Source organism: Peromyscus maniculatus, chromosome 12, assembly GCF_049852395.1.
Source record: "Peromyscus maniculatus bairdii isolate BWxNUB_F1_BW_parent chromosome 12, HU_Pman_BW_mat_3.1, whole genome shotgun sequence".
Taxonomy (NCBI): Eukaryota; Metazoa; Chordata; class Mammalia; order Rodentia; family Cricetidae; genus Peromyscus; species Peromyscus maniculatus.
In genome coordinates this window covers 9,880,368-10,124,160 of record NC_134863.1, presented here as the reverse complement: position 1 = coordinate 10,124,160, position 243,793 = coordinate 9,880,368, and the positions used below count along the sequence as shown (strand labels likewise).

Here is a 243,793-nt window from a genome sequence, read left to right as displayed (position 1 = left end):
GTAGCTGCTATAATTTGAATCCAGGTTGTCTGCAAGAGCATTAAGTGCTCTTAAACTGCTGAACCATCTCTCTAGACCCAGCAACTCCCATTTGGCTGCTCAATTGATTTCAAGTTTTTGATTATTTTTTTCCTCATTCTGTTCAAGATCTATGACTTCCAATCTAGAGACTGATGTTTTTGATTTATGTATTATATCTTGTGGCTTAGTTACTGTTCTGTTGCTGTGAAGAGACACCATAACCAAGGCGACTTATAAAAAGAAGCATTTAATTTGGGGCTTGCTTATAGTTTCAGAGGACTAGCCTGTATCATGGTGGGAAGCATGGAGGCAGGCAGGCATGGTGCTGGAGAAGTAGCTGAGCCCTTACATCTTATCCACAAAATGGAGTAGGTGAAGGAGGGAGGGAGGAAAGGAAAGAGGGAGGGAGGGAGGGAGGAAGGAGGAGAGAGAGAGAGAGAGAGAGAGAGAGAGAGAGAGAGAGAGAGACAGACAGACAGACAGACAGACAGACAGACAGACTGACTGGATGTCATGGGCTGTGGGATTTTGAAACCTCAAAACTCACTCCAGTGATCTCTGAGATCACAGAGGCCAGAAGGGTATCATCAGTGTGAAGCTAGAAGTAAGCCTTCCTCAACACAACTCAGTGGCTGTTGTTGGTTCAAACTTCTAGAGGCTAACAAAGGACAGTTTATGTTAGGCATATTTAAGCACAGCACATTTTGAGAAAAAGTTTTCTGGTGATAATTAATTCAATCCTGTGTGTACAACAAAGCTTAAGACATGGTTACATTGAAACTCTTTCCAAGGTACATGTGTCCTCTCTCATTAAGATGGATTGTATAGATTGACTACATGTGGCATGTTAAAGGTCTGGGGGAAGAGCTGGTGTGGTGTTGGTCATACAGATAGTGCAAAGGTTATTAACCACCTCTGCTCTCATTTGTAAAGTACGTGTGACATCTCCCATAAAGATGGGCTCTACTGGCTGAGAAACAACGCTCAAGATAAGGGTCTGGGGAGGATGACTGAGACAAACATAAGAATAAGGGAGAACCATGTGTGGTCTGGCCATAGAGATAGTTCAGAAGTCACCAGGCTATTGACCAAATTCATTCCCAGCCTTATGGACAGAAAAGAGATGATACATCTCTTCCTTTGAAGAGACAAGCCTTAATGTTTAACGTTCCTGGTTTCCCTAGTGCTTATCTGTGAGCACAAGGACTTCGTGCCCTCTACGCCCACCCTGAGTGACACACCTTCCACAAGAGGTCCTAATCCTTCTAAATAGTTCATCAACTGAGAACACATTCAAATGGATGAGCTTATGGTGTCCATTCTCATTCAAACCACCACATCTTGATAACTAGTTTTCCTCTGGACCTTTTAGGAATTCTTGTTAATTAGATAGTAAAAAGTTTAGATTGATCTTCTGTGTCTCTTAACATTTTTTTCTTATTTTTTTCCTAATTTGTCTCCCCACACAGGATTTCTTCCTAGATTGTTTTCATTTTGTTAATCATGGTTTTAATTTCCAATAATTATTTCTTATTGCTTCCTTTCCATAGCAACCTATTGATGTTTTATAGATCCAGTTATTGTTTTCAGCTTGTCTGAGAAAACTAGAAATTAAAAATAATCTTCATTTTTTTGAATTATCTGTCTAACACTGAATCATTTTTTTTCCTTCCATTTTTCATTTTAGAAATCTTTCTATTTTGTACTTTGGCTTTTCAAAATGGTTGAAAATCATTTATTGGCTATGTATATTTATGTCCTTTGGGGGTACTGGGCATCAACTGAGAACCTTGAACATCATAGTGAAGCCTTCTACCACTGAATGAAACTCCTTCTACCACTGAATGAAACTCCTGGCCCTTCTTGTCTGTGTATACTTATGAATGAAAGTGTGTTAGCTACAAGATGCCTCCTGTTTTTGTAGACACTGGTCGGAATTGTCAGGGAAGAATGGATTCTGCCTACCTCCTGTGTCCATGTTTTAGCGCTGCGCTGTCTGTAAATACTGTCTCGTTCTCCCCCTGTCTTACAGGAATCAGTCAAATTTCTGCTTTGTTGTCTTCATTGTTATGACGGGTTTCCTTTTTTCCTCCCTTCTTAACAAATAGCATGTAAGTGGGCTTGAGGCAGGAAGGCAAATGCATGTGCATAGTCTCACACAGAATTGTAGCTGTGTGCCTTACTGCCTATTCAGCTCTTGGGTTTCTATCCTCTGCTTTAAAGAGATTGAGAAAAGTACTTTCTCATATAGTAAGTGGTGTCAAAGCCTTGGGCCTCCTCCAAATCTGGGTTCCCCCTTTCCATTTTCTTCACTTATGCCAAGCCTTTCAGCAGCTTTACAGCTTTTCAGAAATCAGGGGTTGACTTTCTTCCTCAGCCCTGGTTTGGTATGCTTTGCTTCACTTCTCTCTTCCCTTTGTATTATTGTGACCAGAGACCACCAAAGATGAGCATGCCGGAATGCAAAAGCAAGGTTTAATCCGGGATATCTGAAAGCAATACAAGCCTAGGCAGGGACTTTGTCCAATACATCCAATGCAGTGGAGGCTGGAAGAAGTGCCCACCTGTCTGCAAGCTCAGTTTTTTTTTTTTTTTTTTTGGTTTTTTTTTTTGCTTTTTCAAGACAGGGTTTCTCTGTGTAGCTTTGCGCCTTTTCCTGGAACTCACTTGGTAGTGCAGGCTGGCCTTGAACTCACAGAGATCCGCCTGGCTCTGCCTCCCGAGTGCTGGGATTAAAGGCGTGCCCACCACCACCCGGCAAGCTCAGTTTTTAAAGGCAAAAACCACAAGGTTACATCATTTAGGGGTGCTAGTACGGGTACAATTCTGATTGGCTCGCTTCTAGGGACTTTCTAGATTAAAATCATGGTTTAATCTTACTTCTAAGGAGGTGTTTGCCCATCACCATTTCTCATTGGCTGCCCTCAGGTGGGGGCATTTCTGTGGTCAGTTACCCTGGAAACCAGGGTTGGAACATTCCTTGGTTCAACAGTCATCACCGAATGAATACCTTGTGACTCTGTACTTTTGCACTTTCTAATTTCTAGAATCTGGGTTCACTGGTTCCAGTAACTCAAGGCCTATACCTAAAATGGAGAAAGCTTAGGCCTTATTTCTAAGATGGAGGCATTTTGTTCTCATTTTGGTCTTACAGTATTACATGTAACTTGGCTTTCTTTACTGATCTTTCTGCCAGTCATATTTGTAAGCTGTGTTTGCATTATCCTTCTCTTCTTAGCTTGGAGGACAGGAGAGAACAGAAAAGGAATAGAGAAAAAAAAGGGAGCTAAGGGCCAACTTCTGAGTCTGGTAAGTTCCTAGGGTTTTGAGCAAAACTTAGCTCTCTTTGCCTGATGAGTGATTCTACTAAAAACGGATTCTTATATGAGGAGCCCCTTGCTCCCATTTTAATGAACTTTCTGAACACCCAGTTGAACGGAATAGCATTGGTAGAGACTGTTTTAGGGCGTGTTCTCTGTGGGAGCTTGTGGACTGGTTTAGGACACGTAAGCAGTGATTGACTCATGACTTACCTCCTACAGACTGAAGTGCTGAGTTGTGTATCATTCTAAATGTAGTAAAGCTTCTGCAGAGGTCAGGAAGGTTAGGTCTTGGCTGGGCCAAAAGGGCTAAAATTGGTGGGAGAAATGCCAAACAACCCAAGGACTGGAAAATTGGTGAGATCCAAATTTCAAAGAGAAAATAAACCAAAATCCTCTAGTAAGTCTCTGACATGTACTGGAAACTGGGATCACATCTGGAACTCTGAAGATAGACAGCTTTTCCACTTCATGTCTTCTTAATGAGTTTCCATACAGACTACAGGCCTACCAGAGAGATAAAGGGACCATTGAATATGCAAATCTTGAGTATGGAAATAAAAGCCAGGTATCAAGACATAGCATTAACTCACTGTACCACTTTTACTTAGAAAAGGCTGCGACAAAAGAGAGAAATTAGTAAGAGAAGTTACTAGTTTATAAAAACTATAGTCTTAAAAATTATAATTGCCATCATTTTCCACTTAAGTGATTGCCCACAGTCAGTATCAGAATTCCAAAAGAATTTCCATCTTTTTGAGCATGCAAGATGAAATTGACATGGAAGAGATCATCAAGGACATTTTCAGACAAGTTGAAATCTGCTTCATCCCTCGGTACCAATTCCAGAGCAATCACATGGACATGGACATGAGATTAGCATCACCTGAAGAGATCTCTTTACTTCCCCAAACATCCTGGAATATTCATCAGCCTCGTGAGGGAGATGTTTGGGAGGAGGCCTTATCCACAGGTAAGTGTAGGTGTAACCGTCTTACTAAATAAGAAACACAGAGCCAATGCAAAGATGAAAGCCCAAGAGGTCAGAGCAATAGCTAAGAGCTAAAAACCTTATCCTTCACTGCCGCTTCTGTCCTCAGCAAGAGAGCTACTTCCTGTCTGTTTATCTTTTTTATAGACTTTCTATCCTGTCTTCTCATTGGTTATAAACCCAACCACATGACCGCCTCGTCACTGCCTGTCTGTACAGACCTCCAGGTCTTCTATGGTTGGTATTGAGATTAAAGGCATGTATCTCCAATGAACACACAGAGATCTGCCTAGCTCTGCCTCCCAAGAGCTGGGATTAAAGGCGTGCACCACCACTGCCCAGTTTCTGCTATGGCTTGTTATTAGCTCTGACCCCCAGGCAACTTTATTTATTAACATACAAATAAAATCACATTTCAGTACAAATAAAATAAAATATCACCATAGGTAAGGCATCATTTCTCACATTAAAATACTGACCTAGATGTGTCCTATATCATCTGATCTTGGATGCTAAGCGTTGTTAGGCTTGGCTAGTTTACAAGAATTGATGTCATTTGAATATTTAGGTAATGTCATCAGAATTTTCCTTCTAAAAATCTTCTCTCTCTCTCTCTCTCTCTCTCTCTCTCTCTCTCTCTCTCTCTCCTCTCTCTCTCCCTCCCTGCCTCCCTCCCTTTCCCTCTCCCTCTCCTTCCCTTCCTCCCTCTTTGTCTGTCTCTGTCTCTGTCTCTTGTAACATGAATCTTAAAGAGTTTTATTAATATAATCAAACCTGAGCCAGGTATTGGGGTGAACACTGAATGATCTGAGAAACAGAACAAGCCACAGCTTCCTCACCTCGCCAGTTCCTCAGGTGATCCTGTGTCCTCATCCAAATGGCTCTCAGCTGAACTGTTGCTCAAAAGCCTAAAAGGTTAACCATGCCAAAAGCTTCTAGTTTCTAGTCCTCACGCCTTATATACCTTTCTGCTTCCTGACATCACTCCCTGGGATTAAAGGCTCACTTTCTGAGATTAAAGGCATGAGTCACCATGCTTGGCTGTATCCAATGTGGCCTTGAACTCACAGAGATCCAGAGGGATTTCTGCCTCTGGAATGCTAGGATTAAAGGCGTGTGCTACCACTGCCTATCCTCTCTGCTCTATGTTTAATATTGTGGCTGTTCTCTGACCCCAGATAAGTTTATTAGCATGCACAATATTTTGGGGAACACCATACCACCACAGTCTCTGTCTCTGTCTCTGTCTCTGTCTCTGTCTCTCTCTCTCTCTCTCTCTCTCTCTCTCTCTCTCTCGCTTCTACCAGATATTTTCATCTATTTTATGTCAGATCTATTGTATGTATAGGAAGATAAGGTCCTGTGCCTGAAGGAATTCACACTGTAGCTGGGGAGACAGAAATTTTATAATAATAAAGTATCCCAACTTGTACTATACATCAAATATAAGTATCAAATAAAAAGATACTGAATATTGAAAACATTGAAGCTCAGGGGTGGGTCTTGAAAATGTGCGTTCCCAACACTGGCTTATTCATTTTCATCCTCTGCTCTTTATCAATGCTGTGTTTGTGGCATTGGTGGCATCATTGCTCCCATGATACTTGCAACCCAAGTTGCAGTGGAATGGAGAATGATACTTAAGAGTCGGTTGCAGTCTGAGGCAGAGATCCCTGCTATTTGTAGAAATGTCTAAGCAGGCAGGCTCTCTGTTACCTTCCAACATCACGTTCTCAGTGTGCAGTTTTGCTTGCATCAGCAGTTTAGACTCTGGCAAGTTCAGTGCTAAAGCGTAAATCCAGCTTCACAGTGTTTGAGAGGAGCTGATTGGAGCTCAGATCGTCTCTGCGGTAGCCTTTGTGGTCTGCTCATCTTCCTGGTTTGCCTCTGTTGTCTCAGTTTAGAAGATGGTAAGCTTGTGTGCCCTCAGTTGCAATGATAACTTTTCAAGCAAAAATTTCACATAAGGCATTCTAGTTTTAGGTTTACAACATAATAACCCAGCTGGTAAATGAGATAGAGGGACTGTATCTTTATTGAATTTAAAGTGAGAGCTGCCTAGACAATTTGATCAGCCTGGAGTCCCTCCACTGAGAATTTATAGTCTGATTCAACCTTAATCAACTTGGCTTAAGTACAACTGGGATAATATTGGTACATAAATGGAAGACTATACAGAACAGCCTTAAAGGTCTCTGGATTAGTGTCCTTAGGAGTCAATCTGTCTTTGTTGTGACTCTGTATCTGTGATGGCTTCATGTGCGCTGTGGCCCATGGCACCTTGGACTTGGGCATCACCTTTACAGCTAGAATTCCCAGCAGAAAAAAATAGCAAGTCTAGTTTTCTAACAGTCTCAATAAAACCCTGGTCCTAACTTTCATTGCCCCAAGTGGTCATCCCCAGATTAATCACTGTGACTAGACATGGAATTGCTTTGGTGACTCAGACCTGGGTTGTCATTGACCATTTCTGTTTTTCTGTGATCAGGGAAAAGGACCTATAGTCACCTCTCCAGCCCTCCTCAACTACTGAGCTGAATTGTGGGGCTGAGGTGAGAGTGACATGTGGTGTTATAGAACAAATAGTGATTAAGAAAAAAGACATCTTGATATCAACCTCTACCCTCCATATATACCCACATGGATGAGTGCATCTGTATACATTATACACACACACACACACACACACACACACACACACACACACACACACACACAAATAGAAATTCAAAACACCCTTAGTTTACATAATTAAAAGTGTTCTCTGTAGCCTTTATTTTTATACTAACAAAATTTTGCTGAATACAAGCAGAACACACATATCAAGTGTACAGTTATTAAATCTGAACAAACATATAAACTGACATGATCATGATATGATACACATCAAGACTGAAACACTTCCACCCTCCCACAGAGGTTCCTTGTGATACTCTGTCTTAAGCTCTGTACTTTCGAGCCCTTCACAGATTTCCTTCTCATATACATGAAATCCCCAGGAGCCCCAGCGCCTGGGTCCAGAGCACAGCCCTGGCAGAGCAGCACGTGGTAGCCCTTCACATTTACTCTTTATGTTCATCAGGCCCAGGAGAAGACTCCCCGTGGATCTTTTAAGATGGCATAGAAGGACGAGGCAGTTGTCAGGATTCTATGATGGTTTACAGTCTGTACCACGATTGACATCAGGAGCTCGTCCAGCTTCAGAGAGCAGGAAGGAATTGATCACTGGAAGCACTTAGGCAAGAGAAAAGACAAATTAATCAGTTTGTCAAATGCTTCTTACACAGTATAAACCCTATATGTTCCTACATAATTAAGTATTATGTCCAGTAATACCAGGTATCAATCATCTTCCTTTTATTTTTCTTCAGATTCATAATGCAAATATACTCAGATTTTTACCTCATTTAAACACACTCCATTCCACTTAAATCATAGCTACTTTAGATCACTGCTATCACCAGAGATCACATTATGTTGAAATTTCAATTATAACTATATAGTGATTTTCTGCTAACATGAAGGGAAGAAAAAGTATTTCTTGGGGTATGTCTATACCTATTACCCACTCAAGTATAACTGACCTAGCAACAGAACTACAATGTGGATGTTCAATTTAGTTATTGTCAATAGTTTATGATTCTCGGTTCTATAAAAATGATCTTTTTTTTTTTTACTAATATTACATTCATTTATTTGGGGTGTGGCACACATGCCACGCACAAGTGTGGAGGTCAGAGGACAGCTTGCAGGAGTCAGTTCTCTCACTCCACCACATTGTCACCCTTGGCAGCAAGAGCCCTGCTCACTGAACCATCTTTCTGTCCCCAAACCATGACTTTATACGTGTTCAATTCTGTGACAGGTTGTAGTCAAAGTAGGAAAACTGGAAGATGCTCGAATATGCAAATAAGTATGAAAGTATAAAACGAAATACACTGAGGGTGTTATTTAACAGGGAATGGGGACCTTCGTCGGTACTTTTGCACCAGGCTTCTCAACTCTTAAAGGAGACCCTGTTAAAAAGCGGTTTGAAAAAAAAAAAAAAACGTGGTTTGAGGGGCCACAGAGATAACTCAGTGGGTAGAGTGCTTCCTGCCCAAGCATGAAGCCCTGACTTTGGGTCCTAGCAGCCACGAAACAGCCCACAATGAAGGCATACCTGTCTACAACCCTAGAACTTGAGTGTAGACAGACAGATTCCTCAGAACTCTGGCTTTTCTATCTTGTTGCATCTGGCCACAAGGTGAAAAACTTACTCCACTGTGTGCTCCCTATAAAACCATGTGCTCCCTTTAAATGGCCTGTCTCCGGCTCACTGTTTGTCACGGAGCCGACTAACACACTCTGCAGAGATCACTCAGCAACAGAAACCGGACTGGCATTCTGACCCTTGCTGTAGCCTTCTATAACTCTAATATTGGGGGCAGGGAGCCATCACCAGGGTAATTCCAAATGAAAAACATCAAAGACTTAGAGAATATTAAGAAAATCCATGAAACACCCTATCTTTCCAGAAAGGTTTTTCTCTTTTAGTAGTAACTTTTGGGGTGCTCCACCTGCATGTTTACAAATTCTCCCCAACAGCTTCTGAAATCACTAGAATTTTTTTTTTTTTTTTTTTTGGTTTTTCAAGACAGGGTTTCTCTGTGTAGCTTTGCGCCTTTCCTGGAACTCACTTGGTAGCCCAGGCTGGCCTCGAGCTTACAGAGATCCGCCTGCCTCTGCCTCCCGAGTGCTGGGATTAAAGGCGTGCGCCACCGCCGCCCGGCCTTTTAATTTTTTTTAAAGACTTACTTTATTTGAGAGAGAGTGTGGATGTCCACAGAAGCCAGGGGTGTTGGGGTTCCCTGGCACATGAGTTACAGGCAGTTTGTTGTAAGCCACTGCCTGTAGCTCCAGCTCGTATCCCAGATCAGTGTGCACTCTACCCTGAACCATTTCTTCATCTGAACTTGAAAATGAAGACTCTAAGGCGACTCCATTTAAATGTCTGTCATGTCTGTATATGCCTTAAGAAGGTTATACAGTAGTAGGTTTCCATGTGGTTTTTCAAAAGGACTTTAGTTAGTTGTCCCTCCCCATGTTTCCTCCTGTACCCTGCTCTCCCGTTACCTTGCATATTTAATCCTCCTATTCCAGTTTCCCCCTAACACTGCACTCTATTTCCCCTTCCTCGGGAGGTCCTCTTCTTTCCCCCTGTCCTTTACTAGTGCCTGTCCCAGCAAGTTTTATGTCAACTTGACTCAAGCTAACGTCATCTAAGAGGAGGGAAGCTCAACTGGAAAACAAATGCTTGAGATTGGGCCGTAGGCAGGCAGGCTTGTAGGGCATTTTCTTAATTACTGACTGATGAGAGAGGCCCTAGACTGGTGGTCCTGGGTTCTATCAGAAAGCAGGCCGAGCAAGCCATGAGGAGCAAGCCAGTAAGCAGTACCCCTCCATGGCTTCTGCATCAGCTTCTAGGCTCCTGCCTGGTTTGAGGTTCTGCCTTGGCTTTCCTCAGTGTATGTGATTCAGGACATGCAAACCAAACAAACCCTTTTCTCCCCAGGTTGGTTCTGGTCATGGTGTTTCACCACAGCAATGGTGACCTAACTACGGTAATACCTATCCTCTGTAGGTCTTCAGATTGTAGCATACACATTGAAAGCTTAAAAGCTAACAACCACATATAAGAGTTGTTTCTGGGAGTCTGGGTTTACTAACCCAGAACGTTTTCCCCCCTAGCTTCATCCATTTGCCTGCAATTTTCATATTTCTTAACATCTGAAAAATATTCCATGGTGCAAATGTACCACACTTTCATTATCTATTCATCAGTTGATCAACATCTAGGATGGTTCCATTTTCTGGATTATGTGAATAGAGCAGCAATGAATATGAATAAGAAAGTATCTCTGCAGTAAGATCTAGAGTCCTTTGCATATATGCCTAACTAAATATCTTGTGCCACTAAGTAAAATCTCCAGTACTAGGAATGGGTTACATCTTGTTAAATCACTGGCCAAAGGGGTCCCATGGAGTACCCCTTTCAAACTACAGGCAATTGCCAAGTTTATTGGTTATTCTCCAAAATCTCTGCTAACACTTCTCTCTAAAAAGTTCCTGTTATTCTTTCAAATATAATACTTTCCTCACAGTTAACAAACTGTAGAGTTCTTAGTACAGGTTAGTTTGGCAAACTTAGGGCAATGATTGATATTTTAATTCAAGGCCTATGAAAATTTTGTGGGGTGCATAGTTGAGCACATGTGTACTAAAGTATGAAAGCAGAGTCTGATTAAGTAACAAATATATTATAACACTTGCCTTTGAAAATGTCCTCATACAAGTATATGTATAAAATACAGCATCTGTGGGAATGACTTCAGTTCAGAAAGCAACACTGCTGTTTACTTTCAAAGTACACCTCTTTTAATAACTTACTCCATTCAAAGGAACAGACTTCAAGTATCCATTAAGAAATTGGAGCAACAGAGACATTGGATCCAATTCCCTTTTTCATGACCCTATATGAATAAATGTAACATAACTATATTCAACTCAAAAAACAAAAACAAAGACAGGAGGCCCATCAGTGAGGCCTTCCATGGGAGTAGCAGAGACTGAACAGCAAGACCCTACGTGGGAACAGTAGAAACCCAGAGGTCAGATCCTTGATGGGAACAGCAGAGGCCCATCAGTGAGGCCTTCCTTGGGGACAGCAGAGGCCCATAAATGAGGCAGTCCATGAGAAAACGAGGGGGCCATAAGTATAGACCTCCATGTGAACCACAGAAACCAATAGGTGAGGCCCTCCATGGGAAAAAAAAAGAAACCTACAAGTGAGACACCGCATGGGAGCAGCCAAAGTCCATAAGTGAGGCCCTCCTTGGGAAGAGCACAGGCCCATATGTGAGGCTTTCATAAGAACAGCAAGTCCCTGCATGAGACTGCTATGGGAAAAACAGAGTCCCATACATGGTCTCTCGACCATTGCCAGCAGTCTTTTGCAGGGGTATCTTTGTGGATCTCCATGGGCCTCCCTAGCTCTCTGCTTCCTCCCCTTCTCATATGGTCTTCATTTACCATGGTCTCCTATTCCTTGTTCTCCCTCTCTTTTCTTGATCCAGCTAGGATCTCCTGCTCTCTTTCCCTCGACCGTCGCCCTTCATTGGTCCCACTCATGACCAGGCTGTTCATGTAGATCTCATCCATTTCTCCGTGTCTTTCTTGGGGTCCCATTTTTCAGGTAGCCTCACTGGTGATGTGAGTAGCAGTCCAGTCATCCTTGTTCCGCATCTAGCATCTTCCTATGAGTGAGTACCATATTTGTCTTTCTGAGTCTGGGTTACCTCACTCAGGATGATTTTTTCTAGATCCATCCATTTGCCTGCAAACCTCATGATGTCATTGTTTTTCTCTGCTGAGTAGTATTCCATTGTGTATATGTGCCACAATTTATTTATCCATTCTTCAGTGGAAGGGCATCTAGGTTGTTTCCAGGTTTTGGCTATTACAAACAATGCTGATATGAACATAGCTGAGCAAGTGTTCTTGTGGTATGATTGAGCATTTCTTGGGTATATGCCCAGGAGTGGTATAGCTGGATCTTGGGGGAGATTGTTTCCCAATTTTCTAAGAAAGCGCCATATTGATTTCCAAAGTGGTTGTACAAGCTTGCATTCCCACCAGCAGTGGAGGAGAGTTCCCCTAGTTCCACATCCTCTCCAGCATAAAGTGTCTTCAGTGTTTTTGATCTTAGCCATTCTGACAGGTGTAAGGTGGTATCTCAGAGTTGTTTTGATTTGCATTTCCCTGATGATTAGGGATGTTGAGCAATTCCTTAAATGTCTTTCAGCCATTTGGGTTTCCTCTGTTGAGAATTCTCTGTTTAGTTCTAAAGCCCATTTCTCAATTGGACTGTTGGTCATTTTGATGTCTAATTTCTTGAGTTCCTTATATATTCTGGATATCAGTCCTCTGTCACATGTGGGGTTGGTGAAGATCTTTTCCCATTCTGTAGGCTGTTGCTTTGCCTTGTTGACTGTATCCTTTGCTCTACAAAAGCTTCTCAGTTTCAAGAGGTCCCATTGATTGATTGTTTGTCTCAGTGTCTGTGCTACTGGTGTTATATTTAGGAAGTGATCTCCTATGCCAATGCGTTCAAGACTACTTCCTACTTTCTCTTCTAGCAGGTTCAGAGTAGCTGGATTTATGTTGAGGTCTTTGATCCACTTGGACTTAAGTTTTGTGCACGGTGACAGATATGGATCTATTTGCAGCCTTCTACACGTTGATATCCAGTTATGCCAGCACCATTTGTTGAAGATGCTTTCTTTTTTCCATTGTACACTTTTGGCTTCTTTGTCAAAAATTGTATGTTCATAGGTGTGTGGGTTAATGTCAGGGTCTTCGATTCGATTCCATTGGTCCACATGTCAGTTTTAATGCCAATACCAAGCTGTTTTTATTACCGTAGCTCTATAGTAGAGCTTGAAGTCAGGGATTGTGATGCCTCCAGAGGTTGTTTTATTGTACAGGATTCTTTTGGCTATCCTGGGTTTTTTGTTTTTCCATATGAAGTTGAATATTATTCTTTCCAGGTCTGTGAAGAATTGTGTTGGTATTTTGATGGGGATTGCATTGAATCTGTAGATTGCTTTTGGTAAGATTGCCATTTTTACTATGTTAACCCTGCCTACTCATGAGCATGGGAGATCTTTCCATTTTCTGACATCTTCTTCAATTTCTTTTTTCAGGGACTTTAACTTCTTGTCATATAGGTCCTTCACTTGCTTGGTTAGTGTTACCCCAAGGTATTTTATGTCATTTGTGGCTTTTGTAAAGGATGATGTATCTTTAATTGCCTTCTCAGGTTCTTTGTCCATTGTATATAGGAGGGCTACTGATTTTTTTTTTTGAGTTGATCTTGTATCCTGCTATGTTGCTGAAGGTGTTTATAAGCTTTATCAATTCCTGGGTGGAATCTTTGGGGTCACTCAAGTATACTATTATGTCATCTGCAAATAGGGAAAGTTGACTTCTTCCTTTCCAATTTGTATCCCCTTAATCTCCTTATGTTGTCTTATTGCTCTGGCTAGAACTTCAAGTACTATTTTGAATAAGTATGGGGAGAGTGGACAGCCTTGCCTCATTCCTGATTTTAGTGGAATTGCTTTGAGTTTCTCTCCATTTAATTTGATGTTGTCTGTTGGCTTGCTGCAAATTGCCTTTATTATGTTTAGGTATGTTCCCTGTATTCCTGATGGCTCCAAGACTTTTATCATGAAGGGGTGTTGGATTTTGTCAAATGCCTTTTCTGCATCTAGTGAGATGATCATGTGGTTTTTTTCTTTGAGTTTGTTTATATGGTGTATTACATTGATGGACTTTCGTATGTTGAACCACCCTTGTATCCCTGGGATGAAGCCTACTTGATCATGGTGGATAATTGTTCTGATGTGTTCTTGGAGTCTGTTTGCCAGTATTTTATTGAGTATTTTTGCATCAATGTTCATGAGGGAGATTGGTCTGTAGTTCTCTTTCTTTGTTGCATCCTTGTTTGGTTTAGGAATCAGGGTAATTGTAGCCTCATAGAAGGAGTTTGGTAATGTTCCTTCTGTTTCTATTATGTGGAACAATTTAGAGAATATTGGTATTAACTATTCTTTGAAGATCTGGTAGAATTCTGCACTGAAACCATCTGGTCCTGGGCTTTTTTTGGTTGGGAGACTTAATGACTGTTTTTATTCCCTTAGGGGTTATTGGACTATTTAAATAGTTTATCTGGTCTTGATTTAACTTAGGTATGTGGTACCTATCCAGAAAAATGTTCATTTCTTTTAGGTTTTCCAGTTTTTTGGAGTAGATGTTTTTGAAATATGACCTGATAATTCTCTGGATTTCCTCAATGTCTGTTGTTATGTCCCCCTTTTCATTTCTGATTTTGTTAATTTGGGTTCTCTCTCTCTGTCTTTTGGTTAGTTTGGATAAGGGCTTATCTATCTTGTTGATTTTCTCAAAGAACCAACTCTTTGTTTCATTAATTTTTTGTATTATTCTCTTAGTTTCTAATTTATTAATTTCACCTCTCACTTTGATAATTTCCTGGCATCTATTCTTCCTGGGAGACTTTGCTTCTTCTTGTTCTAGAGCTTTCAGGTGTGCTGTTAAGTCACTAGTGTGGGATTTCTCCAACTTCTTTATGTGGGCATTTAGTGCTATGAATTTCCCTCTTAGCACTGCTTTCACAGTGTCCCATAAGTTTGGGTATGTGGTGTCTTCATTTTCATTGATCTCTAGGACGTCTTCCATTTCTTTCTTTATTTCTTCCTTAACCCATTGGTGATTCAGTTGAGCATTATTCAGTTTCCATGAGATTGTAGGTTTTCTGTAGTTTTTGTTGTTGTTGAAATCTAACTTTAAACCATAGTGGTCTGATAGAACACAGGAGGTTATTCTAATTGTTTTGTATCTGTTGAGATTTGCTTTGTGGCCAAGTATGTGGTTGATTTTAGAGAAAGTTCCATGGGGTGCTGAGAAGAAGGTATATTCTTTCTTGTTAGGATGGAATGTTCTGTAGATATCTATTAGGTCCAATTGGGTCATGACATCAGTTAAGTCCTTTATTTCTCTGTTAAGTTTCGATTTGGGAGATCTGTCCAGTGGTGAAAGTGGGGTGTTGAGATCTCCCACTATTAATGTGTGGGGGTTTATATGTGGTTTAAGCTTTAGTAATGTTTCTTTTACATATGTGGGTGCCCTTGTGTTTGGGGCATAAATGTTCAGAATTGAAACTTCATCTTGGTGGATCATTCCTGTGATGAGGATGTAATGCCCTTCTTGATCTCGTTTGATTGATTTTAGTTTGAAGTCTATTTTGTTGGATATCAGGATGGCTACACCCGCTTGTTTCTTAAGATCATTTGATTGGAAAGTCTTTTCTCAGCCTTTTATTCTTAGGTAGTGTCTGTCTTTGAATTTTAGATGTGTTTCTTGTATGCAGCAGAAAGATGGGTCCTGCTTTCATATCCATTCTGTCCTACAGTCCCACAATCCACTTATAAAATAATCACTCAGACGCTTATATCACTTATAAACTGTATGGCCGTGGCAGGCTTCTTGCTAACTGTTCTTTTATCTTAAATTAACCCATTTTTATAAATCTATACCTTGCCACGTGGCTGGTGGCTTACCGGCATCTTTACATGCTGCTTGTCCTGGCGGTGGCTGCAGTGTCTCTCCCTCCTTCTTCCTGTTTCCCCAATTCTCCTCTCTCCTTGCCCGCCTACACTTCCTGTCTGGTCACTGGCCATCAGTGTTTTATTTATATAGAATGATACCCACAGCAAAGTCTATGTCTTTTTATAGGTGAATTAAGTCTGTTGATATTAAGGGATATTAACGACCAGTGATTGTTCATCCCTGTTATTTTTGGTGTTAGTGTGTGTGTACTTCTCTTCTTTTGGGTTTACTGTTGTGGCTTTATCTATTGCCTGTGTTTTCGAGTGTGTATCTGACTTCCTTCGGTTGGAATTTTCCTTCTAGTGCTTTCTGTAGGGCTGGGTTTGTGGATAGGTATTGTTTAAATCTGTCTTTGTCTTGAAATGTCTTGTTCCTTCCGTCTATGATGATTGAAAGTTTTGCTGGGTATTAGTCTGGGCTGACATCCATGGTCTCTTAGTGTCTGCATTACATCTGTCCAGGTCCTTCTGGCTTTCAAAGTCTCCATTGAGAAATCGGGTGTTATTCTGATGAGTTTACCTTTATAGGTCACTTGGCCTTTTTCCTTGGCTGCTCTTAATATTCTTTCTTTATTCTGTACATTTAGTTGTTTAATTATTATGTGTCAAGGGGACTTTTTTGGGGGGTCTAGTCTGTTTGGTGTTGTATAGGCTTCTTGTATCTTCATAGGCATTTCCTTCTTTAAGTTGGGAAAGTTTTCTTCTATAATTTTGTTGAATATATTTTCTGTGCCTTTGAGTTGGTATTCTTTACCTTCTTCTATCCCTATAATTCATAGGTTTGGTCTTTTCATGGTGTCCCAAATTTCTTGGACATTTTGGTTCATGACTTTGTTGGCTTTAGTGTTTCCTTCGACTGATGAAACTATTTCTTCTACTGTATCTTCAATGCCAGAGATCCCCTCTTCCATCTCTTGCATTCTGTTGGTTATACTTGCATCTGAAGTTCCCGATCTTTTACTCAGGTTTTCTATTTTCAGCATTCCCTCTGTTTGTGTCTTCTTTATTTTTTCATTTTCCCTTTTCAGGTCTTGGACTGTTTCCTTTGTTTGTTTCATTGTTTTTTCATGATTTTCTTTCAGTACTTTATTGTTTTCTTCCAGTACTTTATTGTTTTCTTTCAGTACTTTATTGTTTTCTTATAGGACTTTATTGTTTTCTTCCAGGACTTTATTGCTTTCTTGCAGGACTTTATTGTTTTCTTCTAATTTGTTTGCCCTTTCCTCTAGTTGTTTACAGTGTTCTTCCAATTTTCTTGTCTTTTCCTCTACACAAGCCTCTACCTTCTTCATGATGTTACTCATAAGGCTACTTTCTTCTGTTTCTTCCAATTTTTGATGTTCAGGTCTAGATGTTAGAGGCGGGCTAGGTTCTGGTGATGCTGTATTGCTCTTCATTTTGTTGTATGTACTTTTGCCTTGACGTCTGCCCATCTCCTTGTGGTTCCTTCTAAGTCGTATCAGTGTACTTGGTTCAGAAAGAGCTGACAGATTCAGGAAGTCTCTCTCTCTTGTCCAGATGAGAGTTCTCTTGTCCAAATGGGAACTCTGGGGCAGGATGGAAGCTCTTATCTGGACCGGAAGTCTCTGGTTCAGAAGGGAAGTCAGGAGCAGGATGGGAGCTGGGGGCCGGTCTCTAAGTCTCAGGAGGTGGCTGGGGTCTCGGGCAGATGGGCATGGGGGCAGGACGTGGAGATTACAGGGACTGCTGGGGGGCTTGGAGAAGGGGATCCCTCCTGGTGGGGCTAGAAGGGGACCTGCCCAGTGGCCAGAACCTGGGGCCCAGTTGGGCAGGTCTTCCCAGAGTGGCTGGTGCCCAGGGATGGGGTCCGGGTTGGGCCCAGATACTCACCTCTGGTCCAGAAGGGAAGTCGGGGGCAGCCATTTTCAAATCTTGAACTGTTTCCTTCACTTGTTTTTTTTCTTAGCTTTCATGAAGGGGTTTATTGATTTCTTCCAACTGTTTTGTTTGTCTTTTCCTCCATTCCTTAAGGAAAATTTTCAATTCCTCTTTAAGGGTCTTTATCATCTTTATAAAGTTATTTTTTAGGTTGTTTTTTTCTGCTTCTTCTACATTGGGGTGTTCAGGTCTTGCTGTTGTAGAACCACCAGTTTCCGGTGGTGCCATATTGTTCTTTATGTTGTTGAATGTATTCTTACACTGTTGTCTACCCATCTCTTCCTCCAATTGGTGCAGGTGGGACCTGTGGCTTACATAGTTGCTCTTCTTCTGGTGCAGTTGGGGCCTGTGGCTCTGATGATCTCTGATGCCTCAGGTGATGTTTGTGGGTATTTGGAGGCAGCTGCCAGGTCACTGGGGCTTTGATGTCTGAGGGTGAGGGAGAGGCAAGAGAAGTACCCCTGGGGGCTAGAGTCTAGGGAACAGGGCTATCCACCAGGGTGCCCAGACACTCACATCCTCCTCCAGGTGCAGGTGGGGCCCTAGTGGTCACTGATGAGGTTGGGATGGCTGGAGGTGGGTAGATGCCACTGTAGTGTCTCTGGGGCTTAGGTGTCAGTATATAGGGTAGAGACAGGAGATGTGCCCCTGGAGGCTAGGTCCTAGGGAGCAGGGCTATCCAGCTAATGTTATTTTTAAAATGTTATTTTTTTAACAGCTGAGTAATAACCCATTATGTAAATGTAGCACATTTACTTTCTATTCTATTTCTATTCTTCTGTTGAGGGACATCTAGGTTGTTTCCGATTTCTGGCTACCATGAAGAGCAGCAATGAACATAACTGAACATGTTTCCTTGTGGTAGGATGAAGTGTCATTTGAGTTATTTGCCCAAGAGTGGTAAAGCCTTTTGTGTTTTCTCTATGGAGAATTCTGTTTAGATCTGTAACCCATTTTTAATTGGGTTGTTTGGTTAGTCTTGAGATTTTTATATAATTTGGGTATTAATCTTCTACTAGATATGGAGTTGTTATAAACTTTTCCCATTCTGTAGGCTGTCACTACTATTTGTAGGAATGATGGTGTCCTTTGTCTTACAGAAGCTTCTCAGTTTCATGAGGCCCCATTTATCAATTGTTTAATTTTATGTCCACACTAACAGTGTTCTGTTCAGAAAGTCATCTCCTGTGTCTACAAGTCAAGACTATTTCCTACTTCCTCTTCAGTAAGGTGCAGTGTATCTGGTCTTATGTTGAGGTCTTTGATCTATTGGGAGTTGTTCTGTGAGGGGTTGTAAGTATAGATCTATTTTCATTCTTCTACATGCGGTCATCCTATTTTACCAGAACCATTTGTTGAAGTTGTTCTTTTTTTCCAAAGTGTATTTCTGGCTTCTTTATAAAAATCAGGTGCCAAAAGAGTGTGGATTTATGTCTGGTTCTTCAATTCTATTCCATGCATCAACATGTCTTTGTTTTTTATGCCAATAAAAACAAATATGGTTTTTGTTAATATAACTTTGTAGTACAACTTAAAATCAGGAATAATGAGATCTCCAGCAGTTCTTTTATTGTTCAAATTGTTTTAGCTATCCTAGATTTTTGTTTTTCGATATGAAGTTGAAAATTGTCCTTTGAAGTTCTGTGAAGAATTGTGTTGGGAATTTTGATGGGCATTACACTGAATCAGTAGATTGCTTTTGGTAGGATGGCCATTTTTAGTATGTTAATCCTACTGATCCATGAGCATGGGAGATCTTTCCATCTTCTAATACTTTCTTCAGTTTCTTTTTTCAAAGACTTTAAGTTTTCATCATATAAATCTTTTACTTTCTTGAGTAGAGTTACCCCAAGATATTTTATATTATTAGTGGCTATGGGGATAGGTGTTGTTTCTCTGAGTGTTTTCTCAGTCCATTTTTCATTTGCATATGGGAGGGCTACTGATTTTTTGTGAGTTTATTTTGTATCCAATTACTTTGCTGAAAGGTTTATCAGGTTTATGAGATCCCTGGTAGAATTTTTAGGTTCACTTATGTATAATATCATATCATCTGCAAATAAAGATTCATTGACTTCTCTCTTTACAGTTTGTATCCTTTTGATTTCCTTCAGTTGTCTTATTGCTGTAGTTAAGAGTTCAAGTAGTATGTTGAATAGATATGGAGAGAGTGGACAGCCTTGTCTTGCTTGTGATTTTAGTGGAGTTGTCTTGAGTTTTTCTCCATTTGTTAATGTTGGCTACAGGTGTACTGTAAGCTGCCTTTATTATTTTGAGTATGTCCCCTGTATCCTTAAACTCTCCAGGATTTTAATAATGAAAAGGTGTTGGATTTTTTTCAAAGGTCCTTTCTCCATCTACTGAGATGACCATGTGTAGTTTTTTCTTTCAGTTTGTTTATATGGTAGATTTCATCTATTGATTTTCACATGTTATCCCATCTCTGCATCTCTCAGATGAAGCCTCCTTGATCATGGTGGATGATCTTTTTGATATATTCTTGGATTTGGTTTTCAAGTATTTTATTGAGTATTTTTGTACCTAAGTTCATAAGGGAAAGTGGTCTGTAATTCTCTTTCTCTGTTGGGTATTCATATGGTTTGGGTATCAGGAAAACTGTGTCCTCATAAAATTAATTGGGCTATGTTCCTTTTGTTTCTATTTTGTAGAATAATTTACAGAGTATTAGCATTAACTCTTCTTTGAATGTCTGGTGAATTCTGCACTCAAAATACCTGGCCCTAGGCTATTTTTAGTTGGGAGACTTTTAATAACTGTTTCTATTTCACTAGGAGTTAGGGGTCAGTTTAAATTGCTTGCATGATCTTAATTTAACTTTTGTAAGTGGTACCTATTCAGAAAATTATCCATTTCTTTTAGATTTTTCAATTTAGTGGAATACAAGTTTTTAAACTACACCCTCACGATTCTATGGGTTTCCTCTGTCTGTTGTTATGTCCTCCTTTTCATTTCTGATTTTGTAACTTTGGACATTCTCTTTCTGACTTTTAGTTAATTTCGATGAGGGTTTATCTATCATACTGGATTTCTCAAAGAACCAATCTTTAATTGATTCTTTGTATTGTTCTCTTTGTTTCTCTTTTAATTGATTTCAATCTTGGCTTTGATTATTCCTTGCCATCTACTCCTTTGTGTGTGATTTCTTCTTTTTGTTCTAGCGTTTCAGGTGTTCTGTTATATCTTGATATCATGAGAACTCTTTTGTGGAGTCCTGCCCCACCAGGAACCTAGGTCCCCGAGAAGAGAGACCTGGAACTGAGGAAAGGTAAGTGCACTGCTCGCCAGCCTCCCTTTTACCCGGAATCAGACGCAGCAAGGAGCCAAGTCAGGTAGGGACTCATTTATTTAAAAACAACAAGCTCCTTTTAAAGCATAAAGAATGAGACTGAGGCAGGGGAGGGGCAAATGTCCCATTGTGCAGATCAGCTTAAAGGTTACCCAATAACACACCTGCAGAGTCTACAGAATTTACAGTGTTGTCTATGAGGGAATTATGTACTGACATCACCTTTCTTGACCTGAAGCGCCAATCATATTTTTTTTTGTAAGCAACTTGGATTCCACCCTGTACACTCTCCCTTAGGGCCAGCTTTACTAGCACCTGGTTCCATTACCCCCCCCCTTGCTTCAGTTGTTTTTTTTTTAATTAATTTTTTTTATGTAGGTACTTGGTGCTATGTACTTGCCTCTTAAAATCTCTAGGTCTGCTCTTTTCTGAAGGGAAACAGGAACAGTGGATCTAGGGGAAAGAGGAGGTGAGGGGATTATGAGGAGGGGATGGAGTGGAAGATAAAGACAGGATTATTATATGAGAGAATAATTTTCATTGTATCCCATAATTTTGGGTATGTTGTATATTTATTTTCATTTAATTCTAGAAATTCTTTGTGGTGGTTTGAATGAAAATGGCCTACGTAGGCTCGTAGTGAGTGGCATTATATATTGATCTGGCCTGGTGGGAGTAGGTTTGGCTCTTTTGGAAGAAGTGTTCCTAAGAAGGCTTTGAGGTTTCAGAAGTACAAGCCAAGCCCAGTGTCTGTCTTTCTTCCTGCTGCCTGCCAAACCACATGTAGAACTCTCAGTCACCTCTCTAATACCATGTCTGCCTGTGTGCCACCATGCTTACTGCCATGATGATAATCAACTAAACCTCTGAACTGTAAACCATCCCCAATTAAATGTTTTTATTTAAAAAGAGTTGCCATGGTCATGGTGTCTCTTTACAGCAATAGAAACTCTAATGTAGTCTTTAATTTCTTTATTTCTGTCTTGACCCATTTTTCATTTGGTAGAGAGTTGTTCAGTTTCCATGAGTTTGTAAGCTTTCTGTTGATATCAACCTCTATTCTGTGGTGGCTTAATAGGATGCAGTGAGTTATTTCAATTTTCGTGTATCTGTTGAGACTTGCGTTGTGTCCAAGCATGTGGTCAGTTTTGGAGAAAGTTCAATGAGGTGCAGAGAAAGTATATTCTTTTTAGTTTGGGTGAAGTATTCTATAAACATGTTTGGTCTATTTAGTTTATAGCATTTGTTAGCTCAAATATTTCCCTGTTTAGTTTTTGTTTGAATGACCTGCATATTGGTGAGAGTCGGGTATTGAAGTTATACACTGTCACCACATGAGGGTCAATATGTGATATAAGCTGTAGTAGTGTTGCTTTTTACAAACTCTGGTGCCCTTGTGTTTGGGGCATAGTTGTTAAGAACTGAAATGTTATCTTGGTGGATTTTTCCTTTGATGAGTATGTAGTGTCCCTTCCCATCTCTTCTGATTAGTTCTGGCTTGAAGTCTGTTTTGTTAGGTAGTAAAATGGCTGCACAACCTTGCTTCTTAGGTTCATTTGCTGGGAATACCTTTTTTCAAATCTTTACTCAGAGGGAATGCCTATTCTTGGTTTTGAGGTATGTTTCTTGAATGCAACAGAAGGATAGATCCTGTTTTCATATCCATTCTATTGATGTCTATGTCTTTCTGTTGGGCAGTTGAGATCATAGCTATTGAGATATCAATGACCAATGATTGTTGATTCCTGTTGTGTTGCTGTTGTTATTGTGTTTTTGTTGTTGTTGTTGTTGGTGGTGGTGGTGGTGGTGGTGGTGGTGTGTGTGTGTGTGTGTGTGTGTGTGTGTGTGTGTTTCACCTTCTTTTTGTCTTGCTGGTGTGAGATTATTCCCTGTGTCTTCATGGTTGTAGCTGACCTCCTTAGGTTGCTGTTTTCCTTCTAGCACCTTCTGTAGAGCTAAATTTGTAGATAAATACTGATTAAATTTGGCTTTTGTCTTATTTAGGGTTTCTATTGCTATGAGAAGATACCATGATTCAGAAACTCTTATAAAGGAAAACATTTGAGATGACTTGCTTACATTTTCAGAGGTCTAATTCATTATCATCATGGCAGAATGCAGGCAGGCATGGTACTGGAGAAGTAGCTGAGAATTTACGTCTTGCAAGCAACAGAAAGTGATCTGAAACACTGGGGTGATATCTTGAGCATATATGAGACCTCAAACCCTGCCTCTACAGTGACATGCTTCCTCCAACATGACCACACCTACTCTACCAAGGTCACATCTCCTTATAGTGCCAATCCCTTTGGGGCCATTCTCTTTCAAACCACCACGGCTTTATCATGGAATATCTTATTTTCTCCATCTATGGTGACTGAAAGTTTTGCTGGGTATAGTAGTCTGGGCTGGCATCTGTGGTCTCTCATAGCCTATAGAATATCTGTCCAGGCTCTTCTGGCTTTTAGAGTGTCCATGGAAAAGTCAGGTATAATTCTAATTGGTCTGCCTTTATGTTACTTCATCTTTTTCCCTTGTAGCTTTTAATTTTTTTTATTGTTCTATATATTTAGTATTCTATTATGTGCTGAGAGGGACTTTCTTTTCTTGGTCCCACCTATTTAGTGCTCTGTATGCTTCTTGTACCTTTTATTCACATCTCCTTTTTTAGGTTAGGAAAATTTTATTCTATGGTTTGGTTGAAAATATTTTCTGGGCATTTGAGCTAGATTTCTTCTCCTTCCTCTATTCCTATTATTCTTAGATTTAGTTTTTTCATAGTGTCCCATCTTTCCTGGATATTTTGTGTCAGCGGTTTTTTAGAATTACCATTTTCTTTGACTGATGTATCAATTTCTTCTATCATACCTTCAACACCTGATATTCTCTCATCCTCTCTTGTATTCTGTCAGTGAAGCCTGCCTCTGTGGTTCCTTTTAAAATTTCTAAGTTTTTCATTTACAGAATTCCCTGTTTGGTTTGTTGTTGTTGTTGATTCTATTTTCATTTTCAGGTCTTGAATTGCCTTATTCATCTTCTTCCTCCATTTGTCTTTTCCTGTATTTAAGGAACTTATTCATTTCCTCCCACTGTTTGCTTTCCTGGACTTCTTTAAGGGATTTATTAATTTCCTCTTTAAGGACCTCTATCATCTTCATACAGACTGTTTTAAGATCTTTTTTTCTAGTGCTTTTAGCTAAACTGGAATATCCAGGGCCTGTTTTGGTATGCCGTGGAATAATCTTTCTACACTGTGAATATGTATTGCTCTCACTGTAAATAAAAAGCTGTTTGATCCATAGCGAGGCAGGATTTTCAGTGCAGAGAAAAATGTTGGGAAGGAGAGCAGGGTCTGAGAGGTCTCCAGGAAATACAGAGGGAAGGAGACATACTGGAGGACAGGTAAAGCCATGAGCCATGTGGAAATTCATAGATTAATAAAAATGGGTATATTAAAGTTGTAAGAATTAGTTGGTAATAAGCCTGAGCTATCAACCAAGCATGTATAATTTATATTAAGTCTTCATGTCAGGTATTTGGGAACTGGTGGACAGGAAAGAAAAGTCTACCTACAGTGGTATGGTTGCAGGGCTGTTTCCTTGGACTGTTCACCTGGTGTTTTTCAAATGAATGCCTGCTGGTGGTATTGGAGCTTGAAATAATGGGATGAGTTGGGGGAAGGAAGGTTGTAGGAAAAGATCTTTGTGGTCCACTGGGGATGGGGTCAGAGAAGAAGGGGAGACTGCAGCAGGTGTTCTGCAACAGAGCTCGGGGTGAGACTGGGTGGATGAATCTGGTAGAGCAGAAGTGGTGAAGATGTGCTAATTCATACTTTTCAAACCACTTGACCAATATCCTCCCATCCACAGACCTTTCAGACAATGGATTGGGGAAGAGGGATTGAGTCTGCTCCTTATCGGGCTCTGAAGATGACAAATATGATGTCCATGCCAAACACTCTTGGCTCTCTTCTGTGTAATCCAGATTGCTGACCTAGTAAAAAGCTTTACCTCCAAGGCCACCTTCCCAGAGGTTGATGATCAGTGGCAAAAGCACCATGGTGTAGAAGATGCATGAGGAAAGTCTTACCTATGTCTCAAGTCTCTCACTTAGTGACATAGATGATGAGCTCAAAGTCATTCTGCACCTTGCCAGTCATGAGATCTATGCACAAATCATCCCAGCCTCCCTAGTGTCTGTTCATGGGCCTTTGGGCCTGCTCTCTTCTTCTGGCTCTGTGGACAAAGTACATCCTGATTTACCTTCTTACCTGAACAGGTGTGGACAATGGTGTGAACTTCCAGATCAGTCAGTATGTTGAGAGTTTTTGTGATCTCTTGGGGCCAGGCTGTAATCTTAAGTTGAGCTTCTATAAGAAAAGACTTTTGTGAAGAAGACAACTTGCCCTAGCAGCAGCATTTGACTATGCTGGAACTTGTAGTTTTCTAGGTATTATAAAACTGGGCTAAACCTCTTCCTGGGTGCATTCTGGATGTCCAAGTTCCAGGCCATGAACCTAAGCAGCCAGCTGTGTACTCAGAATCTGCTTCCTTTAGCACACTGTGTGATGATGTTTTGTGTATGCTCTAACAAAGCTTGCCTAAAGAACAGAGGGCAAAGCCAACCACTAGCTAGCCATAGAGGCCATTCAGTGGTGACATACACCTTTGAGGTCAGCTTTTGGGATCTCACGCCTTTAATCCCAGCACTAGGGAGGTGAAGACAGGAAGTGATATGGCTGGGTGGAGAGAAGAATGTAAGGTAGGAGGAGACAGGAACCCAGTCCCCTTTCAGTCTGATGATTTTGAGGAGGTAAGAACTCTAATGGCCGGCTGCTTTGCTTCTCTTATCTTTCAGCTTTCACCCTGACATCTGACTCTGGGTTATTATTATTATTATTATTATTATTATTATTATTATTATTAAGATCAACTAGAATTAATCTACAACACTGGGTTTCTTTGCTAATCCCTGGGCTACTTTCAGAGGCATCATACAGGTAGCCCATGTGATCTTTGGCCCTAGACATGAATATCTTGCGGGCAACTAGATTAGCTCTCGCCACACTTGCTTTGCTCACCCAGTGAGGATGACCTCTCAGTGGGCACCCAATCCCACAGTGTCTAGGACCTGTTGAGGGTACACGGGACCCTTCAAGGAAGGGCTTTGGTCTGGTGGGCCATATTCAAAGCCTGAAGCCACCGAAGGTCCCCTCAGTCATATGAAAGGGGGAGGGCCTTTGTCACTTTTATCTAAGGACTGGAGATCTGGAGGGCACCCCAGGGAACAAGCCTAGCCTCTGAAGGAGCACCACTGAAATTTGCTATCTTAGGCTCCCCAGCTACCCAGTGAGGTTCTGAGGTGTCTCTGGAGGAACTTTGCCTATGTTGGCCTCCAGGACCCGAGTATACTACAAGGGGATGTTCAGGGATGATATACTCCTCTTGGAGACATCCACACCTCCTGTCTTAGGTGTTAGAAGTATTCTGGGGGAGTGCTTTTAAGCCCATCTGTATCTGTGGATAGATACTATCAAAATATCAAATGTGCCTTCAAGATAAGAGATCTGGGTACTAGAAAGATGGCTCAGCAGCCAAGTGTGCTTGCTACTCTTACGGAGAACTAAGTAGCTCCACAGGATGGGTTACAACTGTCTATCACAACACCCTGGAGGGGTGACTCCAGTGGGCATGCTCAGAGACATAGAAATAAAAACAAAAAACACATTTATATACGATTATAGGCATTATATTTTTATTGGTACTAGCTTTTCATCCCCCTCCTCCCCCTCCTCCTCCTCTTCTTTCTCCTCCTCTGCCTCTTCCCCTGCTGCCTCCAACTCTACCACCTCCTCCTCCTCTTCTTCCTCTGCCTCCCCTGCTTCCGCCTTAGGCGCCGCCGCCTCCTCCTCCTCTGTTTCCGCCTCCTCATCTGTTGCCGCCTCCTCCTCCAATGCAAACTCCTCCACCGGCTCCTCCACCACCACCTCTTCCTCCTCCTCCTCATTCGTATCTTCATTTGAAGATTTAGGTGGGGCTTGGTATAGTACATTTATCTCTAGGGATAGAGTAGGAATAAGTTCAAAATAGGGAAGGAGTCATGGCACAAAGTGTAGCATGAATCTTAACTGGTCTTATTAATAAAATCAAACCTGTGAGCCAGGTATTGGGGTGAAGCTGGAAGATCAGAGATACATAACAGGCCACAGCTAACCTCACCTGGCCAACTTCTCAGCTGATCTTGTTTCCTCAGACTGGAAGCCTCTGTGTCCTCATATCCCAATGACTCTCAGCTGAACTGTGCTGTTCAAAACCTAAAAGCTTAACCTGCCAAATGCTTAACCAGCCAAACACTGCTAGTTTCTGGTCCTCACGCCTTATATACCTTTCTGCTTTCTACCATCACTCCCTGGGATTAGAGGCTTGCTTTCTGGGATTAAAGGCGTGAGTCACCATGCCTGGCTGTATTCTTGAACACATGGATTTCTGCCTCTGGAATGCTAGGATTAAAGGCGTGTGCTACCACTGCCTATCCTAAGTATCTAGTGGCTTTTCTGTTCTCTGACCCCAGATAAGTTTATTAGGGTACACAATATTTTGGGGAACACAATACCCCACAACAAAGCTCTGGGACACTGCTGGGTATTTCTTGCAGGGACCAGGTTGGCCATCCTAGGTGAGTGACTGCTCCCACATGTGCCACCATCCATGCTACCAACATTGTTGGGGACAATTTTCTATTGGCTGCTGTTCTGTTGTTTGTAACTTTTGGATGTTGGGTCTCCTTTCACATCAAAAACAAAGCTTTGCTTGCTAACTGTGTTGTGCTTAGCATCCCTGTTCCCACTCTGTTCAGCTCCCTGCTTTCCCCAGCTAGGCAAGAACAGCACTTCACCTCTTTTCCACAAGTAATGGTGTGACTAGATGACCTGGTAAGACTCAATTGTGTCTAGCTGGGCATGTCCCTAAGCAATGTCCCATTGTATACACTTCCTATTGGGATTTTGGCTCTCCCATAAACTCTGTAAAGGACTCAGGTGAGGCCACATTTCAAGGGAAGGGGAAGACAACTGGGTACACTTATGCATAAAACAGGAATGAATCCAGGGATCCATGATGGATTAGGTTAGGTCCGATCAGGTGGGCCAGTCAACTCGGTATGCAGAATCAAGAACAAGGCAGCAGGGACACACTTTCATGGATTACTGGGCATAACGTGCAGAGCCGCCATTCCACTCAGGAAATAGGGAGGAGGGTGGAGAAGGCTCTAGGTAAGGGACAGAAGAGTGGTCAAATGATGTGGCCGGTGAAGTGGGCTCCTTCATCGCTGTGGACACATTGATTAGAAAGAGTCGTCCCTGAGTTTACACAAGCAGAATCAATCCATCAGAAGTAGAAGGGTACAGGGCAGGCAGACATACTTTGCAATGAAGAAAGACCCTCACCTTACTGCAGGGGTTCCATAAAAGACCTTTGGGGAATATAATCTCCTTTGATTCATACTCTAGACCCGTGGAGACAGGTGAGAACTATACTAAGCATGAAGCCGTATCAGTTTCAGACAGCTTAGAGGACAGAACACACTGGAAGATATGGCAAGGTGATCTGATGAGATGGCAGGAAACTGAGGTTCTGACACACAGAGGATAAGTCAGAGAGGACTCAAGAGATAAAATACAAGTGGCCATGCACTTTAATTCCTGGGATTTTGTACATCCATGATGAACTAGTAATATCTGGAAAGGAGGCCTTATCTGGACCACAGAGTCCCAGATCCATGCTCAAGTACTAGGTCAGAAGCTCCAAGATAGGTGTCAATGTGTCCTTTGACTCATTTGCCCTACAGGTCAGTCTAGTGTGAGGAGCACAGGCTGGAAATGAGCTCACACACAGGCTTCCTCCTGTCCCTGTCCCCACTGACACCATGTCCACATGACAGAGTAGACCCAGAATGCAATGTTGTTACCTACTTGGAGCTATAGGACTTGACTCCTTTCCCAACTCCCTGAGTTGCAGTTCAGGAGCATCACCTGGAAGAAAGCAACAGAGTGGCTCATTCTGCCTACAGAAGATACAGCCACATCAGCTCACACCAGATCAGCCCCAGCTTCCCACTGGTTCCTTGACATCTTAGGTTATGGAAGGTGCTTCAGTGAGGCCAGTCTACTCACTCTGCCACCCACCCATAAGATTGTCTTTTATATAAAGACTGAATGGGGGCTGGAGAGGTGGCTCAGAGGTTAAGAGCACTGGCTGCTCTTCTAGAGGTCCTGAGTTCAAGTCCAAATAACCACATAGTGGCTCGCAATCATCTATAATGAGATCTGGTGCCCTCTTCTAGCACACAGGCATACATGCAGGTAAAACACTGTATATATAATAAATAAATAAACAAACAAACAAATGAATAAATAGAAGTAGGCACTTCAATATTTTAAGGAAAAAGAAGACTGAATGGAAACATGGAGGTACTGTTATAAGTCCTGCAGGACCAGCCAGAAGAGGATTCACTTCTGCATTATTGGGCCCACACTACAAGACCTTTGTACTCAGGTTCATGTCATTGACTACCGACAGTTGTGAGCCACTGACAGTTTCTTCTATCACAACTCACCAATCAAAAGTGAGCACCAGATATACACATATTTCCAGACTACACATATTTCAGAATACACACAATTTCCGAGGAACGCTACTGATTACAACTGATGGCTAGGAGCGTTGTCGGGGACAGAGGCAGGAAGGATGGGTGTTCCGGTGAAGACCATACTTTTATTTCTAAGTTTGTTTCATCTGCATTGCCTGCATATGAATGCTTGTATATCACATGCATACAATGCCAGGCAAGATCAGAAGAGGGCATGAGATACCCTGGAACTGAGTTACAGATAGTTGTGAGCAGCTCTATGGGTGCTGGAGCTCAAATCTGGTCCTCTGGTAGAACAGATAATGCTCTTAATCAAAGAGCCATCTCTCCAACTCCCATTGACAGTGGGGTTTGGTATGTTTGCTTCTACCTCTCTTTACCATTATGCCTGGATGGAGTAGTATTTAAATCTCCAGGCAAATTTACATCTCACTGATACCTTTCATACTGCCTTAGCCTGCCAAGCAGAAGGTACAACCTTACTGTTTCCTGGATCCTCTCCTATCAACTCCAACAGGGCATGCTGTTACTTACTAGGAAAGCTTTCTTTACTACTGATATTCTGATGCTCTTCAACATCTGTGTCCCCCACTTGGGCTATATCTGCAAGAACATCAGGACATAGTGTACCAGGTAAAGCCACACCAGCTCACACAAAATTGACCCAGGTTCTTCTTGGGATTTTCCACAGAGCCTCTATGGCAGAACCATTTAATCATTTAACTTTCAACTCTCCTTTCCAACAGGAATCCTGATTCAGGCTTCTTAGGAATGAAACACTAAGGTATTTCCTGAACAAGAGAGAGATTTCAGATACTTACGATTTCCAAACACAACAGATGTGATCTGCAACTATGAAAAAGAAAGCATTGTTAAGATTGGGCTATACTGTATCCTTCACAATGGTCTGGTTTTCTCTGGATGACTTAGAGACCGGTGGGAATATAGCTCTACTGGTGCTGCATATGACACCAGTAGAGACGGAAAGAGCCTTCCTTCCTGGCACTGTACTTCCCAAGTCCACTAACACTGCAAGCAAATCCTTACTAGAACAGGGAAAGGAGTTTCTGAGGGAACTGCTTCTATATTTCAATTTTAATGAATATGGTGATGTCAACGATACCAGAGAGCTGGAGACCCTGAACTCCACAAAGGAAACTGTCTTTCAAAAAGTAACACACATGGAACCCAAATAGAGCTGTATTTCTACAGAAGACACAGAAAGGTATGCTTACCATTTGTCTGGATTCTGGTACACTAATAGCACCAGATAAATCTAGGAGAAAACAGAGTAACTGTGAGGATGTTGGCAACTAATGATTATAAAACACTCAGGGAATATTTTCAATGTGCACACGTGTGTATGGAGATAGCTTGGGCTGCTGCTGGGCCATCCTCCAGTGTAGAAGGATGTTCCAGAAAAGAAAAAATAAAACAGATCAATATGAGACCTAGGTTCCTTGTTCCTCAATTAAATCCACTTTAAACAATATAAAATAAATCTAGCTGGTTCACACTTTGTGGCATATACTTATTGCTTTTTTTTTTTTTGGAGCTGAGGACCGAACCTGGGGCCTTGTACTTGCTAGGCAAGTGCTCTACCACTGAGCTAAATCCCCAACCCTTATAATCCCAGCATTCAGGAGGTAGTGGAAGGAGGACCAGGCCTCAGCTTCAACCATAGAGTAAGATAGAGGCAGCCTGTGATAAATGTGTCCCTGTCTCAAAATAAAAATAATACACTAAAGCTGCATAATTTCTAACTGTATTCTAAATATTTATCCTATACTTGCAGGTCAGTGTAGCTTTTACCATCCAACAGAACAATTTCTCTTTGCAACAGAATGAAATCATAACAGAAAACTACAACAAATAAAAATGCAGAGATCAGGTGACTGTGGGGGGCCTGGCCTGAACCTTCCATCTAGAACATTAGTGCTGCAACCAAAACTGTGGAGAGTGGGAGAAAAAAATCCTCTTCCCCTGGGAACAGCCCAGTTGGTTTTCCAACAACAACTGGTCAGCTCTGAAATCTCATAATACAGATAACATTGTATGGAAAGAGTGGATTATATCTATATATTTAGGAATATATCACACACACACACACACACACACACACACACACACACACTCACACACACTCACAAATGCTCTCTCTCTCTCTCTCTCTCTCTCTCTCTCACACACACACACACACACACACACACACACACACACACACACACACACACATATGTAACTACAATCTACAGTTGGAGGGAAGGAGGCCAGAGGTCATAAATTCGAGGAAGAAAGGGGGTGACGCATGGGGATGGTCAGAGGGAGGAAAGAGGAAAATGATATAATTTAATTTCAAAAAACAAAAAGTTTCAAAGCACAGTATGTGTGATTGTTAACACTTGCTATGTGTCACCAACAGGTGTTTCTCAGAACTGCACAGGCTGCTCAACTGATCTGCTTTGGTTACTGACAAGCTGGGTTGGAAAATCTTATTGCTCATAGTGCTATTAGAAAGTGTACTATAATATTTCAGTTGTTTTTTTTTTTGTGTGTGTGTGTGTTTGTTTTGTTTTGGGACAGCTTCTAAGACATGAGTCCAAAATCTACAGAAGTAAGTCGCCTTGTCCTACATGATTGCTTTAAACTCCAAAGGTCTGTGTGAAATGACCGGACACAGCAGGGAGTCTTTGGATTTTTCACACAAGTGACTTCAAGCATCTGTGGATGTGGTCTAGTTTAATATGCAGTTAACATGACATGGAGGCAATTTGTCATGGACAGGCAGCATCTCTGAACCACATGGTAAACCCTCAGCCCTGCTGACAATGCTCTCAAAATTTTCTTAAATGAATTTAAGGCTCAACCATGGAAGCAAGAGCAATGGATTGCCCAGATGGATTCATGTTTTAACTTTCTGCTTTTGACTTTGATCAGAGATTCTTCATTTTTGTTCTGAAGCAGGGGTTATAACAATCCCCAAGCACAAATGTCATGAAGACTAGATGAACTAATAAAGTATAAAGTTCATTTAAAGTATGAATGGGAGCATAAACTATGTCCTCCATAGACCATTACCCATACAGGGAAACAAGACATTGAAGCACCTGAAACCCTAATATTCTTTATGCACACAGCCTCATGGAAATCTATGCAGAAACCTGGCTGTCAAGGGCATCTAGAACACCCTTAAAAAGTCGTGTTGACTGTTTTGCTCTCTCCAGAAACAGCAAGTTGGGTGGCCTTTCAAAGAGAAGACAGTAAGGGACACCCTACCTATCTTAACATTTACATTCTTCCTCACCAAGGAGTTAAACAATACTTACCGCTTTGGTCTTCTTCCCAGGCTCCCTGAAATTATAGAAACAAAGACATTTTGAGGGTAACATCATGGGGCATACAGGCACATGTCTTTTTCTTTTTTTAATTAAGATTTTTTTCATTCATTTTACACACCAATCAAAGATCCTCTTCTTCCCTCCTTCCATGCCCCCAGCCTCCCCTCCCAATCCACCCCTCACTTCCTCCCACAAGAAGGCAAGTCCTCCCATGTGGAGGCACATTCAGTAGAGGCAAGTCCAAGTCCTTCCCCCTGCCTCAAGGCTGCACGAGGTATCCCATCATAGGTAGTGGGCTCCACAAAGCCTGCTCATGCACCAGAGATGGTAACTTGTTATGTACACACTCATAAGTGGATACTAGATATAAAGCAAAGAGTAATCAGGCAACAACCCACAACCCCAGAGAAGCTAACTAACAGGGAAGACCCAAAGAGGGACACATGAACTGCCCTGGGAAGGGGAAACAAATGAGATCTCCATGAGTAATCTGGGTATGAGGAGTGGGCAATGGAGGTTAGGGGATAGGGGATGAGAACATAAGGGAATGGGATGGTTGAACTGGAACAGGGAGGGGGAAAGCAATGAAAGAGATACCATGATAGAGAGAGACATCATGGGGATAGAGAAAAACCAGGTGCTAGGGAAGTTCCCAGGCATCCCCAAGGATGACACCAGCCTGGACTACTAGCAATAGTAGAGAGGGTGCCTGAACTGAACTGGCTTGCCCCAGAGATCAGACCGGTGAATACCCTGTCATCACAGAACTTTTCTCCAACTAATGGAAGCAGATGCAGAGATCCACAGCCAATCACTAGACCGAGCTCCAGGAGTCCAGTCAAAGAGAGAGAAGAGGATTCTATGAGCAAGTGCATCAGGATCATGATGTGGAAACATGCAGGGACAACCAAACAAACAAGAGGGAATTCATGAAAGTTGGATCAATGGCTGTGGTGCCTACATGGGACTGGACTAGGTCCTCTGCATGGTGAGACAGTTGTGTAGCCTTTATTTCACTGCCAACATTAATGGCTGGCAAAACAAAGATATATCTGTGACAAACCTATGATATTTTTCAGAATGATGTATCTCTAACCCTCCTTCAGTCACCAACCACAAAATAATCTAAAGAAGAAGCATTGTTTTCCAGAGGGACAGGTGATAGCATATATTCTGTACCCTGACTGTGCCATTCACAAATGCTCTTTCTCATAAGGTGTCCATCGGCAAGGAACTGTTCTACTATTCCAGAAAACACAGCATAGTATATATACATACTGTCATATTTTAATAGGCAAACTCAAATAAAATAGGAAAGTCAGACAGCAACATTTCCATTTCAGTCATAGAAAGTCCACCTTACCTCAGTAGAATGGTCGATTTCTTCCTCTTTAGAAAATAACTGTTTAATATCAGGGGCATCTTCAGTATCTAGGAAGAGAGAGTGACTGTTCATCACTGGTGCTGTGGGCCATGGCTTCCTTAGAGAACAGTGCTTAGCTTACACAACAGGCTTATATGTATGGCTATGCTCTCGAGGCTAGACCGAGGGGCTGCTGGAGCATCCTCATTGAAAGCACTGAGTCAACGAGAAGCAGGGAAAAAATGGAAAATGGAACACTTGCAGTGTGCTGATGGGAACAGAAGACAATAAAAGTCTTCCAAGGGTACAAGCTTCCCATTACTCCTATCAATCACTTGAAGACCAGACGGATGGTCTTCTAAAACTAAGAAACAATGTGAGTTTTAATTTATGCTAAGTTGCCATCTAGTACACACTTTCCAGGGTACCAAAAGGAATATGGTTTATGGAGTGGTATTGGTGAACACGAGAAAATAAAGACCATGATAACGTGTCCCCTCTGCAGCACATCTGGGTACCTCAGAATGCTGGAAACAAAACAAGGCTCACAGCAATCCAGAAGCTAATTCAATGAACCACTGAATTAGCATTTTAGCCTCTAGTGGCACCATGCTCCACTCCCTAGTTCAGTGCATGAACCATAAAGGGGCAGTCACATCCCAGGGAAAGGAAAACCTTAAATGCTGTTGTGTTGGAGCAGCACAGCTTTTCTCTGGAATAGATACTATTTTTAGAGTAGGCTAATAGAGCAATGTAATTTTTCTCTTTGGAGTAGAAAGCACTTTCCCAAGTCATCTGCTAAAAGCATTGGCAGACCATATTTTTCCAGTGGTTTCCTGTGGTAATAGGTATATTCTGGGGCAAACATTCCATAAAATGAAATCACAATAAAACGAGTATCATGGAGATAATTTACACACTTCCTACATTCTTTTGGTTAATCTAAGATTCACACAAATGGAGGACAATGTACACACACACACACACACACACACACACACACACACACACACACGGTTCTGAAGAATCAAGACATGAGGCTTTATTTCTTTTCCCATGGACACTGAAGTTCTGTTCACATAGGAAGGTTAAACTAAGAATTCTGTACCCTCCAGTGTATTGAAGCTCTCCCCCACAGACCAGTAGAATCCCATGACAAAGACAGGATACTTGCTGGTTGTATGCAGTTAAAACTCACTCCAATCACTAATTCACTATTACAGAAAACCCCCAGAAACACACGAGGAAGAGAATAATCATTGTAAACAATTCATTCACAAAGTCACTAAAGAAACTGAAGATTTAAAACACACAGGAGCAATAATCAACTTCAAGGTAGTAAAACCATTTTATAGCAATGTCTGATTAACAACAAAAACCATAAGGTATTTTTGAAAACATGAAATATGTAGAAATGTGCTACTAAAACTCAAAGTTTCTAGTTGGTAGCTTTAAAAGGACATTATCATAATATTCATCTGATTGTAGTGTGAAATTTAAGATTTAGATACTAACTTGGAGAACCTATAGAGTTCAGGAGACTAGAAAGGGAACATTAATTGGCAAGGAGGAAGGAAGATAGTAAGGGGGTCATGGGGGAGCACAGGTGACATGAAGGGAAAAGGGGGAGTAAAGGGAGGGAGGTCTGAGTGGGGAAAGGGATGGCAGAACAGAACAAAGGAGGGACAGCACGGAGGATGTTTGAAAAGGCTAAATGGAAGATAAGATTAAATAGACACACAAATAGTCAAACAAAAATGTATAATTGGAATTGCTCCAAACAGGGAATTATGCCAGATGCCATGGCTTGCCATGTAAACATTTGACAGCCTGGAAAGATGGCTGAGGTAAAGGTCATCTGTCTTTTTCAGAGGACATGGTTGTGATTCTTTGATAGGTTGTATATATTTTATGGAATTATAAAATGGATCATTTGCTTCCGAAAGAGGAAAAGCACAGGAACCTCCCATTTTCCTCGTACTTACAGATCTCTTTCCTGCTCTCTTGCACTCCCAAGCACAGGGTGTGACATGGCCACTACTGGGACCCTTTCCCATTGAACCTGGCCAAGAAGGCTGTTACATATTTCAAATTTCACTTGTACTTTGGGGACTCTTCAGATCTAATCCATCTGTGTCACCCACATGTGGATTAATGTGGGGCGTTTACCCACCACCCCCACAGCTTGCTAGAGTTTTCTTGAGTGCGAGCAGCAGGAAATATTAGACAGAAGGATTTATAGCGGAGAATCTTGCAGAGATAAACAGATAGAAAATAAAGGATAGCCTCGAGAGGGCCTGGAACCTATTTCAACGGGCCCCGACTGTCTCTTGCCCAGGGTTTTTATAGAGACGCCAAGGGGTGGAGCAAAAGACCTCCTCCCCCAGCACAGCCAAGTGCAGACCATCTCAGACACCTGCACTCAGGCCCGTGGTCCTGATCATCCTCTATTCGGACCTGCTGGGTAAAGCCACGAGGAACCCCAGAACGGGCTCCCACAGATTAAGTAGCAGATAGGGTTACTCACCTGTTTCTGCCCATATCAGGTGAAGCTACATCAACTTATACATGTGCCCCAGCTTTCCTCTAGTTCATAGTATTCAGCGAGAGCCAAAGTGACTTTTATTTTTATTTAATTTTTTAAATACCTCTTAAAATTCTATGGTTGTATTTCTAGGGATGAGATAGATACACTGATATATTTCAGATAGTGAAAGTTCTGGTAAATCTGTTCAGTTTTACCTATGGCACAGAGGATAACTGACTACTACATATAATGGAAGCAAAGCCTCAATATGTACAGTACCTTCCTCTTGGGTTTGTATTATTTTATCAGATGTGCTTCCACTGCCTGGAACAACAACTGGAGTAGCTGGAGGTTCCTCCATAACTTGAGGGATGATCGTTTTTTTCTTACAAAATCTTCTAAAGAATGAAGTAACTGAAAATGTAGTCACAACAGGGAGAGTTATGTTAGTTTACGGCAGAAAACCAGAAAACTAATCATGGCTGTGTGTTTGTAAATATGGTCTAATTTCCTGTTCCAGCTAGTCATCAGTGTCAAGAGTGTTGCTTGTGGAAGATCACATTTTGTGATTAAGCAGTATACAGACAATATAGGTACTGTCTGCATTTACGTGGCTGGTGCAATACAGAAGGAGCAGGACTGAATGTGTTGTATGGGTTTGGTGCCAGATGGGAGCTCTTCCTTCTGACAATCGCATGAATACACTGTTGTTCATACGATTCCTCTTTCTTCCATGCTTTTCTCCAAACACTGGAAGTTTCAGAAGAACTTCTCATGATACTTTCTAGTCTAAAAGAGAACTACAAATGGTAAATCATAAGGAAAGGCACATGTACAGCAGAAATACTCCAATGATGTTTGTTAAATATCAGAGGAATTCAGCTAGAAGCTAGTGACTGAATTTAGAGCGATCCATTGCATCCAGCATGGGAAGTGTGGCTGCTGTTGACTTTCATTCTTTATTCACCTGTGGTCCTTGTAGCTCACAGAGAACATACGGTATTAATAGCCTTACATGACTGAGAAGTAAACAACTGTGTGCACTCCCGACTTTTCACCGTTAGGACCACATTAGTTACACCCCTGTCACTGTGACCAAACCCCTGACAGGAGCAGCCTGAGAGAGAGAGAGATATTCTTTACCTTCCAATCCCTGACTCAAAACTGGAGTCACTGGAGGGCACTGGCTTAGTACAAATATGTGACTCTTCTCTTGCATCTTCAACCTGTCATATCCCTCCCACTGACTAATTGTGACTGCCAGGGAACCCCACTGAGAGATTATAGATTCGAGCATATTCCTTAGAAATACTCAGAGTCCAAATCATTCTACATCATGTTATTGCACGATGGTTTGACAAAAATGAAACTTCCCTTCAATTGGCCAAGCCTTCCTTGATGTCTTCAACATGACCAGGTAAGGAAAGCAGTCTGGCATTTGGGTGGTAAGTATGCACATGGCTTTCTAGATGACAAATATCCTCAGCCACTGTATGGACAACCCAGATAAATGTAGCTAGAAGGGCAGGGTCTGTATTAGCACCAAGTGTGCACCACACCTGCTCTGCTCGACTCATCAAAGTCCAGTTTCTACACACTCTTCTACCCACAGACTCTATGGGGCAATTGAGTCAAGCTCATCCCCTAACCATTATTTTAAACTTCTAGAAATACCTCTAATGCAAGATCAGGCTGAAAATCCCTATGTATAAAAGGATGAGTTTCAATTTATGGTTCTCCTCACTCTAGCTCTGAAGAATTGGGTTTACAGAAGTGTGCCACAATGGGCACATATTATACAGTCATTGGGATCAAATCCAGGGTTGTGCACATGCTAGAAGCACACTAAACCGAACTGGTCTTTACATTCCTGCCCATTGACCCTCTTTGACAAATCTGACTGTGAGGCTACTCTAACACAGCCAGCATCTTCAGAATGATGATACCCAGCCATGCTCTGCCTGTGTAACTCACTGCTGCTTATATCATTCCACTGAGTGCTCAGACACAGCAGGCAGCAGGGAGACTGACTGCCAGTGATAGAAGTAATTCTGGAACACAAACTCAAGCTCACCTTTAAAGATGTATAGATAGCCAAAAGAATGATCCAGTGCAGCTCAAGAATGAAGGGATGACTGGAGGTCTTAGTGGACATTGCCTATAAATTGTGTGGCTCTTTGGGCTCATGTTAATGTTGTCTAATCTGTTAAGCTTTTACAATAGTTCTTACTGGAATGAGCCATCTCTTCCATAAATCCAGTTATCACACACATCCGACCTATTTTTCAGTGCAGTGTCTCCTATAGTCAAATGCTCTGATCTGACCAAACATATGGACTTTCTATGGTGGTATTTTATTTGTACTGAAATGTGATTTAATTGTATGTTAATAAATAAAGTTGCCTGGGGTCTGAGCTATTAGAGCCATAAAAAGAGCGTGGCGGTGGTGGCACATGCCTTTAATCCCAGCACTTGGTAGGCAGAGCTAGGTAAGTCTCTGTATGTTCAGGGATACAGCCAGCATTGGAGACACACGCCTTTAAGACCTGGAGGGCTGTACTTACAGGCAGTGACGAGGCAGTCACGTGTTTGGGTTTACAACCAATGAGAAGGCAGAACAGAAAGACTATATCAAGACAAACACACAGGAAGTAGGTCTCTTTCAGAGAGGTAGGACCACCACAGGAGGAAGGGTAAGGTTTTAGCTCTGAGCTCTGACCTCTTGGCTTTCTCTTTTACATTGGTTCTGTGTTTCTTATTTAATAAGACGGTTGGTTACATCTACAAATTTCCATCTATCATACTTATGAGTGTCTGCAGGCAGCTAAAGAGTACTGCCTGGCTTTCTGCCCACTTGGTGCTCATCATTGTCTGCTATTTACCTAGGGCTGGGTTATTGCAGGCAGATGCTGGGAAGATGGGCCTCTCACATAGGTATCCCTGAGCCCTTGACAAAATAAAAAGTACTTCCTGAGCTCTACCACTGGAAAGACTGATGACCTATCCATACACTTTGAGCTATCATTCTCCAGAGAAATGCACAAAAAAAAACCAAAACAAAACCAAGTCTATCACACATCTGTACGGTGAGCTTTGAACACTTTTTTTTTAAAGGTAAAATGTGTATCTTGCTTTTTGAATTGACAAATTTGTCACTGGAAAGTGGACTCTGTCATAGGGATAACTGTATTGGGAAAAAATCTATTTAGACCCTGCCTGGTACACAAAATGCCAAAATAACTAGAGGCATCAGAACTGAAAGCAGTGACTGTAGACACATTGGTAAGACTCGTTACTTAGGGCATTGCCTTTTCCCTGCTTAAATTCCCAAGTTTCACTCCCAATAGGAGTCTTATATCACATTGGTGTGCCAGAGAAAAGACAGCCAGCATTTAAACAATTCTAAAATGTGTTTGAGAGATTCCGTAATACATACAACAATTAAATTTCCTCTTCTCCACCTGTAATTGAAAGGAAAGAAAACACTTTGAGGTTCAGGTCATACAGAGTCTTTTTGCATAGCTCTTTGGTTCACCCTATGACACAGCATAGTGTAAAGCAGGATAGGAAAAAGACATTAAAAAAAAGACTGTATTCATACATTATGTGATGATGTCACAGAAAACCAGGGCTACGTACTTTGTGACAAAAACTAATACATCACACACTAATGCTGACTCAAAGTGAGAGCAGAGCACCTCTTCTGTTTGGCCTTCACTGAGGGCTCCCTAAGCTACATCCCAGCATGGCAGACCAACTTAACAACCTGCCCTGGGAGATTAATTCCTTCTAAGAGGGGGCCTCCAATTATTTGCACGAGTGCACATGTTTTAAATGTATTATGCCCTAAATATTCAAATATTGGATGCATGAAGCTTCCCACCATATTGAGACTTTTGGGGAACAACACAAATTCCATCTAGATGACAGGATGGGAAAACAAATAGGAGAGGCCCCTTAAGGAAAAACACACATCTTAATAGATGATATGCCTGTTAACTTCTGAGTCAATATTACACACATTTATCTAAAGAGGAGCCTTTTTTCTCCAGAAGAAAAGCCCCCCTCATACAGACTGTGACACTTGACACGGGAAGATTTGATTCAGTCTGGACCAAGATGGTACAATTCCACTTTGTCCTCTTCCTAAATTAACTCTCTAATACCCATGATGCCCTGCTCAGTTTCATTGTTCAATGGGATATGCACTGAAACATAAGATCACTAGAATAACCTTTCTATCTTAGAGAAAAGAAAGGCCCCCTTACCTTCTCCACCTTTATTTCTGTCTCTTCAGGTAGCACTAAAGGGGACAGAAAGTGACTGTCAGCTCATGGTCTTGCTTCCTACTTATGCAGCATCCTTACTTGATGTGACTAAAAGTGCATAGACTTAGTACATGTGACTAGACCTACTGAACAGGATTGTTGGGCAGCTGCTGAACTGTCTTCCCTTGAAGGGAAATTAAAACAGAAAAAGGCCTGGAGAGATATGAGTAACAGAATTGTATTTCCAGACAGTGGGGGACCTAAAGCAACATAAAATAATCTATCAGATTGAAGATTAAATACAAATCTTCACAGGTATTCTCTTTGGAGTGACCACTGGTATGCTTCAGTTTGCATGTAGAGGTCAGAAGACAAATTGTGGGATCCCAAATTGTAGATGCATAAGATAACCCCCACACCTAAGGCTCAGGGAACATTTTGGTAGAGGATTGGAAAGACTATAAGAACCAGAGGGACAGGACATATGCTGCTAGATAGTGTCTTCTAGACATGGCAGGGATGATATAGCCCATGAAATCTCAACACAGTTCCCCAAATAGGACCTGCATCATGACAGCCCCTACTGATATGGCACCCTAGACCAGGAGCTACAGAGAGGTTGCAGAGAGATGAATTTTCTCCAGAGGTAAGTCTCCTCATAAGTTATCTAATCCTGAACTAACTGCACTAAACATACAAGAGCACACATAGGTATATATAAGAGCAACATTAAATGAACTCCTCTGTTTATGTAAGTATAGTAGTTATCAGAGAAGAACTCATATATTTGAAGGGGGGACATGGGATGAGATGGATTGAGGAGAAGGTGGGATAGAATGATGTAAACACAGTAGTCACATTAAATTCTCAAAGAATTAAAAATGTAAATTATAACAAACCTGGTCTTTCACTTTTGTCTTCCTTCCTTCAATCAAGGTTTTTCATTGAAGCTAAACTGAGACTAATAGTCATCAGGACCCAGAATCATCCTTCTCTGGCCCTGAATATGCTGGGGTTACGGGTGTGCATAGAATTGTCTGAACTTTTTTATATGTGCACTGGAGATTAAATCATGCTGAGTGAGGTAACCCAGACTCAGAAAGAAAACATGATATGTACTCACTTATAGGAGGATACTAGATGTAAAACAAAGATGACTAGACTGCTACTCACAATTCCAGGGAGGCTACCTAGAAAACAGGACCCCAAGAAAGACATAGGGATCACTCAATGACAGAGAAATGGACGAGATCTACATGAACAACCTGGACGTGAGTGGGGGTAATGAAGGGCAAGGGTGGAGGGAAAGAGAGCTTAGGGGAACAGGAGATCCCAGATAGATCAAGAACAGAGAGAGAGAACAAGAAATAAAAGACCATGATAAATGAAGACCACATGAGAATAGGAAGAAGCAAAGTGCTAGAGAGGCCCACAGAAATCCACAAAGATACCCCCACAATAGACTACTGCCAATGGTCGAGAGACAGCCGGAACTGACCTACTCTGGTGATAGAATGGCCAAACACCCTAACTATCATGCTAGAAACCTCATCCAATGACTGAGGGAACCAGATGCAGAGATCCTCAGCCAGGCCCCAGGTGGAGCTCCAGGAGTCCAGTTGGCAAGAAAGAGGAGGGTTTGTATGAGCGAGAATTGTTGAGACCAAGGTTGGAAAAAGCACAGGGACAAATAGCCAAATGAAGGGAAACACAAGAACTATGAACCAATACCTGAGGAGACCCCAACTGGATCAGGCCCTCTGGATAAGTGAGACAGTTGATTAGCTTGATCTGTTTGGGAGGCATCCAGGCAGTGGGACCGGGACCTGCCCTCAGTGCATATGCTGGCAGTTTGGAACCTGGGGCTTATACAGGGACACTTGGCTCATCCTGGGAGGAGGTGACTGGACCTGCCTGGACTGAATCTACCAAGTTGAACTCAATTCTCAGGGGAGTCTTTGCCATGGAGGAGATGGGAATGGGGGGGGCTGGGAGGAAGGCAGGGGGAGGGCAGGAGGGGGGGAGAACAAGGGAATCCATGGGTATATGTAAAATTAAATTAAATTATAAAATAAAAATTTAAAAAATTAAAAACAAAACAGGGTACCAATGTGTGCACAGTCTAATCACCTTCTGAGCATCTGTACACCATGTATTTAACTTTAAACAACTATTTAAAAGTGAATGTTCATGTCCCATTACATTATCTCTCAAAGGTAAAAATGATGCAATCTTGGTAAGTATGAATAATGAGATAAATTGCAATAATTCATCATATGTGGTGCATATTTTATGAAAGAACAATGCACAATGGCTAATCTACATGTGTTTATGAACATGGTTTTCTGGTCTTTATAACACTTCAGCTTTGTGATATATATATAAACATATACATATATATCTGCAAGCCCTTTAAACTTACCAAAACTCCTAAATAATGATTATAAGTTGTGCATTTTTGGCAAGGTGAAGACCAAAGACATGAGACTTCTCTTAGAGAAGGCACAAAGGCTAGGCATTTCTCAGAGGTGATCCTTTCCATGCAAAATGGGGGCCTGTGAACACGAGGCTGCCATCAGTATATAGATGCAGGTAAATTCAAGACAAGGTCATTGTAGGGAGCAGATATTCTAATAATTGGAGTCACAGCTTCAGGTGTTTGGTCCAAATGACCATAACATGTCAGTGACTTTACTGTTGTCACACTTCCTAAGATTTCAGACAATGTTCTTCTGTTTGTGTTTGTTTGTGTGTGTGTGTGTGTGTGTGTGTGTGTGTGTGTGTGTGTGTGTGTGTGTCTGTGTCTATATCTGTCTGTGTGTATAGTGTCTGTGTGTATATGTGTGTGTGTCCCTGGGTGTGTCTTGGTGTGTCTATGTATGCGTTTTCACTTAGTTGTTTTTTTTTTTTTTTTCCGAGTCAGGGTTTCTCTGGGTAGCTTTGCGCCTTTCCTGGAACTCACTCTGTAGACCAGACTGGCCTTGAACTCACAGAGATCCACCTGCCTCTGCCTCCTGAGTGCTGAGATTAAAGGCGTGTACCACCACTGCCCGGCTCATGTAGTTGCATGGATCACTTAGTTTTTTTTTTCTTATTGTGCCTTGTGTCACTCTGTTTATGTGACTGCTCCAAGCTGACTCTGGTTAACTTCTCTGTCTTTACATGTTCAAGAACTTCAGTTGCACACAACCAGCCTTCTACCTATGCCCATCAGGTGAAGAGATGAGCCAGATGACCTAGTAAGATTCAAATGTCATTCTGTAAATGTAGTACACTAGAAGTTTTGGGTTCCGGACTCTTTTCTTGTGACTGATAAGTTTAGAGAAGGAGGAAGAGAAAATTATAGAATATAAAAGACACGACACATAGAGACTCATTCTGGGGACACTTCTGAGAAATGTTTTATAGTATGAAACACCATGAAAAAATTCCCGGAATAAGGGAATTGTCACACATTGATGTATTACTAGGTACAGAGTCTAGAGTCCACATGGCATTCCAGAAGTAGGAGAAAGTGGCTAGAGAAGAGAGAGATGGAGGATTATGGGGGTGGAGACTGGTCCTGGATCTCTGTGGGGCAACTTGAAATTCCCAAAAGAAAGCCACGAATACACAGAACACTATGGACAATCACAGCCTGTGGCAAGATGTGTGTCAAGAAGGTTGCTCCCAATTGCTCATGTCCTTCAGCCCTAGAAACATGGATATTAACTTATGGGAACTTCCTAAGACACCATATGTATCTTGGAATCAGAATCAAGAATGCATGAAAAAGAGCCAAGGCAGGGGTCAGAGATCAGATCCCTGCTCACTCATAAGGTCAGAGGTTCAAGGATGAAGGAAAAGTCTCTGACCTCCTCTACACCTCAGTCATCCTGCATGGCAGTCCAGGATGAGGCGCATAGGCTGGGAATGAGCTACACATTAACACTAGGCCCTTCCTTGCCAGTATATTGCAGATGTGGTAGTTGTGTCAGACTAAACAGCCATTTTACCCAGCAGTCTACCCTGTTGGTGCCACGTGAAGCAGGAGTTAACAGTGAACAGAGGACTATGCATGGACTGCTACAAGTCCTTAAGGAAGAAATGGAAGGGCTCTGTTCTTCCTTTATCATTGGGCTTACTCTGCTAGACTATCACCTACAGGTTCCTTAGAGTACAAAAGAGAATACTGTTCCTCCCCAGACACAGTGGATCTATCACAGGTAAGGACACAAAGTGAACACAACACTTCATGGGCACTGTCATGGTGAATCTCAACAGTCAATTGGATGATACCCAGTACTGGGCAGCAAGTGTGAGATTAGAGCAGTTTAGTTTAGGTGAGGTGGAAAGACTACTGAACTCTGCATGACATCATGGCTTAGGAAGGGATCAAGGATATATAAAAAGGTAAGCTGAGCATGAGCATTAAATCTTCTGGTCACTGACAGGTTATAATGGGACTCTGCCACAGACTCCTGCCTGTATATATAATTACCCCGTGTTACAGTCTATAAGCTGAGACTATATTCAAAAAAGTACCAATTCCCTTTTAGGTTATCTTCACAGGAATTTTTAACAACAACTGAATAAATTATTCAGACAGGCAGAAGTAAAATGCAGAGCTAGTAACTGAATCCCAAACCCTGAAAGTTTGGTAGTATCACGGACTTAAAGAATAAATGTTCTGCCGGGCGGTGGTGGCGCACGCCTTTAATCCCAGCACTTGGGAGGCAGAGCCAGGCGGATCTCTGTGAGTTCGAGGCCAGCCTGGTCTACCAAGTGAGCTCCAGGAAAGGCGCAAAGCTACACAGAGAAACCCTGTCTCGAAAAAGCAAAAAAAAAAAAAAAAAAAAAAAAAAAAAAAAGATAAGATTGGAGCTGGAAAGATGGCTCAGTGGTTAAGAGCACCGACTGCTCTTCCAGAGGTCCTGAGTTCAATTCCCGGCAACCACATGGTGGCTCGAAACCATCTGTAATGAGATCTGGTTACCTCTTCTGGCCTGCAGGGACACATGCTGTATACATAATAAATAAATCTTAAAAAAAAAAAAAAAAAAAAAAAGAATAAATGTTCTGGGGAAATGTGTACAAAGGAGAGGAGGATATGCAAAGCACATTTAATAGCACACTCTGCTCACTTTCCATCATGTCCCTGTAATTGGAATAGAACAAGAACCTTCTATTTTCCTTGTCCTTAATGAAATCTTGACCACATTCCTAACTCAAAGACAATGCATAACATGACCACTAGTGGACCCTTGCTCATTGATTCAAACCAGGTACACTGATCCAAATTCACTGAGTTGAATTTCACCCTCAGTCATGTGACATTGGAACAATGTGCCTTGAGGAACATCAGCTCTACTCCATCTGCATTACCCACATGTGGGAGAAAGGATTAGAGGGTGGTCCACCCATTCCTGTCTACAGCAGGTGAAGCCACCCTGACTCATACTAATGAGCCTCAGTTTCCACTGGTTCATGCTATTGAATGAGAGCCGAAGGTGACATCAGATGCATTTTAAATTCTTTAGCTGTGTTTACATTGAAGACTTAGATATATTAGTATTAACCTACATAGGAAAAATTGTCTTAAACTTCTCTCTAGATTTACATATGAAAGAAAATGATTATCACCACATTACACAACTGGACAGAATTACAGAATTCACAACATGCCTTTTTTCTTATCAGTTGTTTCTATAGAATAAAATTTACAGAATTCTGGTATCATCACATCTGTATGGGGTATAGCTTGTCTCTGCTGAATTCTCTCAATAAAGGAGAAACTGGGAATGCATCGAGAATAGAGTTTCATGTCAGCCTCATGGCAGAAAAACAGAGGAAACTAACAACTGTGTGTTTGTACATTTGATCTGATTGCTTGTTTCCGGGTACAGTCATCAGAGTGAGATTGTGCTTCAGGAGGATTACTGAATAGTGTACAACCAGTTAAGCATTACATGAACATGACAAGTAAAATCTAATTTATGTGGAAATACAGAAGGAAGAGCCCCATGACTGAACACACTTTGTGAGTGTGGTGCCAGAGCAGAGTGGTATCACTCTAATCCTTCTTAGAGCCCATGACACCCTTGCAATGGCTCCATTCACCGCTGTTCACTAAGACCCTAAGAATTTCTTAAGGACTACCCACAGGACTCACTAGGCTAAAACAGATCTTTGTAATGTATACTGTAGGAAAAAGCACAGGCATTCAGAAGTGCCCTGTGATGTCTGTGAGATACCAGAAGACTTCAGCTACACAGGAGTAACTGAATTCAGACAAACTGTTTCATTTACTCTAGAACACTGGAGAACCGCTATTCTTCATTCTTTGACTGCCCCTTATATAATAGTACATCTCATGGACAATGTATGGCATTGTCCATGGGAGGTAGGAAGGTAAGAAGCTTTGAAAACTTGTGACATTTCACACAATGGAGCAGTAACAGCTGCATTTGTGTGCCAGTGACGACCTCTCCTGACAGAAACAACAGACAGGAGACATGCTCTGCCAGGCAGTCCCTGACTCCAAGTGTGAGCTTCATCCGAAGTGAGCTGTCGGATTCCTGGATCAGTAAACAGCACCTCCTCTTTCATCCTCAACCTGCCACTGGCCTCTCAGTGACTGAGTCTGACCCTCTGGAAAAAAAAAAATTGGGAGGGTACCAATGCTCCAAGTCAATCTCCAGGCTCCAAGTCAATCTAAACCAAGTTTTTACGTGGAGGATGGGAGAAAAGGAAACTCTTTTAATCTCACGAAACCTGGATAAACCCTCATCAGGAAGAGGCTGGAAAAGCAGCCTGGTGCCATTGTAGGTGATAGATGTCCCCTGAAACTGTGTGGACAATCTGAACTGAGTTCAGCTAACAGAATGGTAGTCTATACAGGCTACATGTGAGTTTGCAAGGTGCTGTTCATCTATTCTTCATGAAAGCTCTGTTTCTCCAGAATCTTTTCCCACACAGAAACACACCGGCAATGGACGAAGTCCTACTCCCCTCTGTTCTTTTCTTTTCACTTTTTTTTAGAGAAACGGTCTCTGGCCCACAGTGATCTCAATGTCACTTTGTAGAAATAGATGACTTTGAACTTAAAATTCTCCCATCAGCACCTCTGAAGGAGGTTTATAAAGCTATACAACCACAGCACATCTTTTGCATACTGGGAGCTCACACCCGAGGCCTTAGAAATGGTAGGTATGCAATGAACCACATTCTCTCTCAAGAACTAGCTCTTCTTTGCCAAAGGCCTTCATAGCACATGCCTGAGCAAATACACAGAAACCATTTTGCAAATAACGATGCTCTTCTTACTCCTACCTGCTGCCTGTGGTCCCCCTAGTGTTCCCACTCACAGGCAGTATGGATACTGACTACCAGTGAGCAGAAGTCCCCTTGGAGCCCAGAGTCTAGCTCACATTTAAAAACCTGTTGCCAGGAGCAAAGGAGACCAGAGGTTAACATCCCCTGCTGTTCCTGCAGAGGACACAGGTCTGGTTGGTTTCTAACACAGAAAAAACAGCTCAAAATAGTCTATAACTCCAGTTGCTAGAAACCATACAGCTAATTTGAGTCTGCATATGTATCATAGATACAAATGGTGCACATACATTCATACAGGTGAACACTCATATACCCAAAATAAAAATAAATATATCTTTAAAAACGTCCTCCTATTAGGAAAATGTGTCAGCTCAGATCCAGAGCCAAGAGGTAACTGGAGTTCCTAGTGGACACTGTTGTTAAGATGAGTGTCTCTTTTGTGCTCATGCTATTGGTTTTTTTTTGCTAAATCATTTATTTCTTTTTGATATATAGTACTTTCATTTTTTCTATTAAAATCTTGATCTTAAATTTGCATGAGAGAATTTTTAAATTTTTCATTTTTTCCCTTTTGTTGGAAATGGATTTTTTTCATACAATATTCCAAATTATAGTTTCTCCTCCCCTTGTTCCTGCCAGTTCCTCCCAATCTCCCATCTCATTTGGATCCATTCTGTCTGTCTCCCACTAGAAAAAAATTTCTGAAAGATAACAACCAAACATGACAAAAGAAATATAAGATATAGAAAAACCATCATATCAAACTATTTCTTTAAAAAATCTTTTTTTTGATATTATAATAAGGACATCATTTCCCACACCTGTTTCTCAATGAAAACCCTCCTCTAGACCCATAAACCTTTCCTTGCTCTCTTTCAAAACATGGCTCCTTTTCTCACTAACTGGAGTGTGTGTGTGTGTGTGTGTGTGTGTGTGTGTGTGTGTGTGTGTGTGTTCCAAATCAAATAAATAGAACCTGATCAGTATACATAATATTACTTTTATGCTTTATATGTATATGTGTTCAGGGCTGAGCATTGTATAAACAATTGTTGTGCTCTTTTTCTGAGAAGTGTTTCTTCCATTTTTCATTAGTTCTTACTGGATTAATCCATGTACTATAAAATTCTAAATGAAACACACCTGCCCCATCTCGCCATGCAGTATCTGTTTCCCATTCTCAGAATCAGTGATCTGACTAGAAGCCTGTGTGCTTTCTAACCTTTCATTCTTCGGAATGTCTGTATGTAGATGAGAAGTAATGCCCTGGGCTCTCTGTGGTAGTCACTACAGGGTCCTGATCTCTGCAGTTTTGACCTATTGAAGGCAGATACTGGGATGTTCCAAGTTAGGGATTACCAAGTGCTGGGGCTATAGAAGGTCTCTTCATCTCCATGGACAGCCTCATCACTTATCTCTGTGCCTTGGTTTATTCTTTCACAGAGTATCACACAAACAAATAAATGTACTGCATATGATGGGCTTTGAACATATATACTTTATAAAGGTCAAGTGTGTATCCTAATAGGGTAATTCAACAGCTTGTCCCTGTAGATTGGACTGAGCAATTGGGATACCTATCTTGGGAAAAAACAGATTTAGATGTGGCCTGGTGTACAGCATTCCAAACTAACTACAGGCATCATAGCTGAATCCAGTGCACATGGACAAATGCCTCCACTATTTTTTTAACTTAGAGACCCACTTTTTAAAAAATACAGTCCAAATGCTTCCCAGTGTCATAGATCACAGTGGCTGGTTAGATATAAGGATACCAAGTATTTACACAGTTCATTTCTAAAACGTGTCTTAGGAAAAAGATTCCATAATACATACTTCGTCTTCGATTTCTGCAATGCACCTGAAATGTAAAGAAAAGAAAACAGTCTGTGGCCTAGGTCATGATGAGTTCTGTTTGCATGGGTCATTGAAACACATATCAACATGGTATAATGCAAATCAAAGTGGGAAAGAGTCTTCAAATAAAAGACTCTGCTTTAGTATATCATATGATGGTGTCACAAAAGAACTGGGGTTCCTCACTTGTACCTCTTCCCACTTTTGCTGGTTCCCACACCAGATCAAGAGGCACTATCTGTTTGGTCTCTGCTGCATGTTCCCTAAGCCACACTGCAACATGCTGGAGCATCTTTATGATACTGCTATGAAATTAACCCTGCCACAATGTAGCCTCAATTATTTATACTAATGCTCATGTGTTAAAAGTCTAACCACCTGCAACCCCACACTAGACATAAGAAGCTTGCTCCATATGACTGTTGTGGAACATACTGCATGGAAATTGAGGGGATCTGAAGTGCCTGACAACTTCTAAACCAAAACTTTAAGTTTTATCTAAAGAGAACCTTTTTTCTCCAGAAGAAAAAGCTGCTCACAAGACTGATAATTAACACTGGATGCTTTGATGCTCTATTCAGTTTGGAACAGGCTGGTACAATTCTTCTTCTCCCCTTCCTAAGCTAACTCTCTAATACCCATGATGCCTGCTCAGTTTTGTTGTTCAGTGGGATATCCTCTGAAACGTAAGATCACTAAAGTAACCTTTCTATTTTAGAGAGAAAAAGGCTCTCTTACCTCCGATGAATTTTCTTCTGTCATTGTGCGGCCATCTCGTCTAAGTGTGTTTTCATCATTTTCCGGTATTACTAGGGGGACAGAAAGTCATGAGCTTGCAGACTGACAGCTCTTGGTCCTGCTTCCTACCTATGTAGCATCTTTGCTTGATGTGGGTAAAAGTGCATGGACTTAGGACATGTGACTAGACCTACTGAACAGGATGGTTGGGCAGCTGCTGAACCGTCTTCCCTTGAAGGAAATTAAAGCAGAGAAAGACCAGGAGAGATATGAGTAAGAGATTTGTTGCATTTCTAGACAGTGGACACCCAAAGCAACATAAAATAATCTGTCTTTGATTGTGTATTGTTAAATTAACATTTTCACATGTATTCTGTTTGGAGGGCCACTTGTGAGGTCTCATTTTGGGTGTGGAGGTCAGTGGATAGCTTGTGGGATCTGTTCCTCCCCTTTTGCCAGGTGTGTTCTGAGTTTCTAATCCAGGTCATTGGGCTTAGAGAAGGCATCGATATCCTTGGAAAGAAGAATTTTATCCTTCCCTGTGACCAAACTTGTGTTTAAACTTTAGTGTTTGTGTTTACAATTTTTATCATTCCAATTTCAGGTAAGAGTTGACAGATGAAGACGGCAGGAATACAATCTTTTATGTAGTAAAAGTCTCACATGAAACTCTCAACTTGGAAAGAAGAGAATCACTATGAAGGAAGCAGCTGTATAGGATGTCAGCATTTTACTCCAAGATCAAAAAACATAAAGAAATTTGCATGGACTAGGAAGAGAATCACAAGCTAAGAGCAGAACTAGAAATACAAAAGAAACTCCAGGACTTAGAAGATGTGTAACGATAGAATGTTGGCAGATAAATGCCTAGTGATATATGAGAGTGCTTTCATTAGCCACTCTCAAGAAAAAAACCCATGAACTACTAGGAGAAGCAAAGACCATTTTGAAAGATGAAATAGGCAACTTTGAATCCAGAGTGACATCCATTCAGCAGGTGTTAGCACATCTGAAAGTTCAGTTGGATGCAAAATTATCCTTCAACATAACCAGTGAGGCTGATGAAAAGGAATCATATCAGAATACATTTAAAATATTTGTCTATCTTCTATGGAGCTGTGGGTTGTAGTCTGGTTAACTTTGCTTTACTTCTGGTAATGAGTGAGTAAATACCAGAGATGCTAGATAACAAGGAGGACCCTAAAAGGGACGCGAGGAACGCCCTCAGAAGGGGAAATAGATGAGAACTCCTGAGAAACCTGGGGGTTAGGGTGGGACAATGGAAAGTAGGGATATGGGATCGGGGCATAGGGAAATGGGACGGTTGAGCAGGGGATGGGATGGGTAGCTTGGGAGAGCAATGAAAGAGATAACTTGATAGAGGAAGACATCATGGGGATAGGGAGAAACCTGGTCAGGGAAGTTCCCTGGAATCCACAGGCATGACCCAACTTAGAATACTAGCAGTGGTGGAAAGGTTCCCTGAGCTAGCCTACCCTGGTGATCAGATTGGTGACTACCCTAGCTGTCATAAAGAGCCTTCATCTAGTAACTGATGGAAACAGATGCAGAGAGCCATGGCCAAGCATGTTCAGTCGAAGAGAGGGAAGAGTAATTCTATGAGCAAGGGGCATCAAGACCATGATGGGAAGACAGATACAACTAAACTAAGCTGGTGGGCACTCATGAACTTTGGACCCACAGCTGTGGATCATGCATGGGAATGGACTGGGCCTTTGCCTGGGCAAGACCGTTGTGTAGCTTGGTGTGTTTCATGGCACCCTGACAGTGGGAATAGGATCTATCCCTGGAGCATGAACTGGCTTTTGGAGCCCATTGCCCATGGTAGGGACACCTTGCACAGCCTTGATGAAAGGGGAGAGGTGTGGACCTGCCTCAGCTGAATGTTCTGGGCTTTGCTGACTCTCCATGGGAGGCCATACATTTTTGATGGAGGGGATGAGGGTTAGGCTGGGGGGAAAGACGGGAGAGGGAGGAATGAGGGACAAATTTGTGGTTTGTATGTGAAATGAATAAAGAGATTCCTAAAAAGATGTTTGTCTAGCACACTCAAGCATTTTTTTAAATGATAATTTCCATTCTTCGAAGGACTTGGAGGGGAGTTTTAATCATTTCATTTCATTAATGGAAATCTGTGTATTTAACGTATATTGCTTCTTTTTTCATATATTCAGAGGAGACAATATTCATGTATCCATTTATATCATAAGTATATCAATTTTAGTAGGTTCATGTGATATTCATAAAATCAGCTAAACCAACAACAGCAAGAATTTTAGATTTAATAAACATTGTGTAGGTAATTGCTTTCTAATGATTGATGGTCTTATGAGTGAAGTAAACACTCGAATTGAGCAAGTGAAATGTTACATAAATCAGTTCCAATGCAATAGAGACCCAAGAAAACAATCTCTGCAATGAGCAATGACATGGAAACTCAAGCAAATCATGCAAGTGATTAAGTATCTCAATGGTGGCATGATATTTGGAAAAATTAACTTTACTACAACTTTAACCACAAATTGTTATGATTTTATTGTAATCGTGCACATGCCATTCAGATTTCTTGTTCATGGGTATGCATGAATGTGCATGTGTGAGTGTAGTTTTGATCATAGGTGTGGATTAGATGCATTTGCTTGGTTGCAGGTAAGTGTTCGTGTGCATGGATGTGAGAGGAGGGTATGCACTATCCTGCATTAGTCCACACATTCAGTTACCACCTGCCCTCCATTCTGATCCCCTAGTGTCAGAACCCTCACTGGTGGTATTGGCAGGGGTCATCCTCCATAGTCCTTCCTGCCTAGCTTTATGAAGGACCCTCAACCTAATGCCAAAACAGGTATGGACACAGGCAAGTGCCCCATACCCAGGCTCTCTGGAGTATTCTAAACCTATTCTAAACCTGTTCTATCATATAGTGCTACTAACCCATGAAGGCCCTCTATGCCCAGACCCACGCAGATTTATCAACTCTCTTATGAGTCTGAATCACTTCTCTCCTTCCATTCCACCCACCAGCAGGCCCAGACCCAGAAAGGCAGCACATGTGTAAGCCCTTTTCCTAACTGTGACCCATGATACTCACTCTTCACCCTGTGTGACTATGCCACAACAAACAGATTATGGAGGCCAATACTAGGACCATCTTTTGAAATCTCACCCAGGACCCTTAACTCATCCCACCACTTAGTCTCAGACACAAGTGGTAGCCAGATCCATGCATAGAAGTCGTACATTTTTGGCAAGGCCTAGGTGAAGGCCATATGTGTTGTCTTTAAAAAAAGCACTAAAGGTGGATACTTCTCAGAGGCGTCTGCCTTTCCATGCAAAATGAGGGTGTCTGTACATGAGGCTGCCTGCAGCACAGCTACAGACGGGTATAAAGTAGAGACAGTGTCAAGGAAGTTAGCAGACATTGCACTAATTGGTGTCAGTGCATTAGGTGTTCGAGAGTTCCAAATTGACCATCAAAAGTCAGTGGTTTGGCTTTGTCACTTTCCATAAATTTTAGAAAAATTTCCTTCAGTTTTTTTTTATAATTTAGTTATTCTTTTACATTAATCTGATTAGGAAATCTTTCCTAGCTGATTTTAGACTCAACTCTTCCCTCTCTTTTCTCATATTCAAGTGCATTAGGTGTTCAACAGCAGGCTTTCGCTTCTACCCACCAGTATCATAAGAGACTCAGATGGGCATTCTTTTGAGCAATGTTTCAATGTTCCCAGGTAGAAAGAATATCCCACACCTTGATGTATTACCAGATGCAGTGTCTATAACACTAAGTATCCCAGAGGTAGGTACCAGAGAAGGGAGGAGGAAGATAATGGGGGTAGAGACTGCTCCTAGATCTAGGAGGGACACCTTGTTCAGAAGCAATAGCTGCTGAGTTTAAGGAGAGGAGACACATTGTATTAAGGCTACTGAGATTGTCTATGAAAAGGAGCCAAGGCCAAAGTAGTTCAATGAGACAATGCAGAAGATCAGACAGACTTGTAAAGATCAAAGTCCATCAACCTACCAAAGACGGGAGAGCCTGGAGGAAACACACTTGTCAGATATGAACTCATTTCTGCCCAAAGACCACCATGTCAGATACTCGAGTACAAAGTCATAAATATACAAAACATAGAGGACAGACACAGCCTGTAGCAAGATGTGTGTCAAGAAGGTTGCTCCCCAATTGCTCATGTCCTTCAACCCTTGGAACATGGGTATTAGCTTATGGGAACTTCCTAAGGCACCCTCTGTATCTTGGAATCAGAATCAAGAATGCATGAAAAACAGCCTAGACCGGGGTCAGAGATCAGACCTCTCCTCACTCATAAGGTCAGAGGCTCAAGAATGAAGGACAAGTCTCTGACCTCCTTTACACCTCAGTCATCCTGCATGGAGTCTAAAATGAGGCACACGGGCTGGGAATGAGCTACACATTAACACTAGGCCTTTCTTTGCCAGTATATTGCAGATGTGGTAGTTCTGTCAGACATTTTACCCAGCACTCTACACTGTTGGTGCCACATGAAGCAGGAGTTAAAAGTGAACCGAGGACTATGCATGAACTGCTACAAGTCCTGAAGGAAGAAATGGAAGGGCTCTGTTCTTCCTTTATCATTGGGCTTACTCTGCAAGACTATCACCTACAAGACTATCTTGTTCCTTAGAGTAAAAGAGAGAATACTGTTCCTCACCAGCCACATTGTCTCTATCACAGGTAAGTACACAAAGTGAACACAACACTTCATGGGCACTGTCATGGTGAATCTCAACAGTCAATTGGATGATACCCAGTACTTGGCAGCAAGTGTGAGATTAGAGCAGTTTTTTAGGTGAGGTGGAAAGACTACTGAACTCTGCATGACATCATGGCTTAGGAAGGGATCAAGGATATATAAAAAGGTAAGCTGAGCATGAGCATTAAATCTTCTGGTCGCTGACATGTTATAACGGGACTCTGCCACAGACTCCTGCCTGTATATATAATTACCCTGTGTTACAGCCTATAAGCTGAGACTATATTGAAAAATCTACCATTTCCCTTTTAGGTTATCTTCACTGGAATTTTTAACAACAACTGAACAAATTATTCAGACAGGCAGAAGTAAAATGCAGAGCTAGTAACTGAATCCCAAACCCTGAAAGTTTGGTAGTATCACGGACTTAAAGAATAAATGTTCTGGGGAAATGTGTACAAAGGAGAGGAGGATAAGCAAAGCACATTTAATAGCACACTCTGCTCACTTTCCATCATGTCCCTGTAATTGGAATAGAACAAGAACCTTCTATTTTCCTTGTCCTTAATGAAATCTTTACCACATTCCTAACTCAAAGACAATGCATAACATGACCACTAGTGGACCCTTGCTCATTGATTCAAACCAGGTACACTGATCCAAATTCACTGAGTTGAATTTCACCCTCAGTCATGAGACATTGGAACAAGGTGCCTTGAGGAACATCAGCTCTACTCCATCTGCATCACCCACATGTGGGAGAAAGAATTAGAGGGTGGTGCACCCATTCCAGACTAACTACAGGCATTGTAGCTGATTCCAGGGCATATGGAAAAATGCCTCTAGAATTTTGTTTTTAACTTAGAGGCCCACTTTTTAAAATGTACAGTCCAAATGCTTCCCAATAGGTGGCATAGATCACAGTGCCTGGTTAGACATTAGGATACCCAGTATTTATACAATTCAATTCTAAAAGGTGTCTTAAGAAAGAGATTCCATAATACATACCTCGTCTTCGGTTTCTGCAATTTACCTGAAATGTAAAGAAAAGAAAACAGTCTGTGGCTTAGGTCATGATGAGTTCTGTTTACATGGGTCCTTGAAACACATATGAACATGATATAATGCCAATCAAAGTGGGAAAGAGTCTTCAAATAAAAGACTCTGCTTTAGTATATATGATGGTGTCACAAAAGAACTGGGGTTCCTCACTTGTACCTCTTCCCACTTTTGCTGGTTCCCACACCAGATCAAGAGGCACTATCTGTTTGGTCTCTGCTGCGTGTTCCCTAAGCCACACTGCAACATGCTGGAGCATCTTTATGATCCTGCTATGAAATTAACCCTGCCACAATGTAGCTTCAATTATTTACACTAATGCTCATGTATTAAAAGTCTAACCACCTACAACCCCACACTAGACATAAGAAGCTTGCTCCATATGACTGTTGTGGAACATACTGCATGGAAATTGAGGGGATCTGAAGTGCCTGACAACTTCTAAACCAAAACTTTAAGTTTTATCTAAAGAGAACCTTTTTTCTCCAGAAGAAAAGGCCTGCTCACAAGACTGATAATTAACACTGGATGCTTTGATGCTCTATTCAGTTTGGAACAGGCTGGTACAATTCTTCTTCTCCCCTTCCTAAGCTAACTCTCTAATACCCATGATGCCTGCTCAGTTTTGTTGTTCAGTGGGATATCCTCTGAAACGTAAGATCACTAAAGTAACCTTTCTATTTTAGAGAGAAAAAGGCTCTCTTACCTCCGATGAATTTTCTTCTGTCATTGTGCGGCCATCTCGTCTAAGTGTGTTTTCATCATTTTCCAGTATTACTAGGGGGACAAGAAGTCATGAGCTTGCAGACTGACAGCTCTTGGTCCTGCTTCCTACCTATGTAGCATCTTTGCTTGATGTGGGTAAAAGTGCATGGACTTAGGACATGTGACTAGACCTACTGAACAGGATGGTTGGGCAGCTGCTGAACCGTCTTCCCTTGAAGGAAATTAAAGCAGAGAAAGACCAGGAGAGATATGAGTAAGAGATTTGTTGCATTTCTAGACAGTGGACACCCAAAGCAACATAAAATAATCTGTCTTTGATTGTGTATTGTTAAATTAACATTTTCACATGTATTCTGTTTGGAGGGCCACTTGTGAGGTCTCATTTTACGTGTGGAGATCAGTGGATAGCTTGTGGAATCTGTTTCTCTCCTTTGCCAGGTGTGTCCTGAGTTTCAAATCCAGGTCATCGGGCTTGGAGAAGGCATTGATATCCTTGGAAAGAAGAATTTTTTCCTTCCTTATGGCCAAACTTGTGTTTAATTTGTGTGTGTGTTTACAATTTTTTTTTTTTGGTTTTTCGAGACAGGGTTTCTCTGTGCAGCTTTGCGCCTTTCCTGGAGCTCACTTGGTAGCCCAGGCTGGCCTCCAACTCACAGAGATCCACCCACCTCTGCCTCCCAAGTGCTGGGATTAAAGGCGTGCGCCACCACCGCCCGGCTGTGTTTACAATTTTTATCATTCCAATTTCAGGTAAGAGTTGACAGATGAGGACGGCAGGAATACAATCTTTTATGTACTAAATGTCTCACATGAAACTCTCAACTTGGAAAGAAGGGAATCACTGTGAAGGAAGCAGCTGTATAGGATGTCAGCATTTTACTCCAACATCAAAAAACATAAAGAAATTTGCACGGACTAGGAAGAGAATCACAAGCTAAGAGCAGAACTAGAAATACAAAAGACTCCAGGACTTAGAAGATGTGTAACGATGGAATGTTGGCAGATAAATGCCTAGTGATATATGAGAGTGCTTTCATTAGCCACTCTCAAGAAAAAAACCCATGAACTACTAGGAGAAGCAAAGACCATTTTGAAAGATGAAATAGGCAACTTTGAATCCAGAGTGACATCCATTCAGCAGGTGTTAGCACATCTGAAAGTTCAGTTGGATGCAAAAATTGTCCATCAACATAACCAGTGAGGCTGGTGAAAAGGATACATATCAGCATGCATTTAAAATATTTGTCTATCTTCTATGGAGCTGTGGGTTGTAGTTTGGTTAACTTTGCTTTACTTCTGGTATATACTAATGAGTGAGTAAATACAAGAGATGCTAGATAACAAGGAGGACCCTAAAAGGGACTCGAGGAACGCCCTCAGAAGGGGAAATAGATGAGAAACCTGGGGGTTAGGGTGGGACAATGGAAAGTAGGGATTTGGGATCGGGGCATGGGGAAATGGGACGGTTGAGCAGGGAATGGGATGGGTAGCATGGGAGAGCAATGAAAGAGATAACTTGATAGAAGGAGACATCATGGGGATAGGGAGAAACCTGGTCAGGGAAGTTCCCTGGAATCCACAGGCATGACCCAACTTAGATTACTAACAGTTGTGGAAAGGTTGCCTGAGCTAGCCTACCCTGGTGATCAGATTGGTGACTACCCTAACTGTCATAAAGAGCCTTCATCTAGTAACTGATGGAAACAGATGCAGAGAGCCATGGCCAAGCATGTTCAGTCGAAGAGAGGGAAGAGTAATTCTATGAGCAAGGGGCATCAAGACCATGATGGGAAGACTTACAGATACAACTAAACTAAGCTGGTGGGCACTCATGAACTTTGGACCCACAGCTGTGGATCATGCATGGGAATGGACTGGGCCTTTGCCTGGGCAAGACCGTTGTGTAGCTTGGTGTGTTTCATGGCACCCTGATAGTGGGAATAGGATCTATCCCTGGAGCATGAACTGGCTTTTGGAGCCCATTGCCCATGGTAGGGACACCTTGCACAGCCTTGATGAAAGGGGAGAGGTGTGGACCTGCCTCAGCTGAATGTTCTGGGCTTTGCTGACTCTCCATGGGAGGCCATACATTTTTGATGGAGGGGATGAGGGGTAGGCTGGGGGAAAAGACAGGAGAGGGAGGAATGAGGGACAAATTTGTGGTTGGTATGTGAAATGAATAAATAGTTTCCTAAAAAGATGTTTGTCTAGCACACTCAAGCATTGATTTAAAAGATAATTTCCATTCTTCAAAGGACTTGGAGGGGAGTTTTAATCATTTCATTTCATTAATGGAAATCTGTGTATTTAACATATATTGCTTCTTTATTTCATATGTTGAGAAGGAGACAATATTCATGTTCCATTTATATCATAAGTATATCAATTATAGTAGGTTCATGTGATATTCATAAAATCAGCTAAACCATAACAATGAGAATTTTAGATTTACTAAACATTGTGTAGGTAATTGCTTTCTAATGATTGACGGTCTTATGAGTGAAATAAACAATCGAATTGAGCAAGTGAAATGTTACATAAATCAGTTCCAATGCAATAGAGACCCAAGAAAACAATCTCTGCAACGAGCAATGACATGGAAACTCAAGCAAATCATGCAAGTGATTAAGTATCTCAATGGTGGCATGATATTTGCCAATAATTAAACTTTACTACAACTTTAACCACAAATGGTTATGATTTTATTGTAATTGTGCCACATGCCATTCAGATTTCTTGTTCATGGGTATGCATGAATGTGCATGTGTGAGTGTAGTTTTGATAATAGGTGTGGATTAGATGCATTTGCTTGGTTGCAGGTAAGTGTTCCTGTGCATGGATGTGAGAGGAGGGTGTGGACTATCCTGCATTAGTCCACACACTCAGTTACCACCTGCCCTCCATTCTGATCCCCTAGTGTCAGAACCCTCACTGGTGGTATTGGCAGGGGTCATCCTCCATAGTCCTTCTTGCCTAGCTTTATGAAGGACCCTCAACCTAATGCCAATTCAGGTATGGACACAAGCAAGTGCCCCATACCCAGGCTCTCTGGAGTATTTGAAACCTATTCTAAACCTGTTCTATCATAATGTGTTGCCCACCCATGAAGGCCCTCTATTCCCAGACCCAGGCAGATTTATCAACTCTCTTATGAGTCTGAATCACTTCTCTCCTTCCATTCCACCCACCAGCAGGCCCAGACCCAGAAAGGCAGCACATGTGTCAGCCCTTTTGCTGACTGTGACCCATGATACTCACTCTTCACCCTGTGTGACTATGCCACAACAAACAGATTATGGAGGCCAATACTAGGACCATCTTTTGAAATCTCACCCAGGACCCTTAACTCATCCCACCACTTAGTCTCAGACATAAAGTGGTAGCCAGATCCATGCATAGAAGTCGTACATTTTTGGCAAGGCCTAGGTGAAGGCCATGTGTTTTGTCTTCAAAAAAGCACTAAAGATGGATATTTCTCAGAGGCATCTGCCTTTCCATGTAAAAAGAGGGTGTCTGTACATGAGGCTGCCTGCAGCACAGCTACAGACGGGTATAAAGTAGAGACAGTGTCAAGGAAATTAGCAGACATTGCACTAATTGGGGTCAGAGCATTAGGTGTTTGAGAGTTCCAAAATGACCATCAAAAGTCAGTGGTTTGGCTTTGTCACTTTCCATAAATTTTGGGACAACTTTTTCAGGTTTTTTTAATGTAATTTAGTTGTTCTTTTACACTAATCTGATTAGGAGACCTTTCCTAGCTGATTTTAGACTCAACTCTTCCCTCTCTTTTTTCATATTCAAGTGTATCAGCTGTTCAACAGCAAGGTTTCTCCTCTACCCACAAGGCAAGGGCATGAGTCAGATAACCTATTAAGATTCAACCGTCTTTCTGGGCATGCAGTCTCCAGAGAAGGTTTCTGTTTTGTCTTCTTCTCTCCAAGTTGTCTTGTGACTATGATGAGCTTAGTGAGGGAGAGAAAATTATGGAATAAAAGAGACATGGGACATAAGAGACTCATTTGGGCATTCTTTTGAGCAATGTTTCAATGTTCCCAGGTAGAAAGGATATCACACACCTTGATGCATTACCAGGTGCAGTGTCTACAGGACCCATGATCCCAGAGGAATGCACCAGATAAGGGAGGAAGAAGATAATGGGGGTAGAGACTGCTCCTAGATCTAGGAGGGACACCTTGCTCAGAAGCAATAACTGTTGAGTTTAAGGAGAGGAGACACAATGTATTAAGGCTACTGAGATTGTCTGTGAGAAGGAGCCGAGCCCAGAGTTGTTCAATGAGACAATGCAGAAGATCAGACAGACTTGTAAAGATCAAAGTCCATCAACCTACCAAAGAGATGAGAGCCTGGAGGAAACACACTCCTCAGATATGAACTCATTGCCGCCCAAAGACCACCATGTCAGATACTCCAGGAGAAATTCATAAATATACAAACATAGAGGACAGACACAGCCTGTAGCAAGATGTGTGTCAAGAAGGTTGCTCCCCAATTGCTCATGTCCTTCAGCTCTTGGAACATGGATATTAGCTTATGGGAACTTCCTAAGACACCCTCAGTATCTTGGAATCAGAATCAAGAATGCATGAAAAAGAGCCAAGGCAGGGGTCAGAGATCAGATCCCTGCTCACTCATAAGGTCAGAGGCTCAAGGATGAAGGACAAGTCTCTGACCTCCTTTACACTTCAGTCATCCTGCATGGCAGTCCAGGATGAGGCACATAGGCTGGAAATGAGCTACACATTAACACTAGGCCCTTCCTTGCCAGTATATTGCAGATGTGGTCGTTGTGTCAGACTAAACAGCCATTTTACCCAGCAGTCTACCCTGTTGCTGCCACGTGAAGCAGGAGTTAACAGTGAACAGAGGACTATGCATGGACTGCTACAAGTCCTGAAGGAAGAAATGGAAGGGCTCTGTTCTTCCTTTATCATTGGGCTTACTCTGCTAGACTATCACCTACAGGTTCCTTAGAGTACAAGAGAGAATACTGTTCCTCCCCAGACACAGTGGATCTATCACAGGTAAGGACACAAAGTGAACACAACACTTCATGGGCACTGTCATGGTGAATCTCAACAGTCAATTGGATGATACCCAGTACTGGGCAGCAAGTGTGAGATTAGAGCAGTTTAGGTTAGGTGAGGTGGAAAGACTACTGAACTCTGCATGACATCATGGCTTAGGAAGGGATCAAGGTTATATAAAAAGGTAAGCTGAGCATGAGCATTAAATCTTCTGGTCGCTGACATGTTATAACGGGACTCTGCCACAGATTCCTGCCTGTATATATAATTACCCTGTGTTACAGTCTATAAGCTGAGACTATATTGAAAATGTACCATTTCACTTTTAGGTTATCTTCACAAGATTTTGTGACAACAACTGAATAAATTATCCAGGCAGGCACAGTTACAATGCAGAGCTAGTAAGTCCATCCCAAACCGTGAATTATTGGTAGTATCACAGACTTAAAACAGTAAATGTTCTGAGGAAATGTGTACCAATGAGAGGATAAGCAAAGCACATTAAATAGCACACTCTGCTCACTTTCCATTATGTCCTTGTAACAGGAACAGAACAGATACCTCCTATTTTTGTTGTCCTTAATGAAATCTTTACCCCATTGCTAACTGAAAAAACAATGCATAACATGACCACTAGTGGACTCTTGCTCATTGGATCATACCTGGAACATTGTTATCTAAGGTGAATCTCACCCTCTGTCATGAGATGCTAGAACTTTGCCAGGTTCCTTTTAGGAACATCAGCTCTACTCCATCTGCATTACCCACATGTGGGAGAAAGGATTAAGGGTGATTCACCTATTCCTGTCTACAGCAGGTGAAGCCACCCTGACTCATACTAATGAGCCTCAGTTTCCAACAGTTCATGCTATTGAATGAGAGCCAAAGGTGACATCAGATGCATTTTAAAATCTGTAGTTGTGTTTACATTGAAGACTTAGATATATTGGAATTATCCTACATAGGGAAATAGTCTTAAGCTTCTCTTTAGATTTACATATAAAGAAAATGATTATCACCACATTACACAACTGGACAGAATTACAGAATTCACAACATACCTTTTTCATTAGGAATTTCTATAGAATAAAATTTACAGATTTCTGGTGTCATCACATCTGTATGCGGTATTGCTTCTCTCTGCTGAATTCTCTTCAATAAAGGAGAAACTGGGAATGCATCGAGAATAGAGTTTCATGTCAGCCTCATGGCAGAAAAACAGAGGAAACTAACAACTGTGTGTTTGTACATTTGATCTGATTGCTTGTTTCCGGGTACAGTCATCAGAGTGAGATTGTGCTTCAGGAGGATCACTGAATAGTGTACAACCAGTTAAGCATTACATGAACATGACAAGTAAAAGCTAATTTATGTGGAAATGCAGAAGGAAGTGCCCCATGACTGAACACACTTTGTGAGTGTGGTGTCAGAGCAGAGTGGTATCACTCTAATCCTTCTTAGAGCCCATGACACCTTTGCAATGGCTCCATTCACCAGCTGCTCACTAAGACACTAAGAATTTCTTAAGGACTACCCACAGGACTCACTAAGCTAATACAGATCTTTGTAATATATACTATAGGAAAAAGCACAGGCATTCAGAAGTGCCCTGTGATGTCTGTGAGATACCAGAAGACTTCAGCTACACAGGAGTAACTGAATTCAGACAAACTGTTGCATTTACTCTAGAACACTGGAGAACTGTTATTCTTCATTCTTTGACTGCCCCTTATATAGTAGTACATCTCATGGACAATGTATGGCATTGTCCATGGGAGGTAGGAAGGTAAGAAGCTTTGAAAACTTGTGACATTTCACACAATGGAGCAGTAACAGCTGCATTTGTGTGCCAGTGACGACCTCTCCTGACAGAAACAACTGACAGGAGACATGCTCTGCAGGCAGTCCCTGACTCCAAGTGTGAGCTACCTCCCAAATGAGCTGTGGGATTCCTGGATCAGTAAACAGCACCTTCCTCTATCATCCTCAACCTGTCACCGGCCTCTCAGTGACTGAGTCTGAACCTCCGGAACAAAATTGGGAGGATACCAATGCTTCCAGGCTCCAAGTCAATCTAAACCAAGCTGTCACGTGGAGGATGGGAGGAAAGGAAACTCTTTTAATCTCACCAAACCTGGATAAACCCTCTACAGGAAGAGGCTGGAAAAGCAGCCTGGTGCCATTGTAGGTGACAGATGTCCCCTGAAACTGTGTGGACAGTCTGAACTGAGTTCAGCTAAAAGAATGGTAGTCTACACAGGCTACATGTGAGTTTGCAAGGTGCTGTTCATCTATTCTTCATGAAAGTTCTGTTTCTCCAGAATCTTTTCCCACACACAGACACACGGGCAATGGACGAAGTCCTACTCCCCTCTGTTGTTTTCTTTTCACTTTTTTTCAGAGAAACGGTCTCTGGCCCACAGTGATCTCAATGCCACTTTGTAGAAATAGATGACTTTGAACTTAAAATTCTCCCATCGGCACCTCTGAAGGAGGTTTATAAAGCTATACAACCACAGCACATCTTTTGCATACTGGGAGCTCAAACCCAAGGCCTTAGAAATGGTAGGTATGCAATAACCACATTCTCTCTCAAGAACTAGCTCTTCTTTGCCAAAGGCCTTCATAGCACATGCCTGAGCAAATATACAGAAACCATTTTGCAAATAACGATGCTCTTCTCACTCCTACCTGCTGCCTGTGGTCCCCCTAGTGCTTCCACTCACAGGCAGTATGGACACTGACTACCAGTGAGCAGAAGACCCTTGGAGCCCAGAGTCTAGCTCACATTTAAAAACCTGTTGCCAGGAGCTAAGGAGACCAGAGGTTAACATCCCCTGCTGTTCCTGTAGAGGACACAGGTCTGGTTGGTTTCTATCACAGAAAAAACAGCTCAAAACAGTCTATAACTCCAGTTGCTAGAAACCATACAGCTAATTTGAGTCTGCATATGTATCATAGCTACAAATGGTGCACATACATTTATGCAGGTGAACACTTGTATACCCAAAATGAAAATAAATATATCTTTAAAAAACGTCCTTCTATTAAGTAAATGCTTCAGCACAGATCCAGAGACACGTGGTAACTGGAGTTCCTAGTGGATATTATTGTTTAGATGAGTGTCTCTTTTGTGCTCATGCTAATGTTGTCTATTTACTAAATCTTGTAATTATTTTTTATATATATTACATTTATTTTTGTTCTATTAAAATCGTGATCTTAAATTTGCATGAGAGAATTTTTTAATTTTTCATTTTTTCCCTTTTGTTGGAAACAGATTTTTTCATACAATATTCCTAAATTATAGTTTCATCTCCCCCTGATCCTGCCAGTTCCTCCCAACCCCCCCCCTCATCTGGATGCACTCCCTATCTGTCTCCCACTTGAAATAAAAATTTCTGAAAGAAACAACCAAACATGACAAAAGAAATATAAGAGAAAGCAAAAACAATCATATCTAACTATTTCTTTAAAAAATCTTTCTTTCCTATTTGATACTATAATAAGGACATCATTTCCCACGCCTGTTTCTCAATGAAAACCCTCCTCTATACCCATAAACCTTTCCTTGCCCTCTTTCAAAGCATGGCTACTCTTCTAACTAACTGTTTGTGTGTGTGTGTGTGTGTGTGTGTGTGTGTGTGTGTGTGTGTGTGTGTGTGTGTGTTCCAAATCAGTACTGTACTGTACTGTAAAACTCTAAGGGAAAAACCTCTGCCGCATCACCCCATGCATTGTCTGTCTCCCATTCTCAGATCACTGATCTGACTAGAAGCCTGTGGGCATTCTAACCTTTCATTTTTCTGAATGTCTGTAGGTAGATGAGAAACAATACCCTGGGCATTTGCCTTCTGTGGTAGTAACTACAGGGTCCTGATCTCTGCAGTTTTGACCTATTGAAGGCAGATACTGGGATGTTGCAAGTTAGGGATTACCAAGACCTCGGGCTATAGAAGGTCTCTTGATCTGCATGGACAGCCTCATCATTTACCTCTGTGCCATGGTTTATTCTTCCATAGAGTAGCACACAAACAAATAAATGTACTACATGTGATGGGCTTTGACATATATACTTTAGGTCAAGCATGTATCCTAATATGGTAATTCAACAGCTTGTCCCTGTAGATTGGACTGAGCAATTGAGATACCTATCTTGGGGAAAACAGATTTAGATGTAGCCTGGTATACACCATTCCAGACTAACTACAGGCATCATAGCTGAATCCAGTGCATATGTACAAATGCCTCCACTATTTTTTTTTAACTTAGGGGTCCACTTTAAAAAAAAATACAGTCCAAATGCTCCCAATAGGTGGCATAAATCACAGTGGCTGCTTAGATATAAGGATACCCAGTATTTATAAAATTCATTTGTAAAGGGTGTCTTAAGGAAGAGATTCCATAATACATACTCCTTCTTTGGCTGCGGCAACGCACCTGAAACATAAAAGAAAGAAAACAGTCTGTGGCCTAGGTCATGATGAGTTCTGTTTGCATGGGTCATTGAAACACATATGAACATGATATAATGCCAATCAAAGTGGGAAAGAGTCTTCAAATAAAAGACTCTGCTTTAGTATATATGATGGTGTCACAAAAGAACTGGTGTTCCTCACTTGTACCCCTTCCCACTTTTGCTGGTTCCCACACCAGATCAAGAGGCACTATCTGTTTGGTCTCTGCTGCGTGTTCCCTAAGCCACACTGCAACATGCTGGAGCATCTTTATGATCCTGCTATGAAATTAACCCTGCCACAATGTAGCCTCAATTATTTACACTAATGCTCACGTGTTAAAAGTCTAACCTTCAGCATCCCTACACTGGACATAGGAAGATTGCTCCATATGACTGTTGTAGAACGTACTGCATGGAAATTGAGGGGATCTGAAGTGCCTGACAACTTCTAAACCAAAACTTTAAGTTTTATCTAAGAGGATCTTTTTTCTCCAGAAGAAAAAGCCTGCTCACAAGACTGATAATTAACACTGGATGCTTTGATGCTCTATTCAGTTTGGAACAGGCTGGTACAATTCTTCTTCTCCCCTTCCAAACTAACTCTCTAATACCCATGATGCCTGCTCAGTTTTGTTGTTCAGTGGGATATCCTCTGAAACATAAGATCACTAAAGTAACCTTTCTACTTTAGAGAGAAAAAGGCCCTCTTACCTCCAAGGGATTTTCTTCTGTGCGGCCATCTGGTCTAAGTGTGTCATCATTTTCCGTTAAACCTAGGGGGACAGAAAGTCATGAGCTTGCAGACTGTCAGTTCTTGGTCCTGCTTCCTACCTATGTAGTATCCTTACTTGATGTGGGTAAAAGTGCATGGACTTAGGACATGTGACTAGACCTACTGAACAGGATGGTTGGGCAGCTGCTGAACCGTCTTCCCTTGAAGGAAATTAAAGCAGAGAAAGACCAGGAGAGATATGAGTAAGAGATTTGTTGCATTTCTAGACAGTGGACACCCAAAGCAACATAAAATAATCTGTCTTTGATTGTGTATTGTTAAATTAACATTTTCACATGTATTCTGTTTAGGGCCACTTGTGAAGTCTCATTTTGGGTGTGGAGGTCAGTGGATAGCTTGTGGGATCTGTTCCTCCCCTTTTGCCAGGTGTGTTCTGAGTTTCAAATCCAGGTCATTGGGCTTAGAGAAGGCATCGATTTCCTTGGAAAGAAGAATTTTATCCTTCCCTGTGGCCAAACTTGTGTTTAAACTTTAGTGTTTGTGTTTACAATTTTTATCATTCCAATTTCAGGTAAGAGTTGACAGATGAGGACGGCAGGAATACAATCTTTTATGTAGTAAAAGTCTCACATGAAACTCTCAACTTGGAAAGAAGAGAATCACTATGAAGGAAGCAGCTGTATAGGATGTCAGCATTTTACTCCAAGATCAAAAAACATAAAGAAATTTGCACGGACTAGGAAGAGAATCACAAGCTAAGAGCAGAACTAGAAATACAAAAGAAACTCCAGGACTTAGAAGATGTGTAACGATAGAATGTTGGCAGATAAATGCCTAGTGATATATGAGAGTGCTTTCATTAGCCACTCTCAAGAAAAAAACCCATGAACTACTAGGAGAAGCAAAGACCATTTTGAAAGATGAAATAGGCAACTTTGAATCCAGAGTGACATCCATTCAGCAGGTGTTAGCACATCTGAAAGTTCAGTTGGATGCAAAAATTGTCCATCAACATAACCAGTGAGGCTGGTGAAAAGGAATAACATCAATATGCAAATATTAAAATATTTGTATATCTTATCTGGAGCTGTGGGTTGTAGTTTGGTTACCCTTTTCTTTACTTCTGGTATCCATTTATGAGTGAGTACATACCAGAGAAGCTAGGTAACAAGGAGGACCTAAGAGGGATGCAAGGAATTCCTGGGAGAGGGAAATAGATGAGACTTCCTGAGTGAACTGGGGGTTATGGGGGACAATGGAGGGTAGTTGTATGGGATGTGAGCATAGGGGAATGGGATGGTGGAACTGGAACAGGGGCAGAGTGGGAGAGCAATGAAAGAGATATCTTGATAGAGGGAGACATTATGGTATGGATAGGGAGAAACCTGGTCAGGGAAGTTCCCAGGAATCCACAGGCATGACCCCAGCTAAGATTACTAGCAATAGTGGAAAGGGTGCCTGAGTTGTCCTACCCTGGTGATCAGATTGGTGAAAAGCCCTAACTGTCATCATAGAGCCTTCAGTGAATAACTGATAGAAACCCATGCAGAGAGCTAAGCACCAGGCTGAGTTCCAGAAGTCCAGTCGATGAGAGGGAAGATTGATTCTATGATCAAGGGGCATCAAGACCATGATGGGAAGACTTAGAGAAACAACTGAACCAAGCTAGTGGGAACTCATTAACTCTGGACCCACAGCTGTGGAGCCTTACATGGGACTGTACTGGGCCCTCGGTGGGGGTGAGATATTTGTGTAGCTTGGTGTGTTTCACTGCACCCTGACTGTAGGAATAGGATCTATCCCTGGAGCATGAGCTAGCTTTTTGGAGCCCATTGCCTAATGTGGGACATCTTGCACAGCCTTGATGAAAGGGTGTGGGGCTTGGACCTTCCTCAGCTGAATGTTCTGGGTTTTGCTGACTCTCCATGGGAGGCCATACATTTTTGAAGGAGGAGATGAGTGGTAGGCTGTGGGGAAAGGCTAGAGGCAGAGCAGAAGGGATGAAGGAGGTATCTGTGGTCAATATGTGGAATGAATAAAAAATTTCTTAAAAAGATTTGTCTAGCAAACTCAAGCATTGTTGAAATGATAATTTCCATTCTTCAAAGGACATGGAGAGGAGTTTTAAACATTTCATTTCATTAATGGAAATCTATATATTTAATGTATTTTGCTTCTTTATTTCATATTTTCAGAAGGAGACAATATTTATGTATCCATTTCATATCATAAGTATATCAATTTTAGTGGGTTCATGTGATGTTCATAAAATCAGCTAAACCAACAACGAGAACTTTAGATTTTCTCAATATTGTGTAGGTAATTGCTTTCTAATGATTGACGGTCTTATGAGTGAAATAAACACTCAAATTGAGCAAGTGAAATGTTACATAAATCAGTTCCAATGCAATAGAGACCCAAGGAATCAACAATCTCTGCAATGTGCAATGATCTGGGAATACAAGCAAATCATGCAAGTGATTAAGTTTCCCGATGGTGGCATGATATTTGGCAATAATTGACTTGACTACATCTTTAACCAGAAATGGTTATGAATTTATTGCAATTGTGCCACATGCCATTCAGATTTCTTGTTCATGGGTATGCATGAATGTGCATGTGTGAGTGTAGGTTTGATCATAGGTGTGGATTAGATTCATTTGCTTGGCTGCAGGTAAGTGTTCATGCACATGGATGCGAGAGGAGGGTATGCACTATCCTGCATTAGTCCACACACTCAGTTACCACTTGCCCTCCATTCTGATCCCCTAGTGTCAGATCCCTCAGTGGTGGTATTGGCAGGGGTCATCCTCCATTGTCCTTCCTGCCTAGCTTTATGAGGGACCCTCAACCTAATGCCAATTCAGGTATGGACACAGGTAAGTGCCCCATACCCAGCTCTCTGGAGTATTCTAAACCTATTCTAAACCTGTTCTATCATAATGTGCTGCCCACCCATGAAGCCTCTCTATGCCCAGACCCAGGCAGATTTATCAACTCTCTTATGAGTCTGAATCACTTCTCTCCTTCCATTCTACCCACCGGCAGGCCCAGACCCAGAAAGGCAGCACATGTGTCAGCCCTTTTGCTGACTGTGACCCATGATACTCACTCTTCACCCTGTGTGACTATGCCACACCAAACAGGTTATGGAGGCCAATACTAGGACCATCTTTTGAAAGCTCACCCAGGACCCTTAACTCATCCCAACACTTAGTCTCAGACATAAAGTGGTAGCCAGATCCATGCACAGAAGTCATACATTTTTGGCAAGGCCTAGGTGAAGGCCATGTGTTTTGTCTTCAAAAAAGCACTATAAAGGTGGACACTTCTCAGAGGCTTCTGCATTTCCATGCAAAATGAGGGTGTCTGTACATGAGGCTGCCTGCAGCACAGCTACAGACGGGTATAAAGTAGACACAGTGTCAAGGAAGTTAGCAGACATTGCACTAATTGGGGTCAGAGCATTAGGTGTTCGAGAGTTCCAAATTGACCATCAAAAGTCAGTGGTTTGGCTTTGTCACTTTCCATAAATTTTGGGACAAACTTTTTCAGGTTTTTTTAATGTAATTTAGTTGTTCTTTTACACTAATCTGATTAGGAGACCTTTCCTAGCTGATTTTAGACTCAACTCTTCCCTCTCTTTTTTCATATTCAAGTGTATCAGCTGTTCAACAGCAAGGTTTCACCTCTACCCACAAGGCAAGGGCATGAGTCAGATAACCTATTAAGATTCAACCGTCTTTCTGGGCATGCAGTCTCCAGAGAAGGTTTCTGTTTTGTCTTCTTCTCTCCAAGTTGTCTTGTGACTCTGATGAGCTTAGTGAGGGAGAGAAAATTATGGAATAAAAGAGACATGGGACATAAGAGACTCAGTTGGGCATTCTTTTGAGCAATGTTTCAATGTTCCCAGGTAGAAAGGATATCACACACCTTGATGCATTACCAGGTGCAGTGTCTACAGGACCCATGATCCCAGAGGAATGCACCAGAGAAGGGAGGAAGAAGATAATGGGGGAAGAGACTGCTCCTAGGTCTAGGAGGGACACCTTGCTCAGAAGCAATAACTGTTGAGTTTAAGGAGAGGAGACACAATGTATTAAGGCTACTGAGATTGTCTGTGAGAAGGAGCCAAGCCCAGAGTTGTTCAATGAGACAATGCAGAAGATCAGACAGACTTGTAAAGATCAAAGTCCATCAACCTACCAAAGAGATGAGAGCCTGGAGGAAACACACTTGTCAGATATGAACTCATTTCCACCCAAAGACCACCATGTCAGATACTCCAGGAGAAAGTCATAAATATACAAAACATAGAGGACAGACACAGCCTGTAGCAAGATGTGTGTCAAGAAGGTGGATCCCCAATTGCTCATGTCCTTTAGCCCTTGGAACATGGGTATTAGCTTATGGGAACTTCCTAAGGCACCATCTGTATCTTGGAATCAGAATCAAGAATGCATGAAAAAGAGCCAAGGTAGGGGTCAGAGATCAGATCCCTGCTCACTCATAAGGTCAGAGGCTCAAGGATGATGGACACGTCTCTGACCTTCTTTACACCTCAGTCATCCTGCATGGCAGTCCAGGATGAGGCGCATAGGCTGGAAATGAGCTACCCATTAACACTAGTCCCTTCCTTGCCAGTATATAGGAGACGTGGTAGTTCTGTCAGAGTAAACATCCATTTTACCCAGCACTCTACCCTGTTGGTGCCACGTGAAGCAGGAGTTAACAGTGAACAGAGGACTATGCATGGACTGCTACAAGTCCTGAAGGAAGAAAGGGAAGGGCTCTGTTCTGCCTGCTTCATTGGACCCTGACTGCTAGACTGCTCTTGAATAATCCTTTTGTACACTGTGAATATATGTTGGTGTGATTGGTTTAATAAACAAGCTAAATGGCCAATAGCTGAACAGGTAAAAGTTAGGTGGGAAAGCCAAATTGAGAATGATGGGATATGGAAGGGTGGTGTCAGAGGAGTTGCCAGCCAGATGCAGAACGAGTCAGACATACCTAATTGGATAGACGTAAAAGCGCTAAGCCTCATGGGAGAATATACATTAATAGGAATGAGTTGTAAGAGCTAGTTAGTAATAAGCCTGAGCTATTGGGTAAACATTTATAATTTATGTTAAAGCTCAATGTGGTTTTTATGAAGCTGCTGCTAGCACCCAGAGAAACTCTGCCTACAATAGACTATCATCTACAGGTTTTTGTGAGTATAAGAGAGAATGTTGTCCTTCACCAGACAGAATGGCTCTATCGTGTTAGTACACAAAGTGAACTCAATACTTCATGGGCACAATCATGGTGAATCTCAACAGTCAAACAGTCAATTGGATGATACCCAATACTGGGCATGGAAGTGTGAGATTATATCTATTAGGTTAGCTGAGGTGGGATGACTAGTGAACTCTTCTTGGCATTATTGCTTAAGAAGGTGTGATGGTTATTGCTTGCCAACTTGTTTGCATCTGGAATGAACTAACCCCCCAAAATGGAGGGCATATCTGTGAGGAATTTTTTTCTTAAGTTGAAGTAGGAAGACCCACTTCTAATTTGGATCTTTGGAAGAAATAGGCTGTAATGCCAGTGAAGGAATGCACTTGTTAACAAGACCAGAACAATCAGGCAAAGAGCAAAAGCTTCCTTCTTCCATGTTCTTATATAGGCTTCCAGCAGGAGGTGTGGGCTGGATTAAAGTGTGGCTTCCTGCCTCAAGTTCTCAGTTAAAGGCATGTGTCTTCATGCCTCAATTGCTTGTCTTTTCCCAGCTCAAAAGATCTAGATTAAAGATGTGTCTTCCTACATCAAAGGGGGAAGTGAACAGGAGCTCCCATTCCTAACCAAGAAGCTATCTTCATTGGCAAACTCAAGGGAAAAATCAGTTTTCTCCAATAGAGTCTCATTAGGTATATTAACCACGCTTAAGGGTAGACCCAATGCAAGCATGCAAGCTGTAGATGGCCAACACACAACATACTTAATGGTTTTGTAGACTTTTTGGGTCTCATATTGCTTTTGGGGGAGCATTTTTAAAATCTTACTGGTCTTTTACAAGTATATTATAGTTTCTGATTTGGTGTTTTTATGTTGCTTTTTTGAGTGTGTGTGTGTGTGTGTGTGTGTGTGTGTGTGTGTATTTGTTGTGCTTTTACACTGATTATATATTGGTTTTCTTTTTTAATTTGCTTGTTTCTTTTCTACAGTGAGAGATAAAGATAGTGGATGGGTGGTAAGGTGGGGAGAATCTGGGAAGAGATGGAGAAGGGGAAACCAAGATCAGAATATATTGTATAAGTTTTCAAGAAAGAAAAGGAAAACATTAAATTTTAAAAAGCAACCCTTGAAAAAGGAGTAATGTCCTGGGAAATACTGTCTTCAAATGGCAAAGTACACTTTCCCCAGACTCTGCTTACCACTGTGCCATTGAAAGAGGAAAAGGACACCCCCCTCTCATTTTCCTTGTCCTTATTGATATCTTTCCCACTCCCTGATCCTCTAACACAATGTGTAACATGACCACCCCTGGATCCTTGCTCATTGGATCAAACCAGGAACACTGTTATCTAAGGTGAATTTCACCCTCAGTCATGAGACGCTGGAACTTTACCAGGTCACTTTGAGGAACATCAGACCTACTCCATCTGCATCACCCACATGTGAGAGAAAGTATGAGAGAGGGTGGTTCACCCATTCCTGTCTACACCCGGTGAAACCACCCTGATGCATACAAGATGAGCCTCAGTTTCCACCAGTTCATGCTACTGAATAAGGTGACATCAGATGCATTTTAAATTCTGTGGTTGTATATACATTGAAGACGTAGATATATTAGTATTATTCTACATAGGAAAAAGTCTTAAGCTTCTCTATAGATTTATATATGAAAGAAAATAATTTGCAACAGTATACACAATTGGACAGAATTATGGAATTCCCACAGCACCTTCCATTTTTATTGGTGTTGTTTGTGTGCTACTTCAGGAACGGGAGATCCTTCCACATCCTGAGGGGCAACAGCTTGCTCCTGACAAATTTCCCTTAAGAATTCAGGAACTGGGAATGCATTATAACAGGGAGTCATGTCAGCCTCATGACAGAAAAACAGAGGAACCTAACAACTGTGTGTTTGTCCATTTGATCTGACGGCTTGTTTCCGGGTACAGTCAACAGAGTGAGAATGGAGCTTCAGGAGGATCACTGAATCAGTTAAGCAATACATGGACTGTGTAGGTAAAGTCTAAATTCATGGCAACGTGACAATAGAGAATACTGGAAAAAGCCATGTATAGCAAAAGCCTAAGTGAAAAACCCCTGCCCCATCTCCCCATGCAGTGTCTGTCTCCCATTCTCAGAAGCGCTGATCTGACTAGAAGCTTGTGGGCTTTCTAACCTTTCATTCTTTGGAATGTCTGTATGTAGATGAGAAGTAATGCCCTGGGCATTTCCCCTCTGTGGTAGTCACTACAGGGTCCTGATCTCTGCAGTTTTGACCAATTGAAGGCAGATGCTGGGATGCTGGAAGTTAGGGATTACTAAGTGCTTGGGCTACGAAATGTTTCTTGATCAATTCTTGAACAGCCTCATCACTTACCTCTGTGCCATGGTTTATTCTTCCATAGAGTAGCACACAAACAAATAAATGTACCACATGTAATGGGCTTTGAACATATATACTGTAGGTAAAGTTTTCATCCTAATTTGTTAATTCATTAGTTTGTCACAGGAGATTTGACTGGGTAATCAGGATACCTATCTTGGGGAAAAACAGATTTAGACACAGCCTGGTACAGAACATCTCAAACAATCTAACGAGATCAGATCTGAATCCAGTGACAGTAGACAACCCCAGTTTTTTTTTTTTTTTAACTTCAGGTACTACTTTTTTTTTAAAAACCAAAATCCAAGTTCTTCCCTATAGGTGGCTTAGATCACAGTGGTGCATTAGACATGAGGATACCCAGTAATTATACTTTTCTAAAATGTGTCTTAACAAGGAGATTTTATAATACATACTGGTATGTTTTCTAGACTCCACCTGAAATTTAAAGGAAAGAAAACAGTTTGAGGCACAGGTCATACTAAATTCTGTTTACATGGGTCTTTAGAACACATGTTGACATAGTATGATGCCAATCAAAATGGGCAAGAGTCCTATGTGTTAGTATATTATGTGACAATGTCCCAGAAGAACTAGGACTCTATAGTTTGTGCCATTCCCACTTTTGCTGGTTCAAAGGCCAAATTAATTTGTTTGGTCTCTGCTGAATGTTCCCTAAGCCAAGCTGCATCTTTATAACCTGACTGTGAGATAATTCCTCCTCCAGCTGGGCCTCAATTATTTACACTAATCCTCATGCAGTAGAAGTCTTACCACTCAACATCTCCATGCTGAAACCCAGAAACTTTGGAACATAAGTAGAACATAAACTGCATCAAGATTTTAGAAACCAGAAGTGGCTGTCAACTTCTGAGTGAAAATTATACACGCATCTAAAGAGGAACCCTTTTCTTCAGGAGAAACTATCCTCTCACACAAACTGTGATAAATGGCACTGCATACTTTTATGTTCAGTTCAGTCAGGAGCAGGCTGGCACAATTCCAGTTCCTTTTCTCCCTGAGCTAACCCATGATGCACCTGGCTTTTGTTAACTGAATTTCATATCGACTACAATGTAAGGGACAAAGTAACTTTTTATATTACTTTGAGAGGAAAGGCAGTCTTACCTCCACCATCATCACGGGTAGCTCTCCCTGTTTTCTAGAAGAAAATGTAGTGGAGTTTTCGTGTATCTCTAAAAAGACAGAAAGTAACTTGTCAACACATGGTATTGTTTTTAATTACTCCAGGGATGTATAGAAGTCTATGTGGCTAGCATATGTGACTTGATCTAATTGTTCCCCCAAATCCACTCCTCCTCTGCTTCTCTGTTCAGAAAGGGGTAGGCCTCCCGTGGGTGTCAACAAATCATGGCACGACAAGTTGCCATGGGACTAAGCACCCCCCTTGCAATAAGGCTGGGCAAGGCGATCCAGTATAAGGAACAGAATCTTAAGAGCCAGCCAAAGTGTTAGGAATGGTTTGCTTTCTGCTTATTCCAGAACTGTGGATTATATTACTGTCACACAAATTAAGGCAAAGAGAAGAACTGAAGAGAAATGAGGAACAGAACTTTTGGCTTCCTAGACAATGGGAATCTAAATCAATGTGGAAGAATCTTTCACTGCATGAAAGTAAATAAGTCTTTCAAAATACACACTGCATTTATTCTGGTTGGAGGAAACCATGCATGTGTGTCTGTGTGCAGGTGGAGTTAGGAGGAGCTCTTCAGGGGTCTGGTTTTCTCCTTTCACCATGTGAGTTGTGGGATTCAACTGCAGTTAGGTCAGCAGGCTGGGCTGAAAAAGTCATTATGCACTGATCCAACCTATCTTTTCTAATAAAAGAAGCTTTATGATTAAGCAACAAAATACTGTCACTTCCTGTTTTAAAGCAGGGAACAATTGATACTTCCTGAGGCACATGTCTCAAATCTATTTCAACCTCCACCAATCCATATATGTTGACTCAGAATTTATCACTAGTTATGATCCATGCTAATGTATCCATTTTACTTGGGAAATTTTACTAGGATGAACATATCTGAAAATATTCTTGCCTATGTTGTGTGTACATTATTCCCTAAAGTATAGCATATCGTGTATTATATTTTGTTATACTGTGCTGAGTATTGTCAGTATTCTACAGGGTTCTAAGGAGCATGGAGAACATGTATGTGTTATAGCCCTATAAGACACAGTGTAATATAAGGGCTTGATTAGTTTCAGATATTGGTGCTAAGGAGTCTGGAAAAAATTCTAAGGAAATACTGAGACAACTGTACATAGTAACACAACTCTGCAAGTCATGACGAAAGAAGGAAAGGAAGCATGGAACCACCTTCCAAATTCACATTATCTAAGAATTCATCCAAAGTACAATGTGAAAGAATCAATCAAAAATTCCAGAAATTTAAGTTCAATGTTGAGTTAGTAGAGCAATTGGGAAACAGTCAATTTGGGTATAGCTGACAACAATGATATTATCAACTATCAAGTACCAACATTTATGGAATTACCACACAAAAAAGAGCAAAATTAACATATGTCTCAAATTTAAAGGTAACACTGGACAGAAGTCAGAATAAGAAATATATCCTTTTCAATTGGCACAGTATAGTCACAGTGTACCATCACATAGTGTACCACTCTCAGAAGAGCACTTGCATGTAAGACTGCACCCACACCACCGCCTTCTCCTCCCATCTCGTTAGTTCCCTTTACTTTGTTCACATCATATACACATATGTAATTTTATTTTTACATAAAAACCTAGTCCTTCAAATGAAAGAAATTACCTGGGACTTGCCTTTTTCAATGAACATAAGACATTTAACATGGCAAGTATATTCACTTACATCTATGTTCTGCAAATGACATAATCCCATGCTCCTTAATAGTTTACACAGTGTCTTACTTAGGGTTTCTATTGCTGTGACCAAACACTATGATCATAAACAACTTGTAGAGGAAAGAGTTTATTTCAGCATACAATTCTCTCTTCACACTCAGTTTCTGGGGGAACTCTGGACAGGAACTGAACAGGGTAAGAACAGAGTCAGGAGAGGATGCAAAGGCCATGAAGGAGTGATGCTTACTCACCAAGGCTCGCTCAGCCTACTTTCTTACAGCACTCAGTGACACCACCATAGGGGTGGCACTGCCTACAGTGAGGTGGGCCCTCACATATCAATCATCAATGAAGAAAATGCACCACAGGCTTGCCTATGGGTGAATCTGGTGGCAGCATTTTCTGAATGGAAGTTTCCTCTTCCCAAATGACTCTGGTTTGTGACAAGTTAAAAAAACAAACAAACAAACAAAACAAAAAACAAAGACAGCACACCTGGATTTCAGGGAGAAGGGGATTCTGACCCCCGTTTTAATTTTTGAAACTATAATTCAGTTACAACATTTCTCCCTTCCCTTTTGGGGAAGGGAATTTAAATTAAGCAAAGTATAAGTAACCTGAAAATTCAAGATGCTAGGAATATGACCTTTCATGAAGTAAAAATCACATATAGACTACTCTACTTCCTAAAATCTTTTCTGTTAATATTAAGCTCCTTGTGGTCTGGCAGCTTTATTGGTGAAATTAAGGGTTAAGGCCAACAACTGAAATGCTATGTATATTAGAAGCAAGGAACTATATGAGAAAGCCACAGACGATCACAACTTTTGTGATTAGAATCTCAAGGATTTTACGATATGTTTGAAATACTTGACCTTATTGCAATAGTAATAGAAGTTGGTTATGAGACTGTTGCAGTAACGTAAAATGTATTTCAGGTAATTGTATCGTGTGTGTGTGTGTGTGTGTGTGTGTGTGTGTGTGTGTGTGTGGTAAATGCCTGACAATTAAAATATGAGAGCTAAAAGAGGGCATGGCATACCATGATGTATCACCCTTTCTCCTTTCTTTCAGACAGGGTCTCTCACAGATGCCGTAGATAGGATGACAGCTAGCAAGCACTAGAAATACTACGGTCTATTCACTCAACAGCATGGGATTACAAATATGAACAGTTCTGTCCAATTTTTTTGTATGTGTGTGAGCAGATTCAAGCTCAGATCTACTGCTTTTTCAGTAAGTATTCTTCTCATTGAGCCACTAATTACCTCAATGATAAATCTTATAAAGCTATTTGAAATGATATGTTGATCTTGGTTGCAAATCTCTCAAACAGAACTCACCATATGGCCTGTAAGTGTGTAAATAATGATCAAATTTAAGATTTTATCATACTTCATACATATTTTGTGGAAATAAACCAAAACAGATAATGGCCTGTAAATTATGCATGTATGTTTTAATCTTAACTTCATAATATTTCTAGGCCATGTAGTATACATGTAAGCTTTGTACAGCTGGCACAAGTCTTTAAGGAAATTGCAAATACAACAAAAATAAGTAGGGACTTTTTTTCACAAGGTCAATGTCAAGGATACGCACCTTCATTTTACTTCATTTAGGGAAAGCTATAAGGAGAGAGATAACTCAGTGGGGTTTCTGTCCTCCCATGCAAAAGAGGCATTCTGTACAGGACAGGCTGCCTCCAGCCCAGTTACTAGTGGAGAGAGAGTGGAGTGTTGGGTCAAATTTCAGACAAGATACCTTCCTAATTTGTGTCATAGCACTGAGAGTTTCATGAGGGCCAATGTGATGACCACATGCCAGTCACTCCTTCACCTTCTTCCTTACAATCCCTAAGGTTTGGGACAACCTTTTCTGGGTTTATTGTTCTTCTAATATACAGTCTTGCCCTGTTTATGGGACTTCCTCTGGCTGACTGAGTCCAGCCTTTTCTTCTCTCTTCACATATCCATGCCATACAGCTAGGCATCAGGAGCCCTTTAGCTGTGCCTACCAGATCCAGGACTGAACCAGATAAACTACTAAGATTTGATATCTTTGCTCTCAATGGCCTTTCCTGTCCGGTGAGTTTGGTGAGGAAGAGATAATTAGAGATAATACAAAAGGCAAAGAACTATCTGGACTGAGTATGGGAGCATGCCAGAGGGTTAGGCTATATTCTGTGGACAGTGTGTTCTACTATACAGTGTCAGGCACTAAATAATTAGTGGAAAAGAACCTCCAAGACTCTAAGGATAGCCAGGCACAGAACGCAGAATGAACATGGCACCCAGGAAATAGGGAAATTTCTGGAGAAGGATAAAGGGCAAGAAACTGTAATGAGGGATATGAAGTGTGTGCGGCTAGAGGTGGGGTCATGGGGCTCTGTAGGACACGCTACTCACAAGCAGGAGACCCAGAGTATACAGTGAGTAACACAATGCATTAATTCTACAAACACTGCCTGTTATGGTGGAGCCAAACACAGCTAAAGAATTAGAGAATGCAGGAGAAGCCAACACACTTGTGGGGATCAAGTGCCTCGAGCCTAATGAAGAGGCTCCAAGGAAGACACAGGAAACTCATTTCTGAGATTATGAACTCCTTCCCCTAAAGAAGACAAGTCAGGAAAGCCTATAACAAGTGAAAGATACAAATGGTGACAGCACAGAGGACAGACACAGCCCTGTGACCAGATAGGTGCCAAGATAGCCGATACCCAAGTGCCTATAGTCCTTTAGTCCTAGGAACTGAATGTTGAATGTTCTCAATATTGAAGGCTAAACCAAGAATTTCTGAAATGGGGCCAAGTGTGTGCTAGAGTTCAGGATCTAAGATGGATGTCAGACCTCTAATCTCCCTTGTCTCGGCCATCCTGTATGTCAGTCTGAGGTGAGGAACACTGCCTACAAAAGAGTTCAAGTCACCAGGTGGTAGGTGCACACCTATAATCCCAGCTCTCAGGAGGCAGAGGCAGGCAGATCTCCATGAATTCAAGGCCATTCTGGTCTACAAAGAAGTTCCAGGATAGTCATGGCAAATACACAGAGATCTTGAGAAACTAAAAAAAGAAAAAGAAATAAAAGAGCTAAAGTCATACACTGAGCCCTTACTCCCAGGACATTGTAGCCTTGGGGTTTTGACAGAACAAAAAGCCATTCTTGGGTCTCTTTAGCCACTCCACCCTGTGGGGTCCATGAAGTGCTGCTACAAGACCTGGGAGAAAAAGAGAGAGAACCTGTTTCTCGGGCATCATTGGGATCACACTATAAGACATTTACCTATGGGTCCTGGTAAGGAGAGAAAGTTGTTCCCTATAGATAAATTGGCCCTGATACAGGTTATACTCAAAAGTGAAAAACAACACTTCATAGGCTCCATGATGCTGAAACCCAGCTGTCAAACTGATGAGGTCTGTGTCCTCTGGGCATGCCCTTGGGGTTTATCTTGATTAGATTAAGTTAGATGAGAAGAGCTGTTCCCTATGGGTACGAGCATTCCCTTCGATGGGATTCTGGGCAGTATAAAAGTAAGAAAAGTCAGGAGAGTACATTCATTCATTTTTCTTTGCTTCTGGGCTCTGGTTGCAAGGTCACTCTCCCTCAAGTTTCTGCCTCTACTGCTTCCCAATTATGGACTCCAAACTCAAACTATATGGCAAACTAAACCTTTCTTTGCCCACTGCCTCTGGGAAAGTAATCCTAACAAAATTTCCAAGGAGAGGTATAACAACATTCCAACGCTTGTGCATTGGGAGTGGCAGAGGAAGAACAGTCTATGTGTTCTTGGAAATACAGTCTTTAAATAACAGAACCAGGAGCAAAGCACCCTTAACCCTGCCAGTGTTAACTATTATGCATTGGAAAGAGGAAAAGCACACAGGTTTCTGTGTCCTTGCTGATCTTTCCCACTCCCTTGGCCTCCCAAGTACAAGGTCTAAGATGACCATGCCTAGGGCTCTCTCCCAATGGACCTGACTAGAAATGCCTTTATCTAATTCAAATTTCATCCTCATTCTTGAGATTCTGGACATTAAACAGATCACTCTTGAGACTTTCCACATCTGCATCATCCATGTCTGGGACAAAGTGACTGAGAGGGTGGCTCAGTCATTCATGCCTACCCCAGGTGAAGCCATACTCATTCATAGGAAAGTCTCAGGTTTCCTATGGTTTACCACTACTTAATGAAAGGCAAAGGTTACCTTTAACCTTTAAACCTATTTATCCTATTTAAATTCTGTGGTTGTATTTCTACAGATAAGCTAGATAAATTAACAGTATCTACACACTAAAAACTACAGCAAAACGTCTCTATAGATTTATAAATAGTGCATAGTATAAAGGGCATCTATTATACATAACTGAACATAATTCCCTCAGTACCTTCTGTTTTAATGTATGTTTCTTTGGAGGTACCGGAGATGATATGTGGTCCATCTGTATCAAGTGGGATCACGGTTGTTTTGATGGTCCTTTTCTTTAGTACTGCAGAAACAGGGAATGCAGTCACAACAGGGAAAGTTATGTCAGCTTCACAGCAGACAAACAGATATCACACACCTTGATGCATTACCAGGTGCAGTGTCTACAGGACCCATGATCCCAGAGGAATGCACCAGATAAGGGAGGAAGAAGATAATGGGGGTAGAGACTGCTCCTAGATGTAGGAGGGACACCTTGCTCAGAAGCAATAACTGTTGAGTTTAAGGAGAGGAGACACAATGTATTAAGGCTACTGAGATTGTCTGTGAGAAGGAGCCGAGCCCAGAGTTGTTCAATGAGACAATGCAGAAGATCAGACAGACTTGTAAAGATCAAAGTCCATCAACCTACCAAAGAGATGAGAGCCTGGAGGAAACACACTCCTCAGATATGAACTCATTGCCGCCCAAAGAGCACCATGTCAGATACTCCAGGAGAAATTCATAAATATACCATCATAGAGGACAGACACAGCCTGTAGCAAGATGTGTGTCAAGAAGGTTGCTCCCCAATTGCTCATGTCCTTCAGCTCTTGGAACATGGATATTAGCTTATGGGAACTTCCTAAGACACCCTCAGTATCTTGGAATCAGAATCAAGAATGCATGAAAAAGAGCCAAGGCAGGGGTCAGAGATCAGATCCCTGCTCACTCATAAGATCAGAGGCTCAAGGATGAAGGACAAGTCTCTGACCTCCTTTACACTTCAGTCATCCTGCATGCAGTCCAGGATGAGGCACATAGGCTGGAAATGAGCTACACATTAACACTAGACCCTTCCTTGCCAGTATATTGCAGATGTGGTAGTTGTGTCAGACTAAACAGCCATTTTACCCAGCAGTCTACCCTGTTGCTGCCACGTGAAGCAGGAGTTAACAGTGAACAGAGGACTATGCATGGACTGCTACAAGTCCTGAAGGAAGAAATGGAAGGGCTCTGTTCTTCCTTTATCATTGGGCTTACTCTGCTAGACTATCACCTACAGGTTCCTTAGAGTACAAGAGAGAATACTGTTCCTCCCCAGACACAGTGGATCTATCACAGGTAAGGACACAAAGTGAACACAACACTTCATGGGCACTGTCATGGTGAATCTCAACAGTCAATTGGATGATACCCAGTACTGGGCAGCAAGTGTGAGATTAGAGCAGTTTAGGTTAGGTGAGGTGGAAAGACTACTGAACTCTGCATGACATCATGGCTTAGGAAGGGATCAAGGTTATATAAAAAGGTAAGCTGAGCATGAGCATTAAATCTTCTGGTCGCTGACATGTTATAACGGGACTCTGCCACAGATTCCTGCCTGTATATATAATTACCCTGTGTTACAGTCTATAAGCTGAGACTATATTGAAAATGTACCATTTCCCTTTTAGGTTATCTTCACAAGATTTTGTGACAACAACTGAATAAATTATCCAGGCAGGCATAGTTACAATGCAGAGCTAGTAAGTCCATCCCAAACCGTGAATTATTGGTAGTATCACAGACTTAAAACAGTAAATGTTCTGAGGAAATGTGTACCAATGAGAGGATAAGCAAAGCACATTAAATAGCACACTCTGCTCACTTTCCATTATGTCCTTGTAACAGGAACAGAACAGATACCTCCTATTTTTGTTGTCCTTAATGAAATCTTTACCCCATTGCTAACTGAAAAAACAATGCATAACATGACCACTAGTGGACTCTTGCTCATTGGATCATACCTGGAACATTGTTATCTAAGGTGAATCTCACCCTCTGTCATGAGATGCTAGAACTTTGCCAGGTTCCTTTTAGGAACATCAGCTCTACTCCATCTGCATTACCCACATGTGGGAGAAAGGATTAAGGGTGATTCACCTATTCCTGTCTACAGCAGGTGAAGCCACCCTGACTCATACTAATGAGCCTCAGTTTCCAACAGTTCATGCTATTGAATGAGAGCCAAAGGTGACATCAGATGCATTTTAAAATCTGTAGTTGTGTTTACATTGAAGACTTAGATATATTGGAATTATCCTACATAGGGAAATAGTCTTAAGCTTCTCTTTAGATTTACATATAAAGAAAATGATTATCACCACATTACACAACTGGACAGAATTACAGAATTCACAACATACCTTTTTCATTAGGAATTTCTATAGAATAAAATTTACAGATTTCTGGTGTCATCACATCTGTATGCGGTATTGCTTCTCTCTGCTGAATTCTCTTCAATAAAGGAGAAACTGGGAATGCATCGAGAATAGAGTTTCATGTCAGCCTCATGGCAGAAAAACAGAGGAAACTAACAACTGTGTGTTTGTACATTTGATCTGATTGCTTGTTTCCGGGTACAGTCATCAGAGTGAGATTGTGCTTCAGGAGGATCACTGAATAGTGTACAACCAGTTAAGCATTACATGAACATGACAAGTAAAAGCTAATTTATGTGGAAATGCAGAAGGAAGTGCCCCATGACTGAACACACTTTGTGAGTGTGGTGTCAGAGCAGAGTGGTATCACTCTAATCCTTCTTAGAGCCCATGACACCTTTGCAATGGCTCCATTCACCAGCTGCTCACTAAGACACTAAGAATTTCTTAAGGACTACCCACAGGACTCACTAAGCTAATACAGATCTTTGTAATATATACTATAGGAAAAAGCACAGGCATTCAGAAGTGCCCTGTGATGTCTGTGAGATACCAGAAGACTTCAGCTACACAGGAGTAACTGAATTCAGACAAACTGTTGCATTTACTCTAGAACACTGGAGAACTGTTATTCTTCATTCTTTGACTGCCCCTTATATAGTAGTACATCTCATGGACAATGTATGGCATTGTCCATGGGAGGTAGGAAGGTAAGAAGCTTTGAAAACTTGTGACATTTCACACAATGGAGCAGTAACAGCTGCATTTGTGTGCCAGTGACGACCTCTCCTGACAGAAACAACTGACAGGAGACATGCTCTGCAGGCAGTCCCTGACTCCAAGTGTGAGCTACCTCCCAAATGAGCTGTGGGATTCCTGGATCAGTAAACAGCACCTTCCTCTATCATCCTCAACCTGTCACCGGCCTCTCAGTGACAGAGTCTGAACCTCCGGAACAAAATTGGGAGGATACCAATGCTTCCAGGCTCCAAGTCAATCTAAACCAAGCTGTCACGTGGAGGATGGGAGGAAAGGAAACTCTTTTAATCTCACCAAACCTGGATAAACCCTCTACAGGAAGAGGCTGGAAAAGCAGCCTGGTGCCATTGTAGGTGACAGATGTCCCCTGAAACTGTGTGGACAGTCTGAACTGAGTTCAGCTAAAAGAATGGTAGTCTACACAGGCTACATGTGAGTTTGCAAGGTGCTGTTCATCTATTCTTCATGAAAGTTCTGTTTCTCCAGAATCTTTTCCCACACACAGACACACGGGCAATGGACGAAGTCCTACTCCCCTCTGTTGTTTTCTTTTCACTTTTTTTCAGAGAAACGGTCTCTGGCCCACAGTGATCTCAATGCCACTTTGTAGAAATAGATGACTTTGAACTTAAAATTCTCCCATCGGCACCTCTGAAGGAGGTTTATAAAGCTATACAACCACAGCACATCTTTTGCATACTGGGAGCTCAAACCCAAGGCCTTAGAAATGGTAGGTATGCAATAACCACATTCTCTCTCAAGAACTAGCTCTTCTTTGCCAAAGGCCTTCATAGCACATGCCTGAGCAAATATACAGAAACCATTTTGCAAATAACGATGCTCTTCTCACTCCTACCTGCTGCCTGTGGTCCCCCTAGTGCTTCCACTCACAGGCAGTATGGACACTGACTACCAGTGAGCAGAAGACCCTTGGAGCCCAGAGTCTAGCTCACATTTAAAAACCTGTTGCCAGGAGCTAAGGAGACCAGAGGTTAACATCCCCTGCTGTTCCTGTAGAGGACACAGGTCTGGTTGGTTTCTATCACAGAAAAAACAGCTCAAAACAGTCTATAACTCCAGTTGCTAGAAACCATACAGCTAATTTGAGTCTGCATATGTATCATAGCTACAAATGGTGCACATACATTTATGCAGGTGAACACTTGTATACCCAAAATGAAAATAAATATATCTTTAAAAAACGTCCTTCTATTAAGTAAATGCTTCAGCACAGATCCAGAGACACGTGGTAACTGGAGTTCCTAGTGGATATTATTGTTTAGATGAGTGTCTCTTTTGTGCTCATGCTAATGTTGTCTATTTACTAAATCTTGTAATTATTTTTTATATATATTACATTTATTTTTGTTCTATTAAAATCGTGATCTTAAATTTGCATGAGAGAATTTTTTAATTTTTCATTTTTTCCCTTTTGTTGGAAACAGATTTTTTCATACAATATTCCTAAATTATAGTTTCATCTCCCCCTGATCCTGCCAGTTCCTCCCAACCCCCCCCTCATCTGGATGCACTCCCTATCTGTCTCCCACTTGAAATAAAAATTTCTGAAAGAAACAACCAAACATGACAAAAGAAATATAAGAGAAAGCAAAAACAATCATATCTAACTATTTCTTTAAAAAATCTTTCTTTCCTATTTGATACTATAATAAGGACATCATTTCCCACGCCTGTTTCTCAATGAAAACCCTCCTCTATACCCATAAACCTTTCCTTGCCCTCTTTCAAAGCATGGCTACTCTTCTAACTAACTGTTTGTGTGTGTGTGTGTGTGTGTGTGTGTGTGTGTGTGTGTGTGTGTGTGTGTGTGTGTGTGTGTTCCAAATCAGTACTGTACTGTACTGTAAAACTCTAAGGGAAAAACCTCTGCCGCATCACCCCATGCATTGTCTGTCTCCCATTCTCAGATCACTGATCTGACTAGAAGCCTGTGGGCATTCTAACCTTTCATTTTTCTGAATGTCTGTAGGTAGATGAGAAACAATACCCTGGGCATTTGCCTTCTGTGGTAGTAACTACAGGGTCCTGATCTCTGCAGTTTTGACCTATTGAAGGCAGATACTGGGATGTTGCAAGTTAGGGATTACCAAGACCTCGGGCTATAGAAGGTCTCTTGATCTGCATGGACAGCCTCATCATTTACCTCTGTGCCATGGTTTATTCTTCCATAGAGTAGCACACAAACAAATAAATGTACTACATGTGATGGGCTTTGACATATATACTTTAGGTCAAGCGTGTATCCTAATATGGTAATTCAACAGCTTGTCCCTGTAGATTGGACTGAGCAATTGAGATACCTATCTTGGGGAAAACAGATTTAGATGTAGCCTGGTATACACCATTCCAGACTAACTACAGGCATCATAGCTGAATCCAGTGCATATGGACAAATGCCTCCACTATTTTTTTTTTTAACTTAGGGGTCCACTTTAAAAAAAAATACAGTCCAAATGCTCCCAATAGGTGGCATAAATCACAGTGGCTGCTTAGATATAAGGATACCCAGTATTTATAAAATTCATTTGTAAAGGGTGTCTTAAGGAAGAGATTCCATAATACATACTCCTTCTTTGGCTGCGGCAACGCACCTGAAACATAAAAGAAAGAAAACAGTCTGTGGCCTAGGTCATGATGAGTTCTGTTTGCATGGGTCATTGAAACACATATGAACATGATATAATGCCAATCAAAGTGGGAAAGAGTCTTCAAATAAAAGACTCTGCTTTAGTATATATGATGGTGTCACAAAAGAACTGGTGTTCCTCACTTGTACCCCTTCCCACTTTTGCTGGTTCCCACACCAGATCAAGAGGCACTATCTGTTTGGTCTCTGCTGCGTGTTCCCTAAGCCACACTGCAACATGCTGGAGCATCTTTATGATCCTGCTATGAAATTAACCCTGCCACAATGTAGCCTCAATTATTTACACTAATGCTCACGTGTTAAAAGTCTAACCTTCAGCATCCCTACACTGGACATAGGAAGATTGCTCCATATGACTGTTGTAGAACGTACTGCATGGAAATTGAGGGGATCTGAAGTGCCTGACAACTTCTAAACCAAAACTTTAAGTTTTATCTAAGAGGATCTTTTTTCTCCAGAAGAAAAAGCCTGCTCACAAGACTGATAATTAACACTGGATGCTTTGATGCTCTATTCAGTTTGGAACAGGCTGGTACAATTCTTCTTCTCCCCTTCCAAACTAACTCTCTAATACCCATGATGCCTGCTCAGTTTTGTTGTTCAGTGGGATATCCTCTGAAACATAAGATCACTAAAGTAACCTTTCTACTTTAGAGAGAAAAAGGCCCTCTTACCTCCAAGGGATTTTCTTCTGTGCGGCCATCTGGTCTAAGTGTGTCATCATTTTCCGTTAAACCTAGGGGGACAGAAAGTCATGAGCTTGCAGACTGTCAGCTCTTGGTCCTGCTTCCTACCTATGTAGTATCCTTACTTGATGTGGGTAAAAGTGCATGGACTTAGGACATGTGACTAGACCTACTGAACAGGATGGTTGGGCAGCTGCTGAACCGTCTTCCCTTGAAGGAAATTAAAGCAGAGAAAGACCAGGAGAGATATGAGTAAGAGATTTGTTGCATTTCTAGACAGTGGACACCCAAAGCAACATAAAATAATCTGTCTTTGATTGTGTATTGTTAAATTAACATTTTCACATGTATTCTGTTTAGGGCCACTTGTGAAGTCTCATTTTGGGTGTGGAGGTCAGTGGATAGCTTGTGGGATCTGTTCCTCCCCTTTTGCCAGGTGTGTTCTGAGTTTCAAATCCAGGTCATTGGGCTTAGAGAAGGCATCGATTTCCTTGGAAAGAAGAATTTTATCCTTCCCTGTGGCCAAACTTGTGTTTAAACTTTAGTGTTTGTGTTTACAATTTTTATCATTCCAATTTCAGGTAAGAGTTGACAGATGAGGACGGCAGGAATACAATCTTTTATGTAGTAAAAGTCTCACATGAAACTCTCAACTTGGAAAGAAGAGAATCACTATGAAGGAAGCAGCTGTATAGGATGTCAGCATTTTACTCCAAGATCAAAAAACATAAAGAAATTTGCACGGACTAGGAAGAGAATCACAAGCTAAGAGCAGAACTAGAAATACAAAAGAAACTCCAGGACTTAGAAGATGTGTAACGATAGAATGTTGGCAGATAAATGCCTAGTGATATATGAGAGTGCTTTCATTAGCCACTCTCAAGAAAAAAACCCATGAACTACTAGGAGAAGCAAAGACCATTTTGAAAGATGAAATAGGCAACTTTGAATCCAGAGTGACATCCATTCAGCAGGTGTTAGCACATCTGAAAGTTCAGTTGGATGCAAAAATTGTCCATCAACATAACCAGTGAGGCTGGTGAAAAGGAATAACATCAATATGCAAATATTAAAATATTTGTATATCTTATCTGGAGCTGTGGGTTGTAGTTTGGTTACCCTTTTCTTTACTTCTGGTATCCATTTATGAGTGAGTACATACCAGAGAAGCTAGGTAACAAGGAGGACCTAAGAGGGATGCAAGGAATTCCTGGGAGAGGGAAATAGATGAGACTTCCTGAGTGAACTGGGGGTTATGGGGGACAATGGAGGGTAGTTGTATGGGATGTGAGCATAGGGGAATGGGATGGTGGAACTGGAACAGGGGCAGAGTGGGAGAGCAATGAAAGAGATATCTTGATAGAGGGAGACATTATGGTATGGATAGGGAGAAACCTGGTCAGGGAAGTTCCCAGGAATCCACAGGCATGACCCCAGCTAAGATTACTAGCAATAGTGGAAAGGGTGCCTGAGTTGTCCTACCCTGGTGATCAGATTGGTGAAAAGCCCTAACTGTCATCATAGAGCCTTCAGTGAATAACTGATAGAAACCCATGCAGAGAGCTAAGCACCAGGCTGAGTTCCAGAAGTCCAGTCGATGAGAGGGAAGATTGATTCTATGATCAAGGGGCATCAAGACCATGATGGGAAGACTTAGAGAAACAACTGAACCAAGCTAGTGGGAACTCATTAACTCTGGACCCACAGCTGTGGAGCCTTACATGGGACTGTACTGGGCCCTCGGTGGGGGTGAGATATTTGTGTAGCTTGGTGTGTTTCACTGCACCCTGACTGTAGGAATAGGATCTATCCCTGGAGCATGAGCTAGCTTTTTGGAGCCCATTGCCTAATGTGGGACATCTTGCACAGCCTTGATGAAAGGGTGTGGGGCTTGGACCTTCCTCAGCTGAATGTTCTGGGTTTTGCTGACTCTCCATGGGAGGCCATACATTTTTGAAGGAGGAGATGAGTGGTAGGCTGTGGGGAAAGGCTAGAGGCAGAGCAGAAGGGATGAAGGAGGTATCTGTGGTCAATATGTGGAATGAATAAAAAATTTCTTAAAAAGATTTGTCTAGCAAACTCAAGCATTGTTGAAATGATAATTTCCATTCTTCAAAGGACATGGAGAGGAGTTTTAAACATTTCATTTCATTAATGGAAATCTATATATTTAATGTATTTTGCTTCTTTATTTCATATTTTCAGAAGGAGACAATATTTATGTATCCATTTCATATCATAAGTATATCAATTTTAGTGGGTTCATGTGATGTTCATAAAATCAGCTAAACCAACAACGAGAACTTTAGATTTTCTCAATATTGTGTAGGTAATTGCTTTCTAATGATTGACGGTCTTATGAGTGAAATAAACACTCAAATTGAGCAAGTGAAATGTTACATAAATCAGTTCCAATGCAATAGAGACCCAAGGAATCAACAATCTCTGCAATGTGCAATGATCTGGGAATACAAGCAAATCATGCAAGTGATTAAGTTTCCCGATGGTGGCATGATATTTGGCAATAATTGACTTGACTACATCTTTAACCAGAAATGGTTATGAATTTATTGCAATTGTGCCACATGCCATTCAGATTTCTTGTTCATGGGTATGCATGAATGTGCATGTGTGAGTGTAGGTTTGATCATAGGTGTGGATTAGATTCATTTGCTTGGCTGCAGGTAAGTGTTCATGCACATGGATGCGAGAGGAGGGTATGCACTATCCTGCATTAGTCCACACACTCAGTTACCACTTGCCCTCCATTCTGATCCCCTAGTGTCAGATCCCTCAGTGGTGGTATTGGCAGGGGTCATCCTCCATTGTCCTTCCTGCCTAGCTTTATGAGGGACCCTCAACCTAATGCCAATTCAGGTATGGACACAGGTAAGTGCCCCATACCCAGCTCTCTGGAGTATTCTAAACCTATTCTAAACCTGTTCTATCATAATGTGCTGCCCACCCATGAAGCCTCTCTATGCCCAGACCCAGGCAGATTTATCAACTCTCTTATGAGTCTGAATCACTTCTCTCCTTCCATTCCACCCATCGGCAGGCCCAGACCCAGAAAGGCAGCACATGTGTCAGCCCTTTTGCTGACTGTGACCCATGATACTCACTCTTCACCCTGTGTGACTATGCCACACCAAACAGGTTATGGAGGCCAATACTAGGACCATCTTTTGAAAGCTCACCCAGGACCCTTAACTCATCCCACCACTTAGTCTCAGACATAAAGTGGTAGCCAGATCCATGCACAGAAGTCGTACATTTTTGGCAAGGCCTAGGTGAAGGCCATGTGTTTTGTCTTCAAAAAAGCACTATAAAGGTGGACACTTCTCAGAGGCTTCTGCATTTCCATGCAAAATGAGGGTGTCTGTACATGAGGCTGCCTGCAGCACAGCTACAGATGGGTATAAAGTAGACACAGTGTCAAGGAAGTTAGCAGACATTGCACTAATTGGGGTCAGAGCATTAGGTGTTCGAGAGTTCCAAATTGACCATCAAAAGTCAGTGGTTTGGCTTTGTCACTTTCCATAAATTTTGGGACAAACTTTTTCAGGTTTTTTTAATGTAATTTAGTTGTTCTTTTACACTAATCTGATTAGGAGACCTTTCCTAGCTGATTTTAGACTCAACTCTTCCCTCTCTTTTTTCATATTCAAGTGTATCAGCTGTTCAACAGCAAGGTTTCACCTCTACCCACAAGGCAAGGGCATGAGTCAGATAACCTATTAAGATTCAACCGTCTTTCTGGGCATGCAGTCTCCAGAGAAGGTTTCTGTTTTGTCTTCTTCTCTCCAAGTTGTCTTGTGACTCTGATGAGCTTAGTGAGGGAGAGAAAATTATGGAATAAAAGAGACATGGGACATAAGAGACTCAGTTGGGCATTCTTTTGAGCAATGTTTCAATGTTCCCAGGTAGAAAGGATATCACACACCTTGATGCATTACCAGGTGCAGTGTCTACAGGACCCATGATCCCAGAGGAATGCACCAGAGAAGGGAGGAAGAAGATAATGGGGGTAGAGACTGCTCCTAGGTCTAGGAGGGACACCTTGCTCAGAAGCAATAGCTGCTGAGTTTAAGGAGAGGAGACACAATGTATTAAGGCTACTGAGATTGTCTGTGAGAAGGAGCCAAGCCCAGAGTTGTTCAATGAGACAATGCAGAAGATCAGACAGACTTGTAAAGATCAAAGTCCATCAACCTACCAAAGAGATGAGAGCCTGGAGGAAACACACTTGTCAGATATGAACTCATTTCCACCCAAAGACCACCATGTCAGATACTCCAGGAGAAAGTCATAAATATACAAAACATAGAGGACAGACACAGCCTGTAGCAAGATGTGTGTCAAGAAGGTGGATCCCCAATTGCTCATGTCCTTTAGCCCTTGGAACATGGGTATTAGCTTATGGGAACTTCCTAAGGCACCATCTGTATCTTGGAATCAGAATCAAGAATGCATGAAAAAGAGCCAAGGTAGGGGTCAGAGATCAGATCCCTGCTCACTCATAAGGTCAGAGGCTCAAGGATGATGGACACGTCTCTGACCTTCTTTACACCTCAGTCATCCTGCATGGCAGTCCAGGATGAGGCGCATAGGCTGGAAATGAGCTACCCATTAACACTAGTCCCTTCCTTGCCAGTATATAGGAGACGTGGTAGTTCTGTCAGAGTAAACATCCATTTTACCCAGCACTCTACCCTGTTGGTGCCACGTGAAGCAGGAGTTAACAGTGAACAGAGGACTATGCATGGACTGCTACAAGTCCTGAAGGAAGAAAGGGAAGGGCTCTGTTCTGCCTGCTTCATTGGACCCTAACTGCTAGACTGCTCTTGAATAATCCTTTTGTACACTGTGAATATATGTTGGTGTGATTGGTTTAATAAACAAGCTAAATGGCCAATAGCTGAACAGGTAAAAGTTAGGTGGGAAAGCCAAATTGAGAATGATGGGATATGGAAGGGTGGTGTCAGAGGAGTTGCCAGCCAGATGCAGAACGAGTCAGACATACCTAATTGGATAGACGTAAAAGCGCTAAGCCTCATGGGAGAATATACATTAATAGGAATGAGTTGTAAGAGCTAGTTAGTAATAAGCCTGAGCTATTGGGTAAACATTTATAATTTATGTTAAAGCTCAATGTGGTTTTTATGAAGCTGCTGCTAGCACCCAGAGAAACTCTGCCTACAATAGACTATCATCTACAGGTTTCTGTGAGTATAAGAGAGAATGTTGTCCTTCACCAGACAGAATGGCTCTATCGTGTTAGTACACAAAGTGAACTCAATACTTAATGGGCACAATCATGGTGAATCTCAACAGTCAAACAGTCAATTGGATGATACCCAATACTGGGCATGGAAGTGTGAGATTATATCTATTAGGTTAGCTGAGGTGGGATGACTAATGAACTCTTCTTGGCATTATTGCTTAAGAAGGTGTGATGGTTATTGCTTGCCAACTTGTTTGCATCTGGAATGAACTAACCCCCCAAAATGGAGGGCATATCTGTGAGGAATTTTTTTCTTAAGTTGAAGTAGGAAGACCCACTTCTAATTTGGATCTTTGGAAGAAATAGGCTGTAATGCCAGTGAAGGAATGCACTTGTTAACAAGACCAGAACAATCAGGCAAAGAGCAAAAGCTTCCTTCTTCCATGTTCTTATATAGGCTTCCAGCAGGAGGTGTGGGCTGGATTAAAGTGTGGCTTCCTGCCTCAAGTTCTCAGTTAAAGGCATGTGTCTTCATGCCTCAATTGCTTGTCTTTTCCCAGCTCAAAAGATCTAGATTAAAGATGTGTCTTCCTGCATCAAAGGGGGAAGTGAACAGGAGCTCCCATTCCTAACCAAGAAGCTATCTTCATTGGCAAACTCAAGGGAAAAATCAGTTTTCTCCAATAGAGTCTCATTAGGTATATTAACCACGCTTAAGGGTAGACCCAATGCAAGCATGCAAGCTGTAGATGGCCAACACACAACATACTTAATGGTTTTGTAGACTTTTTGGGTCTCATATTGCTTTTGGGGGAGCATTTTTAAAATCTTACTGGTCTTTTACAAGTATATTATAGTTTCTGATTTGGTGTTTTTATGTTGCTTTTTTGAGTGTGTGTGTGTGTGTGTGTGTGTGTGTGTATTTGTTGTGCTTTTACACTGATTATATATTGGTTTTCTTTTTTAATTTGCTTGTTTCTTTTCTACAGTGAGAGATAAAGATAGTGGATGGGTGGTAAGGTGGGGAGAATCTGGGAAGAGATGGAGAAGGGGAAACCAAGATCAGAATATATTGTATAAGTTTTCAAGAAAGAAAAGGAAAACATTAAATTTTAAAAAGCAACCCTTGAAAAAGGAGTAATGTCCTGGGAAATACTGTCTTCAAATGGCAAAGTACACTTTCCCCAGACTCTGCTTACCACTGTGCCATTGAAAGAGGAAAAGGACACCCCCCTCTCATTTTCCTTGTCCTTATTGATATCTTTCCCACTCCCTGATCCTCTAACACAATGTGTAACATGACCACCCCTGGATCCTTGCTCATTGGATCAAACCAGGAACACTGTTATCTAAGGTGAATTTCACCCTCAGTCATGAGACGCTGGAACTTTACCAGGTCACTTTGAGGAACATCAGACCTACTCCATCTGCATCACCCACATGTGAGAGAAAGTATGAGAGAGGGTGGTTCACCCATTCCTGTCTACACCCGGTGAAACCACCCTGATGCATACAAGATGAGCCTCAGTTTCCACCAGTTCATGCTACTGAATAAGGTGACATCAGATGCATTTTAAATTCTGTGGTTGTATATACATTGAAGACGTAGATATATTAGTATTATTCTACATAGGAAAAAGTCTTAAGCTTCTCTATAGATTTATATATGAAAGAAAATAATTTGCAACAGTATACACAATTGGACAGAATTATGGAATTCCCACAGCACCTTCCATTTTTATTGGTGTTGTTTGTGTGCTACTTCAGGAACGGGAGATCCTTCCACATCCTGAGGGGCAACAGCTTGCTCCTGACAAATTTCCCTTAAGAATTCAGGAACTGGGAATGCATTATAACAGGGAGTCATGTCAGCCTCATGACAGAAAAACAGAGGAACCTAACAACTGTGTGTTTGTCCATTTGATCTGACGGCTTGTTTCCGGGTACAGTCAACAGAGTGAGAATGGAGCTTCAGGAGGATCACTGAATCAGTTAAGCAATACATGGACTGTGTAGGTAAAGTCTAAATTCATGGCAACGTGACAATAGAGAATACTGGAAAAAGCCATGTATAGCAAAAGCCTAAGTGAAAAACCCCTGCCCCATCTCCCCATGCAGTGTCTGTCTCCCATTCTCAGAAGCGCTGATCTGACTAGAAGCTTGTGGGCTTTCTAACCTTTCATTCTTTGGAATGTCTGTATGTAGATGAGAAGTAATGCCCTGGGCATTTCCCCTCTGTGGTAGTCACTACAGGGTCCTGATCTCTGCAGTTTTGACCAATTGAAGGCAGATGCTGGGATGCTGGAAGTTAGGGATTACTAAGTGCTTGGGCTACGAAATGTTTCTTGATCAATTCTTGAACAGCCTCATCACTTACCTCTGTGCCATGGTTTATTCTTCCATAGAGTAGCACACAAACAAATAAATGTACCACATGTAATGGGCTTTGAACATATATACTGTAGGTAAAGTTTTCATCCTAATTTGTTAATTCATTAGTTTGTCACAGGAGATTTGACTGGGTAATCAGGATACCTATCTTGGGGAAAAACAGATTTAGACACAGCCTGGTACAGAACATCTCAAACAATCTAACGAGATCAGATCTGAATCCAGTGACAGTAGACAACCCCAGTTTTTTTTTTTTTTAACTTCAGGTACTACTTTTTTTTTAAAAACCAAAATCCAAGTTCTTCCCTATAGGTGGCTTAGATCACAGTGGTGCATTAGACATGAGGATACCCAGTAATTATACTTTTCTAAAATGTGTCTTAACAAGGAGATTTTATAATACATACTGGTATGTTTTCTAGACTCCACCTGAAATTTAAAGGAAAGAAAACAGTTTGAGGCACAGGTCATACTAAATTCTGTTTACATGGGTCTTTAGAACACATGTTGACATAGTATGATGCCAATCAAAATGGGCAAGAGTCCTATGTGTTAGTATATTATGTGACAATGTCCCAGAAGAACTAGGACTCTATAGTTTGTGCCATTCCCACTTTTGCTGGTTCAAAGGCCAAATTAATTTGTTTGGTCTCTGCTGAATGTTCCCTAAGCCAAGCTGCATCTTTATAACCTGACTGTGAGATAATTCCTCCTCCAGCTGGGCCTCAATTATTTACACTAATCCTCATGCAGTAGAAGTCTTACCACTCAACATCTCCATGCTGAAACCCAGAAACTTTGGAACATAAGTAGAACATAAACTGCATCAAGATTTTAGAAACCAGAAGTGGCTGTCAACTTCTGAGTGAAAATTATACACGCATCTAAAGAGGAACCCTTTTCTTCAGGAGAAACTATCCTCTCACACAAACTGTGATAAATGGCACTGCATACTTTTATGTTCAGTTCAGTCAGGAGCAGGCTGGCACAATTCCAGTTCCTTTTCTCCCTGAGCTAACCCATGATGCACCTGGCTTTTGTTAACTGAATTTCATATCGACTACAATGTAAGGGACAAAGTAACTTTTTATATTACTTTGAGAGGAAAGGCAGTCTTACCTCCACCATCATCACGGGTAGCTCTCCCTGTTTTCTAGAAGAAAATGTAGTGGAGTTTTCGTGTATCTCTAAAAAGACAGAAAGTAACTTGTCAACACATGGTATTGTTTTTAATTACTCCAGGGATGTATAGAAGTCTATGTGGCTAGCATATGTGACTTGATCTAATTGTTCCCCCAAATCCACTCCTCCTCTGCTTCTCTGTTCAGAAAGGGGTAGGCCTCCCGTGGGTGTCAACAAATCATGGCACGACAAGTTGCCATGGGACTAAGCACCCCCCTTGCAATAAGGCTGGGCAAGGCGATCCAGTATAAGGAACAGAATCTTAAGAGCCAGCCAAAGTGTTAGGAATGGTTTGCTTTCTGCTTATTCCAGAACTGTGGATTATATTACTGTCACACAAATTAAGGCAAAGAGAAGAACTGAAGAGAAATGAGGAACAGAACTTTTGGCTTCCTAGACAATGGGAATCTAAATCAATGTGGAAGAATCTTTCACTGCATGAAAGTAAATAAGTCTTTCAAAATACACACTGCATTTATTCTGGTTGGAGGAAACCATGCATGTGTGTCTGTGTGCAGGTGGAGTTAGGAGGAGCTCTTCAGGGGTCTGGTTTTCTCCTTTCACCATGTGAGTTGTGGGATTCAACTGCAGTTAGGTCAGCAGGCTGGGCTGAAAAAGTCATTATGCACTGATCCAACCTATCTTTTCTAATAAAAGAAGCTTTATGATTAAGCAACAAAATACTGTCACTTCCTGTTTTAAAGCAGGGAACAATTGATACTTCCTGAGGCACATGTCTCAAATCTATTTCAACCTCCACCAATCCATATATGTTGACTCAGAATTTATCACTAGTTATGATCCATGCTAATGTATCCATTTTACTTGGGAAATTTTACTAGGATGAACATATCTGAAAATATTCTTGCCTATGTTGTGTGTACATTATTCCCTAAAGTATAGCATATCGTGTATTATATTTTGTTATACTGTGCTGAGTATTGTCAGTATTCTACAGGGTTCTAAGGAGCATGGAGAACATGTATGTGTTATAGCCCTATAAGACACAGTGTAATATAAGGGCTTGATTAGTTTCAGATATTGGTGCTAAGGAGTCTGGAAAAAATTCTAAGGAAATACTGAGACAACTGTACATAGTAACACAACTCTGCAAGTCATGACGAAAGAAGGAAAGGAAGCATGGAACCACCTTCCAAATTCACATTATCTAAGAATTCATCCAAAGTACAATGTGAAAGAATCAATCAAAAATTCCAGAAATTTAAGTTCAATGTTGAGTTAGTAGAGCAATTGGGAAACAGTCAATTTGGGTATAGCTGACAACAATGATATTATCAACTATCAAGTACCAACATTTATGGAATTACCACACAAAAAAGAGCAAAATTAACATATGTCTCAAATTTAAAGGTAACACTGGACAGAAGTCAGAATAAGAAATATATCCTTTTCAATTGGCACAGTATAGTCACAGTGTACCATCACATAGTGTACCACTCTCAGAAGAGCACTTGCATGTAAGACTGCACCCACACCACCGCCTTCTCCTCCCATCTCGTTAGTTCCCTTTACTTTGTTCACATCATATACACATATGTAATTTTATTTTTACATAAAAACCTAGTCCTTCAAATGAAAGAAATTACCTGGGACTTGCCTTTTTCAATGAACATAAGACATTTAACATGGCAAGTATATTCACTTACATCTATGTTCTGCAAATGACATAATCCCATGCTCCTTAATAGTTTACACAGTGTCTTACTTAGGGTTTCTATTGCTGTGACCAAACACTATGATCATAAACAACTTGTAGAGGAAAGAGTTTATTTCAGCATACAATTCTCTCTTCACACTCAGTTTCTGGGGGAACTCTGGACAGGAACTGAACAGGGTAAGAACAGAGTCAGGAGAGGATGCAAAGGCCATGAAGGAGTGATGCTTACTCACCAAGGCTCGCTCAGCCTACTTTCTTACAGCACTCAGTGACACCACCATAGGGGTGGCACTGCCTACAGTGAGGTGGGCCCTCACATATCAATCATCAATGAAGAAAATGCACCACAGGCTTGCCTATGGGTGAATCTGGTGGCAGCATTTTCTGAATGGAAGTTTCCTCTTCCCAAATGACTCTGGTTTGTGACAAGTTAAAAAAACAAACAAACAAACAAAACAAAAAACAAAGACAGCACACCTGGATTTCAGGGAGAAGGGGATTCTGACCCCCGTTTTAATTTTTGAAACTATAATTCAGTTACAACATTTCTCCCTTCCCTTTTGGGGAAGGGAATTTAAATTAAGCAAAGTATAAGTAACCTGAAAATTCAAGATGCTAGGAATATGACCTTTCATGAAGTAAAAATCACATATAGACTACTCTACTTCCTAAAATCTTTTCTGTTAATATTAAGCTCCTTGTGGTCTGGCAGCTTTATTGGTGAAATTAAGGGTTAAGGCCAACAACTGAAATGCTATGTATATTAGAAGCAAGGAACTATATGAGAAAGCCACAGACGATCACAACTTTTGTGATTAGAATCTCAAGGATTTTACGATATGTTTGAAATACTTGACCTTATTGCAATAGTAATAGAAGTTGGTTATGAGACTGTTGCAGTAACGTAAAATGTATTTCAGGTAATTGTATCGTGTGTGTGTGTGTGTGTGTGTGTAAGTGCCTGACAATTAAAATATGAGAGCTAAAAGAGGGCATGGCATACCATGATGTATCACCCTTTCTCCTTTCTTTCAGACAGGGTCTCTCACAGATGCCGTAGATAGGATGACAGCTAGCAAGCACTAGAAATACTACGGTCTATTCACTCAACAGCATGGGATTACAAATATGAACAGTTCTGTCCAATTTTTTTGTATGTGTGTGAGCAGATTCAAGCTCAGATCTACTGCATTTTCAGTAAGTATTCTTCTCATTGAGCCATTAATTACCTCAATGATAAATCTTATAAAGCTATTTGAAATGGTATGTTGATCTTGGTTGCAAATCTCTCAAACAGAACTCACCATATGGCCTGTAAGTGTGTAAATAATGATCAAATTTAAGATTTTATCATACTTCATACATATTTTGTGGAAATAAACCAAAACAGATAATGGCCTGTAAATTATGCATGTATGTTTTAATCTTAACTTCATAATATTTCTAGGCCATGTAGTATACATGTAAGCTTTGTACAGCTGGCACAAGTCTTTAAGGAAATTGCAAATACAACAAAAATAAGTAGGGACTTTTTTTCACAAGGTCAATGTCAAGGATACGCACCTTCATTTTACTTCATTTAGGGAAAGCTATAAGGAGAGAGATAACTCAGTGGGGTTTCTGTCCTCCCATGCAAAAGAGGCATTCTGTACAGGACAGGCTGCCTCCAGCCCAGTTACTAGTGGAGAGAAAGTGGAGTGTTGGGTCAAATTTCAGACAAGATACCTTCCTAATTTGTGTCATAGCACTGAGAGTTTCATGAGGGCCAATGTGATGACCACATGCCAGTCACTCCTTCACCTTCTTCCTTACAATCCCTAAGGTTTGGGACAACCTTTTCTGGGTTTATTGTTCTTCTAATATACAGTCTTGCCCTGTTTATGGGACTTCCTCTGGCTGACTGAGTCCAGCCTTTTCTTCTCTCTTCACATATCCATGCCATACAGCTAGGCATCAGGAGCCCTTTAGCTGTGCCTACCAGATCCAGGACTGAACCAGATAAACTACTAAGATTTGATATCTTTGCTCTCAATGGCCTTTCCTGTCCGGTGAGTTTGGTGAGGAAGAGATAATTAGAGATAATACAAAAGGCAAAGAACTATCTGGACTGAGTATGGGAGCATGCCAGAGGGTTAGGCTATATTCTGTGGACAGTGTGTTCTACTATACAGTGTCAGGCACTAAATAATTAGTGGAAAAGAACCTCCAAGACTCTAAGGATAGCCAGGCACAGAACGCAGAATGAACATGGCACCCAGGAAATAGGGAAATTTCTGGAGAAGGATAAAGGGCAAGAAACTGTAATGAGGGATATGAAGTGTGTGCGGCTAGAGGTGGGGTCATGGGGCTCTGTAGGACACGCTACTCACAAGCAGGAGACCCAGAGTATACAGTGAGTAACACAATGCATTAATTCTACAAACACTGCCTGTTATGGTGGAGCCAAACACAGCTAAAGAATGAGAGAATGCAGGAGAAGCCAACACACTTGTGGGGATCAAGGGCCTCGAGCCTAATGAAGAGGCTCCAAGGAAGACACAGGAAACTCATTTCTGAGATTATGAACTCCTTCCCCTAAAGAAGACAAGTCAGGAAAGCCTATAACAAGTGAAAGATACAAATGGTGACAGCACAGAGGACAGACACAGCCCTGTGACCAGATAGGTGCCAAGATAGCCGATACCCAAGTGCCTATAGTCCTTTAGTCCTAGGAACTGAATGTTGAATGTTCTCAATATTGAAGGCTAAACCAAGAATTTCTGAAATGGGGCCAAGTGTGTGCTAGAGTTCAGGATCTAAGATGGACGTCAGACCTCTAATCTCCCTTGTCTCGGCCATCCTGTATGTCAGTCTGAGGTGAGGAACACTGCCTACAAAAGAGTTCAAGTCACCAGATGGTAGGTGCACACCTATAATCCCAGCTCTCAGGAGGCAGAGGCAGGCAGATCTCCATGAATTCAAGGCCATTCTGGTCTACAAAGAAGTTCCAGGATAGTCATGGCAAATACACAGAGATCTTGAGAAACTAAAAAAAGAAAAAGAAATAAAAGAGCTAAAGTCATACACTGAGCCCTTACTCCCAGGACATTGTAGCCTTGGGGTTTTGACAGAACAAAAAGCCATTCTTGGGTCTCTTTAGCTACTCCACCCTGTGGGGTCCATGAAGTGCTGCTACAAGACCTGGGAGAAAAAGAGAGAGAACCTGTTTCTCGGGCATCATTGGGATCACACTATAAGACATTTACCTATGGGTTCTGGTAAGGAGAGAAAGTTGTTCCCTATAGATAAATTGGCCCTGATACAGGTTATACTCAAAAGTGAAAAACAACACTTCATAGGCTCCATGATGCTGAAACCCAGCTGTCAAACTGATGAGGTCTGTGTCCTCTGGGCATGCCCTTGGGGTTTATCTTGATTAGATTAAGTTAGATGAGAAGAGCTGTTCCCTATGGGTACGAGCATTCCCTTCGATGGGATTCTGGGCAGTATAAAAGTAAGAAAAGTCAGGAGAGTACATTCATTCATTTTTCTTTGCTTCTGGGCTCTGGTTGCAAGGTCACTCTCCCTCAAGTTTCTGCCTCTACTGCTTCCCAATTATGGACTCCAAACTCAAACTATATGGCAAACTAAACCTTTCTTTGCCCACTGCCTCTGGGAAAGTAATCCTAACAAAATTTCCAAGGAGAGGTATAACAACATTCCAACGCTTGTGCATTGGGAGTGGCAGAGGAAGAACAGTCTATGTGTTCTTGGAAATACAGTCTTTAAATAACAGAACCAGGAGCAAAGCACCCTTAACCCTGCCAGTGTTAACTATTATGCATTGGAAAGAGGAAAAGCACACAGGTTTCTGTGTCCTTGCTGATCTTTCCCACTCCCTTGGCCTCCCAAGTACAAGGTCTAAGATGACCATGCCTAGGGCTCTCTCCCAATGGACCTGACTAGAAATGCCTTTATCTAATTCAAATTTCATCCTCATTCTTGAGATTCTGGACATTAAACAGATCACTCTTGAGACTTTCCACATCTGCATCATCCATGTCTGGGACAAAGTGACTGAGAGGGTGGCTCAGTCATTCATGCCTACCCCAGGTGAAGCCATACTCATTCATAGGAAAGTCTCAGGTTTCCTATGGTTTACCACTACTTAATGAAAGGCAAAGGTTACCTTTAACCTTTAAACCTATTTATCCTATTTAAATTCTGTGGTTGTATTTCTACAGATAAGCTAGACAAATTAACAGTATCTACACACTAAAAACTACAGCAAAACATCTCTATAGATTTATAAATAGTGCATAGTATAAAGGGCATCTATTATACATAACTGAACATAATTCCCTCAGTACCTTCTGTTTTAATGTATGTTTCTTTGGAGGTACCGGACATAATCTGAGGTCCATCCGTATCAAGTGGGATCACGGTTGTTTTGATGGTCCTTTTCTTTAGTACTGCAGAAACAGGGAATGCAGTCACAACAGGGAAAGTTATGTCAGCTTCACATAGTTGAGTGTTTGTCACTTGATCTCCTTATTTATTTTCAGGTAAGTCACTGTAATTAGAATGGTGCTTCAGGAAGATCACTGTGTCAGTGTCCAATTAATTATGCATCACATGATGATGTAGATAAAGACTATTATGGTCATATGATGTAGGTAAAGTCTAAATTAGTGCAGATGTGACAATAGAGAAGGAAGAGCAATGTGACTATGTTACGTTGGTGTGGTGACTGATACGCAGCGTTCAAATCCCAGTTAGAGCATCATGACACAGTGAAATCTATGCAATCCCACTGTGATCACATCTTTGCACCAGTGAACTAAAAATTCATAAGGACCCCCAGGAGTCTTATCGGTGTAAAAGATATGTTAAACCCTAAGGAAAAGCACATGGATTGTACAAGTGTTCTATGATGTTTGTGAAATGTAAAAACAATTCAATTAGACAAGAATGACTGAATCCTGAGCAAGTGTTTAGTGTGCTACACAACAGTGACCAGTGGTTGTTTAATTTCATTCTTTTCTTATCCGGGATATTTCACAGCTCATGCAGGACATATGGTATCACTTTAAGTAGGTTCAGAAGGTAAGCAGCTGTGTATTCCTCTAACTTTTTAACCTTGGGTACCATGTTAGGCATATCCATGATGCTCTGATCAAAGTCCCTGCCAGATATAAGCAAAGAGATAGATGCTGTGCCTTTATCCCTGACTCCAATTATGTATTTCTTCCAAAATAAGTTGTAGAAGGTCTCTGAATTAGTAAACACAGCCTTTCTCCAACATCTTCATCCTACCAGGTACCTCTCAGCAAGTGACTCTGATCATCAAGGACCCACACTGAGAGGTGACTTATGCTTGTGCCTTCTGTGATGACTCAGAGTCTAAGTTATTCTAAATGAAATTGTCACATGAACGTTAGACCAAAAAAAAAAAAACAGTTCCTTTAAATTGGCCAACCCTGTATAAACCCTCAACATGAACCGACAAGAAAAGGGGTCTAGTGCTTCATGGTGTAACTACTCTCGAGGTGCCAAGAGATAAGAGGAAGGCAGTGGCTGCACAAGGCATGGCAGTGCGTCTTATCTGCTCACTGTTCCCTCATCGTTTTTAATAAAATATGTGATTCTTTGAGAATTCCATAAAATGTATTTTGATCATATTCATCTCCACTCATCACCCTAACTCTCTTGATTCCATTCATATCTCTCCACTCCTTACCAGCTCTGTGCTCTTTTAGTCTCCCTAAGTAATTCACCAAGTTCAATTTGTGCTAATCACATACATATATATGGGCATGTGGCCAACCTCTGCAATTCAGTCAACCTGTTACTGGCAGAGTCAGCTTCTATACACTCTCCTTCCATCAACAGATCTTCTATTTCAGTTTATTATTTTTGTTTTTTCATTGATTATTTGTTATGTTTTGTTGATGAAAAAGGCCTCTAACCCAGGCTGGCCTAAAATTCACTATTTAGAAAAGGCTGGTCTTGAACTTATGACTTTCTTGAATCTACCACTCTAAATCAAAGATTACAGACTGTGTAATCCTGGGTACATTACATTGAGTACTTGGGATGAAACTCGGGTTTTTAGACACGATAGGCATGTACTAAGCCAATCACCATAAGAGCGCCACTTAACACATCAGCTCACTGGTGAGAGCCCGAGCATGTAGACACCACCAATGTGGATAGAATGATGCCCAGTGGCACTCTTCCCTGCTGCCTGTGTAAATGCACCAAGAGCAAAAATGGAATAGGCAACATGGAGTCTAACTACCCATGACAGGAAGTAGCCTTACTGCTCACTGTCCAGCTCTCCTTTACAAGTATATTGTTGGTTGCTCGCATAGGACCCATATAAGATCAAAGAGGTCAACAGTGTGGTTTGTAGGGAAGAGAGGTTCAAAAACCTTTCTCACCCCTAACTAAGAAGCTATTGGTAATTTATGGCTTCTGTGTGAGGGAGGGAGAGATTAATTAAAGGTGTTGTCCCTGTAGCATTATCCCAGGTTCAGTGGATGCCCCTACATGTTTGCATATATGTTTAACATAAAATGGACTAGCAAGTTATTTTTTAAGGATAAAATTTGGAAAAATGTAAAAAGGGAGAGGATCTATGAACAGTAAGAGTTATAAGGGATGAATAAGATGAAATACGGTGCATAAATATATCAAAATTAATAAAATTATAATAATTAAAAAAATAAAATTTAAATGAATTGCTGGATTGATGATGCAGCACAGATCATTAAATGAATGATGACTGGAAATCTTAGTGCACACTGTCCTTAAATTTTGTGGCTCTTTGTGCCCATGCCAATATTGTCTAATCTGTTAATGCTTTTCTCCAAAACTTACAGGAATACATCAGATCTAAGATAAATCGACTTTGAACTATTCATCCCACTCTCCCCTGTACTTTAATTGTGGGCTTTGTCATCTTAAAAGGAGCACTGTGCTCCTCTACCATTCAAAGCAGTGACTGTCTGCTGCATGCCGAGTGACACTTCCTAGGACTTCCAACCACCACAGCCGTCACTGCAGTGTTTGGGATCCCGGTAGATCTGCCTTACTGCAGGCAGATGTAAGAAGACAGAGCTCTCCACAGGGATTACTGTGCCCTTGATGAGGTAAGAAGTGGCTCTTAAGATGCACAGCTAAGGAGCCTCATCACTACCTCTTGAGTTCTAGTTAACTCATTTATGAAGGAACACAAGCATGTAACTGACCCTGCATATCTGAGATGAGGTTTGAATACATTTTTGTAGTTACCTTGTATTCTGATTTTCAATGTACACATCTGTAACTGGAAATTGGGTTGTGAAAAAGGCATCCTACTTTTGGGGGGAAAACAGATTTAAACAAGAATCGAAGTACAATACCCTCAAATAACAAAGGATTACTATTGAACACAAGAACCATAGAAATATCCATGATTACTTACTTGCTGTGGCCCTTGCCTTTAAAAGAAACTAAGAAAAAAAATTTAACACAACAATTCTCAAATCATTAATATGTTACATCACAGTGGTGTATCACACAAAATACAACCAGTGTTTTCACAATTCCTACCTCAGGTGTGTCTTAGGAAAATGATCCCACAATACATACCACATTTATGTTTTATAGTCATCACCTGCAATCAATAGGAAAGAAAATATTTAATGTCATGATCATGCTGAGCAATGTCTACAAAGCTGTTTTGCCCACTAACATTGTGTGACTGAAATCAGGACAGAGAAGAGTAGTAACAAAGAGACTATATTAATGGGTACATTATTCGATGATGTCACAGAGATCTGGGACTCTGTCCTTTGTGATACAAACTAGTACTGGGCATACTTTTTCTTATTCAGTGGCAGATCAGGTAAACCTATCTGGCCTATAGAGGGTTGCAAAACTTACATCACATACCATCTATAAAAACTTTTATGTTTCACTAAGGTATTTTTTGTTTCTAGACTATGGTTTACAAATAACTTGAGTATATGGTTGGAAGCTTAGTGTGTCCAGCTTGAGGATGTTCAGAGGATCTTTCAACCATGAGGACTGGTGTAAACTAGAGGCCCCCACCTTGGTGGGATCACTCATACAGCAGGACACAAAGTTGTGCCACATTGTGATGTATGCTGTCTTGATCAGGACCAAGTTGGTACAGTTCCATTCCCTCCTCTTCCTAAATAAGCTCTCTAATATCCGTGATGACTCAGATCAGTTTAATGAATGAAATGTGATACCCACTGAAGCACAAGGGGACCACCGAGGTAACCTTTCTACCTCAGAGAAATGAAAGTCCCTCTTACCCTCACAGTCGTCACTGGTCGGTGTTGCTTGTAGTGGGGTGAGGCCGCACTGGTGGTAGGTTCAGGGGACACTAGGGGAAAGGAAGCGACTCTCAGCTCACGGGACTTAGTATTATTACAGGGCATCTTTGCTTGATGTGAGTAAAAGCAACTGGACTTGGAACATCTTATTAAACCTAATGAACAATATGGTTGGGTTGTTGCAGGACTGTCTTCAAGGAAGAGAAATAAAGGCAGAGAGTAGCTCTGGAGAGAAATGAGGAGCAGATTTTTTTTGTTTGTAGGGAATGGTAATCTCAATCAGTGTAAAAGCATCTATTATGTGGTTTAATGATGAAATGAATCATTCAAAAATTTCTTTTTATACGTATTCTGTTTGAGAGGCTCAACAGCTGGCAGTGCATCCAGCAGAAGTGACCCTTCTGCACCTGGTTCTCTCAGTCAACCATGTAGGTTCCAGGCTCAAAGTATTGATCTCAGTCTTTACAACAAGTGCCTTTACTGCTAAGAACTCACTGGTCCCCTATAACAAATCTTATGATAAAAACCACAGAGTACAATCAGTCCCTGAGATGACTTTCAGGGTAGGGCAATGGCTACTCTCTTCAGCTTCAGGTGAGGTTTTTACCTATGTACCTGTAGTACAGGTCTGATCCACACTTTTATTAGGGACTCAACTGCCTTTCCAGGCATGTTTTTCTGAAAAGGGTCTTTTCTGCTCTCTACCAGTGATCTTTTCAGTCTCATGAGCTTTGTGAGAAACTGACATTTAGTGATTACAGAAAGACCTAGAACACCCGGGACTGAGAATAAGGACATGTCTGGGATTTAGGACCCATTGCATGGACAATGTGTTGCAGTACGGAGAACCCACAATAAGGTAACACAAAGAAGGAACCACATAAGCTTCTGTGGCAATTATGAAAGAGAAGTGGCTGGGGAAGGAGAGGGGCAGGAGATCATAAGAAGAGAGACAGAAAGGGAGCGACTAGAAGAGGAATCCTGTTTCTCTGTCACACACAGCTCAGAAGCAGGCACTACACACTGAATCCACAGTTATAGTCTATGATAGAGAGCAAAAAAAAAATCTGCAGAATGAGAGAATCCTAGAGGAGCAGACATAGTTCTGATTAGCCTGGGCTGTGAGTCTACAGAAGAAGTGACAGGGAAGCCACTTAGAGAAGAGAGACTCCTTAGAGCATAATCTCATGTCCCCAGGAAAGAAGAGACAGGTCAGACCACGCCAAAGTGGGAGACTCAAGTACTGACAGCATAAGAAACAGACACACATTATGGTGCATAGAGAACTGATCCTCTCCTGTCCATACAATTTATTCTGAGAAACATGGGCAGTATTTTAGGGAAGCTCACAAACTCAGTCTCTGCATATTGGAGGCTGAGGCAAGGATGCCTCTAAGAGCACCCAGGATCATCCAGAGGGCAGATCCTTTCTCCCTATGTCATCCATTAATTTAAAGGATCAAAGAAGGATATCACCCTATAACCCTCCTTGACTCAAATTACACAGAATGCCAGTTAAAGTTAAGGAACATAGACCGCTCATGACACACATGAGGCTTCTATTTACCAGGACATCCCTAAGGTAAGAATGAGGCTAGTGTTGCTAGAGAAGCCTGCTAACTACTTAGCAGTCTGCAATGTCCTACAAGAAGGGACTAAATGGTCCACAGAGGACCTAGTAGGCACTACTACCAATGTCTCCAGGGAGCCGGGAAAAGGATCTGCTCATTCCTTACCACCAGGACCATTTTGTAAGTACTTCAAATGTATATTTGAATGCCCAGGAGTAGGTTGTCCCTCACCAGAGACTGGCTTTATCATAGATTGAAACCCCAAACTGATCACCACTGTTTATGGGCATGGTGATGGCAAATCTCAGGAGTCAACTGATAGGTCAGGGCTCTGGTGATGCCTCTATGGCATTATCTTGACAAGGTTAACTGAGGTAGCAAATGGTTCAGCTGTTAGTACATTACTCCTGGACTGAGATCCATGACTGTAGAAGGAGAAGGTGAGCTGAGCATAAAGAAACACTCCTTTTCTCTATTTCTGTTGCACTGGACCTCTGCCTCAGGCTCCTGTATCTATGGTTGCTCAGCAAATATGCACACCATACTCATGGTATCATGGGAAAACAAGCACTCCTTCTTTGGCATGTTTGGGTCATAGTATTTTATCACACAAACTGGGAAAGAACCTTATGCACAAATTCCATGGAGAGCTACTAAGTACAATGACAGGCTTGGACACTTGGTAGTGGTAAATGGGGATAAGCGCTAAGTGTTGAAAGACTGCCTTCAAATGACAGAGATGAACCCAAGAATATTACCCCTGACAAGGCTACCATGATGCCTTTGAAAAGGAAGAACACAGAAACCTCCTTCCATGACCTTGCCTCTGTTCTTTCCCATAAGCATAGGGTGTGACACACTACTCCAGAGACCCACTCCCCTTTGGTCAGACTAGAAATGCTGTTATCTGTTTCAAATTTTGTGCTCACTCTTGACAATTTTGACAATGACCATGCCAATCTTGAGCTTGTTTACATTCAGTTCATCTACATCACCGGTATGTGGGAGAAAGTAACAGAGAGGTTGCCTCACCTGTTCCTGCCTACACCAGGTGAAGGGACAGTGACAGAGACAAGATTGAGTTCACCTTTCCTCTGTTTCTTGTTACTCAATGTTTGCAAAAGGTGAATTTACATTACATTCTTAAATCGTGTGGTTGAATTTCAGCTGAGGAACTATGCAAGTCAACATTATCTACACAGGAAACTATGGTAATATCATCACCTTTCCCTCCTATCATACAATGATGATCCACAACTACCATATGTCACCCAATGAGATTAGTGCATTTCAACAGTACCTTCTCTTTCAGTAGATGGTACATGGCCGGAAGTGTCTGCCTGGACTTCCGGTACTTCAGCATCCTTGGGGGAAATCTTCCCTTTCCCAAAGAGTCTTCTTTTAATTCTGGAAACTGGCATGCATTAACAGTAGAGACAGTTATGTCAGTTTCATGGCAGAAAATAGAGGAAACCAGTCTGTTTTAGTACACTCCATGGCATGCCCATTCTCCAGGCACCATCATCAGAGTCACAGTGGTGTTTCAGGAGCATCACTGAGTGCACTGCACACTCCAGCATGCACCGCATTGGTGGTGTAGGCAAGTCCTAAATTCATGGCAGTGTGACAGTGTGTGTGTTTCCTTGCTGAATACATGTACCTAATGAGTGCTCACCTTCAAATCACAGGCACTGACCAACCCTGAGAGGAAAAACACATGGAGCAGAGTGTACCCAACCTTTAAAGATGTATTCCCACTGGATATGGAGTGCACTGCTTTCATAACAGTTCTCTGTAGGCAGAGGAGGTGAAGCTCTGTGATTTCTAGGCCAGTATGGTACATAAGTAGGTAGTTCCAGTATAGATAAGGACAAACTGTGAGTCCCTGAAACCCGCCCCCAAAAGCAATATATTCTCAGAGAATGAGGTAGAACACATCAACCTCCAGGTGGTGACTGCAGTTCTCAGTGCACATGTACTTAAATTGTGTTCCTCTTTGGGCCTATGCTTCTGTTGTCTACTCTGTTCATGCTATTCTCCAGATCCCAGAGAAACCCATTTTAGAAATATCCATCCTACTCCTCTGTATATTTTATTTAATTGTGAGACTCTGTCATCTTAAAAGGAGCACTGTGCTCCTCTACCATTCAAAGCAGTGACTGTTGCATGCGGAGTGACATTTCCTAGGACTTCCAACCACCACAGCCGTCACTGCAGTGTTTGGGATCCCGATCGATCTGCCTTACTGCAGACAGATGTAAGAGGACAGAGCTCTCCACGGGGATTACTGTGCCCTTGATGAGGTAAGAAGTGGCTCTTAAGATGCACAGCTAAGGAGCCTCATCACTACCTCTTGAGTTCTAGTTAACTCATTTATGAAGGAACACAAGCATGTAACTGACCCTGCATATCTGAGATGAGGTTTGAATACATTTTTGTAGTTACCTTGTATTCTGATTTTCAATGTACACATCTGTAACTGGAAATTGGGTTGTGAAAAAGGCATCCTACTTTTGGGGGGAAAACAGATTTAAACAAGAATCGAAGTACAATACCCTCAAATAACAAAGGATTACTATTGAACACAAGAACCATAGAAATATCCATGATTACTTACTTGCTGTGGCCCTTGCCTTTAAAAGAAACTAAGAAAAAAAATTTAACACAACAATTCTCAAATCATTAATATGTTACATCACAGTGGTGTATCACACAAAATACAACCAGTGTTTTCACAATTCCTACCTCAGGTGTGTCTTAGGAAAATGATCCCACAATACATACCACATCTATGTTTTTTGGTCTTCGCCTGCAATCAATAGGAAAGAAAATATTTAATGTCATGATCATGCTGAGCAATGTCTACAAAGCTGTTTTGCCCACTAACATCGTGTGACTGAAATCAGGACAGAGAAGAGTAGTAACAAAGAGACTATATTAATGGGTACATTATTCGATGATGTCACAGAGATCTGGGACTCTGTCCTTTGTGATACAAACTAGTACTGGGCATACTTTTTCTTATTCAATGGCAGATCAGGTAAACCTATCTGGCCTATAGAGGGTTGCAAAACTTACATCACATACCATCTATAAAAACTTTTATGTTTCACTAAGGTATATTTTGTTTCTAGACTATGGTTTACAAATAACTTGAGTATATGGTTGGAAGCTTAGTGTGTCCAGCTTGAGGATGTTCAGAGGATCTTTCAACCATGAGGACTGGTGTAAACTAGAGGCCCCCACCTTGGTGGGATCACTCATACAGCAGGACACAAAGTTGTGCCACATTGTGATGTATGCTGTCTTGATCAGGACCAAGTTGGTACAGTTCCATTCCCTCCTCTTCCTAAATAAGCTCTCTAATATCCGTGATGACTCAGATCAGTTTAATGAATGAAATGTGATACCCACTGAAGCACAAGGGGACCACCGAAGTAACCTTTCTACCTCAGAGAAAGGAAAGGCCCTCTTACCCTCACAGTCTTCACTGGTCGGTGTTGCTCGTAGTGGGGTGAGGCCGCACTGGTGGTAGGTTCAGGGGACACTAGGGGAAAGGAAGCGACTCTCAGCTCACAGGACTTAGTATTATTACAGGGCATCTTTGCTTGATGTGGATAAAACTGCATGGATTTAGTACATGGGTCTAAATATCATCAGACTTTTCTGTCCCCTCAGCAACACCTAAACATTCAGCAGTTGTTTTTGAAATAATTGCGTCCGAGGCTTTATAGTATTTACAAATGCTTGGCCGGTAGCTTAGGCTTATTAATAACTTGATCTTTCACTTATATTAACCCATATCTTATCTATAGTTAGCCACGTGGTGTGGTACCTTTTATCCCTACAGTATTCTCATCTTGCTTCCTCTGGGTCTCGCTGGGGACTCCTGACTCTGCCCTTCCTCTTCCCTGCATTCTCAGTTTGGTCGCCCTGCCTGGCTACTGGCCAATTAGCCTTTTATTAAATCAATTCAAGTGACAAATCTTTACAGTGTACAAGAGGATTCTTCCATGGCAACTAAATCTAATGGAAAATATGGTTGGGTTGTCGCTGGACTGTCTTCCCGGAAGACAAATTAAGGCCCCGTACAGGTCTGGAGAGAAATGAGGAACAGATATATTTTCCTTTCTAGGAAATCTGAATCTTAAGCAGTGTGAAAGAATAGTTGTATCATGTAAGGATTAAATAAATCTTTCAAAAAATTTCTTTTTACATTTATTATATTTGGGATGCTCAACAGCTGGCAGTGCATCCAGCAGAAGTGACCCTTCTGCACCTGGTTCTCTCAGTCAACCATGAAGGTTCCAGGCTCAAATTATTGATCTCAGTCTTTACCACATGTGCTTTTACTGCTACACACTCAAGAACCACAGAAAACTAACCTTATGATAAAAATCACAGAGTTCAATCAGTCTCTGAGATGATTTGAACACAGGATAGCTGCTACTCTCATCAACCTCAGCTGGCCATCAGGAGACTTTTATCTATATACATGTAATAAAGGTCTGATCCACACCCTTTCTAGAGAGTCAACTGACTTTCCAGACATATTTTTCTGAAAAAGGTTCTTTTCTGTTCTCTCCACTGATCTTTTCAATCTCATGAGCTTTGTGAGACAATAAATGATTACAGAAAGACCTGGAACACCCAGGACAAGATGAGAACATGTGTGGGAATTAGTCCACATTGCCTGGACAACGTGTTCCAGTACACAAAATAACCAATAAAGTAACTGGAAAAATGGACCACATAGGCCTCCAAGGTTTTCCAGACCAAGAAACATGGCAATAATGAAAGGGAAGTGGCTGGAGCGAGGGAGAGGGTGGCAAGAGGTAACAAGAACGGAGATGAAAGTCGGGGGGGCTAGAGGAGAATCTTGTCTCTCTGTCACACACAGGTCAGAAGAGGACAGTATGCATTGAACCTACAGATATAGTGCACAATAGGAAGTTAAAAAAAAAAACTGCAGACTGAGAGAATCCAAGGGACGCAGACATAGTTCTGATGGGCCTGGGCTGTGAGCCTACTGAAGTAGAAATAGTAAAGCCACGTATAGAAGAGAGACTCCTTAGAGCATAAACTCATGTCCCCAGGAAAGAAGAGACAGGTCAGACATGCCAAGAGTGAGAGACTCGAGTAGTGACAGCACAGGGGACAGGCACCTCCTGCAGGTGTCTGGAGAGCTGACCCCCTCGGGTGTATAACCTGTATTATGAGGAACATGGGCAATATTTTAGGAAAACTCACAAACACAGTCTCTGCATATTGGAGGCTGAAGCAAGGATGTCTCTAAAAGCACCAAAGATCAACCAAAGGGCAGACCCTTTCTCATCCATTAAGTCAAAGGTTCCATGATAGATATCAGCCTGAAATCTCCCTTGACTGAAATCACCTAGCATGGCACTTAAAGTCAAGGAACATAGACTGGTAAAAGCTAAAGACATATATGAGGTCTTTACTTGTCAGGACATTGCCAGTGTTGCAATGAGGCCGTACAACAGAAGCCTGCTAGCTATTTAGCTGTCTAATCTTTGGTTGTCCTTTGAAGATGGACTAAATGATCAACAGAAGACCAAGAAAGCACTACTACAAATGTCCCAGGGGACCCAGGGACAGGATCTGCTCATTCAGTATCACCAGGACCACTTGGTAAGAAATTTATACACACATTTGAATGCACAGGGGCAAGTTGTCTCTCACCAGAGAGACTGGCTTTATCATAGACTGGAACCCCAAACTGTTTGTGGGCATTATGATGGCAAATCTCAGGAGTCAACTGATAGGTCAGGGCTCTGGTGATGCCTCTATGGCATTATCTTGACAAGGTTAACTGAGGTAGCAAATGGTTCAGCTGTTAGTACATTACTCCTGGACTGAGATCCATGACTGTAGAAGGAGAAGGTGAGTTGAGCATAAAGAAACACTCCTTTTCTCTATTTCTGTTGCACTGGACCTCTGCCTCAGGCTCCTGTATCTATGGTTGCTCAGCAAATATGCACACCATACTCATGGTATCATGGGAAAACAAGCACTCCTTCTTTGGCATGTTTGGGTCATAGTATTTTATCACACAAACTGGGAAAGAACCTTATGCACAAATTCCATGGAGAGCTACTAAGTACAATGACAGGCTTGGACACTTGGTAGTGGTAAATGGGGATAAGCGCTAAGTGTTGAAAGACTGCCTTCAAATGACAGAGATGAACCCAAGAATATTACCCCTGACAAGGCTACCATGATGCCTTTGAAAAGGAAGAACACAGAAACCTCCTTCCATGACCTTGCCTCTGTTCTTTCCCATAAGCATAGGGTGTGACACACTACTCCAGAGACCCACTCCCCTTTGGTCAGACTAGAAATGCTGTTATCTGTTTCAAATTTTGTGCTCACTCTTGACAATTTTGACAATGACCATGCCAATCTTGAGCTTGTTTACATTCAGTTCATCTACATCACCGGTATGTGGGAGAAAGTAACAGAGAGGTTGCCTCACCTGTTCCTGCCTACACCAGGTGAAGGGACAGTGACAGAGACAAGATTGAGTTCACCTTTCCTCTGTTTCTTGTTACTCAATGTTTGCAAAAGGTGAATTTACATTACATTCTTAAATCGTGTGGTTGAATTTCAGCTGAGGAACTATGCAAGTCAACATTATCTACACAGGAAACTATGGTAATATCATCACCTTTCCCTCCTATCATACAATGATGATCCACAACTACCATATGTCACCCAATGAGATTAGTGCATTTCAACAGTACCTTCTCTTTCAGTAGATGGTACATGGCCGGAAGTGTCTGCCTGGACTTCCGGTACTTCAGCATCCTTGGGGGAAATCTTCCCTTTCCCAAAGAGTCTTCTTTTAATTCTGGAAACTGGCATGCATTAACAGTAGAGACAGTTATGTCAGTTTCATGGCAGAAAATAGAGGAAACCAGTCTGTTTTAGTACACTCCATGGCATGCCCATTCTCCAGGCACCATCATCAGAGTCACAGTGGTGTTTCAGGAGCATCACTGAGTGCACTGCACACTCCAGCATGCACCGCATTGGTGGTGTAGGCAAGTCCTAAATTCATGGCAGTGTGACAGTGTGTGTGTTTCCTTGCTGAATACATGTACCTAATGAGTGCTCACCTTCAAATCACAGGCACTGACCAACCCTGAGAGGAAAAACACATGGAGCAGAGTGTACCCAACCTTTAAAGATGTATTCCCACTGGATATGGAGTGCACTGCTTTCATAACAGTTCTCTGTAGGCAGAGGAGGTGAAGCTCTGTGATTTCTAGGCCAGTATGGTACATAAGTAGGTAGTTCCAGTATAGATAAGGACAAACTGTGAGTCCCTGAAACCCGCCCCCAAAAGCAATATATTCTCAGAGAATGAGGTAGAACACATCAACCTCCAGGTGGTGACTGCAGTTCTCAGTGCACATGTACTTAAACTGTGTTCCTCTTTGGGCCTATGCTTCTGTTGTCTACTCTGTTCATGCTATTCTCCAGATCCCAGAGAAACCCATTTTAGAAATATCCATCCTACTCCTCTGTATATTTTATTTAATTGTGAGACTCTGTCATCTTAAAAGGAGCACTGTGCTCCTCTACCATTCAAAGCAGTGACTGTCTGTTGCATGCTGAGTGACATTTCCTAGGACTTCCAACCACCACAGCCGTCACTGCAGTGTTTGGGATCCCGATCGATCTGCCTTACTGCAGACAGATGTAAGAGGACAGAGCTCTCCACGGGGATTACTGTGCCCTTGATGAGGTAAGAAGTGGCTCTTAAGATGCACAGCTAAGGAGCCTCATCACTACCTCTTGAGTTCTAGTTAACTCATTTATGAAGGAACACAAGCATGTAACTGACCCTGCATATCTGAGATGAGGTTTGAATACATTTTTGTAGTTACCTTGTATTCTGATTTTCAATGTACACATCTGTAACTGGAAATTGGGTTGTGAAAAAGGCATCCTACTTTTGGGGGGAAAACAGATTTAAACAAGAATCGAAGTACAATACCCTCAAATAACAAAGGATTACTATTGAACACAAGAACCATAGAAATATCCATGATTACTTACTTGCTGTGGCCCTTGCCTTTAAAAGAAACTAAGAAAAAAAATTTAACACAACAATTCTCAAATCATTAATATGTTACATCACAGTGGTGTATCACACAAAATACAACCAGTGTTTTCACAATTCCTACCTCAGGTGTGTCTTAGGAAAATGATCCCACAATACATACCACATCTATGTTTTTTGGTCTTCGCCTGCAATCAATAGGAAAGAAAATATTTAATGTCATGATCATGCTGAGCAATGTCTACAAAGCTGTTTTGCCCACTAACATCGTGTGACTGAAATCAGGACAGAGAAGAGTAGTAACAAAGAGACTATATTAATGGGTACATTATTCGATGATGTCACAGAGATCTGGGACTCTGTCCTTTGTGATACAAACTAGTACTGGGCATACTTTTTCTTATTCAATGGCAGATCAGGTAAACCTATCTGGCCTATAGAGGGTTGCAAAACTTACATCACATACCATCTATAAAAACTTTTATGTTTCACTAAGGTATATTTTGTTTCTAGACTATGGTTTACAAATAACTTGAGTATATGGTTGGAAGCTTAGTGTGTCCAGCTTGAGGATGTTCAGAGGATCTTTCAACCATGAGGACTGGTGTAAACTAGAGGCCCCCACCTTGGTGGGATCACTCATACAGCAGGACACAAAGTTGTGCCACATTGTGATGTATGCTGTCTTGATCAGGACCAAGTTGGTACAGTTCCATTCCCTCCTCTTCCTAAATAAGCTCTCTAATATCCGTGATGACTCAGATCAGTTTAATGAATGAAATGTGATACCCACTGAAGCACAAGGGGACCACCGAAGTAACCTTTCTACCTCAGAGAAAGGAAAGGCCCTCTTACCCTCACAGTCTTCACTGGTCGGTGTTGCTCGTAGTGGGGTGAGGCCGCACTGGTGGTAGGTTCAGGGGACACTAGGGGAAAGGAAGCGACTCTCAGCTCACAGGACTTAGTATTATTACAGGGCATCTTTGCTTGATGTGGATAAAACTGCATGGATTTAGTACATGGGTCTAAATATCATCAGACTTTTCTGTCCCCTCAGCAACACCTAAACATTCAGCAGTTGTTTTTGAAATAATTGCGTCCGAGGCTTTATAGTATTTACAAATGCTTGGCCGGTAGCTTAGGCTTATTAATAACTTGATCTTTCACTTATATTAACCCATATCTTATCTATAGTTAGCCACGTGGTGTGGTACCTTTTATCCCTACAGTATTCTCATCTTGCTTCCTCTGGGTCTCGCTGGGGACTCCTGACTCTGCCCTTCCTCTTCCCTGCATTCTCAGTTTGGTCACCCTGCCTGGCTACTGGCCAATTAGCCTTTTATTAAATCAATTCAAGTGACAAATCTTTACAGTGTACAAGAGGATTCTTCCATGGCAACTAAATCTAATGGAAAATATGGTTGGGTTGTCGCTGGACTGTCTTCCCGGAAGACAAATTAAGGCCCCGTACAGGTCTGGAGAGAAATGAGGAACAGATATATTTTCCTTTCTAGGAAATCTGAATCTTAAGCAGTGTGAAAGAATAGTTGTATCATGTAAGGATTAAATAAATCTTTCAAAAAATTTCTTTTTACATTTATTATATTTGGGATGCTCAACAGCTGGCAGTGCATCCAGCAGAAGTGACCCTTCTGCACCTGGTTCTCTCAGTCAACCATGAAGGTTCCAGGCTCAAATTATTGATCTCAGTCTTTACCACATGTGCTTTTACTGCTACACACTCAAGAACCACAGAAAACTAACCTTATGATAAAAATCACAGAGTTCAATCAGTCTCTGAGATGATTTGAACACAGGATAGCTGCTACTCTCATCAACCTCAGCTGGCCATCAGGAGACTTTTATCTATATACATGTAATAAAGGTCTGATCCACACCCTTTCTAGAGAGTCAACTGACTTTCCAGACATATTTTTCTGAAAAAGGTTCTTTTCTGTTCTCTCCACTGATCTTTTCAATCTCATGAGCTTTGTGAGACAATAAATGATTACAGAAAGACCTGGAACACCCAGGACAAGATGAGAACATGTGTGGGAATTAGTCCACATTGCCTGGACAACGTGTTCCAGTACACAAAATAACCAATAAAGTAACTGGAAAAATGGACCACATAGGCCTCCAAGGTTTTCCAGACCAAGAAACATGGCAATAATGAAAGGGAAGTGGCTGGAGCGAGGGAGAGGGTGGCAAGAGGTAACAAGAACGGAGATGAAAGTCGGGGGGGCTAGAGGAGAATCTTGTCTCTCTGTCACACACAGGTCAGAAGAGGACAGTATGCATTGAACCTACAGATATAGTGCACAATAGGAAGTTAAAAAAAAAAACTGCAGACTGAGAGAATCCAAGGGACGCAGACATAGTTCTGATGGGCCTGGGCTGTGAGCCTACTGAAGTAGAAATAGTAAAGCCACGTATAGAAGAGAGACTCCTTAGAGCATAAACTCATGTCCCCAGGAAAGAAGAGACAGGTCAGACATGCCAAGAGTGAGAGACTCGAGTAGTGACAGCACAGGGGACAGGCACCTCCTGCAGGTGTCTGGAGAGCTGACCCCCTCGGGTGTATAACCTGTATTATGAGGAACATGGGCAATATTTTAGGAAAACTCACAAACACAGTCTCTGCATATTGGAGGCTGAAGCAAGGATGTCTCTAAAAGCACCAAAGATCAACCAAAGGGCAGACCCTTTCTCATCCATTAAGTCAAAGGTTCCATGATAGATATCAGCCTGAAATCTCCCTTGACTGAAATCACCTAGCATGGCACTTAAAGTCAAGGAACATAGACTGGTAAAAGCTAAAGACATATATGAGGTCTTTACTTGTCAGGACATTGCCAGTGTTGCAATGAGGCCGTACAACAGAAGCCTGCTAGCTATTTAGCTGTCTAATCTTTGGTTGTCCTTTGAAGATGGACTAAATGATCAACAGAAGACCAAGAAAGCACTACTACAAATGTCCCAGGGGACCCAGGGACAGGATCTGCTCATTCAGTATCACCAGGACCACTTGGTAAGAAATTTATACACACATTTGAATGCACAGGGGCAAGTTGTCTCTCACCAGAGAGACTGGCTTTATCATAGACTGGAACCCCAAACTGTTTGTGGGCATTATGATGGCAAATCTCAGGAGTCAACTGATAGGTCAGGGCTCTGGTGATGCCTCTATGGCATTATCTTGACAAGGTTAACTGAGGTAGCAAATGGTTCAGCTGTTAGTACATTACTCCTGGACTGAGATCCATGACTGTAGAAGGAGAAGGTGAGTTGAGCATAAAGAAACACTCCTTTTCTCTATTTCTGTTGCACTGGACCTCTGCCTCAGGCTCCTGTATCTATGGTTGCTCAGCAAATATGCACACCATACTCATGGTATCATGGGAAAACAAGCACTCCTTCTTTGGCATGTTTGGGTCATAGTATTTTATCACACAAACTGGGAAAGAACCTTATGCACAAATTCCATGGAGAGCTACTAAGTACAATGACAGGCTTGGACACTTGGTAGTGGTAAATGGGGATAAGCGCTAAGTGTTGAAAGACTGCCTTCAAATGACAGAGATGAACCCAAGAATATTACCCCTGACAAGGCTACCATGATGCCTTTGAAAAGGAAGAACACAGAAACCTCCTTCCATGACCTTGCCTCTGTTCTTTCCCATAAGCATAGGGTGTGACACACTACTCCAGAGACCCACTCCCCTTTGGTCAGACTAGAAATGCTGTTATCTGTTTCAAATTTTGTGCTCACTCTTGACAATTTTGACAATGACCATGCCAATCTTGAGCTTGTTTACATTCAGTTCATCTACATCACCGGTATGTGGGAGAAAGTAACAGAGAGGTTGCCTCACCTGTTCCTGCCTACACCAGGTGAAGGGACAGTGACGGAGACAAGATTGAGTTCACCTTTCCTCTGTTTCTTGTTACTCAATGTTTGCAAAAGGTGAATTTACATTACATTCTTAAATCGTGTGGTTGAATTTCAGCTGAGGAACTATGCAAGTCAACATTATCTACACAGGAAACTATGGTAATATCATCACCTTTCCCTCCTATCATACAATGATGATCCACAACTACCATATGTCATCCAATGAGATTAATGCATTTCAACAGTACCTTCGCTTTCAGTAGATGGTACATGGCCAGAAGTGTCTGCCTGGACTTTCGGTATTTCAGTCTTCTCAGGAGCAACCATGTGCTGCTGTTGATGGTTCTTTTCCAATAGATTGTATTCTGGGAATGCATTAACAGCAGAGACAGTTATGTCAGTTCCATGGCAGAAAATAGAGGAAACCAGTCTGTTTTAGTACACTCCATGGCATGCCCATTCTCCAGGCACCATCATCAGAGTCACGGTGGTGTTTCAGGAGGATCACTGAGTGCACTGCACACTCCAGCATGCACTGCATTGGTGGTGTAGGCAAGTCTAAATTCATGTCAATGTGGTGTTGTTAAAAGAAGAGCAACATGACTGTGTTAAGTTTGCTTTTACCTGATAAACAGTGTCCATGTCTGTCTTGGAGTTCCATAAATATGGTAAACTTTATAAACTCCCTCCTTTCTGAGTAGTGTTTATTAGGGTGCTATATACTGTGAAACTTCTCAGTGCAAAACATATGAATAAACATACATACATACATATATATATATCCATCCACATACACACACATGCATGCATACATGCATGTACACACACACACACACACACACACACACACACACAGCTTGACCTCAAATAAATGTACATATACTACCGAATTACTCTGTGGTATTTGTTATTGTCAGAACAGTCAGCTACATTTGAGTGAATCCAGGTAGCATGAGGTTGTGTTGGTTACTCATGCAACCAATGGTAAAGAATGTATTTATTTTCACTGTTTACCTTCACTGTTTACATGAGAAACTATAGAAGGGCCCTAGCTTAGCAGAAATATATGATCTTCCTCCAATATTTTCAACCTGCCTAGTGCCTATCAGTTAGTGATTCTCTAGATAGTGGACCACATTGAGAGGTAAGCAAAGCTTCCATATTTTCTAGAGATGCTCAGATTCAAAGTCACTCAGAGCCAAGTTGTCACATGATGGTTGGGATGAGTAGGAACTTCCCTTCCACTAGCCAGGCCTGGATATGTCCTCATCACGAATTGACAAGAACAGTAGCCAGGTGCATTGGTAATATAATAAACAGTGCCTGTACACGTCATTTTCTAGGTGACATCCTCATTGACCATGTGTACAGCCTTTATTAATTCTGGCTAAGATAGGGGTAATGACTACAGGAGCATCGAGAATGCACTATACCTGTTCATGCCTTTCTCACCCAAGTCCTATCTTCTCTATATTGCCGTTTAATTTTTCCAGAACAGATCTGTGTTCTAGTCTAGCCTGAAATTTCTACAGCAAAGAATGAACTTATGTCTCTCTTTCTTCCACTTCTCAAGGACAAGGACTAATAAGATTGAGACATCCTGGGCACATTTTGAGCAGAATTAGGAGTCAAACTCTGGGTTTAATTAGCAAACTGCGCGTGGTTATGCTAATCATGCACTGAGGCAACTGGGCCACAAGCTCCAGTCCATATTAGCATACTAGCTTTTCTTAATACAAACTGCCATATAACAAAGTACTGAAAATGTAAACACACTGTGCATAAAATACTTTTGAAATGATGTTACTGAGCCATATACTGTTCACTGCTGAATATATATGTGTGTGTGTGTGTGTGTGTGTGTGTGTGTGTGTGTGTGTGTGTGTGTATACACACATATATGAGTGGTCACACTGAAAACATGAGGACCAATCACCACTGAGAAGAAAACTCCTGGAGCATAATAGAGTGCACCCCATTTTTAAATATATAGTCTCACTGAGTGTGGTAGTGAACTCCTTGTATAACAGTTCTCTGAAGTCACAGGCAGGCAGAACTGTGTGATATCCAAGTCAGAAGGGTATATATGTAGCTAGTTCCAGGAGAGCCATGGATACAGTGAGATCCTGTCTCAAAAACAAAAAACAAAAAACAAAAACAAAACACTATGTTGTCCAAAAAGTCCGACATCACAGATCAACATCCAGGTGGAGACTAGAGTTCTTAGTGGACACTGTGCCTAAATTGTGTTGCTTTTTGTGTCCATACTGATATTGTTAAACACCTTAAAGTTTTTCAGGTTTTACTGGAAGGAGCCCACGAAGTCTAGCACACATCCATCCTATCTCAACGTAGTGGTAAGCAAAGAATCTGTGATCTACACCACAACATGGGCTGTTTTCTTCCACACTTGCTAAATGTGTGCAGGCAGGGTATTAAATGTAGTCGTTGCACTGCATGTGTGAAGATCCTCATAACTTATTCTGGGCATTGGTGTGTTCATCTGCTTAGGAAAACACATATCAACCCACTACATATGGCTGTGGTGAGCTTTAAACACATTGTTATAGGTAAATCATGAATACTATTTTTTTCTCAAGGAATTTACAATTTTAATATAAACCAGCTGGCTCATTTCCAGTTACATTTTTTTTTAATTTTATTTTTCTTTATTAAGAAATTTTCTACTCACTCCTCATGCTATCCACAGACCCCCCTCCTCCCTCCTCCCATCCCCAACCCTCTTTCCCAAGCCACCCCGCATCCCCCAAATCAAGGTCTCCCATGGGGAGTCAGCAGAGCCCAGCACACTGAGCCTAGGCAGGTCCAAGCCCCTTCCCACTGCACCAAGGCTGTGCAAGGTGTCACACCACAGGCACTGGATTCCCAGAAGCCTGCCCATGCACCAGGGACAGATCCCGATCCCACTGCCTGGGTGCCCCCCAAACAGTTTGAGCCAAACAACTGTCTTCCATGTCCAGAGGGCCTAGTCCAGTCCCATGGGAGCTCCACAGCCACCAATCCACAGTTCATGTGTTCCCACTACTGTGGTCCATTATCTCTGCACGTCCTCTCATCATGATCACAATGTCGCTCACCTACAGTATCTCTCCTCTCTCTCATCAATTGGATTCCCGGAGCTCAGCCTGGTGCCTGGCCGTGGGTCTCTGTATCTGCCTCCATCAGCCACTGGACAGAGGCTCTATGATGACAGCTAGGTTATTTGCTAGGCTGGTCACTAGAGTAGACCGGTCCAGGCACCCTCTGGACCACTGCCAGCAGAACAAGGTGGGGGTTAACCTTGTGGACTCCTGAGAGTCTCCCCAGCACCCTGCCTCTTCCTGTTTCCATGATGTCCTCATCTATCATGGTATCTTCCTCCCTGCCCTCCCACTCTGTCCCTGTTCCAGCTTGACCCTCCCATTTCCCTATGTTCTCATCCCCCACTCCTAAAAAAATGTATTTTGTTTACTCAATCAACATAGATGGAGTAAACAAAATACAGTTTTTAAAAAAAGTCTCCCAGAACAAGAATGGAGCCTGTGCTAGACCCTCCACAGTTGTCTTATGGCCAGCTGGCATGGGGGCTCAGGTCCTTAATATCTTTTTCACAACAGTTTTCCTGAAAATTGGGTTCAATGACATGGACATCTGTCTAGATAAAATAAGTTTAAACAGCCTGGTGCACAAAATCCCAAACTAAGGAGGTCACAGCTAGACGTAGCAACTGTAGACACATGACTATGATTTCTTACTTGAGGTATCACTTTTTTTTCTAAATCAAACTCCCAACTGTCAATTGATGAATGTGTTTTTGCTTACTGTGGTACACTAGACAAAAGACAACCAGTATTCACACAATTCACATCTAAAACATGTCTTCAGTGACTGGAATACATACCACCCCATCTGTCTTTCCCAGGTTCCATCTGCAAAACACAGTAAAGAAAACACTTTGAGACTCAGATTATGGTGAGTTCTGTTTGTACAACACTTTGGCTCACGTGTTTGCTGGGCATTATTACACCAAGGATTGCCAAGCCCTTGGGTGGAAGATTCTGGATTAGTATGTCATATGATACTGACAGAATATCTCAGGACGTCTCTTTTGTGACAAACACTAGTCTGTTTTTCACTTTTGCTGACTAGAGGCCACATCAGGTATCCCTATGTGTTTAGCCTCCACTGATGGTCAGCTAAGGTATATCACGACATGACAGAGCAACTCTATATCTGGTTAGTATGATTTGTTTGTTTGTTTGAAACAAGAATTAACCTTTATTGAGCACTTATTATGTGCCAGGACAGATTAATATCTTTTAATATTTTAAGGCAATTAAGTAAATATTGTTATTGCTACTTTATTGAGGAAGGCAATGTAGACACAGAAAGGATAAGTTTGCCAAAAGTCACAGAGCCAAGAACTCCCAGTTTTTCCAGACAGGAGGCTTGAAGCTCAGAGCTCAGGTTGTCATACCACCAGCTTCCTTTGTAGAGTCCCTCTGTGGCCCATGGGTTGGAATTCCTGGTCAGTGGCCACTCCCCCCCCCTACATGACCGAGCATGTACTGCCAAAATGATTAGTCATTCCAAGGCTTTATGGCCTATGTAATCCATGCACTGCATCAGGCAATCTATGCGCATACGTGGCATAGCTACATATGCCCTCGGGCAGGGGAATCCATAAAAAGCTAGTCACAGGGGCCGGGTGGTGGTGGTGGTGGTGGTGGTGGTGGTGGTGGTGCACACCTTTATTCCCAGCACTCGGGAGGCAGAGGCAGGCGGATCTCTGTGAGTTCAAGGCCAGCCTGGACTACCAAGTGAGTTCCAGGAAAGGTACAAAGCTACACAGAGAAACCCTGTCTCGAAAAACCAAAAAAAAAAAAAAAAACAAAAAACCCGAAAGCTAGTCACAGCCTCCTGTCCCCTTCTTCTCCTCCCCCTGTCCCCACAGATCTTCCATAGGTCCAAGCACATTCTCTTCTGTCCCTCCTTCCCTAATAAACTCTGAGAGTGGGTTTCGTGGTGCCTCGAACCTTTTCTCGCTCGGTAACAGTGCCGCTTAATGAATAACATCGTGCCGCCACATAAAAGCCAACACCACGTGCTCTTTTGCTCTCCCCAAAAACTGCCGCCGCCGCCGCCGCCTGGTTCTCCCGCGCCCGCCGCCGGGGTTTGCTTTCAAGGGCGCTAGTTCAAAGGCGGCCTCAGCTTCCCACGGGTCTCCCGGAGACTGCATATTCCCTGCCTGGTCCAGGGCGTCCGATTCGCAAGGCCACGCCTTGTGCTGATGCCTCGGGAGTCCCTCTCTCTCCCGGGCCCACAGTCCAGGATGCCAGCGGCGGCATCTTAGAAAAAAGACCTTAGCGTCCAGGAACCGGGCAGGGCGTGAGGAGTGCGAGGCCGGGGTTTTCTGACATAGCAGGGGCTGACGTGGCAGGGCTGGGGTCTCCCCATCGCCACAACAGGTTTCTCTCCGCTGCCCGCGTCCGGCTGCGCGCCTCGCAAGCAAACGCCCCGGGCTCCGCCTTTGACTTTCCCGGGCAGAGACACCCCTGCGGCCCGGTGACTCTCCCGCGCCTCCCTGCATGGCTGCCCTCTGCGCTTGCGCAGACCGTAGCTCGGGTGCCCCGGGAGGGCCGCGCCCACCCGCGCCCAGGCTTCCTGCGGTTTTTCACAAGCTGGAAGCGTGGCTGGCTGCGTGGTGCCTCTCCTCTCTCCTGGCGGCAGCTGAGCGGGGGCGAGGTTAACTTGAGGACTCCGGTCTGCACATGGTGTTGGCAGGGGCTTCCGGAAGGGGAAATACCGTTTTGTTGACCCCAGGTGGCCCCGGGGCTGGCCGGGGGCGGGGGTGTTGGAAGAGGACGTGAATTCTGACTGGAAAATGTCCCCCCTCTCTTCAAGGAGGGCCCCAAACAGGCCCCGTCCGGCCTCCTCTCGAGGCCAGGATCTTAGGGAAGGGTGTGTCCATGAGTTGGGTAGGACCCCCTTACACACGCGCGCGCGCGCGCGTACACACACACACACACACACACACACGCACGCACGCACGCACGCACGCACGCACGCACGCACCCCAGTCGAGGCCGAGGGTTTCGTGGTCCCCGAGGATAACGTGCACGCCCATGTGTTTGAGTCAGGCATACTGGTCTACACCTGTAGCTCCCGCACTTGGGTGGTAGAAATGCAGGAGACCAGCAGTGTGAGGCAAGTCTGGGTTGTATGAGACCCAGTCCTACATGCCATAGTTTTAGGATATTTAAGGTATTCAGAATTGTAATCGCCCTTATTTAAGACCTCATAGGCTTAGGATGAGTTGGTGTTTCTGTGTTGAGAAAAAAATAGCCCCATCTCTGTTGTGATTTCTAGAGTGGTACAAAAATATCTAAGTTTCCTGTATTCTACTGATTATTATGATTACTATATTACTACTATGCCCTTTTATGAGGCACTCTAATAATGTACGTGCATCCCATGACTTAGAGTTCTGAGCAACTGGACACCCTATACTGGGGCATATGAAGCTTCCACAACATTGATCTTTGGGGAACAATCAAATTTAACCTAAACCAGAGGCTCTAGAAGTCATAAAAGGGGGGGACCCTTACGTGAACATTCAAGTCTACATGGATGATATGCCTATCAACTTCCAAGTGAAATTTACATACTTTTGTCAAAAGCGGAACACCATGCTCCCAAAGACATCCTGTCCCCTTGACTCAAAATCAATACCTGACATAAGCATGTGTGGGTGTTCTATGCAATCACTAATCTGGTCAAATTCTGTTTCCCCTTCTTCCTAAATATACTATTTAACACCCATGATAACCTAACCAACTTTATTTTTCAAGTGTGAGAGCCACCAAAACCTAAGGGAAGAATCATTAAAGCAGCTTTTCACTCTTTCATAAAGAAACTGTTTACCTTTGTCAAAGAACTGGGGGACTTCTGTACATCAGTTGAAGATGGTGTTGCAACTTGATGTTCAGGTGTAACTAGAGGGACAGAAAAATAACTGTCAGTTCATGGTACCATTTACCCACCCAAGCATCTTTACTTGACATGGATAAAAGTGCATGGCATCAGTACATGTGATTAGACTTAGTTAAGCGACTACTGGACTGTTTTTCCTAATGGCAAATGTAGGCAAAGATTAAAAAAATAATAATAAACAGGGTTTTTTTTCCTGCTTTCTAGAGAATAGGAATCTAAAGCAATGTGAGAGTCTGTGTTTCAATATGTAACTACTGAATGCATGTTTTAAAAAGCTTTTATACATTTATTCAGTGTGGGAGGGAGCACATCAGAAGACAACCTTTGGTGGCCAAGTCTCTCCTTCCATTAGGTGAATTCTGGGGACAGAATCAAAACATCAGGTCTGGTGACAAGCACTGATACTTACTGAGCCATCTCACTCTCTCCATTAAAATAAATCTCACAATTAAACAACATATCACCATCAATTCCTGAGATCATTTTGAAGCCCAGAAGAACTAACAATCCCTTCAGCATATCTCACAAACATATTTCAACCTCCATCAATTGATACATTCTGATTCTGCATTCACCACAAAGAACATAGAATTTTAGCCTTGATAACATATACATTTTACTGGGGAAGTGAATTTAGTATGAGGCATATGGTGTAACTGTATTGATCCTTCATCCTTTGACATACAACAATAATTTACTGAAGAGTGGAAACCAATAATAAGCATATTGTGTCTTGTTTCTCCTTCTAGTCTTTTCTTACTATTCTATGAACCTTTGTATTCATGTGTTTTGTGGCATCCAATTTAAAACCAGCAGTGATGGGGAAGAATGATTGTCTGGATCCTGTTGATCATTCAAGTCCTTTAACACAGTTCTACATGAGAGTTGCTTCAAGGGTGATGCATACTCTAAAAACTGGGTAGATATTCTGGGTACTTATGTGTCACTCTTTCAGGGTGTATAGCTCACAAGGTCTCTGTACTTCTAAGGGCCACATTTGTATTGCCATTAGACACCAATCAAAGATCTCCCCATTTGTAATTGTCTTTAGGCCAGGGGTGAAGGTGAGTGTCCCAACCCTAAGTATCTGTGAACTGATGAGAAGTACTGGTACTTCCTTATAATGACTAGGATGAAATGTGACACTGATGTAACAATACCTGTCCTGGGCTATGTCATAAAGTAGATAGTACCTAGGACTTCTACAGACTTGCAGATATCCTGACATGTGTTTAGAGACTCAGGATAGTGGGCAATATGTCTGGGTTCACATCTTGGCTCTTCTACTTAAGCATATTCTCTCTCTCTCTCTCTCCTCTCTCTCTCTCTCTCTCTCTCTCTCTCTCTCTCTCTCTCTCTCTCTCTCCCTCCCTCCCTCTCCCTCTCTCTCCCTCTCTCCTCTCTCTCCCTCCCTCCCCTCCCCTCCCCTCCCCTCCTCTTCTCTTCTCTCTCTCTCTCTCTCTCTCTCTCTCTCTCTCTCTCTCTCTCTCTCTCTCTGTTGTGTTATTCCACCCTGGGAATTCACATAGTCAATGAAGAACATGTGTCTATGCTGTTGCTGAGTCATTTAATGAATATAACCCAAGCAGTGTCAACACTTGGGAAGGTTAGATATTGTAAAATATCCTGCTATCCAAAGTCCTGAATTTTAAATTCCCAGGTCACTGTTCTTCAATGGCATATGACTGATAGTCCTAAAGACCTACATTTCAAATTTACCAATCTCTATTGAAAAGAGGTATAGATTTTTAAATGATTCCTATGTTGACCTAAGTATACAATCAATCAAATGTCCATGCCTAAAAATAGCCAGCATTGTTCTCTAGAATATTCTAGCTACTTTACCATGGTCAGTGTATACCTGTTTAATGAAATGAACCCCAGAATTCTTGATGGATTAACATTACATATTAAAATGTCTAGTATTATAAGATCATTGAAAACATACAATCTTAATTAACAGCTCTTCACAAATATGAACATCTCTATATTTAGGTTTTGAACAATTCATGAAGACAGCTATAGCTCTGAAAGAGGTCTTCTATTCACAACCCTGGAGCAGTTCTGGGGAGCTAGCCTCTTCTGGACTGTATTTCAAAGTATTTCATAGAGAATAGAATATACATAATACATAATAAAACATAATTCTAACAACACAGAAGTTATAAATATTTAAAGATATTTTGAGAAACATTAACCAGTCTAATTGAAGTATTCAATGGCTAGTAATGTCATACCTCGACTACAGCAGTTCCCCATTATACTCTAATTCCAAAACAATATCTCTGTATCTATAAGCGTGTATATTGGAGGCAAGTCGCAATATATACTGGCACTCTGCACTGCGGTGCGAACATATCTAAGTACATGTCAGCAGCATGTCATAGAACGTTCATTGTGAACTCATCATACTGTGACACCCAACAGCTGCTATCTAGGCAAGTCAGCTCATATAAGTCCAAGACTACAGCCTGGGTTATTTTAAATGCCACTGTACTTTACTTCATGATGGCCAACTACAAAGTAAATGTTTTCCCTACACACACACACACACACACACACACACACACACACACACACACAAACACACACACAACTTGCCCTCAAGGAAATGGATGCACTACAGAATTTCTCTGTGGTGTCTATTAAATGGCAGAAGAGTGAGCAACATGAGTGAACTCAGGTAGCATGAGGTTTGTGTTGGTTACTCATGTAACTAACAGTAGAGAATGTATTTATTTTCACTGTTTACCTTCACTGTTTACCTGAGAAACTATAGAAGGGCCCTAGCTTAGCAGAAATATATGATCTTCCTCCAATATTTTCAACCTGCCTAGTGCCTATCAGTTAGTGATTCTCTGGTTAGAGGACCACACTGAGAGGTGAACAAGGCTTCCATATTTTCTAGAGATGCTCAGATTCAAAGTCACTCAGAGCCAAGTTGTCACATGATGGTTGGGATGAGTAGGAACTTCCCTTCCACTAGCCAGGCCTGGATATGTCCTCATTACGAATTGACAAGAACAGTAGCCAGGTGCATTGGTAATATAATAAACAGTGCCTGTACACGTCATTTTCTAGGTGACATCCTCATTGACCATGTGTACAGTCTTTATTAATTCTGGCTAAGATAGGGGTAATGACTACAGGAGCTATGGTGATATTTTATTTGTACTGAAGTGTGATTTTATTTGTATGTTTAAATAAAGTTGCCTGGGGGTCAGAGCTAATAGCAAGCCATAGCAGAAGCTGGGTGGTGGTGGCACACACCTTTAATCCTGATCACATGACAGGCAGATCTCTGTGTGTTCAGGAATACAGCCAGCATGGAGACACATGCCTTTAATCTCAATACCAACCATAGAGACCTAGAGGTCTGTATAGACTGGCAGTGACGAGGGGGTCATGTGGTTGGGTTTACAACCAATAAGAAGGCAGAACAGAAAGTCAATAAAAAGACAGACACACAGGAAGTAGGCCTCTTTCTGAGGGGAAGGACAGCAGCGGCAAGAAGGTTAAGAAGGTGGTTTTAAGTCTCAGCTCTTAGCTACTGCTCTGACCTCTTGGGCTTTTGACTCTGCATTTGGCTCTGTGTTTCTTATTTAATAAGACTGTTACATCTACAACAGTGCCTATACACATCATTTTCTAGGTGGCATCCTCATTGATCATCTGTACAGCCTTTATTAACTCTGGCTAAGATAGGGGTAATGACTACAGGAGCATCGAGAACGCACTATACCTGTTCATGCCTTTCTCACCAAAGTCCTATCTTCTCTATATTGCTATGCTTTCTTTTTTATTTTTTCAGAAAAGATCTCTGTAGTTTCTTTTGTTTTTTACTCTTGCTTTTTGGGGGCCCACCATCCAGCTCCTAAATAAATCACATAGAGGCATATTCTTTCTTATGAATGCCCGGCCTTAGCTTGGCTTGTTTCTAACCAGCTTTTTTAACTTAAATTATGCCATCTACCTTTGCCACTGAGCTTTTATCTTTCTCTGTTTCTATATACCTTTCTTTACTTCTTACTCCACAGCTTACTGTGTAGCTGAGTGGCTGGCCCCTGGAGTTCTCCTCTCCTTTTCTTGCTCCTTGATTTCTTCTCAGATTTCTTCTCCAATTCATTCTCTCTGCCTTCCAGCCCTGCCTATCCTTTCTCCTGCCTAGCTGTTGGACATTCAGCTCTTTATTATACCAATAAGGTGTTTTAGGGAGACAAAGTAACATAGCTTCACAGAGTTAAACAAATACAGCATAAAAGAATGCAACACATCTTTGCATCATTAAATAAATATTGCACAGCATAAACAAATGTAACACATCCCAAGCTAATAATCCACAACACATCAGGTCTTTGGTATTTCCTTCAGTCTGCAGAGATAGTCCTGCTGTCGAGTAACCATTCTGTACACTATGAAGATTTGTCACTGTGATTGGTTTAATAAAGAAGATGACTGGCCAATAGCTGAACAGGATAAGCTTAGGTAGGAGAGCCAAACTGAGAATGCTGGGAAGAGAAAGGGTGGAGTCAGAGGAGTTGCCAGCCCAATGCAGAGGGAGCAGGAGATGTAGGTAACATGCTAATAAAAGTACCGCCACATGCAGAGCATAATTGAGGTACATGGGTTAACTTAAAATGTAAGAGCTAGTTAGTAATAAGCCTGAGCTATTGGCTGACATTTATAAGTAATCTTAAGTCTCCATGTTGATTATCTGGGATCGGGGGTCAGGAGAGGAAAACTCTGCCTATAAATGGCACCCAACTTCCAGGGCCATGTTCCTCCACATAAAGCCTGAGCGAGCTTTAAAAAAGGTTCTAAACACACAGAAATGGAGCCAGACATGACTTCCTAGTCTTGTGTCTCTCATACCTGCTGCAGTACAGTGACAAAGCTCCTGGCAATGGCCACCACACCATGAACTAAGCCACACGGTGGGTTCCCATCACATGGGGCACAGTAGAGAGAAGTATCTCCCAGCAGCATACTGCATGGCAGGTTTAGGGTTTTTGCAGACAGAAAAGGTTACAGATACACAGTAAAGACAGATTCAGATGAAGACTTCTAAATGGATAACAGCATGTTTTAAAATATGCATACCCTTGGGATAGAAAAGATAAAGTGTAGAGGAAAGTCCTTTAAAAAGGAATAGAGTACTTTAAAAAATATAACAAGTCACATAAAGATAGGAAATATCGGGCTGGAGAGGTGGCTCAGAGGTTAAGAGCACTGCTTGCTCTTCCAAAGGTCCTGAGTTCAATTCCCAGCAACCACATGGTGGCTCACAACCATCTGTAATGAGATCTGGTGTCCTCTTTTGGTTGACTTGTGTACAATGCACAATCTATATTTATATTGATACAGATATGGATGTTACCATTAAAAGTCTATATATTTTCAGAACAAGGGGAACAGACACCAATAAAAATGGATGGACCAAGGTGATCTAGCATGCAAAACAGCTTCAAAGCTGCTGACTAAGATGATCCAGCCTCACAGACTACTCTAGCCAAGACTTAACAATTATCCTGATTTTCTCAAAGTTCCCTCAAAGATTAATAGTGCCCCAAGAAAACAGGAAGCAGTCTACAGAAAACAACATCCACATTCCCAAAATATTGGCTATGGATGTTTGTTATAATTTTAGGGGGGTTGATTACAAGTTGTTATTGGTAATGGTCAGAAAAAAAAGCTGACCAAAAGAGATTAGATTCAAGATTCCATTCTGAAAAGAAAAAGGGAGGATATAAAAATAATAGAATAAAATGATAGATTATTGAATCTATTTTTAAACCAAATACAACTACCAGTCTTAAATATTTTATATTGGTATGAGTGTTTATATATTGATACAAATTTGAAGTTAATTTTGTAATACTGCATGTATGTTTCTACTCTTGTTTTGGTTATTATGCTTATGCGTCTCATTTTAAAATGTAATGTATAATTAAAAATACAGATTAAGCCAGGTGATGGTGTTACACACCTTTAATCCCAGCTAGAATTACATAGTGACCCTCACACAGCAATAGTGGGTGACTTCAATACACTTTCTTCAATATACAGGTCATCTAGATAAAAACTAAACAGAGACATGCTAGTGTTAAATAATGCCATAAACCATATGTACCTAGTAGATATCTAGGAAATATTTCATCCAAACACAAAAGAATATACTTTCTTCTCAGCAGCTCATGGAACTTTCTCCAAAATTGACCATACAACTGGACATGAAGTAAGTCTCAATAGATATTTAAAAAAAAAATGGAAATAACATTCTGTATCTTATCTGAACACCATGGATTAAACCTAGATATAAACAACAGCAGAAATGCCAATAAGTGAATGGAGACATGGAAACTAAATAACTAACTACTGATGAAAATTGAGTCAAAACAGAAATCAAGAAAGAAATTTTTCAAATTGAATGAAAATGAAAACACAGCATGCTCAAAGCTATGAGACACAAAGAAGGCATTCTAAGATGCAAGTGTCCACATATAAATCAAACAAACAAAAAAAACAAAGAGATCTAATGTTGGCAACTCAATAGTAAACCTGGAAGCTCTAAAAAAAGAAGGAAAAAGATAATATTGTGAGATACTTGATTACACTGTATGAAAATATGTCACTGTGATTAGTTTAATAAAAAGCTAAATGGCCAATAGCTATGCAGGATTTTGGGGGCACAGAGTATGTTGGAAAGAAAGACAAAGATGCTGAGAGATGGGAATAAACAAAACATGCAGTAGGAGAAGTAACAGACATGACTCATAGCATGACATAGATTAATACAAATAGGTTCATTTAAGTTATAAGAACTAGTTAGAAACAAGCCTAAGCTACAGGCCAAGCTTTAATAATTAATAAGAAATCCCTGTGTCATTATTGGGGAGCTGTTGGTCCCAACAAAAAAATCTGTCTATAAATGGCATCTAATGTGGGGGGTATGAATACCCAAACATAGGGCCTGAGAAAACAAAAAATAAAATTATGGGCAAAGAACTAGTCCTGTAGTCTCTCCGGCAGGCTAGTTCTTGGCAGTGTACAAAGACATGGCTTCAGGCTGCTGCCTGTGGGATGGAGCCAGTTGCCAGCCACTAGTACCATGTGCCAGTGCCATGGGCTAAGCTGAGCTGTATGTCATGTGATCAGAGAATGACGCAGATGCTTAGTAAAGACAGGTCCAAACACAAGCTATTTGTTATAGCCTCTAGACAGGTTACAGTGCATTTAACAATGTGTGAAGGCTTAAGGGGGAAAAAAGGATATAGACAGTTGTAAAAAGCAATAATTTAAAAATAAAGTTGTTGCTGGAGGGCTTCTCTCCAGGTTCCCCAAGCCCCGCAGTCTCACAATCCACTTATAAAATAATCACTCAGACGCTTATATTATTTACAAACTGTATGGCCGTGGCAGGCTTCTTGTTAACTGTTCTTATATCTTAAATTAACCCATTTTTATAAATCTATACCTTGCCACGTGGCTGGTGGCTTACCGGCGTCTTCACATGCTGCTTATCCTGGCGGTGGCCTTCTGTTTCCCAGAATTCTCCTCTCTCCTTGTCCCACCTACTTCCTGCCTGTCCACCTACTTCCTGCCTGGTCACTGGCCATCAGTGTTTTATTTATATAGAACAATATCCACAGCACTTCCCCTTTTTTTCTTTTTTTTAAAAAGTAAGGTTTTAACTTTAACATGGTAAAACTACATATAACAAAACAATTATTGAGCAAGAATAACAGTTACAATATTAAAGAAGATGTCCTATCTATCTTATATTTGTGAATTTAAGGTTTTATATCTAACTTATCTTTTATCATAACTGAGGAAATTACAACTATCTAGTCTTTAACCACATCAAAGACCTGAGAAGGAACATAATGGTACCTGAGAAATGGTAGATGGATGCAAGCAACTTTCGGGAATCTTGCAAGAGTAGACCAAGACAGCTGGCAGCCTGGACAGTCACCTAATGTTTCTCAGCATTGTTGGTGCATTTAAATTGGCTATAGGCCTAGAGTATCTGACAGACTACTTTCAGAAGCAGGATTTTTGAAAGACCATCTTACCCTGTCTTGGCAGAGTACAGTGGTCCCTTTCCTTGTGTCCCGCTTGTCCAGAAAGGACAGCGTTGCATTTGTACTGTCAGCCATCAAGGCAAGGGCAGTTTTTTGCCCAGTAGGCCATTTTGTGCCAAAAAGACAAACTTCCAAATGGAAATGTCTTAGAAGCCCAACATTCTCTCAGGATCAATTGGTGCAGCCAGGAGCAATTGTGTCTCACGTCAACAGAATTCTAAGTTATTTAAATGCCATATTCTCTAGGTCTATGAAGTGTTTGAAGATTACCTATCTATCTGAAATATATCTATGTATACCTAGAAGACTTAACTAACATGGCTACAAATATGATTATCATAGATGACCAATTATTAATCTATTTTTAATTATCCATTACAATTTTAAATGAGTTACATAAACATAATACCTCAAACAAGAATAGAAATATATATATATATACATAGAAATATATATATATATACAGTATAACAAAATTAACTTTAAGTTTGTATCAATAAACTAAAATTTATACCAATGTAAAACATTTTAAACATAAACTAAAATCTATACCAATGTAAAACATTTTAAACAAGTTGTTCTTTAAAAGGTTCATTAATCTACCCTTTTATCTTATCATCTCCATATCCTCCTATATATCTATATCATATCCCCTTTTCTTTTTTAGAAAGAGATCACATTTATAATCAATCTGTTTTAAATAAAAATATTGGTTTTTCTCTGTCCCATACCAGAGGGCTCTTCTGATTTGGGACACAAGAATCTCTTAACCATTTTTTTTTAAAGCAATATGTCTGGGTTTAGAGGGGGAGTGAGCCAATTCCACCTCTAAAGCCAGCTTGGTATATTTGGGAATTTGGGCGTAGCATCTCTTACTACTTCCTGCTGGAGGGGGGCGCTGTATCTTATGCGGATGCAAAGAAAATTTTAGGCCTATGGGGTAGTCCATGAGGCTGTATTGTGTGAACCAGTTGCCTTGAAACCGCTCTGGATGTTGGATCATCTGGGCCATGGTGTCATCGGAGACCTTTCAGGGGGTCTTGGCTGGTCAAACCTGATGTATCTTAATCTGGAACAAATCCACAGCCTCTGGCTTTCTGTGGAAACAAAAGCAGAATCTCTTTTCCAAAGCAACATATCCTTAAATCCAAATTTTGAAGTGAAGGTACCTTTAAAATATACATTTTGGCATAACTCAACAGCTTTTGTAATCAAATGTTTTTCTTCAGTTACAAATATCAAAGAGAACATAATCCAGATTCTCTGTGTGGTAGCCATCTTTACGTGGCTTATGTTTTATATTACCTTGAGCCTATTGCTTTAAGCTGCACCATTCTAAGACTGAAACAGCGCTGTGGCTGCTGGCTCCGCCCACTTCAGCTTCCCAACATGGCGGTGGTACATTTTCTGCCAGCTCTGGGAGTCATCAATTCTCAGAAATAGTAGGTCTAAGCTTTTATCAAAGCAGTGTGTAGTCCAGAAACCTCTTTTTTTTTTTTTAAATACTAGTAAAGACTAAATCTACCACACAGCATAATGTGCCACTGGCAGACGCCTCATTTCCGCCATACTGCTGGTCAAACGCACACACCAGGAACCCTCCAGTGTTCAAACCTTCATTTTGCAGCGTCTAGCTGCCCATATGAGACAAGAAGCAGGAACCTGGTTTTGGCTCTGTTTAGAATTGGTTATTAAATATTGTCAGGTTTAAGGTGGAAACTCGAGCCGTTGGGCGCCATTTGTTGCTGGAGGGCTTCTCTCCAGGTTCCCCAAGCCCCGCAGTCTCACAATCCACTTATAAAATAATCACTCAGACGCTTATATTATTTACAAACTGTATGGCCGTGGCAGGCTTCTTGTTAACTGTTCTTTTATCTTAAATTAACCCATTTTTATAAATCTATACCTTGCCACGTGGCTGGTGGCTTACCGGCGTCTTCACATGCTGCTTATCCTGGCGGTGGCTGCAGTGTCTCTTCAGCCTTCTGTTTCCCAGAATTCTCCTCTCTCCTTGTCCCACCTACTTCCTGCCTGTCCACCTACTTCCTGCCTGGTCACTGGCCATCAGTGTTTTATTTATATAGAACAATATCCACAGCATAAAGTCTTTAAAGAGAGAAGTAAAGTTAAAAAATAAAAAAAAGAATAAGCCATGTAGAGATGGGAAATATACAGAAAGCCTGGATCCTGTATAGTGTTGTATTGTCTTTAAACGTTTTGATTGCTGATGAGCAAAATGTTTTGATAGCTGCTGAGAGACATTGGATTATAAAAACTACCAAATTAAACTAGTCTCTATATATATTTTTAAATGTCTTAAATTGAATTTAAAAAATATGTTACTTTGGGGAAGAAGTTATGCTTTTGTTTCCAAAGGAAATAAAAGGCTATGGATTCATTAAAGGTAATTGGGCTCATATTTGATCAGGGGAAACCCCATAAAAATCCTGGCTACAGACATAAAGAAATAATCCTACAAAAACTACAAGACAAGTGATGTATATTTTACCTGCTCAATCAGAAAACTGTTGTTGGCTGTTTTTGTTCTTTTGGGGGTTCCGCTATGCAGCTCTCAAATAAATACACACAGAGAGTTAGTCTTAATTATAAATTCCTGGCCTTAGCTTGGCTTGTTTGAGTCAGCTTTCCTTAACTGAAATTATCCTGTCTACCTTTTGCCTCTGGGCTTTCACATTTCTCTTACTTTTGTATATCTTAATTTTACTCTTCCACCATGGCTGGCTGTGTGGCTGGGTGGCTGGCCCCTGAAGTCCTCTTAGCCTTCTCTGGCTCCTTCTTTCTTTTCCTCCCAGATTTATTCTTCTATTTATTCTGCCAGCCCTTTCCTTCCTTTCTCCTGGCCTGCCACTGGCCATCAGCCCTTCACCAGAATATCAAGTACTCTAGACTGGCAAAGCCTGTCTAGAGTACTTCACAAAGCCAAAAAAACACAACATAAAAGAATGCAACACATCCTTTTATCATTAAGCCAATGTTCTACAGAACAAACAAATGTAATACATCTTAAAATAATATTCTACAACATAAAACAAAAAAATCATCTTTAACTGACTTGTGCACACCACAGAGGCCATACTTGTGATAATTTAGATATGTATGTTACCTTTGAAAGTTTTTGTTTTCAGAGCAAGGGGACCAGACACCAAGGAAAACAGATGGTCCAGGTGATCCAGCCTCTCAGAATGCCCCTGTTGCAGTTTCCTCAGAATTCTGCATCCAGAACAGCTTCAAGGCTGCTGGCTGAGATGGTCTTACCTTGTAGGCTATTCTAGCCAGAACTTGACCATCATTCTAATTTTCTTAAGGTCCCCCAAAGATGTCAGTGTCCCCAGACAACAGGAAGAAGTTAAGAGAGCATAACATCCACATTCCCAAGAGGTGGAGTGAGTAGTTTATGGTAATCCAGTGGGTAATGGATGTTTGTTATAATTTAGTGGGGATATTGTAATATAGGGGAAAAAGATAACTATTAACCTCAAATATTTTACATTGGTATGGATTTTGGTATATAGATATAAATTTAAAGTTATTTTTGTTACACTGAAGGTATGTTTCTACTCTTATTTAAGATATTGTGCCTATGTAGCTCATTTAAAAATGTAATGTAAAGTTCTTGTCCTTGAAAGCTATTTAGGATAATAAAGAAATACAGGTTAGTAGTTAGTCTTCTATTACAATCAAAATTACAGTCAAGTTAGGTATATTTTCAGGGTCAATCAGAGACATATCTTAAATAGATAGGATGGTCTTCCGACACTTCAGAGACCTACAGAATACAGAATTTTAATGTTTTAATAACATAGGGCTTCTCATGACAGTGAGACACGTCTGCTCCTAGCAGCACCAATTTACTTCAGAGAAGATGATGGCCACTGAAGAAACTCCATATGGAGTTTGCTTTCTTTGTGCCAAAAACTGGCTATTTGGGCAAGAAACTGCCTCTGCCTCTACTGTTGTCACTACACTGCCCAAACTGGACAAACAGGGCATACAAAAAAGCAACCAAGACAGGATAGGACAGTCCTTCAAAAATTCCTGATTCATAGAAAAGTCTGACAGATAGACTGTAGGCAGAAAATGGATGACCCAATATTGTAGAGGCATGTTGGGTGACTGTCCAGGCAGCCAGATGTCTGTTATTTCTACAGGTTTGGAAGTGGCTTATACTGCACTTCCTGTTTACTCAGGTAATATTATATCCTTCTGAGGTCTTTGATGAAGTTGAAGACTACATAGTTTTAGTTATATTTTTCCTTAGCTATGAAAGAAAATAAGTTAGGTACAAAAACTTTGGAGTCACCAAGATAGGACAAATAATGGAGTATTTTCTTTGAATCTGCCAAATACAAATGGACTGGGTATTGTAAATGTAATCCTTACTTGATAATTGTTCTTACTGTATATAGTTTTATTATGTTAGAGTTAAAAACCCTTTCTTTTTTATTTCCCAAGAAGAGGGAAATGTTGCAAGATATTTGGTTACACTGTGTGAAGATATGTCACTGTGAATGGTTTAATAATAAGCTAAAATGGCCAATAGCTAGGCAGAATTTGGGGAGCACAGAGGACAATGGGAGGAAGAGCAGAGGTGCTGAGAGACAGGAAACAAACAAGACATGCAGATGGAGAAGTAAGAGATATGAGCCACATGGCAGGATGTAGACTAATAGAAACTGGTTAATTTAAATTATAAGAACTAGTTTGAAAAAAGCCTAAGCTATAAGCTGAGATTTCATAATTAAATAAGTTTCTGTGTCATTATTGGGGAGTTAACAGTCCTGATGAAAAAGACCAACAGAAGAAGGAGAAGGACAAAGAGAAAGAGAAAGAGAAGAAGGGGGGAGGAAGAGGAGGAGGAGGAGGAAGAGAAGATAATACCCAAAAGGAATAGACAGCAAAAAAATAGTCAACTCATGGCTGAAATGAAGAGATAGAAGCACATGCCACATGCACACGCGCACATGCACGCACACACACACACACACACACCAAAAAAAAAATCAGTGAAATGAAGTTGTTCTTTGAGAATATAAATTAACAAACCCTTAGTAGAATGAACTAAAATATGGAGAAGGGGATCAAAATTTATAAAATTAGAGAAAAAAGGGGGAACATTACAACAGACACCAAGGAAATATAGAGAATCATAAGGACATACTTTAAAAATTCTGTACTCTACCAAACTGGAAAACCTAAGAAACAGATGAATTTCTTGATATATATAACCTACTAAAGTAAAATCAAGATCAAATAAGCAATTTAAATAGATCTCCTAGTGAAATAACACCTAGTGAAATAAAAGCATTAAAAGTCTCCTACTCCAAAAAGAGTTTATGGACTGATGAATTTAGCACAGAATTCTATCAGGCCTTAAAGAAGAATTAACTCCATTACTCCTCAAATTATTACAAAAAATAGAAACTGAAGGAACATTGTATAATTCTTTTTATTAAGCCAATATTATCCTAAAAACTAAACCACAATAAAGGAAATTAAAGACCAGTATGCCTTATGAAGATAGCTGGAATAATTCTCAACAAATACTTAAAAAACCAAATTCAAACGCATAAAAAAGATTATCCATCATGATCAAGTTAGCATTATTCTAGAGACATGGGGATGGTTCAACATGGGTAAATCAATCAATGTAATGAACCATATATACAAACTGCAAGACCAAAATGATATGGTCACCTCATTAGATGCAGAAAAGACCCTTTGCAAAATCCAACACTCCTTCCTGAAGAGTTGGGATACCAAGGACATACATTGACATAATAAAGATGACTTACAGAAATCCCACAGCCAACAGCAACCTAAATGTAGAGAAACCCAAAGCATTTCCACCAAAATCAAGAACAGGACAAAAATGTCCACTCTCTCCATACCTATTCAATATACTACTTGAAGTCTTAGCAAGAACAATAAGACAACTGAAGGAGACCAAGGGGATATGAACAGGAAAGGAGTCAAAGTATCTCTACTTGCAGATGATATGATTATATACATAAATTACCCTAAAAATTCCTCCAGGAAACTTCTACAGTCGATAAACATGTTCAGAAAAGTAGCAGGATTAAAAATTAACACACAAAAAATGGTAGCCTTCCAATATACAAATCATAAACAGGCTGAGAAAGAAATCAGGAAAACAACATCTCTCAGAGACCTTGCCTTGGAGAAGGTGGGTTGGAGGAAGGCTGAGGGGCAGGAGAAGAGAAGACAGAAGAATCTGTGGTTGGTATATAAAATGAATAGAAAAATCTCTTTAATAATAATAACAACAACAATAATAATAAATGAAAAAAACCTTGGGATAACCCTAACCAAGTGAAAGGCATATAATAAAAACATTAAGACACTGAATAGACAAATTGAAGAAGACATTGGACAATGGAAAGATCTCCCATGCTCATGGATAGGTAGGATTAATGTTGTAAAAAAAAAAGGCCATTCTACCAAAAGCAATCTACAGATTCAGTGCAAGTCTTATAAAAATTTCAATGTGATTCTTCACAGAAATTGAAATGATAATTTTCAGCTTCATGTGGAAACAGAGAGAAAGGGAGGGGGAGGGAGGGAGAGAGAGAGAAATCTCAGGATAGCTAACACTTTCCTGAATAATAAAAGAACTGCTGGAGATCACCATCCCCAACCTCAAATTGTACTACAGAGTATGTACAGTATTGGCATAAAAACTGACACATTGATCGATGGAATTGTATTGAAGATCCAGAAATAAGTACACATACCTATGGGCACCTGGTTTTGATTAAAAAAAAAAAAAGCCAGAAATACACAATTGAAAAAAGAAAGCATCTCCAACAAATACTGCTGGTCAAACTGGATAGCTACATGTAAAAGAATTCAAAGAGGTCCATACTTATTGTAGGGAAAAGGGGCCAGCCAAAGAAACCCACCCTGGCCCTGAACCCAGACTCAGTGAAAGAAACACACCCTGAATCTGAGACCTGACCCAGTGAAAGAAACACTTTATCCCTGAACCCAGAAACTAAGAAACATGCCCTGACTCTAAAACCAGTGCCAAAGAAACATACTTTGTCCTTCGAATCAGAGCCAGTGAAATAAATATGCCCTGGCCTTAGAACTAGACCCAAAAAGCTGAAAAGGGCCAGTTAAAAGAAACAGAGTTTGACCCTGAAACCAAAGCCATCTCTGCCTCCAATCAAGGAAACCAACCAATCCCTGAGCAGGAAAACTAACCAATCTCTGAGTAGAAAATCTTCTCCATCAAGAAACTCCACCCCTAAGAAGCCCTATATAAACATCTCTTCCTGTTCAGTTGTGGACTGTTCCTTCCCACCCTGGCAGAGGCAGCCACTCTCCTGGACTCCTCCTTCCTAATAAGTCTCTTTCTTTTTTCTTCTTCTTTTTTTAATTAACAGATTTTCTATTCATTTTACATACCAACCACAGATTCCCCTGTCCTCCCTCCTCCCAACCCCCATGCCCACCTACTCCAAGGCAAGATCTCCCATGGGGAGTCAGCAGAGCCTGGTACATTCAGTTGAGGCAAGTCCAAGCCCCTCCTCCCTGCACCAAGGCTGCACATAGTGTCTCACCATAGGCACTAGGTTCCAAAAAGCCAGCTCATGCACTAGGGACAGGTCCCATCCCACTGCCTGGGGGCCCCCTAAACAGTTCAAGCTAAACAACTGTCTTGCTTATCCAGAGGGCCTAGTCCAGTACCATGGGGGCTCCTCGGGTATTGGTCCACAGTTCATGTGTTTCCACTAGTTTGGCTAGTTGTCTCTGTACTTTTTCCAATCATGGTCTTGATATCTCTTGCTCATAGAATCCCTCCTCTCTCTCATTGATTGGACTCCTGGAGCTCCACCTGGGACCCGGCTGTGGATCTCTGCATCTGCTTCCATCAGTCACTGCATGAAGGCTCTATGATGACAGTTAGGGTATTCAGCCATTTGATTACCAGAGTAGGTCAGCTCAGGCACCTTCTCTACCTTTGCCGGTAGTCTATGGTGGAGTCATCTTTGTGGATTCCTGGGAACCTCCCTAGCACTCTGCTTCTCCCTATTCTTATAGTGCCTTCATTTATCATGGTCTCTCTTTCCTTGTTCTCCCAAGATTCAATACTCTTGTCTCTTCTAACTCCACTTCTGTCAGCTGTCCACTAGTGCAGCTGGTAGAGTTTAATACTGGACTTTAAAAGAAATAGCATTTTCTTTTTCTCAATTTGTACTTCAATAAAGGAACCAATTGCCTACCTCAAAACATTAAAAACAAAAACTTATAATTGACAAAAAAAAAAAATGTTAGAAACCAAACTTACCTGTGTGCCTCCGAGCAGTGGCGTTACAGAGATGAAATCAGAAAGGGCCGCCGGCAGGGTTTCAGTGTGAACTTTGGTGCTGGGCTGTTTGCAACTTCCAGAGTGATAAATGTCTTTCTTGTTTTTGTTTTTTGTTTTTTTTGTTTTTCGAGACAGGGTTTCTCTGTGTAGCTTTGCGCCTTTCCTGGAGCTCACTTGGTAGCCCAGGCTGGCCTCGAACTCACAGAGATCCACCTGGCTCTGCCTCCCGAGTGCTGGGATTAAAGGCGTGCGCCACCAACGCCCGGCAATAAATGTCTTTCTTAAAAGAGTATTAGGTGAAGATCTTCATTTGCAGGTGCAGAACAGAAGAACCTTGCTGAGACATCCCTTAGGGGACTGAGTAAGATGGAGCAGAAAAAGGTAACAGCTTTTCACCAGAGCCTGAGGAGATTGCTACATTTCTGCAGGGGTTTCCCATTTAGCAGAGTGGAGCTGAAGAAGCAACATCTTGGGCCAGAGAGGAGAAGCAGCAGCAGCGCTCTTCTGGGAAGTCCCCCTAAATGGGGGGCGGGGAGGGTGTAGGCAGAACAAAGCTCAGCTGTGATGGCTTTCTCCAGGAGAGGAGCAGGATTGCTCTATACTGCAGGGAGACCGTCCCCCTACTGCATCCCAGCTTCAGGTATAGCCTGACTTTGCATTCAAGATACCTTTCCCTCCAGAGCTGAGCTGTCTGTCCTATTGCAGCTCCAAGTATAGCTTGACTTCCCCAACAGTCAGAATACCTTTCCCTCCAGAGCTGTAAAACAAAAAGCATCTCCAACAAATGCGGCTGGTCAAACTGGACAGCTACGTGTAGAAGAATTCAAATAGATCCATACATATGATCCTGCACAAAACTTAATTCCAAATGGACTGAAGAGCTCAACATAGGGCCAGATGCACCAAATCTGATAGACGTGAAAGTGGGGAATAGTCTTGAACTCACTGGCACATGAAAATGCTCCCTGAGCAGAACACCGGTAGCACAGGCACTAGGACCCACCATTACTAATTGGGGCCTCATGAAGTCGAAAAGCTTCTGTATGGCAAAGGATGCTATCATTCAGACAAAGTATCAGGCTATAGAATGGGAAAAGATTTTTACCAATTATGTATTGAATAGCGGCTTAGTATCTAAAATACATAAAAAACTAAAACCACTGAACATCAAGAAAATAACCCAGTTCAAAATGGAATAGAACTAAGCAGAGAATTTTCAAGAGATGAAACACAAATGGCTGAGAAGCATTTAAAGAAATTTTGATGGCTAACATCATTAGCCATCAGGGAAATGCAAATTAAAATTACTTTCATTTTATACCAGTCAACCAAAATCATCAATAAGACAAATGGCAGCTCATGCTGGCAAGGATGTTCTAGTCTAATTACACAATGGAATTTCATTCAACTTAAAAAACACAAAATTCCTTTGTGTAAATGTACCACATTTTCAATATCTTCTCAATCAGTCAATGGACATCTAGACTAGAACAGTAATGAATGTGGATGAAAAAGTGTCTCTGTAGGAGGAGGTAGAATCCTTTGGGTACATGCCCAAGAGTGGTATATTTAGATCTTCAGGTAGATCTATCCCCAGATTCCTGAGGAACCACCACACTGATTGCCATAGTGACCGTACAAATTTGCACTCCCACCACCAAAGAAAATGTTTTTTCCTTTCCCCACATCCTTGCCACAAAAAGACCAGTCCAAGTTTTACCCAATTTTTCTCCCCTTTTGTGTTCTAAGAGAAAAAAAAATACATGAAAAACTTCACCCTGGCTCTGCCTCTTCTCCCTGGTCCTTGTTATCTCTATGGAGAGAATTCTGATGAGACTTTTTTATAGTACAGGAGGTAGACAGTCCTTACTACAGAGTAAAGTCTGGCACTCTCAACAGGGGTAAGTTAACAGTGACCAAAGATACTATTATGTCAATTTATGTTTTAAACAAGCTTTATTCCAAAGGCCCCTGATGGGTGTTTTCCTGTGTGGGTGATTGACAAGAGTCAGATTGACTCTTATGGGTAGTGAATATGGTATCCCTTGCTCATTATCAGAGGCCTCTTGCTAGATAGTAATTTTATAAGATTTTTGTAGCAGGCTGAGTGTTCAGCCACTACAGTAGTAGGGCAGGCATGAGTGTAGAGTTAACAAATTCACTCTTTAGATAAGAACAGGAATAATAGTTTATAGAGTAGATTACAAAAGGGAGGCAGGCTGGGAAGTAACTACAGTATCCCCTAGAGCACAGGGCAGCGGGCGGGAGACAGGTGTGGGGGTGTCTCCATTTGAGCAAACTACTTTTATAGTAAGGGGGACTTTCCTTGTGTACTTTCCTGGCATGTAGTTCATCCCATGCAAAGAAATGCAGTTCAGATTACCTAGTCTGGGAGGTCAGCATAAACTGTAGTGCACACAATCCTCAATTATGCATTCCTGGGCATGTAAATAGGGCCTGTGCAAATCAGAGTCATACAAACAAGAGCAGTTCTGGTTGATTAAAGTTTGGTTCAGGTTAAAGTGTGGGTCACAGGGCAATAGGCTGCAGCTCGGTGATGCCAAGTTGCAGCAATCTGTGGCTAGCAGTTTGAGATATTAGGACCATGCTTTTGAAGATTCCCTAATGGGGATCGGATCTTTTTTTTTTTTTTAATTAAGGTTATTTTCTCAATAATCAGGTATTGTCAGTTACCAGTTTTCTCCAGAACCAGGTTTTGACAGTTATCAATTAAGGTTTTCTTAGCAGTTCAAGGTGTCATGTTCCCTTCCAGGATCAGAGATATGACTCAGGTCCCATTCTTCTTGACCATTGATTAGTTGACTGTAGTTGTAGACCTGGGTTTTAAACTATTATGATGTCCTTCAAGCCTACTAATATTGTAGTAGCTATGTAACACTTAGGCCCGAGTAACTCAGCTTTCTCTACCACTTCACAAAGGCCTTGAAAGTTAGTGTGGGGAAGGTGCCAATATACAGTGTACTCATTCATCATCATCTAATTGGAAGTTTACTTACTGCACTGCTGCTAGGTGATGGCCATGGAGCTGAGTGATACAGAAAGGCAAGTCTGTACACCAGGAGGTCACACCAGAATGAGCAACAAGCTGTGTGCAGAAGCTATTAATGCACGGAACAGTAAGCAGTGTGGTCAGTGAAGTCTATCATCAACATGAGGGCTTAGGTCAAGAACTCTGCAAATGCCATCTATTTGACATTGTAGAAAACTTATTTTTCCTCTGCCCATAGGTATTGGTTGCAAATAGCTTCTTGGTTAGGAGTAGGAATCCTGTCCACTTCCCTCTCTCAGAGTGGGGACCCTGTGTGGCTCACCCCTGTGAAGGTGCCACGTGCACTGCCATGGGCTCTATGAGTTCACATGTGCGTCAATCCTGTTACATCTGGAGGACAGTGTTTCCTTAGAGTGGTTTGTCACCTCTGGCTCTTGAAATATTTCCACCTCCTCTTCTGCATAGGTCCCTGAACCATGAGGGGCAGACTTGATGAAGCATATCACTTAGGACTGAGTGTTCCAAAATTCCTCTCTCTGCACATTGTCCAGTTGTGTGTCTTTTTGTCCTCCCTGACCCCATAGGTTTGTTTGACTGCATGATGGCTTTAAGTGCAACCATCCAGGAAATAGTACAGATATTCTAAAATGTGGTCGTATGGTTACGAGGGCTATCCTCTTGATTAGATTGTCATGTGTCTATTGGAGCTCAGCCCCTCTTGTTCTTAGGAGAACAAGCCTGGTATTGCCTCAAGAGGCTTTTTATAAGCTTGGGGTGATCAGCATAGCTCTTTAGAATTGCTAATACACCCAGGTTGTAACAGAGGGGTAGAATATGTTAAAGGAAGATCTCTTTAGGCATCCTCAGCTGTACAGTTCCTATACTTGATGTGTAAGTGGTACCTATGTTAGGGTCCAAACTGTGACTCTGAATCCCACTATGGTGGTTCAAATGAAAATGGCTTCCATAGGCTCATATATTTGAACACTTGGTCTACAGTTGTTGGAACTGTTTGGGAAGGATTAAGAGGTGTGGCCTTATTGGAGGAGGTGCTATTACTGGGAGCAAATTTTGAGGTTTCAAAAGACTTTTTGCCATTGTGTGTGTGTGTGTGTGTTCTTCTTACTTGTGGATCAAAATGCGAGTTCTCAGCTACTGTTCCAGTGCCATTTCTGCCTCCCAGATACCATGCTTCCTGCCATGATGGTCATGGACTCTAACCTTCTGAAACTTTAAGCCCCAAATTAAAATATTTTCTTTTATAATTTGCCTTGGCCATGATGTTTTATCGCAGAAATATAAACGTAACTAAGACACTCGCTAACCAATTAAAGACACACTGAGTAGTGGAAAGCAGAACTGAAAGACTGATAAAGGAACTCTTTTCTTTGCTTCAGCCCCACCAGACCACTTTCCATGAATGCTGCCCTGACAACACAAGATGGCACCCTAGGAAGGCCTGTTGATGTTGGCTATGATAGTACACTGGGAAGAGGAACAAAGAGGTTCATTGACTCCTCCATCAAGACCATCCTCAGGATCCTATCAGAGGTTTAGTTTTGAATAAAATCAAGAGGTATCCATAGCTCAGCAGTGCTGGTCAAGCTAGTCCCTCCCTCCTGACCCCCTCTACCATTGTCTGAGCTTCAGTCTCCTTAAAAGCAATATGATACGTTTTAAGTTTCTTCTCAGAAAATAAGTCCTCCTGGCTTCCTCAAGGGTCCTGGCTTGTTCCTTCTCTCAGTATGAGATTCTTGGCATCAATGGTATCAGTGTCCTAATACCAAAGGGAGGACCAAAAGTATATCTTTACATTGTTTCATGCCTGCCAGGATGGCTATAGAAGTAGATGCTTTGTGACTTGGAATCACTGCTTTGAGCCCTTACACTCCCTTCTTCCTCTACAGTTTCCAGGTATGGCAGAGTAGAATACACAGAATGAAATGACAGAATTTACCGCTCATCATTAATTCTTCTGCATCTAAACTAAGATCTACAAGGGGGACTGAGCTCTAAGGATGGGACTTTGCCCTCAGTGGGAGGCTTGGCCAAGTGCTTTATGTCTAACCGCCCTGCTTAAAAAATATATGAGAGCTAAAATGGGAAAAAAAGATTCTAGAAACACCCCAAGACTTTCTAATGGTGGAGACATATGGCTGTTAAAGCTATCTGCAACTAGGGTTGGTGCCTGAGATGTCAAGAATAATGAAGGGAGGGGGTTTCCTATGGAGCTTACATTTCACTAGATAGATAGAAGTCCCCCCAAGTGTATTAAAAAGCAAAGGCTTTATAGGTAACCCTACTTGCAAGAGTAAAAATATTCTAAATAAAACAACTTGTTTTCTTCCCTTTGGCTATCAGACCATCCTGATGGTCCTCTATAAACTGGAATTTCCTCTGGAGTATCATAGCAGGAAGAAATGGCTGAGTCCCTCATCCCTGCGGGGAATGTTTCCCTGTGACACATACTTCTCTCTCCTATTTTCCCAAGGCCAAGCTTTGGGCATGTGGTTAACAGGGAAGAAAGGCAAATGTTCTATATATCTTGGATGCAATGGAGGGTGATGCTTTTCATAAGATAAGAAACACTATGGGAACAGACAAGCAGGAAGTCAAATTTCATTCGGAGATTTTAAAGCCTGAGATGCCTGTTAGATATTTAAGTAGAAAAGTCAGGTAGTCAACTGGATATATAAGTCTAGAGTCTGTGGGAAAGAATTAATAGAGAAATGGTGAGGATAGGAAGCCCTAGAATTGAGCACATTTTGGACCAACATCACCATTCTACACCTGTTACACATGCATTGCTGGAATCCAAGAATTTCCTTTGTTGCCGCTCACTTCCCATTGGCCAGCCACACCATCCTGAGTACAGTTTTGATGAGCAGGTGGATATAAAGTGCTTCAAAGAGTGAATTCAAAGAAGCAGTGACTGTGAGGAAATGGAGGCATATGGATTAAATGATACAGAAAATTATTGTGACAAATTTGAAAATGTAGCAAAGCTGTAGGAGGTTACAAATTAAGGAAGATTTATTTCTTTTTAACATGAGATGAACTATAAAATGTCTATCTTGCTAATGAAGATGTCTCAGTAGTGAGGGTTCAATTCAGTAAATTATGGAAATAACCCAAGTCATGGACAAAAAAGAAAGGATCCAATATCTTTACTTGGTGAGCAAGGGAAGTCCCACCTAGGTCATATGGAATTGCAGCTCCAGGTACAGCTCAGTCCTATCACCAATAGAAGAGAGCAGGCTGATTAGGGTGGAGAAGACACTGGCAGCTTGCTTACTGAAAACCTAACACATGCCATCTGCTCGTCATGATGCTCCATAGTGAGCAGTGTCTGGTTTTCTCAAGGTTGCTTCATCTTCCAAGATTTTTCTCAGTAGAGCCAATGCCTATTCCACCAATAGCACTGAGTTTGAACCTGTTATATTTGATTTGAGCCGCTTAGTCACAAGTGACAAATAATTTATTGGAAGGACTCTGAGATGTTCCACTTCCTAAATATGGGATGGAACAATTTCAACCTAGGACCCATAGACCTCTAGGGCTCTCCCCAGCAATCTCTTCTCCTTTCTACATATGGGCTTCATTCAATTTTTAAAGACTCTTGATTTTATTTTTTATTTGTATGAATGGTTTGCTTGTATATATATATACACTGTGTGTGTGTGTGTGTGTGTGTGTGTGTGTGTGTGTGCGCGCGCGCGCGCGCGCGTGCGCCTTGTACCTGTGGAGGCCAGAAGAGGGTGCCATATCACCCAGAATGAAGTTAAGGATGGCTGTGAGCCACCATGTGGGTACTGGGAACAAAAACAGGGTCCTCTTCAAGAGTCGGAAGTGCTCTTGACCGCTGATCCATCTCCCCAGCCCTGGACTTCTTTCACTGTTACCAGATTCACAAATTGAGAAACACGGGCACTAACAGGTCTTGATTACCACGTTAGCACTTATATGATGAAGAAGACTGAATTATCTCTGTTATATCTCTTAGTATACTCTATGTCGGCACAACATCAAAACTGATGTTGAAGAATATAGGAAAAAATGTTATCTGACTCGTGATTCTAGTAGCTAGAAAGTCTACATAGTGTGGTGCTGTCTGGTATCCTGGGAAGAGTCCTCTGACTGTGTTGCACAGTCACAGAAAATCAGAAAGGGCACCAGACATGTGTAAAAGGTGCATGAGTTAAGGGCAGGCATGTCTATTTCTAACTACATGATCCACCAGGAATTAACTCTGACAGATCCAGCCCACTCTCTGTATACAGCATTAATCCATTCCTGACACCTGGGGCCTGCCATGTTCTAATTTGTTGGGGGATATTTGATCACACTGTGAACCCCGAGTTTGCATTGTGCTGATTAAATAAAATTAACCTTGGGTCAGGAGGCTGAGTTAGCAATTAGTTGACAGAAAGTAACCATACAGCATCAGAGGGCATCCAGGAGAGGGAGAGACACAGGAAGTAGAAGGGAGGGACTTGGAGTGGCACAGGTTTTTCTGGTTTGGCAAGCAGAAGCAAGAGGAGAAGGTTAGCTTTTTGGCTACTCAGCCTCTCTAAGCTCACAGGTTTTCATCCCAGCCTTTGAATCTCAAGTCTTGCTTATAAACAGAACAATAGAGATTTAGTTAAAGCTACCTTCAGTGGCAGTGACAGAGCTGGTGCCTGCCAGAACAGGATTCCCAGCAGGCTGTGGCCTGAGCAGCCAAGTCCACTGCTGAGAAGTGGGCCCATACTGCAGAGCTGCAACTGCCCGCTGAAATAGCAGTGTGTGAGGGCTCAGCCACTGTGCCTAACTTAAAACATCACTAATTACTTTCTATTAGGCTCTCGACACTGCCATGCTGGAGACCAAGCTCCCAGCCCATAAATCCTGAGAAACAACTCATATAAAAATCTTGAAGGGAGATTCTCATTGCGTAATATCCTACATATATGGTCTGGTCAAATAACAACAGGAGTGCCGGGCGGTGGTGGCGCACGCCTTTAATCCCAGCACTCGGGAGGCAGAGACAGGTGAGTTCGAGGCCAGCCTGGTCTACATAGCAAGATCCAGGACAGGTACCAAAACTACACAGAGAAACCCTGTCTCGAAAAACAAACAAAAATAATAATAACAACAGGAAATTGTGGGGTTGTTATAGCAAAGCTGGTGTTTTCAGGACAGAGGTGGCAGGAGGTTGGTGTAAATGGAGGCTTTTTTCTGTCCCACCCCATCCTATGGCTGCTTCTAAAATAATCACTCAGAGGCTTAATATTAACTACAAACTGCTTGGCTGAACAGCTCAGGCTTATTACTATCTCTTACTATTTAAATTAACCCATTTCTATTGATCTATGTATTGCCATGTGGCCATGGCATTACCAGTCTGCTGGCATCTTGCTCCTTGGGCGGCTGGCTGGTTTCTCCCAGACTCCACCCTTCTTCTCCTTTATCTCTGTTTGGATTCCCTGCCTGGCTCTATCCTGCCTTGCCATAGCTTTATTTATTAACCAATGAGAGCAACATATATTCATAGTATACAGAAAGACATCCCACATCCGATTGGCTTAGGCTAGGAACTGCATAAGGAAAGACAGACTTGCCCCTGGTGCCTAAGAACAGGCCATCATCTTCAACATCTTTAACTGAGAATTAACCTAGAGTTTAGTAGCTTTGATCCTTGGATCAGAAGGGGGATCAAGTTTTGGAGGTACTATGTGCTATTGTGGTGTAGAGCCTGAGAATCTGACGTGGCAGACATATACCCAGTCCTCATAGCGTCAATCCCCCACTAGGTTAGTGCTCACGAGACTCTGAAAGTACAAACACCAGTTCTCTGTCTGCTGTGGTTCCTTTCCAATGCACTTGAGGGACAGCTTTCAGCTCAAAGCTATCCCAGGAGGTACAATCTAGGGGGGTCTCTAAGGAGGGCAAGGGCGAGAAAATCTGTGCAGCCCATTACTGTAGTTAAGTGCTGCCTTCTGAGGCCCCCGAGATAACGAAAGGGAAAACCCCCTCTGTGAAGGCAGCTCAGGCAAACATCAGACACTTTTCCAATACAGACTCAGCAACATCAGGAAGAAAAGTGGGCGAAATACTAATCATCAACTATTAATGAAGAAAAAGAAAACAAGGGAGTATGACTGCGATGTCCAGGAGCTCTGGGCTGCAGGAAGTAGACCAAACTCTCAAATCTGTAGGATGCAAGGAGCTGAGATACACATTAGGAAGGCACAGAGAACCTATTTAAGAAAATTAGAGAAGAAAATTTCCTAAATCTTAGACAATGAAATAAATATTCAAACAAAGGGCCATTTAGAACACCAAACAGACATGACCAGAATACTTATCCACAACATAGTATTGTCAACATGTCAAAATTACAAAGTAAAAGAAGAATATTGAAAGTGGTAAGAGAAAAACACCAATTCATTTACAAAGGCAGAAACATTTAAACAATAGCAGCAACCCTCAAAGCCAGGAAATCCTAGAATGGTGCTATTTCAAGCCCTGAAAGTCAATTACTGACAATTAGGAGTTTTGCCTTACAAAGACATTTTTAAATAGACAGAAAAAAAAAAAAGAAAGAAAAAAATCAAGGATTCCAAAACAAGCCCACCCTGAGGCAGTGTATCACCACCAACCTCATCTGTGCAGACAGTGCTTAGAGGAACGCTACAAAAGGAAGAGAAAGGAAGACAGGTTCAAATTCAAGAGCACAGGAAACGCATGTTATGGGAGAAATGCCTAAACAAAGAAGAGCTGAGAAAGAGGTCATCATGTCCAGCACAATTAACCAGAGAACCCCTGATACAATGATTGGAGAGAAAAAAAAATCAAACAATAAACAGCTAACAAAATTATTGGACTCAGTAAGTATAGCTTAGGAATAACCTTAAATACAAGTGGATTCAATTTACCAATGAAGAGAAAAGACTGGCTGCCTGAGTAAAAAAAAGAAAAAAAAGAAAAAAAAAAACAACAGATCCAACTTTCTGTTATCTCTAAGAAGCATTCCTTACTAATAAAGACAACCACAGACTAATAACCAATGATGGGAAACAGTCAAACAAATGGAAACATGTGAATCTGACATAGCTACTATTCTACCAGATGAAGTGGATTCAAATCAAGGATAGAAAGGATAAAGAAAACCACTTCATACTAAATAATGGAACAATTACTGAGAAAATATGGCAATGTAAAAATACATGCATTAAATATCGGTGTCCCCAGCCGGGCGTGGTGGCGCACGCCTTTAATCCCAGCACTCGGGAGGCAGAGCCAGGTGGATCTTTGTGAGTTCGAGGCCAGCCTGGGCTACCAAGTGAGCTCCAGGAAAGGCGCAAAGCTACACAGAGAAACCCTGTCTCGAAAAAACCAAAAAAAAAAAAAAAATATCGGTGTCCCCAATTTCATAAAACAAAGTCCAAGGGGCATAAAAGGTCAGGTGGATCCCGATACAATAATACTAGATAATTTCAATACTCCACTCTCATTTCAAGAGAAGTGATCCAAATTAAAAGTGAAAAGAAAAAGAGAAAAGGTAGACTATACTGTAAAGTAAATGGACTTAACAGATGTATACGGAACATTTCATCCAACAAAAACGGAATGAACCTACCAACCTTCTCTAATACAGACCACATTTTAGACCACAAATCCAATCCAGGCAAATATAAAATTACCAAAATATTATCTTGTATCTTACCAGACCACAGTGCAAAAAAGAAAAACCTATAATTAAGTAGCAAGGACCACACATGACACAGATACATAGAAACAGAACAGTACATTTTTGAATGACCTGCAGAGCTGTTGAAGAAATTGAAAGAACCTTAGAACCAAATGAAAATAAAAATACATTATTATGGTGATATTTTATTTGTATTCAAATGTTATTTGTATGTTAATAAATAAAGTTGCCTGGGGGTCAGAGCTATTAGCAAGCCATAGGAAAGCAGGGCAGTGGTGGCGTCTGTTTGTAATCCCAGCACTTGGTAGGTAGAGCTAGGTAAGTCTCTGTGTGTTCATGGAATAGCCAGTATTGGATACACATGCCTTTAATCTCAATAACAACCATAGAAAACCTGGAGGTCTATACAGACAGGCCGTGATGAGGCGGTCATGTGGTTGGGTTTACAACCAATGAGAAGGCAGAACAGAAACACTATAAAAAGACAGACACAAAGGAAGTGGTTCTGGTTCGGAGAGGTAGGACCATCGCAGGAGGAAGGGTAAGGTTTTAGCTCCTAGCTCTGACCTCTTGACTTTCTTCTTTGCATTGGTTCTGTGTTTCTTATTTAATAAGATGGTTGGTTACATCTACACATTATATCAAAACTAAAGCAGTTTTATGAGGAGAAAAATATAGTTTTGAGTACTTTCTAAAACCAGAACAAGGGGCTGGAGAGGTGGTTCAGAGGGTAAGAGCACTGGCTGCTCCTCCAAGGGTCCTGAGTTCAATTCCCAGCCACCACATGGAGGCTCACAACCATCTATAATTTGGTCTGGTGCCCTCTTCTGGCATGTAGGCAGAACACTGTGTACATAATAAATAAATCTTTAGAAAAAAACCAGAATAATCTAGAGTAAATAACTTAAGGATGTACCTCAAGTTCCTAAAAACAAGAACAGTCTAAACTCTAAAATAGTAGATGGCAATAAATAATAAAGGCAGAAGATAAGGAAACAGAGATGAAAAGAATACTATATAGAACCAATAAAAAAAAGATTGACAAATTCCTGCCCAATTTGTCAAAAGAGAGAAAAGACCCAAACTGAAAATTTAGAGAAAAAATTATATAAAATACAAAGAGTCATTAAAGGGTACATTGACAATTTATACACTTCCCCAAACTAAGGAATATAGAAGAAATGGATAAATCTGTAGAAAAATTATCTACCAAAATACAAACAAGAAGTTATAAAGAACTTAAACAGAACCATAATAATAACTGTGGATCAATTTCTCTGATGAATATTGATCCAAGTAGTCTCAATAAAATTCCTACAAGCTGAAATAAAGAACATATTAAGAAAATCAAGTTGGTTTCACACCAGGGAGGATTAAATAAACAAGTGTAATTCAGAACATAGGTAGGCTTAGAGATAGAAACCACATAATTATATTAATCAATGAAAAAAAAAGGTCTTAGATAAAGTCCATCATCCCTTCACGATAAAAACCTCAAAGTAACTAGGAACAGAAGATAAGATAATCTCAAGATAATAAAGGCAGTATACAACAAGTATCAGTGTTATACTAATTGGGGGAAACTTGGATCATTTCCTCTGAAAGCTACAAATAAAAAAGAATGCACATACCTTCCATTGTTATAAAATACAAAGTCTTAGCTAGAGCATTAAGACAAGAAAATTAGAGAAAGAGGATACAAACAGAAAGGAGAGAAGGTGGATTACTGCTATCTGCAGACAGCACAACCTTATACTTAATAGACCCTAACAATTCACCAGCAAACTATAAGCTCTGTCAACACTTTCAGCAGAGTAGCAAGATATAAAAATTGAAACACAAAAATAGTACCCTTTGTATATATCAATAGTAAACTCACTGGGAATAAAGTTAGGGAGAAATCCCATTCATAATAGCTTTTTTAAAAACAGTTGGGAATAGGCCTAATCATGAAAGTAAAAGACCTACAATGAAAATTTATGAAACTAAAGAAAGAAATTGAGAAAGACACTAGAAAATGGAACGACCTCCTGTTCTTTTGGGTAGGCAGAATATTATATACATATTACTCAAAGCAATGTACATATTCAAAGCAATTTCTGACAAAATGACAATGACATTCTTGAATAAGAATAAGAAAAGACAATCTTAAATCTCATATGGAAGCACAATACTCCTAATAACTAATGTAATTCTTAGCAGAAAGAATAATGCAGGGTATGTCACAGTATCCAATCTCAAACTGTATGACATAGTTATGGAACAGAAACAGCAGAGCACTGTCATGAAACCAGATGTGTAGCCCATTAGTGGGCTAGAATAGATGATCTAGGAATAGAGCCTTAGAGTCAGTCATATCATTTTGGAAAAGCTGTCCGAAATATAAACTGGAGGCCAAACAGCCTCCTTTACAAATGGTTCTGAGGAAATGATTAACATGTAAAAGGACACAACTAGATCTCTATTTCTCACCCTCCACAGAATCAATTCAAAATGAATCAAAGATATTAATGTGAGACAATAAACTTTACACTGTTCCAAGAAAATCTAAGAAAACACCTGAAGATACAGGAATAGGCAAGCAGTTTTGGAAAAGGACTCTAATACATTGGAAATAGTTCTAAAAATTGACAAATGAGAGATTACATGAAATTAAAACATCTTTGGCACTATAAAAGAAACATTAGAATAAAGCGTCAGCCTACTGAATGGGGAAAAAATCTGCCTATTACTCATAAAACAAGTCATTGATTTCTAGGAGATATATATATATATATATACAAAAATGGAACAGATAAAAACAAAGCACCTAAACCAGTTAATGGGCCAATGAACTGAACAGACTATTCTTAAATGAAGAAATACAAATGGGCAATAAATACTTGGAAAAGTGTTCCAAGTCATCAAGGAGACACAAGACTATTTTGAAATTCCATTTCAACCCAGTCAGATGGCCATGATCATGAAAACAAATGACATCAAATGCAGGAGAGGAGGGTGTGTGAGGAAAACCCTTATCATTGCTAGTGGGAACCTGTACAGCCACTATGGAAATAAGTATGGAGGCGCCTCAAAAAATTAAACATTGAATGACTATTTCAATCTCCTATGTGATTCTTACGTATATATTTGAAGGATGCCAAGTTAACATAGACAGAAATACCTTACCTACACATCCACATTTATTGCTGTACTATTTATAATTGCCTGAAATAGAACCAGCCTAGATGCTCATCAACAAGAAATGGATAAAGGAAGCATGATACATATTCACAGTAGAATTTTATGATCCTGTAAATAAAAATAAAATCACGACATTTGTTAGGAAAAGAGGTGCAACTGAAATCTTTGTTAAGTGAACTAAGTTGAACTCAAGCCTAATACCACACTTTCTCTCATGTGCAGGACTTGTATAAATTCGTTTCTCATGACACCAAGTTCCCTTCTGTACACTGAATGTGTGCTGCTCTCACTGGTTGATGGTAAAAGTTGACTTGGCCTATAAGCAGGCAGAATAATCCTGGGCGGGAAAGCAAATGGAGATACAGGGAGAAGGAAGGGAGGAGTCAGCAGACTCAATCCAGTCACCCAAAGAACAAGGTATCAGAGAACAGGTAAGCCACAGGCTACGTGGCAATGCATAGATGAATAGAAATGAGTTAATCTAAGTATAAGAGCTAGTCAGTAGTTGGCCTGAGCTAATGGCTGAGCAGTTTTAATTAACATAAGCCTCTGTGTGTTTACTTGGGTCTGAGCGGCTGTAGACTGGGTGGGACACAGGAAAACTTCAGCTACAAATGGTGCCCTCTGTGGATCAAGTGTTTCCACCTAAAACCTGAGAAAGCTTTAAGAAAAAAAAAAAAGATTCTAAAACAGAGCTAAACACAGCTTCTTAGTTGTGTCTCTCAGGCAAGCCGTGAGCTACATTATGGCGGTTTTGCAGCAGTGTGTGGGCTTGACCTGCAGCATGATGTATTCCCGTGGTACACAGAGGCCTCTCCAAGCCACACATTATGCTAAGTGGTGGATTTAGCCTTTGCTAGTACAGGCAAGAAGGGTGGGGGGGCGGTTCTGGGCTACACGCTGCTCGATGGAAGCATAGACCCACTGCTTACCAGAGTTGGTGGTGAGCCTGGTTCCTAGAGCTGGCTGTAAACATAGTTCTGTCATGTTGGGAAGCTGAGGTGGGTGGAGCCAGCAGCCACAGCTGCCATTTCATTCCTAGTCATACTGCAGTTTAAAGCAATAGATACACAATAAAACAGATTCAGATGAAATAGTTTACAATCTGTGTAAAAATGCATGTAGGCTTGGAAGAGAGAGAAAAAGGAATATATGCAGTTATATAAAGGAATAGATAGTTTTAAAAGAGAAAATCTTTAAAGAGACAGTAAAGGAAGTATAAAAAATAAGCCATATAAAGATGGATATTGCACAGAGAGTCTGGATTATGTTGTCTTTGGAAAGAGACATTTGATTGTAAAAATTGCTGAGTTAAATCAATATGTATATATTAGAGGTATCTCAATTTCAAAATGTATGTCTAAGGATATGTTGCTTTGGGAAAGAGATTCTGCTTTTGTTTCCACAGAAAATAAAAACCTGTGGGCTGCTTCCAGGCTAATATGGTTTGACCAGTCAAGACCCCCTGAAAGGTCTCTGATGTCATCATGGTCCAGATGATCCAACATCCAGAACTGTCTCAAGGCAACTGGCTCAGACAAAGCAGTCTCACAGACTACTCCAGTCAGGACTTGACCATTATCTTGAATTTTCTCAGGATCCCATATGACTACCTATCAGTGCCCCCTATCAACAGGAAGTAGCCTAGAACACTATGCCCACATTCCCAAATAATGGATTATGGATGTTTGTCTTTGTTTAGGTTGTTGGTCACAAATTGTTATTGGTCATAGTCATTATCTTTCTAAAAGAAGAAAGGGGGATATGATGTGGAAATATAGGATATAGATATGATAGGATAAAAGGGTGAATTGTTGAACCTACTTTTAAAGAGCAACTTGTTTAAAATGTTTTACATTGCTATGAATTTTAGTTTATTGATACAAATTTAAAGTTAATTTTGTTATACTGTATATATATTTCTACTTATATTTAAAGTATTTTGTTTGTGCAACTCATTTGAAACTGTAGTGTATAGTTGAGAAATACAAATTAATAATTAGTCATCCATGATAATCAAACTTATAGTCATGTTAGTTAAGTTTTCTAGATATATATAGATATATTTCAATTAGTTAGTTAATCTTCAAACACTTCAAAGACCCACAGAATATGGGATTTTAGTGTTTAATGGCATTTTAAATGTTTTAAAAAACTTAGACTTTCCTGGACAATGAGACATGTCTGCTCCTGGCAGCACTGATTTACTTCAAAGAAAGATGGGCATCAAAGACACTCCATATGGAATTTATCTTTTTCTTGGCAAAAATAGCCATTTGGGCAGAAACTGTTCTTGCCTGGACTGCTTGACAAAATGTTGTATCGACTGAACATACAGGACCCATAGGCAGGTGATCACTGAATTTTGCAACGTGAGATGGTCCTTCAAGTTCCTGCTTCACAGAGGAAACTGCCAGACATTCTAGAGCACACAGAGAAAAGCGACTGAGAGACTCTAGACCTATAGGCTGAAGATGGATGCCCCAACATTGCAGAAGAACTTTGGGTGACTGTCCAGGCAGCTGTCTTTGACATTCTAGATTTTTGGAAGTTGCTTACAATGTACTTCCTGTTTACTTAGGTAATATTATATCCTTCTGAAGTCTTTGATATAGTTGAAGACTAGATAGTTATAATTATGGTTTTCCTTGGTTATGATAAGAGATAAGGTAGATATGAAACTTTAGACTCACAAATATAAGATAGATATTTTCTTTAAATTCACAAAATACAAATAGACTAGATAGTTTAACTGTAATTCTTTTTTAAATTTATTTATTTTTATTTCACATGCATTCATGTTTTGCCTGCATGTATGTGTGTGTGAAGGTGTCAGATCCCCTGGAACTGGAGTTACAGGCAGTTATGAGTTGCCATGTGGGTGCTGGGAATTGAACCTGGTTCCTCTGGAAGAGTAGCCAGCACTCTTAACCACTGAGCCATCTCTCCAGTCCATAACTGTAATTCTTGTTTGTTATATGTAATTTTACTATGTTAAAGTTAAAACCTCCAGAGCCTGCAACTAGTTGACAGGAGTTAGCCATAGAGAGTATGAGGGAGCCAGACAGACAGACAGGAAGTAGTAGGGAGATTTGGAGTATTGGCAGTCTTTTGGGTTTGGAACAGCTGGAGAGATACTCTTGCTGGGTCACTAGCCAAAGAGGAAGGTCAGTCAGTTGGTTGCTTTTAGGCTTCTCTGAGCTAGCAGGTTTTCACCCCATCATCTGACTCCCAAGTCTTTATTGGTAAATAGAATGATAGAGACTTAGTTAAAACCTGTGGCAGAACCGATGTCAGAAGGACAGGAAGTCCCACCAGCCAAAGCCTGAGTAGAGGGGCACTGGCTGCAGAGCTGCAGACAGCAGCTAAAAATAGCCCTAGATTCAGGTGCAGCTGCCAAGCCGACAGACAGTAAAACAACAGGGGTTTCCTGGCTGTATCCTTAAAGATAACCTCTCCCCTGGCTTCCCATTCCCGGCTTCACTTCCCCCATCCTTTCCCCTTTCATTTCCTTGTGCCTCTGTACCCTTAGATAACGTTCCACCCCAGGTTGCATGATGTTTCTCTGCTTTCTCAGGTATCGATCCACTCACTGAGTTCACAACTAGTTGGGTCTCTGCAGAACCCTCCTGAGCCTTCCTCAGGAACATGGGAAGAAAATTAGGGGAACTCCTGCTTACATTTGTGCTCATAGGATAGCCTGGACCTCAGTCTCCATAGGGAAAATGCACTTCTACCCTGAACCTTGTCACTCAGAGCCTCCAGTTTTTTTTGTTGTTGTTGTTGTTGTTTGTTTGTTTGTTTGTTTGTTTTTAAGACCAAACCAAACAACCAACAAAAATAACCCAGGGAACTGGGGGGATGGGTTTGTCTCCAATGGAACTTTCTGACCATGAAGGCCTGACCCCACAGGACTGAAGGAGGTCATGAAAGACACACAGGTGGATTCTTGTGCTTATTTCTCTCATTCTTTTGTGCTTCAACTGTGTTATTAGTGTGTCAGGTCCAAAAGAAACTGGGGACAAATGGCTGACTGTGGTACCTATTAACACACCAAAGAACATGCTGGCCTCTAGGCTCTCTCAGCATTGTGAATACCTGTTATAGAGTCCATGACTCCTCTCAGCTCTTCTCACCCCAACCCCTTACCCTAAACTTCTCCAGCTCATGGCCTTCCCTTTCCCCAGCTTCTCATCCCTATAGGACCCTGCCGATTTGGACATGAGCCTTCTTTTTGTTGTCTTGATTCTCTCTCCCTTTTTTTCAGATTTATTTATTATTATGTATACAGTGTTCTACCTGCATGTACGCCTGCGTGCCAGAAGAGGACACCAGATCTCATTACAGATGGTTGTGAGCAGCTATGTGTTTGCTGGGAATTGAACTCAGGACTTCTGGAAGAACAGCCAGTGCTCTTAACCACTGAGCCATCTCTCCGACCCCTGTCTTGGTTCTCTTCTCTCTTGGTTCTTGGACCTCTCTCATGGCACTCCCCCCACCCCCCACCCCCAGTGCAGTATACTGGTCATGTTTAGTCTACTATTTTCTCTCCCTTCTCTGGACTCTTCCAGATACCTCTGGCTGTACATATATACAATAAAAAACTTTTCTTGCCAGGCGGTAGAGGCACATGCCTTTAATCCCAGCACTCAGGAGGCAGAGCCAGGCGGATCTCTGTGAGTTCAAGGCCAGCCTGGTCTACAGAGTGAGATCCAGGAAACCCTGTCAAAAAAACAAAAAAAATAAAAAAAAATAAAATAAAATAAAAAACCCAACTTTTCCTCAACCATACCTTGAAGAGATCGTCTCCTTATTTTGTATACGTGAAGACCATCTTTCTTGACAGAGAATTTGCCTTGGTCTGGGCTTCAGAATAGGGAAGTACTTATGCTAAATTCAGAGACGTGAAAGAGCCAAGCAGAGTCAGAACTCCCCCATGTCACTTCCAAGGAAGCCACAAAAAGCCCAGCAAATTCTCAGGTTCCTCCTCTGGGGGAAGAAGTTGACCTCAGTACTTTCTTTTGAAACTTACTTACCTTGTCTTGCGGCTTGCATCACCCTGGCACCCTGCATCAGCTGGGATGGTCTGGGGTTCTGTCCTCTTCTTTCCTATCACAACTGTTGCTTCGTCAGAATGGAAAAGAGTCCCAACTGTTTTAAGTCATCTCAGTCAAATCCTAGACATTAAGGAATAAATACCAGTTAACCCTATTGGGTCCTGACAAATGTCAGGGTCGTGACACACACACACACACACACACACACACACACACACACACACACACACACAACCACATGAATACTATTTTAAGCCTTGAGTATTGAGAGGCTGGCTTATTACAAACATAGATAGTTGGACATGGGAGTACTTTTACAAGTTCAACGAAAATACACAAGGATATACACACTAATAATCAAAACACTGACAGCAAAAAAAATGTACAAAAGGATGAAGTTCTTAAATCATTATTAAGCACAAAGAAAAGCCTAGTCAGGCCATGTTTTTCTTTCATGTTTGTGTTGCTGGGGATCGAACCTGGGCAAGCTGCTAACCAGCTGCCCTACAGCTATTATAAATACCAGACCCTGAGCCTAAGGACTTTTTAAATATGGAAATATTGGCAAATCTCTTTCCATCATTTCTCTTTCCAATCAGTCTGCCTCACTTAATTCACAATAGATAAATTTCAGAGCTTCAGACCTATTGCACAGCTCAGACTACAACTGCCTTAGTTTGTAATTCGGGAAATATCTCTATATTTGAACCTACTAGAGTTCTAATCATTCCATTCAATAGATCCTTGTACTGTGTATGGCATGCTATAGTTTTTCCTGGACTGAAAACTCTTTGTAGGCTGGAAAGTCTACACAACAGTCCTGATACATTGTTCCTTAGTCTACATTTATGGAGTAATGTAATGAATGTATGGTTTTCAGTTTCCACCTAGTATGGTTGACCTGCTCAGAGTGTATTGGGGTAGGCTCTATTCTACACAAAATTCTACACATACATGTAGTGGTAGTGAATGATACTTTCCATGCCCTTGTATGTTCTTCTCGGTCAGCTGCATGCCTCCTACCCTCACTTCCCTCTGCGTACTACTCTGCCTCTAGACCTTTTACACTTTATTTGATATACAAAATTCCGTTTTTATTTTCTTCTTTTTTTTTGTTTAGTGGTGATGGTGAAATTTTTTCTTTTTCTCTTTCATCTAGCCTTAAAATGTAATTAATTGGAAACCCTCCAAAATAAGTTAAATAAAGCAACAAAATTCTTTTAAAAAATTTTAAAACATCTCATTTTTGGATTAATATTTCAGAAATATAAAATCTAAATATAGTTGGACCCTTATTTTGAAGTAAGCTTTTCACTTATTCAACAAAGATCAACTATTTGCTTTTCTTGGGTCCAGACTTGGGAAATAGGTAGAGGAGTAAGTAATAAGAGATGCAAAAGATACCCTTGACCACAGAAGACTTTACTGAAATTCGTAAGCTGCATTCTTCCATTGCTTTGTCAGAAATTCTGAGCATCATAGGAGTGTGTGTATGTGTGTGTGTGTGTGTGTGTGTGTGTGTGTGTGTGTGTGTGTGTGTGTGCAATCCTCCTATTGTTTCAGTGGTCCTTAGGATGCCCAAATCTGATTAGAAGCCAGAAAGCAGTTTGCCCATGGCCTTGTGATTCTGTGGGCTAACAGAAATAGTCACAGAGGAATTTTGCATGGCAAAATTTAATAGAAGTATGGCGGCCCTTTAACCATGAATTCTTCTGTTCTGTATGGATACTCCAAAAAGAAGATTCTATGTTAAGTAGATGTGAGGAGATAGCCCAGGGAGCCAGAAGAAACTGGCAAGCTGCAAGAGAGTAATTCAGGACTGATCCTTGGGAGGAAGGAAAAGAAGCATGGAAAGCAGTAGGCTCGGGCTTGGAGAGCTCTCAAGAAGGAGATTAATATAATCGACCTGTTGTGGAAAGTTGTGCAACCATTTGTACAGGAGGGTGGCTTCACAGTTGCTGTCACTGGCTGAGACTGTGGGACCTGTGGCCTCTAGTGCAAAGTTGGAGGTACATTTAAAACAGATGAGCTGGGGCTTTGAATCAATAACTCTCATGTATTTCCATGGCTACCACATGTCTCTCTATTTCCAAGCACCCTAAGCAGCCCCTCTCCCCTCCTCCTCAACTCTATGGTAATGGATCGTAAATACAAGTTGCAAATGAATTTGTCTTCCATGTTTGCAGTTGTTCATAGGAATCTGATGCAAAGAATCAAAACCACAGACAGCATGTATAGAAGGAGGGTAAAAACACATTTGACTTTTCCACAGACATGAATTGTCTCTATTTCCTCACACTGGCTCTTCAGTGTGAAGCCGTCAGACAAGCATGGCCCCTCATCTTCATGCATTCAGCAGCTGCCTTCCCTGCTACATACTCAGGTGAGGAGACTTAAGCTCCAACCCAAAGTCGGCAACATCACTTTAGCCACTGATTTCACCGTCTCTACCAAGCTTCTCTCCAAATTACCACCAAAGCTCAACAAAATACAAGCTTTCAAATGGTGAGCTTCTGAAGTTCTGTACTCACTGGGTCAGGAGATGACTGAGAAGCCAAATCATCACTAATTCTTAAAAGAATGAAGAGCAGCACCACAAAGCACCTAATCTTACCAGACACGGTGACAGGCACCCATTATCTAGGTCATCTCCTTTGGTTTCACCTCAGCCCCCTAAAGTCAGTCTAGATGGCTTCTTTTTCCACAGTTCAGGACACAGGAAGAAGGACTTGTCTACAACTGAGACCAGGCATTGTGACTCTAGGATCATTGCTCCTTCTAATTTCTCCCATGATTTCTGACCCAGATACAGGGAAATGTACATGATTTAAGAATATGTATTAAGGACTAGAAAGGTGGTTCAGAAGTTAAGAGCACTTGCTGCTATTTCAGGGGATCCCACGTTCAGATCCCAGCACCCATACCAGCCTGCCTGTAACTCCAGTGCTAAGGGGTCCAACACCCTCTTCTGGCTTCCATGGGTACTGCATGCACATGCTGCATATACATAAACTCAGGCACAGGCATGGAACAAAAGGAGATGCATACTTAAAAAAGAATATGTGCTAAGTTGGGCTTAAAGCCAGATTGTTTCCTATCAGAAATTATAAATATGAGAAGAAAGAAGCTAGCTTTTTTTTTCTTCCTTTCAACCTAGTATATCTACATCTCAAGGGTAATATTGCCAGAGCAACTCAGAAGGGCCTCCAGTTCCCAGGAACTTACGGGGATCTGACTTCTCCACCTCCTCTCATTTTTGATGCTTTACTGAATCATAAAAGGAAGAGGAAGTGGTGTTGCTCTGAAACATTTTCCTCCTTCACAGTCTGAGCTTTTGCTTTCACATGTAGCCTACACAGGGACCTATGTAAAGAGAATTCCAGGAGCCTCCAAATAAGATTAGCCCTCCGGCACCAGATCCTGTCTTTGCCTTAGTTGCCTCCTTGGCCTCCGGGTGGACAGCTCCAGTCAGCTCTGCCAGGCAAGATGACTGACTGTGAGTTCATGTTTATCCACTCTGGCTGAGGACTATCTTCAGTACGTCCTGCAGGTACCCGCTTTAGAATTGGCTCCAAGCAAAACATCCAGAGTGCTACAAAGAGTTGCTTTCTCAGTTCAAAAAAAAAGTTGAAAAGAACCTGAAATTATACTTGGATGATTTTGTGTGGGATCCATAGATTCCACCAGAACTATATTTAATCAAGTGATGGAAAAATAATTTGAAGACGGCATCATTAACTGGGGAAGGACTGTGACTCTATTTGCCTTTGGGGATGTTCTCCTCAAAAAAAAAACCCCAAGAGCAGATTGGCTTGGATGTGAATGCTTACAAGCAAGTTTCCAGTTTTGTGGCTGAATTCATAATGAATAACACAGGAGAATGGATACGGCAGAATGGAGGCTGGGTATGTGTGATGACATTCCTTTTACATTTCTCTACTGCAAAGTTGGAATGGAGAGTTTCCTTACTAATTAAAACAAACAAGAAAATAACAACTAAAAGATTTCAGTCTGTTTCTAGATCTTATTTTAGATACTTTTAATTAAAAGTAAAGAAAGCAGAACTCTCCGGGGTCATTTCCAATAGACCCTACAACTCTACGGTCGGCAAACATTGGTCTGCCCAGCTTTTCTTCTCGCTTGGGAACTAGTCTTGAGGTCTGGGACTGGAAGCAGCAGCTTTTGACTGCATCTTCCGGATCAGCAGTGTAGACCTTCAAGTGTCGCCTTTTGCTAGGATTCTCATGACTATGGAGAATTGGGACAGAAAGAGCTGGGATTAGATCTTCTCATTTGTACTTTGCGGGGCTGTAACAGTAACCTGCCCAGTTTTGTGCATTCCTTACTTACACATTGACCTTTCCCATTTTCTAATATATAAATTGTGGGCTATTGAAGTTTCATGATACAAATAAATGATGTACTGCCTCACTGGAAGGAACCTTTTTAAAGGATATTCAAATATAAAAATTTGCTTTTTAAAAAAAAAAAAAAAAAAAACAGTATCTCAAAAATCCAGGACTATGCCAAGAATTTTGGAGCTCAGGTTATCCAGAAGCCTTGCCCAGCTAGATTTAGAAGCTTCACTTTGTGTCTTAATATGCTTAACACAGAGCTGAAAAACATTTCTGTCCCCATGTAGTCTCTCTCCCATCCCCAGCCTTTATCTCCCTCAAGCAATGTCCACTGTTACTATTGTATATACAAAGCATGTTTATTGAACAAACCCAAAGAAAATACTTGTAGCATCTCCCATTCTCATTTGGAGGAGAGATTTCACCATTTTGCCCAGGCTGGCCTCCAACTTCCAGAGTATAGTGATGCTACTACCCTCAGCCTTCCACAGATCTGGGGCTCTGGATGTACACTACCATGCTTGGCTAGAAAGACGCCCCTTCAGCCCTTTGTCACCAGGGATCAAACCTAGAGCCTAACACAATCTGAACCCATGTTCTATCACAGCACTGTACCCTCAGCCTCACGGTAGTCTTTCTGAAAAATGTTTTACAAATTAGTATCTGGGCTAGACATGGCAGTGCACATATGTAATTCCAGAACTCAGAAACAAAAGATAAGAGGACCAAAAGTTCAGAGTCATATTCAACTACACAGCAAGTCAGTAGAAGGCCAGATCTGGTCATATGAAGGTCTGTTTGATCTGTCCACCCTAAATAATACATAGACTTATCCTGTGACTGTTTTTTCAACCCAGTACTTAAAATAGTATTTTAAAGAATACTTTAGGGACTGGGGAGTAGATCAATTATGGAGCTCCTGTGTTGCATGAACAAGGCCCCTAATTCAATCCCTAGCACCACAAATAAACAAAATTAAAAGAGTTCTTAATATGTTCTGCTGAATGCACATGCTGCCAAAGAGCTGTTTATTTGGGCTATTTCCAGAGTTTTCTGTCATAAGCAATGTTTCTTTGAATATACCAATATGAATCCTCTCCTGTGTATAGGTGTTTTTAGAGTGGATATTTGGTCCTAGAGTTATTTGCTCGTGGTTTATATCCATTTTGAAATTACTAGATTTTTCTGCTCCATAGTGGTTCTACCAAATTATAATCCTGTCAGCAGCATGTTAGAGTAGCCATCATTTCCTTGGTACAAGGAGGTCCTAGTAATCTATTACAATTTCTCCACTTTGTTAATACATATACTTAGTATCTTATGTTAATTAATTTTGCCCTAGGTTACTAGTATAGTTAAAGTTCTCTTAATGCTGAGCTCAAGTTCATGTTCATTGACTAATTCTTACTGAAAGATTTGCCTGCTTGTTTCTTTTGCCTGGTTTCCAATTGTTTATTAACAAAGGAATTCCTTGAACAACCTGAATGCAAATTATTTTTATACGTGGCAGATTTCTTTTAGTTTGTTGATTATCTTCTAAAGCTGTAGATGTCTTCAGCAATTACAAGTGTTTGGAATTTGATGCAATTGACTTGATTGAACACAGACTTTGTTCCACTTCTGCTTTGGTGAGTCTGTTTGCTAGGTCACACTGTAAAGCAGTCCTCCTTTTTGATTGCTTTCAACTACCTGTAGCTCTTCCTTCTAACATGCCTGGATCTGGCTCTAGGTGAAACATGCCAGATGTTTGGTTATGTTTCTCCTGGTTGGCTGTAGGAAGGACTCAGAAAAATCTCTGCTGCACTGTGTGCAAATAAACAGCTCTTGGACAGCATGTGCATTCAGCAGAACATATTAAGAACTCTTTTACTTTTGTTTATTTATGGGGCTGTGGACTGAATTAGGGGCCTTGTTCATGCAACACAGGAGCTCCACAATTGATCTACTTCCCCAGTCCCTAAAGTGTTCTTTAAAATACTATTTTAAGTACCCTGGGTTGAAAAACATAGTTACAGAATAAGTGAAGGCAGGTGTCTTCTAGCACAGAAGCCACAAATGAGCCTGTAGAGAACAGTCTTACAAGCTCTATAGGTTTACTCTATGTTGCCATCGTCTAGCACAATATGTGGAAGACACAGAATATGTGTTGCTTAAATACATGTTAATATAATATATTGGGTGAAATTGTAGAATTAAAAATGAATGAAGGGTATGGAATGGTCTCTTAGAATTTCTAGAAATGCATTTGCGTGGGAATCATAGAGATATTAGCATTTACACAGTAGGAAAAACTTATCCTAATGGAGATATAATAGGACATCTCATGCAACACACACACCTTCCCCTCCCCCCCACACCTTCACCCTTCATAAAGTTTCTATGTGGGTTCTCAGATCTCTTCTTTTACACCTGGGAGCTTATGCTGTAGATATATCAGAAGTGCTCTTTAAGATCATTGTAAAGCCATCTCAATACCATTTTCCAGCCAACAGAAATCACTTATTCTGCTGATGGCAAATAGTGCTATAGTGAGCCAATACACACAGGCATCACAACTTCTTTTTTATTTGCTTATTTTTTTCCCACAGTGCCATTGACAAATCTGCTTCAATGAATGAGTTTACTTTTGTAGAATGATTCATTTTATAGAAAATGCCCATGTCTTTGCCAGCAGTCAGAGGACCCAGTAGAAAGGGGAAATAGGAATTTTACAATTTTTTCCTTTTTACTTTTCTGAAAGAGAAAACTCTAAAATGATCATAAACATGCAAGCTATGGCCTTGTTACACTTGAAATATGCCTGAAACTTTATGGGAAGTTTTGGATCAAGATATGATAGAGAAGTACAGCACAGATATTAGGAACACCAGCTCCAATTCAAACAGGGCTGGCTTTATTTCAGGGCTCAGTGCTTATCATCTACGTGAATGGGACAACTTATATACCTTCTCTGTACTTCATTTCCTTGTCTGTAAAAATAGGCCATACTGCAATCTATCTGCTGGGACTGGTATAAGGATCACATGAGTTACTCACATACAATGCTTCCAGAGCAATTCCTATAAATCTGCACTCAGTACAATTTCAAGACTATTGTTACTACTGATAAATACTCATGTTAATAACATTAATATCGCATAGCTTCTATTTAGCAAATCCAAGGATATCTAGACTCCAAAAGTTATATGGTCCACTTCAGTTAGATATTAGTCACCATAAACCTCAGGTACACTAAAGTGAAAAACATGAGACTGAGCATTAATAATGGGATGCATAATCTCATTCCTTCTTCTTTTTTAAAAACCAGTTTGAATCCTTCTTCATCCCTCTCCTCCTCATTCTTTCATCCTTCCCTCTCCTCCCTCTCATCCTTCCTCTGTTTTTTCCTTCTCCTTCATATCTCCTTTAGTTTCCAGCCTGTCATCTCTGCTCTTCTTCATCTTCTACATTTACTATTATTTTCTCCAGTTCCCTCTACCAGTCTGAAGTGCAAAGCTGGACTCATTCTTGCCTGGCAGAAGATTTAATGTGATTTTTTCAGCTATCGTGAGCATTTGGGAGGAAAAGATAGTTCCTAGAGCCACTAGAGCACATTTTAGTAGCTAGTGTCTGCAGTCTCAGCTACATAGAAGCAAAGGATAGAGGAACATTGCGCATCTCTGTATCCTTCAATGCTTAGTATAGGGCCTACTGCACACAAGGTACCTGACACACAGCTACAGATCTCAGGAACCGACACTGACATCTGAGGCCTGAACTCCAAATTTCCCTGCTAATTAGAGGCATGACTTAGGTTAAGTTACCTAGGAGGCACTCCAAGATTCATGTTTCCTATGTAATATGTATAACAACACAACATAGCATAATGTAATAATAATTATATTATGTCATGTAATAATATAGCATAAACAATAAAAATGAAGACAACAATACCTATATGCAAAGAACCAGAAAGCTTTCTGATAAAAGTACTTTGTGAGTATGTAAATAGAATTATTCAAGTATGGGGATTACATGGGAAATTCCAAGAAATTTATAGTTTTAAAAACTACTCTAAATACAAAAAGAAACTCCCTTTAGAAGTGGGGATACACTGAATTGGTCCCTTCCAAGTAACTAGAATAGGAAGAGTTAAGCTAAGAGGTCCTCTCCTCTTCTCCTCCCCTCCCTCCCCTCCCGCCTTCTTTCCTCTTACTCTAATGGTGTGGGTTAATTTGGTGACAAAGCAAATCAGCAGAGTGGATACACAGATATGTAAAGATGACTGATTAACCATTCATCTCAGTAAAGGCATTTCCAAAGGTATAAATAGCCAAGACCTGTAAATGCTAAGCACATGCTCCACCATCGAGCTATAGCCCATCTACCAAAACAGCTCTCCAATGAATCTCTAGAGGAGTGACTGTGGTATCCACTTATATCTTTAAAAAAAAATCAGAGCTTTTAATTCTCTTTGGGTTATTGGCACAGTATGTGTCAACCTGCTTTATAATGCCATAATGGAATATTGCACAGAAAATGATAATAGAAAAGAAGTTGCTAAGGGACTCTGAGAGGGCCAGCATCTAAGGGCACCAGCACTGAAGGGCACCAGTATTGAAGGACTGCATCTGGTAAGAACCTTTTTGCTGCAGGAAGTGAGGTAGGAAGGCAGGGATAAAAGGAGGGAAGGGAGGACGGAGGGAAGATGACTAAAGGACTGAGCACATTTTTTGATAACAAATCCACCCCTTAGGTAATAGTCTCGATCTAGTAGTCATGGAGGGGATGCTCCCATGTGGAATCATCAGCAAACCAGGCAGCCACCAGTCAGAGGAAAGTGTCTGCATGTGGTGTGCAGAGTCAGCTGTGAGGCACGTGAGGTCATGTCCCAATAGAAAAAAAGACATTGCTCATTTCCCTTTATCCTCTTCTTAAAGATTCCAACTCTTAATAATATCAAAATACAATTAAGACTCAACATGAGTTTTAGAAAATATAAACACAACATGCCAGCTTGGTATATTATTTATGCTTTAGCCGTTCTCAAAACAAGAGTAGCCCAATTTAGCAAATTTTCACTGCTCCCAGAAGTAATCAGACGTTGGCATTTCCTGTTTATTACCACATTACTTATGTGATAATGAATCCTTATTTGTATATTTATTTTATACATTAGCCTTAAGATTCAAATTGCACCACTAAAGGAAATAGTTTTGAAAGAATCTGCTTGAAAAAGTATTTTTATAGGTATAAAAAACTATGATTGTATTATAATGTAAAGCTCTTTAATTGATGGTAATGTAAAGTGTTTTCCTATATATTATTAGTGATTTATGTCTCAGCGAACTTCTCTTTTTAGCTATTAAGGCCTGATTATTTTTTTACATTGGAATGAACTCTTTTTTTTTTTTTTTCATTTTTAAATTTTATTGCTTCAAATGCTTCAAACTATGGGAAATCTTTGGTAAAAATAAAGACAATAAAATTTTCACAATAACTTTACACCAAGCATTGCACAACAGTGTTCTTCAATACACGTGAAACACAGGAATGTTCAGAGTCCTCAGTGAGGAGATTAACTGTACAAGATTCAGGGCTTGTCATTTAACAACAAAACTGTTTTCATAAATATTTAAAATATTTCCTATGCTCTTATCACATATTAACATTTGTATTTCAATCAGCAAGTTGAGCTTTATAGTATTTATCATTTAAATAAAAACTGATGAACATCAGTTTCTTTTCCTACCGCCTACCCCAGCATATAGCCCACCTCCCTCCGATTGACCTTATTTCACATAAAACTAGAGGGAGGTACGAAAATAAAAATCAGTATGGTTCTTGTCAGGCCCTCTGTGGAAAAGAGGAAAATGTTTCATGTCTATTATTACACAGACATTTCTCTGGTGGTTGGTTTGTGCAGTCTCAGGCTTGACCAGCTTTGAATTGATCCAAGTGAGTTCTCAGCTCAGGACACAGTTCCAGCAGCAGCAGCTCCATCACGATATATAGCAGGTGCTTATTGGCTCTTGTTTCTTGCAATGCCTTGAATATTTTTATTATACCGTGACGGGCATTTTGCTGTCCAACAAGGCTCTGCAGGGTATCTGGAATGTTCTCTAGCAGCTTCTGCTGTGCCCTCTGCTTCGTCTCCTGACTCTGCCCTTGGCTTCTGACGCGAGTTGGCGGTGCCAATTTCCCATTTGGCCAAAAAGCATCCCGGAAAGCATTGATGTAGTAAACCAACATCTGCTCACTGAATATCCAGTTCACTGTATCGCGGATTTGTTTGTTGATGGTTCTTCCAAAAGTGACCTGGACAAGAGCAATTAATGTTCTTCGCACCCATTTAAACATTCCTCGGAGTTCAAAAATCTCCCCGATCAGCATGAAACAGGGCTCGGCCAAGGCATCCTTCTTCCCATCCACATCATCACCATAATCTGACAGGTCACTGTCTTCCTCCATCTCCTCCTCCTGATGGGAGAAGAAGTCTCGAGGAAGTTTTTCCAGAAATGAAGATAAGGAAAAGGAGTTTTTTTTCCCCTGTACATCAATAACCTTGAGGTAGTCAGGAGAAGGGCTCAAAAAGGCATAGAGTGCTTCGCTCTGACACAGTCTCTCATCTGAAAGCAGGTTCTGTAAAAACTTGTTTAACTGATTCTTCGACTTTTCCAGAAACTTGTGATCTATAGATTTGAAAGGCAGCTTACTGAGAGAAGGCAACTGGACTTTTTTTAAAGAAGGGACACACTCACTAAGTTTCCGATGTAAATTCTGAAACTCACTGAGCCTTCTTGGGACGGTCCAGTTCTTGGTTTCGACCCCTCCAACTTCTTGTAGGTTTACCCTGACCAAGTAGCAAGGCATTTGCTCACCGTTCTCTTCTGTCACCTCTGCACTGGTGATGGCCGCTTTCCACAGGCCCAGGTTCTCACACCACCAATCCGTTCTGGCCATGTGTAGCTGAAGATCTGCGCATTCTTTCTCTATTACGAGTATTTCATCCTTCAACTTGGAAATAATCTTCTTATCAGGTTTTGGTGCATTTTGAATAGAACTTAGAGCTTGCCTTTTATATTCAAGTTTCTCACTTAGCTCTCGAAGTTTGTTTACGCCGAAGCTGGCTTGATCACTAATCCCACTGGTGCCTTCCAGGGCTTCCTCGCCAGCCTCACTTCCAGAACCCAGTTCCTCCTTGTCGGAAGCCTGCTGGGAGGCATGTTTGTTCTCTCTGACCATCAGCTTCTCGTACAGGTCACTGACAATGAACGACGGGTAATACCTGTCCCTCAGCACCTCGTACACATCTGCCTGGATCTTGCTGAACACCTCAATACCTTTGTTTCCTACAAGACATTGCTGGATTTCTTTGTAAAGTGACTTTTCCACGGGTATTTCTTTGCTTTCCACAAAAAAATTCTGATAAATTTCACCAACTAATTGTGGAATTTCACTCTTGTTTGCATTTTTCAGGTGTTCCACAGATTCCCAAAAACCGATCAGAGTCTGCTTGTCCAGCCGCTCCATGTATGTTTCAAAGCGCTCTCGGTAGAAAGGATTGGTCATAATATCTTCAAAATGAAGAATCTTTTGGCTCTGAGGCCCCTCCCCTTCATCCAAGGCCCCGTCCTCTTGCTGGTCGTAGGCAGGCCCTCCTAGGATCCGGATTCTCTTCTCACACTGCTTCTTTGCCACAGTAAGCTGGTTAATGTACCTTTTCATGTTCCGGGCCCTCAAGAGATCGGTTTTCATGGCAGCTGACTCCTTACCCTTGTGCCTCTTCAGCTGTGGAAAGCTGCTAATCGTGGTTGCCTGGATAATTTCCACTACAATTTGATACCTGAGCTGCTTTAAGAACTCCACATCAGAGTTGCTGTTGATCAGCTTGATGAACTCCTCGTAGGAAGGAGCGTATGTGTAGGCTCGCTTGTGGTGCTCATTCATCTGCTCTCTGTACTCCAGCTGGGCCAGGAGCATTTGGTTAATGTAATCCGGATTACTCAGCAATTCCACTACTGGCTTCAAGACTTTTGTTGTGAGAATTTCTGCGAGCATTATACGTAAGCTGAGAGACTGGCTATCCTTCGAAGGGAGAAGACAAAACACCAGGACCCGAGAACACATTTGAAGGAAGCGAACTTCATCACGGGAGTTCTTCAAGCATGAGTGCAGCACAAAAGGCCTTGGCTGTTCTTCATGTCTGGCATTAGCAGCTTTCAGGTCACAGAAGTGAGTGAGCACAGCCTTTACAACATCATTACAGACAACTTTAACTACATCCACGTGATTCAGTCTGTGGCGAATCTGCTTGACAATTTCCCAGAAGTCTTCCAAGAGCAGATGGTAGAGCTGCCCATCATCTCTGCTGAGGTTCCCGTACCAGGAGAGAATATAGTCTCTGTAACTGTAGTCGAACACGTCTTTCAGAGCTCGGTCCACATTGTGAGAAATGACCACTCTTCTGCCCTGAGCTGTCTCCTGGGGATTCCCATATACAGGGCTCCGCAGCGGATAGCGGACGGTCGCCGCCAGGCGGCTCCAGGAAGAGGCGAAGTCCGGCAGCCGGGCGCGCGGGCTCCAGCAGACGAGCGCGATCAGTGTCCCCAGCAGCCAGGCGGCCGCGGCGCCGCTCAGGTACAGACCGAGACGCAGCAGCAAGGCGCCGGGCCCCGCGCCCGCCGCCGGGCCCCAACCGGGGACCAGGCAACACAGCGCCAGAGCGGCCAGGACGGCCAGGGCCGCGGGTCCCCGCCAGCCCCCGCCCGGGCCGTCCGCCGCCCGTCGCCCGTCCGCCGAGCCCCGGGCAGCAGCACGGCCGACGCCGACGTCTGCGGCGGGCGTGGGGCCGCGGCAGACGCCGCTGCTGTCGGTGGCATCGCGGTGCATGCTGCTTCCTGGGCCGCTGGCGACAGGCTCATCTCCCGGCCCGCTGCCCCCCGGCGCCGCCCCGGGCCGTGGCCTGTGCGCGGAGCCCCGCTGCCGCCTCGCCGCCGCCGCCGCCGCCGCCGCTCGCCTGGAATGAACTCTTTCCTGATAAATATATTTTCCTGGTTTGTGGTTCTTTAAATTTTAGTTTTTTATAGATTTATGACTATTTCACATCTTCATTTAGCTTTTTCTTTTACTGTCTTTGCCTTAGAAGTTGAAAATATTAGAAGTTAGCATGCTGCCCAGAAATGACTAGTTGTTCTATTAATAAAGGATCATTTTAGAGGCTATCACTGTACCTATCTGCCTCACAGCTGACTCTGCACACCACATGCAGACATTTTCCCCTGACTGATGGCTGCCTGGTTTGCTGATGATTCCACAACTATTAATTTCAAGATCTGCAGAGATTTCCAAAGTCTTCTGACTCTCGAGAAGCTAAACCTGATTCCCATTTTCTGGATTAGTCCTATTATGGCATACCCATTTGGAGACATTGTAATGCTGGAACCTACAAGATGTAGAGCAAATGTTTACTAGATGGACATAAAAAATATCAGGGGTGGTGGTACAGAGAGGATGCAAGCACAGTCTGGGGACACAGCTCAGTCGGTAGGGTGCTTGCTTGGCATGCACAAGGTCCTAGTGTCTGTTCTCAGCACTTCCTGAACCAGGCATGATGGGGTATGGCTCTAATCCCAGGGCCAGGAGATACAAACAGAAGTTTCAAAAGTTCAAGGGCATTTCTGGCTACTTGGTAAGTTCTAGAAAATAAAATTAGTATAAATAAATAAATAAATAAATAACAATAAATGAAATAAATGTTTTGAACAATTTTATAGTCTTTTTTTGTACTTGTTTTGGAATACATGGAGTGAAAAGGAGTGTAAAGTTTGCATCCCAACCCAGGTCCAGGCAAAAAATTATATTATCTTTTATTTATTTATTTTTGGCACAGCATCTTGCTGTGTAGCCCAGGCTGGCTTGGAACTCACTGTGTAGTCGAGGCTTGCTTACAGAAATCCCCGTCTCCATCTTCTAAGTATTGAGAACATGGTGTGTGCCAATACACACTGTGAGTTGTATTATCTTAGGTAACTTTCCCCCCTCATTCTCAGTATCCTCAATAGATAACATAAGAGTTAGCATGCAGATAGAAGTAATTTCCAATGAAAATGTAATATAATTATAGATTTCAAGTTGTTAAAATATTGTTACAGTGCGCTACAGTTTGTTGGGATTTTGGAGTGTGCGTGCGTGCGTGCGTGCGTGCGTGCGTGTGTTCTGGGGCTTGAATCTAGGAATTCAATGTCCTAGACAGGCATTTCTATCAGTCTGGATTTCCCTAATTAAAAAAAAAAAAGTCCAGCTTCAAAAATAATTATAGTGGAAATAATCAGTATTTTCTTAGACTCAAGGACATTAGTTGAATTTGGATTTACTATGAGTTCTTATAATTCTCAGTATAGCCGGGCAGTGGTACTTTAACTCCAGCACTTGGGAGGCAGGGGCAGGTGGATCTCTGTGAATTTAAGGCCAGCCTGGTCTAGAAAGCAAGTTCTAGGGCAGCCACAGCTGTTAGAAACCCTGTCTCGAAAAACAAACAAATAATAACAATAATTCTCGGTATAATACAATTTATAAATATAAATTTAATTTTCAGTGCTAGGCAACTGAAAGAAAAAGAGAGGAAAACAAAACAACACAAAAAACTGGAGAATTCCTTTCCTTGGAGCTTACGGGCTGTGAGCAACAGAAGCAGGGCTAGTTTGAATGAAGATGAAAGTACTAGTCTTTGGATTTCAGAATATAACATCTCAATAATGACTCCATACTGTCTACACTGCGAAAGAATACTCATATACTAAATCCACATTGAATTAGATAAGTTTCAAATTCTTTTTACTTTTTTACTTCTTGTAGTGGTTTGAATAGGAATGGCTCCATAGGCTTAGTCATCAGGGAGTGGCACTCTCTGAAAGGATTAAAAGGATTAGGAGGCGTGGCCTTGTTGGAGGAAGTATGTCATGCCAACCCCAGAGTCTGTCTCTCTCTCTGCTTATGGATCAGATCAGAATGTAGCTCTTAGCAGCTACTGCATGCCATCTTAGTTCTTACCTGCCTGCGTGCCCCATGCTTCCTGCCATGATGATAATGGACTAAGCCTCTGAAACTATAAGCTAGCCCCCAGTTAAATTAAGAACTACCTTGGTCATGGTGTCTCTTCACAGCAGTAGAAGACTGGCAAAGACACTTCTTAATATATGGCTGCAAAATCCCTTGAAGCTAACATATGTAGCTCAGCTGTATTTCTACTGGGTGGCTATATTCTAAAGGGATTTGGCTTTGGAGTAGAGAACAATGGGGAGAATGAAATGAGTACTCGTGGTGAGAGAATAGAGAGGATTATCTCACTGAGTCTTCAGTCTGCACTTTCTTCTCACAGGAAGATGGCTTCATGAAGAAGTTTGAACCCAAACCTAGCTGGCTGACTTTCCTGGAAATGACAGGGCAGATCTGGGAAATGCTCTTTTTCTCCTCAAGCAGCACTACTGACAAGGGCTCCTGTGACAATGGTGACCAGCACTTAGTACGTCCATTTGCAAACAACTGAGATGGCAGGACTTGACTTCCCGGAGTTGCGGATGTTTTGTTCCCTCTTGAAGGAATAAATGACTGATATCTGTTCCTGGATGTGTTTCATGTTTTAAGTTTTCGAGTCCGCCTGGAACTCCAACAATACTCCACACAGGGACAGGTGCTGAAGTAAAGGCTGATGATGACCTGGAGGTAGAGACTCTTCCATAAGGGTGTGCCTATTATCCAACGGCATTCTGTGTCACTAGGCTAAACCATATGGGGCTAAAATCTGCCCCCTGACTCTTTCCTGAGTCCACACTTTCTACATCTCAGAGTCCCCGGCTGCTCACAGTTTCTCACCGATGCTCTCCCCTCAACCTGTACTCTCTGGCCTTTCATTTGGGCTTCATGGGTAGGACAGTCAGATGTACAGTGCTGGGGTCAGAAATGATTCCCTAAAAGGAAGGACTCAAATCACTTTTCTCCCCGACCTTCTCTTGCCTTCTTCCCCCGCCACCATTTTCTCCCTAAGCAAGATACAAAAGGTAGAATTCACTTCCCCCACGTCAAGTCATAATCAATAGTCAGACTATATGTGATCAGTCTGCCTTTCTAGCAGTCAGGAAGGGATCACTTCTCTTTGTGCTCCTACAGCAGGAAACTGGAGTGGTTTGAAGAAAAACAGTTAAGTGAATGAATATCAAGTCATTTTTAAACTTGATTTTTGGGTGTGTGACAAAACTGTCTTTTGTTAGGCCATCTTCCAATGTTTAGGTCAAGTGTGATGGCCATATAGAAATCCTCTATTTTGATCTAGATCACTTGCATTACATTTCCATTCAGACTATTAATAGAGTCAATCAAGACAGAGCCCCTTTTTCCAAGGGCAGGCACATCTTTACAAGGGATCTCTGTAGACGAAATTCTAAACAGTCTTAGTAAATAAGAAACACAGAACCAAATACACAGGTAAATAGCTAAAGAGATCAGAGAGTTGTGACGACCTTATCTTAGCTCTCACCTCGTTGCTTCCCAGAGGAGAGAGTTTCTTCCGATATGACTTGTCTTTTTATTACCTTTCTGTTCTGCCTTCTCATTGGCTCTAAACCCAACCACATGACTTCCTTGTCACTGCCTGTCTACATAGACCTCTAGGTTTCTATGGTTGGTACTGGGATTAAAGGCTCGTGTCACCACGATTAGCAGTGTCCTTGACCACACAGAGACTCTGCCTGCCATGTGATCAGATTAAGGACATGTGCTACCACCACTGGACTTATGTTTAATGGCTTGCTTTTACCTCTGATCTCCAGGCAACTTTATTTATTAACATACAAATAAAATCACATTTCAGCCAAATAAAATATCACCACAGATCTCAGTTATCAACACTATCTCTGCGGTGTGATTCCTAACTGAGGGAATGGAGATATTGGGCCAAGTCAGTACGGACCTTAACACCTGATCCTTCTGTTCCCACAGCTGAGGGTTAGGATTACAGCTACATTATCACCACCAGGCTCTGTGTATACAAGGCAAGCACTCTAACAATGGTGCTTCCTAAACAGCATGGACTTTCATTTTTTTACCACCTTTAAACTGGAGAAGGGAAAAGGAATAAGCAAGAAGACAGGTGGGAAGTTACTTAAAACCCTATTGAGGCGAATCAGAACAAGATATCACCTGTGACCTTTGCTGCCCACAGTGATCCACTTATTAGAAATCTTCCAAAGCACCCCCAAATAGTGCCACCAGATAGGGACTAAGTGTTCAGACACATGAGGCTGTGGGTGGGGGAATTTCACATTCAAACCATGAAACTCTGTTTGTTTTAAGACACAGTCTCTGTTGTGTAGCTTAGGATGATCCTGGTACCACAATCCTCCTGCCTCAGTCTTCTGAATACTGAGATTAGAGGTGTGTGCCACCAATTCAAGATATCCTGTGTGAGATTTCTTTGGTTTGGTTTGGTTTTGAGTCAGGGTTTTCCTATGGACCTATGTAGCTCAGAATGGCCTAGAACCTTCAAGGTTCAGACATTAGCCTGTAAGATCTTTAACAACCTGTTTTCTATATGAACACTTGATCTCTTCTTTTGTTTCAGCTACTCTACAGTGTCATCTACAACATCTTTCCTTAGTGTCGGACACCATTTTGTTATTGAGTCTTCCTATGATTTTGATTTCTGCTGAAAATAATAGCTCCAGATGGTTGAAAACATTGGGGAAATGGAGATATCAGTGATTCTGTCATAAAGCCTTACCTGTGAGAGGACATACAGAACCCTCTGAAAATTCATAACCCCAAAGAGCTTTACACCTAAGGTTGCATGTATTTACTGGTGCAACGATATCCTTGATGAAAATGTACATATGGAACTAAAGTATTTTTGTCAAAGATTGGGATTAAATAAAAAAATGTTTTCCCCCATGCCAAACTGGACAAAGTTATCATTATTTTTGCTGCACTGGCAATCAAACCAAGAGCCTTGTGTATGCTAGGCTTACCTCTTGGTTATATTGACAGACTACGTGTTTATTGCTGAAGGGATGTGCCCATGATATGAAGCCACATAAAATAGCCATGGATATCTAGAAAAAGCCTACCTCCAAAATTCAACAGCAGCAATTCACGTACAACTTATTTGTGTGTGTGTGTGTGTGTGTGTGTGTGTGTGTGTGTGTGTGTGGTGTTGGTGATAAAACCTAGGACCACATGCACGATAAGTTTTAAATTTCTTCTGCAGATTAATCCTTGCTGCATACATTGATTTATGGTAGTGATTCTCAAACATTAATACGGATAGAGATCACCTGAGGACCATTTGGACTGCCTAGGCGTGGGAATGGCACAGGATTCTCCATACTTGGCATGCTTTTGGGGACGCTGATCCATAGACCACACTCATGTTCAAGTATTGGTAAATGGATATTATGTGGCCACACTGACCTGAATTGTTAGGTCTCTAAGCGTAAAGATGAGACCACAGATGTTAGTGAATTCACTGCTTTTTTTACAGTCCATGGTAAGAATTCTCTTCTTCTCTGTTCTCCCTCTTCCGCCTTGCTTTGTCTTCAGGCACTTAGAGCTGACAGAAATGAACTATATACCTTTTTACATGGGTGATCTGAACTCGGCTCCTCATGCCTTTGTGGCAAGCATTTTACCAACTAAACCACCTTCCCAGCTCTGAAAAATTAACTCTTTAAAAGCCAGTCCTCAGCTATTGAATGGTAACATGGGGGGGGGTATAAATCCGAGTCAGCCCTCCTCCTCACATCCACTTACTATAATCTCCTCTCTCCACTCAAACATCTGCTAGAGAAAGGCATTATCTGTCTCTGAACAGCAGGTTCCGACAGCAGCAAAACTCTTCGATAATAATGAGCAGCGTGTCTGAGTCCTGAGTTTCCCAGAGACGGGACATCCATCTCCAGAAAGGGCCTGCCACTTGCTGTTACAGCGGCCCCCAAATCCATCAGTAACGAGCCAACTGGCTGAAACAGGCACTTGGTGGTAAAGCAGAACGTTCTGTCCTTTGGCCAGGAGGAGCCAAGTGTCCACCGGCGATGATGTACGCGCATCTGGCTCGCTCTGCCCTCCTTCTGATGCCTCTTCAGCCCCGCACTGCACACCGTTAAGGTAATTAGACGAGTACCGAGTCCGCAGGTATAGTCCTTTGCTGGACCTTCTGCAGAAGCACGGCTACCTCCGCAGGCTGTGAGGGAGGGTAAATGTCCTGGGCTTGGTGCACAGTCCCCCCAGCTACCGTGCAGGAAAGGCCAAGGACGCCCCAGCACGCTGCCCTTCGCTGCCACCAGACACGGGGCCGGCTCCGACGCCTAAGAGGCCGGTGCACCTCGGCCAGTCTACAGAGGCCACGCCCCCTCCCTCGCGGCAGAAGTGATGGGCGTGGCCTGGGCGGTGATTGCCACGTGACGGCGGCGACCGCTGTAAGCAGCGCCCAGAGCCCGGAGCCTGCGGGCGGAGCTGAAGCAGCGTTTGCGGCGGGCAGAGCTGAAGCAGCGTTTGCGGGCAGAGCTGAAGCTGCGTTTGCGGCGGGCGGAGCTGAAGCAGCGTTTGCGGGCGGAAGTGCGGAGGAGCGGTTGCGCCAGTCCCACTCCTCACTCCGAAGGTGCAAGAACGGACTTAAACGCCTGGAAGCTTGGGCTCAGCTCGCGCGTCTGCACAGGCGCACTTATGCTCCTGGTGCCTGTCTGGCTTCCCAGGGCAGGGGGCGGAGCCTGTGGATAGCCCCGGAGCTTCTAAGGGAGGTTGGACCCGGGCACGTTTGGAGTTATTTTGTTATTGTGAGGAAAGGCCTTGCTGCGAGCTTAAGAAGATGCGGAGTGTGTCGATCCACGCCCTCACCTCCCGGTTTAAATTTAATTCATTCCCATGTGTTGATCACCTAGTAGCAAACCGTTTTGCTGTGTATTGGGTTACAGAGATGAAAAAGATGATCGTTGCCCCCGAAGGATCAGAAGATCTAGCAGAGGAAGCAGGTGAATGAAAAATTGGAGGGCTGCAGATAAGGCTCAGTGGTACAGCTGTTCAAAAATGTGCTACATTTTATTTCTCCATACTTAGAACACTAAATTTGGGTCTGTTTTTCTAGTTTTAAATTGTGTCGTTGTAATAATCTGTGTTCATCTAGGAGTAGATTAATTTTCACGTTGTGAGGCAACTGCATCTGCACAGTCCGGTTTCTGCTTCTGAGTTAGGGTTGTATCTGGAACTCGTTGCCTTCTTTCTTATGTATTTTTTCTTCTCAACTTTTTTAGATTACATCCTTAAGTTATTTTTAAAGAAAATACCAGTGTGATTGCAACCTTTATTTTTAGTTCATATGTATGAATGTTTTGCCTGCATGTGTGTAAGTGCATTGTGTGTGTGCGCGCGCGCGTGCAAGTGCACCTGATGCCTTTGGAGGTCAGAAGTGGGTGCCAGATCCCCTGGAAATATAGTTAAGGGTGGTTGTAAGCCCCCATGTAGGTGCTGTAATCTGTTTTTGGTTTGTTTTGGGTTTTTTGGTGCTTTTTGTTTTCTTTTGTTGTTTGGTTTGGGTTTGGGTTTTTCAAGACAGGGTTTCTCTGTGTAGTCCTGGCTGTCCTGAACTCCCTTTGTAGACCAGGCTGGCCTCGAACTCACAGAGATCCACCTGCCTCTGCCTCCAGAGTACTATGATTAAAGGCGTGCGCGGCGGCCACCACCACCACCGCCACCCAGTGTAGCTGCTATAATTTGAATCCAGGTTGTCTGCGAGAGCATTAAGTGCTCTTAAACTGCTGAACCATCTCTCTAGACCCAACAACTCCCATTTGACTGCTAAATTGATTTCAAGTTTTTGATTATTTTTTTCCTCATTCTGTTCAAGATCTATGACTTCCAATCTAGAGACTGATGTTTTTGATTTATGTATTATATCTTGTGGCTTAGTTACTGTTCTGTTGCTGTGAAGAGACACCATAACCAAGGCGACTTATAAAAAGAAGCATTTAATTTGGGGCTTGCTTATAGTTTCAGAGGACTAGCCTGTATCATGGTGGGAAGCATGGAGGCAGGCAGGCATGGTGCTGGAGAAGTAGCTGAGCCCTTACATCTTATCCACAAAATGGAGTAGGTGAAGGAGGGAGGGAGAGGGAGAGGGAGAGGGAGAGGGAGAGGGAGAGGGAGAGGGAGAGGGAGAGGGAGAGGGAGAGGGAGAGGGAGAGGGAGAGGGAGAGAGGGAGAGGGAGAGGGAGAGGGAGAGAGAGAGAGAGAGAGAGAGAATGAGAGAGACTGAGAGAGACTGACTGGATGTCATGGGCTGTGGGATTTTGAAACCTCAAAACCCACTCCAGTGATCTCTGAGATCACAGAGGCCAGAAGGGTATCATCAGTGTGAAGCAAGAAAGTAAGCCTTCCTCAACACAACTCAGTGGCTGTTGTTGGTTCAAACTTCTAGAGGCTAACAAAGGACAGTTTATGTTAGGCATATTTAAGCACAACACATTTTGAGAAAAAGTTTTCTGGTGATAATTAATTCAATCCTGTGTATACAACAAAGCTTAAGACATGGTTACATTGAAACTCTTTCCAAGGTACATGTGTCCTCTCCCATTAAGATGGATTGTATAGATTGACTACATGTGGCATGTTAAAGGTCTGGGGGAAGAGCTGATGTGGTGTTGGTCATACAGATAGTGCAAAGGTTATTGACCACCTCTGCTCTCATTTGTAAAGTACATGGGACATCTCCCATAAAGATGGGCTCTACTGGCTGAGAAACAACGCTCAAGATAAGGGTCTGGGGAGGATGACTGAGACAAACATAAGAATAAGGGAGAACCATGTGTGGTCTGGCCATAGAGATAGTTCAGAAGTCACCAGGCTATTGACCAAATTCATTCCCAGGCTTATGGACAGAAAAGAGATGATATATCTCTTCCTTTGAAGAGAAAAGCCTTAGTGTTTAATGTTCCTGGTTTCCCTAGTGCTTATCTGTGAGCACAAGGATTTCATGCCCTCTACAGCCCACCCTGAGTGACACACCTTCCACAAGAAGTACACGTCTCCTAATCCTTCTAAATAGTTCATCAACTGAGAACACACTCAAATGGATGAGCTTATGGTGTCCATTCTCATTCAAACCACCACATCTTGATAACTAGTTTTCCTCTGGACCTTTTAGGAATTCTTGCTAATTAGATAGTAAAAAGTTTAGATTGTAAAAAGTTTAGATTGTAAAAAGTTTAGATTGATCTTCTGTGTCCCTTAACATTTTTTTTTCTTATTTTTTTCCTAATTTGTCTCCCCACGCAGGATTTCTTCCTAGATTGTTTTCATTTTGTTAATCGTGGTTTTAATTTCCAATAATTATTTCTTATTGCTTCCTTTCCATAGCAACCTATTGATGTTTTATAGATTCAGTTATTGTTTTCAGCTTGTCTGAGAAAACTAGAAATTAAAAATAATCTTCATTTTTTTAAAATTATCTGTTTAACACTGAATCATTTTTTTCCTTCCATTTTTCATTTTAGAAATCTTTCTATTTTGTACTTTGGCTTTTCAAAATTTTTGAAAATCATTTATTTATTAGCTATGCACATTTATGTCCTTTGGGGGTACTGGGCATCAACTGGGAACCTTGTGCATGGTAGCGAAGCCCTTCTACCACTGAATGAAACTCCTTCTACCACTGAATGAAACTCCTGGCCCTTCTTGTCTGTGTATACTTATGAATGAAAGTGTGTTAGCTACAAGAAGCCCCATTTTTGTAGACACTGGTCGGAATTGTCAGGGAAGAATGGATTCTGCCTGCCTCCTGTGTCCATGTTTTAGGGCTGCGTTGTCTGTAAATGCTGTCTCGTTCTCCCTCTGTCTTATAGGAATCAATCAAATTTCTGCTTTGTTGTCTTCATTGTTATGATGGGTTTCCTTTTTTCCTCCCTTCTTAACAAATAGCATGTAAGTGGGCTTGAGGCAGGAAGGCAAATGCATGTGCATAGTCTCACACAGAATTGTAGCTGTGTGCCTTACTGCCTATTCAGCTCTTGGGTTTCTATCCTCTGCTTTAAAGAGATTGAGAAAAGTACTTTCTCATATAGTAAGTGGTGTCAAAGCCTTGGGCCTCCTCCAAATCTGGGTTCCCCCTTTCCATTTTCTTCACTTATGCCAAGCCTTTCAGCAGCTTTACAGCTTTTCAGAAACCGGGGGTTGACTTTCTTCCTCAGCCCTGGTTTGGTATGCTTTGCTTCACTTCTCTCTTCCCTTTGTATTATTGTGCCCAGATCGCGACCCCCAGAGAGACCACCAAAGACCAGTATGCCGGAATGCATACTTGCAAAAGCAAGGTTTAATTCTGGATATCCAAATGCAATACAAGCCTAGGCAGGGACTTTGTCCAATACATCCAATGCAGTGGAGGCTGGAAGAAGTGCCCACCTGTCTGCAAGCTCAGTTTTTAAAGGCAAAAACCACAAGGTTACATCATTTATGGGTGCTAGTACGGGTACAATTCTGATTGGCTCGCTTCTAGGGACTTTCTAGAAATCATGGTTTAATCTTACTTCTAAGGGGGTGGTTGCCCATCACCATTTCTCATTGGCTGCCCTCAGGTGGGGGCATTTCTGTGGTCAGTTACCCTGGAAACCAGGGTTGGAACATTCCTTGGTTCAACAGTCATCACCGAATGAATACCTTGTGACTCTGTACTTTTGCACTTTCTAATTTCTGGAATCTGGGTTGACTGGTTCCAGTAACTCAAGGCCTATACCTAAAATGGAGAAAGCTTAGGCCTTATTTCTAAGATGGAGGCATTTTGTTCTCATTTTGGTCTTACAGTATTACATGTAACTTGGCTTTCTTTACTGTATCTTTCTGCCAGTCATATTTGTAAGCTGTGTTTGCATTATCCTTCTCTTAGCTTGGAGGACAGGAAAGAACAGAAAAGGAATAGAGAAAAAAAAAGGGAGCTAAGGGCCAACTTCTGAATCTGGTAAGTTCCTAGGGTTTTGAGCAAAACTTAGCTCTCTTTGCCTGATGAGTGATTCTACTAAATAAGGATTCTTATATGAGGAGCCCCTTGCTCCCATTTTAATGAACTTTCTGAACACCCAGTTGAACGGAATAGCATTGGTAGAGACTGTTTTAGGGCGTGTTCTCTGGGAGCTTGTGGACTGGTTTAGGACACGTAAGCAGTGATTGACTCATGACTTACCTCCTACAGACTGAAGTGCTGAGTTGTGTGCCATTCTAAATGTAGTAAAGCTTCTGCAGAGGTCAGGAAGGTTAGGTCTTGGTTGGGCCTAAAGGGCTAAAATTGGTGGGAGAAATGCCAAACAATCCAAGGACTGGAAAATTGGTGAGATCCAAATTTCAAAGAGAAAATAAACCAAAATCCTCTAATAAGTCTCTGACATGTACTGGAAACTGGGATCACACCTGGAACTCTGAAGATAGACAGCTTTTCCACTTCATGTCTCCTTAATGAGTTTCCATACAGACAGCAGGCCTACCAGAGAGGTAAAGGGTTCATGGAATATGCAAATCTTGAGTATGGAAATAAAAGCCAGGTATCAAGACAGAACATTAACTCACTGTACCACTTTCACTTACAAAAGGCTGCGACAAAAGGGAGAAATTGGTAAGAGGAGTTACTAGTTTATAAAAACTATAGTCTTAAAAATTATAATTGCCATCATTTTTCACTTAGGTGATTGCTCACAGTCAGTATCAGAATTCCAAAAGAATTTCCATCTTTTTGAGCATGCAAGATGAAATTGACATGGAAGAGATCATCAAGGACATTTTCAGACAACGCAAAATCTGCTTCATCCCTCGGTACCAATTCCAGAGCAATCACATGGACATAGACATGACATTAGCATCACCTGAAGAGATTTCTTCACTTCCCCAAACATCCTGGAATATTCATCAGCCTGGTGAGGGAGATGTTTGGGAGGAGGTCTTATCCACGGGTAAGTGTATGTGTAACCATCTTATTAAATAAGAAACACAGAGTCAATGCAGAGATGAAAGCCCAAGAGATCAGAGCAATAGCTAAGACCTAAAAACCTTATCCTTCACTGCCGCTTCTGTCCTCCTCAGCAAGAGAGCTACTTCCTGTCTGTTTGTCTTTTTTATAGACTTTCTATTCTGCCTTCTCATTGGTTGTAAACCCAACCACATGACCTCCTCATCACTGCCCGTCTGTACAGACCTCCAGGTCTTCTATGGTTGCTATTGAGATTAAAGGCGTGTGTCTCCAATGCTGGCTATATCCTTGAACACACAGAGATCCGCCTAGCTCTGCCTCCCAAGAGCTGGGATTAAAGGCGTGCACCACCACCGCCCAGTTTCTGCTATGGATTATTATTAGCTCTGACCCCCCAGGCAACTTTATTTATTAACATACAAATAAAATCACATTTCAGTACAAATAAAATATCACCATAGGTAAGGCATCATTTCTCACATTAAAATACTTACCTAGATGTGTCCTATATCATCTGATCTTGGATGCTAAGCATTGTCAGGCTTGGCTAGTTTACAAGAATTGATGTCTTTGAATATTTAGGTAATGTCATCAGAAATTTCCTTCTAAAAATATCTCTCTCTCTCTCTCTCTCTCTCTCTCTTTCTCTCTTCCTCTCCCTCTTCCTCCCTCTCTGTCTGTCTCTGTCTCTTGTAGCATGAATCTTAAAGAGTCTTATTAATAAAATCAAACCTGAGCCAGGTATTGGGGTGAACGCTGAATGATCAGAGAAACAGAACAAGCCACAGCTTCCTCACCTCGCCAATTCCTCAGGTGATCTGTGTCCTCATTTGAATGGCTCTCAGCTGAACTGTTGCTCAAAAGCCTAAAAGGTTAACCAGGCCAAAAGCTTCTAGTTCCTAGTCCTCACGCCTTATATAACTTTCTGCTTTCTGCCATCACTCCCTGGGATTAAAGGCTCACTTTATGGGATTAAAGGCATAAGTCACCATGCTTGGCTGTATCCAATGTGGCCTCGAACTCACAGAGATCCAAAGGGATTTCTGCCTCTGGAATGCTAGGATTAAAGGTATGACAGATTAAATGACTTTGGTGAACCTTCATAATTTCATTTGTAGATCTTTCCATTTCTAATTTATAAATACATTTGGGGTTATAAATTATAAATGTACTGCCTCCTGTCAACATTGTATACTTCTATTTGATGATTTCTGTGTCAAACATTATATGGAAATGTTTCCAAGTATTTTTTTTTGTATTAAATGTGAATGAATAGAAAAAAAAAAAAAAGGTATGTGCTACCACTGCCTGTCCTCTATGTTTAATATTGTGGCTGTTCTCTTCTCTGACCCCAGATAAGTTTATTAGCATGCACAATATTTTGGGGAACACAACACCACAGTCTCTGTGTCTCTCTGTCTCTCTCTCTGTCCCCCCTCCCTGCTTCTACCAGATATTTTCATCTATTTTATGTCAGATCTATTGTATGTATAGGAAGATAAGGTTCTGTGCCTGAAGGAATTCACACCGTAGCCGGGGAGACTGAAATTTTATACTAATAAAGTATCCCAACTTGTACTATACATCAAATATAAGTATCAAATAAAAAGATACTGAATATTGAAAACATTGAAGCGCAGGGGTGGGTCTTGAAAATGTGCGTTCCCAACACTGGCTTCTTCATTTTCATCCTCTGCTCTTTATCAATGCTGTGTTTGTGGCATTGGTGGCATCATTGCTCCCATGATACTTGCAACCCAAGTTGCAGTGGAATGGAGAATGATACTTAAGAGTCGGTTGCGGTCTGAGGCAGAGATCCCTGCTGTAGAAATGTAGAAATGTCTAAGCAAGCAGGCTCTCTGTTACAACCTTCCAACATCACGTCTCAGTGTGCAGTTTTGCTTGCATCAGCAGTTTAGACTCTGGCAAGTTCAGTGCTAAAGCGTAAATCCAGCTTCACAGTGTTTGAGAGGAGCTGATTGGAGCTCAGATCGTCTCTGCGGTAGCCTTTGTGGTCTGCTCATCTTCCTGGTTTGCCTCTGTTGTCTCAGTTTAGAAGGGGGTAAGCTTGTGTGCCCTCAGTTGCAATGATAAGTTTTCAAGCAAAAATTTCACATAAGGCATTCTAGTTTTAGGTTTACAACATAATAACCCAGCTGGTAAATGAGATAGAGGGACTGTATCTTTACTGAATTTAAAGTGAGAGCTGCCTAGACAATTTGATCAGCCTGGAGTCCCTCCACTGAGAATTTATAGTCTGATTCAACCTTAATCAACTTGGCTTAAGTACAACTGGGATAATATTGGTACAGAAATGGAAGACTGTACAGAACAGCCTTAAAGGTCTCTGGATTAGTGTCCTTAGGAGTCAATCTGTCTTTGTTGTGACTCTGTATCTGTGATGGCTTCATGTGCACTGTGGCCCATGGCAGCTTGGACTTGGGCATCACCTTTGCAGCTAGAATTCCCAGCAGAAAAAATAGCAAGTCTAGTTTTCTAACAGTCTCAATAAAACCCTGGTCCTAACTTTCATTGCCCCAAGTGGTCATCCCCAGATTAATCACTGTGACTAGACACGGAATTGCTTTGGTGACTCAGACATGGGTTGTCATTGACCATTTCTGTTTTTCTGTGATCAGGGAAAAGGACCTATAGCCACCTCTCCAGCCCTCCTCAACTACTGAGCTGAATTGTGGGGCTGAGGTGAGAGTGACATGTGGTGTTATAGAACAAATAGTGATTAAGAAAAAAGACATCTTGATATCAACCTCTACCCTCCATATATGCCCACATGGATGAGTGCATCTGTATACATTATACACACACACACACACACACACACACACACACACACACACACACTAATAGAAATTCAAAACACTCTTAGTTTACATAATTAAAAGTGTTCTCTGTAGCCTTTATTTTTATACTAACAAAATTTTGCTGAATACAAGCAGAACACACAAATATCAAGTGTACAGTTATTAAATCTGAACAAACATATAAACTGACATGATCATGATATGATACACATCAAGACTGAAACACTTCCACCCTCCCACAGAGGTTCCTTGTGATACTCTGTCTTAAGCTCTGTACTTTTGAGCCCTTCACAGATTTCCTTCTCATATACATGAAATCCCCAGGAGCCCCAGCACCTGGGTCCAGAGCACAGCCCTGGCAGAGCACGTGGTAGCCCTTCACATTTACTCTTTATGTTCATCAGGCCCAGGAGAAGACTCCCCGTGGATCTTTTAAGATGGCATAGAAGGATGAGGCAGTTGTCAGGATTCTATGATGGTTTACAGTCTGTACCACGATTGACATCAGGAGCTCGTCCAGCTTCAGAGAGCAGGAAGGAATTGATCACTGGAAGCACTTAGGCAAGAGAAAAGACAAATTAATCAGTTTGTCAAATGCTTCTTACACAGTATAAACCCTATATGTTCCTACATAATTAAGTATTATGTCCAGTAATACCAGGTATCAATCATTTTCCTTTTATTTTTCAGATTCATAATGCAAATATACTCAGATTTTGACCTCATTTAAACACACTCCATTCCACTTAAATCATAGCTACTTTAGATCACTGCTATCACCAGAGATCACATTATGTTGAACTTTCAATTATAACTATATAGTGATTTTCTGCTAACATGAAGGGAAGAAAAAGTGTTTCTTGGGGTACGTCTATACCTATTATCCACTCAAGTATAACTGACCCAGCAACAGAACTACAATGTGGATGTTCAATTTAGTTATTGTCAATAGTTTATGATTCTCGGTTCTATAAAAATTATCTTTTTTAACTAATATTACATTCATTTATTTGGGGTGTGGCACACATGCCACGCACAAGTGTGGAGGTCAGAGGACAGCTTGCAGGAGTCAGTTCTCTCACATTGTCACCCTTGGCAGCAAGAGCCCTGCTCACTGAACCATCTTTCTGGCCCCAAACCATGACTTTATGCGTGTTCAATTCTGTTATAGGTTATAGTAGTCAAAGTAGGAAAACTGGAAGATGCTCAAATATGCAAATAAGTATGAAAATATAAAACGAAATACACTGAGTGTGCTATTTAACAGGGCATGGGGACCTTCATTGTTACCTTTTGCACCAGGCTTCTCAACTCTTAAAGGAGACCCTGTTAAAAAGTGGTTTGAAAAAAAACGTGGTTTGAGGGGCCACAGAGATAACTCAGTGGGTAGAGTGCTTCCTGCCCAAGAGTGAAGCCCTGAGTTTGGGTCCTAGCAGCCACGAGACAGCCCACAATGAAGGCATACCTGTCTACAACCCTAGAACTTGAGTGCAGACAGACAGATTCCTCAGAACTCTGGCTTTTCTATCTTGTTGCATCTGGCCACAAGGTGAAAAACTTACTCCACTGTATGCTCCCTATAAAACCGTGTGCTCCCTATAAAAATGGTGTGCTCCCTATAAAACCATGTGCTCCCTATAAATGGCCTGTCTATGGCACACTGTTTGTCACGGAGCCGACTAACACACTCTGCAGAGATCGCTCAGCAACTGAAACCGGACTGGCATTCTGACCCTTGCTGTAGCCTTCTATAACTCTTATATTGGGGGCAGGGAGCCATCACCAGGGTAATTCCAAATGAAAAACATCAAAGACTTAGAGAATATTAAGAAAATTCATGAAACACCCAATTTTTCCAGAAAGGTTTTTCTGTTTTAGTAATAACTTTTGGGGTGCTCCACCTGCATGTTTATAAATTCTCCCCAACAGCTTCTGAAATCACTAGAACTTTTTAATTTTTCTTTTAAAGACTCACTTTATTTGAGAGAGAGTGTGGGTGTCCACAGAAGCCAGGGATGTTGGGGTTCCCTGGCACATGAGTTACAGGCACTGGCTTGTGACTCCAGCTCGTATCCCAGATCAGTGTGCACTCTACCCTGAACCATTTCTTCATCTGAACTTGAAAATGAAGACTCTAAGGCGACTCCATTTAAATGTCTGTCATGTCTGTATATGCCTTAAGAAGGTTATACAGTAGTAGGTTTCCATGTGGTTTTTCAAAAGGACTTTAGTTAGTTGTCCCTCCCCATGTTTCCTCCTGTACCCTGCTCTCCCGTTGCCTTCCATATTTAATCCTCCTATTCCAGTTTCCCCCTAACACTGCACTCTATTTCCCCTTCCTCGGGAGGTCCTCTTCTTTCCCCCTGTCCTTTACTAGTGCCTGTCCCAGCAAGTTTTATGTCAACTTGACTCAAGCTAACGTCATCTAAGAGGAGGGAAGCTCAACTGGAAAACAAATGCTTGAGATTGGGCCATAGGCAGGCAGGCTTGTAGGGCATTTTCTTAATTACTGACTGATGAGAGAGGCCCTAGGCTGGTGGTCCTGGGTTCTATCAGAAAGCAGGACGAGCAAGCCATGAGGAGCAAGCCAGTAAGCAGTACCCCTCCATGGCTTCTGCATCAGCTTCTAGGTTCCTGCCTGGTTTGAGGTTCTGCCTTGGCTTTCCTCAGTGTATGTGATTCAGGATATGCAAACCAAACAAACCCTTTCCTCCCCAGGTTGGTTCTGGTCATGGTGTTTCATCACAGCAGTGGTAACCTAACTACGGTAATACCTATCCTCTGTGGGTCTTCAGATTGTAGCATACACACTGAAAGCTTAAAAGCTAACAACCACATATAAGAGAAAACATATAAGAGTTGTTTCTGGGAGTCTGGGTTAACTAACCCAAAATGTTTTCCCCCCTAGCTTCATCCATTTGCCTGCAATTTTCATATTTCTTAACATCTGAAAAATATTCCATGGTGCAAATGTACCACACTTTCATTATCTATTCATCAGTTGATCAACATCCAGGATGGTTCCATTTTCTGAATATTATGAATAGAGCAGCAATGAATATGAATAAGAAAGTATCTCTACAGTAAGATGTAGAGTCCTTTGCATATATGCCCAACTAAATATCTTGTGCCACTAAGTAAAAATCTCCAGTACTAGGAATGGGTTACATCTTGTTAAATCACTGGCCAAAGGGGTCCCATGGAGTACCCCTTTCAAGCATTACAGGCAATTGCCAAGTTTATTGGTTATTCTCCAAAACCTCTGCTAACACTTCTCTCTAAAAAGTTCCTGTTGTTCTTTCAAATGTAATACTTTCCGCACAGTTAACAAACTGTAGAGTTCTTAGTACAGGTTAGTTTGGCAAACTTAGGGCAATGATTGATATTTTAATTCAAGGCCTTTGAAAATTTTGTGGGCTGTATAGTTGAGCACATGTGTACTAAAGTATGAAAGCAAAGTCTGATGAAGTAGCAAATATATTATAACGCTTGCCTTTGAAAATGTCCTCATACAAGTATATGTATAAAATACAGCATCTGTGGGAAAGTACCCTTTTTTAACTTTAAGAGGGAAGATACAGGGCACAGCCACAATCTGCATAAGGCAAAACCAAGCTCCAAGAGTGCAAACAAATTCAAAGTTCAGTACCTGGGATTCATTCGCAATCCTTTGGGCTTCCCTGAGGGGTTAGATCACCTCTTTGTTCCAGCTCTCAGCAGCATATACACAGCCTTCCCTCTAGATCCCAGCCAGCTCCATTTCATTGTGGCTGGTGCTTCTGGTGACTGTCACATGGCACCGGCATTTCCAAAACTGCTAGGGTCCACCATTGCTACTGGGCTCTCTCTAGGGACTGTAGCCCGGCCACACTGTTGCAAGCCTCAGCTGCTCCCCTTGACCCCTTCATGTCTTTCATGAAACCGTCACCAGCTGGGTGACTCTAAGTTACCAAGTTTTGCTGCCAGCACAAGGTACATTCTGGCATATGAAGGCATGGAGGTGCAGCTTAATTACCTTATTAAACAAACATTGTTTTTAAATCCCATCTTTCACAAACCTTGTTTTTAGGACAGGATAGAATAGGACAAGACAAGACAAAACATGAATTATCCAAAATTCCATCCTAATCCAAAATACCTTGGAGACCTGTTGTTACCTCCTTGGTAGACCTGTGCCATGGGGTCACCTTTAATCAAGATGGTAGTGAAGTCACATGACATCCATCTTCCCCCCCCCCCAACACTAACAAAGATGGCTGCCAGCCATGTGGCTGCCTAAATATGGTGGCAGTACATGAGTTGCTTATATTGCAAAATGGAATCATGCCACATGGTTCCTTTAAGATTACCTGTGCAGGGTTGGGGATTTAGCTCAGTGGTAGAGTGCTTGCCTAGCAAGGGCAAGGCCCTGGGTTCGGTCCTCAGCTGGGGGGGGGGGGGGATTACCTGTGCATAGAGTTTTAACTCTCAACCCCCACTGTTAGTAGTTTTAAGTTAACTTTTTTCATAGATTCCATAGACTTTTAGCCATATCCAGTAAAATAAATGTATAAATACTGAGGTACAGAATGTTCACATAAACCAAATCTAATTTTTTTGGACTGATCCACTTTCTTTTCCCTGTCGTGGTCTAAGGTGAGTCAGCTGACACAGGACACAGAGGAAACTTTTAAATAGAGAAGGAAGAGCCATAAGCCAACTCTAGCTCCAGCTTTCCAATAAAATAAAACAACTTTACTGTTATTCACGCCCAAAGGACATCTGAACGCCTGATGACCTGTGGGCAGAGAGCCCAGGGATAGATTCTGAGTCCTGGTCGTAGGAGCAGCCATGGTGGCTGTGGCAGCTGGAGACTACTGGCAGCAGAGACAGCAAAAATGTCTGACCTATTTCTGTCTCAGCCCTATGCTTGCAATAAAACTTACAGATACCCAGAAAAACAGAGAGAGATAAAACTTCCCAACAAAGCAGGCAGACACAACTTTCCAACAGACAGACAAAGCCTTCCCTGGGACACAGACAAAAGTTTCCAACCAAAACCAGAACCAGGTATGTGTGTGACATCTCGCTATTTGTCCTGGATGGGAGAATGTTGGGGTCCTGTTGAAGCCCCTCCACTTCCCAGGCATCCCACAAAACAGAACCCGACTATGACTCACCAGGAGGCCTCCTCAGATGCTTGCTGCTTTTCTCAGCGTGGGAGTTCACCCTGAAAATCCACATACCAAAGGTGGCTCTGAGCCTTGGACCATCTCAAGGCACATGCCCCCTGAAGCAGCCCCCCAGCCCCAGAGTTCCAGAGGGAAAGTCTAGCTTTAGAATTTTCGATAGATGGTCTGAATCTCTCTGGGGGGATCCAGGAAATGTTAATAATAAGATGGTCAATAATAAGATGACTACCACAATTTAAAGCCAAATTTGAAGCAAACTTTAATTAAATAGTGGCCAGGTGCATGGGCTCTGCCCAGGTCCACACCTAGGTTCCCCGAAAATGGCCCCAAGTCACGTTTGCAAGGGCTTAAGAAGGAAAACCCACAATTCACTGCGTTTCCCCTCAGGTCCAATCAGAGGCAACATACACCCTGACTTCCTTCCTGCACACCTCCCGCCAGCATCTAGTCCGGGCAAGGGTACATCCGGTCACACTTCCTGCCATGGAACTTCAGGGCGTGTGGGCTCAAGCACATTGGGTACAGATGAGTCAAACAGATGTGTTTGGGGAAGTGAAAACATGTGGCTTGTTATCTCGCTAAAGAGCAGCCCTCAGTGTTTCAAGAAATACTAGTCCCTGGACAAGGGTCTTGCAGATCAGGGGCATTTTTGTTTCATTGTTCTCTTAAGTAAAATGTAAAACTTAACATGGGCTGTCTCGGCAGCAGAGACACTTCTGATCTCATGAAGAGCCTACAAGCTCTTCTGGGCCTCTGCCGTTCCTATGACAGCCTCACTTATGGGCCTCCATTGTTTCTTATGGGAGGCTAAGAAACAGCAGAAGCCCGGGAGCTGGGCCTCCCATTAGAAACAGCAGAAGCCCAGGATCTGGGCCTCCCATTAGAAACAGCAGAAGCCCAGGATCTGGGCCTCCCATTAGAAACAGCAGAAGCCCAGGAGCTGGGCCTCCCATTAGAAACAGCAGAAGCCCAGGATCTGGGCCTCCCATTAGAAACAGCAGAAGCCCAGGATCTGGGCCTCCCATTAGAAACAGCAGAAGCCCAGGAGCTGGGCCTCCCATTAGAAACAGCAGAGGCCCAGGAGCTGGGCCTCCCATAAGAAAAATGTGGTTGGGGGAGGAGGGGATCACAACATTGGGTAGTTTGAGAACCACTGGCTTAGAGAATGTTACTCCTTACCCAGGGTCTATTCATGCTTAAGAATGTACATCTAGCCTCCTTGTCTTTCCTAACTTTGTTAAGCTTAAGCTATTTTTGATAAACTGAATCATATTAAAAAAAACTGTTATATTCTGTAACAGTGCACTATCAAAGGATCAGAAACATTCCCAGTCTCTCTGTGGACTGTGTTTATGAGTTCAAAGTTTTATTTGATACTAAAAAGAGCTTCAATTCAGGAATTGTCATTATTTAAGACTGGCTTGTAAACTGTGAAAGATGATTAAGACATGCAAGTAAATAGCCACCTCATAAAGGATCAAATTCTTTAATATGTTCAGAACTATAATTGTAGTCATGCCAAGCACTAATGTAATTAATTATAGGAAAGAGCTTTATTTAGCCTCCTATATGTGTTTTATAAGGTTAAGCCTAGGTTTGTTTACCTCAGATATACTTAATAGATAATGGTCCTCAAACTTGTCAGAGATCTGATGAATATGGTATTAAAATGTTTAATGAAAAAAGCTTAGCATGACAGAGACCCACAGCTCCTACCAGTGACCCCAAGATCTCCAAAGAAGATGACAGGGCACCATGAAAACTCCACCTGGATCATGGTAATGCTAACCACTTGGAAAGACTGCCCCAAGGCTGCGTCAGCCACCAGAACCCAGCCCAAACTGTGGACAAGCAGGACAGTGAGAGTTCATTGCCCCCCTTTGCCTAGACAAAGTAAGGTCAGTCCCCACCATGTTTCTCCTCCACAGGAAAAGCCTCTCATCTATTGGGTCTGGTGGCTGAAGACTGATGCTGTCCTGGTACTTCTGCCCCCAATGCCAGCGAGACCACAGGAACCTGATATGACCATCTGGGTAATGGACTAGTCTCTGTTATTTTAATTGATACACAGGACATTTGGATTATACTTTCTACTGTCATTTATCCTCCTTGATCTCTGGTGGTATTGACAGCTAGGCTGACTATGTCTTTGTCAGCTTAGCAGCAGCAGGCAACCAAGTTCTTCTCCAAGGCTACAGCCACCTTGTTAGCTGATTTCATATATAAAAATCAAGCCTTGATTTTTCTAGAACCACTAGGTCTCCTGTTGAGAAAGGCTAGACAGGTTTGCCTTGCTAACAGGCTTCATATTAAAAGATAAACATATTTCAGATGTAACTTTCCACTAAAGGAATGTGATTGGCAATGACTGTGTCTCTGGTAAATGATTAGATGGAAAGAAAAGGGTTAAAAGTCTATGCAAGTTTTGAGGGTCTAAGAAAATGTCCTAAGGTATATAAGGTCTGAGGATACAAGAGTCTATGTAAGTTCTGATGGCCTAAGAAAATGATTTCAGGGGTCGGGAATTTAGCTCAGTGGTAGAGCGCTTGCCTAGCAAGCACAAGGCCCTGGGTTCAGTCCTCAGCTCTGGAAAAAAAGAAAAAAAGAAAGAAAATGATTTCAGATGTGTAAATGCAAGTTGTAAAGGTGTAAGAAAGTGATTTAATGCATGAGAAAAATGGGGAATGGTTCTGATTTGTTTCCCCTTCTAAACTATTGTTATACTAGGATTTCGGCATTCTCATGAGCTTACCAGGATCTACTTAGTGTTTAGGCACAAGCTCAAGATTTTAAATTTCTTCTAATTGTCTTGTAAGTACATACTTAAGGTGTTTCTCATCAAGCTATATTTGGCTCTCTAGACAGGAAAAAAATGTTCATACTTTTTAAGCCAATCTACAGCTTTTCTAGGGCTCAAAGGTGTGAGTTATACTCCAGTTGTTTTGTAGACACCTATTACTGACTTTTCTACAATACAGATTTCAGATTGGTAATGCTAATATATCTAAAACCTTTAGGACTTTTTGTAAACTAAAAAAAAAAAAGAAGAAGAAAAGAAAAAAGCTGATATAACTTTCAGAGAACCAAGGAAGTCACAAGACTTGGATCCACTTCTTACAGATCAAAAGGAATTCAGATAATATTGCCTACATTTCCTGACTTTTCTAGTCCTAGGGATGTGATCTCTCTCTCTCTCTCTCTCATTCTGTCTCTCTCTCTGGGCTTGGTACTCCTCCCTTCACTTAACTACTAGGACTAGGGTCCTGAAAGTTCCCAATGTAAGACTGTACTGGTTTGAAAATAAATGCCTCCCAAGTGTAGCTGTAGAGTTTTCTCTCCGGTTCCCACCAAGTCCCAGCAGTCTGACAGCCCACTTATAAAATAAACACACAGACGCTTATATTATTTAAACTGTTTGGCCTAATGGCTCAGGATTCTATCTATCTAGTTCTTACATCTTAAATTAATCCATTTCTATAAATCTATACTTTGCCACATGGCTCGTGGCTTTCCGGCATCTTCACATGCTGCTTGTCCTGGCAGAGGCTGGCAGTGACTCCTTCTGCCTTCCTGTTCTCTCAATTCTCTCTGTTAGTCCCGCCTATACTTCCTGCCTGGCTACTGGCCAATCAATGTTTTATTTATTGACCAATCAGAGCAACACATTTGACATACAGACCATCCCACAGCACCCAAGGGAGTGGCACTCTTAGGAATTGTGGCCTTGTTGGATAAATTGTGTCACTGTGGAGGTGGGCTCTAAAGTCTCATATATGTTCAAGCCATGTCCAGTTTCTCAATTCACTTCCTGTTGCCTGTGAGATCAAGACATAGCTCCTTCTCCAATCTCAGCTTCTTCTCCAGCACCTAGTCTGCCTGCTTGCCACAATGTTGCACCATGATGATAATGGACTAAACTTCTGAGAATGTAAGCTGCCTCCATTAAATGTTTTTTCTTTATACGAGTTGCCATGGTTATGGTGTCTCTCTTCACAGCAATAGAAGCCCTAAGACAAAAATGTTCCTTTATATTCCTGAATTTTAACTTCTGTCCCTACTCTATATCTGTCTCAGCAGATTTCCACTCAGCTGACAGACACCATCCAAGCATCAGCTGCTGACTACAACCTGCTCCAAACAACTGTGGATCAATCAAACCAATGTGATCACTCCCTGTCTTGAGCTGGATCAGCAAACCAGATGCTTCTGATGAGTGCTCCATTGCCTGAATTCCTTCCTTCATTTGACTAGCATTCCAGCCTTCCTGGGCCCTGACAACAATGTCCTAGTTTCAGCAGGAAGGAGTTATAGAAGAGAATCATCCCTTGTCCCCCGATAGGCTGGAATGTTAGATCAAAAGAATACTACCTGGCACAGGAGACAAAGTAGCTACCTACAGTGTCTATTGGCATGTCGGGAAAGGCACCTATTAAAACCAAATAGACCCAGATCTGGCAACAGGTAAATTCATTGGCTGAAACATTTCTACAATATTATAGGGTACTCAACCTGCTCTATGTAAAACAGAGGCTATTGTGTGGCTTCAAGAGAAAATTGTTGTTTCTATATAAACCACTCAGGGATTATTAGAGATAACCTGGGTGTGTTCAACAAAAGCACTGCAAAAAAGGAGACCTGAAATGAAATAAATAATTGGTCCCCATTCTCATCTCCAGGCTCCTTCTAGATAGTGACTCTGATGTCAGCCATCACAGGGCCTTTGGATCTTCTGTTTCTGCTCATTTGTGTTGACTCTTACATCACTGATGCTTTAACTAAGTGATAAGTCCTGTCTGGGTACCATTAAGCTTATGGTTATTAGATCCTAATATATACAGGTACCTATCACAGAGTCCAGGATTTGATACAGTGTATAACTCAAGGTAGAAGGAAGGAAAGCCTGAGTTAAATTTTAAGTTTAAATTACTATGCCTAAGAGATCCATGAAACCAAAATGCCCCTGATCTGCAGTCACCTTGCTCAAAGACAGGTAGTTCCTGAAATGCTAGAGGCTATTATTTATGAGAAATAATAAGCCACATGTATCCACTCCCTAAAGACGTTGTTTGACCCATCCACAACCGATGTGCTTGATCACATGTGAGCGGGACGTAGGTGGGTAGGAAATGTATCAGGATGCCCTTGATTGGATATAGTCAGGAAGTACGCAGGCAAAATAGGGTAGGATGTATGCCTCTACCTGATTGGACCTGATGAGAAATGTAGTAAACTGTAGGTTTGGCCTTTTTAAGCCCATGTAAAATGTGATCTGGGGGCATTTCCTGGGAACTGGGTATGGACATGGGCAGAGTGTATCCTCCTGGACACTATAAAATTAAAGCTTGCTTCAAATCTGCCTTGAAACTGTGATGATGGCTTTATACTCAACCAATGGGGTTAACACAATGAGGCCCTATATGGGAAGAGCAGAGGCCCATAAGGGAGGTCATCCTTAGGAGCAGCAGTACAGGTCCATAAGTGAGGTCCTCCATAGAAGTATGAGAGACCCATAAGTGTGGCCTTCCTTGGGAACAGCACAGGCCCCTATGTGAAATCTCATAAGGAACAGCAGAGGCCAATACATGTAGCCTCCTTAGGAACGTCACAGTCCCATAACTGAGGCCTCCATAGGAACAAGAGAGGCCATCAGTGAGGCCTATACTGCAACAGCAGATTACCATAAGTGAGTCCTCCATAAGAACAGCAGGGGCCCATAATGAGGCCTCCATAGCAAGAGCAGTGTCCTATATGTAAGGCCTCTCTAGGCACAGCACAGGCCCATTCGTGAGGCCTCCATAGGAACAACAGAGTCCCATAATGAGGCCTCCACAGAAACAGCATGGGCCTATAAATGAGGCCCTTCTTGTGAACAGCAGGGGACCATAATTGAGGCCCTCCATGGGAACAGCAGATGCTCATAGGTTAGCCCCCACAGCAACAGCAGAGGCCCATAATGGAGTCCCTCCTTGGGACCAGCGGAGATTCATAAGTGAGACCCTCAATTACAGCAGCAGGTGTCTATAAGTAGGGATCTCCTTGAGAACAGTAGTGGCCCACAGAGAGGCCCTCCACGAGAACAGCAAAGGGCCAGCAGCAAGGCCCTCCATGGTAGAAGCAGCCTAAGAAACAAGTGTTTCAGGTAAGAGTATTTGCATTGCTGGCTTCCAAGTCCATGGCAGACACACTGAGAGAAGGCCCTCCTTAATTCTTAATTTCATTATATAAAAGCAATACAATTCAGTTCCTTTTTAAATAGAAAATACAACTGAACAAAAACTTTAAAATAACCATCCCTTTACCTATGAAGAACCAATTATCTATCACATTGGTAGATGATATTTATACCACATATAGATATAAAACACTTATAGATACACACGCTTGTCTGGGCTTGGAAAGTAAGCCCTCCTGAACCTTGCAACCCGGTTCTGATCGTCTACTTTTATTGTGACCCTATCTCAATAAATGACTATTTACAGCATTAGAATAGCTAATCGGTACTCCTTTAAGACTCCTTTCTAAACTCCTTAACGAGAAACATGATTATAAAATAACTCTTTTAATGTGAAACTTCTCAGGTAAGCCGTACTCTACTGGCAAAGAGGACAAATAACAGCAAATGCACAGCCACCATTACCTTCTTTTGCCCTGTATTCCAGGCTGACGCAGCTTCCTAAGAAGCGGTGATAGGCCCTCATCTCCGCCTCTGTTATCCGCACCACGGTGTAAGGTGGGTATCTGGGGTCTGGTTCTTCAAACTGCCTGCACTGCACAGCTGTGGAGTTCCAGGACACAAGACCACCCCCCTCCTCTCCATGCCGCTCTGGGCACTGCATTCACACTGTGGTTAAACCTCCTCTGCCTAATCTCTCTGAAGATCACACAAGGTCTTTTCCTCGCTGAGAGTTGATCCTGAGGATTAGCGGGTGCGGACAGGGTCACTGCTTCAACAGACTACCAGAACTCCTGATCCAGAAACAACAGAAGGGGAGCTGAGGGGCAAAGACTTTAGGAACAAAGGAAAACACTTGAGCTGCTGATAATAAGAATGTTTCCCTAAAAGCAACACATCGTGAAATATCGGGCCATTGGTGAAATAACAATTAAAATTATTAAATTTTAAAAATGTTTTGAAAAGATAATCTTTGGGAGATTATTTCTGCGAGGTCAGTTTCACTCACCTTCTTTTCCAAGCTCTCCAGGCTGCCAAAGCATAAGCCCAACACTTTAGCATTACTGCCAGGGGCTTCACCGTCTAAGGAAGCACCAGGCTGACACAGAAAATGATAAAGTTTCCCAAGCTCCAACTGCTTCCGAGGAACAGCTGCAGCACATCACAATTCCCAAGTGAAGGATGCTCCTTCCTGCTATGATATCCAAGAGCGTCCCTAGAAACACAAGGAAAAAAAATGACTTCATGTGGCAGAGCTAGGCTGTATACAAAGACACAGGGAGAGGCTGCCTTTTCCTAACACGTTTTGTTCTGTTTTTACGTGATTAATGTCGCTGCTTAATAGTGTTGTGCTCTATAATTTAAAGAAGAATACACCATTAAACAGCCAATAGTTAAGTGAAAAGTATATGAATGTCTAAAGGCTCTGTCTATGTGAGCATCTGTGGTGGTCTCCAGGCTCTGTCTATGTGAGCATCTGCGGTGGTCTCCAGGCTCTGTCTATGTGAGCATCTGTGGTGGTCTCCAGGCTCTGTCTATGTGAGCATCTACAGTGGTCTCTAGGCTCTGTCTATGTGAGCATCTACGGTGGTCTCCAGGCTCTGTCTATGTGAGCATCTGCGGTGGTCTCCAGGCTCTGTCTATGTGAGCATCTGCAGTGGTCTCCAGGCTCTGTCTATGTGAGCATCTGCGGTGGTCTCCAGGCTCTGTCTATGTGAGCATCTACGGTGGTCTCTAGGCTCTGTGATCTCTGAAGGGAAGTTTGTATTGCACCTTAAGCATATTTACAGACCCAGATATGTGTAGCTGTTAGGTCATTTTTCTTCAGTAACATGTTGTTTTATAATTTAACTGGATAACTTGGCAACTATTTCTTAGGATAGCTTTGTAAATGTTTGCTTTTTCAAGACAAGCTGATGGGGATTCGGCTCAAACAGACAGGAGGAAAACTCAGTAAAACTTTAACCCATCCTGTCTCTGCCTCACACAGATATTATGAAACTGTAGCGGAGCAAGGCAGAAGCTAGACTACATCTGTTCATATTAAAATAATGCATGTTTTGTGATGTTTTCATTTTTTATAAGTTTTTTTTCTGTCAGTTTCTCATTCATTTTTATGTCTTAATAATATTATATTGTATGAATAAACCACATTTTATTTCTCTCCAGTATTTGATAGCTATTTGAGTTGTTTTAACTTTTTTACTATTAGCAACACACTGCTGTAAACCTTCATGTACATGTTTCATAGGTGCACATTTTCAGTAGTTTGAGGATATATTCCTAAGGGTAGAATTGTTGAGTAACAGAGTAACAATGTTTTGCATTTTGACCAACCACCAAACTGTTTTGCCAAAGTGGCACACCATTTTACAATCTCACCAAATCCTTGTTTTTAAGGCTCTGATTTTTGTACAAAAGCATTCAATCATTCTGTCAGACCAAACCAGGAAAAGTAAGTTATAGTTCAGAGCTGTTCTATTCCATTTACTATGCAAAGCCATTCTTGGCGTTTGCAACTCTCAGCCCTTTTGAATATTCTTGCAGTGTTCACCTTTTCCTCCACCACTTTTTTTTCTTCTTTTTTTCTGGTTTATTCCTATCTATTACAAATGTATAAAAAATCCTCCATCAACGCTGCTGATAGCAGCAGAACCTTGAGAAATATACCTTTGGTTTGCCTCAGAAAAGGAACACATATTGTACTGTAAAGTTTATAAAATTGGCGCAAAACATTGTGATAATGTTACAATACCAGTTTTAAGAGTTCAGTGACTAATGGGGAGCCGATGGGATACATGCAGAACTGTGAAAGCGATCTCACTTAGCCAGCTGTACACGTAGACTGTAAATCTACATTCAGATCATTTCTGATCTAAGACTATCATCTCAGTTTATCTGTTGAGGTCAACCAGGAAACCCTAGAATATACCTTGATTTTTGCAAAAAACAAAATAGGGGGAGGGGTTTTTTCAGCATTTCAGTCCACGAGTAATAGTATCCTAACAGGCAAAGTGTTCTCTCACTGTCAACATAGAATGAACTGCTGCTGGAGGTCAACTTGGGCTTTAATTTGCATTAGCACTTACATGCATAGTAGTCCAAGTTGTTGACCTCATGACTTTAAAAAGTAACTCTAAAAAAGTAAAATGGCCCTTCTTGGAAGACTAAAGAAAGACATCCAGCCATAGTTGTAAAAAGTCTCATCAAAACAATACACCCTTTTATGAATTACGCCTCAATTAAAAAAAAAAGTAGCCCCAAATAAGAAGCAGCTCTGAAAAAGAAAATATAACTTAAGATATTTGAAAAAAAACAAGGTGAATACAGGTTCAAAAATAATTAAGATACATTTTCTTAAGGCTACCTAGAATTAGACTTTAAAGAATTCTACCATTTCAAGTTTACCACTAGTTACTAGATACCTATTTACAAACAAGATGTTCACCTTTTTTGTTCCTTTATAAAGAGAAAAATCTACCTTCAGACTATGAGGGTGGTGATGGGGAGGGACTAGAAAACAAGATTCAAACAATCCCATGCAAATATCACATTTTTCAAATGGAAGAACTCCAAACTGCACTAGAAGATCCAATCACTAAGACACTTTCCATTGAAATGATTTAAGTACAACTACATGGCACCAAGGTTTAGGCCTAATATAGGCCTGACAACCAAGTCCTTGTTTTTTGGACTCAAAAGTCCCACTCAATTCCACATAACAATACTTCAAAGATCAATTAGGTTTTCCTTTCCTTAATATTTTTGTTTTTGACTTCTAATCTTAAAGACTAGATTAAAACTTAGCTCATTTCCCAGAAGGCATTGCTTCCCTTTGCTCTATGAAAGAGTCCACCAAGACCTCTTCCTCAAAACCATCTAGCCCCCAGCCTGTGCTTGTGATGCATCTTTCTCAACATCCTGAAAAGGTAATGTAGGTAAAATATGCTCATAAACATTAAAACTAGTTGTTATTAAGACGTAACTAGCTTTATAATTTAAGTTTTAGAACATAAATACTTGCAGCTTGATCTGCACTGACAATGATTGTCGAAGCCTAGAATTCAACATTTACAAATTCTCATTCACACACACAAAACACACTATTATCACACAACTTGTGTCTTGAGAGAATCTTCTGCTTTTTAAATCTTTGGCCTCCCAGTCAATCCCAAGTTCAACCAACTTTTCCAAGTTCTGGTAGTTACCTGGACCACTGAGGCATTGCCACAAGACTTCTTCTCTTTTGAAACATCCTTTTTCTCTAGATATTAGGATAGCTACACCAGCTTGTTTCTTCTGTGGTGTATGTTGGTGTGGGATTATCTATTGCTTGATTTTTCATGGATGTGTTTAGCTTCTTTGGGTTGAATTTTCCCTTCTAGTGCTTTCTGTAGGGCTGGGTTTGTAGACAGGTATTGATTAAATCTGGTTTTATCCTGGAATATTTTGTTTACTCCGCCTATGGTGATTAAGAGTTTTGCTGGGTATAATAGTCTGGGTTGGCATCCGTGGTCTCTTAGTGTCTGCATGAGATTTGTCCATGATCTTCTCGCTTTCATAGTCTCTATTGAGTAGTCTGGTGTTATTCTGATGGGTTTACCTTTATATGTTACTTGGTCTTTTTCCTTTGCGGCTCTTAATATTTTTTCTTTGTTCTGTGTATTTAGTGTTTTGATTATTATGTGGCGAGGGGACTTTTTTTTTGGATCCAGCCTACTCGGTGTTCTGTAAGCTTCTTGTATCTTCATAGGTATTTCTTTCTTTAGGTTAGGAAAGTTTTCTTCTATGATTTTGTTGAATATATTTTCTGTGCCTTTGAGTTGGTATTCTTCTCCTTCTTCTATCCCTATTATTCTTAGGTTTGGTCTTTTCATGGTGTCCCAAATTTCCTGGATGTTTTGTGTTATGACTTTTTGTCTTTAGTATTTTCTTTGACTGACGAATCTATTTTCTCTATCGTGTCTTCAGTGTCAGAGATTCTCTGTTCCATCTCTTGCAATCGGTTGGTTATGCTTGTTTCTGTAGTTCCTGTTCGTTTTGTCAGGATTTCTATTTCCAGCATTCCCTTAGCATGTGTTTTCTTTACTGTCTCAAATTCATTTTTCAGATCTTGGAATGTTTCTTTCATCTGTTTAATTGCTTTTTCTTGGCTTGATTTGATTTCTTCCCATTTTTTGTTCGTTTTTTCTTCCATTTCTTTAAGAGAGTTTTTTTATTTCCTCTTTAATGGAGTTTTTCATTTCCTCTTTAAGGGAAGTTTTTATTTCCTCTTTAAGAGAGTTTTTCATTTCCTCTTTAAGGAAAGTTTTTATTTCCTCTTTAAGGTAGTTTTTCATTTCCTCTTTAAGGAAAGTTTTTATTTCCTCATTGAGGGAATGTTTTATTTCTTCTTTAAGGGCCTCAATCATCTTCTTAAAGTCATTTTTAGGGTTGATCTCTTCTGTTTCTTCTGTCATGGTATGTTTAGGTCTTGCAGGTGTAGAATCACTAGGTTCTGATGTTGCCATATAGGTCTTTATGTTGTTGCCTGTATTTTTGCACTGGCGTCTACTCATCTTTTCCTCTGTGCGGTGCAGGTGGTGTCTGTGTCTGAGAGTGCCTCTCTTGTTCTAATTTTTAGTCTTGGTTTAGTAGGGGTTCCTGGTAAAATTGGTGCTATTGGGCTGTTTCTTCAGGGACAGCTGATTTCAGTCGGTGAATTATATACTTATGATTCTGGTGATCTGGTTTAGTGGCTGGGTAGCGCCTTCTTCTGTGTTCCCAGGTCACGTTTTGTTCATTTGTCAACTCCTCAGCTGATCTTGTTTCTTCAGACTTCAAACTGTAGGCATCTGAATCCTCTCCCAGATGGGTTTCAGCTGAGCAGGGTAGTCTCACCAACACCTCCAAGTTGTTGGGTTTCACAGGATCAGCAGTTGGGCCCTGGGTTGTCCCCAGACGGAGTGCCCAGACTCGCCCTGGTTCCGACCCACGGAGATTGCCTCTTCCCCAGGTGTTAGGGCCAGGGGCGTCCCTGCTCCAAGCCGCTTCCGCCCCTCTCCGTCCCTGGGCCTGTCCACCCCTGTGGCCCACCGCCACAGGCCCACCTGCGTCCACTTGTCTCCGCCGCTGGGCCTGTATGTCCCTGTCAGCCGCTGCTGGGCCCGTCTGCCTCTGCGGGCGGCCAACGGGCCTGTATATATCTGCCGGCTGCCACCGCGGGCCTACCCACCTCTGCCTGTCACCGCTGCCGGGCCCATCCACCTCTGCGAACTGCCACCAGGCGTGTATGTCTCTACCGGTTGGCCGCTGGGCCTGTATGTCCCCGTTGGCCGCCGCCACCGGGCCCTTCCACCTCCGCGAGTCGTCGCCGCGGACCCACCCGCGTCCGCCTGTCTCTGCCCAGTGGCCTGTCTACTTCTGTGGGCAGCCACCGCCGGGCCTGAATGTCTCTGTCAGCCGCCGCCGCCGGGCCCGTCCACCTCCGTCTGCTTATCTCAGCCGCAGGGCCTGTCCACCTCTGTGGGCCGACGCTGGGCCTGAACGTCTCCGCCAGCTGCTGCCGGGCCTAAATGTCCCTGTCGGCCGCCGCCGCCGGACCCATCCATCTCCAGGGGCCGCCGCCACAGCCCTACCTGCGTCTGCTTGTCTCTGCCATCTTGAATCTCCTCTTTTTAATTACATCTATAAGTTTTAATAATAAAGTTTATAAAATAAAATAAAAAATGCTAAATGTAGAATATATATTTTTCTTTCCTTCTTCATTATGAAGCCTCTTTATTTTATATAAGGCCTTGACCATAGAGCTGTGTTTCATGGTAAGGTTGGTATTCAGGCTCTTCTCACTCTATTGCCTGATATGGAGGTCTAGGTTAATTTGCCTTCAAGTTTGTGAATCTTGTTGATTTTCTCAAAGAACCAACTCTTCACTTCTTTGAGGCTGTATTTTGCCTTTTCAGTTGTTGTTTCTATTTAGCTGACTTCAGCCCTGAGTTTGATTATTTCTTTCTGCCTATTCTTTTTGGGTCTTACTGCTTCTTGTCTTTCTAGAGCTTTGAAGTATATCATTAATCGATTAATATGAGATGTCCCCGGGTTTTTATGTAGGCACTTAGTGTTTCCCATAGGTTTTGGCAAGTTGTATTTCATCTTCCTTAAATTCTAAAAAGGTTGTAATTTCCTTTTTGATATCTGTCTTGATCCAGTTTTCATTCAGTGGTGAGTTGCTTTGCTTCATGGAGTTCATGTACTTTCTATCATTACTGTTCTTGATGCCCACCTTGAGACATAGTGATTAGATAGGATGCAGGGTATTATTTCAAAGACTTGCTTTGTGTCTCAATGTGGTCAGTTTTGGAGATGTCTTACTTAGGATTTCTATTGCTGTGAAGAGACACCATGACCATGTAAGTCTTCTAAAGGAAAACATTTAATTGGGGCTGGCTTACAGTTTCAGAGGTTTAGTCCATTATCATCATGGTGGGACATGGTGACATGCAGGCAGACATGGGGCTGGAGAAGGAGCTGAGAGTTCTACATCTTGATCCACAGGCAACAGGAAGTAAACTGTGTCACTGGGCATAGCTTGAGCATAGGAGACTTCAAAGCCCACCCCCACAGTGACACACTCTCTCCAACAAGGCCACATCTACTCCACTACCTCCTAACAGTGCCACTCCCTATGGGGGCCATTTTCTTTCAAAGTACCACTGGAGAGTTTAATGGGCCACTTGAGAATAATGTGTTTTCTTTAGTATTTGGGTGTAATGTTCTGTAGCTGTTTCTCTGTTTCGTTTTTGTTTGGATGATCTGTCTGCTGGTGAGAATGGGGTACTGAAGTCACCAATTAACACTTTCTGAGAGTCAGTATGTGATTTTAGCTGTAGTGTTTCTCTTTTGAGATTCAGTGCCCTTGTGTTTGTTACATAAATGTTTAGAATTATCCATTTATGGACATTTTTTTTTCTTTTTGAGTATGCAGTGTCCTTCCCTATTAACCAAATTTAATCTTAAAATTAATAAGATTCATTGTGGTTTGAAGTCTATTTTGTCAGATATTAAAATAACTACACTCCCTTGCTTCTTAGATCCATTTGTTTCAAATACCCTTTCCCATCATTTTACCCTCATGATGTCTTTCCTTGGGGGTGAGAGGTTTCTTGGATGCAGCAAAAATATGGACCCTGTTTCCTAATCTTGTAGCAATAATGCCTGTACTACCACCACCGGTTCACCATGTCCAAGCAAGGGGCTGTGGATCGAAAAACAGAGACAAAAGACAGCGGGTCATTCGCCTCAGCAGAATGCCAAATGCTGTTGATTGAAAGAGGGAGGAAACCTTAAATACAGTCTTACAGCACAATGGGAGAACCCCAGAGGGCAGAAATTCGCTACTGATGTTTACAATCTTGTATCTAAGCTGTTAATGTCCAATATGCAGGATACACAAACAAAGAACTTCCCTTAAGCATTCAGGAGGGTGGAAACCATCAGGGAATTAGCACAGGGAGGATATCAAGGTCAAGGTCTGCAAGCAAGGCAACAGTTACCCAAAACGGGGGCCAGGGACCTACAGGTCCCCCTTTTATTAAAAAATGAGCTTCTGCTTAAGTTGCAAGTGATGTCAGCAGGTCACCTTACCCATCATGGAGATGCCTGCCCAGGCCACACAGGTGCTCTGTCTTAGGTTGGTGAGTGCCCCCCAGGTATTACCCTTCTCTGAATACTCATTATCATATAGGCTCAACCACGTGAGCTGTAGAGTTAACTGCTGCCAAAGATCTCAAAGTGGCGCTGGGCTTGCAATCTGTGCGTTTGAAACAGAAAAGACCAACAGAAGTCCTAACCCACCGATAGCCAGTAGGCTAAAGGCAATTGAGCCATTCCCTTCCTTAAGGAGCCTTACTGCAAATTGGAGTCCTTGCAAGATGGTATCCCAAAAGTAAATGGAACTTGAGTTTTATAAATTTCAAAGCCAATCAAAATGTATATAACTACTGAATAAAATTTATCATGCCCAATAGAATGAAAGAGTAATTAACTGTGGTAGCTACTTTTGCTGCCAGGGTCTTCACTGTGCTAGCTGTAGTAACCAATTATGAAATAGCAATCCCAGAAACAGTAGCAGCAGTGGCCACCACCGCTATAGCAGCAACAAGGCAGCAGTGATGTCAAGTTCTCTTCTGGAGCGTGCAGGCATCCACTGGCATGGACACAATTCCAGGAACACGACCCACCAAGGCCCATATTTCTTAATCCCAGCATGACTTAAGCTGGCAGCTCTGCAAAAGAACAACTAAGAACCATAAAGAAAAAACAGACAGCACACAAGGAGCAGAACAAATGGTCTCATAAATGGCTACATTCAGGCTCATAAATTTTAAGGTATCTTCAAAGAGGGACTAAATGAATTTCAGGAGGCCAATAAATGTTGCACAGAGCCACTCCTGAAAAGCAGGTATTACACCAGCTTGAAGAAGATTGTGAAAATGAAAAGGCTTAGCTGGCATGGTACTGTTAACAAATGGAGGTCAGTGGCCTTCAGGGTTATCCTTAATCTCCAAGGTGTCTGGGTGACACATTCTCAAACATACTTGAAAGAGCAGTTACCATACATTACCTTCTGAAGAATCCAACTGCATGGCTACAGTTCCTAGTCTTACATTAATGCTTGCCAAGGCTGGCCATATTGGGCTCTTAATCCCCATTGGCATCAGAAGGGGAGAGTTCTTCACAAAGCCCCAATAGGTCTCTGCCATGTTGGGATTCAGCAGCAGCCACAGGGCGCACACAGCGCTCAGGAACCCAAAGAGGGAATCTCGTTGTCCTGTGGAAAGACACAAACAGATCCCCGGGCCCACACCAATACCAGATCAGGTCCCCTACAAGTGCCAGTAGAAAGATCCTTCCATTGCACCAGAGGATGATTTGGAACAGGAGCCCTCCAGTCTGATCTGCAGCAGATACTCCAGCAGAATCCACCGTTAACAAAATTTAAAATATATAAAATAAGGGAAAGAAAAAAATGTGGAGAGGAGAGATGAGCCCCTAGCTCCCCCTTTTTACTTTAGCAATATATGTTTTTAAGGTACAATGGCAGCATTCTACTATAGCCTGTCCTTGAGAATTATAGGGAATACCAGTCTTATTAATGATAGAAAATTCTTGGCAGAATTTTGAAAATCCCATAGTGCTGTAGGCAGGACCATTATCAGTCTTTATGCATTTTGGCACTCCCATGTAAGCAAAAGCATGAAGACAATGATTCTTTACATCTTTAACCTTTTCCCCTGAATGGGCAGAAGCAAAAATTAGAGACGCGTATGTATCAATAAATACATGGACATATTGTAATTTTCCAAAGGAAGGCACGTGTGTGACGTCCATTTGCCACACATGATTAGGTAAAAGTCCTCAGGGGTTAACTCCCAAATGAGGAATGGGTAAAAATTCAGCACAAATAGGACATGATTTAACTATCTGGACGGCTTGTTCCCGGGTTATGCCCGTATGATGATGAAGAGATCCAGCATTAAGATGATAACATTGATGCAACTGAGTAGCCTTTTCAAAGGCAGAACAAACTAATGTGACAGCCATACGAGTAATGGCATCAGCCCTCTGATTACCTTCGCTTAGAGGTCCAGGCAACTGAATATGAGCTCTAATATGGCCCACATAAAGGTTATATGCATGGGACCATATGAGTCCTTGCACTTGCAATAAATATTCATGAATGGGAGAAATGGATGGTTTGTAGGCTGCTGTCTCCAAAGGCATAACTGCATGTGCCACATATTGGCTATCAGTATAAATGTTTAGAAGCTCATCAGAAAACATCTGTAAAGCAAGCAACAGTGCCTGTACCTCCACCATCTGGGCAGAAGTGCCTTGGACTTTCATTCTCTTCACTATGCTACCAGAAACTACCACAGCAAAACCACATGAAATGCCATCAGTAAATACCACACAGGCCTGAGGAATAGGAATCATCTGTACTATCTTGGGAAATATAACGGGATGCAATTTAAAAAATTTACAAACACATCATTGGAGGGGTAGTGAGTATCAAACTGACCCTGCATGGAGCATGTCAATATGGCCCAATCATTATCATTAGCTTACAACCATGCTATTTGAGACTGGGTGTATTGGGTCACCACAATATCTGGCTCCTTACCAAAAGTTTGAACACTGATAATCTGAGCAATAGCCTGAGGATAAGGAGTAATGGTTTTTGCTGGAGAAGCTGGGGAATGTACTTATAGAATAGGACCTGTTTGCCAAAACACTCCAGTAGGTGAATGAGAAAAACAAAATATCAAATACAATAAGGGAGAAGAAAGATCTATATAATGCATGTGAGCCTGTTCCAGGGCCTCTTGGACACACTGTAGGCCTGTATGCCCTTCAGTTGTTAATTCACGGGGAGATAAAGGGTCAGGGTCGCCCTTTAAGACATCATACAAAGGACGAAGTTGACCTGTTGGAATCTTTAAAGTGGACTGAAGCCATTGAATATCTCCCAGAAAGGTTTGGAAATCATTAAGTGTGCATAGCTGATCCATACGCAGAGTAATCTTTTGTGGACGTATGCCTGTGTGTAACAATTCATGACCTAAATAATGATAGGGAAAGGATGCCTGTAACTTTTCTGGGGCTATTTGTAAATTAGCCAGGCTAAGAACCTCTTGTAATTTAGAAAAGGCATCAAAAACAAGTATTTTATCTTTAGCAGCCAGTAAAATATCTTCCTTATAAGTCAGTCACAATTAAATGCCAATATTTAGGAATTGCCACAGGGGCAGGCAAACCAGGCTGTGTTGCTCCTATGAGAAGCATGATTTTATTCACAGCTCTAAGATCTTGTAATAGCCACTACTTTCCTGACTTCTTTTAGAGGCCAGTTGGGCTCTCAGGATTCTTGTGAAATTATAGATATATCCAGCACCAGAATCCAATAATCTTTTAATCTCAATCCCATATAATTTTATTTTTAATTTAGGCTGCTTGTCATTGATAACTGTTTGTCAAAACACCTTTTCTCCTGTACTTTTAAAGCCTCCAGTTCTACATATAGGCGCCATTTTGCATTTAAAATATGAAAGCAATAATAATTGAGCAATTCTATCACCAGCTTCTGTTTCCATGGTCCTTTTTACATATACCAATTATAAAATCATTAAATACAATCTCTATAGGATTTGAAGAGGTAACTTTAGGTAATACTCTTTAGTATTTTTATAAAATCTTAAAAAGCAGATCCTTTTTTATAGATTTCAAGTAATACATTAGCACAAATAGCCAATTATTAACAATTTGGACCAACAATTTACCTGTATTTTATTTACTGGAAAAATAATTTTGTAACCTCTTTATCAGTAAGAGATTATTTTTATGGGTTTATCTTAGCAACAACATTATTTAAAAAGCTAATAACCCAATCCATTTCAGGTGTTATATTTCTATAGAATTTCCAAGAATTTCTAGAAAGCAACTTAAAGAGCAGAGCCAAATTTCCAGTAATGATCAACAGACAAGAGCATACCTAATATATAGTTCAAAATTATGAGTTCTGTTCCTTTAGTTTATCTACCATGAAAATCCAAACATTTATTAAGACAATCAAAAGAACAGAATATCCTTTATATAATGAATATTAACATCCCTGGAAATTCAAACAGCATTGACTTAGCATTCCATGTCCTGACTGAAACCATTTTTCACCAGAAGTTGGGCCCGTTTAAACTTTTAGTGCTAGTCCCTCTCCTGGCCTCTGCTCACTTGCCTGCCCATGAGCCTGTTCCCCTCATCGGCCTTGTGGCTATGCCTCCTGCCTGTGTGTACCTGCCTGCCTGCTGCTCCGGGCTATCTCGCACACGCCTTCGCCTCTGTGCTGGACGCGTGCCCCACACACGAGCACTCATGTTTAATCTTTCTCTTACTGCTATGAAGGGACTACCTAATAATGAGTTATTCCCACCATTAAGGGGAAAACAGAAAAACATTTCCCTCGAAGGGATCCTAAATATTGAATTATTCCCACTCTGAGGGAAAAATGAACATTTAAACCAAAATTAAACAAACAGACAATGAAACTTCTATGACTCTTTGTAATTCAGATGTTGCTGCTCTGTGCTGGCAGGCAGAAAGAGCTCAGAGTTTCAGCTATCCTGAAAATTCTAAAATTGGAAAGAGCCTTTTCTTCCTCCATTACCACTGGGAAGAGGCTTCTCTCTTTCCTTCATCTTTGCTCTACAGGGCCTCAAAATCTTTAGGCCTAGTTTCAATTTTTTTCCTTTTTTTCCCAGGAAAATCCTTTTATCTTGATTAAAATTTTTCTCCCTTTTCTAATGGGGAATTTCCTTTCCTTCCCTCTTCTCTATTGGGAAGATTTCCTTTTTTATTTAAAATCTTTAGCTGTCTTGCCCTTTCTTAACTTCGGTGCTCTCCTGCTTCAGCAGTCCAGTTAACTGACTGTGAGCTAGCTGCACCAATTTCAATTCACCCTAATCCTTTCTTTTTTCTTTAAATTGCTGGCCAGGCTTACCCGGGTGTCCATCAGCGACGTCCCTTCTCTCTCGGATCTCAGTGGGACCTCCATTTGTAGCGATAACACCCGCGCTACCACCAAAATATGGACCCTGTTTACTTTTTTTATTTATTTATTTTACAATACTATTCAGTTCCACATAACAGCCACAGATTCCCTTGTTCTCTCCCTTCCTGTCCCCCTCCCCTTCCCCCCAGCCCAACCCCCATTCCCACCGCCTCCAGATCAAGGTCTACCCCGAGGACTGGGATCGACCTGATAGACTCAGTCCAGGCAGGTCCAGTCCCCTCCTCCCAGATTGAGCCAAGCGTCCCTGCATAAGTCCCAGGTTTCAAACAGCTAACTCATGCAACAAGCCCAGGACCTGGTACCACTGCCTAGATGCCTCCCAAACAGATCAAGCCAATCAACTGTCTCACCTATTCAGAGGGCCTGATCCAGTTGGGGGCCCCTCAGCCTTTGGTTCATAGTTCATGTGTTTCCATTCATTTGGTTATTTGTCCCTGTGCTTTATCCAACCTTGGTTTCAACAATTCTCGCTCATATAGACCCTCCTCTTTCTCACTAATTAGACTCCCAGCGCTCCACCAGGGGCCTAGCCGTGGATGTCTGCATCCAGATTCCTCAGTCCTTGGATGGAGTTTATGGCACAACTATTAGGGTGTTTGGCCATCCCATCACCAGAGCAGGTCAGTCCCGGCCGTCTCTCGACCATTGCCAGCAGTCTTTTGTGGGGGTATCTTTGTGGATCTCCGTGGGCCTCTTTAGCTCTCTGTTTCTTCCTTATCTCATGTGGTCTTCATTTACCATGGTCTCCTATTCCTTGTTCTCCCTCTCTTTTCTTGATCCAGCTGGGATCTCCCGCACTCTTTCCCTCGACCCTCGCCATTCATTGCTCCCACTCATGTCCAGGCTGTTCATGTAGATCTCATCCATTTCTCCGTGTCTTTCTTGGGGTCCCGTTTTCCAGGTAGCCTCACTGGTGATGTGAGTAGCAGTCCAGTCATCCTTGTTACACATCTAGCATCTTCCTATGAGTGAGTACATACCATATTTGTCTTTCTGAGTCTGGGTTACCTCACTCAGGATGATTTTTTTCTAGATCCATCCATTTGCCTACAAACCTCATGATGTCATGTTTTTCTCTGCTGAGTAGTATTCCATTGTGTATATGTGCCACAATTTATTTATCCATTCTTCAGTTGAAGGGCATCTAGGTTGTTTCCAGGTTTTGGCTATTACAAACAATGCTGATATGAACATAGCTGAGCAAGTGCTCTTGTGGTATGATTGAGCATTTCTTGGGTATATGCCCAGGAGTGGTATAGCTGGATCTTGGGGGAGATTGTTTCCCAATTTTCTAAGAAAGCGCCATATTGATTTCCAAAGTGGTTGTATAAGCTTGCATTCCCACCAGCAGTGGAGGAGAGTTCCCCTCAACATAAATCCAGCTACTCTGAACCTGCTAGAAGAGAAAGTAGGAAATAGTCTTGAACGCATTGGCATAGGATATCACTTCCTAAATATAACACCAGTAGCGCAGACACTGAGACAAACAATCAATCAATGGGACCTCTTGAAACTGGGAAGCTTTTGTAGAGCAAAGGATACGATCAACAAGGCAAAGAGACAGCCTACAGAATGGGAAAAGATCTTCACCAACCCCACATGTGACAGAGGACTGATATATAAGAATATATAAGGAATATATATTCAGAATATATATACAGAATATGTAAGGAACTCAAGAAATTAGACATCAAAACGACCAACAGTCCAATTGAGAAATGGGCTTTAGAACTAAACAGAGAATTCTCAACAGAGGAAACTCAAATGGCTGAAAGACATTTAAGGAATTGCTCAACATTCCTAATCATCAGGGAAATGCAAATCAAAACAACTCTGAGATACCACCTTACGCCTGTCAGAGTGGCTAAGATCAAAAACACTGAAGACACTTTATGCTGAAGTGGACCCTGTTTTCTAATCTTGTAGCAATAACGCCCACGCTACCACCATCATTTCACCACGTCCGAGCAAGGGGCTGTGGATCAAAAAACAGAGACAAAAGACAGCAGGTCATTCACCTCAGCAGAATGCCAAATGAAAGAGGGAGGAAACCCCTCTTTATTGAAAGAGGGGGGAAACCTTAAATTGAAAGAGGGAGGAAACCTTAAATACAGTCTTACAGCACAATGGGAGAATCCCAGAGGGCAGAAGTTTGCTACTGATGTTTTACAATCTTGCATCTAAGCTGTTAATGCCCAATATGCAGGATACACAAACAAGGAACTTCCCTTAAGCATTCAGGAGGGTGGAAACCGGCAGGGAATTATCTTAGGGAGGACATCTGGTCAAGGTCGGCAAGCAGGCAACAGCTTACTCAAAATGGGAGGGCCAGGGCCCTACATAATCTGGCACTCTTTGTCTTTTTATTAGGGGAATTGAGACCATTAATGTTGATGGTTATTATTGAACACAGCTTATTAATTCTTGTTATTTTGTTATACGTGTTTTCCCTGTTTTGATTAACTGTGATGGAATTATTGATTCTTTTTGTCCTTTCAGGTATAATCAACCTCTTCAGGCCAAAGCTTCCCTTCTGGTGCCCTCTGTGCAACTGGATTGGTGGACAGAAATGGTTTAAACTGGTTTTTATCATGAACTTTTTTCAGGATTTGGAGATAAAATAGAGGAATTGGGCTACAAAAAGAACACGTAGAATACTACCTATTACTACCTCCTCCACCCGCTAGTGACCTTGGGAGATAATAAACTAAATAAGAAAAAATGTATAAATGAAATTTTCTGGAAAGAAGTTGTGCATGCAAAGGCTGATGGACAGATTAAAACTTCAATGGTGGAGAGGTTGGGAAGCTCTAGTTAGAGTCTATTTACAGTTCATCTTGGGTGATCTTCAGCCTACAAATAGCCATTCCTTGCCCCCTTTCTGTCAGACCTAACATCATGTAAATAGCAGAGAAAGCTGTGCCTACCATGACAAACATAAAAACCCCTGGGGTGTATTAACTTAAAGAACCCCATTCTCCACCAAATGGAGGGGATGGCAAAAATCCCTCTACCTGCTGTGACTGCCCACTTAATGTTTTCACCACTGTATTCTTAAAGCACCTTGATTTATAACTTTTGTTGTTCTGATACTGTGAAAACTCCATGGATCTGCTTTCACATTGGATTTGCAGAGACCTGATGCATGCTCCCAGACATAGTCACTCAAGTTTGGCCCCGGAATAAATAATATCTCTTTTTCCCTTTGAGGTGAGAGCTGTTTTTGTTGTTGTTGTTGTTGCTGTTTTGGTTTGGTTTGGTTTTTGTGCTAACTAAGGTTAATTAAAATTGCAGTTCTGTGATGCAGCTTCCATGAGTTAACTGTCTATGATAGTATGGGACTTTGCAGGGATGTAGCTGTTTAGGGGTTACCCACCCTTCTGTAAGTAATCCCTCATCCATGCTCTATAGGAAAGACTTAGGTAAAACCATACTTTTGGTCTGTTATAGTAAGTAGGCATCCTATTGCATCTCCCCAGGAAAAGTTTAGGTGTTAATCCCATAGACGTGAGGAGAAAGGCCATTGATCCAAATTAAGGCAGCTTTATTCATATACATGACCTGTCTCCTTCTAAGGCAGGGTTCATGAGATCAGCACTGGACATGGGGAAGATAAGGTTTTTATAGCTCAGGAGTAGGGGGGTTTCCAAATGGGGGATTTGTCATCACCACTCATGGCTTTTCCACCTGCAAACTACTTTGCGAGGGAGTCATGTTCTTAGGGGCCTTGAACTCCCTTTCTTCATTACCCATGAACAGCCTAGCTAATTCCAAAAGAATAAGCAGGGGGATGACAGTAATGTGTTAGCAGAATAGGTTGTTCTACATTCACTCTAGGTAGCCTTTGTAATTACCACGGCAGTCAGGATGGAGGCTAGGGTCCAGGGGCCTTTTCAAACTCTCCACCCCCCTTGTCTAACTCAGCCCATGTTGACCCCCCTCATTCCTCCTACAGACAATTAAGCTACCCTGTTTTCAACCTGTTCCCCTAAGAGGGCAAGCTTATATTGCTCACCTAGCAGCTTCTAGAAAAAAAAAAAAATCCTGAGGAATTCTGGTAGAGGGAGCTTCCTACCCAGATTAAAGAAGCAATGAAGTCCTTATCATGCTTCTGCTAGCTCATAAAGCAAACAGCTGAAGCAATTTCATATTCAGAGTCCTTTTTTGCTATAGTTGCCAATTTATTCTAAACCACTTCAAATATATAGACTTATTCCAATTTGAGACTAAGCAAAGGAACTGTTACAATTATCACTCTACTTTACTTAAAGAAACCTGGAGACTCAGGACATCTTCTGCATGCCACTAAACATATGACTCTTGATCTGTTTCTGAGTGGTTAATATAACCTACAGGGCCACAAAGCAGTATTAGTTGTAATTTCTACCTCTAAGTAAGATATGGTGTTGTTATTAGGAAAGACTTTATTCAGTAAATGTTTAACCAGCAACCAAAGCATGAATTTGTATTTGCAAAATGTAAACTAACTGCTAAGAAAGAAAGAAAGAAAGAAAGAAAGAAAGAAAGAAAGAAAGAAAGAAAGAAAGAAAGAGAGAGAGAGAGAGAGAGAGAGAGAGAGAGAAAAGAAAAGAAAAGAAAAGAAAAGAAAAGAAAAGAAAAGAAAAGAAAAGAAAAGAAAACAACAAAAAAATAGAAAGGTGACATTGCAGACACCATGACCACAGCAACATTTTTAAAGAAAAAAATTTAATTGGGTGGCTTACAGTTTCAGAGGTTTTGTGTACTATCATCAAGGTGGGCAGCATGGCAACATTCCGGCAGACATGGTGCTGGAGAAGGAACTGAGAGTTCTCCATCTTGACCACAGGCAAGTGAACTGTCTCACTGGGTGGAACTTGAGCACAGGAGGCCTCAGGGCCAACCCCATAGTGACACATTTCCTCCAACTAGCTCATACCCACTCCAACAGAGCTGAGAGGCTGTTCCTCTGTTTGACAGCCAGAGGGATGGAAAACGTCACGATTAGAGAGAAGAAAACAGAGCAGGGAAGGAGGGAGAGTGAGGGGGAATGATGCTGGTATTCCAGGGCAGGGAAAACAGTGGCAGACCTTGGAAGAACAAGATGGAGTGGGCTATTGGTTGCTGTACGGTTGCTTCTTCTTGGTTACCATTATAGGTCGTCATAGATGGAGAAAAACCATTGACTGCTCAAGAGCTGGGAAGAAATTACTAAAGGTGTGACATGGTGATGGACTGTTAGAACCATTAAAAAGAGCAAAATGGGCGTGGGGTGGGGTGGTAAGAAGGTCAGCAGGTAAAAGTGTTTTCTACGCAAGCCTAGTGAGCTCATTGGGCCCAATCAACACATCACAATATCTGGTGGAAGGGAAAGACAAGATTGCTGAGTTAGTGGCTATGGTTGCTTGCACAAGATCAAGCCAGTCAGAATCCCGGACAGATGGGAAGTGGTTCACAAAGTGCCTAGCTGAGGTGCTTTGCAGGTGAAGACTCTTGAGGTAGGAGAGCCTGCTTTCTTAAGGTGTGAGATCTCCCACAGCTAAGCACTGAGTGGAACTCCGGAGTCCAATCAAAGAGAGGGAGGAGGGATTATATGAGCAGAGGGGTCAAGATCATGATGGGGAAACCCACAGAGACAGCTGACCCGAGCTAGTTGGAGCTCACTCCACAGACAGCTGGGGAACCTGTATGGGATTGAACTAGGCCCTCTGAATGTGGATGACAATTGCGTGGCTTGGGCAGTTGCGGTCACTGGCAGTGGGACCAGGATTTATCCCTAATGCATGAACTGGCTTTTTGGAGCCCACTCCCTATGGAGGGACACTTTGCTCAGCCATTTACAGGGGTGTCCCTACTACCTAATGACATTGTGGCTATTAGATATATAAGTCACACTGCAATGTGCTATCCATATGTTTGTAGTGGCACTAGTGTAAACAAGACTACCACCCCACTAGTCATATAAAACTGTAGCACAAATAATTATACATGGTACCTAGCACAGTACTCAACTGATAATAATAAATAACTACATTACTAATTTATGCATTGGCTACACTATGTACTTATATATAGGCTTGTATTCATTCCTTTTCTGTTGCTTTGATAAAATACACTCACAACAGCAATTTAGGGTGGGAAGGGTTTGTTCTGAGTTGCAGTTCTAGAAAGGGGTACAACCCATCGTGGCAGTGATGGCAAGGTAGCAGGAGGCCAGGCCATCACTTTTCATTAGGTGTCTGGATACAGATGGAGAACAGGAAGAAGCAGGGTCTGGCTATAAAACCCTGGCGCCTGTCATTAGTGACATACTTCTCCAGCAAAACCTCACCCCCTGAGGGTCCATAGTCTTCTCAAACAGCACTACTCTCTGGGTAGCAAGTGTTCAACATTCAAACAATGTTCCTCCCACGGTCCCCACATGCTCACGTCCAGCTCATAATCCAAAACGCATTAAGTACAACTTCCAAAGTCTCCATAGTTTTTGACAGTCCCGATACTGTTCAGAAGTCCAGAGTCTAATGGGTCTTCTGAGACTAAAACAATTTATTAACTGTGACTCTGTAATATCCAAAAAATACTTCTAATACATAATATCACAGAGTGTACATTCCCAAATGAATGTGTGAGGGAGCACAGTAAGAAAAGACTGGACCACAACAAGACCAAGACCCACGAGGCTGACATCGAATCCTGAAGTTCCATGTGTGACACCTGAGGCTTCAGTTCAAAGGGCGAGCTGACTCCAGCACTCCGGTTGTGCCGCCTACAAAATACATCTCTCTCTCTTGAAATGACTCCACTCCCTGTACACAGCTCTTCTGGCAGATATTCCACAGTGCTGGCATCTCCAATATCATGTGGTCTCCACAGCAACCAGGATTCACCTTCACGGCTTCACACAATGGGCTCTCAGGGCCTCAGATCCCACCACACACTGTGTGACCTCAGCAAATCTCCGAAACCGTGAAGTAAGAATCCAGGACCCCTCTCAATGCTGCAACTTTCTTATTTCCAAAACCAGAAAGAACAAGTGGCTGACACAGTCAAGTTCTGCTGACAGCTCAGGATGAAGCCAGCCCCCTTGGATAAGAGCTTCAGGAGCTTCTGCAGGATAAAGCTAGTACTTGCTTTCTGGGAGCAATTCCACGGCCCCTTTTCATAGGTGGGAGCTTTTGTGGATGAGATCTTGCCTTCAGGGCACCTTTCCTGTTCTTCCAGTGCAGCATGAGAAGCTTCTCTTTAACGTAGATAATCTCTCTAATGATTGCAGTATCCCCCACCCCCTTCAGCACATGCCTTGGCTTCAATCTTAAACTTTCTATTGCTCTTTTCCTCTACAAACTTTTTGTTTGTTTTGATTTGATTTTTAGAGACAGGGTTTCTCTGTGTAGCCCCGGCTGTCCTGAAACTCGCTCTGTAAACCATGCTGGCCTCAAACTCACAGAGATCTGTCTGCTCTGCCTCCCGGGTGCTGGGATTAAAGGTGTGCACCACCACCACCCAGCTTCTCTGAACTTTTTTTCTTTTTTACTCACTGGTTGCTCTTTTTCATTGTGGGCCTACATATGAGTAACAGGCAGTAACCAGTTCACAGACTCAATGTTATGATGTCCTGAGATTTCACCCACCAAAAAAATTAGTACATTACTATAAAATTTAGCTTTATGCAAATTCTCAAGACATGGGTACAATACAGCCTGATTCATTGCAAGATTATAATTAGAATAGACCCTAGGCCAGTTCCTGTTAAGAGTTCTTGCTCTCCTCTGAAACCTCATGAGCCAGGTCACCACTATCTGATTTTTTTTCCTTCAAGTCTATGCTGGGCATTTCTGGCTCCCACCAGGATGGTCCAATAAACTGTTCACATCTTTCAAGGGTTTTTTAAGCCCGGAATTCCAAACTATTCCACATGCTTCCCACAAATCAGTTCCAAAGTCAGACTTATCACCACAATGTCCCCACTTCTGGTAACAATTTCTGTGTTATTTTCTTTTCTGTTGCCATGATAAAATACCCTGAAAAAAGAAACTTGTCTTACAGTTCCAGAGGGGATAGGCTCCATCCTGAAAATCAAGACATGGTAGCACGAGCATAGGACTAGTCTGTCACAGGAATTACCAGGAAGTGGGGTCAGCACACAAAACCTCAAAGCTACCCTCAGTGATGAACTTTTCCCACCAAGATGCCACCTCCTGAATCTTCCACAACCTTCTTTAAACCAAGGCTGATGTGTACATGTGAGTTTTAAACCAAAAAAAAGTTTAAAACTAAAACTTTAAAATAGAAAAAAATGCTTATAGAATTAGTATATTAAGAAAGTATTTTATATAACTCCATGTGTTTGTACTTTTAAGCTAAGTATTATTACAAAAGAATCCAAACTTTTTTTTAAATTCAAAGTCTTTAAAATAAGAATTTTGTAGTATGTAACTATTAATTATTACCAAAGATGGGAAATGTTTAAAAATGATTCAGTGTGGCCACGTGTACAGCGTGTATAAGGTCTCCAGTAGTGCGCAAGCAGCTCTAGGCATCCACATTCACCTCAAACTCACTCGTTCTCCCAGAGCAGCCAGTCTGTCTGCACCTTACTTGTTAAGTGTCTTTATAAACACATTTTCTTGAATCATCTACACCCTGTTTACATTGTATCCTTTCCGTGGTCAGCCTGTATGCTTTCTGTGCCTGATTTGGGTTACATTGTCTACAGTGCTCAGTACAGTAACTTGTTGTATACATTCTTATCCCAGGCATAGTAGACTATACCATTTACCTAGGTGTGCAGCAGGCTGTATGCCATCTAAGTTATATAACTAATTTTCTTAGCGGTTTGGAGCACTGCTTTAACATATATCCTAGACATTAAAAATGCAATGCTTTATCTTTTTTTCCATTTTATGATGTGTGGTGGTATTGTGTTCCCCCAAAAAATTGTGTACCCTAATAAACTTATCTGGGGTCAGAGAACAGAACAGCCACTAGATATAGAGATCAGGAAATGGTGGCGCACACGCCTTTAATCCTAACACTTGGGAGGCAGAGATCCATCCAGATCTCTGTGAGTTCAAAGCCACACTGGAAACAGCCAGGCATGGTGACACACAACTTTAATCCCAGGAAGTGATGGCAGAAAGCAAAAAGGTATATAAGGCATGAAAACCAGGAACTAGGGCCGGTTAAGCTTTTAGGCTTTTGAGCATCAGTTCAGCTGATCATTCTGGATGAGGACTCAGAGGCTTCCAGTCTGAGGAAACAGGATCATCTGAGGAACTGGCAAGGTGAGGTGGCTGTGACTTGTTCTGCTTCTCTGATCTTCCAGCATTCACCCCAATAGCTGGCACTGGGTTTGTTTTTATTAATAAGACCCTTTAAGATTCATGCTACAATGATGTTTAGCAATTTTGATTTGGGGTTTATTAGAAACAAATTTTTTTATTTCACTTTTTACATTTTTGAAAATGCTTTAATTTTTAATTAGTATTTAAAGTTAGCATTTAAAACAATGGATTTCATTATGGCATTTTTGCATATGTGTCATTATACTTTTTTCCTAATATGTCCCCTTCTTCCTGTGCTCCCCCTCTGTACCCCTACACTATCACTCCCTCTCTGCCCCGAAGAGCCCCCTCCTGCTTTCACGTCACTTGTGTGCTGTTACCTTCTGTTCCCTGTCCCTTAAGATCTTTCCCTCCATCTCTCACCATCCCCTTTCTAGTTTGATCACATGCAACCTTGTGCAAGCATGCATATGTACGATTCTATATATGAGAGAAAATGAGCAGTACTGTCCAGGTTTGACTTACTTCACATAATGGTTTCTGGTTCCCTCCATTTTTCTGCAAAATGCCATAATTTCATTTCTCTTCTGCTGTGGATATCACTCTGTATAAATAAACATTGATTGGCCAATAGCCAGACAGGAAGTATAGGCGGGACTAACAGACAGGAGAATTGAGGAAACAGGAAGGGAAGGGAGAGACTACCTGGAGCCACCACCAGGACAAGGAAGATGTAAGGTACCAGTAAGCCATGAGCCATGTGGCAAAGTATAGATTAATAACAATGGGCTAGACAATGATAGGCCTGAGCTAATGGCCAAGCAGTTTAAATAATGTAAGAGTCTGTATGTTTATTTTATAAGTGGGCTCTGGGACTGGCAGGACTTGGCGGGAGATGGAGAGAAATTCTTGGACTTGGTGGGAGCTGGAGAGAAATTCTCCAGCCACACTCTTCATGGCTGAGTAACATTTCATTGTATATTTAACACTCTTCTATATCTATTCATCTGTTGATGGACATCTAGACTGCCTCCACACCCTCGCCATTGTAACCAGAGCAGCAATGAACATAGATATGAACGTGCCTCTGTGGTGTGTTCACTTACGTCTTTAGGTGTAGAACCAAGGGCGATATAGTTGGGTCACAACAGGAGTTCTGTTTTGAGACAGGGTCTCCCTGTATATCTGTGGCTCACCTGTACGTCGCAGGGCTCTGCAGTGCTGGGATTGTTGGGTGCAGCCACGCTCAGCTATTTTTAGTTCTTTTGAGAAGCCTCAGTACTGATCATTTCTACGATGCAACCCTTTTTCATTCTGACGGCTCTGGCCCTGCTTCTTTGCCTCAGATGCTTCAAGAGTGAAGATCAAAGGCTTTCCACAGACATGCAGCATCCCTATCCCTAGAAGACCCAGGATAGACCCAGGGACCGACCCTACCCCAACCCACATCCCTGCTGGAAAGCAGAGCTGGACCACAATCTTTGCCAACTGGCTTTAGCAGTAACAAACTGATCCGGGAAAGCCTCTTTTGGATTGGCCCATTTCTTTAGTCTAATCTCGGAGGCCAGAGAAAGACAGGCGTCTCCATAGGAACCGAGAGATTGACAAGGGCTAAAACGGAGACACCGTCTCCGCCTCCATGAACAAGGCGGGGTTTAAGGACTTGGCCCGGCAGCTGGCGAACTGCCACTGCCAAGGTGGTAGGCAGAAAGTCTTGAATCTGTGCTCTGTAAAGCAGGGTAGTGACGGGGACCAAGGTACGGAGGCCCTGAACTGAGGGCCCTGGAGAAGGAGCAGGACACGGTTTGCCAGGATTCTGCCTCCAGCCCACCTCACAGAGGGACCACTCCGCCCTCTCTTCTTCACTCTCCACCACAACTATTTTGCTACAACTGTAACCAAAGGTTTCCCATTTGCCTTATTTACTCATCCATCATCTTTTATTCATGGGTGCACAGATTCTTACTTTATTCTTTGGATTACAGTCCGTCTCTCAGCTGTTGCTGTTTGGCCAGTGGGTTTCACCCCTGGTTCCTGTACCTTTCCTACACGCCTCCTTCTTTGCTATTCTCTGGTAGAGCGTGTTCCAAGCTCTCATTCTTTCTCTGTTTCTCCTCAAAGCCACTCACTGCTTCCAAAGGTTCTTCATTTTAATACAGTCCCAGGCACTTCTGTCTCCTTATCTAGCCACAGAGAGACAGACAGACAGAGTGAAGAGAGGGAACAAATCCATCTGGCACTTCCCTTCCGAATCAACATGTTAAGATTTTCTTGGTCCTTTCATTGTGTCTGACTTCTCTGAGTCCAAGAAAGTTGGCTCTCTCTGTCCATGATACAGTCAGAATTAGCTTATACACATAAATCAGTCTCAGAATTACCGCTGTGAAAAACCATACCGCTTTGGAAAACCAACTAAACAGTATTCATCTAAAGATATTTTTGTCTTTGGCTTCTTCTATAATAGAACTGTATTATAAAGTTTATATCAGTTTATGGTTATATAGGCTACAAATTTTCCATAATACCAAATTAATGTGTGAATATATAACAAGACTTGTAGAATAAAACAGAAAATGTTTAGTAGTCCCAAATAGACAACAACTACTAAAATGAGATCACACGTTCATGAGAACAGAACTACATTTTGTAACAAGTGGTTCAGGCTCTCTAGTATGAATAATTGGAATGAGATAAAATTAGATTTGGCCAGATATGATAGTGTGTCTGTTTCCCAACTGCCAGGAAAAGTGAGGCAAGAGGTTATTTTGAGTCTAGAAGTTCAAAGCCATCCTCAGCAACTTATTTGGTGGTGTGTGTGTGGAGGGGTAATCTATACATTGTGGTACATACAAAGTCCAAATAAGTCAAGAATCTAAAGGTAAGTTAATAAACCATTCAAGAAAAGGGCTCCAACATTGGTTCTCAACCTGTGGGTCACAACCCCTTTGACCAACTTCTAGCTACAAAAATAGTTATATTATGATTCATAACAGTAGCAAAATTACAGCTGTGAAGTAACAACAAAATAATTTTATGATTGGGGGTCACCACAACATGAGGAAGTGTATTAAAGTGTCACAGCATTAAGAAGGTTGAGGACCACAGCTCTACAGATTCAAAATCCACAGGCAATTAAAAAAAAAGTTAATAAAGTTGACTATCTCAAACTGCATGGCAAAAAACAGCATTAATAGTATTAAAAGACAACCGATATGCCAAATGTGGTGGCACACTCCTTTAATCCCAGCACTTGGGAGGCAAAGGCAGGCAGATCTTTGTAAATTTGATGCCAGCCTGGTCTACAAAGTAAAAAAAAAAAAAAAAACTGGGCTGGGAGAAAATATTTGGCACATATATCCAAGTAAAGGAATATCTTTGAAACTTAAATTCTAAAACATTTTCAGATCAATTTTCTACATTTGTACGAGCAATGCCCAAATAGCTTTATTTTTACATCAGAAATTTGTCAAAAATACTAATCTCTACTTCCTTCAAAGAGAAATACACTCTATCTTACGGCCCTAGAGTTCATCCCTGAGGCAGAGATTTATGTGCAAGTGATTTATTAGGTGTGGTGATACATGATGATAAAAATATCTCTTAAATTCTAAGAGATGATAAAAACATGTCTCACATTCTAAGAGACTGAACTTTTGCTGGACCTCACAGCCAGAGTTAACAATACACCTGAGGTGTATTAACCCAAGACTGCTGTCCTGCTGTGTCCCCAGTCTGTTTGTAGAACCTGCCTTCTGCAGAAGAGTGTAACAACCTTACTTGCCTTGCATTTCCCATGTGATCAACCTTTACAACCTAAGCTAATGCTTAGCTGTAATCTTAAGTTATATATTTTACCATGCCCCTGACCCAAGAGTGTTTATATGTGTGTGAAGATGATCATTTTCTGGTAACATCAAGTTGGCTGAAAACATCCTTATGAAATGAAAATCCACCATGAGTGCTGGGCGGGATGTGTGGATGTTGCCTGATCAACAACGATGTTTACGATGCCATTTGTTATCTGGGTCAGTTAGAGTCAGTGACTCAATCCTTTCTAAGCTCTGTCAAAGGTTTCTGTGAAGAATCCCTCATCCCTTCCCTATGTGATGCTCTCTGTGCTGTTCAATAGAAGAAAGAGCAAAGCCCTTTGTGAGGAACACACATACACAGAGAGAGAGAGAGACAGAGACAGAGACAGACAGAGAGACAGAGAGGTACAAATCGAAAAGACAGTATTCAGCCAGGCACACATTCGGACTCCTACAACAGACAGGAATGGCAGAAAACACACAGAGAAAAGTGAAGAATTCATAACTGGATTCACTCTTGGTTAAATTATATCAAGGGGAAGTGTTTTTAATTTATTTTCCTTAATACAATGTTAATGAATTCCTGGTGGTTCTGAGTTTATCATTAATGAGTCAAACTAACGCAATTAGGAAGCCTCCATAACAGGTCTGGTGGTGGGTTATGTAACTCCAGCTATAGGGTGTTGAGGGCATGGGGGAGGCTGAGGCAGAAAGATTGCAAGTTCAAAGCCTTTGGGTCTAAAGAGTGGGTTCAAGCCCAGGCTTGAAGACCCTGTTTTCAAATAAAAATGGAATGGCTGGGAATTTATCTCAGTGGCAGAAGACGTGCTTAGCTTGTGCAAGTCCTTAAGTTCGATTCTCAGCATGGCCAAAGAGAGCAAGAGAGAAGAAAGGAGAAAAGAAAGAGGAGGGGGAGGAACTGGGGAAAATAAAAGAACATTTCCTGAAAGGAAAAAAAAAATAGCAGAGGAGTCGTAGTGAAATGGAATACAAGGGCACAAAGGCATGTCAGCCCATCAGTGCCTCTTCCACTCTGTCTCCCTGGAGACGCTCGGTACCATGGGACTCTGAAGTCCACATGGTCACTTCTTGGAGCAGTCCTCACCAGAGAGCCAGCAGCCTGGTTTATTTTATCTCCAATCCAGGCAAGCCTAAATTCCCAGATAATTGAAGTTTCATAAAGATGAAAAGTGGAGGATCTAACTTCCTCTTCTGGCATCCACTGGCATTGAACACACGTGTTACATAGACACCCATGCATACAAAACACTCATACACATAAAAAAAAAGAAAAATAAAGAAAATTACAAAAATAAATTTCTAAGATGAAGAGTGGCATGGGCCTTATATAATCATCTGTTCGGAGCCTTTTTAATTATTGTCCCTACACCACGTGGAGATTTTATTTCAAATGAATGAGAACTAGGTTTGCAGACTGTAGGTGAACAGTCTTATTAAATAAGAAACACAGAGCCAAATGCAGAGTTAAAAGCCCAAGAGGTCAGAGCAGTAGCTGAGAGCTGAGCTTACCCTTCGTTACCGCTGTTGTCCTTCCTCTCAGCAAGAGACCTACTTCCTGTATGTTTGTCTTTATATAGACTTTCTGTTCTGTCTTCTCATTGGTTGTAAACCCAACCACATGACCTCCTTGTCACTGCCCATCTATACAGAACTCCAGGTCTTCTATGGTTGATATTGAGATTAAAGGCGTGTGTCTCCATGCTGGGTGTATCCTTGAACACATAGAGATCTGCCTGTCATGTGATCAGGATTAAGGGCATGCACCACCACCACACGGCTTCTGCTATGGCTTGCTATCAGCTCTGACCCCCAGGCAACTTTATTTATTAACATACAAATAAAATCACATTTCAGTACAAATAAAATATCACCATAGCAGACATGGCTCATATGTCTGAATCTCAACAGCTGAGAAACAGAAGCTTTATTTCTTTCAGGGTACATGAGGATCAGTGCCTTTGTGTTGACTGCTGCCGAGTTCAGCTGCTGTGTGCAACCTAGGCAGTGCTGTGGTGTGGTATTAGCTTCAGGGTGCGTGTGCTACAAATGCCGTGTGCTCACTGGTGTGAACTCATTGTGACACTGTGGTGGTTTCAAAGAAAATGGCCCCCACAGGCTCACAGGGACTGGCACTATTAGGAGGTGTGGCCTTGGAGGAACGGCACAGGACATAGCAGAGTCCTGAAGTGGAGGACACTGCTTGACAAAGCTGTAGTGAAACTTTGCCAAGAGATTCGGTCACTTGTGTGCTGTTTTTGCTTTCACTTTTAGGAGTCAACGTTTGCATTGTTTTGTGCTTATGCAGGCCCTGAAGAAATACATTCATGTTCCCAAGGGAAAACACTGAAGACAGGGGGGTCTTGGCCTGGAAGGGGAGTCACAGAAGAGTCTTCCTTGTGCCCCAAGACTGTGGTACCAATGGGGTATATTCTGAGAAATGTCTTGCTCAGTTGCAGATACAAGATGTCACAAGTATAGACATTGCTCTATACTGGAGCCTATAGAGAGAGAGTAAGAATAGTGTGGGTTGATGGAAAAAGAATGAGATACCAGAATCTTCCTTTCTGAGCACCTGTGAAAAGAACAGGCCTCTGTCATAAAACTAAGGAACAGAAAAATGCAATAACCAGCAAATTAAATGTTTATTGTGAGATATTTTGTAAAGCTTGCATTTTAGAAATCATCAAAGGATCCTACATGTAAATTGGCTAAGGTAAAAATAATTTCAGACTGTCTAACATATTGTAACCATGTGAGCAGCCAGACTAGACACAGGCTGTAAAAACAGAAGGCCCTATGGCTTTACAGACCCTGATAAATTTGTAACTTCCTGATTTGACAGAAGTTAATCTGTCAGAAGACGTTGTTTCAGATAAGACTGTCTGTTTTGTACTTTGTTTTTCATCCTGGGCATTTAATGGGGAAGTGAAAAGAGATGGGGGGCTCTGATGACTGCCAAAGGACTTATGTAGTCAATATGCTACATAAATAAATAGAGAGCTGATGAAGCCTCAGATGTGCGTTTGTCCCTTTCTTACCCCGCTGATTCCATATCTCCTCTTTGGGGCTTGAATCCTGCTGAAGTAGGTGTGGCTTTGTTGGAGAAAGAATGTCACTAGGGGGAAGGCTTTGAGGTCTCAAATGCTTAAGCCAGGTCTAGTGTGACATTTGCTTCCTGCTGCCTGCCAATCTGGATATAGAACTCTCAGCTCCTTCTCCAGCACCATGTCTGCCTGCACGCCACCAAGATTCCCATCATGGCAATAATAGACTTTAACCTCTGAAGCTGTAAGCCAGCCCCAATTAAATGTTTTCCTTTATAAGAATTGGCATGGTCATGGTGTCGCTTCATAGCAATAGAAACCCTAAGACAGAAGTTGGCACTAGTATTGTTGTGATAGACCTGATCATGCTTTTGTTTGGAGGGATGTGGACTTTGGGACTTTGGATTAGAAAAGCAGTTGAACACTATGAGTGGGGCTTAAGGGGTCATACAAGTAGAAGCATGGAAAGCAGTGGTGCTGAGGGTGATTTGAACTGTGGGGCCTAGCTCAAGAGATTTCAGAGAATAATTTTAGTACATGGCTCAGAGACTGTTCTTGTGATATTTCAGTCAAGAATGTGGATGCTTTTTGCTCTTGTCTGAAATGTCAGCCTGAGACTAAAGTGAAGAGTTTTGGATTAATTGTGTTGGCAGAGGAACTCTCAAAATAGCTGAAAATGGACGCTGTCCTATGTTTATTAGTGTTCACTCTTATGCAGATTTATAATGAAAAGTAGCAAACTGAGCAAGGAAAAATGCAAAATGTACACTTTGAGGAGAAAGGGGCACCAAGAAATGGAATGGAGCCAAGTCCTGTGTACAAGGAGATAAACAGATTTTTTTTTTTAATCCTGATGCTAAGTAGAATAGAGAGTTGTAGACTCAGAGCAAGTCCCCATACAGCTAAGCTTGCAACTGTGAAAAGGAATTAAAAAAAGCTAAGGGCCAGGCATAGTGGTACACACATTTGATCCTAGCACTCAGAAGGCAGAGGCTGGTGGATCTCTAAGTTTGAGGCCAGCCTGGTCTACAAAGCAAGTTCCAGGACAGCGGAACTTAGGCAGTGAAGGAAACCAGAAAAGCTGATGAAAACAGAAAGCTGGTAAAGATGTAATTGAATGAGGAAGACATGTTCTAACCCCAGAAAGCAGCAGAATTTGGCAACTTCAACCACGTGGTTCTGGCTTTAGAGCCAAGTATAGAAGAAAAGGGCTATGGAATCATCCTCCATACCTAAGGAAAACCACTGAGGCCAGGCATATGTCAGGGGTGTCCCTGAATGGACCCCCCAGAGAGGCTGTTATATGAAACTGTGAAGGTGAACCCTGGGTTGCCTTAGAGACGCCAAAATGTTGGAGATCAGAGCAGTGCGATAGCTGAGGAAAGCTGCTAATGGAGTGGAACCATCCCAAGAGAAAGAAATGTGTTGCAGTCAACAATGTTGAAAGGAGTTGGAGATGTGAAGAGCATTTTGACATCAGACATGGAGATGCAGAGTTTGGAGTTTGCCCAGCTGGTTTGGGGTCTTGCTTTGGTCCAGTATTTCTTCACTATGCTCCCTTTTGGAATGGTAATGTATATCGTGTGGCACTGTTGGTTAGAGGTACGTGACCTGTTTTTTTATTTTACTTTTATAGAGGATTGCAGTTAAGGGATTGCCATGAGTCTCAGAAGAGACTTTGGACTTTTGTAGACTATGGGTACTTTGAAAGTACTTGAACTTAATGTGTTTCTGCATTATGATACAGCTACAAGCCTGTGGGGGCCAAGGAATGGAATGTGGTGGTTTGAAAGAAAATGGCCTCCATAGGCTCACAGGGATTGGCACTAGTAGGAGGCGTGGCCCTGCTGAAAGGGGTGTGGTCTTGTTGGAGGACGTGTGTCACTGGGGACGGGCTTTGAGGTCTCAGATGCTCAAGCCAGGCCAGTGGATCAACAGTCTCTTTATGCTGCCTGCAGAACCAGATGTAGAACTCTCAGCTCCTTCTCCAGCACCATGTCTGCCACCATGCTTCCCACCATAATGACAATGGACTAAACTTCTGAACTGTAAGCCAGCCCCAGTTAAATGTTTTCCTTTATAAGAGTTGTTGTGGTCATGGGTCTCTCCACGGCAATAGAAATCCTAAGGCACCTGTGAGTTTGGTAAGTTTGAGAGTCTTCCTGAGACTTCTGAGTTGTTTGCTTCCTGGACCTTAAAGACACACCCTGTAGAATTTCCTTGCCCCAGTGTGCATGTAGGATTCAGGGGACGATGCTCTGGGAGTCGGTTCTCTCCTTGCACCTTCTTTTGAGGTAGTTCTCTTTACAGTTTACTGCTACCTTGCATGAGCAAGTATCTGACTGATTATCCTGTCTCTGCCTCCCATCTCACCATAGAGATTCTGGGATCACAGATAAAAAAAAACACACACTGCATCTTGCTTTTGTGTCGGTCCTTGTGATCAAACTCAGGTCATCGGACTTGTGGCTTATGTGACAAGCACTTTTACCTGTGGAGCCACCTCTCTGGCATCCATCCCTGTCTTTCAGCTAATGGTGCTGACACCTGTACCATCCTTTGCCTGTTGTTTCTATGCCTGTACCATTCATAACTACTAATATCCAAATTACTCCTAATAAACACCCTTTCATTGTACCTCTTCTAAGAATCCCTCAACCTAAGAGAGCTGTTCAGCTGATGCCCCTCTTAGTGAGACTAGGCATTATGGCAGGTATGGGTACCTGAATAAATGGACCCAGATTAGCTCTTTGTGCTTAGCATATGTAGTGCCTGGTTTTGTGTCAAGTTGACACGTGCTAGAGTCATCAGAGAAGAAGGGGCCTCAGTTGAGAAAATGTCTCCTTGAGATCCATCTGTAAGCAATTTTCTCAATTAGTGATCAGTGGGGGAGGGCCCAGCCCATTGTGGGTGTTGCCATCCTTGGGTGTAGATGTAGCCAACCATCTTATCAAATAAGAAACATAGAACCAATGTAAAAGAGAAAGCCAAGAGGTCAGAGCTCAGAGCTAAAACCTTACCCTTCCTCCTGCGGTGGTCCTACCTCTCCAAAAGAGACCTACTTCCTGTGTGTTTGTCTTGATATAGTCTTTCTGTTCTGCCTTCTCATTGATTGTAAACCCACACGTGACTGCCTCGTCACTGCCTGTAAGTACAGCCCTCCAGGTCTTAAAGGCATGTGTCTCCAATGCTGGCTGTATCCCTGAACACACAGAGACTTAACTAGCTCTACCTACCAAGTGCTGGGATTATAAGCGTACACCACCACCGCCCTGCTCTCCTATGGCTTGCTAATAGCTCTGACCCCTGGGCAACTTTATTTATTAACATACAATTAAAATCACATTTCAGTACAAATAAAATACCACCATACTTGGGTTGGTGATCCTGGGTTCTATAAGAAAGCAGGCTGAGCAAACCAGTAATCAGCACTCTTCCATGGCCTCTGCATCAACTCCTGCATCCAGGTTCCCGCTCTATTTGATTTCTTGTCCTGGCTTCTTTCAATAACGAAGAGCAACATGGAAGTGTAAACCAAACATACCCTTGTCTCCCCAACTTGCTTTTTGGTCATTCCAGCAATAGAAACCCCAACTAAGACACCATACCTGTTAGCCAAATTAGCTATAGACAAGGACCACATCTCAACCCAAGGGAATACCTGCTTGATCATGGGAGAAGAATGCTGTTTCTCTGCCACTCTACTGAAGATAGTATGAAGTGCAAGAAAAAGACCAAAAGGACCAACATCTGATTAAAAGGAGACAGTCTCAGGGAATGGCTCCATAAAAGGGTATGTGGGGCTGGCTTTCCTGGTTAATATACCTGAATCTGCTTTCTGGTATAATTCCCCTTTTTTAAAGACTTTGCTTACTTACTCTTCTGGAAGGATGGGTATTTCCAGAATACAGGTCATTAAGCTCCACATGGTTTCATCTCAGGGATACTAACCATTACCATCAACATCTGTATTCGTGTTTCTTTGGTGCCTAAGGACCTCTTAACCTGCAAGTAATGTCTCTGGCCTCCAACTTATACAGAACTACTCCATCAACTCTTCAAAGTATCAAACAAATCCTTTATGCTTTACAGTCCTAGGACCCTATGAGAGATCAGCAATCTAGCCAGGGCCCTTCAAGACCCTCCACTTAGCTCTGAATAAGGTCCCAAAGAAAAATAAAGTCCCTTGTTAGTGATTTGACCCTGCTGATGTGACAGAAAAGACGTGCAGAGACAAAAAGAGAAGCAAAACGTCCTCCACTTCAACAATCAGAACCTGACTACAGACTTGGAGCCTGGCCCATGACTGGTGATGTTTTATACAAATGTTTAAAGGCTAGCTCCTGGTACCATAGTGGCTTGTCCTAAATGGCCAATCTCAAGAAAGGCATCTAATGCTGTAAAATTCACTGTCTAACAAGATAGGGAGATGCCCAATTACCTATTTAGAATTGGATTCCACACAACTGGCATGTGGTCCAAAACCAAGTAATGCCCCATAACTACTATAAAAGAATTAAGCTTGCCCTTCAGGAGGGCAGTTAGCCCACTGCATCTCCGTCTCCCCTGAAGAGTATCTTATTCGGTCTTTTTGTACCTGTACTACTCTGGTAAATACTCTATACTCTTGCACCTTTGGCTTATCACCTTCCTTCCCTGCACAGCAGTTTTCTGGAGGGAATGAAGTCTAGGTCACAGGGACATTTCCCAGTCTTCGGACTGGTACCCAACAGAAGCTGAAAAAAAAAATGTTTCTGCCCTGAGCTGTTGGGAGAGCTGACCATCAGGTTGGGGATGAAAGAACCCTTTGCCTCTGGAAACTGTAACCATGGTTTCCCACATTGTCTGCTCTCATTTCTGGACCAGACCAGCCTCTATATTGATGCATTGATCCAGATGTCTCTTGTTTCTTTGCTCAAGAAGCATACGATTCTGCTCTCAATAACGGGACTGAAGTCTTAGACATCCAAACAATGCCTCTCTAAGTCATAAGTCTGTACTGTTCAGAGTTTCTCCGGGGGCCCCCAACCTGTTACCTCTTGGGGTAGTAACCTGTGCCTAGCACTGTGATTTTCGTTTAGTAATCCATGTCTTCTAGGGGAAGAATCACTCACCTATGTGGGGTACCTCTGTTCAAACTCCTTTAATTTACAGAAAATAAACTATTTTTCATACAATATATTGTGGTCATGGTTTCCCCTCCATCAGCTCCTCTCAGATCCTCCCACCTCTCCACTCCCTCAACTTCACTCCTTCTTCCTATATACCTTTAGAAAAATATAGGCAAAGAAACCAGATTTTTTTTTAAAAGGGGGATAAAGGAAGGAAGGAAAGAAGGGGGAAGAGTACAAAACACACAGAGACACAAAAAAAAACAAATAAACAAACAAATAAATCCACAAAATCGGAAACCATGATATACAAGCAAAAGACCAGTAAACAAAAAATGTCCAAAGTAATATGAGACAAAGGTCTACAAAAATACTATTGGATTCACTTTGTGTTGGCCAACTACTGCTGGGCATGAAGCCTGTTCTAACGTGTTGTTAATCAATCCATTGAGAATCAACTGGGAAAAAAGTAAAATTTCCTTCCCCAGTGAATGTTGATTGGAGGTAGCTTCTTTGTTAGGAACAGGAGCTCATGTCCACTTCCCCCTCTCAGGGCTGGGACCCCATCTCACGTAAGCCTGTGTAGGTCCTGTGCATGCTGCCACTGTCTCTGAGTTACATGAATATCAGTCCTGCTGTGTCTGGAAGACTCTGTTTCCTTGGAGTCACCCATCCCCTCTGGCTCTCACAATCTTTCCGCCTCCTTATTCCCTGAGCTCTGAGGGGAGGGGCTTGATGAAGACATCCCATTTAATTGCAACGTCTCTTACTCTCCGCTCATTGTCCAGTGTGGACCTCGATTAGCAAGAAGCAGCTTCTCTGATGATGGCTGAGAGAATCACTGATCTGTGGCAGAATGTTTTTAGGAGGAATTTCATTGTCATGTTCCTTTAGCAGCATCTGGTTTCCCCCTAAGCCCATGGCCTGGCCAGGCTCGGATTCCTGACCACCTGAGCAGTGTCAGGCATGGGTTCCATCTTAAGACGCGGGCCTTAAGCCCAACGGGAGAACGGTTGGTGACCCCCACAGTGTTTGTGCCGCTCTTGCACTAGCATCTCACGCCGGCGAGTCACTGCTGTGGGCGGCTGGGTGGGTGGGTGGGTGGGTGTTTGCTTTTCCCCTCTGGTAGCATCTCACGCCGGCGAGTCACTGCTGCGGGCGGATGGCTGGGTGGGTGGGTGGGTGTTTACTTTTCCCCTCTGGTAGCATGCAGAGTTCCTCCCAACACAGTGAACACTGGTCAGGAGGGGCGGAGGCTCTGGTTAGGCACTGACTTGACTTCTCCACGTTCAATGGGGTGTGTAAGTTCTGTCTCCAGCAACAGAGCCTCACCGTCAGTCAGACTCACTGTTTAAATGCAGTCTGGATTAGCTTACAGTGGTTTTCATGAGGCTTCTTCATTCATCTTTAGTTTTGGTAAAAAAAAAAAAAAAAAAAAAAAAAAAACACCTATCCGTTATCCCCTTTTCTTCCATCCCCATTTAAACCTTTACTCCCAGCCCAGCCCAGTGTTTTCCTCCATTCTTTCACACCACATGTGTTCTTCTAGCCCCCTTTATTAAATTTTTCACTTGGGTTGCAAGATTATAAGTTCCCAAATAGCTTTTACAATTCATTTGGTTAACCTTTGGCCTGTCCCCTTGTTTCCCATCTGTGGTTGATATATTGTGCACCCCAGTAAACTTATCTGGGGGTCAGAGAACAGAACAGCCACTATATTAAACATAGAGGTTAGGCAGTGGTAGCACACGCCTTTAATCCTAGCATTCCAGTGTGAGTTCAAAGTCACACTGGAAATAACCAGGCATGGTGACACACACCTTTAATCCCAGTGATGGCAGGAAGCAGAAAGGTATATAAGGTGTGAGGACCAGGAACTAGAGCCTTTTTAAGCTTTTAGCTTTTAGCAGCAGTTCAGCTGAGATCCATTTGGATGAGGACTCAGAGGCTTCCAGTTTGAGGAAACAGGATCAGCTGAGAAGTTATCGAGGTGAGGTTAGCTGTGGCCTGTTCGGCTTCTCTGATCTTTCAGAATTCACCCCAATATCTGCCCCCAGGTTTGTTTTTATTAATAAGACCTTTTAAGATTCATGTTACACCCATCCCCACCACTTCACTACCTGCCCAGACATTTCTGCCTCTAGTGTACCCCCTCCCTATTCAGTTTGCACATATTCCACTGCCCCGCCCCGTGGGCCACTTCTAGTTTTCTGGCTTCCATATGTACTCCAGGCTAAATACAAAAGATGTGAAGCTAGGATCCATGTTTGAGAGAAAAGAGGTGGGGTCGTCCTTTAGAAGCCTGAGTGACCTTACTTGGTATAAATTATTTTCCCTGATCTCAATGTCTGCACTCTTCCCCCATAGGCCAGTTGGTAACTGTAGAGAGTCACAATGTCCTTATTCTTCTAGCCTGGCCCCTTTCCAAACACCCCATCCTATTGGTTCAGGATGCAAAGACTTGTCTAATGAATATTCTGGGGGGTTGAGACTGCCCCCTTTTCTAAATGTAGCTTAGTCATGCTGGAGACTGCAATTCCCCAGCTCTCACAATTCTGAGACAAGTAGTAGTCGGCCACCAGCTGAGTGAGATCTGGGCTGAGCACCTCCTTGTTGTCTGGGACTCTGTGAACCCCATACCAGAAAAGAAAAGTGGGTGTGACTGACTTGTGTTTTGTGCCATTCTTCCTCAGAATCACCAAGAACAAATGTATGGCTTACAGTTGACAGGCATCTTTGATTCGACTACCCCAAGAGAGAGCAGGCCATAGTAACACAAGAGCTCACTCTGGGAGAAGAGACCTGGCCCTGAACTTCAGGAACACAGCAGCATCCTAGGACTCACTGTTCAGGCAAGGAAGTCATCCCACAGAGAGAAGGGGGGAAATCCATCCAACAAGCCCCAGTCCCTTCTCCACCCATCACCGGGACCCCAGCTGAGGAGCTGCAGACTGCGTTGACCCTCTGGTGGACATGTTTAGAAGTGCAGCCTGCTTTCCACATGAAAATCTTAAGGCCGAATGTGTGGTTTGAAGTCATCTCCAGCCCTTGTTTTTCATTTGGCACAGGTCCTTGGTTTTGCAGATATCACACGGTTAGTAATAAGCCTTTGTGGTCAGGACAAGATCTCCATGCCTGTGTTCAAAGGAAGTTATCCAGCCTCTCTGAGTGTCAGTTTTCTCAACCCAGGCAGCATCAGTTCACACAGAGTTCATACAAGGATCCACAAGGTGGCATTTGTCAAAACTATTTCCTGAGTCAAGGCACACAGCAGACAGGGCTTGTATAGAGAACATTCCCTATCATTCAGATTAGTAGGAATAGGACCTCATGCTGCCAATTTACAAAACATTACATAGTCCAGAAATAAACGTATTTTTCTGATGTGCAGAAAGTATCAATAACAATGAAGTAATTCCTGGGGCATCCGATTCATAGGACTCATCCATAACTCACTGTTCCCAACAGGTACTGATGCAACACTTGCTGAATGTTTGGTGTGGTTCCAGCTGGGGGCTGGGGGCTGTAGACACAAAGATGGACAAGAACGGAGTCCTCTGGCCTGTAAGCTTTTGGTCAAATAAGGACAGTTGTAGCACCTGACATGTTTGGACCATTTACAACATTGGGCAATGAGCTAAGTGTCACTTGAGTATGAGCTCATCTCAGCCTCATTCAAACCATACGGCAGACATACTATTACCCAGATTCACTTTTGCTGTTTTGTTATGGTGTGTATTGTGAGACAGTCTCACATAGCCCAGGCGAGCCTCCAGCTCACTCTCTGTAACTGAGTTCTGTGCGCCTCCACCTTCATCTCCACCTCCCAAGTGTTGGCTGGAGTCACAGGTGTGCACCCTCATAGTCACACGCTGGCTTCTTAAACTGTGGGTTGTGACCCCACATGTAACTGAGTGTGAGGGCTATGAAAATTTTGGCAGTAGGGAAAGATTTCCAGGACACAAGCTGGCCAAGAGTAATCAAGATAAAACACATAGTGAGTCCGAAGTGTTCTGGCACTACTGATCCTGCAGTCTGGTTTCTAAACACAAAGCGTGTGCACTTTGGGACGCCTGTGTCACATGCCGCCACACCACACAGCACCAGAAAGTGCTGCCTGAGACACCTCGGCTCTGGTTGGAGACTGCGCAGTCTGTATTGTACTGTTTTTGCTTTCTGATTGATGCAAACGCATTGGCTTAACTATGGAAAACAAAGGCTTTTAGTGTTTCCCTCCCATCATCCCTTAGCATGTCAACTTCACATCGGCATGCTTCTGTGTTGTCCTGCAGCAGAATGCTTAATTTTTAGAATTGCTGTGTGAGTTGTTGATTTAAGTTTCAAAAAAGACCCCAAAAACAAAAAACAAACAAACAAAAAACCACCCTCTAGATGAGATGGGCTTGTAATCCCAGCACTTGGAGGCAAAAGCAGGCAAAGGCTGATCTATGTGAGCTCAAGGCCATTATGGCCTCTATGTTGAGTTCTAGGCCAGCCATGGTTACAGGGAGAACCTATCTCGAAATAAATACCCTCTCTAAATGAATTTTGATTTGGGATTAGAACAGAATGTCCAATTATTTCTGAAATGGCCCGAAACACACTTCCGCCACCTTTGTTCTGCAACTTTATGTGAAGAAGCATCCTCAGAATTGACAATTACAAAATAACAAAAATATCAGCCTACTCTAAAGACGTCAAAGATGCTCTGTGCCCTGCTGTACCAAATAGTCTGCTAAGGTCTAATTCTTTATATAAAAGCAAACAAGCACACCCACCTCATCAGTATGTGAATTTGCTTTTATTTTTAATAGATAGTAAAATATGTATACTAAATAATTTTTTTTTTTTTTGGTTTTTCGAGACAGGGTTTCTCTGTGTAGCTTTGCGCCTTTCCTGACACTCACTTGGTAGTCCAGGCTGGCCTCGAACTCACAGAGATCCGCCTACCTCTGCCTCCCAAGTGCTGGGATTAAAGGCGTGCGCCACCACTGCCCGGCACTAAATAATTTTTAAATAAACTTTCTTTTCTATTGATAAATGTTTGATTTTTATACATATCTTATATACCTACATGCCCACAGTCATGTAAAGAGTTCTCAGGCAATTGGGGTCATGAATGGGAAAGCTGAAGAAGCCTTCATGACCCTGATTTCAAGATGTGGCCACTGGAATAGGGAACTGTGTCCCACAGCAGTGGCCTTCTAGGGTAGTACTTTCTCAGCACACATCTCCATCCGTGGTTCCCACTGAGGACTGCAACCCACATCCAAGAAGATCAGAAAATCACATTTCTAAAATAACATTTTTGTCACCAAAATTCTACTCTGTATCAGAGCTGGCATATTGTATTCAAGTTTCTAAATGGATTGGTACTTAACAGCTGAAGATATTGATTACTGCTGTCCTCCAGTACCTGTAGGGGTTGGATCAGACTCCTATAGAGCCACAATAGAAGAACACTCAAGTCCCTTATACAAAATAATGTGGTATTTGCCTATGACCTATGTGTATCTCAAATATTTTTAATTCTGTCTAAATTACTTACAAATTCCTAACATGTTGCAAATGCTATGATTGTTATACTATGTCTTTAGGAAATAATGATAAGAAAAGAGTCAAGCCAGGCGATGGTGGTGCATGCCTTTAATCCCAGCACTTGGGAGACAGAGGCAGGTGGATCTCTGTGAGTCTGAGGCCAGCCTAGTCTACAGAGCGAGATCCAGGACACGCACCAAAACTACACAGAGAAACCCTGTCTCAAAAAACCAAAATAAGAAAGGAAGAAAGGAAGGTATGAAGGTATGAAGGAAGGAAGGAAGGAAGGAAGGAAGGAAGGAAGGAAGGAAGGAAGGAAGAAAAGAGCAGTTTGTTTTCAAATATTTTTTATCAATGATTGAACACATGGATGTAGAAGCATGGACTGAAATGGGCCAACCATAGTTTGTATTTGAA

General features: G+C 41.8%; 2 protein-coding genes, 1 long non-coding RNA gene and 2 pseudogenes across 7 annotated transcripts; 3 read left to right on the top strand and 2 right to left on the bottom strand.

Annotated features, from left to right (window-relative positions):
- Positions 1-3,003: 3,003 nt before the first annotated feature.
- LOC143268197 (uncharacterized) lies at positions 3,004-31,942 on the top strand. Its single transcript, XR_013043905.1, has 6 exons — positions 3,004-3,330; positions 4,051-4,314; positions 20,639-20,745; positions 30,159-30,637; positions 31,208-31,303; positions 31,835-31,942. It is a non-coding gene; the product is annotated as an uncharacterized LOC143268197 (long non-coding RNA).
- LOC143268192 (uncharacterized) lies at positions 26,493-130,494 on the bottom strand. The gene is made up of 37 exons (XM_076549335.1): positions 130,357-130,494; positions 128,051-128,121; positions 125,028-125,055; positions 121,375-121,491; positions 118,087-118,157; positions 117,395-117,419; positions 115,907-116,020; positions 112,619-112,689; positions 111,927-111,951; positions 110,443-110,556; positions 107,551-107,621; positions 106,859-106,883; positions 103,594-103,695; positions 97,504-97,571; positions 96,792-96,813; positions 88,758-88,819; positions 88,003-88,027; positions 84,642-84,749; positions 82,436-82,537; positions 76,325-76,392; positions 75,613-75,634; positions 67,572-67,633; positions 66,817-66,841; positions 63,463-63,570; positions 57,337-57,407; positions 56,580-56,604; positions 50,818-50,888; positions 50,059-50,083; positions 40,909-40,943; positions 40,077-40,101; positions 36,920-37,054; positions 34,114-34,181; positions 32,739-32,763; positions 30,648-30,688; positions 30,234-30,264; positions 28,736-28,795; positions 26,493-26,823 (listed from the first exon to the last, which is right to left on the bottom strand). Exons 1-37 carry the CDS (start codon positions 130,376-130,378, stop codon positions 26,513-26,515), a joined length of 2,451 nt encoding a protein of 816 aa, XP_076405450.1. The 5' UTR covers positions 130,379-130,494; the 3' UTR covers positions 26,493-26,512.
- A 36,358-nt stretch (positions 130,495-166,852) lies between these two features.
- LOC143268194 (bcl-2-related protein A1-like) lies at positions 166,853-179,454 on the top strand (annotated as a pseudogene).
- On the bottom strand, positions 173,612-176,785 carry LOC143268191 (sorting nexin-25 pseudogene; annotated as a pseudogene).
- Positions 179,455-183,050: 3,596 nt separating the features above from the next.
- Positions 183,051-203,957, top strand: LOC121821671 (uncharacterized). 5 transcript variants are annotated; one of them, XM_076549338.1, is made up of 5 exons: positions 183,051-183,849; positions 188,541-188,805; positions 198,744-198,848; positions 200,893-201,276; positions 203,475-203,957. In XM_076549338.1, the coding sequence occupies exon 1, from the start codon at positions 183,079-183,081 to the stop codon at positions 183,757-183,759; it is 681 nt and encodes a 226-aa protein (XP_076405453.1). In that variant the 5' UTR covers positions 183,051-183,078; the 3' UTR covers positions 183,760-183,849; positions 188,541-188,805; positions 198,744-198,848; positions 200,893-201,276; positions 203,475-203,957. The 5 variants fall into 5 exon arrangements, with proteins under 5 accessions (XP_076405453.1, XP_076405452.1, XP_076405454.1 ...); XM_076549337.1 differs by having other exon boundaries at positions 200,893-203,957; XM_076549339.1 differs by lacking the exons at positions 198,744-198,848; positions 203,475-203,957 and having other exon boundaries at positions 200,893-202,179.
- Positions 203,958-243,793: the final 39,836 nt, after the last annotated feature.

What these genes read in the sequence shown, in the direction of transcription:
- LOC143268192 (XM_076549335.1), bottom strand. Translation starts at nt 130,378, where the DNA reads ATGGGGAACTGCTGTAGTCGAG. An exon ending in ACCATCTACTGAAAGCGAAG is followed by an intron (nt 118,158 to 121,374) that starts GTACTGTTGAAA and finishes CCTTTCCCCTAG; the next exon opens with TGTCCCCTGAACCTACCACC. An exon ending in GTCAAGTCCTATAGCTCCAA is followed by an intron (nt 26,824 to 28,735) that starts GTAGGTAACAAC and finishes CTCTATCCCTAG; the next exon opens with AGATAAATGTACTATACCAA.
- LOC121821671 (XM_076549338.1), top strand. Translation starts at nt 183,079, where the DNA reads ATGTCCTGGGCTTGGTGCACAGTCCCCCCAGCTACCGTGCAGGAAAGG.